The sequence below is a fragment of the Podarcis raffonei genome, chromosome 15 (assembly GCF_027172205.1).
Source record: "Podarcis raffonei isolate rPodRaf1 chromosome 15, rPodRaf1.pri, whole genome shotgun sequence".
NCBI classification, from domain to species: domain Eukaryota; kingdom Metazoa; phylum Chordata; class Lepidosauria; order Squamata; family Lacertidae; genus Podarcis; species Podarcis raffonei.
Genome location: NC_070616.1, coordinates 35,275,703 through 35,563,149, shown reverse-complemented (window position 1 = coordinate 35,563,149; position 287,447 = coordinate 35,275,703). Strand labels below are relative to the sequence as shown.

General features: G+C 45.4%; 5 protein-coding genes and 1 long non-coding RNA gene across 12 annotated transcripts; 4 read left to right on the top strand and 2 right to left on the bottom strand.

The window, feature by feature from the left end:
- Window positions 1-24,445: 24,445 nt before the first annotated feature.
- LOC128402455 (uncharacterized) lies at window positions 24,446-27,486 on the bottom strand. Of its 2 annotated transcripts, XR_008327698.1 has the most exons (4): window positions 27,316-27,486; window positions 26,287-26,409; window positions 25,997-26,122; window positions 24,446-24,948 (listed from the first exon to the last, which is right to left on the bottom strand). It is a non-coding gene; the product is annotated as an uncharacterized LOC128402455 (long non-coding RNA). The 2 variants fall into 2 exon arrangements; XR_008327697.1 differs by having other exon boundaries at window positions 24,446-26,122.
- Window positions 27,487-27,495: 9 nt separating this feature from the next.
- On the top strand, window positions 27,496-53,959 carry ERLIN2 (ER lipid raft associated 2). Of its 2 annotated transcripts, XM_053366575.1 has the most exons (13): window positions 27,496-27,599; window positions 34,139-34,260; window positions 36,216-36,297; window positions 36,989-37,035; window positions 39,487-39,548; window positions 39,691-39,744; window positions 40,509-40,634; window positions 41,742-41,815; window positions 42,372-42,430; window positions 43,371-43,462; window positions 44,005-44,094; window positions 47,333-47,412; window positions 48,218-53,959. In XM_053366575.1, the coding sequence occupies exons 1-13, from the start codon at window positions 27,534-27,536 to the stop codon at window positions 48,404-48,406; spliced, it is 1,143 nt and encodes a 380-aa protein (XP_053222550.1). In that variant the 5' UTR covers window positions 27,496-27,533; the 3' UTR covers window positions 48,407-53,959. The 2 variants fall into 2 exon arrangements, with proteins under 2 accessions (XP_053222550.1, XP_053222551.1); XM_053366576.1 differs by lacking the exon at window positions 39,691-39,744 and having other exon boundaries at window positions 27,497-27,599.
- A 3,126-nt stretch (window positions 53,960-57,085) lies between these two features.
- Window positions 57,086-70,008, top strand: PLPBP (pyridoxal phosphate binding protein). Its single transcript, XM_053366577.1, has 8 exons — window positions 57,086-57,238; window positions 60,252-60,359; window positions 62,052-62,087; window positions 62,612-62,687; window positions 63,651-63,785; window positions 65,294-65,436; window positions 65,533-65,631; window positions 67,873-70,008. Exons 1-8 carry the CDS (start codon window positions 57,143-57,145, stop codon window positions 68,008-68,010), a joined length of 831 nt encoding a protein of 276 aa, XP_053222552.1. The 5' UTR covers window positions 57,086-57,142; the 3' UTR covers window positions 68,011-70,008.
- Window positions 70,009-78,629: 8,621 nt separating this feature from the next.
- ADGRA2 (adhesion G protein-coupled receptor A2) lies at window positions 78,630-199,943 on the top strand. The gene is made up of 19 exons (XM_053366567.1): window positions 78,630-79,350; window positions 117,792-117,863; window positions 170,252-170,323; window positions 171,883-171,954; window positions 173,391-173,462; window positions 174,955-175,118; window positions 175,907-176,120; window positions 178,755-178,919; window positions 184,468-184,663; window positions 185,041-185,190; window positions 187,516-187,677; window positions 188,661-188,870; window positions 190,747-190,951; window positions 191,787-191,995; window positions 193,055-193,182; window positions 193,505-193,628; window positions 194,672-194,817; window positions 195,172-195,261; window positions 196,350-199,943. The coding sequence occupies exons 1-19, from the start codon at window positions 79,145-79,147 to the stop codon at window positions 197,584-197,586; spliced, it is 3,894 nt and encodes a 1,297-aa protein (XP_053222542.1). The 5' UTR covers window positions 78,630-79,144; the 3' UTR covers window positions 197,587-199,943.
- Window positions 199,944-201,426: 1,483 nt separating this feature from the next.
- Window positions 201,427-208,032, bottom strand: LOC128402452 (transcription factor IIIB 50 kDa subunit-like). Of its 2 annotated transcripts, none has more exons than XM_053366573.1 (5): window positions 207,942-208,032; window positions 205,932-206,094; window positions 205,686-205,745; window positions 204,688-205,009; window positions 201,427-203,979 (listed from the first exon to the last, which is right to left on the bottom strand). In XM_053366573.1, the coding sequence occupies exons 2-5, from the start codon at window positions 206,083-206,085 to the stop codon at window positions 203,271-203,273; spliced, it is 1,245 nt and encodes a 414-aa protein (XP_053222548.1). In that variant the 5' UTR covers window positions 206,086-206,094; window positions 207,942-208,032; the 3' UTR covers window positions 201,427-203,270. The 2 variants fall into 2 exon arrangements, with proteins under 2 accessions (XP_053222548.1, XP_053222549.1); XM_053366574.1 differs by lacking the exon at window positions 207,942-208,032 and adding an exon at window positions 206,412-206,490.
- A 5,025-nt stretch (window positions 208,033-213,057) lies between these two features.
- On the top strand, window positions 213,058-271,455 carry OGDH (oxoglutarate dehydrogenase). 4 transcript variants are annotated; one of them, XM_053366568.1, is made up of 24 exons: window positions 213,058-213,185; window positions 220,288-220,533; window positions 228,540-228,728; window positions 231,743-231,845; window positions 239,303-239,347; window positions 244,202-244,317; window positions 247,615-247,769; window positions 249,401-249,547; window positions 250,121-250,211; window positions 251,470-251,649; window positions 251,875-252,003; window positions 255,967-256,146; window positions 256,479-256,631; window positions 258,270-258,372; window positions 258,793-258,921; window positions 259,708-259,858; window positions 260,129-260,256; window positions 260,374-260,552; window positions 262,311-262,382; window positions 262,767-262,889; window positions 264,198-264,270; window positions 265,652-265,815; window positions 266,593-266,747; window positions 268,263-271,455. In XM_053366568.1, the coding sequence occupies exons 2-24, from the start codon at window positions 220,312-220,314 to the stop codon at window positions 268,381-268,383; spliced, it is 3,108 nt and encodes a 1,035-aa protein (XP_053222543.1). In that variant the 5' UTR covers window positions 213,058-213,185; window positions 220,288-220,311; the 3' UTR covers window positions 268,384-271,455. The 4 variants fall into 4 exon arrangements, with proteins under 4 accessions (XP_053222543.1, XP_053222544.1, XP_053222545.1 ...); XM_053366569.1 differs by lacking the exon at window positions 231,743-231,845 and adding an exon at window positions 231,525-231,615; XM_053366570.1 differs by lacking the exon at window positions 239,303-239,347.
- The last annotated feature ends 15,992 nt before the right edge of the window (window positions 271,456-287,447 follow it).

Below are 287,447 nucleotides of genomic sequence, written 5' to 3'. Positions count from 1 at the left end.
CTAAATCTGTTCTAGGAGCTCCCCCAACCCTCCACAGAAGTTATGGGGATGGCATGAAGTGTGGGAAGGGGAGATGTGGGGAAATCCCCTTGCACTGGTGCAAAAATGTTGTTGAATGGTGGGTGTGGCTGGCATGGAATACGCATGAAAAGCTACTTGTTTGACATATGCAAAACAGCTGGGGTTGGGGGGGGGGACATGGAAAATGGATATAGTGCCACTCTGGAGTATTAAAAGGGCAGTCTCCATTATTGTTCAGGTCTTGGCAGCTGCTCAAGATAGAGTGCTTGGTCGCTTTTGCATTGCCCAAAAAAGAGGAGACGTATAAGCTGGACCATAAAGAAGGCTGATTGCCGAAGAATTGATGCTTTTGAATTATGGTGCTGGAGGAGACTCTTGAGAGTCCCATGGTCTGCAAGAAGATCAGACCTATGCATTCTGAAGGAAATCAGCCCTGAGTGCTCACTGGAAGGACAGATCCTGAAGCTGAGGCTCCAATACTTTGGCCACCTCATGAGAAGAGAAGACTCCCTGGAAAAGACCCTGATGTTGGGAAAGATGGAGGGCACAAGGAGAAGGAGACGACAGAGGACAAAATAGTTGGACAGTGTTATCGAAGCTGCCAACATGAGTTTGACCAAACTGCGGGAGGCAGTGGAAGACAGGAGTGCCTGGCGTGCTCTGGTCCATGGGGTCACGAAGAGTAGGAAACAACTAAACAACAACAACAATAAATAAATGAATAATGACGTACTGTATTTGCATAATATGTGCATATTGTTACTAAAATGCTGAGATGCAGTGATAGAATGAATTACTGTGATTTCAGAAGAAATGTACTACATCTCACCATGAAGCAGCAGTGTGTGGCCAGGTGACCTCAGTGCCATTGTCGGGCCATATCCAAGCTCCTGCTCTCGTTCTTAGAGTTCTTCACCTTTAAACTGAACCTTTGGGACAGTCCTTCAGATGGAGGAATCCCTCAAACAGAGGACTGCCCTCTGTAAAGCCAGATACATGGCTCAAGAAGGCAGTTAGCTGTCCAAATGTGTCCTATGCCTGAGTCCAGCCACTAGGCCTTTGGGTAGGGGCTGGTTCCCATCAGGCTCCCCCCGCCCCCAGCTCCATCTGCAATATTTTATCCCCAGTCGCATCTGCCAGCAGTATGTTGGACACAGCCATCTAACAAGAGCTGCGTTTATTGCAGCATGATTTCTCTGTTAAAACAATACCATGAAAACAAATGCATCTGGGAATCGGGGATGTGTTTGTACATTGGAGATTTATTGCAGTGGTGGCTTCCAGAGGGACATGGCCTTTCATTCCCTTCCTTATTAGAACAGATCGACTTGCAAAGTTGAAAGAGTTCTGGAGTCCTGATTTATTTGTAGGGAGAAGCTGGGGAAACGTAGCCTTTTCTGTTCTTGTGTTGGACCTTCCAGACTGACCTTCCAGCAGGGAAGAGCTAGGATGACTCCTCTCAATTTGTTAATTCACAGTAGCATTACTTCTATATGCACATTTCACGGATTAAAACAGGGACAAACGCAATACACTTATTCTCATCTCAAGGTCTCTTCACCCCCACTACCAATGCTCTTCACGAGGGGTGGGCAGACTTTAGGCTTGCAGAATATCTTCCCCCGCTTCTTTTTACTGGGACCAAGGGGGAAATTGGCAGCTCTCCGAATTTTGCAGTGCAGTTCTCTAACCAAGTAATATGCAGTTCTCTAACCAAGTAAAGTATGCATAAAAAATGCACAAATTAGTGAAAACATAAGCATTATATTGAGGGAAATTGCTTGTGAAAATGTACGTATTTGGCAAAATTGCTGGCAAAAACGTACATATTAGAAGAAATTCACACTAAATCGCTGGCATGTTTTCACAGGGAATTTTAATTTTAAAAAGAACTTGCAAGCTGGTGTGGAAATATGGAGAACTGAATTTAAGACAGGGAACATGAAAAACTGAAATGACAGATTTGCCCATCCCCACAGTTCACCTACTTGAAGCAGTAGCAAATTGGGGGCTCAGTGGGGCAGGCCTGCACTTAGAATTGAGAACCAGGGTGCTTCTGAACACATGCTCAGCCTAGGAATTTGTTTTCAGTGCCAGAACTGATTTTCCTGAAGTTTCATACAGTTAGGAAAGTCACTTAAAATCCACAAGTGGAGTCGAAGGAGAAAATATATCCTATTAAAACTTTACTGAGGAAAACTAAAATGCTTCCCCCCAACTCTTGTTGTTAATAGGGTGGTGTGCATGTGTCTATCTACATTTGTCTGTGCACGCCTGAATATGTGCATGTGAGAGTGTAGCCCATTTCCTGTATACTGCTTTTGGTCTCTGCTTCCAGCTTTTTTGTCTCCTGCTTTTGGTCTCTGCTTCCAGCGGGTATGCAACCCCATGGATTGACATGGAGGGAAGGCAAAAAAGTTGGGGTAAAAAAAGTTTCCTCCTCCAACTATATTGTTTAATCACTAGGTGGTGCTGGACTTAGCTCTGTCGTGGTGGAGTCAGGACTTCCCTGTTGCTGTTCTGTTCCTGTTTGAGAAAGACAACAAAGTACTTGTCTAGTTTCCGGATATGTATGTCCCCTAAGCCAGGCATGTCCAACCGGTCGATCGCGATTTACTGGTTGATCACTCAACAACTTTGGTCAATCCAATGGGTAGATCACTGCCAGTTTTTTTATAGTGGGAGTAGATCGCAGTCTTTTGCGAGTTGGACATGCCTGGTCTACATTGACTGGCAGCAGCTCCCCAGGGTTTCAGACAGGGGACGTTCTCTGCCCCACCTGCAGATGTCATCCAGGATTATCTATGAGGATGAGGATGACGGTGAGGATGATGATGATGCAAAGCCGATTGTCTAATCCTATGCTATGGACACCCCTAGACTTGGGAGTCTTCTACTGCATTTAAAGGGACGTTCCTTTTGGAAATGTGGCTGAATGGAGAATGATCTGATATAACAACATGAACCCTAAAAGAGAAGATTCAGCAAACCTGCAGACAGAACAGCAGGTACTTCAAAGTTCTGAAGAAACATCAGGGTCAAAGTGGGTGTACTCTTCCCACCTTAGATCAAATCTATGCTGCCAGGTGCCATAAGAAAGCGGCAGAGATAGCGCAGGATAGTACACACCCCGGAAATGATCTCTTTCAGCTTCTGTCTTCTGGAAGAAGGTATAGGGTTATAAAGGCCAGGACCTGAGAAAAAGTTTCTACGCAAATGCAATTCTGGTTCTAAACACAGCATAAGGGGTCTCTATAGTATAGTGTATTTTAAAATGGGGTTTTAGAGTTTTTAGGGGTTTTTGAATGTTTTATGTAGTTTTGTAGTAGTTTTATGTAGTTTTGTATTAGTTTTATGTAGTTTTATGTAGTTTTTCAATTTCATTGTTCTGCATGGGTCCTCCAAGCATCAAGGTCTCCAAGAAGACGAGCAGAAGAATGTTGGGTGGCTGAGAGAGGAAGCTGGTGGAGTCTTGCTTATAGACAGAGAGACCCACAGAAAGGGGGCAGAATGCCTATTGGGCTTGACCGTTGGAGAGATGGAATATGGAGGTGGGGAGACATGTAGCGGTTAGAGTGCTGGACTAGGAGGACCTGGAAGACAAGGGTTCAAATCCCCATGAAGCTCACTGATTGACCTTCGGCCAGTCTTTTCTTTCTCAGCCTAGCCTACTTTGCAGGGTTGATGTGAGGGTAAAAACTGGTGGCAGGGAAAACCCTGTATGCCATCTTGAGCTCCTTGGAGGAAAGCTGGCCTATGAATGTAAGAGGGGGCTCTGGCCTGGCTTAACAGGTTATTTTGGGTTCAACGTTGACTTCACTGCAGCATGTGAAATCATAGAGTTGGTAGGGAAGGGGCTTTAGAGTCCAGCCCACAGCTCCGTGCAGGATCCGCCATGCAGGACAAGGCAACTGCAAGATCCCTCTGCTTAAATATCTCCAGCGAAGGAGAGCTGCCTCCTGATGCAATCTGTTCCAGTGTCGAATGGCTCGTGCCATTAGGAAATCCCTCCTAATGGTGAACTGAAATCTGCTTCCTTGCAAGCTTCCCCAGGGTGAAGTGATAACACCAACTGGTAACAGCAGGGAAGAGCAAGAGCACAGAATTGTAGAGCTGGGACCATGGGAGTCATCTAGTCCAAGCCTTAGGTTACATAACAACTAGAACTATTCCATAAAGAAGTTAGTCCCAAGTGACTGCGACTAAGCAGTCACACAGAAGCATACAAAATGGAGAACACACACTGATCAGAACATGGAGGCTGTGTGCTCCTCCGTGCTACTACTACAGACCCCACCCTCTTCAAGTCACATAATTTTTATTAAATTTTTCCAAATATCTTAAACACAATACAGCTTAACAATATTATTCTCCTTTAAATCTATATCTTATCTGAATTAACTTCCCTCCACCCCTTCTGGCTTCTCTACATTGCTCTTGCTTAAGCATGATTACTATATATACATTTTATAAGTGTCTATAATCCCCTAATAAATTTTTGTATTATACTTTAGACATGCATTCCTTATTATAATACAGCATTACATCTTCTTCAAGTCACATGTAGTGGAAGGTTGTCCCAGCTCAGGAGGAAACAGGAAGTCTTCTCCTGAGTGGTACAAAACATCCCCTAACACGTCCACTGTTGGAATGTTGTACTTGACTGCTATAAGTTTCACATCCCACAACTGGAGCATCCCTGACAGGTGGCCATCCAACCTCTGCACAAATACTTCCAGGGAAGGAGAGTCCACCACTTCCTGAGGCAGCCTTTTCCACAGCAGTGTGTTCCTGCTTGCATGGAAGGTTCTGTGAAGAATTCAGTCAAGCATGCAGAGTTTGTGGAGCCGGCAGGGTTAGGGACATTGAGGTGGGACTCGTATGCCTGGCTCCACTCTTCACTCCATGCATTCTCAGGGAGACTTCTTGAATCCTGACCGGGTTGCCTTGCTATGCATTTGCTCATCCCTCACAAACAGCCTAGTTTGCATGCTAGACCCTTGGCTTAGCGTCTTAAAGGAAACTTGCTCTGCTTAGCTTGCCTCATTTGCTAGAACTCTGTCCTTTGTCTCAGCTCTAAGCCCTGGTTCCCTGTTAGGTCTGCCTTGTGTTATTTGTTCGCCTTGAACCACGCTGTAACTTTCGGTGGCCTGATTAAGAGCAGAACCCTCCCTCTGCCTTAAAAAAAACCCCACCCCAAACTCTTAGGCCGTGATAGATCTCTACCACTAGCCCTTCCTCAAACCCAGAAAATTACACAAGGGCTTTAGACGCCAAAGCAGAGAGAACGCAGCTGCTTGGATTACAGTCAGGAATCATGCTGGAAAACTCTTTTTATGCATTTCCAAGCTAATCAGTCCCTGTTTTCTCTCAGCTCCCCACTCAACAGTCTGACAAGAAGAATTATACAGCTCTGAAACCAGAACAAGAGTAGAGCTGATGTTGGCTTATGGAGCCGAGTGCAGGTGACGGCCATCTTGGCTGGCTTCCAAATCCAGGTGAAATTCACTTCCGGACATTTCTTTATTTTATTATATCGATTAGTCACTTTTTGCTTTGCTTTTCAAAAGAGCGAAACTCAAAGCGACTTACCAAATTGAACATTAAAAACGAGGACAATGCAACCTAAAATACACAAATAATAGATTTATTAAAAAGAGATCTGACACAACCCCAGCAGCCCACTTGCAGTGGCTCCCACTGGGGAACACAGCACTCAGACGCTGAGCTTGGTTTTTGCCAAAAGCTTTATACCAATATTGACTGCACTACCTATACATAGGTCAGGCTACAGATTACACAACTGATAAGTTTGTTTATTTATTTACCACTAGAGTTGCCATACGTCCAGAATTTCCCGTCCATATCCAGAATACTGCAGCCGCAAGCAGTGTCCGGGCAGAAATTGGCAAAATCTGGATGTGTGGCAGCCCATGTTGTCATTTTTGCCAATTTTCCTCAGAAATAGCTCAAAAACATCCAATTTCTCAACAACTTTGGGAAAAATCTAAACTAGAATCTAAAAAGCCACAGGGAGGATTACAGTACAGCACACAAATGTCAACCGAGAACATAAAAACCCAAACAGTTATGTAAATGCAATTATAATTATAAATGCAATTATAAGAATAAGTACATAATAGAAATAGACTGTCTTGGCTGTCTAGAAGACTTGCTCCCTCCCTTGCAGGCCTTTTTCCCACCTGGTCTGAGAGAGCACTGGACACCCCAGATACATATAATACGATCCACCCTATTCTCTTGGTTGTAATCTGTTTTGACTGTTTTTTAAAAAAAATACTGTGCTTTTAAATTGTTGTAATTGGCCACGGAAACTCACGATGAAGGGCAGGTAAGAAATCAAAATAACAAGAACAACGACAGTTTTGTATGCTGCACAGTTAACAAAGTATCTAGGCAGTGGATGTACAATAAACAGTGGAATAAGCAACGCATCAGAAAAGGCTTGTGTAAACAGAAGAGTCTTTAGCAGGAATTTGAAACAAAATGCTGGTGGCACTTGCTTAATATTAAGAAGCGAGGAGTTCTACAGACACACTAAACACCCTACTTCTTGCAGAAGAAATGGGAACTTCTCAAGTCCAGAAACAGTCCCAAACTGCAGACCTGGTTTCTCAGAGTGCCACCCCATCCAGAACCAGCTCCATGCCTCCCTCCATCCCATGACAGCTCCACCTTGCTGTGATCTAACCTCAGTTTCTTCCCCATCATTCTTCCCAGAATTGCCTCCAGGCACTGGCTTAGGACTTCAGCTGCTTCCCTGGGATCCAGAGATGGAAAAAGAGATAGTGCTGAGCATCATTAGCTTACTGATGACATTCAGCTTCCCCTCTCTTTTCCATGGGTAACTAGAGGCTATAAATTATTAACCCTGGATAATTGTCAGTGAAATCCATGCTTTACATAGTGTGGCAACATGGGGCAATATCTTTGACCATTTTGTTAACATTGCCTAGAGCTGGGGTCATCGGTGTGGTGCTGATGGGCAGAGCACTTTCAGTAGCATGCGAAAGGACTTCAGAAAGTGCTCACAGGCTTCGGAGTTTTAACAAGAGCATCTGTGCCCAATGGGCATGCTCTAAGCCGCCTTCTGGGCCTACCCTGGTCCAGGGAGCTTCCCAATTTTCTCCTCTCCCTTCTCCTGTCTCCTGGAGTCTGCCCATCCCTGTTCTCTCTTGGCACCCACAGAGGCCCCCTGCTCTTCCCAAATCTCATTTTTATACATTAAATTGAGGGCTTTTGCCTCTAGTGGTGGGGGTTGTTCATTTGGGAGGGAACTGCCTATTAGGGGACCTTGGCATTTGCTCCTTTTGTGTGTGTTTTGCCTGGTTTTGGGGGGAGGGGGTGGTTTGGCGCATGACCGGTTTTTCTTCTCTGAAATGCTATGGTCCCCACAACACTTTTTTACACTTCCAGGCCCAAAACAATTGGGGATACCTGATCTATTCTGCAGAGGAAATGTGTGGGGCTTCTCATCAGCTACCTATTCAGGATACTGAGTTGTTTCAGCCACTGAACTCATTTTACTTATGTTATGAAGTGGAGTAACTTGCTAGCAAGCTGTACTTCCGCATCACCCATGGAAAACCAAAGCAGAATTCGAGGGATATCCTTTCCACTTAGAAGCGTATCATGGAAATATCCGTTGTTTGCTGACAGCCACAATCTGGACAGAGTTAACATGCAGAAAAAGTTTAGGGTGAGGGTACACTTGAGATGCGATGCAATTATCGGAGCAGCCTTTGCCAACCGGGTCCCCTCCCAAAGTTTTGAACGACAGCTGCCATCGCAGGAGTTGTGGTCCAAAACATCAAGAAGCCACCAGGTGGGCAAAGGCTGGATTAGAGTATCAGAAACCTGAATTCAAATTCACATTACATTCGCTTGTTACATCTCTTTCTAGAAAATGACTTGACAGTTTGCTGTCCCTGTGTTCTTGGGATGAAACTAAAGACTAGAAATTGAACACTTCTAAACTTTCTACGAATGTGTTTCTTTTGTTTGTTTGCTTGCTTGCTTGCTTGCTTGCTTTGCCATCACTGTAATATGCTTGGATGATGAAGAGATGTTCCCAACAGTTGGCATACCTTCCCCTGATAAAACACACTGCCTTTCCTTCAGATACCTTGTGGCCTATAAAAGCAGGATTCCTTTCTAGTATCATTTCAGGCACACTGGGAAAGCTGATTTGGGGCACTGAGCATGTGGTGCACTCTCACCAGTTTACATTTCTGGGTTGTTGTTGTTTTGTGGGGGGTGCCCATCTCCCCACCAGCACTACTGATGCTGCCCTATGGGCTCAGACTGCACCAGAGAAAGCAGAGGGGGAAACAAAATGCATGGAGATCACTGCTTCTTCTCTCCCTCTGCTCAGTCAAGGAGGCCAGGAGAACAGGCAGCAATGGCAAAGAGGAGCAGCAACCGGGCCACCAACTTCCAGGGTTTGGAAGCCAGCCCCTTACTGGGTCACCATACTTGGCGGGTGCCTGACAATGCCATCTTCCAACACTGGTCCAGGCTCTTGCTGCCATTGCACTGATGGTGCAAGAACTGGGTAAGGCGTGCACCCTGCAAGACTGGCTTCTTGCAGAGAGAGTGGGCACCTCCTGGAGGCAGAGAGCTGTTGGAGTTCATAGTCTATGTGCAGCTTGGCAAGTGAGCAATGAGTGTTTTGACTACAGGCTAGGGAGACAGAGCACGGGAGAAATTTGCCTGGAAATAAGAGGACCTAGTAACAGCTCGGTGATTGGCTGAGGTCTCTCATTATAGGCAGCATGACCTATGACATTGTTCGGCTAGTTAGGAGTATTCTGGAGTGCTTGGAGAGTGATGAAGTTCGTGTCTGTATATAGTAACTTGTTTATAACTTGTGAGTTTACTGCCATATATAATAAACTACAAAATCAAGTTACTAGTCATCAGCTTTGTTCCCGATTGTCATCCTGACTGAGCAGTCTCGATCGTTGCCTAGGAAAAGCTGCACTACTCTGCTAAGTTGTGCATCATTGAAGCAGTTCAGAGGTGAAGAGACTGGTCCTAGTAGCATGCAAAAGGACTTCAGAAAGTGCTCACAGGCTTCGGAGTTTTAACAAGAGCATCTGTGCCCAATGGGGCATGCTCTAAGCTGCCTTCTGGGCCTACCCTGGTCCAGGGAGCTTCCCAATTTTCTCCTCTCCCTTCTCTTGTCTCCTGTCGTCTGCCCATCCCTGTTCCCTCTGCATATTCCTCCCAAATAGCTTTTGTTGCTGCAAGCCGTCTCTCCTTCTGCCTCAGCACAGATGGGTTCTGTTTGCCATTAGCGTCCCCTCGCCCAACCCCCGGGAGCCAATCTGAGCTCCAATTCTCATGCACGACTTTTTTGGAGGCAAGTCTACTCTCTTTCCCCGGATGAATTGTGGTTTCTTAGTGCCATTAATCATTTTCCCTTTACAAATGGGATCTGGAGCTGGAAACATTGCTCCTTTTTATTTACTGACAAGATGACCTGGCATCCTGGCAGCTGTCCACTGGGCTGGCGTCTGGAAGATTAAGTGAAGGAAAAGCCTCTGGGCAAATTCCCCACAGCAAACTCCCAAGGCCTCAGCCTCCCCCCTTCCCATCCCCTCTCTAAACATGCTGGGCTCATCCGGGAGGGCTTCCGCCAGGACCCAAGCAAATCCCTCAGCGTTGCTGAAGCCCAAGCGAAGAGCTGGAGGCATTCCACCAATCTGTCCATGTACAGCCCCGGCAGCAGAAGCAACAGCAGCAGAAGAAGCATCTATTGGACAGGAAGCAGGATCCATGCAGACTTATGGCTGCTCTAGACTGGTGTTCTTTGGCGGTGTGTTCTGCAATGTGTCATTCACACCCAAAAGTGTGCGACAGTCCACACATCATTCTGCTTGACTCGTTGCGCGATGCTTCCCAAAAGTGACCACATTATTGACGTCTGGAGAAGAGCTCTCCCGTTTCATCCCAACAAAGGCAGGGCAAAGGAAAATCCCAGTGTATCTGTGGTACGAAAAGTTGCAGGATTTCAGCAGGAAGCCATGGGGCACTGGAAAGGAAGCAGAACGGCAGTCCCAAAACTTTTGCAGGTGCAAACAGTACTGAATTGGAATTGCAAAGCTTATAACCACCGCAATACCTCCATGAGCACAAACCTTCAAGAATGGACCATAAAAAGGTTGTCATCCAGGGAGGAGACGGGGACATTGAGTTGGAAGGGACTTCCAGGATCATTTAGGCCAGAGGTTTTCAACCTTTTTGAGCTTCCTGTAACCCAAAGTGACCATCAATCCACAGAAAATAAAAGGCAATGAGAGTGGCCTGTTAACACCCTGTTGCCAGGTTACATCAAATGGGGGGGGGGAGTCTAGAGAGGCTCAGATAATTAAATACTCCTCCATACCCCCTTTTTAAAAAAAAAAATAATCCTTGTATTATATATATCAGTTTGGCTAGGATCTTCCACCAAATGGTTAGTTTTCTAAGTACAGCCCAGGCAGTGTTTCACCCTCCCTGTGAAAAATAAGCCTAAGTGACAATATCGCTATACATGTGCTATTAAACTGTTTACAGTAGTAAACAAGTCTTTCATTTATTATATCCTGAGACACACTCACACGGCTTTAGCACCCCATAAATCCTAGTGAAATGAAATAAGGGCCCTTTCTCCTTATCACCATGGCTAAGCTTTTGGTAGGCAGCAAGTCAAAGCAAACGGTTCACGCCGTGATTGTGGCAGCGAGTAAATAGGTACACAGAACACATGTGAGCAGTTTCCTAGTTTCCACTTCAGGCCTGTCAGAGAGTGATTAATGACTAACAGCCACGGCTCTGCCTTGATTGCCAAGTGCTGTATTGTTAATGCTGACATTTAATGAGGCTGGACATACTTGAACACAATTCGGCACCATCATCCGCAAATAATGTTTGATAGACGGTTAATTTGTTAAGTATTTCTTCTCTCCCTCCCCCACTTCCTTTTCAAAATGGTTTCAAAAAAGGCATCCAGAGAGAGGGTTGAAGGCTCTCACCATATTGTCGGATGGAATAATGGTTTTCTGAAAGGGCGTTTAGCAATGTGGGAGATGGAATTGTGCTGCGGGAGTAGGTTGAAAATCACCGCTCCCTTCCTAGGTGTCTATCTTGGGATATGTCAGAGAGGCATTTGAAGCTGAAAGCAAGAACTATTCCTTTATGAACCGCAAGGATAAATCCCCAGCGGCAAAACACTCCATCGGCATTTACTTTCTGGCATACCTGGGAGGCATGCTGAACCCTCGTGAGGATATTTGCTTAGAATCCAGGAATGATCCAAGTGGGTTAGTGACTCAGTGAGCAAGGCGGCGAGTCCTTTTACTCAGGTGATATGTGCAAAAAGGTATCGGGGTTGATCAAAGTATCACTTTTGCTGTAATCCGAAGGTTTGTGCTCCGTGTTGGGCAAAAAGATCCCTGCACTGCAGGGGGTTGGACTAGATGGCCCTCATGGTTCCTGCCAAATCTGCCATTCTATGATTTTGTGACAAGACATATGGGCTTCAGATGGGAGCGTGAGAAACCATGGCCATGCATAATCATAGGAACATACGAAGAGTCCGACTGGGTCAGGCCAAAGGTCCATCTAGACCAGCATCTTATTATAATAATAATAATTAATAATAATCATCTTTTATTTATACCCCGCCCTTCCCAGTTCAAAAACAGGGCGGCTAACAACAAATTTAAAACACTTTAAAACACTTAATTATAAAAGCAGCATAAAATACGGTATAAAAACATGAATAACAATAAAATTCAAAAATCAATTAGATAATCCCCAGGGCTAACTGGCTGAATTGGTCCTACTTGGGCCAGCGAGGAGGCCAGGGGAGAATTAGCTGTGGGGTCTCAGAGCAGGTGATCTTCATAAAAAGGGAGGGGGAGGGAAGAGAAGGGAAGGGAAGGGAAATAAAAGATCAGGCTGAATTCAAATCAAAGGCGAGGCTGAATAGATCTGTCTTACAGGCCCGACGGAAGGAGGTTAATTCCTGAAGGGCCCAGTTCTCATGGGACAGAGCATTCCACCAGGTCAGAGCCATCACTGAAAAGGCCCTGACCCTGGTGGAGGATACTCTGACTTCCTTAGGGCCCAGGACCTCTAAACTATGGTTATTCATGGACCTTAAGGTCCTCTGCAGGGCATACCAGGAGAGTGCTTCTCTGCTCATACATTGACCCTGGGCTTCCTAAAGGCAGCTGGGTGGACACAAGATGTGGCTTAGGGCCCTCATGTCCACCCAGCTGCCTTTAGGAAGCCCAGGGTCAATGTATGAGCAGAGAAGCACTCTCATAGGAACATAGGAAGCTGCCTTATACAAGGGTTGTACATCGCTCCTGTACTCTCCGCTGTGAGCAGAGGATTTGACCCTATTGGGGTCTCTTCCCCAGCACCTTCTCTAGGGAACATGCTGGTTAAGCAGACCCCCTTCTTCCTGACAGCACTGCTTCGCTCGGATGATCTGGGGCTGTCTTGACCTGGTTTGGCCCAAACCCAGATTCCCCACCCACCTTCTGAATCAACCCAATTTCATTCAGTATTCAGGTTTCCCTCAAGCTGAAAAAGGTCCCCCCCACCCCCAGAAAGACTCAGGGTTGTGGCATCTTTAACAATATTTTCACGCTTGGGGCCAATTCCTAAGTTACGTGGATCCTAGCCAGGCTGCTGCGGAAATGATTTCTAGAGAGGCATGTGTGAGGAAAATGTTGTGTTGAAACTGGAACTGACTATATATATGTTGTTTTTATAAAAAGATGTTTTATTTTAAAATAAAGTGTGATAATGTTACAACACAGTTAAGACATCTAGAAATATTACATTTAGTAATAATAATTTTATTATTTATACCATGTCCATCTGGCTGGGTTTCCCCAGCCACTCGGGGCGGCTCCCAACAGAACACTAAAAACAGAATAAAACTTCCCTAAACAGGGCTGCTTTCAGATGTCTTCTAAAAGTCAGGTAGTTGTTTATTTCCTTGACATCTGATAGGAGGGCATTCCACAGGGCGGGTGCCACTACCGAGAAGGCCCTCTGCCTGGTTTTGGAACTTCCACTATTCTAAAAAATGGGTTGGAAGTCTATTGACCGCAATAAAGATTGATTGATTGATTGATTGATTGATTGATTGGGTTGGAAGTCCCAATATTATCTTGGAAGTTGACTTTCAGTCGCTCTGGACTGATGCTTTACTGCAGCTGTGTTCTTGATACCATAACAGTACATTAGCAGTGGATGTCTTCTGCTTTGATTTGTTCTGCAATGCTTCTCCAATGCAACTGCATAATTTCTCTCTGGCGGGGCTACAGCGTAACAAAAGCAGGGACAAAAAAAGACCAGAACGTTTATGGCAGAAAGAGGAAAGAGACTATTCACTGCCTGGAAATAAAGCAGCTTTTTTGCAAGTGCAAACAGTATTGAATGCGGAATCATGTCTGACTGCCCTGACAGCATTATGAGTACGAATCATCAAGAATGCACAATAAGAATATATTGGGCTGCGCAACCATTTTTTGATAAGGGGGACCCTGGATCGTAGCCAACTAACTAATACTCAGAGTACACCCATTGAAATGAACAGACCTAAGTTAGCCATGCCTATTTATTGCGATGGGTCTACTCTGAGTAAGAGTAGCATTGGATGCAACCTAGTGAAGTGTTCCCAGGTTATTTATTATTTAAATTTGTATCCTGCCCCTCCTCAAATGTCCCCCATGGCAGCTTACAAGAACAGATATACAAGTTCAATCAAATCACCAGTAAAATATGGATAAAAGAGCAACACCATTAAAAGAAAAGAAAAAAAGATCACGCAAGCCATTCAAAAACAAGAGCAGCTAAGGAAAAAGCAACACACGAAACAGAGATAAAAACATCAATCAGCAGCAGATGTATTAACACATATTAAGCGCACATATTAACCTAATAGGCCAAAAGCTTGTCTGAACAAGAGCTACGCAGATAAAAGAACAATATTTACAGGAATAAGGCATATTAAAAACAGGGGAGATAAAGGAAGCAGCTGAAAACACACACAAAAAGATAAACCCATCAATCAGGAACAGAAGTATTAACACATATTAAGGACGCGGAGATGTTCCTCTTGGCAAACTGTGTGTGAGATGGGGAGGGATGGCGGAATGCTCTCAGAGCTCCAATCCTACCTCTTTACTGCGGAGGCAGCTTGGACAGTCCCTTGTTCCTAATAAAGGAAGAATGCGAGCTCAGCTCTTTCTATATTTGATATGCATATCCTGCTTTCCTCTCCTCCAGTTGTGATACACCCTGCTTTGTGAACTGTGTCTTGGGTCTCCTCCAAAGGGCTGGGGGTTTGTGTTTTTCTGCAGGTGTATGACATGGGGATCGAGGGTCCCTTCAGACTGGTATTGTCTTCATACCTGTATTCTACAACGTGTCGCTGATGCAATACTAGTGCATTGGTGGTGTATTTCTACCAGACCACTTTACTAGTTGTTCTGTGATGATTCCCCCAGTGTTAGCACGTTGCTGCCACCTGGAAGGGCACTCTTGCACAACAGGGAAACTAAAGAGGGACAACTTGGCTGTGGAAACGTAGAGAACGGAGTTTAAGACTGGAAAAAATGAGGAACTGAGGCCACATTCACACCATGCATTTAAAACCCTATACAGTGGTTCCTTGGTTCTCAAACTTAAGCCATTCCAGAAGTCCGTTCCAAAACCAAAGCGTTCCAAAACCAAGGCACGCTTTCCCATAGAAAGTAATGCAAAATGGATTAATCCGTTCCAGACTTTATAAAAAAAAACCTAAAACAGCAATTTAACATGGATTTTACTATAACGGGACTATTGATCCATAAAATGAAAGCAATAAACAATGTACTGCAGTCACACAATCAATCAATCAGTAGCCGAACTGGGTTCCACACTGTCACAAAAACAAAAAAGAGCCGCAAAAACAAAAACACAAAATAAATAGCAAAAACAGACAGACCTCAGCATAACACTCAAAAGGGAAGTGTGCCACTCAAAACAGAAGCATAACACTCAAAATGGAGCATGTTCAGCTTCTGAAAAAAGTTTGCAGACTGGAACACTTCCGGGTTTGCAGTGTTTGGGTTCCAGGTTGTTTGAGTACCAAAGCGTTTGAGAACCAAGGTACCACTGTATTACCACTTCAAACAGTCTTGGCTTCCCCAAAGAATTCTGGGAGCTGTAGTTTGTAGTTTGCAACAGAGTTGTTAGGAGGCCCCCATTCCCCTCACAGAGCCACAGTTCTCAGATTTGCCTGGAGATCTAGAATTGTAGCTCTGTGAGGGGAACAGGCATCCTTAAACAAACTACAGCTCCCAGAATTCTTTGAGGGAAGCCATCACTGTTTAAAGTGGTATCATAGTGCTTTAAATGTACAGTGCATGTCACCTGAAAGAAACTGAAACTGACATATTCATTGACCCTCACTCCCCACCCCACAGGAATTTGAATGCAAAGTCACTGAGCCTCCTTGGGCGAAGACTCAGTTTTCCCTTTCAGACTGAGGCCGCCTCTCTTTGCCGCCATATTGTTACCAGCGGGTTCTCCTCCACCCAACTGCTGTTGCCTATTGGCTTGCCGCATTCACCCACTCTGGGACAGGGGAAAACGGATAAGGATTTAACCAGATACTAGCAAATCCAGGTGGTGCAACTAAAGTCTATTTGGAGCTCTTGCACAGCTAAGCTGCTTCCCACCACAAAATCGGACATTTTGCAGTAAATAAGGTAAAGCACTGGAAAGTGCTGGCTAGCAATGTTGTTGTTGTTGTTTAGTCGTTTAGTCGTGTCCGACTCTTCGTGACCCCATGGACCAGAGCACGCCAGGCACTCCTGTCTTCCACTGCCTCCCGCAGTTTGGTCAAACTCATGCTGGTAGCTTTGAGAACACTGTCCAACCATCTCATCCTCTGTCATCCCCTTCTCCTTGTGCCCTCCATCTTTCCCAACATCAGGGTCTTTTCCAGGGAGTCTTCTCTTCTCATGAGGTGGCCAAAGTATTGGAGCCTCAGCTTCAGGATCTGTCCTTCCAGTGAGCACTCAGGGCTGATTTCCTTCAGAATGGAGAGGTTTGATCTTCTTGCAGTCCATGGGACTCTCAAGAGTCTCCTCCAGCTGATCGCCAAGGAATTGATGCTTTTGAATTATGGTGCTGGAGGAGACTGGCTAGTGCTAGCTTGATGCAACATCCCGTGACTTCCCCACAAACAGGTCACAAGATCTAACCTCCCCCCAAATTTTGTGCCAGCTAATTAAAGTAAATGTTCAATAATGGTCTGGAAGTGACCCACGTGGGAATGGAAAGGAGAAGTAGAAGCAAATCTCTGCTGAAATTTCACAGCCAGGAAACGTGTTTGCAGTTCTCCTTCTGGCTTTGCCCTGGGAGACTGGATAAGGCCTGGTACTTAATATCCTGTGAAACATGATTTCTCATTTCTGCCTTTCAGCTTTGTGAGGCCGCAACACCTATGAGGTATTCTGTGTTACAAAACCTTGATTTCTCTCCCCGCCCCCTTTTAAAACCAGGTGTTTCCTTTCTGTGCCAGGTCCCAAAGCCGCAGGTACACTGCAGAAACAGGCCAGATTCCTAGATCACATTTAGGAATGAACTGCTTTGCCGAATCAGACTTTTCTTCTATTCCTTTGCCCGATCTATATGGGATGTATGCTGCAAAAGCAATTATTCATGGGAATTCTTTATTTATTTTGGGATAGTTTTACTCCACCTTCCAACATGTCGGGGGGGGGGGGGAATCCCAAGGTAGCACATAATATTTTAAAGTAGAGTCAATGAGAGAGGTTTTAGTTTGTATCTAAGGACAGACTTGCAGGATCAGGCCAGTGGGCCATGTAATTCAGCATCCTGTTCTCACAGTGGCCAACCAGATGCCTATGGATAGCCTGCAAGCAGAAGAGCATTCTCCCTCCTAGAACTGATTAAAGGTTTCAGCCACACTATAAAGCTGGATTATGGAGTGCAAGCGGTGCAGTAGAATGCTCAAATGATTTTAAAGCAGGGACTGCTGTGGGTTAAACCACAGAGCCTAGGACTTGCTGATCAGAAGGTCGGCGGTTCGAATCCCCGCGACGGGGTGAGCTCCCGTTGCTTGGTCCCTGCTCCTGCCAACCTAGCAGTTCGAAAGCACATCAAGTGCAAGTAGATAAATAGGTACCGCTCCAGCAGGAAGGTAAACAGTGTTTCCATTCGCTGCTCTGGTTCGCCAGAAGCAGCTTCGTCATGCTGGCCACATGACCTAGAAGCTGTACACTGGCTCCCTCGGCCAATAAAGCGAGATGAGCACTGCAACCCCAGAGTCGGCCACGACTGGACCTAATGGTCAGGGGTCCCTTTACCTTTAACTGTTACAAACAAAGCAATCCTACGCCTGAATTCAGCAGGGCCTACTTTCAAGGAAGTGTGTACTGTATAGAGATTGCAACTTACCTAAGTGATTTGTTTATTTATGGAGCCAGCTGAGTGCTTGCGGGAAGTGTGTTTTGGAAACTTAATTTCCCTTCCACTCCCTTTCCTTTGATTGGATCGTCCGTCCATCCCTTCGCCCTTCTCACGGTCAACAACACTCCTTTAAGTTACTCCTCTGTATCAGGTTATTTTCCAGCTCTAATCCCCACTGTCATTTCATCAGGTTTTGCCTGAAGCTTCTCCTTTGGATTCTAATCCCTCCTGTCAGCCATATCTCTTTGATCAGGGTGTTCTGGTTTAGGGCCGCCCCCTGCTTAGGACACCTGCATTTATATGGGCTCCCTCTTCAGCTTTCTCCCTCCTTTAACTGCCTTGCCATCTGCTTGTTTTGTAACCCTCCAACCTGGGCAGCCGCTCCTCCAAAGCAGAGATGGGAACCTGTGAGCTCCAATCACTGCCAGTCAGCATGGCCAATCATTAGGGGTGACAGGAGCTTCTGACTTTGACACAGAGAATTTTAGGGTTGGAAGGGACCCCAAAGGTCATCTAGGCCAGGAGTCAGCAAACTTTTTCAGCAGGGGGCTGGTCAACTGTCCTTCAGAACTTGAGGGGGGCCAGACAATTTTTTTTGTGGGGGGGGGAATGAATTCCTATGCCCGACAAATAACCCAGAGATGCATTTTAAATAAAAGGACACATTCTACTCATGTAAAAACACGCTGATTCCAGGAACGTCCGCAGACCGGATTTAGAAGGCAGTTGGGCCGGATCCGGCCCCCGGGCCTTAGTTTGCCTACCCACAATCTAGGCCAACCCCCCACAATGTAGGAATCTCAGCTAGAGAGCCAGTGTGGTGTAGTGGTTAAGAGCGGTAGATTCGTAATCTGGGGAACCGGGTTCACTTCCCCGCTCCTCCACATGCAGGTGCTGGGTGACCTTGGGCTAGTCACACTTCTCTGAAGTCTCTCAGCCCCACTCACCTCACAGAGTGTTTGTTGTGAGGGAGGAAGGGAAAGGGGAATGTTAACCGCTTTGAGACTCCTTTGGGTAGTGATAAAGTGGGATATCAGATCCAAACTCCTCCCCCTCTTCTTCTTCTTCTTCTTCTTCTTCTTCTTCTTCTTCTTCTTCTTCTTCTTCTTCTGCATTCATGACAGACGACCATCCAACCTCTGCTTAAAAACCTCCAAGGAAGGAGAGTCCACCACCTTCTGAGAGAGTCTGTTCCACTCTTGAACCTTCAGAAAGTACTTCCTGGTGCTAACTCAAAATCTCCTTTCTTGTAACCTGAAGCCATTGGTTGAAGTCCTACTGTTATGTACTGAGCTGAATCCTAGAACAATAGGACCCAGAATGCAGCAGTCTGATTGGTCCCTAGGAGCCACCCAATCCAGCTCCAGGTGGAAGTGAATCAGCAACCTGACTGGCCTGCAGGAGAAGCCAATCAGGCTTCTGGAGGAGGTGAATCCGCAACCTGATTAGCCTGCAGGAGCAGCCCGGAATTAGCCAATCACGTGGGGCCCATTGTGTAAATAATGTATATATAGCTAGACGTTTTGGGGAAAGTTTCATTCATTGCTATTATGAGCTGAATAAAGAGCATGAAATTCACACTTGACTCCGAGGAGAAAACAAGCATGCTCCTTCTTCCATGTGACAGCCCTTGAGTCTCGCAGGCAGCGGGGGCTGCCACAGAGGGAGCAAGAGGCGAAAGGGCTTCTCTGTCCCTCTCTGGTGGCAATGTTCAATGGCGGCTCTTTCCCTCACTGCCGTTGGGCTGGTTCCCTCCCTCAAATGCCAGCAAAGCAACCCAATAAGGACTGGGCATGCTCAGTAGCCATAGCATGCTGGCTGACTGGGTGTGGGGAACGGAATGGAATGTCCTGGAAAAGGGTATGGCTGGCTGAAACGTCGTGCATTTCGTTGCGGTGAGCCCCACTTACAATACGTGCTAAGAATAAAATCCAACGCTTCCTCCCCGTTTTCTGAAAAGGCCTTTAATTTCCTGTCTCATGGCACATTTCCGTTCCAATGAGTTTGGGCAAAATTGCTGGAAGGAGGAGACGAGGCGCTCCTAATCTTCCCTAATAGCCATACCTAATAATTATTAAATAGGTTGTTTGTAAAGCGCCTTGAAGATGAAATACTTTATAGAAGCGTGATTACTATTTACAGGCATGCTTAGCCTGATCAAATGGAGTTGAAAGGTGGCTCTTTTGACAGGAAGGGAAGTCTCAAGAGGGCTTCGTTTTATCTGCCTTTCTTCTTCTTAACATATTTCAAAAATGTTTTTTTGGAGAATGTTTATGGGCAAGTGGCAACTTTCCATAAAATCAAAGGGAAGGAGGCACTTAGAATACCTTAGAGGTTTTTTGGACGGGGTGCAAATTAAATTAAAATGACAGCATCTACCTGCCTCCTTCTTCCCCCCTTATCAGCATAATCTATCTCTTCCTTACATGAGCCAACTTAAACTATTTGCTTTGCAAGAACTTTTTCTACACAAAGCTTTGGTGCGCACACCAGACCTTTAAAGTGCGTTCAAAGCAAATGCTGCCCCACAGAGAACGCTGGGAACTGTACTTCAGCCCCATCACAGAGCTACAATTCCCAGCACCCTTAGTAAACTACAGTTCCCAGGATTCCTAGTGGCGGTGATGAAAATGAGCTGTAGTTTTTGTTATTAGCATCTCCAAACAAAAGGCAAAGTATAAAAACATAAACAGGAACGTAAGAGGGGACCTGTTAGATCAGACCTATGGTCCATCCACCATCCTTTCTGGATACTTCCTAGATGCCTTCAGGAATCCCCTAAGCCAGGGGTCTGCAACCCGCGGCTCCGGAGCCGCATGTGGCTCTTTTACAACTTTGCTGCAGCTCCGGGGCGGATACTAGCGAGGGGAGGAGGCGCATTGTGCGCCCCGACACTCCCCACTGTGGCGGGCGCTGTACTGGCTGTGACGTCACATGGGGGCGGTGCGTGTGTTAGTCACGCACCGTCCCCACGTCACCTTCCCGCCCACCCACTACATTGTAAGGGGCATGTACGCTGGTCACTGTTTTGAAGGGGAGTGAAGAACACACACACACAAAAAGGTAACTTGTTAATTTAACGTTTATTTCTATGAGGAGGAGTAATTCTGAGGGGTCAAACAAAGAAATAATAAAAAGTGACAAAAAAGTTATTTTTATAATGACGAGTTTTGTGGCTCCCAGTTTTTTTTTCTTCGGAAACGGGTCCAAGTGGCTCTTTTTGTCTTAAAGGTTGCAGACCCCTGCCCTAAGCACAGCAGAAGCTAGTCAGAGCACACACACACAGTTGCTCCAGAAAAATTGTGTTTCAGTGGCATCCTGCCTCAAAACCTGGCTTAACACGTAGATTAACATTCATGGCCTAACATGTAGATTAAGCCACATTTCTACGTTTCCATCTTAGTCACTATCGTTTGCTAGATAACATCTTCCTACCGACAGTGGGGCAAGCACTGCATTTGAATCACTTCCTATGTCAGCGTTTCTTTATAAATTAAGTATATTCTCCACTTTCTGAGCAACAGGTCCTCAAAGCAATTTACGTTTTAACCTTTCACCCCTCTGGTGCTGGAAAAGCAACTAGTTTTGCTTCAGACATCAACTCATTCCAGTTTAGATTCATCCCTCTACAAAGGAAGCTAATTCGTTACCGTTCTGTTCATAGCTAACTTTAAGTTTGTCTAAATACCACCAAGCTAGTGGCAGATCCAGAGAGTTCTTTGTGAATAAGGATTCATTGCTAAACTACTCTGAGAATTGGGAATAGTGGCCCCCTAACAACTCTCAGCACCTCTGACAAACTACAGCTCCCAGAATACTCTGGGGGAAGCCATGACTATTCAAAGTGGCATAGTAATGCTTTAAATGCATAGTGTGAATTTGGCCCTGGTCTAGCACTCCAGTCAGTGGCTGCTTCAGTTTTTCCTTTGTGAATGTGATATAAGAACACAGCATTCCCTCTGAGGGGAGGATGTTGCGTTAAGCCTGGAGTTTCTTTAAAGTCTGCCTGCTGCACCTTGTTCTGCTGAAGAGGCAAGCGTCTATTGCGTTTCAGCTGAAACTGAAAAGTGGCTAGGCTCTTCAGCATGCGGCGGAGACCTTGAAGAAACCCCTTGCCTCTTCAGCATTTCCCTTCTCCCTCCTATTACTTTCCCCGTGGTCCCAAGAACGCCCTGAAAGTTCATCCAGAAATTGGACCCTGTTTCAGAACTTCCTTGTCCGTCAGTGCATGTGCTATTAACGTTATTAACAGCTAACGACCCACAGCTTCTCACCAACACTGCCTTCATGAGCTCATACCAGTCTAAGTCGAGGTAACCTTAAACTGAAAAGAGATTGGGGGGGGTCACCACTATTTATGACTGTCAAGCGGTGATTAATGACCAACCAGCTCAAAATTGCCTTTAATGCCAGCTCAGTATTGTTGCTTGTGGCAGTTAATGAGGTTAGACAGACTTTTTACACAGCACTTTAGTGCAGGGTTGCAGAGTGGGGACGTGTCTCCTGCAGAGCTTAACACAACCACCAGATTCCCTGGGCAAGGAGCTAAGAACCTTTGATTTCCCCTTTAAGACAATAGACAAAGAACCCAAGCAACTGCCAAGGGCAGTGTCCGTCCACCTGTTTGAATCCAGTCACACCCCTCCCATGCCTTTGTCGGTTTGGAGCAGGCCAAGGAAAGGTAAAGAAATAAAATATTGCACCTCTATGCATTAAGGGGGGGGGGTTGCTTTCTGGCCCTGCCTCTGCAGACAGGCTGGAGTCAATAGTGTTAATGAGAATATTTCAAAGACCTTTGAACTTGTCTCGGTTTGTTGGCTCGTAAAAAGTACAGAGTGATTTTTCACTGGCTCCAAAACAGCAAGGTGTGTCTTGGGAGGGGGTTAAAAAAAAAGTTATTGAAGTGCTGGAAGAGTTGCCTCAGCTGCTGATATGCTACCAGGACAAGTTAAAGTTATTGCTACTGGTATATAAAGCCCTGAATAGCTGGAGACCAGATTACCTCCGGGAACATCTTACCTAGTATAACCCTGGCAGGTCACATAAATCAACAGGAGAAACATTCTTGGTTTGCGTTGGGTGATGTGATCCGTGATCTTGCACATTTTATTTTATTTTATTGGTTTCTTTAGCTTGCAAACCGCCTTGTGCCTCGCAATACAGAGAGGCGGTGTACAAATTAAAAGTGGAACGCAATTATTTCCATTAATTGTTATTATTTATTAAATTTGTATTCCGCCCTTCATCCAAAGATCACGGGGAGGTTTGCAGCATAAAAACACAAAATGAGACCACGAAATACATAGCAAAAACAGAACAGTAACCCCTCCTCTCGCAAGCACATTTAAAAGGCCATAGATTGATTAATCAGCCAAAGGCCTGATTATAGAGGAATGTTTTCGCCTGGCACCTAAAGATATGCAATGAAGGTGCCAGGAAAGCATCCACAAACAGGGAGCCACCACAGAAAAAGCCTGTTCTCATGCTTTCATGGAGGCAAAGCTACAGGGAACCAGGCAGAGGGCCTTCTTGGTAGTGGCACCTGCCCTGTGGAACACCCTCCCATCAGATGTCAAAGACATAAACAGCTACCTGACATTTAGAAGACATCTGAAGGCAGCCCTGTTCAGGGAAGTTTTTAATGTGTAACATTTTAATGTATTTTTGATCTTTGTTGGAAGCCACCCAGAGTGGCTGGGGAGACCCAGCCAGATGGGCGGGGTATAAATAATAAGTATTATTATTATGGAGGGGGCACACAAAGAGGCACCTCACAGGATGGTCTCAGGGTCCCGATTGGTTCAAATGAAATGTTATCATTGATTGCATTTATTAATTCCTTCCATGAAGCATCTCAAAGCAATATACACTATAATGAAAACAAGAATAAAATAGTTGAACACACACACACACACACACACACACACACACACACACACACACTACTTTTTCCCCTGATGGGTCTTGAGGCAGCTACACAGAATTGTAGAATTGGAAAGGGATACAAGGGTCATCTAGTCCAACCCCCTGCAATGCTGGAATCTCAGCTAAAGCACCCATGAAAGATTGCCATCCATCCAACCTTTGCTTAAAAATCTCCAAGGAAGGAGAGTCCACCACCTTCTGAGGGAAACTGTTCCACAGTCAAGCAGCTCTTACGGTCAGAAAATGCAGGAGAAAACGAGTCTTATGTTTTCATACCTTGACTGTTTTGTTATTATTATTGATGGTGTTTGACCTATTTGTGTAAAGTGAAACTACACAAGCACAGCAGGCGTCCTGCTGCTGGCATTTGCCCTCCAATATGTCGAGGAACGGGGACGTGGGTGGCGCTGTGGGTAAAACCTCAGTGCCTAGGACTTGCTGATCGTATGGTTGGCGGTTCGAATCCCCGCGGCGGGGTGAGCTCCCGTCGTTCGGTCCCAGCTCCTGCCCACCTAGCAGTTTGAAAGCACTCTTAAGTGCAAGTAGATAAATAGGGACCGCTTTATAGCGGGAAGGTAAACGGCGTTTCCATGTGCTGCGCTGGTGCTGGCTCGCCAGCTGCAGCTTCGTCACGCTGGCCACGTGACCCGGAAGTGTCTTCGGACGGCGCCGGCTCACGGCCTCTAGAGCGAGATGAGCACGCAACCCTAGAGTCGGACACGACTGGCCCGCACGGGCAGGGGTACCTTTACCTTTACCTTTATGTGGAGGAACGCGGGTGGCACTGTGGGTTAAACCACAGAGCCTAGGACTTGCCGATCAGAAGGTCGTGGTTCGAATCCCCGCGACGGGGTGAGCTCCCGTTGCTCTGTCCCAGCTCCTGCCAACCTAGCAGTTTGAAAGCACGTCAAAGTGCAAGTAGATTAATAGGTACTGCTCCGGCAAGAAGGTAAACGGCGTTTCCGTGCACTGCTCTGGTTCACCAGAAGCGGCTTAGTTATGCTGGCCACATGACCCAGAAGCTGTACGCTGGCTCCCTCGGCCAATAAAGCAAGATGGGTGCCTTTACCCTTTACCCTATGTAGAGGGCATCAAGCATGGGGCAGAGGGATGTGTGGCCAATGAAACCCATCACAACAAATTGACTTAAGCAACAGTGCAGTCCTAACCTTGTCTATTCTCTAGGTCTCTGCTGGGTGCCTGTTTTGTATTATTTCTGCTTTGTTTTGTTTAAATATGCCTCTTGTTTTTTGAATTTTAAACCTTTTCCCCTTTTTTTGCTGATTTTAATATACCTTGAGACGCTTGTGTGGCACGTGAATAAAAAATGATAGTACCCCGAGATATGTATCAGGAGATGGCACGACGGCTCTGCTAATGTCTCCTTGTAGATTTCTTTTATTTCTGGAGTTATTACTAATAATATTTACCTTTGCACCACTAGGTCACATCTTGATGCTGTTAAGCATGGATCAGCAGCCAGGTTCTGATCTACAGGAGGCCAAAGTCAGTCTCAGCAATGAGCAAGGATTTTTGTTGTTGTTGTTGTTAAAAAAAACCTGTTTTCCCCTTCCGTTATAGGAATGCATTTTGTCTTAGCTCAGAGCAATTTCTTAGCTTACAGTTATTAAAACACAAATGGGCTGAGCCAAGCTCTGTGATTTATGAAACACGTGCTAGATTCATTAAAAACCTTAAAAGATTTAATACATTTTATTGAGGCTTTAAATCTGGGCAAGTATTTAAAAACTTAATGCAGGGCGTATTTCATTCCAGACACCTTTTTTAACACTTATTTTGGAGCTGTAAAATTTGGATTGACAAATATTGCAGATATTTCATTACTCATTTTTTATAAATTGGCACAGAATTCTTCTGACAGGTTTGTTATGTTTGTGTGTGTATAAAGTACACACACATACATACTCAATGAGATTTATATTATCTAAATATAAAATTATTCTCTTTTATTGACGTTTTATAGGTCTTTTTTCCCTATGTTTCTTTATAGTCCCTTCAGCAGTTACACATACACACACAATATTTAATATATTTCTGCATGATCTGACACTCTTATTATTGCTCCTCCATTTGACCATTTGACATTCTAATAGAAAACATATTTTTATTCCTTTTTAATCATCTACAGATTTTTATTGTTTTTAATTTTTAGCCATGAAAGAAAAGAGGCTAGGAATTTCTGCCAAAGTTTTCCCATGACATCGCACCTCTGTAGTGACCTCAGATTTGTATCAGTATTAAGATGAGAGGCTGCCTGAGTCACTTACACAATGCATTCCCCGCCTGCAAAGTTACGCATGAAGACATGAAGATTTGCACAGATCTGAAATCTAACGGTTTTCACCCCATTCATTAGCACAGAATCACATGCTGAATATTCTCTGTCCTAAGGAACAGATCCAAAAGGTAACTCAGATTTCAAGGGATGATGGGGCATGCCTCTTAGGGGGTGTGTTATTTAAAAGTGAGTACATTTACCAGGTATACCTGTTTTCAATTTGTAACATTTTTAGCTCACCTCTTCTTTCAAGGTCAGAACAGCGTACACTGTCCTTTTTCTTGCCCTCTGTGATCCAGTAACCCTGGAAGGTAGGGTAGGAGGAGAGATGGTGATTAGCCTAAGGTCACCCTTGCAGCTTTGTGGCTAAATGGGGATTGGAAGCAGATCTTGGATCAAGAGTCAAACCACTACACCACTCTAGCTCTGAAGAAAATAAAAACTGTACAGTACTGGCTACTTTCAAAGAAGTGATATACAAGGATGCTAGGACTGCACTGTTATCAGCTGGTACCTTTTCTCCAACTCACCCTTTCTCCTCTGCTCTCTACGCTCCTGTGAGTTACCTTGCTCAACTGCAGACAAATACCTCTCTCCCTGGGCAACAGAGGCACTTCCAATGATGGGCTTCTTCTCAAACAGAATTACCCGTCCTACAAAAGAAGGAATAAATGCAACAGGAATAAATGCCTTTGGCATCTGCAGCAGGCATGTGGTCTGCCCGTCCTGTGGAACGATGAGAAATTAAAGCAAGATAAAGCACTCTAGGTCCATCTTTCACTTCTACTGAACAGTGTTATCCTTTCCAGTGATTCTCGAAGGATGTGGCGCACCACACTGGTGGGGCAGGAGAAGATGGCAAGTGTGGAGGCAAGATTCAAGGACAATCAATACTGTATTTGGGGAATGATTCATGTTCTTATTTAGATGCATTGTGTTATACTTTCTGGGTGCCCCATGGTCATATTATAAAGTAGCTGTGCATTATCTTATAAATCAAGTGCTGCTAGTTGTTTTGGTTTGTTTTCCAATGTATTTCTTATTAATTAAAAAAATCAGTGTGGCACAAGCAAATTTTTATTCTGAAAGGGTGGCCTGGAGGGAAAAAGTTTGAGAACCACTGGCTTAGTTGAAATATGATCCTCCAAACTAGTGCTCCGAGAGCCCTTTGAGATTAGAAATGGGCTGTAGGTTCAACATATCCCTCCCGCAAATGATTTCACTTCCAAGTTCGTAGCGTCCCCATATTTTGACGTGGTGGCTGGCAGTTCTCCTATATAACTCCAAGCTGGCAATCACGGGCTGAAGTCTCATAACTTGTCTGAGATTCCCGACAAAAACCTCCTGCTGACATTACTGCATTTAAAAAAAATGTTTTATTTTCAGTTACAAATGAAACGTGTCGTTGTATTTATATTCAAATTATATTTGCATCTGGGTGTTGGCACTGGCAAAATTTTATGGAAATTCCTTCTCGCCCCCCCCCCCGTTAAGCGCTTCCTATTTTTAGAAACCGACCAGCCTTCTCCCTGGCTCTGCTCTGAAATCTAACCACTAACCCTCACTGCCTCTCTGCACCAGCCTTCTCCACCTGGCCCTCGGACTACAACTCCCATCAGCCTTAGCCAGCTGCTGAGCCCGAAGTGACGCTCTTGGAAAGCGAAACGAAACCCGGCACCGGCTCTCTCGCGCCCTCTGCCGGAGCCGGCGCAGGAACTGCAGGGAGGGAAAAGCGGGGAGGGGCGGAAGCGTCGAAGCGTCGGCGGCTGATGGCATCATGGGAGCGACGACGCGGAAGTCGCGGCAGCAGCTGGTGCAGGAGGAGCAGGTGGCGGCGGCGGCGGTGAGTGCGAGCGGCTGAGGCGCGGGGTGCGGGGGGTGGGCCGCTTCCCAGGCCGGCCCTCCTTGGCCCCTGGCCGCCTTCTTCCTCCTCCCCGGCCCCTCGACTAGGCAGGGCCTTCTCCTCCTCCTCCCAGCCGGGCTCCCACCCCTCTCGCCCGGTTACAGGGACCGTCTTGCTTCAGGCTCTGCTCGCTCCAGCCAGGCCTCCCTGCTCTAAAGCCAGGACCCCCATGGTCCTTCCCCGGCCCTCCCTCCCCTGTTCTTTTAAGGGCCACCTTGCCATTGGCTGTAGCTATAGGGGGGGTGCAGGGGGGCAGCTGCTGTTTCTCCAAGTCAAGAATTAATAAATACAGAAAGGTAGCCGTGTTGGTCTGCCATAGTCAAAACAAAAAAAATTTTTCCTTCCAGTAGCACCTTAAAGACCAGCTAAGTTAGTTCTTGGTATGAGCTTTCGTGTGCATGCACACTTCTTCAGGTATCTGAAGAAGTGTGCATGCACACGAAAGCTCATACCAAGAACTAACTTAGTTGGTCTTTAAGGTGCTACTGGAAGGAAAGAATTAATAAAAAACACTTAACTCGGTTCTGCCCCCCACCCAACATAAAGCCTGCTACGCCCTTGCACTCTGCTTTCAATAATAAGGAATTTTTTTGTCTCTCCTTTCCTACCCAGCTGACACGTGGGGTGCCCCTTTTTTACATCCTGAAAGTTGCTGAGCTTTTTTTTTTTTTAGGAGAACCCCCATCTCTGTCCTGCCTCGCTAACTGGTTGGTTATTAGCAGAGTACAGATGTGGGTGGCGCTGTGGTCTAAACCACAGAGCCTAGGGCTCGCCGATCAGATGGTCAGCGGTTCGAATCCCCACGATGGGGTGAGCTCCTGTTGCTGCTCCTGCCAACCTAGCAGTTTGAAAGTGCAAGTAGATAAATAGGTACTGCTCCGGCGGGAAGGTAAACGGCGTTACCGTGTGCTTCTCTGGTTCGCCAGAAGCGGCTTAGTCATGCTGGCCACATGATCCAGAAAAACTGGCTGCGGACAAACGCCAGCTCCTTCAGCCAATAAAGTGAGATGAGCACCGCAACCCCAGAGTCGTCTGCGACTGGACTTAACGGTCAGGGGTCCCTTTACCTTTACAGTGCAATGAAATCCAAAGAAAGCCAGGCGGGGGGGCAGGGCAAGGCAGAGTGAAGCTCAATAGATTAAAATAGGGTTTTTTTAAAATATAGTATGTATATTTATATTCCCAGAACTCAAAACTTTTTAAAAGACTGGGAGATTTTTTTAAAAAGAAAGTATTTCAACACACAAAAGAAGGTTCTAGATGAGCTCTTGCCTTCTCATAACAAGCTTGTGAGGTAACCTAGGGCCGTATTTTGGTGTCAGGTGGCCCAGGATCACCCAGTGAACTTTGTGTCTGAGCAGTATTTGGAGCCTGGCCTCCTCAGTCCTTCTCCAGTGCTCAAGTTTGCTCAACCACGCTGGCAGTCTTCTGTGTCTGGCACCAGCCATTTCCTGAAAAGGCTTAAAGGAGAGGACTTGGTCAAGCTCCAGTAATTAATGTCACATTGAATGCTGTAGCCATTGGAGAGAATCTGCCCAACCCCTACAGCTCTGTTTTGTGCATATTTACTTGTAAACAAGTCCCAGGTGTTCAGTGGGGTTTGTAGGTAAACAGGTGTGCTTAAAGCTGTGCTGCCCACAGCGTTTAGAGCTCTGGACTTGGCTAAGAAGGCCACTGGCCTGATCCAACAGGCTCTGTGTAGTCCAGCACCCTGTTCTCACAGTGGTCAGCCAGATGCCTGTGGAAAGCCTGCAAGCAGAACGTGAGCACAACAGCACTCTGCACACCTGTGATTCCCAGGAACCGGTATTCAGAAGCATACTGGAGGTAGAATATAGCCAGTCTTCCAAAATTCAGCTTCTTTGGATGTTCATGAGTTCATGGGTTGTGAGAAAGGGGAAGGAACCTTTCTCTATCCGCTTTCTCTATGTCATGAATAATTTTATAAACTTATAACATGTCGCCTCCTACTCGCCTTTTCTCTAAACTGAAAAGTCCCAAACGTTGCAACCTTTCCTCATAGGGGAGTTACCTTACCCCCTTGACCATTTTGAAATCTCAAATAATTTTCAGCTGTTTTTCTCCTGCTTTGGTGGGAGATGCAGGGAATTGTGGGCTATGTGGAAGGGCAAATAACATTATTGATATATGAAGCACCGTAATGTGTTGTAGCTGCTTCTCTTGTCTTTTGATTTGTGGATTAATGTCATGTGGACATTCCTTATATCATACTTCACCCCAAGGTAGAGCTGCCCTCCTGGGGCCACCACCCTGAAAATTCAGCAGATTGGGTTAGAACCGTAAAGCAAAGTGGGGTTCAACTTTTCATACCAAGTGAGTCACAAGAGTACTTGGACATGGAACCTGCAGGCCTTGTCCTGTATGGCAGGGGAGTGAGACCAACATTTGACAAGGACACCCATCTCTCAAGTCAGCTAAGCAACAGCGGGCTTTGGGAAGGAGGTGTGAAGCTCTGGCAGTGTCCTAGAGCCCTCCTCTTTCCCAAAGCTGGGAAAGCACTAACTAGCCCAGTGCTTTTGGAAAGGCAGCCCAAGGGCTGGGGGGTAGGGTGCCAAATTTTGCTGAGGGCCACATGTTGGACCACCCTGCTCTGGAAGGTCCTTCCTCTGCTTTGCAGACTGCATATCCTTTCCTATCCACTCCACTTCCTAGTCAAAACCATTTCTTGTTTTGTGAATTGTCACCTCTCCAGTGAAGAGCTTTCACAAGCACCAAATCCCTGGTACTGTCTTGTAGCTGCATCTCAGAAATCACCATTGTGGCTCTTGGATATCTGACATGCTGGGTGGTCTGGGGTGTTTTGAAGTCACGTGAGTTCTCACCTCTTGGCTTTCTAGAAAAGAAGTCATTCTCACGGCTGCACACAGACAACATCCTGGGAAGAAGTCATGTAACTCTTGTGTTCTCTGCTTTAACAAACAGCAGAGTTGCATAGCCTGTGTTCCTGTTTTCTGTTCATCTTAATTCTTATCTTAATGAGAAGAGAACAGGAAATAAAGTTTTTTAAGGAATTTCCTAAAGTGTCTGTGGGCTTCTCACAGCAGAATGCTTTGCCTTGCTCACTTATGTTGTTGGCCTCCATCCGTCTCAGGAGACAGTGGAAGAGTGCGCCATTGGGGGTAAAGTCAAACCATTGGGGTTCTGCGCTCCTCCCAGCGGTCATTTCTCCTCTGGTCATTGCTGTGGATGCAGGACCTGACAGCCTGCCTCCAGGCACTGCAAGAAATTCCCACACAGCAGGGTTAATGTTCCTAGTCTTCATGTCAGGTTTGCTGACACCTTTATAATGCAGAGTTGGTCTGCCAACAGGCCTGAGGCCAGATCCCTTGGGGATCCTGCTATCTTTCATTCTGTGTACATGACCAAGCCATGTTGCTGAGATAGAATGCTGGGAATGTGGGCTTCGGAGAGCACACCTTTGTTTGAGACTATGTCCTGCCATGTGATGCCCAAAATCTTAGATGAATGCATCGCCTTGCTAACATTGTGTGGCTTGGCTGATTCATAGAAGTAATCGGGTTGCTTCTCTGTAGACCAAAGGTGAATCCCAAGGCCCACATTCCCTTCTGGACAACTTTACGAGAGCCACCAGAAGCAAAAACATTCAAGTACTACTTTTGCTCAGTAGGCCAGCTTTTATGCACACTTCTCTTCTTCCTCTGTATACTAATAATGATAATAACAATCACGCCACGCCCCCCTCCAGGCATTATCAGAGTTCAAGGACACATTCCGGCCAGCCAAAAACACCTGAGAGTCTCAAATAGGTATGGGGAGGGATGTGGTCTGGGGAGAGTCCCATGAGACAGATTGAGAGGTTTGGAGGACCACTTTTGGCCTCTAGTCCTGAGGTTCCCCACCTGTAATGTCGGCATTTATGCGTTGTGGCTGCCTACTGCTGGTAGCGTGCTGATTTCTGAAATAGCGTCCATCCTGTACCTCAAGACAAGCAGTGTCCGTCTGATAGATGTGAGAAATTTGGGCACAATCCATTGGGAAGTCCTGTGTAAGATGAATGGTACATGGATACAATGCTCTTGTACATTTCCTGCTCATTCCAATGGGGCCACCCACCTCATGAGGGGCAAGCAGAAAGAGCTTTTCTCTGATGGCATCATGAAGATGTAGGGTCATCCAGGATATGACCCAGAGATCTTGCCTCAGGGCTTCAATCCTAGCCCCACTTAAAGGTAAAGGTAGCCCTGCCCGTACGGGCCAGTCTTGACAGACTCTAGGGTTGTGCGCTCATCTCACTCTATAGGCCGGGAGCCAGCGCTGTCCGCAGACACTTCCGGGTCACGTGGCCAGCGTGACGAAGCTACCCTGGCGAGGCAGAGCCGCACATGGAAACGCCGTTTACCTTCCCGCTAGTAAGCGGTCCCTATTTATCTACTTGCACCCGGGGGTGCTTTCGAACTGCTAGGTTGGCAGGCGCTGGGACTGAGCAACGGGAGCGCACCCCACCGCAGGGATTCGAACCGCCGACCATGCGATCGGCAAGTCCTAGGAGCTGAGGTTTTACCCACAGCGCCACCCGCGTCCCACTTACCTAGGAGTAAACCACAATGAACTCAGTAGGGTTTGCTTTTAAAGGGTAGACATAGGGCACTGTAACTTGTTTGAGAACAGTAGTATTCCTTGCCTCCGCAGCAGATCAGAGGCAAAAGGGAGTGAAGCCAGTGATGTGAGAAGAGTGGAAGGAGGGTAGCAGAAGACATAGCTGCAGCCAATTTGTGTGTGTGGATCTAGTGTTGTTACAGGCAGAATCTCCAAGGGGAAGAGTCATAGAGTATCTGCTTTGTGTTGTAGAAGGTCCCAGGTTCAGTCCCTTGCATCTTAAGGTAGGGCAGGGGGTGAGTCCTGTGTGAAATCTAAATAAGTTTCTGCCAGTCTGTGTAGACAATACTTTACTGAACTAGAAGGACCAATGGTCTGGCTCAGTATAATGCAGCTTTCTGTGCTCCTATTTTCTATATGCACAATTTTCAACTGGCAAACTGGGCATCTGTCATCTGGGGAAGATGTAAGCTGCTGTGCTGGAGAGGAGGAGAAAACAGAGAGAAAAGGTGAATCTGGAGCTTGTTACCCAACATTTTTTAATTAATGGCTTTTAGTTAGTTAGGGTTACTCACCTGATTAAAGAAATATTAGATTATTAATTTCACAGGTTCTAGCCAATCAGTTATATTTCTATATAAATGCACATAGACAAGACCATAATTCCAAGGTAATATCATACTTCTCCTTAAGTTTATGCTCATGTGTATTGCAATATACATCATTGTAGAAGCATTCGCTTCTACACGAGAGAAGTTCAATGGCATGTTGTCACTAGCCTTTAAAATGAACCTTAAAAAGAAAAGCACTGCTGGTTTATTGAGGGAACCACTTTAAGTTTTCGTTTTGTTCAGTATTGCAGCTCTTGCTATATGGATTTAGTGCCTTTTAGTTGAAGTTGCACAAAATGGACTGTGGGCTTGTAAGGCACATCTCTTTCGATAGCTCTTATTTCTTGATTCCTTTGGATATGTAGCTTCTAGTATGTTGGAAGCTCCGATGGGAGTGCTTGAAAAACACCCTAGGATTACAGCCTTTGCTCTGAAGTGTCCCTCCCAGTAATCTTATCTAAACAGACTTGGCAAAGTTGATCTGCAAGTGACGGTTGTTCATCATTTTTGCTAGCTGTTTGGGAGGAGGGACAAGGCTTATGATCCAAATCAGCTTCCCCCAACCATGAGTCTTGAGATGTTGTTGAGTACAATGCCCATCATCTCCAGCCAGCATGGCCAACAATCAGGGGTGTGTGGGTTTGGGTTTGGGTGTGTGTTTGTGTAGGGAGGGAGCAGGGGTTGTAGTTCAGCAACATCGGAGAACCCAAGTTTGGAGAAGGCTGCTCAGAAACCTTAGCTCCTGGTTATTGGAAGTCCTGTTTCCAGCTTGTGCAGTTTCATTAGGTTCTGCCCACCCATTGTGAGAAGTAGACACTTGTCTTAAAAACACACACACACACACACACACAAAAACCACATCCGAGATTCTCAGGAGATGGAATTTGAAGCAGGGAATCAAAAGACAAATTAGGCAAGCAAGACAGTCCTGGAGGATAGGGCAACAAAGGGCCATCAGCTGTGGTGGATGAAACAGAATCTCAGTGTTCCAGGGCATAGAAAAGAATTGAGATCTTCGGGGCAAACAGGAGATATTAGCCTGTTCCTTTGTGCTCTGTTTGGGAGCTTGCGATACGGCATTTGGGCAGGGAGGGAGGATAGGACAAAGTGGACCTTGATCTGATCAAGCAAAGGGCATTCTTAACTGCTTAATATATAATGCTCTAAGGCAGGACATCCTGTCCCCAGAGGTTCAGAATAATGGGCCTAGTTTCCACACAGAGCTCTAAAGTATTGCAGGACTCATTGTTCTTTTCTTTTCTTTCCTTCCCTGCCTTTCTCCTTGTCTAGATTATACTCTCAGGGATGACTCAGCTGGGTGCCATAGCAGCTCTAGCTGCCAGCCTGGTGGCAGCTGCTCTTTTTTCTGCAATACACAAGATCGAAGAAGGGCACATTGGTGTTTATTACAGGTACGTGCAGGCGCTTAGAGGGAGCTCCACTTTCTGCAGATGTGTGTATGTCAGTTTCTACAGCTCTCCAGATTATGGTTTCTAGGATCAGGAAGTGGGGGAAGCCCTTAAACACTCAAAATAGTTCCCTCTTCCATGCAGCTTCGATTTGTTTCCTGTTTAGCACTATTGCCATGATGAATCAAATGGTTCCTAGGAAGAGTCACTGCCAGTCAGTGTAGACAATACTAAGCTAGATGGGCAATAGTCTGATGTGGCATAACTTGTACCATATAAGGCAACTGCCTTTATTCCTTGTTCCTAGTTCTTGCCCTGCAAAACAGAACTGGGAACCCACTTCAAACAATGGTTTCTCTTAGGTAAGCACTGACCATACCCTGCCAATTTAATCATTACAGACTATAGGTTATTAATTTGTATTCCCTTTAGAATATATGCAGGCTGCTTGCCAGGAAGTGTCAAGCCCCCCCTAAGGTAGCTTCCAACACATACAAATGCACATTATCAAATAAAAAGAAGCATAATAAAATATAAATGATTAAAAAACCAAGAACCAACAGTAATACACATTCAGCCTAGTACGGTAAGGTAAAGAGTTATAAACTAATTCTTTATCTATAAACTAAACTAAGCCCCATCTATACAGCAGCCCAGTGAATCTCACTTTCAGGAAGAGAAGGCAAACACAAAAAATGTCTCTCAAGCAAGAAAGGATTTTGAAAGAGGAACTGTGTGCAGGAGAGGTGGCGGTAGCAGTCTTCAAGCCTGCATATTTCTTTTAAGAGCAAAGAGTTCTTTAGAACTGCAGATACGCCTCTGTTTATTTTATGTCTGCTTCTGCCAGTTTTTGTCTGTACTGATAAACTACTATACTTCCCCTTTTTGTGAGTAAGCACCAACTTTTTCCCCTAGCAATAAAATCTCTATATCTGGATGTACTGAGTGTAGCAAACTAAGTTCTACTCGGTGTATACCCTTTGAAATTAATCGGCCTAAGTGAGTCAAGCCCATTAATTTCAGTGTGTCTACTCACAAGTATGGCTAACGCTGGATACAATCCTGTGAATCCTCGGTAAAGTTCATTTTGAACTCAAGTTGCCAAGACACTAGGATGTGACAGTCAACCAATTCTTCAGTTCACACCAATGGAGGAGGCTGTCTTGCAGCATCATTCATTATTTTTTAAAGAACTTGTATGCTGCCTTTCAACATAAATATTCTCAGGGCAGCTCACATCAGTTAAACAGAACAAGGAAATGTACAACAAGCATAATAATTAAAAGAGTAGGTGATATTAACAGTAAGAGAATAAGGCCTGTGGCATAGTCAGTTCCAGGAAAACCTCTTAAGAAGAGTCTTCCTTATGCAGGGTGCCACAACCGATAAGACCCTTCTTGCAACTCACCTCTAGCCAGGAGCAGCCAGAGGGACCTGAAGTGGCAATCTCGCTGCAAAGGCAGGCCAATGTGGAGTTAGGTGCTCCATCTAGGGCTTTCAAAGGACTCACCATGGAAATGAACCCCGTGAAGATGTTTAAGATATGTTCCCACTGACCGTTCTTGGTGCTCATTGGCGGTGACAGTGAGTCCTGCCTTTGTCCATTTGCAGGTGCAGTTTGGATTCAAACCATGCCTGTAAATGGACATTTTCCCTCTGCAACAAATGGGTAGCCTCAAAGGCACTTGCAGTCGGCACCAATCAGCGATCTCCACTTGCCAGCGAACAATTGGATGCATGCTTCAGGCTCCCAATTATTTATTTTTTCTCAGATGCATTTTCACCTGCCACACACCTGACATCACATGTGCAGAAAGAGAACATGTTTTAGGGGAAACTGCCTCTCAGGCCAAACTAAGACCCCTGCTAGGCCTGTTCTAAAACTCCCATTATTCTGCACCAAGGATCACAGTACTGCCTGATATAAATGCACACATTTCTCTCTTTGTTTTTAACAGGGGAGGAGCCCTGCTGACATCCACCAGTGGCCCTGGCTTCCACCTAATGCTCCCTTTCATAACCTCCTACAAATCAGTACAGGTACTTTTCATTTTTATGCTCTCCTTACAGGAGTGTAGCATATGGAGTTCTTATTAGTTGCACCCAAGTAGTCTGGGATGCTGTATTAGTCTTTTTTCCTAATGGCAAGGAAGTTCAAATTCTGAGCCTGGAAAAGTGTCATAAATTTTTATTGTTATTGGAATGTAGCCTGCTGTGTAAAATCAACCTTGTTACTCTGGTCATCACTGGCATATATTTCCTGAATGAAGGGACACAGGTGGCGCTGGGGTCTAAACCACTGAGCCTCTTGGGCTTGTCAATCAAAAGATTGGTGGTTCTAATCCCCATGATAGAGGGAGCTCTCGTTGCTCTGTCCCAGCTTCTGCCAACCTAGCAGTTCGAAATCACACCAGCCCAAGTAGATAAATAGGTACCGCTCTGGTTTCTGTCACAATATTCTGTTGCGCCAGAAGCAGTTTAGTCATGCTGCCCACATGACCCAGAAGGCTGTCTGAGGACAAACACCGGCTCCCTCGGCCTGAAAGCGAGATGAGACCATAACCCCATAGTCGCCTTTGACTGGGCTTAACCATCCAGGGGTCCTTTACCTTTTTCTCTTTTTTTACCTTTATTTCTCCTGAATGTTGCCACGGTGGGAATGTGGTCGTATGCCATTGTAAGCAATTCAGTTCATTACAAATCCTTTTGCTTTCTTTCTCCCTCTCTCTAGACAACATTGCAAACAGATGAAGTAAAAAATGTTCCATGTGGCACAAGGTGAGTTGTAGCCCCAGAATTGAATTGGGCACCTTTATGTCCTTCTCAAGCTCACAGGTTGAGGCTGCTTCCCATATATGCCGTTTTGGATCTTCTTCGACTTCTGTGGTGCCTCTGTGCAGTGGCACTGAAAAGCGGCTCTGCTGAGACAGTAAATGGAAGCACCTTGCCCCAAATTGCCTTATTATGCTGTATTCTGAAATGTATATGCTCACCTCTATGTAGGCTGGGCGAAGTGTGTTCTTAAAGCAGACTTCGCTGAGCGTTTAGAATCAAAAAGTAGAAACGGACAGTCCAAACCTCTAAAATAAGATGTTGCACATCAAAAGTCAAGCTTTACCTGTTGAGAAAAGCCAAATCATGTGGTTTGGGCAAATAGATACACATTCATTAATTGGCCTTGTTTACTTATATTGTCATTGCCGTAGACGAGAGGGAAGTACAAATAGCTGTTCAGGCCCCTGTTTGGACAGCCCACTCAGCCCTTTCTTCCCCAGATGCCTTTAACCTTCTGTTTGCATTCATAAGGGCTAGAAACATAGGTTATGGGGAGTTGCTTTGGTTTTTCAAAAGGAAGCTCAGATTTTGGGGATCCCACAGCAGATAGCAAATTCTCTGCATGTACAGTGGAATTTCTGAAGTATAGGGTTGTATTCGACTAAGTTCTTGGGAGCGGAAGGACTTCTCTGAGAAAAATGGAACTTCCCCAAAACTGCTCCAGAAGGTTGGGGAATCCCTAGACCAGATTTGGGGGAAGCGGTTGTGGAAGTTGTTTCGGCTCACGCAGTGACTTAGCAGGATTCAACCCATGTTGGTTTGCCTGCACTTAAAACCTCTTTTAAGGATGCTTGTGCAATGCATTACAGAAAATCCTTCAAGAAATGTGATTGTATGACCTCTCTAGGCAATTAAGTGCCTGATGGCGCCATGTTTTCCATGCAAATTAGTTTTTTTCCTTCTGAATGGGATGTCCTTATTGAGTTTTACTTCTCAGAAGAAGCTGTGAAGCTCTCTGTACCTGCCACTAGATGGCATTTTATCCTTCACTTACTTCAAAACTTTCCCTCTATAGCATTTGGGGTGAATGCTACTAGGGTGGTGGCCTGAACTAGTTGGAATAGCCTGCAAAGCAGAAACCGTGCTTGCAGAAACAAATGAAAGTCAGTGAATTCTGTTCTGAAAACTGAAGTAACCCATTACTGAGAGTATTTTTTTAGTCTCAAAGCTGAATACTCAGATGGCTCAAACAAATAGTTTGGCTATAAATTTAACCATAGATCTACACAATTATCTTTTTATTGTCATAGTCTGTTGGGAGGAACTCAAGTGACCTAAAGCATGGGCAACTGATTACACCAGGGCCAGACAACATGGTACCCTCCCACCCCAACCAACACAGCCAGGTCAGGGATGAGGTCTTGGGGGAAAATGCTGGGTGTGTGTGTAGAGAGCAAGCGCTCATGCAGTTATATTTTTTGTATTCTTCATCCGTGCTCTGCCTTGCCACAAAAGGACTTGACCCTCCACGTAGCTAACAATTCACTTTAAAATAACCAATAAACCTTTAACCACAATTTCACACAGCACATAGTTAAGATAGGGAATTTGCACTCCCAAGATTGGTCGCCAACTTGGATGGCTTTAAAAGAAGATTAGACAAATTTGGGGAGGCAGATGCTATCAACGGCTACTAGTCATGGTGACCATGTTCTAAATCCACTGAATACCACTTGCTGGGTATCAAAACTGAGTATCAAAAGTGCATACTTAAGCCCTGCTTCTGGACTTCCCATAGACATGGCAAGAAAAGAATTAGATGGGCTCTTTGGACGTTCTCCAGATCAAGCCAGTTTTCCCATCTAGTTCAGAATCCTGTTTCCTGCTACAGTGATGAACCAAGTGCCGGTGGGAAACCCACAAGCAGTGCATGAAAGCAGTGACTGGCTCTGTTTTTGCTCTCCACCAGCTGGTATTTAGAGGCATGGTGCCTCTGAAGCAAGAGGTTGCATAGAGCTGCCATGAGTAGTAACAGTGTCTCTGGGCAGTGGAAGCCAGCAGAGATGGAGGCTGGTGGGCCTCTCACAGGACAGCTTCCCACACCTATACAATTCTTTATCCCATAGATCAGTGTTTCTCAAACTTGGGTCCCCAGCTATTGTTGGACTACAACTCCCAGCATCCCTAGCTAGCAGGACCAGTGGTCAGGGATGATGGGAGCTGCAGTCCAACCACAGTTGGGGCCCCAAGTTTGAGAAATGCTGCCATAGGTCCTGCATGGTCCTGCATACGTGCTAGAACTAGATTAGAAGTCGTCCCTGTTTGGGTTTTGCTCTTTTTTTCTACAGTTTGTTGGTTGGGCACTGGGTACATTCTAGTCTTCGATACATTCTGTCTTCATCCCTAGGGTGTGTTGTCAAAACACTCACCTCTCTTCGCACTTTCTTTCTGCAGTGGAGGAGTGATGATCTATTTTGACCGAATTGAGGTTGTGAACTTCCTAATCCAAAGTGCCGGTGAGTTTATTTAGCTCTGCTTACTTGTGCTTCCTTTTCCGGGCTGTGGTGTGGAGGAGTGTGCAGGAGTTTGGGGGCTGGATTTGCCACACAGAATATTCACACCCGTTCCAGTAGTAATATAGTTTTATTTACTTTGAAGATTTACGCCCCACTTTTCAATCAAATGAGTTTCAAGGCGGCTTGCAACAAACAGGTAATGATAACCACAAAAAAAGCAACAACTTTTGAACATACGCTCTTGCACACATATTGCAGGCATGCACCACACAGCAGCAACTCTTACTCCTCTGACAGATAGATGGGGCCAGAGCCTCCTTCCCTTCAGTTCTGCAATACCAATGCAGCAGAGAGCAAGGAACAGAAGTAGCTGCCTTATGCTGGGTCCAGCGCTTTGGTCCTTTTAGCACAGTATTGTCTACACTGGCAGGCAGTGGTCCTCCAGGGTTTCAGGCAAGATAATTCCCACCACTACCTGGAGATGCTGCTGACTGAAGAAGGCGCCTTATGCTTTACTCCTGAGCTATATAGCCCTTCCCCAAAGAGCAGAGTGCCCTTGTCCCTGGAGCTGCTCCATATTTGTCCAATGGATGAGGCCTAGCTGGCTTCCCTCTTGTCCAGGGAGTCAGGGCCTTCCCAGAGGGCCAGAGTATGTTTTTCTTCTCACCAATCCTGGTGAGGCATAGTGTATTTGAGCCCTGATAAAGTGCAGCAGACCCATAAGCTTTGCAGGAAGAACTGGAGTGAGATTGGCTCTGCTTGGGTTATATTGGGAGTCATCAGACCTGCAGTCTCCATTGCCTGGCCTGAAATGCCTCCAGGTCTACTCACAGTCAATAGTGCCCACCCCCAGTGTTAAACAGAGACTACAGGGTGCTGCCTCCTGGTGTTGCAACCTGCTACTGTTGTTAAGCATGAGGGCTGATCTGAGCTAACAGCACCCTTTTCTCTTCTCACTAGTATATGACATAGTGAAGAACTTCACTGCAGATTATGACAAGGCTCTCATCTTCAACAAGATCCACCATGAGCTCAACCAGTTCTGCAGTGTCCACACTCTCCAGGAAGTTTACATTGAATTATTTGGTGAGTGCCTTGATCACTAAAATGGAGGTGGTACCACTGATGTGACCCACTTGTTAGCATCTTTTTAAGGGGTTTTTTTTAATGCGTTCTAGGCTGCGTGTGTCCAAGTGAATGGAGTTAGCTCAGTCTGCAGAGCATGAGATTCTTATTCTCAGGGTCATGTGTTGCAGCCCCACGTTGGGCAAAAGATTCCTGCATTGCAGGGGATTGGACTAGATGACCCTAGTTATCCCTTCCAACTCTACAGTTCTATAATTCCATGAATGAAAAGCTGCTCCACTTCAGAGGCATGTGGTACTCTGGCCAACATGATTAACTCACACACCACACTCAATTATCCTTAAAAATTGTCTAATTATTTGGTTCATTATCTTACCATATGGGAATATGGGAGCATATTCACCCAGTGCTCTTATCAGCTGCACTGGCTTCCAGTGGAGTATAGGCTTCCAGGTTTAAGGTGCTGGTTTTGACCTTTAAAGCCCTATGCAGCCTAGGACCCTTGTACTTACGGGACCACCTCTTCTGGTATGTCCCACAGAGGACCCTAAGGTCCATGAATAATAATAAGTTAAAGGTCCCGGGCCCCAAGGAAGCCAGACTATCTTCCACCAGGGCCAGGCTTTTTCAGTGACAGCTCCGACCTGGTGGAATGCTCTGTCCCACGAGACTAGGGCCCTGCAGCCTTGATCTCCTTCTGCAGGGCCTGTAAGACAGAGCTATTCTGCCTGGCCTCCAATTTGAATTAGCCTGATCCTCTATTCCATTTCCCCCTTCCTTTTCTGTGAAGAAACCCTTTCTGGGACCCCACATTTAAATTCTTCCCTGGTCTCCTTTCTGGCCCTAGTAGGACCAACTTGGCCAGTTAGCCCTGGTCATCATTTGATGTCTGACTGGGTTTTCCCCTCCCAAATGACCCCTGAATTTTTGAATTTCATTGATATTGATGCTGCATTTTATGTTGTGTTTTATGCTGTTTTATGCTGTTTGTAAGTCACATTTTAATCAATGTTTTATATTTGCTGCTAGCCGCCCTGAGCCCAGTTTTTAAACCGGGAAGGGCGGGGTATAAATAAATATTATTATTATTATTATTATTATTACCAGATCAGATTGATGAAAACCTGAAACTGGCTCTCCAGCAAGACCTGACATCCATGGCACCAGGACTCATCATACAGGTAACCAAGAATATTAGGGGTGGGGGTGGAGTTCTGGTCCAGTACCAGACAGGGGATTGAAGAGCGGCAAGCTAGACCTAACATTGTCCCACTTTGCTCATCAAACTTGCTGATGCTCCTGGATAGATCTTAACATCAAGCAAGCAGAAGAGCGGAATTAATTTTTCTTTTTGTGCTGGCTTTTTGTTAGCAGAGCCTGGACAGGCAGCAGATAATTTGAGTCTTTTAGAAGTCTGTGCAAAGAATTTGGTACCATACAGCACCCACCCAAATAGAAGGACCACCCCAATTTGGGGGGATTCATGCTGGGGGCCCTTCTGCCAACTCATTGCCAGACTCTCCTGCGCTACTGTATCAATTGCATGCTAACGGAATGAGAGTGGAGACTGCTTCCTCCCATTGCAGATTGTATTGAGTTGTAGCATGGAGAGTCTTTCCTTGATATGGCAGCATCTCGTGCTCCATATGATATATGATAAGGTCGCTGTTGACTGAGTTGAGCACATGCTGCTCAGCAGCCTCCTTCCCTCATCATCCTCCCTTTTTATTTCTCCAGGCAGTTCGAGTCACAAAGCCAAACATCCCAGAGACAATTCGGAGGAATTACGAACTCATGTAAGTAGCAGGTATTCTCTCCTTCGTTTTCAGTACAGTTGTGACGATGTGTAGCTAGTCCCCTGGGCTAGGTTCTCATACTCAAACAAACCATGTTTTGGTTAAACAAACCATGGCCAAATGCAAACCCAGGCACTGCACCTTGGTAACCTATGCAGTTCGTTGTAACCTGGTGTGATGACTCACATAGTTTTAAAAAAGGATTGGACCAATTTCTGTAGGATAAGTGAGTACAAGTCATGATGACTGTATGCTACTTCTGTGCCCAGTAAGATCAACAGAAGATGGCTAGCACATTCATGTCCTGCTTGTGAGCTTCCCAGGAGCATATTTTTCACCCATGTGGGAGGCAGGATGCTGCACTGGAAAGGTTTCCGGTCTTCTCCTACAGGACACACTCTGTTAACTTTTTGCACATTGTGTGGCTGCCCTTGTGGATAAGCAGTTGTTCGCCTCTCATAGCCAAGATAGTTCAGTATTGCATGCTTATTGTCTGGGCATTCTTCAGCTACAGTCTTCTGTGTCTGGACCACTCATCGTTGTCTCACCAGTGCTCCCCAGGCTCTGAGCCTTCTTCCCTCCCACCGTTCTTCTGCATCCAACCGGTCCATGACAGGTGGGCAGGCAGGGCCATAGGCAGAAGTGGGCAGAGCAATGCATGTCTCAGTATAGTAGGCTAATTTCTGCACATGCTCATGTACGCCTCTCTAGCATCCATCCAGGCTAGCAAAAGGCATTACCAGAGTTCAAGGACACAATCCAGCTGGGAAAAAACAGACAAAGAGGTTGCAAAGCATTGCCAGATAGGGAGGCTTGGGGTGGTGTTTGACCCCCAGGCCTGAGGTTCCCCACTCCTGTTCTAATCAGGTGTATCCTGCTTCCAGGAGCATCTGCTGTTTCTGCAAGTGTTTTACTTATTCGCCCGTCTTGGTCCCTCTAGGGAGAGCGAGAAGACAAAGCTGTTGATTGCAGCTCAGAAGCAGAAGGTGGTGGAGAAGGAAGCTGAGACGGAACGCAAGAAGGCTCTTATTGGTTTGTGGATATTTATTTAGAGAACTGCACATGGAGTTGCATAGCACATAGGAAGAGTCTTCATCCCTAGGGGGATGTGAGGCAGGCATAGCCGATTCATCAAGAGGTTGGTGGGAGATGAGGTGATGACAAAAGGCTTTGCTAAATAAATTGTGTGCGCAGCATCTAATTTGTGCACAAGGAGATTCTTGATTGCTGCCCCTCTAGGTTCCTAGACCAGGACTGCACACATCTTATCAAGGCAAAAAGCGAGAGAGTTTGGATTGAGAAAACTGTCCTATTGGTGAGATAATCACAGTTGTTCATGGACAAGTGGTAATGTGCCACGAGCTAGTCTTAATCAAAGAGGGAAGCATATTCCAAAAGAGAAGAGAAGGTTTTTGCTACCTTGTTCTTTCTGCAGGGATGGCAGGAGGGGCAAGTCAGTGTTTTGAAGTAGATGAGTTGAGCTTGCCAGGTGTCTTGCTGTTCCAGGAACAAATTAGCTATGCTGACCATCGGAGTTGGTTCCCATAATCATTAGTCTATCTTTCCTAATACAGAGGCAGAAAAAATAGCCCAGGTGGCTGAAATAACATACGGGCAGAAGGTGATGGAAAAAGAAACTGAGAAGCGAATCTCTGAGATTGAAGGTAAGCAGCTATGGAAAAGATTTTCCATCTGACCAAGGATGTCAGAGCACAAATAGGCTTAGGTATGGGCCTGGTGGATCCCTCCTTTCTCGCAGATGAATATTTTAAGGTCCAATAAAGATGAAGTTGGCCACTTTGCATCTAAGAACATCAGCCTTCCCCAACCTAGTGCCCTCCACATTTTTTAACATCAGCTCCAGTCATACCTGCATTGACTATGTTGGCTAGGACTGGTGGGCATTGCAGTTCGAAACCTCTAGAGGGCACCAGGTTGGGGGAAGACGGACCACAGGATACTTGACAAAAGACAGGCAGGGACTAGAAGTATGTGGGTTATTTATTTTGCCATTCTCTTATCCTGCCCTTCCTCCCAATGGGAGCACAGAGCAGTTGACAATGCAATATTGCATACAAAGCTGTGAACAGCAGTAACCATTTGTTAAAACCTCACATCCAAGCCAGATGGTAAAACAAAATATAAACATCAATAGTAGACGTGACAGTAGCAAAACCATTAAAAAGTCACATTCCAAAGTGGGCAAATAGAAAGCATCTTACCTTGATCCTATTTATAGAGGACAGCCAAATGCCCTTTGGGAGGGAACTCCATAATCGAGTAGCCACAACTGAAAGTGCCCTCTCTCATGTTGCCAGCCGCTGAGCAGAAGCTGGAACAACAAGTGGGGCATCCCTGGCAGGTCTATAGAGCTGAATAGTCCAGTTCTGAAGGCAGCAGTCCATTATGTACCTGGGTCCCAAGTCGTTCAGTGTTTTATGTCGCCAGGTTGCAGCTGATTCAAGTAGTCCAAGTGTGGGGAACATTCCCCCCCCCCCCGATGTTTCTGAACAGCAGCTCCCATCAGCCCCAGCATGGCCAAAGGCCGGGGAGGATGAGAGTTGCAGCTCAGCAACATCTGGGGGGCCCAAAGTTCCCCACACCTGAAATAGTCCTTGTGGTTGAGAAACATCTTTGAAGCAGCACCATCGAGTGAATTGCTTTTAATCCCCGTTCTGCCTCCACTGATTGCATACCTCCACACTTCCCTGTTTCCAGCCATGTGTTTCTTTGCACATGAGGTTGTTTAGTTTCCTCAACCAGGATTCTGTAAGCCAGAAGAAGTCTGCCAAACGTTTCAGCTCCCTTGGTATTTGTGTTTGTTTGTGTTTCTGTAGAATTTGCAACTCTCCTTCCACAGTTCAACATGTGAACCCTGGATACCTTTGTCCTCTGCACATAGAACTGATGCACTGTAGCAGAGCATGAGCTATGCATGCCACAATTCGGTTCTTGGAGCGCATGAAGCTGCCCTGTGCTGAGTCAGACCAACAATCTGTTCTGGCCTTGCATTTTCACAGAGGGGGCTCCCCAGAGTTTCAGACAGCGGACTTTCCCAGCCCAATGCCAGGGACTGAACCTGGGACCTTTTGCCACTGAGCTACAGCCCATGCCCTCAGCCAAAGAGCTGCTGCCAGTTGATTACAACTGCAGGCATGTGATGTGGAAGGATTTCCCCTCCTCTCTGTCATTCCTATTGTCGGGCAGATTCCTGAAAGGCTGTGCCGGCTGCCTCTGAGCAGCATGTCCCTCAATCCTGTTAGGTTCATTAAAGGCCCTGTCAAGCTTTGCAGCATCTCACTGAGGAGCCAATTAGTGGTTTACAGATCAGCAGTCTCTCATTAGGCAGTCCCCAGCAGAGCGCTGGTGGTTTTCTTTCTCATCAAGGCACGTTGCCAGGTGCCAGGCCCTCGATGCAGCCCCCTAGGAGTCGGGAGGCCCAGCCGAACCCTCGGCAGAGAATGTTTGGCTTTGTCCCAAGCCGTTCCAGCTGCTCTGACAAGTTGATTGCTGTGTGCTCTTTGAATCTCAGGCGCTCTCAGCTGTTGGAGTTGGTTGCAGCTGCCCTCTTGGTATGTGAGCAGAAATGACCAGCTAATGGATTGATGTGTTTTGAAACAACACGATCGCAGACTCCAGGGGAAATTGACAGGCTTCCCCCTCTCCCACACACACACACACACACACACACACACACACACTTTTTATCTTTTTTGTTTTAAAAAAAGCAGTTTTGCAAGAGTTGCTTTTAAAATCGTGGGCTTTCTGCGCTTAAGAGTTTTCCGAACAAGGTTTTACACCTCATTGATCAACTGCCGGAGTTTGTGGCTGGGTCTCTAGAATTTCATGCAGCAGGTTGAAACTTCTTTGGTTTGTTTCTTCCTGAAAATCACAAAGGAGGGAGCGGGAGGGAAATGAAGGGCGCCATAGATTGGAAAGGGCAGAGCTGGTAAAATGCCACTCAACACTCTGGGAAACAGGGGTGGTTACTCATAGCTTGTGTAGTTTTCATTTAACTGCACTGAGTGGGGCTGAATGATCTTAAATGCACCAAGTTAGAGAAGGCTGATCTAAAGTATCTCAGTTGTGTCTTTTTTGTTTTCATAGTATTGAGTTGCTTGTGCACCACTTAAAGACCGCAGCAATTACGTGGTATATAAATTGTTGGAACAACAACAACAACACTTGTAAATAAGCCCACAAAAATTGCTAGCCTGCCCACCCCCCAAAAAATACTAGCCTATTGTGGTCTGGCAGAGGATAACTGCCTCTTCTGTAGCAGTCAGTTACATCTCTATATTGGAGCTCTCCATCCCTCCTCCTCTGTTCCTCTCACTTGCCTGCATGGAATTCTCTGAACTCTCTTGTGTACCAGTTCTTCTTGCCTGTTTCTACCAGACAAATCCTAGCCTCCATGTTTTACAGAGAGAAGTGTTAATTTTCATCAGTCGGTACTAATACTGGATGGGGAACCTGTGGCCTTTAACTTCCATTGCTCCTGACCTTTGGCCATGCTGGCTGGGGCTGGGGGGAGTTGTAGCCCAACACCCCCTGGAGGGACCAGCTTCCCCATCCCTGTATTAAAACAGTCTGACTCACCAGCAATACCAATCTGAATGGGCGCAAGTGAAATTCTGTGCTCTGCTTCCTTCCTTTCGTGTTCCCTTCTAACTATTGCCAGCCAATATCCTAGGATCCCAGTCATTTCCCCATTTCTGCTCTGGTTCAATCCAAAATTGTGCTGGGGCTGCAGGGGGGCGGAGTTTGGACTTTGGTAAAGCATTGATTACAACCGTGAAAACTTGTGCTGTCTTTTGTAGGTGGAAATGGGTAAGTAAGGGGCTTTCCAGGGACTTGTACGGCTTCCCTATACTTCTAAATCTCCCCTTCCTCTTTCTGCAGATGCTGCATTCCTTGCTAGAGAGAAGGCGAGGGCAGATGCTGAATGTTATACTGCTTTGAAGATGGCAGAAGCCAACAAGGTTAGCTGTTCTTCCACACAGCTGGCATCCTCAGCTTGGGGTTGCAGGTTCCCTATGGCTCATACTCCTGCAGAGAAACAAACATGGTGCTGTCATGGTGCTTTGGACTACAGCTAGCACTGCCAGTGATCAGGGATGTTGGGAGCTTACTCCAATAACATCCCAAAGACATCCCCATATTGGCTACTGCTTCTGTAGACGCAAAGGCTGCGTGATTATGATTTCACACGGGTTTGTGGTCTCTTGGGCCTAGTTCTTGCTCAGATTGCAACTGGGCTAAGTAAAGACTGAAGTGCTTTAACACAGGGATGGGGAACCTATGGCCCTCCAGATGCTGTTTGACCACAACGCCCATCATCCCTGACCATTGACCATGCTGGCTGAAATCTAGCAGCTTCCTGGAGGCCATAGCTTCCTCATCTCTGCTCTAAAATGTCATGCCTCCCTGCATCTCACTAGGCGGCCCCACCATCGAGACGCACACAGTTCCTTTTTCGTATCATTTTTGCATTGTTTCCAATCTGTCGTTAGCCACCTTAGAGATAATTTGATCCATAGGCAGAACCTGGGTCTCCCAAGTTCACCTCCACTGTCGGAGGCAGTGTGCTTCTGAATATCAGTGGTTGGAAAGTGCAGGATGGGGAGAGTGTTTTTGGCGCTCAGGTTCTGCTTGTCCCACTGGGGCATCTGGTTTGCCACTGTGAGAACAGCATGCTGGACTAGATGGGCTATTGGCCTGATCCGGCAGGGCTCTTTTGGTGCTCTCTCTAACCCTGGGCTCTTGATGCGCTTTCTCTTCTTGCAGCTAAAACTGACTCCAGAATACTTGCAGCTCATGAAGTACAAAGCAATTGCCACCAACAGCAAGATCTACTTTGGCAAAGATATTCCAAACATGTTCATGGACCACGCTGGGACTCCCACAAAGTCTTCAGAAGGACCCACAGAGGAGCAGAGAGATGAAAACTGGCTAGGAGCAGGGGAGGGTTTGTGAATCTTGAGTCTGGCCAACGGGGCAACCTGATCTTTGAATGAATGGAACTGACGCCTAGCGCCTCTCCTCAATGTGATTTCTTTCTCTCTTCTGGGATGTCGAAGAAGAGCCAGGCAAAGCTGTGCTTTTTTTAAAAAAAGGTGTTGGGAGGGGGGAGGCAGGCTGGTTTGTTGGAAGCACATAATGGGGCAGCTTCCTGACTTATTTCTCAGCAGTCAGATTCACTGTCATGTTTGTGCTCGTGTGGATAGAGAAAGCAACACTGAATCACACTAAGAGGCTGCAGCATTTACCTGATGGACTCTGCAGCCAATCAGTTTCATTGCAGTTGAAGAAGGGGAGCCGTTTCTTGCTAGAAACTGTTCTTTCCTCTGGCAGTTGTGCACATGTTACAAGTCAAGTCCAACAGGTGGGTGATAAGCATCTTACCCAGCAAATTCAGCAATCGGAAGGAGTTTCTTTCTCTCTCTCTCTCTCTCTCTCTCTCTCTCTCTCTCTCTCTTTTTCTCTCCTTTCTTACTGGTCTTTGAGTGCTTGATGTAGCCCAAATTTGATAATATGCACACCAGCTAGATACCAACTACATGTCCTTCCTGGATTATTAGGATTCATGAGCATGCTGTCCAACCGTTGGATTTTACCTGTAGCATATATGTTGACCCCATTCCACCCTCAAATAAAGGTGCTATGTTTTGAATTAAAACACACAGAGACACTACAGATTCTAGATTTTGGCTTGTGTTGTGGAGCATTAAATATCAGCACACTAAAGGGGTGTCCAAATGGTGCTTATTTCAGGATGCATCCATATGGTACATCTGAACCCCACAGTCCACCATCCTCTCCTGATGTGCTGATAGGGACAATCACAGGACCAGTGTTGGGTGGAATGCAGGCTTTGCCCTCACAGTAATGGTCTGTCTAAGTGCAGCTGTCACAGGGGAATAAGTTACCTTTTCCAGGAATGTTACTTCTGCACGAGAGAGCATTGGTCAGCCAGATGGACACCCTGCATTCGCAAATTGACCCTGGCTTGCATCCCTCTTTCTAGACCATGCATGCAAAACTGTGCATCCATCAAGCCAAGCTCACCAGCCATGTAATCATGGCCTACTAGATGTTATACACACACACACACACCAAGTTCCAATTAATTTACTAAGACCCTAGCAGGCCACTGTACATGGCTTGTGTTTCAGCTTGGCAAATCTCTAGTTGCACACCTGTGTTCTAGATTGTAAACCAGCAGCCAGATTCTCTGTTTCCCTCAGCTTCATGGGTGCAACTGTGCTAGTCCAAATATTTCAGTGTCTTCCTAGAGGAAGGCATTTGGTGGATTTCCACCCCATGCTTGCTCATAGCAAAGGTTTCCAGCGGTGAATAGCATTACTTTGTACTCATTCTGACCTCATTTTTAGCTCTTGCAGGGTTGCTTTTTGAAGTGATCCTTTGAGTGATGCTTTGGGGGAATTATTTTTGAATTGGCATCAGTGCAGTTGTGGATTTTTGTCCTGGGGACAGCCCTGTGAGCTGCCTTCAGCTTATGTAGTTGCATCCAAGTTCTTCCATTAGCAGTAAACTCTTCTTCAGATGATGCCCTTGGTTAGACAGTAAATGTCAAACCACTTCCTCTAGAATACTCCCGTTAGTGTTTGTTCTAGAAATGGTTGTTCCAAAGCAGCTGGCAGGCTTTGATTTAGAGGTGGGCTTTGCTTTGTTTCCCTGATAACTCTGCCATCTTACATTAGTCTGTGCTATAAGTGTGTTCAGTATGAGGAGTGTAATGGGGAAACTCTGACCCTCCAGAAGCTGTTGAATTCCCAGTTCCCATCAGCCCCAGACAGTGTGGCCAGAAGTCAACATCTAGTATCCCATTGTTGTGTTGAGATATTCGGTGACTTCTATTTTCCAGAGATCATATTAAGCGTATGCACCTTGTAGACCTTGGATTCTATCCAGTGCTATTTCTACTCATAGTGCGCCCACTGCAATTAATAGAGATGGCGAACTTAGGGCCCTGGATTTTAATGGGTGTTCTCTTAAGTAGGTGTTAGTTGGACGCAGCTCCTTATTATCAGCCCTCAATACAATGCCAGTGGGTATAGTCAGAGTAAGAAGACCTGGAAGCCTATTACATAACCTTGATTAGTTACACACAAAATTGGCTGTGTAGTCAAGGCCTTCATTCTTGCAGTGTGTGAAACTTCCCTTTGACATGACAGATAAGTGGATTTTGGAGTTGTTGGTTTGTTATCAGGCCTGTCCAGTGACACCCTTGTCGACAGGTTCCTGGCTTTCAAAATACTCATTGTGTCTTACAGCTTGCTGCTCTGCGTTTTAAACATGGCGTGGCCTCTTTCGTAAATGGGGCTGAGATGCAAAGAAACACTAAGCTCTGGTCTCCAAAGTACTTATCGCTCCTCTATTTTTGCTTCCAACCATAGTCCCATTCTTCCATACCAGGTTAGTACAGAGTAACAGCTACACTTAATAAGGCATCATCTTGCTAAGCTCTCCTCTATATCTGCCCCATAGTTGGGCGCGACATCACAATTATCCAGCTTCTACTTCAAAACTTGTTTTGTTTATGCATAACAAAGGTCAACCACAAAAGCTTTCTGCTTTGCTTCTTGCTATCTCCCTAGTTCTGATTCTGCAAATGCCCTGGAATAATTTTTGAATGAGGCGTTACAGATTTCTGGGACTAGGGCTGATGTGAATGCGCTTTTTAAAATTAGTCTGGTTGTCACAATTCCTGGCTTAATGGGATGCTTGCCATAGGTCTGTCTAAAAGGGTGGTTTGGACAGTCTGCTAGACTATACTGTGGTGTGCTGTGCTCTTGCAAGATGACTTTAGAAGTGAACAGCAACCATAGTCTACTTCTTCCTTTTGCTTTCTTAACTTGTCCTTTCAATATGCAAGTAGGGCAGCATCCCGAAACTGCATTTTTGTAAAATGGGAATAATAAGTTGTGAGTCTGCAGTCCCCAAATGGGCTTAGAGAGTCCCAGACACTTAGCCAGATGTGCCTTAGATTTCTTTCTGATGGTTCCCACATTACAAACCACAGGTCTCCTTGGCCTCCCCCACCCCACTGCTTTCTTGTATGCATCTTCCACGTGCAAAATAGAGCCCCCCCCCAATTCCTCTTGGAGTGAAAGGAGATCCAGATTATTGATGCTCCCAAGGTGTGTGTGTGTGATCCACTCAAGATGAAAGGTACAGTCCTTGGGAACCTCTTTTAAGTGTAACATTACAAGCCTGTCTGATGGTGATGTATAGTCAACACCTAACTTTGAAAACAGAAAAAGCTGTACTGTACTCTGTCCTGTGGTGACTCGTATTAGGCTTAGTTTCCATTGAGGTAGTAGAACCTGCATTGGGGCTTCATATTGTAGGTCTGGCTCATATGATTGCTGCTCCATATAAAAACAAATCCTTTTATGCCCACCTAGCACGTCTAGGGGGATGTGAAGTTGACATTCTTTTCCTTGACATGCTATTCTTCTAAGTGCAGGTTTTAATTTTAATGGAGGAGCAAGCATGTGATCCCTCACCTGCAGTCTCAAGTGGTACATTCCAGACAAACGTTGACAACGTCTGTGAAACTTTGGCCCTCTTTTGAACTTTAGTGGGTTTGTGCTGAGCATTGCAGGCGCTAAGGGAGATGTTGACCTATGTGATATGCAAGTATTTCTTAAGCAAATGCTTGAAAGATTGTGGTGTTCTGTTTAGCAAGCCCCACATGTCCATTAGAGGACCACATACTAAGGCACGGCATTGGGGATTGAAAACTACATTGAGTTCATGCTGCTTGCGTGGGGCAGGAGGGCTGTTCTGTTGAGATCACTGAAAATTACAGCAGTGATTTGAAAATTGCAATGTCTTTTAATGTCCATAAGGTGATTTTACCAACCACTGGACACCTTAATAAATAACTTGATATATGTCCGTCCATGCCTCTTGTAACATGAGAAACAGGAAGTTGAGTCTGATTGTCCTAGGAACTTGCAATGTATGTCTTGATTCCCTTTCCCTCAAAGCACGTTTCTTTCTCACACTTGACCTGAGCATCAGGAGGTACCCATTAACTTCTTAATAAGTGAAGCAACCTTGATATAGGCGTATGTGTGTTGTTAATGTATCTGTGATTCATCCGTGTTTTTAAAATATTAAACATGGATGGCAGAAGACAAACTTTCACAATGAAATTTGGTAGAAGGTACGAGAGAGAAGAAAGGGGGACCTTTGCTAATAAATAAACCTATTTCTGTCTAATGATTTGCTTTGCTGCCTTCTCTTTTTTCTCCCCTCACCCCAGCGTGATCCACCAGCCAGGCAAAATGCAGTTTCTAGCCTCCGAGCTGAAGCTAGGAATTGTTTTTGTGGCACACACCTGAGCTGATAATGTCAAACCTGTCTATTTTCCTTTTGCATCAGAGTGCTAAGTGATTATCCAAAATCCAGAATGAGTTAAGCTTAAACATCTGCTCCAGTCTTGCTTTTGGACTGGTTACTTTATTGCTGAACTTGAGTGGCTATTTGTCTGTGACGTGAATATGCTAGAATCTACCTGATGCTACATGTCAGTTTCATCAGGAAGTTACTAAGGGATGGTTTCCGAAGCACTAAAGCGGAATAGGTAGACACTGAAGTGTGTATGTAGCTCTTTTCACATCATCCTTGCAGTAAAATTCCTGTCTAGTATTGTGTCAGATGCTGGAATAGAAAAAGACACAATTCCCCCCCTGGCTTTCATACTATCACACTTTGCAGATAGTATTATGCATGTAAAAGAATGTAAAAATTAAGTGGGAAAATGTTTATATTAGACTTGTGGGATCCAATTCCTGATTTTTTTTATTTTTGATCCTGCTGAAAGGGTGGGGGATATTTTCTTACACAAGCTTTTTTTAACTAGCAAAAACTAGATACCAGCAAAGCCAAAGTGTATTATATGACTTCTTTTATATGACTCTGATGTAAAAAGATTGGTTAGAATAACTTAGTCTTTTGATTCTTTTTATATATAGAGAGAAGTTCTCTAAAGAAAACTTAAAACCACTATTCAATAAAGAGCAGCAAATATTAATGTGAATAAAGAATTAAGGTGTAGATTTCTCCTGATAAAACAATTAAATTCTTTCCAACCTGTTAGGTACTGGAAATGCAATTTAACAAGATTTTTGTTGTTTTAAGTGTGATTGCTGCTTCATGGAAATGAGATAGATGCCTTTTCTGAAATGCTCTTTGGGCTCTTAGGAAATAACTTTTTTATAATTCCTTTTTGTATGTGCATTGAACAAAGTAACACTGAATATATTTTCCTCCTTTTTTCTGTGTGCAAGCTTTGCAAAGAGGATGTGAATTCTTAAAACAGATTTTCTTAATGAGGGTGAAATGGTGAATATCACTGTCTTGGCCATCATCCGTTCAAATATGCTGCTGTCTTTTCTGACTCTCTTGGAATGTTTTCAATAGCAATTGTGTATCACATTAAAACCAGCCTGTATGTTTCAATATTGTAATGAATAAAATGTTCTTCACTTTTAAGATTAGTGTCAATGGAATGGGCAGATCCATTGTGTATGGAGGGGGGCACTTCAGAGTTACAGTCGGGATCAGTGCTCATTCTGCTGAGGTTTGAACTATTTATATAAGGGCTATCGAAATATTTGCAAAACTTAGGAGCTAGGCATTTCCCCCCATGTCTTCCATGAACACGGTCTTAACAGTGAGTCCGTAAGTGGCTGTGGAGGCCATTTCCACAGTGGGGACATAGGTTTCCGGGCAGGAGTTGATCACAGTGAGGGTTTGCCAAGCGTGCCTTCCTCTTAGCACGTTCCCCCCTTTCTTCCTGAGTTCGAGCATCTTCAAAGCCTATGACACCTTTGGTAAAGGCTGTTCTCCAACTGGAGCACTTGCAGGCCACTGTTTCCCAATTGTCAGTGTTTATCTGAGTCGTACAGTCATACCTTGGTTGCTGAACGCCTTGGAACTCATACGTTTCGGCTTCCGAACAATTGAAAACCAGAAGTGAGTGTTCCGGTTTTTGAATGATTTTCAGAAGCTGAACGTCCACGGTGTGGCTTCTGCGGTTTCCGATTGGTTGCTAGTCTTCCTCTTTCCAGTCCTGTTGGGCACCATCAGCCTGTATCCAAGACCAGCCATGAGCCCGTAGAGGTTTCTAGAGAGGGCAATCTCTCTGACTTTTCAAAAGTTAGAAGGTTCTTGTAATTGTATATTACACATATTAGGAGGTGGTATTAACTGGGATCTCTTGTATCTTCTTGTTGGACTGGGTCCTCCTTTGGGCCACATAGGACCCTAAATCTCTGCATATTGTGCATACCTATAAATCTGCCACTGGGACACACACACACACACAAGACAACCCCTTGAGGTTGGAGCCAGCTCATTAGCAATGGAACAAGGAGTGCCAGCTGAGGGGAAATGGAGAGGGTGTTGGAATGGATATCCTGGTGAGGTTTCATGAAAAGAATAACGGAGAGGGTATTGGAATGGAGTATCCTGGTGGGAGAGTTTCAAAAAAATAATAATGGAGAGGGGGTGGAATGGAGTATCCTGGTGAGGTTTCCTGAAAAGTATAATGGAGAGGGGTTGGAATGGAGTATCCTGGTGGGAGGGTTTCATCCCTGGACAGTGGTATTCCTAATAGCTGGTGTGATGCAGATCTTCACAACAACCCTGTGAGGGGGTTCAGAAACAGCTGCCAGTGCGTGCACGGCGCTGCAGGTTGTTGTTGTTGTTGTTGTTTAGTCGTGTCCGACTCTTCGTGACACCATGGACCAGAGCACGCCAGGCACTTCTGTCCTCCACTGCCTCCCGCAGTTTGATCAAACTCATGCTGGTAGCTTCAAGAACACCATCCAACCATCTCATCCTCTGTCGTCCCCTTCTCCTTGTGCCCTCCATCTTTCCCAACATCAGGGTCTTTTCCAGGGAGTCTTCTCTTCTCATGAGGTGGCCAAAGTATTGGAGCCTCAGCTTCACGATCTGTCCTTCCAGTGAGCACTCAGGGCTGATTTCCTTCAGAATGGAGAGGTTTGATCTTCTTGCAGTCCATGGGACTCTCAAGAGTCTCCTCCAGCACCATAATTCAAAAGCATCAATTCTTCGGCGATCAGCCTTCTTTATGGTCCAGCTCTCACTTCCATACATCACTACTGGGAAGACCATGGCTTTTACTATATGGACCTTTGTTGGCAAGGTGATGTCTCTGCTTTTTAAGATGTTGTCTAGGTTTGCCATCGCCTTTCTCCCAAGGAGCAGGCGTCTTTTAATTTCGTGACTGCTGTCACCATCTGCAGTGATCATGGAGCCCAAGAAAGTAAAATCTCTCACTGCCTCCATTTCTTCCCCTTCTATTTGCCAGGAGGTGATGGGCCCAGTGGCCATGATCTTCGTTTTTTTGATGTTGAGCTTCAGACCATATTTTGCGCTCTCCTCTTTCACCCTCATTAAAAGGTTCTTTAATTCCTCCTCACTTTCTGCCATCAAGGTTGTGTCATCTGCATATCTGAGGTTGTTGATATTTCTTCCGGCAATCTTAATTCTGGCTTGGGATTCATCCAGCCCAGCCTTTCGCATGATGAATTCTGCATATAAGTTAAATAAGCAGGGAGACAATATACAGCCTTGCCGTACTCCTTTCCCAATTTTGAACCAATCAGTTGTTCCATATCCAGTTTTAACTGTAGCTTCTTGTCCCACATAGAGATTTCTCAGGAGACAGATGAGGTGATCAGGCACTCCCATTTCTTTAAGAACTTGCCATAGTTTGCTGTGGTCGACACAGTCAAAGGCTTTTGCATAGTCAATGAAGCAGAAGTAGATGTCTTTCTGGAACTCTCTAGCTTTCTCCATAATCCAGCGCATGTTTGCAATTTGGTCTCTGGTTCCTCTGCCTCTTCTAAATCCAGCTTGCACTTCTGGGAGTTCTCAGTCCACATACTGCTTGAGCCTTCCTTGTATAATTTTAAGCATAACCTTGCTAGCGTGTGAAATGAGTGCAATTGTGCGGTAGTTGGAGCATTCTTTGGCACTGCCCTTCTTTGGGATTGGGATGTAGACTGATCTTCTCCAATCCTCTGGCCACTGCTGAGTTTTCCAAACTTGCTGGCATATTGAGTGTAGCACCTTAACAGCATCATCTTTTAAAATTTTAAACAGTTCAGCTGGAATACCATCACTTCCACTGGCCTTGTTATTTGCAGTGCTTTCTAAGGCCCATTTGACTTCACTCTCCAGGATGTCTGGCTCAAGGTCAGCAACCCCACTACCTGGGGTGTACGAGACATGGCGCTGCAGGTACAGAATCCCAAAGATTCCTTCCTTTGGAGTTCTGTTCTGGACTGATCCATGGCGCCTCTGGAATTCCTGCTCGAAAAACACCCCCTCCTCTTGGGAAACATTTGGAGCTGCGATCACTGCGCCAGCGGCGCCTCCCGCGCATGCGCTCTGGGGGAAAAGCATCCCCTCCGCTTCCCTTCCCCCGCAGTGGCTTTTCCCTCGGCCGCCCTGAGCTGCGGGTCCCCGACCTCTCCAAAATGGCCGAGGGCCGAGCCCAGCCCGCAGGCCTGAGCCCGCCTCCTCCGGGCCCCACCTCCGACCCTCATTGGCCAGCCGAGCAGGGCTTGGAGCGGCGATTGGCTGCCTGCAGACGGCTGCGTGTGTGGCGGAAGCCCGGCCCAAGATCCGCGGCGCGGCTGGGGAATGTGGAGAGCGGGGATGGCTGCCGGGGAAGGCCTGGGACCGGCGCTCAGGGCAGTCCAGGAGCGGGTGCAGCAGGCGGCGGCCAGCAGGCCCAAGGTGCGAGGCGGGCGGGGAGCGGGGCGGCGGCGGCCAGCCGGCCGGGCGGTTCCTGCCCTGGAGGCGGCGGGTGGGAGAGACCTGGCGTGGCCTGCGGATCGCTGCTCGCTGCTGCTGTTATTAATAGCCTATGTATCTTTTAACGTGAAAAACTTATTACCGGGTTCCCCCCCCCCTTTTTTTAGGAGCATAGCCAGCTGCCTTTTACCAGATCAGAATTTTGGTCCACCTAGTTAGTGTTTCCTGCACTGACTGGCAGCAGCAGCCCCCCCCCCCGCCCGCGCAGGGCCTTTTCAGCAAAGGCCCTCGGCATACATAGAGGGGTAGCACACAGGGAACGGGAAGGCATGCAAGAAGGTAGTCGGGTCGTGGATATCATGCACGATGAATGCTGATTGTGATCTAGAAAAAGAGGGGTGGTTGGCTTCATATTTTTCTGTTGCAACAGAGTTCCCTCCCCTCCTAGCAAGGAGGGAAGAGAGACCCAGAACCAAGAAGAAACATCTCTTTTAAGGGGATGGCGTTTTGGCATGGAGAAGGAGGACAGTCCCTTCTACAAACAGTCAGAAATTACATCCCACCTAAGGCAGGGTTAATGTGGCTCAGGCAGGCCAAGGTGGGATATTCCTGAGGATTTAGCAAGTCTCGCATAGTTCCAGACACAGTTTACACAAAACATTAGCATTTGATAAGACAATCAGGATGCCCGTTGGACATCCCTCAATGCAGAGCATCTGGGCAAACAGTGACAATTAATACAAAGGAGATTCATAGATATAGGAGAAGAATCCCTTCAGGAACTTCCCCTGATTGCTATCTGAGTTCTCAAGCAAGGAGGATTAAGGAGGCAGAGGAAATAGGAGTCCCAAGATGACTTTTGGATTGCTCTCCCGTACTATTTTAGACATGTAGTTTATATACCTTGTGCAATTATCAAAATTTATTCTATATTTGAGACAGTAGAATTACTACAACAATTATGTTCTCCATCAGGTGTCAGGTCGATCCCCCTTGGAAGTGATGGTTGAACTCTTAAGCAAAAACACTTGCAAATGACACCTCTGGTAGCCAAATCTGCTCTGGCAGTGTTACGTTAATGTGTGGCAATTTTATGCTGTAAATCATAGACTCGCGCTGCAGGCTCATAGAAGAAATGTCTTGCTTTTTGCCCTCTGTTGTTCCTTGTGAAGGCCTTTGACCATAGACAGTGAATTGAATGGAATTGATTGACTGGCAGCAGCACTTCACATTCCTTGCCCCTCCTGGAGATGCTGGGGAATGAGCCCAGGGGCTTTGCAGGTGAAAAAGATGCCCTGCCCTTGAGCTGCTGTGTCCCCTATGCAGTCCTGCTAAAGTGGCGGGATGCAGAGGAGAGGACAGGACTCCTGTACCATATGAGTCACGTGTTTGCCCATGTGGCTCATCGGAAGTGGAAACAAGTCTGCATGTATTGCCGCACTGTAGTTACTACGAGGATCTACGCCTGACCCTTATTGCCCCAGTTCTACAAAAGCTTAAAAATGAACCAGAACTCCAACGTATGAGAGCCTTGGTAGAAGATAAGGTTCCTGAAATTACGATCAATGTTGCCAAATTCTGTGTAGCCGCTATTAGGCGCAGGAAACAAGAGCTTTCCAATGCCAATATGCAGGCGAAGGCAAATACTTAATTTTATTTATGTTGTCTAATTTTAAATTGCTGTTATGGCCTAATCTGTATTGAAATTGTCCTTTGTTTTTTCCGGTGTTATGCTTTGCTGACTAGCTGTACGAGTTAATCTGGTCTGTGACCGTTTAATAAAATTTGATTTGATAGGACTCCTGTACCTTTCAGTAGATGTGCAGAAGAGGGACTTGATACACACCAAGCTATACCTGCTGAAATTCACTCTTATACACATCTGCTCAGCATGCAGGAGCCCTGTCCTGTTCTGTATCTGCCCTCATCCCAGAAATTCCTATAAGCAATTAAGTAGGGATTAAGCACCACTGAATACAGTTGGACTTTCTTCCAAGTAAGTGTGGATGGGGCTGCTGTATGTTCACAAAGCAAGACTCGGGATCTCTTTGAATCAGAACCAACGTGCCTTAAGAACCATGAAAAGTAAATGCTGTTAAGTTCAGCGGGTCTACTCCCAGGGCAGCAGCTATGGGATTGCATTCGAAGTTACTCTAAAGGAATTTATTATAAATAAAATAATTGAGGTCGGAAGCCCAGCTTAGGGCAGATTCACAAATGGATGTGTTGTTACTGGTTGCTGCTGTTGTGGATGGTCATTTGGCTTGTCTTAAGCTTTGTGTCGCGTTGTCATAGTCAATACAGTGGTACCTCGCAAGACGAATGCCTCACAAGACAAAAAACTCGCTAGACGAAAGGGTTTTTTGTTTTTTGAGCTGCTTCGCAAGACGATTTTCCCTATGGGCTTGCTTCGCAAGACGGAAACGTCTTGCAAGTTTGTTTCCTTTTTCTTAACACCGTTAATACAGTTGCGACTTGACTTTGAGGAGCAACTCATAGAACACGGTGTGGTAGCCTTTTTTGAGGTTTTTAAAGACTTTGGTGATTTTTGAAGCTTTTCCAAAACTTTCCTGACACCGTGCTTCGCAAGACGAAAAAAATTGCAAGACGACAAAACTCGCAGAATGAATTAATTTCGTCTTGCGAGGCACCACTGCACTTATTGCATTTCATAGTCATTTAGCCTCGTTTTAAAACATTTTTCCTCCCTCTCACTTCAGTATTCAATGAAGTGAACTATTAATCCATGGAAGATTATGCTACAACGTGTCTGTTAGTCTTTAGGAACCTTTGTGTTTTGTCCACGTTAACTCAAAACAGAACATGTGAACTTGTCTCCATTAAAAAACAAAGTTCAAGATGGACATGAGATAATATGCAATCTCTTATCGGTGCCTGTTGGCCTGCGATAAATATTTCCCATGTTCCAATCACAGAGTTGTGAGCATCCCCACGTGCACTTGGCCACTGACCATTTCTTTCTTTGCAAATACAGGGATTGCCTGCTATACAGCCTCGCCTTGTAGCTGTCAGTAAAACGAAGCCAGCGGAAATGGTGATTGAGGCCTATAACCATGGGCAGCGCAGCTTTGGAGAAAACTATGTGAGTGTCCTCTCCGTTTCCGCATTGTTTGGGTTTCAGGACCAGAAGGAAATAAGGCCTGGAGCTGCTGACATGCTCACAAACCAGATGGTCACAAAAGGAGCTCATATTTCATTAGTCCCGCATCACCCTGGAGAAGTGTGGCATAGCTGGGGAGTAAACGTTACAGAGACAACTTAAGTGGCTTTAAAAGATTCGCAAATGGAGAGAAGGCTGCTGCTCTCAGGTCACGCTTTCAGGCTTCTCATAGGCCTCAGGTTGGCTGCTCTGAGAGCAAGGTGCTGGGCTAAGTGGTCTGATCCATCAGACCCTTCATATGATCCTAAATATGCTAAACTGAAACTTTGAAAAATAAGGGACACTTCGTGTCTGTGAAGGAGGAAGACTAGCCCGGCTCACCCATGAGGCAACTTGAGGCAACTGCCTCAGGCAGCAGGATCTACAGGGATTTGGCAATTGTATTCCAAGTGTGGTTGTATCATTTGTAAAAAGGCAATGTGATATTGGAGGTTCGATTGTCAATCCTTTTGCCAGTGATCTCTAGCTTGGAAGTCACCCTTTTCACGGCTGTTGGCAGCCTCTTCCATGATGTATACCAGCAAGGTGCAATCTGATGCCATGAAGGCAGGCCTGAAAGGTTGTGACAATAGCAGAGATAAGTCTGGATCTGGCCACATTCCCACATTCTCATTTATTTCGAAATGGCTTCTGGAGGTCTTTAAAATGTAAGCTAGACATGCAGATATCAGTTTGCTCATCACTGTGCAGCAGTAATGTTATATTACGGCTGGTTAATTTGAGTTGCGTAGTCCAAATGAGTGAACATGGGGAAATAATTGCACTAATGTTGGATACAGGTGCACCAATGTGGTTTGAAGCAGTTTCTTGGACAGAATAACTGTGGGAGCAGTTGGCAATCTGACGCATGACTTTGTACTCAGGAATAGTGTCTATTAGCAGTTTTTCAAATGGATATTGCCTCTCTTGTAAAACGCTGCTCATTAACCCTTTTGCCTTCTGTTGAGGCGTAATTGGAACTCACTGTCTTAATGCTTTGCACATTTGCTTGTAATGTCACCCATGGTTTGACATCGTATGGCTGACTTCCCCATCTCTTCCTCCTCCTCTCTATCTCCTTTGCAGCTTTGAGGGACTTCTCCTAAGATTAGTTTTACTTAAAAAAACCAAAAACTTGGCTTAGCGTTAATGTTTGAACTGGGAACCCTCCTTTAAGATTAACTCTGCTGAATTTTATAGCAAATCAGCTTCCAGCCTTTGATTATGAAACTGACATTGTTTTAAACCAGGACCCCTTGTTTGAATGCACCACTGAGTCGTCATTCTTTTACTGTGAAACTAAGCGTGGCAGAAGTCTTCCTCCTGGTCACATGGGAGGAGGATGGGGGAGGAATGTTGTGCTTAGTCCATTCTGCATTAAACCAAGGTTGGAGAAGCTGTGGCTGTCCAGATGTTGTTGGACTACAAATCCCATTTTCCTGGACTAGTGGCCATGTTGACTAGGACTAATGGAGTCCAACAGTATGTGGACAGCCGTCAGTTCCCCACCTCTGCACTAAACCATGGCGTTTAGCATTGCATGTGAACAGAGGCACTTGTAAGTCAAGGTGGTTGAGTTAGAGGTAAGGCAGAGCAAGCCTGGCAAAATTTAATCCATGTCTTAACTTTCTACAGGTCCAAGAACTTCTAGAAAAGGCATCAGACTCCAGAGTAAGTTCATTTTGTGTGCTAGATAAAATCCTCATTCTGTCAAGTTGGCAGAGGCTTGTTTCAGAAAATTGACTAGTAAGCTCATGTTCAGAGAAGAATCTCTCTGTTTGCCTTTCAGTAGCTGTTCAGTTCTTTATGTATAAATAGCAGATAATCTTGGCCAAGATGCTTCTTTTTGTTGCGGAGCCCCAGTCATTTGAAATAATTTTCGAGCACAGATGGCAGCCTATATGCTGAATCTGTCCCAGCAGAGGTTATTTACACTGACAGCAAACTGCTACTAAGTGTGCTAACTGCCATCAAAATAATTTTAACATTTGAGGGACCTTGGATGAGATTTGCCCCACTCTTCTTACACAGGGACCATCCTTTGTCTTTATTATGAGCCACTTTATGACGGCTTTTTGCCTTGAAAATTGAGTTATAAATAAATAAAAGTGAAATCATCCTTCACTTGCAAGTGTTCTATGGATGCCTAGCATGAAAATGAATTTCAAATTCTACTCACTTGCCTCTGTTCTCAGATTCTTTCTTCGTGTCCAGAGATTAAATGGCATTTCATAGGCCACCTACAGAAAAACAATGTCAACAAACTCATTGGTAATAATAATTTCTTTTTGTGCTCACTTATGGGGTGGGGGGCAGGGAGACAACAAGAAATCCTTTGTGTACATTGGGGGGGGGGAGTTATAATGTGCTCACTTCAGTGAATGCACTACTGTTACCAGTTCTGACTTAAGGAGATCCTGATTTTGAGATGCAGTTAATTTGCACAGTGCAGGACATAGAACCAGTGATTTCTCCAAAAATTGAAATTGGGGCTTGGAAGGATTTATTTTTCCCAGGTCCTAGGGGCTGCTGCTGTTAGCAAACATGAACTTGGACTATGTGGCACGCTATTTTTTATTTTATTTTTAAGTTTCACAGTCGTGGCCATTTCATAAGATTTAGCTTAGTTTTCAGTAGGTCAGCCGTAGTTGCATCCTCCTGAGTTGTAATTTTGCACAGCTCTGTTAATGGATCTGAATGCAGTGTGGTAATTTTCAGTGGTGTCTCGTATGTCTGGTCCTTCAATTGATAAACTTATTTAGTTAATTCATAAGATCAGGCAGAAGGTGACTGAGAGACCAGCTTCTATTTTTGCTATTTCTTTGCTTTTTGTATGTGCCGTGGGCAAAGGGCCCTTTTCTCCTGCTTGGTTTAGGACAAGACGGTTTCTGTTCTCTTTTCCCCATTCTAAGATGTTGTTTTGCGTTATACATTTTGAAAACATTAGTTAAGAGGTGATTAATAATCTAGAAACCGGAAAGGAGCAAAAGGCCTTGTTGTTCAACCAGTCATGCAAAAGCAGGGCCAGCTGTCTCCCTTCACTAGTGTTGGGGTACTGCCTGATATAGCCTTATGGTGCAGGGAGCATTGTGCTACTCAGGTAGAGAATGTACAGTTTATGCGAGGGTCCCTAACTTGGCAGTACAGCGCATACTGTGCACTCTGAAATTGCATGAAACTGGTATGCTTTCTGCAATGGATATTTGCTCAGATTCTTCTTTAAATGTCGTCTAGCGGTACCTAACCTATTTATGCTGGAAACGGTGGATTCCCTAAAACTGGCGGACAGAGTGAACGGGTCTTGGCAGAAGAAGGGGTCTTTGGAGAAGCTAAAGATCATGGTGCAAGTGAACACCAGTGGGGAAGATAGTAAGTAGATTTGATGCTGTTCTCCCCTCTCACATGCCAAAGGTTCAGGCTTGCATTTCAGCCTTCTTTTAAAGAGCAGCACTCTCTTTGTATGATCCTCCTTCATGCACACACAAGTATGACATGTGAATGCATGGAAGGGTGATTTGGGGCTCTTTGAGGCTTCTGTGTGCATTGCAGGACATCCGGAAAAGGAATCCTTCTGACAGGCAGCTGAATGCACTTGGCTTTCGGAGCAGTTGGGATTCCTGATCAGGCAGGATATGGTCTAGATTCTTCCTAGCAAGGCTGCCTTCACCACTGGGAAGCAGCAAGGTACAGTGTTTACAGTGGTACCTCTGGTTGCGATCGGGATCCGTTCCATTGGCCCGTTTGCAACATGAAAAGCATGCAACCTGAAGCACCGTATCTGCACAGGTGCACGGCGTGAATTAGCGCTTCTGCGCATGCACAAGCAGCAAACCCCAGAAGTAACCCTTTCCGGTACTTCCGGGTCATCGCGGGACGCAACCTGAAAAAACGTAACATGAAGCAAACTTAACATGAGGTATGACTGTGTAGAGTTGGACTAAAACAGAGGAGTAAAGGTAAAGGGACCCCTGACCATTAGGTCCAGTCGTGGCCGACTCTGGGGTTGCGGCGCTCATCTCGTTTTATCGGCCGAGGGAGCCGGTGTACAGCTTCCAGGTCATGTGACCAGCATGACTAAGCCGCTTCTGTCAAACCTGAGCAGCACACAGAAACACCGTTTACCTTCCCACCGGAGCGGTACCTATTTATCTACTTGCACTTTGACGTGCTTTTGAACTGCTAGGTTGGCAGGAGCAGAGACCGAGCAACGGGAGCTCACCCCGTCACGGGGATTTGAACCGCCAACCTTCTGATTGGCAAGTCCTAGGCTCTGTGGTTTAACCCACAGCGCCACCCGCGTCCCTTAAAACAGAGGAGACACAGGTGCAAATTCACCATGAAGCTGCTTGAATGACCAACAAGCCAATTGGATTTTCTGAGCCTAACCTACCTCATAGGGTGGCTGGAAGGATAGAAGGGGCAGAGAGGAAGAACTATATATACATCACCTGAGTTCCTTGGAGGAACAGAGGGTTGGATTGAACTTTGGCGGAACCTTGTATTGATTCACACCCTTGGTGCATCTAGCGCAGTATCGCCCTCAACGACTGGCAGTGGCTTTCTAGGATTACAGACAGAGGATATTCCCAGCCCTGCTTGGAGATGCCAGGGGCTGAACCAGGGACCTTCTGCATGCAAAGCAGATGCACCGCCACTGAGCTGTGGTCCTCCCCCAGAGGTTGCAATAAAAATGCAATGTATAACAAGGCAGGATAGCTCAGTTGGTAGAGCATGAGACTCTTAATCTCGGGGTTGTGGGTTCAAGCCCCATATTGTGCAGAACATTCCTGCATTGCAGGGGGTTGGACTAGATGACTCTCGTGGTCCCGCCAACTCTTAAAATGCTATGATTAACAAATAAGCTTTTCTTTTTAAAGGTAAACATGGGCTGCCGCCTGGAGAAACGGTAACAACAGTGGCACACATCCTCCAGAAGTGTCCCAGCCTGGAATTTGTGGGCTTAATGACAATTGGCAGCTTTGGGCACGACCTCAGTAAGGGGCCCAACCCTGACTTCCAGGTATTCCTGATCTTGGGGGAAATACTCGTATGCAAAGCTTGTCTTCTAAGGAAGGAGAGGGCCAGGTTCAATTGCATTGTCTTCCCTCCCCTGCAGATGTTGATATCCTTGCGTGAGGAGTTGTGCGACAAGCTCAATCTCCCCATTGAAAAAGTTGAGCTGAGCATGGGGATGTCTACAGACTTCCAGCATGCAGTAAGTCAGTCTATTGCCTTTTGTTTTCTCTTTTTCTGCAGTTGCTAATCATGGGGCCTTTCTCCTTTCACTTCTTCCTCTCTCCCTCCCTCCTAGCAGAGTGTCTGGCCCTCTGAGTGAGCAACCAAGCTCATGCTGAAACATTTGAGTAAATCTTGGTTTTCCCATGTGGACAGCTTCCCTGCTTCTCATAGGCAGCGTCATAAACCCATGGGCTTGGCACTGAGCCCCATTAAATTCAATAGGACGTAACGTCTGAGTAGACATGGTCAGGGTTGCACTGATAAGTATGCTGCACGTGTCTCTCTTTGCCTTCATTTCTCTTCCATTGCTCTCCCTTGCCTGGCTTCTGTTTTCTTACCAGACCCAGCAGAAGCTGCTACTTCTTGTATTTAAATCCCTTCATCCAATGAAAGGTTCTTCTCTCTTCATTTTGTTCTCTTTATCTGCTGTCATGATCTCCACTGTGCTTTTAGTTTTTTCCTGGCTAAGCTTCACCTATTTCACACTTCCAAGTCTTTGAGTGTTTACACACCATACATTTAATATACATTCAGCACCTAACCTTGCCATCAAGAATCCTGGAAACTGTAGTTTACCTCATAGCAGAGCCCCCATTCCCAACACCCATAACAAACTACAGTTCCCAGAATTCTTTGGGGGGACTGGGTGCTTTCAATGTATGGTGTGCACACAGCCTTTCTTTCCCACTGTCCCTTTCTCTGGGATGCTCTGCCTCCCAATTTTTCCCACTTCTTCCTCCTTGCAGCTGGCTTGAACTCTTACCTCTTCTTCCAAGCCTTTGACATCTCCTCCTTTCCCCATCTTCGCCTTGTGTCCTTCCTCCTCATTTATTTACACCATTTCTCCCTTCTTTTTAGATGGCAAGGTCTGTTCCTTCTTAGCAAAACTATTGGATTGTACCTACTGTATTATCACAGATGCTTGTTTTTCAGTTTTCAAAAGTATGAATTTGTTGTAAATAATAAGATTATACCAGCAATAATGAGTCTTTTTGTAAAAAAGAAAAAAGAATTAAATCAAGTCTTACTGACTAGTGATTTAAATAAAAATAAATCCACCCTGGATACACTACAGAGATTCCAGGGACTAGAAAGGGAAACAGAAGCAGGGAAAAGGCACTAAAGGGAGGGGGGAAACAGCAGCTCTTTAGGACCCCACAGAGTATCTTCATGTGTTATTTCTTCCCATGCAGCATCCAGCTCCAAAAGGGGCCAATATCCTGCCATCGACCCATTATGTCCAATTCCAATTAAAATTTTTATTGCACTAGCCATAGGCCATGGCATCATTCAGAAGGAGAGAAAAAAGAAAGAACAAGGGGGGAAAAGAACAAGAATAACCATAAAAATCATCGGGCACAGGCATACAATAAAATCACGGTCACGGCTACTAAAATTATTTGTCGCATTAAATAGAATAGAATAGCAGAAGATTCTCAGGTAAGGTGTGCCAAATTAAGTATCCGAATCCCCTTTGCAGTTGACCGCTATTTTGTCTAGTTCCTTCCTCCTGATCTTCTTAGCTGCCAGTGCATAGAGTGCTGCTTTATAAGTAACAAAGTCGTCAGTGCCACTCAGCAGCCATTTCACCCTTTCCACTCTATTCAGATGTGTTCCATTCATAAACGGGTTTTATAAATATGTCTCTTGGCTCTATATATACATATACATGAGAATGAAAAATACTCTGAAACAGGGACTACATAATCGCATGAGCACTGTTCCAGAGTATTTTTCATTCTCATGTATATTATATCTATTTGAAAAAAGATTGGTTAATGAAGAAACTACATATCTTTCTACTTACGAGTGTTGAACTAATTGGCTGATGAAGAATTCAGCTAAACAGTAGTTGTTATCTGGAAACACTGTTCAGCAGAGTTCAGAGTTGGACATCAGAACTGGACATTTGCTGATTATACAAAGCTTCACAGCTTGATCTCCGCCGGGTAAAGTCTGGCACCGTGATTCATTTAAGGACTTTCAGAGACATCAGTTTGTTAGTTTTGATGCTTTGAATTATTCCATAAAGTTTTTCACATTGTAATTGTTTCTGGCCATCGTGTCGCTTTTGATATTGCTTACTCATATTTCGCAACACAGGGGTTTGTTTGTTTACTAATTTACAAATGGGGCAGCCAAGGCCTTTCGGATCAAAGTTCCAACTTCCAAAGCACCCGTGATTTTTCTCGTGATTTTTTTTTTTGCTGCTTTGCAGATTGAAGTTGGATCGACAAATGTTCGGATCGGAAGCACCATCTTTGGAGAGCGAGACTACCCCAACAAACCTTCCAGCGACAAAACCCCGAGGGAGATTAAAGGCCAGCTGGAGAATTTGACAGTGAAAGAGCACTAACAGGAGAAGGCCCTAGCGATTCCTTCCGTGGAGGGAGGGGAATCCTTTCTGATAGACCTTTCTATGCACATGACTTTCCCTTTGGGCTGACAGCTGTGGGACACCATCAGGTAATCAGAGGGCGTCACAGGCACTTTGTCACATATAATTTTAATATTGTATATCCATAGAGATTGAATTTTTCTATTAAAAAAAAACCAGCAAATGGAGCACCAGTGATTGACAAGTGACTTTTGGTACCTTAGCTGAAGTGACTTTAGATAGCTGCTCTGGATAACCAGCTGACTTAAGCCCTACTAGGTCCGGGCAGGAAACATTTCCAGCTCTGAACATTACACATTTCTAACTGGAAACTTGGTTTCCCAGAGGTGGAAACCCCTCTTTGCGGGGGTGCCATGGCCATGCTCCATTGACTAAGCCCCCCTCCACCATCCCACTGAAATGCTTTATGGGTAATCTGCTGTGTTGTGTACCACCAAGCATCCTATCAGAGGTCAAGGTCTTAGACCTTTTAATGACACTAAAAAGCACCTGTTCAGCATGGGCGGTTTGCTGCTTGCTACACTGTGGAAAGAGATGAGTCAGGGTGCACTTGCAAGCTTAAGCTACTGGCAGCTTTTGAGCCACAGGTTGGGAAGATTTCTCTTTTTTTAGGTTGTATTCATCCTCCGAAGACTGCTGCTACGAGTTTTGATAGTCGACTGCATATCGCTTTCTCTCTCACATTATAAAATGTCCCTTCCCCCCCCCCTCTCCTCTGGAAAATTGATGGTTGGAGTAGTTCTGCTAGGTAAAAGCAGTATGTTCTGCTAGCCAAAGCCGGGAAATTCCCTGACTCTGCTGCTGACTTGCTGTGTGATCTTGGCCAAGTCACTTAACCATACTGTGCCTGTGTCCCCTATATGAGAAAAATGGGGCTGACCTACCTCACGTGGGAGACCGAGAGGCTGTTGTGCCTGGAAAGTTCCTTGAAATGCCCCCCCCTTCCCACACTCCCTAAACCCCACCTGCCCTGGAGGAAAGGCAATACTGCAGAGTAGAGCAGTCTCGGACAGAAGGCCAAACTAAACCTTAACTCCAGGCAGACATTCACACACTCGCCTGGGTGTGGGTGTGGCAGGACAGCTTGAGCAGCGAGCCTGCAAGTAGCACATGTGTGAAGAAACTTTTACCCTGGGCAAATGGTGAACTCCCAAATTTTAATGCAAAGCATCCTTATCCCAGATGCTGGGTCCCAAGTGGCAGAAAGTAACGAGTTGTTTCCCCACTGTACATATCTTAAGGTTCATTTAAAGCAGCCATCACTCTTGCTTCACTAAGACCTCATCTAAGTATTCATCTCTCCTCTGCAGCATCCCCAATCAGTGAAAATGTTTACAGTGAAATCTTGTTTTGTAACTCACATGTTGACAATCTACTTCAAGGCCCAGTCTGCTGCTACAAATGACTTTAGTCCCCAGTAGAAATATACCCTCCCCCCCCCAGTCCTCTTTTCCCTTATAGCTTGGGAGTTTGGTGTGTCTTTGGGTTACTCCAGCGGTGTGTCTTTGGCTCAGGTACCATAGTTCAGTGCTAGGACACATGCTTGGCATGCAGAAGGTGCCAGGTTAAAGCCTTGGCGTTTCCAGTTAAAGCAAAAGCAAGTTAAGGATGGATAGCATACCTGAGACCCTTGGAAGCTGCTGCCAATCTTGGCTCCAGTGAGCTTGCTGAACCAGTGGTGTCACCTAATATAAGCCAGTTTCCTATGCTCCTAGCAGTGGGACTTGGTTTTTCTCGCCCTGGACACTGAATGTAACTGCAAAGAACAAACACCCAGCCCACTTAGTGTCCCACTACGTAGGTGCAATGCTAAATGCAGCCCAAACCTCTTCCCTCCCGTCCCGAGCTCCGCAGTGCAGTGTTTTCATGTGTGTTAAGAAATAAAACCAGTTGTGGATCAGAATACTGTACCATCTGTGCCAGTTACTAAGCTATTAAAGATGTTATTTTTTCTTCTTCTTTTGTTCTTGGTGTTGTGAATTGCAAAGGGGGGAAGGAAAGAACAGTGCCGGTGGGTTTGTGCTTGGCTGCTCAGATTTTATTGCCCTTTGAAGGCCAAGAAGCTCTTGTTCTGGAGGGATGGCGGGTGTCCAGCTCAAAATATGTAGCTGTTCTAAAACGGACCACCCTGCTCTGGTCTGAATGCTCTCCAGGCTGCTTTTGCACTGGACCCTGGGGAACCCATCTTGCAGCAGGACCCAGTCCATTTGGTCTGGCGAGGAGGGGCAGAAGGCTCTGGTGGTCAGCAGCCGGCCTTAGAAGTTGCCTGATGACACCAGCCCCATGAAGAAGAGAGGGTTGCGTAAGAGAGAAAGGGTTCTGCTCTCAAATGAGGTCATGTGCAGTAAGGAGAGTGCAAAGCATTGTGGGAGGGGAAGTGGTGGGGTGCACCTTGGAGAAAGCAGTCTGGTGGGGGTGAGTGTACATCGGCTTCCCGTCTTCAGTGTTGCTGAAAAAAGAAGAATGACACACTTGAACAACACGAGAACGGGCCTTTGCTGCAGTGGCTCCCCGTCTGTGGAATGCTCTCCCCAGGGAAGTTCGCCTGGCGCCTTCATTATAAACCTTTAGGCAGCAAGCCAAAGTGTTCCTTTTTAACCAGGCCTTTGGTTGATTTGATTGACATCCTATGCCCTTTTAAAATGTGTTTTTTTGCAGGGTGGGTACTGGGTTGTTGCTCTTTCTGTTGCAAGCATAGTTGTTGTTGATGGGAGTTGTGGTCCAGCAAAATTCAGAGGGCACTCCGTTGGCTCCCTCTGTATTAGCAGAAAAGAATAGAAATAAGAATACATCTTTTGCTAGCCTACGCCTGTTTGTATGGTGTCCCACCTTCTCAGTCCTGAACACGTGCAAACGATAAATACAAAGTTTGTGTGCGTAAAGCCTAATAATCGTAAGAAGGTGGCTAGCCTGTGACCCTCCAGATGTTCCTGGACTACAGCTTCCATCTTTCCTGATAATTTGTCAGGCTGACTACAGCCAAAGGCAGAGTCCAACAACATCTGGAGAACTACAGAGTAGCCACCCCGTCTTGTCAGACTTTCAGGGAGTAGGACAGAGCCGCTCATAAACTGGGCACTAGGTGGCAGAGTTTCCTAACTTCCCAAAGGATAATTGGATCCAACATTTAGGTTGGGAAAAGATGGGCTTGTGTGGGAATTTGCTACAGAAGAGAAGGGAGCTGAAAGAAAAGTAACATCTCAAGACTGACCAGTACATTCTTTTTGCTTTTTGTCCTTTTAAAATGCAGCAAAAGTGGGAGTGCTCAGTTATCCATTCTTCCATCTGCCTTGGAGGTCATTGTGACTTATAGTCAACACAAACACATTTTTTGACAGGTGGCACTTGTAAAGGTGCAATTAATATCTCACCTTGCACTACATTCCTGTTCCAGCCTTTTCACATATGCTGGCCAAATGGAAAGCAAAAAGTCTTCAAGTTATTCTTTTAATCCAAGACTTCAGAGCACCCTTTGTTACCGATGCGTGGAACGAACTGTTTCTTCAGTGTGTTATAGAATCCACAGGCCAAGCTGAAAGTGCAAAGTCCTAGCTGTCCTGCCAGTGGCTTGAAGTAATAAGTTCCACTCCCAGCTACTCTTCAAATCTCAGCTTTGAAAAGCCCACATCTGATGCCTCCAACCAGAACATAAGATGCAAAGAATGTGGTGTCATAACCAGGTTGCCCACAGAACAACTAACTCTGAAATATTGCAGCAAATGAGCAGAAGTGAGGACAAGGTTTGCTGGCCTCAGGCCCCAAAGTGACTTTTGGGGACTTGATAATGCCTGCCTTGCAAGAGAAGCAAGGATTAGAAGAAGCCCCAGATTCTTTTAAAGTCCCAGCTAGAGAAGGTTTTCTGCTTCTCCCACCCATGACTTTGAAGGGCTGCCTTTTGAAAGCGCTGGAATACCCATCCATATAGTGTCTCTCCTGAGCCAAAGGACCCCTGCTGAGGGAAGTGCTTCTGCCCCCAGCAGTGATTTTAGCCTGGTTCCAGTCAAATGTAGCTTGCATTGTCTCCCAAGACAGACAGGTGCCAACAACCAACTAATAGCAGCTTGGTGGAGGCAGTGTTTTAGATTATTTTGAAGGGGAAAGGTTTAAGTGCGCACACACAGCACTATGGCTATAGCAGCATTAAATGTTGGAAACTGCGGCATTTGCTTTGAAGTTTAAAAAGGTGGAGAGATTCAGTAATTCATTTCCCATGTCATGTCCATTTTAGGCCTCGAGGGGCAAAATTGGTCATCACACCAGTACAAGGAACTAGAGTGGAATCTACACACATATACAAAATGCCATGAAAATTATTTTTTAAAAAACGTTTTGAAAAATACATTGAATTTGTCATAGCTCACTGTCACCATCTAGTGTCACATTTGTATATTGCACATCGCAACACATTTAAAACGTTTTATTTGCAGCTGTGTAGCTGAATCCTTGGAGAAGCATTAAAAACGCCAAGATTAAAAGTGGGTGCCGAAGTTCCTTCCCCCTCCTCTCTCTCTGCATCTCTTTTTCCTTTTGTGTGTTGTCTATTAGATTGTAAGCGAGTGGGCAGGGACTATCTTAACTATTTATTAATGAAGGGTGGTATAGAAATTCTTTTGAATAGCAGCTACAGCAGCATATGGGTAAAATGAGACTTAACCCTCTCCTCCCACGCCATGCCGCCCCTGAATACTCAAGGCAGCTGCATTCTTGTGCCAAATAGCAGCTGTGGTGGGGAAGGAGAGTTTTGCTTGGTGCAAGAGGAAGGGTTAAGCTCTTCCTCCCAGGTCACACTGGCTGTGATCCTGACACACACCCTCCCCATGACTGCTATTCAGAGTTTTAAACAGACCCTCACATTGCTGTTCTACGACACAACATGTAGCTTGGCCCAAAGGCTCAGATAGCTCTCCAGAACTTCTGAGGAATTTAACTCCTGATCTTTCACCATGTTGTCTGGAGTTGATGAGAGCTGGAATCCCAACAACATCTGGAAGGGATCCCATTGATTTTCCCTGGGATCTGTGGACCTCGGTAGTGTATTTAATCCTGTGGAGGATGAGGAAACACAGGCTGCATATACAATACGAGCTGCACTCAAAGCACACAACTTCCCCCAGTGAATCCTGAGAACTGTAATCTGTTAAAGGGGCTGAGAACTATAGCATTTTGATTGATGGATTTGATTTATTATATTTCTATGCTGCTTTTCATTCAAATGAATCCCAAAGCGGCATGCGAGCAGAACAGAACATCACAAATGCAGCATAAACCCTATAGAAAAATTAACAAGCCATCAGTGGAACAATTACAATCTATAAAACACTGTTAGCAAAGCAACACCTAAAAAAAAATCACATCACAATTAAAGCAAAAGCCCTAAGAATAACAAACCAACACGGCATTTTTATAATCTATAAAACAATATTAACAACAGCAACAAAACAGCAACCAAAAGATAAGCTAAGTTCATACACACATTCTCCACCGGAGTTCCCAGGATTCTTAGACACGCTGTGACCATATTTCTAATGTTTTGGAACCCTCAGACTACACATAGCAGGAACTTGAAGCCCCCCAGATCCAAGGTCAGCTGGGGGGGGGGCGTGTTTATGCCTTAGGTGAACACCACACATTGGATGCAGAAACAGGTGAGTATTCCCAATTGCTGGATTAGAGACAGAAGAAATTCCTTTGGAACAGCAGACTGGATTATAGTGCCTTCCGATTTCAAGAGAGCCTTGTCTGCCTTTGCGGAGAGATCGTTTATTCAATGGCTATTGGGTTTCCTCTAGCAAAGTTAGGTGGAAGCTGCTTTTATTGGCCACCAGTAAGAGGAATTTGGGCTTTAATTCGCACTTAAGTGGTCAACTTGCTCTTGCACCAAACCACTTCAGATTGTTCGTGTAACAGACTGCTCCCCCTTGAAGATTCCTATATACCAGAGGTGGGGGGCTTTTTTCGTCCCAAGAATCTCTGTAGGGCAACCTTCCATCATGCTACTGGTGGGTGGGGCCAGTGGAAAAAGTGGGTGGAGCAATGAATGTAAATTTGATAAATAAAAACAAACAGCCAGGCAAAAAGACGCAGGGGGGCAGGACAAGTGCATAGTGTGTCATGAGGATAGTTGCGAGGGCCGGATAGAAAGTCCTGGAGGGCCACATTGGGCCCCAAGGCTTGAGGTTCCCCACCCCTGCTATGCACAGAGAGATAGGAAGGCACACACTGGTCTCTACCTTTGGCTCAACCTCCTGCCTCCCAAAAAGAATCAAAGCAAGGAGGATGGTTGCATGGCAGTGGCGTAGCGTGGGGGGTGCAGGGGGGGCCGGCCGCACCGGGCGCAACATCTGGGGTTAGGGCAAATCCATGGGTTAGGGGGCGCAAATCCACGGGTTAGGGGTCACAAATCCACGGGTTAGGGGGCGCAAATTACTTACCTTGCCCCGGGTGCTGACAACCCACGCTACGCCACTGTTGCATGGCCCCATCCATCGGCTCCTTCCTGACTTCAGCTGCCAGTTACCTTGTGGTTGCAAAGGGGAAGGGGGCACAATCTGGCTCCTGCTATTGACTAGGACCCTCGAGGCTTCTGGGAGGCTGCACATGGGCGTAGGCAGGATTTTTGTTAGGGGGGCAAGACTTGGTTGGGGGGCAGAACTCTTGTGATTGCTCAGTTAAGTATTTCTGTTGTTTTACTTGATCAAGGGGGTCTGACTCTGCCCATGAAGCTGCACACCCTGGCCTCTTAAGCAAGAAAGGGAGTGACCTGGCTCTGTCCTTAAGGCAGTGGAAGAGCAACTGTGCTTGCTTTCCTCTTCCCTCCGCGTCCCTTCCCTTTTTTCCTTTTGCATCGTGTCTTGGGTGATCTTGTGTCCTGCTTCAGATAGGACGGTCCTCCAATGGCGTCCTCTAGTTCAGGGTCCAGGAAGCTTTGGCCCTCCAGATGAAGCACATTTCCCATCAACCCCAGCCAGCATGGCTGGTAATCGAGGTTGATAGTTCAACAACATCTGGAGGGCCACAGGTCCCCCACCATTGCTCTCGTTGAAGGGCTGTCCAGTCCAAGGATGGGGTCGGTGAAGCTTTGTAAGAAGAAGCAGCAAAGTAATGGCCTTCAGCATTAGCAGTTAGGGTCTGGGCAGTCACAGAACTCACAGTCTTGCCCACCAGGGTGAGAAGTATTGCATTTTTAGTTAATGACGTTCAGGAAAACTCCAGGCCAACCAACACTTTTCTCGATGCAGGAACACCTTCCGTAAGGCAGAACATTCACATCACCTGAATGTGTGTGTGTGAGGAAGAGAGAGCGCTTTGTGCTTAAACAAATCCAGAGTGCTTTCTGAGCAGCCTTGCTCTGAGAATCTTCAAGCCCTCTGTTGTTATTTCAGCACCGCAGAAGTTCACCTTTCTGTTTGCCTTTTGCCGGAGAAGGGGTTCCAACGGATTGGAGTCTGTGTTTATCTGGGAACGGGTTGAGAGGGTTTGGAAAGAGTTGAAAGGAAACTCAGGCTACATGGTTTTCAACCCCTTTGGGAAGCAGCAGCGTTTGAACTGTAATCCTGAGGCAGGGATGGGCCTGGGGTTTCACGTTTCTGTTCAGTTTGCATCTGTGGAGCCGACTTGTTTGGAGAGGTGCTCTGACAGGAAATGGCGGAGGCGCAGTTGATGGTACCACACAACTCTCTGGAGACAGCAGCAGCCCTGACCGACCAGCATCCTCTAGGATTTGAAGGCAGCAGAGCCACCCTGTTTGCCTTGCAGAGAATGCAGAACTGGCTCCTGCCCCTAGGAATTGCCTGAAGAGGAAAAGGCAGGGATGCATTAATCATGTTTAGAATGGATTTAAGGGGGCTGGGGGTAAAACAGTGGTTCCCAATTAAGTTTTTTTTAACTTCCAAAATTGTGCCCTTGTGCGTGAATAGGACACATCCCTTGTTTGGGAGTGTACTGCTCAAACATAGGCAGTGGAATCCAGTATAAAAGTTGATGCCCTGAGGTTTTCACCAAAACTAATGAACAAGTTGCTAGTCCTTATGGTGGAAAGATAAATTGAGTGGGGGGGAGACAAAAAATGTCCCCAGTGAAATCTCAGTAGCTGGGATGGGGTTGAGGAGGAGCACCAGATGCATGGGCTGTGCTTTAATGTGTAGTCCAGCCCACCACTGCCAAAAAAAGAGAGATTTTGAGTACAGCTAACAGGCTGCGCTACACAAGAAGGCAGTAGAAGTCTCAGTGGACTTTAAATAAATAATATGTGGAGAAGCCGAGTGAAAGAATGGAGTTCCAGAGCAGACAAATGAAGGATACGGAAGAGTTGAGGCAAGTTAGCATTGTTAATTCGGAGTTTTTCAAGAAATACTGAAGGTCATATCCACATCAGACATCACTTGCTGGAGGCCTTGCAACAGAGGGTCCAGTTTGTGGGGATGGGCTAGCACTGGATTTTCATGTGCCCAGCACAGATTTGGCCCAGAAGCCATACAAGGACCATCAACTCCATTGGGGTTGACTGGGGAAGGAACTGCTCTTTTAAAGCTCATGGCTTACCCCCAAAGAATCATGGGAATTGTTGTTTGTTACGGTTGTTGGTTCTTTTGAGCTACATTTCCACTATATGGAATTTGACAACTGGACAACGTAAATGGATTCTACATGCCCTTACTATGGCCAACTGTTCTTTTAAAAAATTAATAAAATAAATCAAAGTATGGTTTCTGGGAATTGTACTTCTGTGAGGGTAAACTATAGCTCCCATAATTCTTTGAGGGAAGCCAGGATTCTTAAAGTGTTATAAATGTGCTTTAATTGCCTGGTGTGTATGGGGTCAGAGCTGAAATAAAGGCAATGAGTTGGAGAAGGCAGGAGGGCTCAGCAAAGGAACATGCACAGAATGGTGGGAGCAGAAATGTATTGCTCCATTTTTATTTTTAGAGAATCTTAGAATGTCAAGAATTGGAAGGCACCTCAGAGGTCATCTACTCTTTCTTCTTCTTCTTTGGCGATCACTCACAGCCGAGTAAGATTGTCTTCCATGAACCCGGTCTTAAAAGGGAGTCTGTAAGTGATCGTGGAGGCCAATTCTGGATCCACGCATCCTTCCACAGTGGGGAAATAGGTTTTTGGACGGGAGTTGATCACAGTGAGGGTTTGCCAAGCGTGCCTTCCTCTTAGCACGTTTCTCCCTTTTGTCCTGAGTTCGAGTGCCTTCAAAGTCCATGACATTTGGTAAAGGCTGTTCTCTAATTGGAGCTCTCACAGGCCAGTGTTTCCCAATTGTTGGTGTTTATACTACATTTTTTTAGATTTGCCTTGAGAGAATCTTTAAACCTCTTTTGTTGACCACCAACATTAGGCTTTCCATTTTTAAGTTTGGAATAGAGTAGTTGCTTTGGAAGATGATAATCTGGCATCTGCACAACATGACCAGTCCAACGAAGTTGATGTTGAAGAATCATTGTTTTGATACTGATGATCTTTGCTTCTTCCAGTCGCCTTCTCAATCCGGCCCACGGACAGTCCGGGAATCAGCGTGTTTTTACATGAGTAGAATGTGTGCTTTTATTTAAAATGCATCTCTGGGTTATTTGTGGGGCATAGGAATTCGTTCTTTCTTCTTCTTCTTCAAAATATAGTCTGGCCCACCACATGGTCTGAGGGACGGTGGACCGGCCCATGGCTGAAAAAGGTTGCTGACCCCTGATACTCCAACCCTCGACTCAGTACAGGATCTACAGGGCAGGAGGCAAGGGCGGATGGCACCCACTGCAGCTGGTAGGGTGAAAGGCAGGGAGCCGAACCATAGGTGGCGCTGGAGCCAATGGCACACAGAGCCCACTAATTCTAGTTTTGTCTCTTCCTCCCTCCTGAGAACACCGAGGCTAAGGAGGAGGCAGCTGACAGGCGAGGAGACCAACAGTAGGTGGAGCCAGAGCCAATGGCAGGCAAAGCCAACTCATTCTGGTTAGGTCCGCATCCTCTGGCCTGGATGGAAGGATGGAAGGATGGAAGGAAAAGGGTGGACAGTGGAGGGTTGGCTAAGGGCAGACTGGAACTGGTGGGGCACCAGGGGCAGTGCCTCATTTGCCTTAATGGACTTACACTACACTGAGCTTACAACCCCCAAATACAGCGTTAGAGAAGCGCGCGTAAAAGAGACACACACAACTGCAAGGGGGAAAGGCGCGCGCGGGGGGGATAATCCCCAAATCACTTTATTGCCCCCAAATCGTGAGGATGAAACTGCAATCCAGCACACGTGTACCCGGGGTGCAAATCTCACGGAACTCAGCGGGGCTTGCTTCCGCGTGGATACGATCGTGCATTAATGCTTTTAGTCTGGCGTCTGAAAAAAAAATGCAAACTATTGTAAAGGGAGAATATATTGTACTCGATCCAGTTACGCACTTTCAGTAGGACTTGTTTTTAAGGGGAGGCGTCGGAAGAAGAGGGGACCTCCTTGAACCCTCGCAGCAGAAGAGGAAAAAACTCCGTCTCTCTCGAGTCCTGAACTAACAACTTGCGGATCCAACTCCAGGCTCAGCGTTGGCGGAGGGACAAGGCGCTGGAGGCGCTAGGACCGCGCGGTGGCCGGGAAGCGGGAATGGCCATGCAGGCAACCGAGGGGAGGGACGCGAATGTGAGCAGCCGAAACCGCTAGATCCAACCCATCCCAAGCGCCGCCGCCGCCGCCGGACATTCCCCACTGGCGGCGCCCCGGAGCCCAGAGCTCCCCTCCGGCCATGCAGCGCGCAGCCCCGGGCAGCGGGCAGGCGCCGGACGCAGCCGAGCTTCGGGCAGACGGCCGCGCGCCTCGGCCGTTGCTCCCTTCGAGGGAGGTGTGACGGGCGGGAAGAGCCCCCGGGCCGGATCCGGGGCTCGGCGGACGCCCTCCCGGTTCATGTCAGCGCGCCGTCGCCGCCGCCTGCGCTTCTGAAGCTGCGCCTTCCTCCTCCGAACCGGGCGCCCCCTCGAGGGATCCTCGCGCGGCGCTCCGGGCCCCGACGGCTGTTGGGCTCCTCCCGGGCTGGGGACTGGACGCAGCCCGGCTAAGGATGGGCTGACAGGCTTGGGACGGTGCCGCTGCCGGGAGCCGTCGAGGATGCTCTGGCCGGCCGCGCTGCTCCTGCTGGCGGCGCTGTGGTGCTCCGGGGGAGCGCGCAGTTGCCCCGTCCAGCTGCGCGGCTGCAAGTGCGTGGGCGAGCGGGCCAAGGGGCTGGCGGCGGCCAGGAAGAGGGTGAGCTGCAGCGGCGAGGAGCTGGCCGAGCCGCCGGCGCCCCGGCTCTTGCCCAACAGCACCGTCACCCTGTGAGTAGCGCCGGCGGAGACTGCGCGCGGGCGGGCGGGCGTGAGATCTCACGGGGTGGGGTGGGCAGCAGAGACCCCACCAGAATTGCCCCCGGCTCTGATCCTGGCAATGTCGCTCTGGACATGCTCAGAGGCTGCGCGTGTGCAAAGCGGAAAGGCTGTAGCCAAAAAGTCCGACATCTGTTTGCGGTGGTCAGTTGGAGAGCGTTTTGAACGCCCTCGGAGGTTATACTGCTTCCCATATCCAAAAATATTTAACCAGCTTTGTTACAGTTTTCCTTTTGGACTTAATTTCTTTTTTATTCACTTATTTTTAAACGAGTTTTTTTTACAGAAAAAGAAAAGACAAAACACATGAACATCCTTTTGACTTAATTTCATTGGCTTAAATTGTCTCTGGATCTGTTTTTTGTTGTATATGAGTCGGTTAGAGTTACTTGTTGGGTGTTTTTTTAAAGTGACTGATAAGTTTAGTAATAAAGTACCGTATATAGCAATGTAGAAATCCACACTTTTTGAAATCTGCAATTCAAAAAAATGAAAAGAAAGAACTCAACTCCATCCCCTCTCTCTGACCTTCATCCTCCAATAATTATTACAGTATTATTATTATTATTATTTGGAATTGGGGATAATCTCGGGAGACTTTCAGCTGATCCAGAAGCCCCAATGTTTAGCTTCCACAAGATTTATTCAAATTATAGCAAAGAGCAGCTGAGGGACATGCCATCTGAATGCTCAGGAGCATGGAGGGAGTGAAGATTGTGGTTACTGAATAATATTAATGGGACCACACTTTTATTTACTTTATTTAGAAGTATTTATAGATCACAGTGGTTGGATAGGCACATGTGGGTACATTTGCACATGGCCAAAGCAGGGGTGTCCTGGAGGCCTGAACATTAAAAGAAAAAAGAAGAAAAAACGCTTACAGAATTACTGGGTGCACTGTGAGACCTCAGTCCCTCACCATCTTAACTTGCCTAGAGGCATCTGTACATTAAGGTCACCAGTTCCCCCCGTCCCCAATGAATCCGGGGACATTTTTCAACTTCAGTGGATTTTGTCAGGGGACTGATTTGTAAATCCGGGGACATCTGGTAACCTTACCGTACATACAGTGGTACCTCGGGTTACAAACACCTCGGGTTACAGACTCCACTAACCCAGAAGTAGTAACTTGTATTAAGAACTTTGCCCTAGGATAAGAACAGAAATTGTGCGGCAGCAGCGGGAGGCCCCAAAAGCTAAAGTGGTACCTCAGGTTAAGAACAGTTTCAGGTTAAGAACAGACCTCCGGAACGAATTAAGTTCATAACCAGAGGTACCACTGTATGTATTAGTATATCTATGCAAATCGTGGGCCTGTGCCCCTCTAGCAATGCCCCGTGATCACAACCATACTATCCATTTACAGCACAAAGAAACCTGGGAGCTGTAGTTTGTTAACGGCGCTCAGAACTGTAGCTCTGTGAGGGGTAAACCACAGTTCCCAGGAGTCTTTGGAGCAGGCAGTGGATGTGATCCACGTCATGTTTCTTAGTAGTAGGTAGTCACCCTGTGCAGGGGACGTGGGTGGCGCTGTGGGTTAAACCACTCAGCCTAGGACTTGCTGATCAGAAGGTCGGTGGTTCGAATCCCTGTGACGGGGTGAGCTCCCGTTGCTCGGTCCCTGCTCCTGCCAACCTAGCAGTTCGAAAGCACGTCAAAGTGCAAGTAGATAAATAGGTACCGCTCCGGCGGGAAGGTAAACAGTGTTTCCATGCACTGCTCTGGTTCACCAGAAGCGGCTTAGTCATGCTGGCCACATGACCCGAAGCTGCACGCCGGCTCCCTCGGCCAATAAAGCGAGATGAGCGCCGCAACCCTAGAGTCGGCCAGGCCTGGACCTAATGGTCAGGGGTCCCTTTACCTTTACCTTTTACACCCTGTGCAGAGCAGTTTAAAAGCCAGGGCATCACCAACCATTTTAGTGTTTGGGGTGGGCATTACCCTCCCTGGTCACTTCTCTCCCAGGGGTGGACTTTGGTCTGGCGCCCCCTGCCTCTCCCCTTCCATTCTGCTCAATTCACTATGTCATAGTTGCAGCACCCTGTGCTTCTCCTAAGCTTGGCACCCAGTGGGACGGAATAGGTCGCGCGTCCCTCAGTTCGACTCACCCCCTGCACACACACTTTGCCTTTCCAAGGCATCATGGTAAAAATGGGATCCAGTAGAATTAATCTGAGATTTGGAAAGCACCCTGCTCTTCCAAGGGAGGAAATTGTCACCCCCTTTGCCGCCACATGGCCAGGGTGCTTGCGTGTCAGTGAGTGCAGTGTAGATGAGTGAGTTCAGAGGCTTAATGGGTGACATTGCACCCAGGGGTAAACTGAGATGCCCAGGTCTTTCTCTCCTTGCTGGCAGATGGAAACAACTTGAAACAGAGAGTTGAGTCTTGCAGTGCCTAGGCTTAAAAGTATCTGTTATTGAAAATAACATACCAAAAATGCATTATAGTAGGGAAATCTGCTTTGCAAAAATGTACACGATAGGCAAAATTGCACACACAAAATTACGTTTATTAGGGGGTTAAGTTCAGCTCCAATAGTGGCACATCCTTGGCTTTGCTAAGGGCAGAGTTTTACACCTCTGTGTCAGAGGCTGTTGGAAGCTGCAGGAGAGGAGAATGTCCTGCTTTCAGGTTTCCCACTGGGGCATCAGGACTAGATAGGCCACTGGCCTGATCCTGCAGGCTCTTCTTGTGTCTTGAAAGCAGGCACCCTGAAAGGTCTATCTCTGTGTCATCGTCGTCCCCCAATCCCTCAACTAGATATATTCTCTCATTTTGTCAATTCCACAGCAGTCATATCAAATGTTATTCATTGGCTGAGTATGCACCATACATTTAAAGGCTGTCGTTTATCCCTCACAGAGCCACAAATCACTGCATGCTTAGCAAACTACAGTTTCCAGGACTCTTGGTGGGGTCAGATATGCTCAGTGCTATTTTTCTAGAAAAAGAGGTGCCGGAACTCACCACGAACATCTCCCCTGTTCCCTTAAAATGGCAATGGCACCCACCTGAGAGGTGCCGGAACTGAGTTCCTGTGAGTTCCCCCTGGGAAAAAGCTCTGGATATGCTTTATATGTCTGGTGTGTATGCAGTCATGCTCAGAGTAGTCTCATTTGCCACATAGGTTCCTAATTCCATTGATTTCAGTGGTTCTGCTGTGAGGGTGGCCTCAGGGGAATTTGTTTTAGGATTGCCTTAATTTCCTGGACATAGCTGGATATTTTGGCGAATTTCCTTAAAAATAGCTTTAAAACTTCAGAGAGAGAGAGAGAGAGGAAGAGGGGGAGAGAGAGCGAGCGCGAAAAGAAAAACTCAACAGCTTCAGGCAAAACTAAAGCAAACTCAACAATTTTGCCCAAAACAAACAACTTTTGTGTCCTTTTGAAATATGGCACCCCTTATTTATTTATTTGCGTTTATATCTCACATTTTCTCTAAGGAGCTCAAGATGGTGAACATGTTTCACACACCCCCCCCCCCCCATTTAATTCCCACAATCACCCTGTAGTAAGACAGAGTGGCAATGACTGGCCCAAGGTTGCCCAATGAGTTTCATGGCTAAGTGAGTATTTGCACCCTGGTCTCTCAGGTCTGACACTCTGACCACTACATTGGTGCTTCTAGATGCTGTTGGACTACAACTCCCATCATCCCTGAGTACAGTGGTACCTCGGGTTAAGAACTTAATTCGTCCTGGAGGTCCGTTCTTAACCTGAAACTGTTTTTAACCTGAAGCACCACTTTAGCTAATGGGGCCGCCGCGCCGCCGGAGGACGATTTCTGTTCTCATCCTGAAGCAAAGTTCTTTTTTTTTAATAAGATATTTATTAAAATTTTTAGAAGTACAAAAAGAAAAAAGAAAAAACATCATTTTAAACAAAAAAAAGATAAAATACAAAAAAGAAAAAAGAAAAATAAAAAAGAAAGAGCAGAGAATTAAAATCCATTAAGCAAAAAGAAAAATCAAGGAAAAATACAGCAAATCTTCCCATTACTTATCTTTCATTAGCTTATTTCCCTGACCTCCTCACACCTACCTTTTTTGTATTCTAGGTCAATTATCCATTTCAGCAAATCCTTTCCCTCTTCTCAAATTTTTGTCCTGTAAATTTATCTTGATATTAATATAACTTTACTTTCCCTCCTTTCACCAATTAACAGTCTGTTTTTTCCTAAATCTTTGTAGCATTTCTGCTAAAATCACATAAATTCATTCCAACATCATTCTAACATTCATTAATCTTGCAATGTTTCTGTAAATAGTCTTTAAATTTCTTCCAATCTTCCTCCACCGACTCTTCTCCCTGGTCTCGGATTCTGCCCATCCTGAAGCAAAGTTCTTAACCCGAGGCACTATTTCTGGGTTAGCGGAGTCTGTAACCTGAAGCGTATGTAACCTGAAGCGTATGTAACCCGAGGTACCACTGTATTGGTTGTGCTGACTGAGGCTGATGGAATTTGGAATGTAACAGCTTCTGGAGGGCTGCAGCTTTTTCTGTCAACTTTTAAAAAAGGCATTTGGTTAATCTTTGCTGTCTCAGTTTTCTTGCTGCAGGAACTTCTTAAAAGTGTTTGATATTGCTAACTTGAGCGTATATTAGGTCCTCCAGCCTTTAAGCAATCGTGCTTTTGTTCTCTTTCTGTTACCACCCTAGTTAGCTGCCTTGAGACTCGTTGGAAAATAGGTAGGAAATAGATTTTTATAAATAAATAAATGCATTGGAGTCTTGGCAGCTGTCGCCAACGAGGCGTTTCACAATAGTCTAAAAAGATTCCTAAACCAACTCAATACTCAACACGAACAATTCATTCCAAATGATCCAGCAATGCATATAAAGGTTTGAATGGAAGCACAGGAACTTATGAAATACAGTTCTGGAATCTTCCTTTCAACATGTGTGTCAGGAAGCCGTACTTTGTTTTTTCAGAGATCGGGAGCGGCCATTGCTTCTTTATCCCAGAATCCTAGGTGCGCATCCTGATTTTTGTACTGTCTGGGAGGGACTCTGGTCTCATCCACACCCTCCATTTAAAGCATTCTTATGCCACTTTCAACAGCCATGGCTTCCCCTAAAGTCTCCTGGGATCTGTCGTTTGATAAGAGCGCTGGGAACTGGAGCTTTGTGAAGAGCCTTCTAACAGCGCCCTTAACAAATGACGTTGCAGCACAAATTTAAAGCACATTAAAATTAAGGTCCCCTCCATATGTCCTTTTTATTGTGCAGCTATGAAGATTTGTGCTGCTGATGGTACTGGGGCAATTCTATGCAAACCTGCTTTCAGTTCTGTTTGTACTTCCAGAAGTTTCAGCACAGGCACGCCTCATTTCCAACCAGTGCATGTTCCACAACTTCCGTTTGAAACCTTGAACTTTTCATGTTCTGCAGTGTTTTTATTTGGTTTCCTTTTCCCACTTTTGGTGCACCATATATAGCCTGAGTGGCCCACCAGGTGGCAATAATGGGGGAGGCATTGCAGTGGAACCATGTGTGGACAGTCCAGTTTAAACCCGCCATGGTTGCGTCACTATTGCATCAGTGATATGTTGCAGAGCACACACACCCAAAACCCCGCCAGTCTGGAGGGAACCCTAAGTCGAGGGCTAGGAAATAGGATACAGTACTAAAGTTGTTGGGTTTTGCTTTTTAAAAAATTGTTTCCTACTGCTGTAGTTTTTTCTTATGTTGTCTTTGTTTTTATCATTTATTGTGTATTTAAACTGATGTAAAGCCATTTGGGGAGATGGATTCCAAGTGCTGCATATAAAAGTTTCAGGAAATAAATAATGAATAATTACAGTAACTGGGCAGTAAGGCTGCAATCCTAATCTCACTTGTACGGGGCTAAACTGCACTGGATTCAATGGGACTTACTTCTTTGCAGCAGTTGTGGTTACAGGAGTGTGCTATAAGACTGCAAGTGCCAGGAGCATGCACACAATTTGGCTGAGCTTAGATGTCACTCTTTTATGGCTTGAAATATATTCTGCCCCTCTATGAAACTTGATGATTGCACGTAATGAAAATCAGAGATGATATCCAGAAACAGCAGTTGCTAACTTCTCACTTCCTCTTGCAAAAATGGGGAAGGTGGTGGAGTAGTCAACCAACCTTTTGTGCCAATTTTCCTTTAATGGAGGATGGGAAATTATGCCACTGTGTTCTTGCATGCTTATTTTTCAATGTGTTCGCAAACTTCAGGGAAATATCAGAGTTGAATTTTGGCTCAACATTGGTGAACTCGGCGCGATGCACACAAAAATTAGTACCTTGCTCTCAGGACCAGGTCTTGTAAAGGGGTGGGTGGGGAGAGGAAGGCAATAATTCCTAGCTTTCTGTTCTGCTAACAAGACTTCATGATTACCGTATTTTTCGCTCTATAACACACACCCGACCATAACACGCACGTAGTTTTTAGAGGAGGAAAATCCGTAGGCATGCCACCCGTAGGCGTTCCCTCCATAACACGCACAGACATTTCCCCTTACTTTCTAGGAGGAAAAAAGTGAGTGTTATGGTGCAAAAAATACGGTATATAGCACACAGTGCAACAGTGCCACATATGTCCCCAGTCAAAGGCAGGCAGGCCATACTGAGTTCAGTAAGTCTTACTTTCAGAGACCTTAGTACTGTATAGGATTGCAACCTAAATATTACAGTATAGTTAAATTGATGAAGCTAGATCATCTAAAGGTCGTTTGGGAAAGCAGGGATGGGGAAACCTGTAGCCTTCCCTATTTTGCTGGGGTGCAACTAGGGATGGGAAAGAAACTCAATTCAGTTTGCACTTTCTGAGACACAGCTATCCTTCGGAATTCACGTTTCTTTGGATTTTGCAATGCATTTCTTCAGCCAAGTAATGTGCACAAAAATACTTGATGTGCTGGGGTAATATATGTGCATATATATTAGTGAGAACAACTGTCCAGGGTCCCGTTCCAAGAACGACGACAAAGACCCTTACATGTGAGTAAGATAAGAGACTTGGCACGACAAGAGTTCAACAATGACACCAGGGATTTGAGATTGGAAGAAACCTTAAAAGTTGTACCAGCAACTGATCATGCTGCTCACACCAACTTTTAAAGGTGAGATGGGCATGCTCACTCAAGAGACTCTCTCTCCCTATGAGACTGGTGCACATGGAGGCACATACAGTACTTCTCCAAGGGGTGTGGGTCTTTTCCCAACGGGGCAGGCAGAACCAGGGGTGTCTTACCCATAGGTGCTAGTGGTGCAGGGCCAGGGAGGCTAGACGTGGCGCCTCCTGGCATCAGCTTGCCACCCTCGTCTGCCTCCACCATGCTGCGCCGAAGCAGCGCTGCACCCGGAGCCTCTGTCTGCCGTGGCCACCGTGGCACGAAGTGGCCAGCTGAGCCGGGAGGTGCCACGTTCAGCCTCCATCTCTTCCCAACTGGAGGAGCTGCCCTCCAGCTGCTGCCCGCCTCCTCCAGCCCTGCCGGCAGCGCTGTCCTCCCTAAAAAACTTTGGGAAATGGGGGGGGCATGCCGGAGGGAGCTTTGCACCACGGTGCCGGATATGCTTAAGACGGCCCTGAGCAGGACCAGATTCTAGGTGACGGGAAGGAGAGCCTCTTCCTCTTCCCTCTGCAGTTGTCTAGCCTCCCCTCCTGACGGGACTGCTTTCCTCTCCCTAGTCTCTAAAGGCAAAGGAGCAGGGAGCCCGTCCTCCCTCGTAGGGTTCTTCTGTGACGGCATCCTCTCCCTCATCAGACAGTGACTGCTGCTTCCCCAGCCCCAAGTCAGCTGTAATTGCAAGGTTCACAACAGTAAAAAACAAAAATGCATTGGATCGGGGGAAATCGCTTTGCAAAAAACATGCATGTTAGGTGAGAGTCACACTAAATGCTAATCACTTTGCAAAAATGCTGATGAACTTTCCATGAGGACTTAAAAATAAAATGGCAAACTGATGTGGAAATGTGGCGAAATAAAATTAAAATTGGGAAAATGAGAAGCCAAGAGAAACTGAAATGAACTGAATCTGCCCATCCTTAGGGACAACCGACTGGATGGAGCTGATGGGAGCCAGAGCTGATCTGGAGGGCCTGACTTCTGCTGTAACCCTTAAAATTGATATAGGATACTGCGCAGGGCCAGATCAGATATAAAACACGGCAAATAGGAGGGCTAAATCAAAGCCCCCTGCATCGTTTCTGAGCTTAGATCATTTGGCCAGGCAGCAGCTATTCAAATGCCTCTGATTGTATGTTTATTCTGGTGTTCCAAGTTCATTTCCGTTTCCTATTTTTATTGCTGCTTTACTTCTCAGTTTGGCTTGAATTTCTGAAAGAGGGATTTAAAAGATAATGATAAAATAAAAACTCATGCTTGTTGCAATCGGTGGAAATTCTGCTCAGCCGAGAACCAACTTCAGGCAGAGCAAGCAAGATGTGTGCCTCTGTCCTCTAAAGCAGGCACCCCCAACCTTTGGCCCTCCAGATGTTTTGGACTACAAATCCCACCATCCCTGAACACTGGTCCTGTTAGCTAGGGATCATGGGAGTTGTAGGCCAAAACATCTGGAAGGCCGCAGGTTGGGGATGCCTGCTCTAAAGCACATTTGTGAAAATGGTCTTCAGAGTGTTTTAGAACATGAATGGTAAGAGTTTAGTGTGGAGATGATCTGTGATGAGAATGGAGGCAAGGTGAAATTTGGGAGTAACAAACAGACCCCCCCCCCAGTCTCTATTCCATTCCTTTTCTGCCGTGTTTCTACATTTATAGCCATTGACAGCCTTAACCTCCATTAATTTATCTAATCCCTTTATAAAATTGGTAGGAGTCCCTTCCTCCTGCTGGAGTGAGTTCCACAGTTTAGCTATGCACTACATGAAGAAATGCTTCCTTTTACTTGTCCTTTGAGCTGTTTTAGGGCCCTCCTCCTTCCTTTTGGGTTTGTGCGCCTCTGCAAAGCATTGAGGCACGGATGGTTCTGTTCTGGCTACATAAGGATCCCCATGTGGCAAATGAGTTCGCTATTGGTATATAATTATAGGAGAGCCAATATGGTATCTTCCTCCTCCTCTCTGCGTTTGACTAATCCCCTTTTAAAGCCATTTAAGCCATGGAATGACTCTATGGCAGGGAGTGGGTGGAGGAAAAGGAACTTGGTTTCCTTCCAGTACATTTCCCCCAGGTTTGGTTCTGCACTATGGCAGGAAGCTGTTATCTGGATGACTCCAAAACATGGTTTACGATTTCAGTTACATGGCATGGGTGTCTCAATCCTTGCTAATCCTCTTGCTGCAGGTTGCTTTCCAGTTAACAAGCCTTTACTTTTGCACAGGTGGCCCAGTGCATTCTCCAGCTGTGAGAGCCACATGCCTTTTTTTGTTGTCAAAGACTCTTAGCAACTGTTATGTACTGAAGTTCTCACCCTGGGCCAGCAGGGGGATACTGTAGATAGTTTTCACTCAGGTCCACATATGCAAATAAGGGATTGAAAGTGACGTTCAGTGATTGGATAGTTACAGAAAGTGGTTACTGTTGCGTTCTAGTGGAGCTCTATATAAGCAGGCTGGCTGAACCCTTCAGTTCAGTTCTGTTCTGGCCTGTGAATAAACAAGAGCTGTTTGAAGAATTGCTGTGTCGTCTGATATGTTCACCCACAACTTAACAGCAACTGTGGCTAATTTCTGAGTCAGCCACACCTACAAATACAATATGTTGGCTAAGACTAGATCTTCTCTGTGCCTTTTATTGTAAAAAAAACAAACGAAGAAACAACGAAAAAACAACAACACATAGTTTCTTGAAAGCATAGTGGCCATAAATTGGGATGAGACCTCAAAAAGCATCTTTGCTGTATGATTTTGTGTTTATTTGACAAAGGAATATTGATTAAGGGAGGCCATTTCATACTATTATATTTCACCACTCCAATTTTCCAAAACCTGGATTCTATACAAAGATTATAGAGCCCTTCTGGACCAAACTTAAAAGGCCAGCATCCTGCTTCATATAATAGCTAGGAAGATGTTTTTGGGAAGCTCAATAGCAGGACATGCCATCAACAGCCCATCTGGATTGTTTCCCCAAAAGGCAACTGGGATTCAGTGGTAGACTGGAGGTTCCATTTAGCTACTGTGGCTAATAGCCACTGATAGACCTGGTCTCCATAAACATTATTTCTCTATTGAAGCCATCTAAGCTCCGACAGTCAAACTGTTTGTCAGTGAGTTTCATCAGCTAGCTCTGTGCCATGCGGGAAAAGTACTTCCTTCTGCCTGTCCTGAATCGCCAGCCAAATCAGCTTCGTGGAAAGGCCTGAAGTTCTAGCACAGCAGTGTGGCATCTCCATCCTTTCCCATTCGACTTGTCAGGCTCTTTTGGCCAAGCTTCACTCATCTGCCTTAAGCGGATGAGACTATGGTTTGTTACTCACTAGCAGGCTGTGTTCAGGAAGGCAACACCAAATCCTGGCTTGAGGTTGGCTAGCAACCAAGCCTTGTTAAAGGTAAAGGGACCCCTGACCGTTAGGTCCAGTCGTGGCCGACTCTGGGTTTGCGGTGCTCATCTCGCTTTATTGGCTGTGGGAGCTGGCGTACAGCTTCTGGGTCATGTGGCCAGCATGACTAAGCCGCTTCTGGCGAAGCAGAGCAGCGCATGGAAACGCCGTTTACCTTCCCGCCGGAGCAGTACCTATTTATCTACTTGCACTTTGACGTGCTTTTGAACTGCTAGGTTGGCAGGAGCAGGGACCGAGCAAATGGAGCTCACCCCGTTGCGGGGATTCAAACCGCTGACCTTCTGATCGGCAAGCCCTAGGCTCTGTGGTTTAACCCACAGCGCCACCCGCATCTCCAATGCTTGTTAGAGGGGAACAAACCACTGCCTCTGGTCTGGATGCAACGGACAGCCAAGGATTCCTGGTTTGTTCATCCTGCTCATGCAAGGAGTGAAGTGGTATCAGTCGGGCACCAATGGTGCACCAATACACTGCTCATTCCAGATAAACTATGATAAGCCAGAAAATCTTTTTTAATTTCTGGTGTTCCTTCCCTTGACTCAAAGGCAAGTTGCATGAAGGAGAATACAATTACAAAATAATGATTAATGAACAAATTGTAAAGCAGCAATAAAAGCACAAAACAGATACAATGGATAATGACACTATTCATAGGAAGGACCACAAAAACACATGCTTCACATCCAAAGACCAAGGTAGACTAGAGCATCCATAAAAAGGTAAAGGTAAAGGTACCCCTGCCCGTACGGGCCAGTGGTGTCCGACTCTAGGGTTGTGCGCCCATCTCACTTAAGAGGCAGGGGGCCAGCGCTGTCCGGAGACACTTCCGGGTCACGTGGCCAGCGTGACGAAGCTGCATCTGGCGAGCCAGCGCAGCGCACGGAAATGCCGTTTACCTTCCCGCTGGTAAGCAGTCCCTATTTATCTACTTGCACTTAATTGTGCTTTCGAACTGCTAGGTTGGCAGGTGCTGGGACCGAGCAACGGGAGCTCACCCCGCCGTGGGGATTCGAACCGCCGACTTTTCGATCGGCAAGTCCTAGGCACTGAGGCTTTTACCCACAGCGCCACCCGCGTCCCATGCAGGAGCATCTTTAGTAGCTGACAAAAGATGTAAAATGTTTGTGGCAGAGGCGTCTTTGTGAGGAGGGAGATCCACTGTCTGGGATATTTTGGGGTGGAGAGAGGGGAACGTCCTTATCTGGAATGGTTGCAGTGAGTGAGACCAGTTTCTTTCTGCAATGGAGGGGACGGACACTGGCCACAATCTTCTTCCAGCTGCAAGATCTGCGCCTACACAGGGCTGGCGTGCTGCTGTTGGTCCTGCCCATCAGGCAGCTTGCGATGTCTTGTCTGGAGTTGCTGTGAGGTTGCAGGACCTATCTGGGCATGTATTAACAAGGCTTTAATTCCCTCCTTCTCTGGCTGACCTCTGTGCTAATAGCTTAATGGAAAAAGTACTGTATTCCTAACAAGAGACAGATAGCTGTATAAGGTCATAGCCAGCCGCGCTGTCTATCACGCAGGAGAGCTCAAACCTCTTCCAGATGTGGAATTCTTGAGCCCGGCCTCGTTTATGGACGCAGCGTGATTGCTCTGAAATTGCGTATTGTCTAGGAGGGGTTAGGTACTGTTGGTGGGCGGGGAGAGGGGTGGGAGGGAAAAGAAGATAGCTTCATCTTACGACCAATTTCCAGGCCTACTTGAACTGAGGCCTGTTTTGTGTCTTTCTCTTGCCTGATCCATTCTTGATGAATTTCCAGCTGTTTGTTTGTTTGTTTGTTTGTTTGTTTGCATGTTTGCTTGTTTATTGGGCTATGAGCTTTTCTTTTGTGTGTGGGGAGAGAGAAAATGTAGGAATTGGCTTTTGCAAATCCTGAGAGACTGTTGATGATGGGTCTTCTGCCACTATGGCCAAGATGCAAGGATAGTGTGACTTCTTGCGTGCCAGAGCAAGCTTGCCTCTGAGGGATAGTTCTTCTAAAGCTTGGCACTAGGGATGCAGGAGAAATGTGATTCAGTTTGCCTTTAACTCTCTGAAACAATAGAAGAACTGAAATGCAGCCCTCCTTCACAATCTGCTGTTTTCTTAAATTTGCAGTGTAGTTCTGCAGTGAAGTAATCTGTACCAAAATGCATGTCCTAGTGTAAAGTGTGCACAAACAGACATACATTAGTGAAAATATCATTAATACATTTGGGGAACCTGCTTTGCAGATAAGTGTATATTAAGCAAAATTGCACATAGTCATAGGTATATTAAGAGAGATTTGCACCAAAATACAGACAAACTTTTATGAGGACTTAAAAAGAAAATCACAAACTGATGTGAAAATGTGGAGAACTGAATTCAAGACAGGAAAAAGTGCAAAACTGAGAGAACCCAAAATGAACAGATTTCCTCATTCCTAGCTGATGCTGACTGGGCTCTGTGTGGCTTTTGGGGCCCAACTAATTGTTTATTAGAGGGGGAAAGAATCGTTGGTGCTTACATGGACAAGATCACTGTAGGCTGCAGAGCATGAGATGCTTCTGTCTGTAAAATGGGCCCAGCTTCCTGATCCTCCACCATTTTGAGGCAAGGTGTGCAATAGGAGCTCGTGCTGGTCAGGGTTACCCCCATAACAGCCGTCATCGACAGTGCATCTCACTTGTAAGAGTTTATGCAGAAACTAGGCTACTATGCAAAAGTAAAAATTACATTTATTGTGTCTCCTGATTTTGCCTCTGGCCTCACACCATTGACATGTGGCCCCAGGGAGGATTGCCAGAAGGGAATGTGGCTCTCAGGCTGGCAAGAAATTACCACGCCTGATTTAACTTAATAATAATACTAATACTAATAATAATAATAATAATAATAATAATAATAATAATTTTTTAAAAAATTATTTATACCCCGCCCTCCCCAGCCAGGACGGCTAACAACCAATAATAAAAACAAGTTGATTGAAATACAACTTAAAAAACAAGATTAAAATACAACATTAAAACATTAAAATGCAGCCTCATCACAGGTGGCGAAAGGAAAAAAGAAAGGGGGGGGAGGGAATAAAATTGACTCCAAGCCAAAGGCCAGGCGGAACAACTCTGTCTTACAGGCCCTGCGGAAAGAAATCAGATCCCGCAGGACCCTGGTCTCAGGAGACAGAGCATTCCACCAGGCTGGAGCCAGTGTGGAAAAGGCCCTGGCTCTGGTTGAGGCTAATCTAACTTCCTTAGGGCCCAGAACCTCTAGGGTGTTGCTATTTGTGGACCTTGAGGCTCTCCGTGGGGCATACTGGGAGAGGCGGTCCCGTAGGTACGAGGTTCCTAGGCCGTGAAGGGCTTTAAAGGTCAAAAGCAGCACCTTAAATCTGACCCTGTACTCCACCGGGAGCCAGTGCAGCTGGAAAAGCACTGGGAATCAGCTTCCACCCGGGCAAACCTTTTACCACCAGCAATGTTAGTGGATCGCAACAAAAGTGGTTTTTCTGCATGTTCTAAGAGCCAGTCTGCGGTGGTGGAGGGATTAGATTCCTAACCAGCTGTATCCTGGGAGGTGAGGGAGCTGGCATGTCAGAAGACAGCCGATTCAGGAAAATCCCTGAGTCATTTGCACCATGATTTCTGGGCAATGTGAATGCTGGCCAACACCTCCCCACTCCCAAAAAGAAAAGCTCTGGCATAGAAGAACAGCCACATGTAGCCACATAATGGTTGCAAGCCTCAAGGACCCTCCCACAGGCACTTAAAAAATATTCCAGCTCAGTTCCACTTCATGAAATGGTTTCTGGGCACAATTTAGGGAGAAGAGGATGCAAAGCCACAAATTTGACCTTACTGTTGGATGGAGGGCTGATCTTGCTCATAAAAGATGTGTGTCTTGGCTCCGCTTGCAGTCAGTCTTTGGGCAGGGGGTCATTTTACAAAGTCCCCTTCTTAATGATCAGGCAGCTGTTTGACCCAGGGAAGCACGATGAGTAGGGATGGGGCCCCTTTCTTAGCCCGAGGGTCCCTATCCTTCATAGGCCCCCTTCTGCGGGCTGCTTGCCTTTGGTGGGTGTGGCCAGAGGGGAAAATGAATGGGACAAGTGGTGTGACGCTTTATCTAGGGATGAAAGAGGGCATGGTTTTCTGTTCCGCCCTGTATTCATCACATGTAGCAGCACTGTTTCCATTCTGCTGCAGTTCATCCTCTGCCATAAACAGTGTTATTTCGTCCTGCTGTCTGTTCTGGTGAAATTAGTTAACCGCCATAATTGATGTAATTAATTATGTAAATTACCGTAAATAAGTTACATTGCGATTGCATTGTTTCACCCCATTCATTTCAGTTCATAGTAAACACAATTTAAGAGTGTATGTGTGTGAAGCAATCAATTATGTTGTTTTTTGTGGCTTGAAAGCAACTGCAACAGCAAAAAACTATTGTATTAGCTGTATTGATTTCTGTTCCAGAGATGGGATGAATAAGCGAACACTCGCCATTTCCTCTCCTCCTTCTGTTTTCTTCTCAATTCTCCAAGGACGCTACATCCCAGCCCTGCCAAAGCATTTGAGGGTGTGAAGCAGGGCAAAGGAAGGTGTGTCGCCAGGAGAGATTCCTGAGGGCCAGACAGAAGGCCTCTTGTCCTGAGGCTTCCCACCTGGCCATATATCATAGCTCAGGGGTCAGCAACCTTTTTCAGCCATGGGCCAGTCCACCGACCCTCAGACCATGTGGTGGGGCGGACTATATTTTTTTGGGGGGGGGGGAATGAATGAATTCCTAAGCCCCACAAATAACCCAGAGATGCATTTTAAATAAAAGCACACATGTAAAAACTCATGTAAAAACACGCTGATTCCTGGACTGTCCATGGGCCGGATTGAGAAGGTGATTGGGCTGGATCCAACCCCCAGGCCTTAGGTTGCCTACCCCTGCCATAGCTTATGGTTATGTGAGAACTGAAATCTATAAGGCAGCTTTCTATGTTCCTGTTGGTTTTTACGTTGTTTGTTTGTTTATAAATCCATGTATATATTGCTCTGTTATAAAATATCAGGGTGCTTAGCAGCAAAATACAAACATTTTTTGGTGGAGGGGGTACATTAAAACCTGTACAGAACATTTATTACAATGACTGGCTATAAGGACAGGATTAGGCCTGTCAGCATAAACAAAGCCTTCAGGAAAGTCAAAAGTGCTGATGCCAGTTGAATCTCTGCTGGAAGAGATTTTACCCAATAGTTCTGTTTAAAATGCTCAAATCAGTTTCAAACCGCACTCAATAAGTGTTGTGGAATTCTGTCAAACAGCAGAAGAAATGTTCTGTCATTGCTGAATGAGTAGTAGAGCCTTGCACTGGAGAGGAAGAAATCTTTCTCTGTGCTCCAGCTCCGCCAAGCCAGGGAAAGCGTGGATTTTCCTTCTGGCAGAGTCTTTCCCTAATGCTCTTCTGCATCCATGTGAGAAGCTCCAGCTCATGCAAAATGCTGTGGTTTGACCATGGATGGGGACAGACTTATCATCAGCAACATCTACGCTGGCTCGGTCATGCCCACAGATGGAAGATGGCAGGATCTCCAAGGATGTGCTCCGCCGGGAGCTGGCTTCAGGCACCAGGCCCATTGGCAAACCAACTCTGCGTTACAAAGATGTTTGCAAATGTGACATTAAGCCTGGCAACATCAGTGTGGCCATGTAGGAATCCCTTGCAGGCAACTGCAGTGCCTGGAGACAATCATTCACAGTGGTGACCAGAAGAAGAACGATGGGTGGAAGGAGTGCAGCGAGAAGAATATAATAATAATAATAATTTATTATTTATACCCCGCCCATCTGGCTGGGCCTCCCCAGCCACTCTGGGCGGCTTCCATAAAAACCAAAAATACAGTAAAATATCACACATTAAAAACTTCCCTGAACAGGGCTGCCTTCAGATGTCTTCTGAATGTCAGGTAGTTGTTTATCGCTTTGACATCTGCTGGAAGGGCGTTCCACAGGGCAGGCGCCACTACCGAGAAGGCCCTCTGCCTGGTTCCCTGTAGCTTTACTTCTCGCAATGAGGGAACCGCCAGAAGGCCCTCGGCGCTGGACCTCAGCGTCCGGGCAGAATGATGGGGGTGGAGACGCTCCTTCAGGTATACTGGACCGAGGCCGTTTAGGGCTTTAAAGGTCAGCACCAACACTTTGAATTGTGCTCGGAAACGTACTGGGAGCCAATGTAGGTCTTTCAAGACCGGTGTTATATGGTCTCGGCGGCCGCCCCCAGTCACCAGTCTAACTCCCGCATTCTGGATTAGTTGCGCATCTACACCAGCGAAACTGGATGCCTTCACGTGCCCCTGTTGTTGTTAGTATCCATCTGTCTCGAGAGACAATGGAGTGCGCCTCCAGGGGTGAAGTCAAACCTCTGTGTTAGCAGCACTGAAGTTAGCAGCAAGCCTGGGCAGTGTGTATAGAGCAGCCACGTCCAACTCTCTGGAGACTGCAATCTACTCCGGGTATAATAAATCTGGCAGTGATCTACCCATTGTCATTGAGCTTCTTTTAGGGGGGATGGACCAGAGTTGTTGACAAGGAACACCCCACCATCGGACAGTAGATCGCGATTGACCAGCTGGACGTGCCTGGTATAGAGTTTCAGCTGCAGTAAATCATACCTCTTCCCTGTCTCTACAGCCATAGCAGGTGCTGTAACTCTCCAACTCTCTTGACCCCCAAAGGCACACTCTTAATTGTCTCCCAGGATAGACGGGCACCAATGGGATCGCCAGTACACAGCTCCAGTGCTCAAAAGTCTGCCCATACACAATTGGGCCAGGTTTGAGGCTCTTGCATTAATGTTCAGGGCCCTTATCACTTGGGGTCCAAGATACCTTAAGGACCCCCTAACCCTTTTTAACCCTGCCTGATCACTGAGGTCTTTGAGGGAGTCACAGTTAGTGGTTCCCAATGGCTCAGATGTGTTGCTCATATTGAGCAGGAGCCTTTTGTATTGTGGGCCCAATTATATGGAGTTCCTTTCCAGTTGGAATCAGTCCAATGAATTTCTGGCACCCAGTGAAGACCTTTAAAAAAATAAATAAATCCAGCAGGCATTTTAACTGAAGTTTGATTTTATACCTTGAACTGGGCTTTAAACAACAACAACAACAACAAACCTTTTTGCTTTGTTAGCCACTTGGAGAGTATTGTAGTATATAAATTGTTTGAATGAATGAATACACAGACATGGCAGGCAACTGTTGGAACTGTCTGCTCCTAATCTTTCCTCTTCTTTGCTGTCACAAGTGTGTGGACTTTTCCCTTTGCTGCCACATCCACACAGTGTTAACTGTTGGGTTATTTTGGTCAGATGCAAATCCCTTCTTCCTAACAATTGCTTTTGTTGGAGAAGCAGGGAAAACAAATCGCAGGAGGAGTGTGTAGTTTGCGGTTGCACTACAGCTCTAGCCATGGGAATTTTAGGTGACCAGTTTGTTGAGGGTTTGTCCTGATTTCTTTGTAGAGAGATCAGGTGGTGTCAGGTATTTCATGCATGTTCATTCTTATTTGTGGGGAAGATAGAGGATGTTGTATCAAAGGCTTGTGTTAATCTGACACTTTGTAATGCATTTTCCTACTGCAAAAAGTTCAAACTTTTAAGGAAGTGGGTTTGTTCCAGAGTCAATTAAGGAAGTGGGTTTGCTGCAGAATCAATTATAGTCACACAACCTGAATTTGCCAGCATCTGATTGAATCCCACCTGGAAATAAGCTTTGTTGTTGTTGTTTAGTCGTTTAGTTGTGTCCGACTCTTCGTGACCCCATGGACCAGAGCACGCCAGGCACTCTTGTCTTCCACTGCCTCCCGCAGTTTGGTCAAACTCATGCTGGTAGCTTTGAGAACACTGTCCAACCATCTCGTCCTCTGTCGTCCCCTTCTCCTTGTGCCCTCCATCTTTCCCAACATCAGGGTCTTTTCTAGGGGGTCTTCTCTTCTCATGAGGTGGCCAAAGTATTGGAGCCTCAGCTTCACGATCTCTCCTTCCAGTGAGCACTCAGGGCTGATTTCCTTCAGAATGGATAGGTTTGATCTTGCAGTCCATGGGACTCTCAAGAGTCTCCTCCAGCACCATAATTCAAAAGCATCAATTCTTCGGCGATCAGCCTTCTTTATGGTCCAGCTCTCACTTCCATACATCACTACTGGGAAACACATAGTTTTAACAATACGGACCTTTGTCGGCAAGGTGATGTCTCTGCTTTTTAAGATGCTGTCTAGGTTTGTAATTGCTTTTCTCCCAAGAGAAATAAGCTACAGGGCTGTAAATCAGTACAGTCATACCTCAGGTTGTGAACGCTGTGGGTTGCGCGTTTTCAGGTTACGGACCGCGCCGAACCCAGAAGTACCGGCACGGGTTACTTCTGGGTTTTGGTGCTTGCGCATGCGCAGAAGCACTAAATCGCACTTTGCGCATGCGCAGAAGCGCCGAATCGCATAACCTGTGCATGCAAATGTGGAGTTGCAGGTTGCGAACTCTGCGAATGTGCCTCCCGCATGGATCATGTTTGCAACCCGAGGTTCCACTTTACTATAACATCTCCAGAAGGCTCCTGCTTCAAGCCCTCACAGGCCCTATGCCTGCAACTCTGATGATCTGCTGCCAGTCAGTGTAGACAATACTGAGCTAGACAGGCCAATGTTCTGTCTGGCTCAGTGTATGCTTGTTTTCCAGTGTTTCTGTGCATGGTGTTGAGAATATATATATATATGAGAGTCTCTTTTCATCTCTTTGCCCCTCATAACATCCCAGGCACAAAAAATTAGATGCACTTGAAAAGTCTTCTCTTTGGGATTGGGGTGAGACAGGACCTATTATTCTGGTTTGCAGCAGAAGCTGGGATTGCACAGCACCAATTGGCTAGCTCCTGTACCAGCTAAGACACAACTTTATCCTTGTTCAAAGTAAAGGTGGCCCTTACGGCGTTCACTCCCTTCCTTTTCGGAAAAGTTCGCTGCAATCATCTGGAAGTAGGGGAAGGAGTAGCAGGAAAAGGAAATGGAGATTTGGTCAGTGGGCTGTATTCGGGGTGCACCTTTTTTGCTTCTGTAAAGGGTGGAGGTAGGAGGTAGGGAGCTCAGTACACAGGTAAAAACAAGGAGATCTAGTTCTATTCACACATGTACATCCACACACTGTGAGAGGTGGAAATCTCTGTGGTAGGAAATCTCCCTAATCCAATCTATTTCCCTTTGTTGTCTGTGTGCCCAAACTTGACTAGTCAGTTTTCCTTCCAACAGAATTGCCCATACTTTGTTATACCATGCTTCTAACAATAGATCTTTAGGGTTTCATCCAGCATTTCACAACTTAAATAAATGAATGAATGAATCTAAGCATTTTGCCTTATATGGGATTCTGAAATCTTGGCTACAAAAGATTGATGACAATGCTAATTTTGGGTCCATCTGTATTTCATTCTTTGCCCTACATATGTCTTTATGGTTTTTGCAACTTGTGGGTGCAATTCTTATCTTTGTATGACAGGCGACATTCTTGCTACAGAAAAGCCAGAGGCTTCTTCACATTACACTGCTGTGTGCCCCATGCAAACAAGGAAGAGGGGTTATCACAGTTCAAGGATGCATTCCTTACAGACAAAAGCACTTGGGAATGTGGAGATGGGGCAATGAGGGGTGTGGTCCGTGGAGAGTCCCAAGGACCAGGGAGAAAGGTCTAATGGGTCGCATTTGGCCCCTGGGGCTGAGGTGCCCGACCCCTCATGTAGCAGTAAATGTTCCTGTGGCTCAAGATCACAAACCAACTTCTGCCCCCACCAGCTCGCAGCTGCACAAACAGGAAAATGTGCCCTCTCCTTCTCTCCCTGCCCTGCAACACGCAAACCGGGGGTGTTCACCAGCTGGCATAGAGGAGAAATTCTTTCCTCACCCCAGACATTGCGACTGTCGTGTTTTAATGGAGAACAAGAACCTATCTGCCGTATCTTTGTTAAAGGGGGATAAAGAAATTGGCTTTCTTTCATAAGTTCACCCCACCCAAAACCGTCCTAAGAAAGTCCGTCCACTCTCTGCATGCGCCAAATGGCCTGTATCCTGTTAGACCTTCAGCATGTGCTTTTAATTACTGCAGTATTAGCAACAACAGAAAGAGCTGAGAGCGGGTGGGAGCTTGAAGCAGAAAAACTCTCTCTCTCTCTTTTTGTCTTGCTTCCTTTCTCAACTCCGATCTTCTGCTTTTGGGAGGCGGGGGGGTAGGGGGGCTTACTCTCTCTCTATCTTCATTTGCTGCACGTCTCCATGCCACCGGCTGCTTTCTGACTCAGGGGGGCGAGCATCACCCCACATCCTTTTTTGGTTGGGCGCAGAGAGGAAGTTTATTGTTTTAGCAGCCCTGTTTCTGGAGCTATTATTTATCCAAGTGGATTCGAGTGTGCTTGAGAAAATAATTGTCTGTTTTCCTTTCAGCTCCTCATATGAGAATTTTATTTTATTTTATTTAAGGAAGAAGGCGGGGGCGGGGGGAGGGGAAGAGAGAGAGAGAGAGAGCAAGAGAGCACAGCAGCCAAGCCCAAGTCCCGCAATCTGATAGTGGCTGATTGTGCGCAGCTCTGGTAGTGCGGTCACAAGTGCCTCTGTGCCTAGCAATTAAGCGGCATTAGCTTCAAACTGCTGGAAACTCGAGGTGACTCAGTGTTAGGGCCGCGCTGGATGCAATTGGCTCGATGTGCTGAATGGCACTGGATCAAAGTCAAGCCTGGCTGGGTTTATACAGAAGTCAGCTCTCTATGTTCACATCCACTATATATATATATGCTGTAGAGCATCTTGGGAATTGTAGTTTGTTAAGGGTGCTGGGAATTGTAGCTCTGTGAAGTCAGCACCGTTAGGGTTCCCAGGATTTTCTGTGACTTTTCAAGCAGTATAATAGTGCGTTAAATGTGTGGTGTGGATCTGGCCTACCAAGGGAATCACACTGCACTCTTCTCTGTTTGGCAGAGGAACAGTTCTCCTCTTTGATGGAGATTTCAGTTTGGTTGGTTCCCCCCCCCCCTAATCCTCACATTGTTAGGAGGGATATTTCCAGCCCTCGCTCAATTAGGCGATGACTTTATTGTTTGGCTTTGTGTTCCCAAGAGGTCAGCGCAGGAGGGTGGTCAGAGCAGAGCCCACGTGTTGCAGAACTTGTAGCCGAAAGTTGTTGTACCCCTTGTATTCCTCTTGCAACGATCATCAGTTTGGAAGCGACGTCAGAGATCACCTAGGCCCCATCTGCACTATGCATTTAATGCAGTATTATACTACTACTTTAAACAGTCATGGTGTCCTCCTAAAGGGAGCCCTAGGAGTTTGCTAAGGGTGCTGAGAGAAGTTAGGAGACCGCTGTTCACCTCACGGAGCTACAATTCCCAGAGTAGCTTAACAATCAATTCCTCTGCCCAGGAAACTCTGGGAATTGTAGCACTGTGGGCCAATAGGGGTCTCCCAAAAACTCCCTGCACCCTTAACAGTTTGCTTGGATAAAAGAATCAACCGAGTAGTATCCCCTGCACCTAGTGGCGGTGATGGGAGAAGGGGTGAGTGAGAGATATCATTTTCCCAACAAAATGTTGTGGTTTGGCTTTTGAAGGCAATGAAAATGCAGTTTATGGCAGAACTGTACCTCAACTTGTAGAGCACAGCTTTTACATGCAAAAGATTCTGAGTTCAATTTTTGGCATCTTTAGGTAGGGCAAAGTTACAGACTTCCCCTGCATGTGAAGACAGACTTTGGCAGATTGAGTGGACGAGAATGATACAGTGGTACCTCGGTTTTCGAACATAATCCGTTCCGGAAGTCCGTTTGAGTTCTGAAACGTCCGAAAGTGAAAGCCTCAAAACGCAAGCCTCAATATGGAAAACTCAAAATGGAAGCCGTGTTTCCTGTTCGAGTTCTGAGGCGCGTTTGAAAACCGAGGCACTTACTTTTGGGTTTTCAGTGTTCGAGTTCCAAAATGTTCAAGTATGGAGGCGTTCGAAAACTGAGGTACCACTGTATAGAGTCCAACAGTCAAGAAGATGGTTACTGCCCATGCTGTAGAGGAAAATGAGAGGCTGATGGGACTTCTCAACCTTGGAAGGTAGCCCATCTAGGAGTAGAAAAGCTCTGATCCTAAACCTCTGCTGTCTTGCGGATGTACTCATTTGTGAGAAAGGCTTTGGGAGCAAACCCCAAGGGAAAATCTGTATCTGCTACCTTGGTGGATATATTCAGGAGACTGAAAGGCTAAGGAGTAAAGCTATAAAACTCTGGAGTGGAGTCCCTAAGACATCTTGTACACCTTCTTCTAGCACCTCCTGCAGCCAAACTGTTGCCAAACATCTTGCTCTGCTTTCCTTTGGACCACACCAGTGAGGCTGAGAGGAGGGGACTTGTCTTCTGGCAGCCCAGGACCTCCATATACACTGCCCAGGCTTGCCCCCTGGAGAAGACACTTCAGTGCTGCTAACGTTTGTTGTTTAGTCATTTAGTCGTGTCCGACTCTTCGTGACCCCATGGACCAGAGCATGCCAGGCACTCCTGTCTTCCACTGTCTCCCGCAGCTTGGTCAAACTCATGCTGGTAGCTTCGAGAACACTATCCAACCATCTCGTCCTCTGTCGTCCCCTTCTCCTTGTGCCCTCCATCTTTCCCAACATCAGGGTCTTTTCCAGGGAGTCTTCTCTTCTCTTCTCATGAAGTGGCCAAAGTATTGGAGCCTCAGCTTCAGGATGTGTCCTTCCAGTGAGCACTCAGGGCTGATTTCCTTAAGAATGGATAGGTTTGATCTTCTTGCAGTCCATGGGACTCTCAAGAGTCTCCTCCAGCACCAGAATTCAAAAGCATCGATTCTTCGGCGATCAGCCTTCTTTATGGACCAGCTCTCAATTCCATACATCACTACTGGGAAAACCATGGCTTTAACTATACGGACCTTTGTTGGCAAGGTGATGCCCACAACAGCAAAGGTCGGGGGCAAGGGATGAACTCCCATGCATGGCTTATAAAACCCAAGTTTACAAAACTATGGATGAACACTGCTGGTAAAAAGCAGTTTCCTCTGTTCTCTACAATGGAAGATCTACTTTGCGGGAAAGGCAAGCTGATGTCCTGCGTCTGCGAACTGTTTAATCTTAATAAAATAAAATGAATATCTGTCCAATGTTTGGGCAGCTCATCACTAGTAGTGATCCTGCAAGCAAAGTAAGGATGCATCTTTTATTAAGGACTCTGCTTGTTCATGTGGGAATGGCCATGCATCTCAACCAAGCTATTATTAGCAACAACAGTCACTACACCCCAGAATTAGTGGGCATTTCTTTCCACCAAAGCCCAAACAGTCTCCTTTCCCAAACCAAGATGTGCTATTTTGAAACCTTGGGATGTTGTGTGGTGTTGGCAGTGGAGGAAGGAAGAGAAGCACTAAGTGACATAACAAGAGCACTGCCCGATCTAAGCAGAGGTGTTCCATCTACTTCATCATTCTGCTTCTGACAGCAGAGCCACATCTACACCATACTGTGGGTGCCAGACCTCTGTAATCCCTGGGTCCAGCAAGTGCTAAAAGCTAAACAAGGCAGGCTAGCATCTGAACCCCTGGGCCTGGCAAGTGTTAAAATAAGCCAGGCTAGCTTCCGGATGAAGCAATTGCCTGGGTGATAGACCATTGGGGGCGGGGGCCTATGGGACTCATGACCACTGGATGTAGTGATGACTTAGATGATTTTAAAAGGGGATTATACCAGGGGTAAGCAACCTAAGGACCGTGGGCCGGATGCAGCCCAATCGCCTTCTCAGTCCAGCCCGTGGACAGTTCAGGAATCGGTGTGTAGAATGTGTCCTTTTATTTAAAATGCATCTCTGGGTTGTTTGTGGGGCCTGCCTGGTGTTTTTACATGAGTAGAATGTGTGCTTTTATTTAAAATGCATCTCTGGGTTATTTGCATGTTCAGACCCAGAAACCTTCCCCCTAAATAAATTCACGCTTGACTCAAATTTTTGGTTTGTTTTTGGTAGAATTTAGGCCACAACTTTATTGATTACAGAAAGTGACTGGTTGCATAGGCTCTGGTTTGACTAGCTCCCTGCCATGCAGGTAGCGCTGACCCAGGGTTCCAGCACATAGGTCAGCCAAGGGTGAACACCTGGAAAAGCGGAAAGCTGGGAACAGGCTACCTCCACCACCTAAATGTTCCCCTGGACTCAGGCACGGGCACAAGTCCCTTTCAGGGGTTGACCAAACCATCGAGTCCCTGAATTCCTTTAACGGAATACCCTTCACATAGGGATGGCGAGAGCGTTCTCCCATCCCTATCACCTGAACCAGTGCCTATCCACAACCTTACAAGTTGTGATGATTTGCTACATGGCAGGCGAAACCCAAATGGCAATAGCCAATCAGACAAGTGGGGAAAATTCCTGCCGTGCCCCTGTCCCAATGACAGACGACACACGACGGCTTAGCAAGGTCAAGTGCAAAGTCCTAAAAGTAGGGAGAGGTGGGTGGGTGTTCCGAATGCACGTGCCGAAAGAGGAAGCTCTGGGTCATGTGCATGGGCATAGATAGGTCCCTCAAACCATTTGGACTGCGTCCCATTGGCCAGATTGGACCCAGCTATGAGGGACCTACCAATCGGGTGTTGTGGCTGACCAGTCATACCCACCCACAACACATGGAGTTGGTTGTCCAGGTCTCACCGCAGTACATGCCCTCTTTAAGGGAGGGCCCGATTTGTGGGGCATAGGAATTTGTTCATCCCCCCCCCCCAAAAAAAAATAGTCTGGCCCACCACATGGTCTAAGGGACAGTGGACTGGCCCACAGCTGCAAAAGGTTGCTGATCCCTGGATTAGACAAATTCATGGAGAGGACATGGCTACTCCCACCGTGACTCTGGGAAGGTGGCCTGCAGGATCTTTAAGTGTTTGTGATTGTTTATTGCTAACACTCTCTTGCCTAGGATTGCCTGCTTCCTGCAGTGTCAAATGTTAATTGGTGTGGTTTTTAGCTGGTTCCCAGCCACTCTGAAAGCAGGATCTAAATTTAATAAGTAAACCAGTTCAAGGAAAGGGTGGTGCGTTCCATTTGGTCGCCTGAGGCAAAACAGGAACACACTGCTGTCTCCCTAACTTGGGTTGCGTGGCACCGACCATAGAGCAGAAGCAGTGATGACGAGTCCCAGCGAGAACTTGCAAGATCTTGCTGAAGTCTCACAAGATCTCATGTGCTCAAGATTTCTTCAAGATCTTGCCGGAAGCCGGCGCTGCTTCTCTACCAGTGGTCGAGGTGGCAAGGCAGATAGGGGCGCCCCAAAAGGGCACTGCCTTTTGGACGTCCACTGTCTGAGGCAGCTGCTTCACCCTGCCTCCTGAGTGGGCAGGCCCTGATGGAGGGCCTGAAGAAATTTAGGGTTTGTTGAGCAGATTGCCCTTTTCATAAAAGACATCTGCACCACCATTTGGATCCTGTCCTCTGCCATGCCCAGAGAGCAGAACACCTGAACTGTCCTCCAGCAAGGGAAATGGTTTTGGTTTTCAAGTGAGGCAGGCTGAATGCGGCTTCCGGCAAGCCCACTGTCCTCATACCCCACCCCAGAAAAAAAAAAAAACTTCTTCCTCCCTTTGCAACATTGGGCCTAGTCCTAGGCCCAACCCAACCTGGACAAGGTCTGTGTAAATAAACATAACAAGAAGCTAGTCAATAACAGGAAACCAGCTAAGCAGAGCAGGCGGGAGACCCGTTTAGACAAGGCCCTGCAGCCCAGAAAATTTGTGTCCTGGGTCTGCTCTGTGATTCTGCCCTGCTGTTAATAGTAACAAGAAATTACTAGGGATGTTAATTACTAGCGCCTGAAATTAGGTAAAGAACGACTCCATGCTCATTTTCCAATCTTAAAACCGACACCAGTTTATGATTTTTTTTTAATTAAAAAAAAAGCGTCGTGGAAATGTACCAGCATATTAGTGTAAATTTATCCTACTTTACACAGCTTTGTCTGTTCTACACATTTTTGCAATGCATTTTTGCAATGCATTTTAATTTACACTTTGTCCTAGTATATTCATTTTTGTACATGTTACTTGGCTGGAGGACTGCACTGCAAAAATTCAGGGAACTGTGGATTTCAAAGGATGCCTGTGTTTCAGTTTCCCGATTGCTTCAGGGAATGCCAGTTAGGTCAGTTTGACTTTAGTTGCAAACTGAGCTTAATTTCTTCCACGTCCTTAGAATTGACTAGTTTTGGGGAAGGGTCATGTGGGAAGAATAAGGAATTATCTCCTTGTCTTATCGTGCATTTTGCTTTAGCTCACACTAGGAGTCTGCCTGCCAGATGGGGACTTCTCCAGCTGCCATTCCTGGGGTCTGAACTGGTGATGACTAACCAAGAAAGGGATCTTGGGGCTTATGGTAGAGAGTGATAATAAAACATTGCCCCAATGTGGGGCAGCTGTGAAAATGGAGAGTCCCATGCACTGAATTGATTGGAAATAGAACTGCCAGTATCTTGAATCTCTCAAGACTTATGAAAATCTCTGGTGTTAGCCGCATTGGAATAATGGGTACAATTCTGGTTGGTTGTGGCTAGGGTTATTCTGCCCATTGATCGTCACGCAGCACTGTTTCCTTTCTGCTGCAGTTTGTATTCTGCCACAAACTGCATTATTCGTCTCACTGTCTGCTGTGGTGAAATTACACAACTTACGTAATTTATGCAAATAGTTAAATAAATTACATTGTTCTGCCCTTTTCATTTCAATGAAAGGTACAAACAATGGCAACTGGGTGTGTGGGGGAACATAATCTATTAGGTATCATTTACGAACTGAAAGAAGCAACAACAGAGTATATACCTATCATTTTTTACTGGAGTGATTTCTGTTCAAATTGCGGGACAAATAAGAGAACACCAGCAATTTTTGCTCCCGTTTCTGTTTCTGTCAAAATTCTCCAACATCCTTAGTTGTGTCTTCCAAGTAAGGATACAGGATACTGGAATGGAGGAACGACTGACCTGTTGGAATCTCTGGTTGTAGCACCTGGATGGCAAACATCGTGGCTGAAAGTCATAGTTCTATAACTTAATCTTAGAAACTGAAGCTAAGCAGCAAATTTGACATGTCCGTGGAGACCCATGAATGAATTCGACCCTGTAGTGTCTTTTCCTGTGAAGTAGCTGGATATTGTGAACATAGGAAACTGCCTTATAGACCTTTAACCCATCTAACTCAGTATTGTCCACTCAGCACTAGACCTTTGGGGTCTGGAAATGCAGTACCCTCTGCATACAAAGCCATGACCTTAGAAGCTCGGTAGATAAGGGGAAGAGCTTATCGGCAGAGGATTTTAAAAGCACACGCACACAATCACGCTCCTGACCCAGTGGAAACAGGAACTGAATGTGGCCCTCCAAGCCTTTCTATCTGGCCCTTGGAATTCCCCATAGTCTACACAGCTGCACTGCCTGCTGGCCCTGCATTATAACCTCCTTTATGGTTTGTTTCTGGCTGAAATGTGCCCTTGAGCCCTGGCTGTGCTTCTCGCTTACCTGGGTGGGGAGGGTAGAGCGAGCTGTTCATTATTAAATATCCTACTGCATGAAAGCAGGATTTGATTCATTCCTCTGCCCATTTTTGCAACTGGCCCTGCCCACCACTGGCATGTGGCCCCTAGAAGGATGCGAGTGTGGCCCCTGGGCTGAAAGATGTTCCCCAGCTCTGGTCTAGAACTACATCTGCCAGGCATCAGCCCAGAAACCAGGCCTCTGCCTTCTTAAAAGGACTCCATTAAGGAAAGCCTTGCTTGGGGGAAGAAGGAGGAACCGTATCTTTGCACGCAGGAGGCTTGAAGCTCAATCCTCGCTCTTGACTCTCCGGTTCAAAGTCTCAGGCCCCAGGCTGGGAAGGAACTCCTCCTCTGCTGCTTGCAAGAGCAAATGACCTCCATGGTCAGTAAAACTGCATAGAAGTTGCAAGCCAAGAGGGGACATAATAAGTGCATTCTGACCTCCCCTCCCCGACTCATTCTGCTCCCCCTCCTGTCCTGCCTGCAAGATAAGAGGATGGGTGGACGGATCCGGGAAGGAAATGCTGGGTCTCCATCCTCTCTCGCTGCCTTGGACCTTTTTCAAGGCACAGGCAGGATCTGTCTCTGCGCTGACGCTTGGCAAACCCGACTTGGTGTTTTGTTTTGTTTAAATCTCCCCCCACCTCTTCTTGCCCCCCCCCCCACCTCCGGCTCCATTTTGTGTTCCAAGTGAAATTGCATCTGATGCGTCTGAGTCTCTTTTGAAAGTGGGACTGCTGAGGCCCCTTAATTGTTTAGGCGCCTTGGAAAGAAAGTTTCCCCATTGCTGCTGTTATCTTTCAAGTCCATGTTTTTTTCATTAACATAGTTCCCCTTTTAAACAAATGAGCCAAAATCCTGCGTGCTTTCTCTCTCTTTCTCCCTCCCTCTCTCTCTCTGTGTTGTCATACAAACAGGGACCCCACAGGCAGATGCTGGAAACGGATAGGCATAGGGTAGCTTTCCCAACCTGGCGCCCCTAAGGTGCTGCTAGACTCCTGACTCCCATTAGCGCTGGTCAGTGTGGCCCCTGGTAGAGCAACAGGTCAGGGGTGAGGGTTTTGTTTCAGTGTGCAGTTTGACACAAAATCTGGAGTTTGGAGGAAAACTGGTGCTTTTGGACAGCTGATAATGTGCAGCTTGAAACATGGGAAGGAAACTAGGCATGTTAGGCGTGTTGTGTTTACTAACTGTTTGCATGACAGGGACAGCATGTGCACAGATTGTAGCTTGTATAGCTTAGTTGGTAGAGCAAAAGAATCTCAATCTCAGGGTTATACGTTTGAGCCCCTCGTTGGGTGAAAGGTTCCTGCATTGCAGGGGGCTGGACTAGATGACAGTTGTGGTCTCTTCCAACTCTGCAATTCTATGAATCTATGAAATTATATAGGGACGCGGGTGGCGCTGTGGGTTAAACCACAGAGCCTAGGACTTGCAGATCAGAAGGTTGGTAGTTCGAATCCATGTGACGGAGTGAGCTCCTGTTGCTCGGTCCCTGCTCCTGCCAACCTAGCAGTTCGAAAGCACGTCAAAGTGCAAGTAGATAAATAGGTACCGCTCCAGTGGGAAGGTAAACGGCGTTTCCGTGAGCTGCTCTGGTTCACCAGAAGCGGCTTAGTCATGCTGGCCACATGACCCAGAAGCTGTACGCTGGTTCCATTGGCCAATAAAGTGAGATGAGCACCGCAACCCCAGAGTCGGCCACGACTGGACCTAATGGTCAGGGGTCCCTTTACCTTTACCTTATGAAATTATATAAGGGTGGAATGTACTGCTTTAAACAAACTGCCATATAAACCACCTCATCCTCACTTTCATCTGCAGACCCATAATGCTTTGCCATATCCTTCAATACCATCAAAGCCCTCCTTGTTTTGTGGCTGCTACTTACTGAACTGAGAAAAATTAATAAATGAATTGTCAGTGTCAATGGATATTAGTTAGGCCTGTCTGCTATGGAGAAACCAACCCCAGGTACAGGGTGTAAGCTTAATGAAGGAGCAAAGTGTTGCTGTGCTTAGCTCCCCCCTGGTTTTTCCGGTGTGGGGTGTCTGATGGGGAATTTGGTGCAGCTGGAAAAATCTGCTTTTTACAAACCTGCTGGGGGAGATGAATTTGTGGAGTCTCAGTGGAGTTCTTTCTCCCAGCCTTGCAACCCTTTTTAGCCAGTTGTCTTGCTTAACCTCCATGCAGGTCATAGAGCTGCCTGCCCTTATTTTGTTTAGCCCCTGCTATCTGCACCTCTAACCCTACTTGACACTTTGGCCTCATAAACATTGCTGGGGTGGGTTTTGTTTACTGCCAAAGTCAATGCAGCTGATGGCACAAAAGCTATTAAGGTTCTGGTAACCAGTCGGCTGAGGCTTAATGCAAGGCAAAGGGGGCTTCCAGAATGCCGCTGCTTTCGGGTGGGGACCACAGTTCAAGAAGGACACTGACAAACTGGAACGTGTCCAGAGGAGGGCAACCAAAATGGTCAAAGGCCTGGAAACGATGCCTTATGAGGAACGGCTAAGGGAGCTGGGCATGTTTAGCCTGGAGAAGAGGAGGCTAAGGGGTGATATGATAGCCATGTTCAAATATATAAAAGGATGTCACATAGAGGAGGGAGAAAGGTTGTTTTCTGCTGCTCCAGAGAAGCGGACACGGAGCAATGGATCCAAACTACAAGAAAGAAGATTCCACCTAAACATTAGGAAGAACTTCCTGACAGTAAGAGCTGTTTGACAGTGGAATTTGCTGCCAAGGAGTGTGGTGGAGTCTCCTTCTTTGGAGGTCTTTAAGCAGAGGCTTGACAACCATATGTCAGGAGTGCTCTGATGGTGTTTCCTGCTTGGCAGGGGGTTGGACTCGATGGCCCTTGTGGTCTCTTCCAACTCTATGATTCTATGATTCAGTCACATACTGGTACATCCAGGCTGCAGTATTACTGTTGATGGGGTGGGGGTGGGGGCGTCTTGTACAACAAACCAGCTTCCCCCAAAGACCTGACTTTTTGTGACTAAGAAACTGATGGGAAAATGCACTGGATTTTTTGGGTTAACACTTGCTTTGACTCTGTGCTGTCTAAGCTCCCCGCAAACCAATCAGAATGAATGTTTATTAAATAGTCGGTTTCCCTGCAAACAATTCAATGAAAAGTTTGTCTGGAAGCATCCTAATATGGTGCTCCTGGCAACCTCTAACCACCACCTGTAGTATTGCATCCCGTACTCCAGCTGCAAGAATCCTTCCATTGGTCTGCACAGACAGCAAAAAAATGGCAATAGCATGGCTTATTTGACTCATCTTATTGACTGGATAGCTCAGCTGGTTAGAGCATGGTGCTGATAACACCAAGGTTTCAGGTTCAATCCCTATATGGAATAGTTGCCTATTCTTGCATTTTGGGGGGTTGGACTAGATTATCCTTAGGGTCCCTTCCAGCTCCACAATTCTGTGATACTATGAAGCAGTGGGAAAGGGTTTGTGGGAAGCTGAGGGATGTCCAAAACTACATCTCTGATGAAGAATACAAGGGGGGAAGCGGTCTGAGCTTGAAGCTTTAGTGGGAATGAGAGGGTCAAGGATATTCTTTCCAAGCCATAAAGATGCAGATTCCTTCTCTTGGACGCTGGCAGCAGATCAGTCAGGATGCTGATTTTTATCTCGGCTGCCTGGGTCCTTGCCTTTTTTGGGAGGTGATCTGGATGTTATGGCAGAAACTTGGATCACCCAAAGTTATCTAAAAACCAGGCAAAGCTTTCACTTTCCACCTTGGGAACATGTCTTCCCATCTGTGTATGCAGCGGTACACCTGGTACATCTGCTCTCTCTGTTTTCACTGCAATGGCTGGATTGCTGAGCATTCATGGGGTGGGGCAGCTTTCAGATAGGGGTGGGGAACCTCAGGCCCAGGGGCCAAATGCCTGGCCACTAGGTCTCTGCGCAAGCCATGCGCCTCGCCACCTTCCTTGGCTGAAAAGTGCCCCTGAACTCTGATCAAGACTTTTGCTTTCCTGGATGGAGGACATTTGTGTGTGTGTGTAGAAAGTAGCCTACTGTACAAAGGGGAAATTTACATTCATGGTGTTAAGTTGTGGGTGAACATATCAGACGACACAGCAATTCTTCAAACAGCTCTTGTTTATTCACAGGCCAGAACAGAACTGAACTGAAGGGTTCAGCCAGCCTGCTTATACAGTGGTGCCTCGCAAGACGAAATTAATTCGTTCCGCGAGTTTTGTCGTCTTGTGATTTTTTTCGTCTTGCGAAGCACGGTGTCGGGAAAGTTTTGGAAAAGCTTCAAAAATCACCAAAGTCTTTAAAAACCTCAAAAAAGGCTACCACACCGCGTTCTATGAGTTGCTCCTCGAAGTCAAGTCGCAACTGTATTAACGGTGTTAAGAAAAAGGAAACAAACTTGCAAGACGTTTCCGTCTTGCGAAGCAAGCCCATAGGGAAAATCGTCTTGCGAAGCAGCTCAAAAAACAAAAAACCCTTTCGTCTAGCGAGTTTTTTGTCTTGCGAGGCATTCGTCTTGCGAGGTACCACTGTATAAAACTCCTCTAGAACGCAACAGTAACCATTTTCTGTAACTATCCAATCACTGAACGTCACTTTCAATCCCTTATTTGCATATGTGGACCTGAGTGAAAACTATCTACAGTATCCCCCTGCTGGCCCAGGGTGAGAACTTCAGTACATAACACATGGCTCCACTCACTTTTGCCTCTGGCGCCACCCATTTCTGGCATGTTGCCTCCCCCCCAAGTGGGTCACGCAGGAGGGAACCTGGTGTTCAGCCTGAAAAAGTTTCCCTACCCCTGCTTTAAGAGGGTGATATGGATGCACTAGTGATTTGTTTAGCTATCCAAAGCTGACTGTAACTGAATAAGGTGGTTGCTCTATAACTCTTGCCGTTTTTAGCTGTGGCCCTCCTGATGTTCTTGGACTCCAGCTCCCATCGCCCATGACCTTTGGCCACGCTGGCTGGACCTGAAGGGAACTGGAGTGCAACAACAGCTGGAGGGCCACAGATTCCCTGGACCTGTCAGAGTGGGTGCAAACCTGCTGGCCACACCCATCCCTTGCCAATGCGTCTGCTTGCCACATACCTTGGTCAACAAGCATTCAATGCTGGTGCTAAAGGAGCTGCGTTTGCACAGGGCTCTTTCTGTCCATTTGGGGACATTGGCCAATCCAGCGAAGGAGCCCTTGACATACGCCACCCCTTTCTTACTAATGCTGAATACGCAGCTGCCAGGGGGCATGGTCAGCAAGGGCTTCCTCTACATCCCTTCTTGTGTTCTTTGAATGCATGAGAAGGTTCATTTGCAGAGCGTCTTCCTTCATTACTCATTTTAGATCAGAAGTGTGCATGCATTATGCTCCTGAAATGCCACTGTGTACTCTTAACACACTAAACTGTGGGAGATCTCTTCATTTGAATTTAAGGTGGTCAAGAAAGGCACTCGTGCGGTTCTGAAATTGTGGTTAGTAGTCCTTTTGTAGCGTTCTGGGCTTTGGGAAGGGGTTCAGCCTTGGAGCATTAGTTTTTCATGAAGAAGGTCCCACGTTCAGACTCTGGCTACAGCTGGGAGAGAACCCAGCCTGAAATCCTGGGGATCTGCTGCCAGCCAGGTTAGACAAGACTGAGGTAGATGGACCAATGGTCTGACTCAGTCAAAAGCATCTTCTGATGGCTTCCCAGGGAGCACCTGAAGGCAAGGGGTTGGCCCTTTTTATTCTGCTGGCTCAGGGAAAAGAGGATGGGAGGTAACTTGGCCTGGCTGGGGGGTGGGCACGTTCCCTGGCCTGTGTTGGAATGACCCAACAAAGGAAGATGTTTTCACAGTCTGGCAATAGGCGTAACTACGCATGTGTCAGCGGCAAAGGAAGTACTTAGCATAACCAATAAGGGGGAAATAGAGGTCAGGCTTTCCTATTGTTCAGAGAGGAAATTCCATCTGCCGTTGCCAGACAGGACACCACCTATTGCCAGCTGCTCTGGGGCCATGCATAGTTTATATATTAAGATACACGCTGCAGGCACGTGAAGTTGAAGCTGGGCCAATCGCGACTGACGAGGGCTGGAACTTGGTTGGCAGAGCAAGCAGAAGGTCTTGGGTTCAATCCCCAGCATCTTCAGGCGGGGCTGGGAGAGATCCCTGTCTGAAAAACCTGGAGAGCCTCTGCTTGGTCACTGTAGACAATATTGATCAAGATGGACAAAGGGTCTGGTTTGGTATAAGGCAGCTTCCTTATATCAGAAAAGAAATAGGCTCCCAGAGCAAAGGTTTCGTCTCAGGGGCAGGAAACCTTTTTCTTCCCAAGACCCACATTCTTTTGTGGAAAGCCTAGCGGGGGCCACCAATGGTCAGGGGCCAAAGGCAAAACTGGACAGAGCACTGGATGTGACTTATGTACAATAGGTGGCATTCCAGCCACGCAAAGAGGAAGAGGCTTCTACACTCCCATGCACACATCTCCCCATCTTCTTCCTAGGCAAGCTACAGAGGCATTTTGTCAGCTCATGCACACAGTTCAAGAACAGCCTAAGGAAGGGGTGGAGGAGGGCCAGTGATCTATGTAATCTGGACAGGCTGGGGGGAGCTGGGAGGGTCAGAGAGAGAGAGTTATGGTGGGGCACATTTGGCCTTCACGCCTCAGGTTGCCCTCTCCTGCTTTATATCTAGGAGGTGTTTTTTGGCCACCCTCCTCCCAGAAGAAGTCTGTGCTTTCAATTGCTGCTACCAGAGTTTGTATTTAGTGACCCTTTATTGCATGAGGCTGAAGTCCATAATCACCAATGTGGGGCCTTTAAAGAAATAAATATCATTTTTGTCTCCACGCATACCTGAAAACCATTTTCTTGAGTGCATCTTTAAGCAGCCACCAGTATTACCTGCATGTACCTTGTCAGATTTTTGCTGTAGCTGAGAGTAGGAAAGCCCCCGCCCTGAACCTTCCTACTAGGACAACCCGAAAGCCAGTTGATGGGAGCCAAGGTTGTTTCCTCTGGGATGAGCCAATGGGATGGCTTCTCTCTTTGCACAGTGACACAGTGGCATCGCTGTGGTGGCTGCCAATGAGCCTATTGAGAAAGCCCCCTTGCTTGAAAGGGTGACGTCGAGAGTCTGAAGTGGCTTCTGACTGCAAGCTGTCTAAAGCTCAGGGGCTGCTTGATGGCCCTCGCTGGTGGAAGGCAGTGTCTGCGAGGGCTAATTGCTCATTAAAAAAGCTTTTAATGAGCATCTGGGAGAATTGGTGGCTCCTCCTCCTTTCTCCCCCTCCTTTCAGCATGGCTGCCTTCCTGCTCGTTGGGCCTGAGGCCAAAAGAAGGCCCTTTTTGTGGTCAGCTAAACTGTTTACTTTGGGACAAAGAGGTCTGAAAAGCCCTCAGCCCTGGCTGCTGCCAAAATGCTGAACTCGGACGGGGACACTTGAACTGCAAGCTTGTGAGATGAAGGAACTCTGCTGGACAGAGAGCAGATCTCAGCAGCGTGGTTGAGCAGAGCGCTTTGGCATATGGCTGGATGTGTGGAGAACTAGCAATGAAGCACCCTGAGGACTAGCTGCCTGGAAATGGTTTTTACCTTTTTGTACCATACAATTAAAGTTAATGTTGTTAGCCCCTCTTGTATGAATTTTGAAGAACACCAGTGCTAGCAATGTGCGCTAACCAGATGTTTACAAGGTATTCCTCAAGGGCAGAATAAGGAATAGTGATTTATACCAGGCACAATTAGAAGGAATTCAGGAGTCTTCCCGCCTCACAAGGACAGTGGGAGAGTATACATGTAGCACATTGTGCATTGGCTTTACCCCATCACAATTTGCCACCACACGATTGGGGAAGCGCCGTAGCTCAGTGGTAGAGTATCTACCTTGCATGCGGAAGGACCCAAGTTGCATCTCCAGGTAGGGCTGCGAGGGACCCATGTCTAAAATCTTGGAGAGCTGCTGAGCTAGATGAACCAATGCTCTGACTTGGTACAATGGACTTTCCCCTGCCCAGTCCTGAACTAAGGTGCCGGCAGCAGTGCTTTGGTAGAGAAGATGCTGGAAAGGCAGAGAAGGACTTTTAAGCAGACCTTGCGAATGCTCCTGTTGAGATCCTCCCTCTCTCATAATATAGAACCTTTGGTCATCCAGGGAAGCTGTATGGTGGGAGATCCAGGGCAGATGAAGGAAACTACTTCTTCACACATAGTTTAAGTGTGGGATTCCCCACCACATGAGGCTGTGATGGCTGCCAATTTGGATTAAGAGAAATTCATGCAGAAGGAAGGTATCAACGGGTGAGTCATGGTGGCTCTCTGTTACTTCCAAGCTCAGAGGACAACAGCTGCAAGGGGGCTTGCCTTCTAATTATGCTAGCTTTTTAGTTGATTATCTTGTGTTTCTTCCAGCATCAGTGAAAGAAACCGAGTTCTTGATTTATATGTACATTTATTTCAATGTAATTGGTTAATTAATCAGTAAATGGGATAAAGGGCAGGCAAATTTTTACTATTTTAAATGATCACATTCTTTTATTTATAAAAGAATTGTGGTACATATTGCAATAATTTATATTAGTATAGTAGCATATCCTTATCTAGATAATAGATCTCTAGCCAGTTAAATTCAACAAACAGAAGGTAATATTTTCCCAGCTGAAATAGTAATAGAAAGGATTTAAATGAATGAATAAATGAAACAACAATATGTAGGATAAAGGAAATTCAGATTAGTAATATTAGCCACATATGCACAATAATAATAATGAGTGGGAACACCACTTAGCATAAATTTGGGGGGAAGATCAGAAAATTGTAACATTTTTTTACAGTTCTGAAACCTTTTTGCAATTCTAGGGTTCCAGAGACAGAAGAATTGGGAGATGTTGATAGTTTTAAACCATTAGAAAATGTCTAACCTTCTGAGAGACAAATTGTTTTCAAAAATGCAACCTGAGAGCAAAACACAAATCCATCTCTGATCCATCTGTGGCTGTGAGCAGCCCGTTCCCGTCCTTTGGCGATGGATTTGCACCCCCCTCCCTGCACTGCGGTGCCCAACCCAGCCCCATTGAACTGACTGCATGAATCTTCTGGGCTGAATGGGCAAGCTCACCCTCATCTGGGACCACCATTTAGGCACAGGTGCTAATGACAACCGTTGGCTCGGGGACAAGACTATAAAAATACTTTGAACCTTGTATACATTAGATGGCAACAGGCCACCCAGACATAGTTTGAATTCCTCAACTGCAACGTCTCTGTACTCCAATCTGTTTCCATTCCGCACTGCTTTACAAGTGTACATTATATTTTGAATGGAAACCATGAGCAATAAGCGTTTAAAACCACCGCCACCGCTACGATCATAAGCATTCCCAGCAGATGTGTGTTGAATGCGGTAATGGATACAGGGGAAGTACTGGGTGGGATACATTAATATGTGCTGGGAGTGTGTAGTCCAGGCTTTGCCAAACTGGTGCCCACCAGCTGCTTTGGATTACAGGTTCCCATCAGACCCAAGTAGCATGACTGTGCTGCTTGGGGCATTTGGGAGTTGTAGTTCCCAATAGCTGGACAACACCAGCTTGTCAATGAAAGTCAACCAATCGATTTTATTGTGTATAGCAGGCATAGGCAAACTCGGCCCTCCAGATGTTTTGGGACTACAATTCCCATCATCCCTGACTACTGGTCCTGTTAGCTAGGGATCATGGGAGTTGTAGTCCCAAAAACATCTGGAGGGCCGAGTTTGCCTATGCCTGGTGTATAGCCAAAGGCCTTTACAATGTACAGCAGGGGATGAGAGCAAGGCTTTCCTCTGAAATCACACAACATGACCTGTAAAAGCTGACAGCATAAAGATTTACAGCATAAAGTTTTAAAACCAGGAAGCACTGACATATCTAGACTGGAGCTTCTTAGTTGTCAATGGCTGTTGGAGTCCATTAAAAAGACCGTTCAGTTTTAAGAAGACCCTCCTTCTCTGCTGGGCATTCACCCGTTCAGTCTTATAGAGAAGTCTGTGTCTGTTGTTCCTAGTTCTGTGACTGCAAAATGTTGCTATGGATCACTCTTCTGCTGACGTGGAAGCAAACATCTGGAAGAGCACTTTGCAAATCGGCTTATATATAACTGTTAAGTAGCTGGGTGGGGCATCTTCCTATAGACTGCTATGCTGTACATTTACCCTATAGCCTTTGTACCATTCCCTACTCTCCTGCCCCCCTTGCTAACTGGGGTGTGGCTAATGAATCCATCACTAAGGACCACACACCTAGTACACCCCTTTAAGCCCTGGATGCTTGGTTAACATAGGATGAATAACCCCCTGTCTCTCTCTCTCCCCTCCTTCTTTCCCCAGGATATTGAGCAACAACAAGATAGCAACTCTGAAGAATGGCTCTTTTTTCGGACTTCGTGCTCTTGAGAAGCTGTAAGTGCCATTGTGTACTCTGGGCAGTTCTGGGCCCTTAATGAAGGGCTGAGGAATTAGTGACCAAAATACAACAAAACTGAAGTCTGGGCTGTGTGTGTGTGTGTAGGAATTTTAATTGCCACAGCAAGAACTAGAGTGACTTGAGAGAGAGAATGTGGAAGCTGTTACGTTTTGGAATTCTTAGTAAAGCAAATGAAGGATGCATTTGAGGCCACAGCTTCAAAGATCTGTACTGCGCAACGAGTCTGAACTGTTGTTTATGTGGTTCCTTCCAAGTTGCTGGACTGTATCCCACAAAAGGTTGTGGTGCAATAAATTAAGTTGTGAGCCTTTTAGGTACCACAAAATACTCTGCCCGCCCGCCCCTCTTATATCCTGGGTATCAACCTGGGAGTATCATGTGCTGAAAGTTCATTGTCCGAAAAACCAAGGGGTCAGCTGGATATGATGCTGAGCCATCGTGTAGAAGGCAGATTCCCAGTGATGGGAGTGCATGGTTTGGGGTGAACTGCAGCTTATTTTGGCATGCAAACACCAGCCCTTTATTCAGGCTGCCCTCTGTGGAATACTTCCTACTGGACCAACCTCTACCGCTTCAGAGAACAACTTTGAACATAGAATTGTAGAGTTGGAAGGGAGAGCCGAGGGTCTTCTAGTCCAACCTGCTGCAATGCCGGAATCTCAACTAAAGCATCCGTGACAGATGGCCATTCAACCTCTGCTTAAAAACCTCCAAGAAAGGAGAGTCCATCACCTCTCATGGGAGACTGTTCCATGCTTTTACTGTCAGAAAGTTTTCCCTGATGTTTAGTTACAATCTCCTTTCCTGTTTGGACAGCAGCTAAGATAAGAACCCAATCTAAATCACACACACCCCTCAAAAAGCAACTGGACCCCTTCAAACCGGGGGTTTTGCGAGAGTCTTCTGTTGATGCAATAATAGTCCTTTACAGTGGCACCTCAGGTTACATACGCTTCAGGTTACAGACTCCGCTAACCCAGAAATAGTGCTTCAGGTTAAGAACTTTGCTTCAGGATGAGAACAGAAATCGTGCTCCGGCAGCGCTGCAGCAGCAGGAGGCCCCATTAGCTAAAGTGGTGCTTCAGGTTAAGAACAGTTTCAGGTTAAGAACGGACCTCCGGAACGAATTAAGTACTTAACCCAAGGTACCACTGTATTGGTGGATTTATACTGGACCATTCACACACAATTCCATTTTACTAGTTGTTCTGTACCGCTTCCCCATTGTTGTTGCAATAATCCTGTCTGGAGGTGGGGACTATTGCACTACAGAGCAACAAAAATGGAACAACAACAACAACAACAACAAAAATGTTTGAGGTGTGAAGAGTTGCAGGGGTTCATTAGGAAGTTACGGGACACGCATTGACGGGAAGCAAAGCAGTGGGCCCACTCCAAAACTTTGTTGCAAACACAAATGGTATTGAAAGCAGGGCTGTGTGTAACTTCCCCAATACCATACTGATCACAGATCATCGTGAGTGCATGATGAACAGGATGTTTGGAGGGGCCCACTGCTGAGCCCCCTGGAGGAAAACACACACACAAGCACGTTGCAGGTGCTTTCCTACTCTAGCAGAGGTAACCGCAGCTGTGGGAGGGAGTGGTAGACCAGGTAAATGGCATGCAGCAAAGGGTTAATCTCCCCTCCCTCAGCATCGGTGCTCTGATCAACACCTCCCCACCCACTTAAAGGCAGTTGTTTAAAACTTTTTTAAGAACCAGGGAGATCTGCACATGGATCTACCACATCTGCTTTGACTCAGAGATGTGCAGAATTAATCCAGAGTGAAGTAGACTGGGGCAGGCTGTGAGATCAGCCTTGGTCTTCTGGCAAAGGGGAAGCAAGAGGAGACCAATCTGTGGGGCCCAGTCTGAAAAGCAACATTGTCCCCTTCAACAAAGTCAGCTTTCTTATCTCCTAATGAAAGGCATCTCTATGGCTCAAGGCTTTCATAAGGAGAGATTTATGTGTTCGTGTCCCCAAATCATATGGATTTCATTGGTAGGTAGGTATGTCAGGGGATGGGGGTTGGAATATACTGAGGAGTTTTTGTTCCTAGACACTGAGCATAAGCAAACCTCTTGTGTACCACCAGCAAATTTGCGACTGTGGCTTGATATATTATTGAACGAGATTTTGAAAATGCATCTTTTCATGGCCTGGGCTGAAGCGTGCAAACGAAGGAGAGAGAGATCGGAACTGGTGCAGTTCCAATAGTGCGCAGTCTGCTTAAGGAAAATCCAGCCCCGTCCCCGCCCTAGGAGAAACCCTGTTGCAGACCTGTGGTAAGAGCCCTGCCGGGTAGGCATATATAACCCTGCCTAATAAACCTGTTGAGGGACGCGGGTGGCGCTGTGGGTAAAACCTCAGCGCCTAGGACTTGCTGTTCACATGGTCGGCGGTTCGAATCCCCGTGGCGGGGTGCGCTCCCGTCGTTCGGTCCCAGCCCCTGCCAACCTAGCAGTTTGAAAGCACCCCTGGGTGCAAGTAGATAAATAGGGACCGCTTATCAGCGGGAAGGTAAACGGCGTTCCGTGTGCTGCGCTGGCTCGCCAGATGCAGCTTGTCACGCTGGCCACGTGACCCGGAAGTGTCTGCGGACAGCGCTGGCTCCCGGCCTCTAGAGTGAGATGGGCGCACAACCCTAGAGTCTGGCAAGACTGGCCCATACGGACCTTTACCTTTACCTTTAATAAACCTGTTACCGTATTTTTCACTCTATAGGACACCAGACGATAGGACGCACCTAGTTTGGGAGGGGGGGGAGGAAACAAGAAAAAAAAATCTGAATCCCAGAAGCCAGGACAGCAAGAGGGATCTGGCTTCTGGGATAGCCTCTTGCTGTTCTGGCTTCTGGGATAGCAGCTGGGATAGCTGGTCTAGCTTTGTGCGAAGCCTCTGCGGGGCATGGGGAGCCTTTATCCCCGTGCACAGCGCAAGTTCCCGCTGCACTTCAAAGGCTTCAGGTGGCTATCCCTGAAGCCTTTGGAGCGCAGCGGGACCTCACGCTGCGCTCCAAAGGCTTCAGTGAAAGCAATGCAAAGCCTCCGGAGTGCAAAGGAAGCGCTCCCTCCGCGCTTTGGAGGCTTCGCGTTGCTTTTGCTGAAGCCAAGGAGCCTGCATTCGCTCCATAGGATGCACAAACATTTCCCCTTAATTTTTGGAGGGGGAAAAGTGCGTCCTATAGAGTGAAAAATACGGTATATATTTGTGCCTTTATAGAGCCTGCATGGTGTAGTCCAGTTTCAGGGAGATAGGGCTGAGAGGGAATAGATAGGCTTGCTGCAGATTAGTCATAGTGCTATTTACACTTTTAAAAATAAATAGATGAATTGATAAATAAACCCAGAACAAAACAGTGTAAATGTAGCACATATGAGACATCTGCAACAGGGACACTTTCTGTTCTGAAAGTACGGTATGCTGATAAAGAGCACTGGTCTTCAACCGGTGGGTCAGGAGTGGACCTGCTAGTGCAGGCATAGGCAAACTCGGCCCTCCCGATGTTTTGGGACTACAACTCCCATCATCCCTAGCTAACAGGACCAGTGATCAGGGATGGTGGGAACTGTAGTCTCAAAACATCTGGAGGGCCGAGTTTGCCCATGCCTGTGCTAGTGGGTCACTCACTGTCTGATCCAAGGTGCGTCACAACACGAGTTCTGCCACCATGCCAATGTATGGGCAAAAGGTTAAGAAAAAGGGTTGCCAAATGCATCTTTGAGTTAAAAGTAGGTCCTGGGTCTGAAATAGTTGAAGACACTTGATTTAGCATGTTGAGTTTTAGACAGGGAGTCCTGTGCTCAAGCATCAGGTCAAGCAACGATTATTGGGTGACCCTGAGCCTGTTGACACGCACGGTCTCAGAATATTATTCTACCTTCTTGTGTGGATTGTTATGAGAAATCAAAGCACAGGAGGGAGACGTCCAGAGCCCTGAGTGCCAGGAAGGAAGGAAGGAAGGAAGGAAGGAAGGAAGGAAGGAAGGAAGGAAATATAATAAATACATTTGGAAAGGGGAGCGGGGCAAAATGGTTTCCCAGCTACTGTTGAAGGGGACATGCTTGCATCGCTCAGGCTGCAAAGGCCTGGATTTATTTGATGCTGCTTCTTTAATGCCTGTTTGTTTCGTTCGCCTCCCCCCACTCTTAATTTTTATTTTATTTTTTGAAGTTGTGGGTCGTCCCCACCCCTTGATCCTGGCACAAAGCTCTCATTAATGGCAAGGGATTACTGCTCCCCCAAGGGCGAGGCGGCAGCTGGAGGAAATAGCTGGAGAGTTGGTCTTCAAGAGAGCCCTGCCTGTCTTGGGGCTTCCAAAGCGATAGTTTTAGCAAATGGACACTCATGACACTTTCAGGAGAAAGAGAGATTCCGCCCCCCCCAACACCATTTCCTCTCTCCCCAGCTTAGAGCTTGCTAGGCAACCCTTGAACTTGACTCCTGAGTGTGTTCTTTTAAAACCTGGTTTCCTCCTCCCACTTTTTGACTGCCAACCTGGAAAACTGTGTCTAATTGGGTTGGACCCCGGGGTGCTGAAAATCTCTTTAAAGTCTCATTGTTCTGGGAGCCCTGAACAAACAGCCAGGCCTGATCCCAGCCTGCTCGAGACGGCATTAACCCCGCGGTCACCTCTGGAATGTTCAAATTACGCTGGGAGACCGGAGCTGTCAGTCAAGGGATGCCTTGGCTGCCCCACTGCCCTCTCTGCTCTGGATTGCGGCTTGTGCATGCCAGAAGCAGCGCTCTGTGTAGCTCAGTGGGGGGGGGGTGAGAAGGAGGGGTGAAGAAAAGGATTGGGTGAGACCAGAGATGTCTTCGTATCCTTGTGGGATTGCGTGGCAACTGCAGAGAGAAAAGTAGGCACTGGTTCATTGGGGAAAGGAGATGTATGCAGGTATGGGTGAGATCTGATTCAGTTCACATTTAAAGGCAGGCCTTCTTCTAATTGGGACGCAGGTGGCACTATGGGTTAAACCACAGAGTCTAGGACGTGCTGATCAGAAGGTCGGTGGTTCGAATCCCCGCGACGGGGTGAGCTCCCGTTGTTCGGTCCCTGCTCCTGCCAACCTAGCAGTTCGAGAGCACGTCAAAGTGCAAGTAGATAAATAGGTACCACTCCGGCGGGAAGGTAAACAGCGTTTCCGTGTGCCACTCTGGTTCGCCAGAAGCGGCTTAGTCATGCTGGCCACATGGCATGGAAGCTGCATGCCGGCTCCCTCGGCCAATAAAGCGAGATGAGTGCCGCAACCCCAGCGTCGGTCACGACTGGACCCTATGGTCAAGGGTACTTTACTACTTCTAACTGGCACTTTCTGAAACAATACGTGGACCAAAACACAGTCATCTTTTGAAAATGTGCATTTTTCCGAATTTTGCAATGCAGTTCTCAAAACATCAAACGTGTACACAAAAATGCATATGCCAGGGCAAAATGTGCATAGAAATGCACGTCTGCTCATGATAATTGCTCACAAAAATGCACTCTATTAAGGTGAACTGCGTAGAGAAATGTGTATATTAGAAGAAATTCACACTAAAATGCTGATGAATTTTCCTGCAGACTTAAAAAAAAGAAAATGAAACATTCCAAACTGACGTGGGAAATGGGAAGGTTTGAACTCTAGACTGGAAAACAATAAACTGTAATTGATAGATTTGGGCATCCCTAGTCACATGGCTTAATATCTTTTGGCTGCCCTCAACAACATTCAAGAACAAACATCTTAAAGCCTTAAAAAAAATATTTTTTCCATCATGCGTTGTTAATGAAAGCGCATATCTCTCTCTGTGTATTAAATTAGTTTGATAATAATTAACAATATTAAATCTATTAGTTGTGTATTTAATTATATATAATATAAATTATATGCAATAATTATATATGCAATAATATTAAATATATTGCAAACAGTTTAATTTACAGTATGGAAATGTAATTTAGTGTGTGGCCAGTGGGTTCTGAGTCGAAGTATTCTTGCGGCCCACTTGGTACAAGAAGTTGGAGCGTCCCGAGTTAGAATTTGTCAGGAGGAGCACTGATTTTGCAGCAGGCCAACGGGGACGAAGAAATCACCACAACAAATGCCGGAGTTAGTACTGTACCTATGGAGTTGAGCCATGCTCCGTCTTATCTTATTTTGTGGCACCATTTCTGAGGCCTGACAATGTGGACAGGACACTTGTAGGTTCACCCCACGCCCTCTCAGCCCTTTCCCAACATGACTTTATTTGAGGAAGCTGGTGAGATGGGTGTTGGTGGGGTAGCACTTGGCTTCACTGGACGTCCCTGAGCTCCACTGTTACAAGAGAGAAAAATGCACCTGTTGACAATTCTCCCTTATCTGTGATGTATTTGTGGCTCCAGTTTTTTGTTTTGGTAAAAGCACAGATATAAATGGCCTAGAATCAGCTTTCATTTTTACTACCGGTGAGGGCTGTGGTGTGTGAATGAGAGGAGAGAGAGAGAGAGAGAGGGAACTGGGAAAGAGTTCCTTCTTTGTGGCTTACTCATTCACCTCTTGGCTTCACTGCTGATGGCACCAGCAAGGAGGGTCAATTAGTGCCAATTGAGATGATGGCCTTTGTGTCGCAGACACTTCTAACTAGGCTGCACCCTGTTGCTTTGCTCCGCTCGGGCTTGACAAGCAACCAGCGGATGGGAACGAAACATCCCGTCACTGTGAACCTGAGCTGCGCTTGAACCCTGACCTAAGAGAGAGGAGGACTCCCCCTTTGTGAGCCGACTCCTGCCTTATGCGCTCCCCATGACACTTCGCGCTGGACCGCTGAAAGCTAATCATGCTGTGACACCCCCGCTCCTTTCCCCTCCTTCTGCTAGAGACTTTGCCCCGTTCTTCTCCCAAGTATCAGACTGGGGCCTGGAATTTGCAACGTTTTCGCTTTTGCAGTTGACCCTTCGGGCTAAATCATTGGCCAGAATTTCAAAAGGACCTAATGATAACCAGAGTCACAATTTCCCACCATTCTTTGATGATAGAGGAGGTGAAGGCTGAAAGGGAGGCTGCACAGCTCAGTATTAAAGGATGGAGAATCTTATTTACTTCCTCGTTATTTTATGGATAACAGGCCAGTATTGTGGGGTTTTTTAGGAATCAAAGCAATGGACCAAAACGGAAAAGATGCACTCTCTTTGAGTGGACATGGGCACAAGGCACATTGGGGCCTGATGTTAGGCTCCGTATAACAAAAAAGAGGAACGATCCCATGAGAAGTAGCAATGGCCCCCATCTTAGATGGCTTTAAAGGGGGATTAGACAATTTAGTGAAGGAGAATAAGGCTATCAATGACTGGTATTAGTCATCATGATGATATACTATGTCCAGGATCAGAGCCTTTGGATACCAGCTACTGGGGAACATGGCGGGTGCAGAATGCTGCAGCGAGACTCCTTACGGGGTCTTCGCTGCGAGACCACATTCATCCGGTGCTATATCAACTGCACTGGCTCCCGGTGGAGTACAGGATCAGGTTTAAGGTGCTGGTTTTAACCTTTAAAGCCCTATATGGCCTAGGACCCTCGTACCTACGGGACCGCCTCTCCTGGTATGCCCCACAGAGAAACTTACGGTCTTCAAATAAAAACATCTTGAAGGTCCCAGGCCACAGAGAAGTTAGGCTGGCCTCAACTAGAGCCAGGGCTTTTTCGGCTGTGGCTCCGACCTGGTGGAACACTCTGTCACAAGAGACTAGGGCCCTGCGGGACTTGACATCTTTCCGCAGGGCCTGCAAGACAGAGCTGTTCCGCCAGGCCTTTGGCCAGGGCACAGCCTGACTCCCTCCCTCGGCAATCTTCGCGGAGCTCTGGCCCAATGGTGGCCAGTGGCTTGAATTTAATTAATTTTATAATGAATGATTTTAGAGTGTTGTTTGTGTTGTACTTTTGTATTGTTTTATTGTTGTTAGCCGCCCTGAGCCCGGCTTCGGCTGGGGAGGGCGGGATATAAATAAAATTTATTATTATTATTATTATTGTGTCCTGTTTGTGGGCTTCCCATTTGCATCTGGTCGGCTCCTGCGACAACAGAGGGCTGGATTCGATCGACCTTTGGGCTGATCCAGCAGGGCTCTTCTTACGTCCTTATGATGTTTGAGATGTGTGGCTCATTTAACATATGGAACGAGTTGGCTCGTGCTCTCTGTCTCTGCTCTCAGTGTAAGAGAAACTGCTTTACGCCGTTGGTCTTGCCTTGCATAGCATTACCTACAGTTTACCGGCAGAAACTTCCCAGTCCTTCCCAGCCTTGCCTAGAGGTTCGGGCAATTGGGTCTGGGCCCTTCTGCTTGCACAGCATGTGATCCGCCTCTGAGCTACAGTTCTTCCCACATCCAGCGTGGAGTCCTATGTGTGCTTGTTTTCTCTGCGTGTTTTGAAACCCTGAAGAAGTCAGACTCCCCACTCCCATCCACAACACCTGCACATGTATGCATAGGTTCTGATCAGACCTTCAGATGAACCTGTGGATGTGGGGAGCAGTGTCTGCACTTTCATCCCCTCTACACATTTTTAAAAAATATTTATTTATGCTTATTCAGAGATATACAGAAATGTATACCCAGTATCAAGTATCTTTTTATAATATACTGGTATTAAACAGCTACTCAATATAAAAAAGAACAAGGGCAGAAAGGAGAAAAGAAAAGAAAAAAGAAAGACCTAAAGAGAGAGAGAGTCGAAGAGCAGAGAGAAGAAAAGGTTAAAGAAAGATAAAAATAAAAGGGCTTCCTGCTCTCTGCCCTGCAGCCACATATAATATTCATACCTTAACATCCAGCCATTTTACCTTCTATAAACCATTATTTTTTTCAATCTTCAAATCCAGATATTACTAGTTCATTTCTCTTTCACGCAAAAAGTCCATAAGAAATTTCCAATCAATAATAATAATAATAATAATAATAATAATAATAATAATTTTATTATTTATACCCTACCCCATCTGGTGGCTGGGTTGCCCCAGCCACTCTGCGCGGCTTCCAGCACATATAAACACACTTAGTGGGATGGAATGGCGTGTGTGTGTGTGTGTGAGGCATGATGGCAGTGAAGACGCAGTGGTGCAGGCTTACGGGCAGAACCAATCGGGTGCTTTCACCTGTGCACCTGCACTGCTTAAGTCTGGTTGCCGCCCTGTCCCTCCTCCATCCTGGTAAGGACCACTATTGAGAGCCTAGTTTCATAGCACTGCACCACTGGCTGCTACAGCGAAGGCAGGATGAAGTTCTGCAGCAGTCTGTGGGCTTCAAAACTAGGTGAACCTGGGAAGAGAAAGGTATACATTCCTGGAACTAAATGGAGTGTTGTCACATATAACAGAAAGCATACTATGCTCTGGATGAAAAGCTTTCTACCAGCATTCAGTCTGGAACGGCTGAAAATAGGGGTATTTAAGAAACACAGACTTTTGAGTGTAGTTCCAAGACACTGACTTTAAAAATAAAATTTAAAAATCCAGTGATTTCTAGGATTCTAGCATAATACTAGTTATATAGAATGCATCCAGTGATTATTTAAACCTGCTTATTGTTCATGTTCCATTATCTGTACTAGAAGTTAGCCCCCCTTTCACCACAATAATAAATGTCAGCAGAGCTTTTTTCTTTCTTTAAATTATTTTATTTATGATTTGCAGTTTTATACATTTCAATAATTTTACGATCATTCTAACATTTCAAAACTCGACTTCCTTCCCCTTTTTTCTACGGTTCATTAATTTTTTTATGTTTTCTGCATATTCCCAATTAACTTAATTTACTCATTTATTCATCTACTTTAAATATATACTCTTATAAAACCACAGGTTATTACAATAATCCTGCAGGGCTTTTTTTCAGCCAGAACTCAGTTCCTCTCAAATGGGTGCCATTGCCATTATTAGAGACCTAAGGGAGCAGTTGAGCTCCGGCACCTCTCTTTCTAGAAAAATGGCACTGAGTGTCAGTAATGATTTTTCTCTAATTAAACTTGTCAACATTGCCATCTCAGCCAAGTCCAATAGACCTCCAGCCTGATCATTCTTTCTTACCAGGAAGAAACATTTTAAAGGAACTGTGCATCTGAGTTTATAAATGGCTTTATAGATTACGCTTCTTGGAAGGAAATTGAGGGCAAAACCTGTCAAGACATGCATTTGCGCGAACCCTGATTCAGTTTGCAAATAGTTGAAAACTCTTTGCCGTAGCTGGACAGGGAAAATATGGGAGTGCCAGTTCTATAGATGCAGGCAGGCCCTTTTAAGATGTATTTCCACAGCCCCCCAAACAGCTATATCATTTCCTTTTACTTGATGAGCAGCTAGCAGCTTGGGCAGAGGTGGGGCACCTGTGGCCCTCCAAATATTGGTGGACTACAACTCCCATCATCCCTGTTCACTGTGCGTCTTGTCTGGAGTTGATGGGAACTGGGGTCTAGCAACATCTGGAGAGTCACAGGTTCCCTATGCCTGAGCTAGAGGCTAGCTCAGGGGTCAGCAAACTTACCGCACCTCGGGCTGGTGTCTCCAGCGCAAATCACGCGGCGGGCCGGAGGGCAGGGGAGCGCGTGCCCATACGCGTGCGCACATGCTATTTCCGGCGCACTTCCAGGTCGAAGGAGCACCAGAAATAGCTTGTGTGCATGTGCATGGGCCTCCTCCGACCCGGATGTGCACTGGAAATAATGCTTGCGCATGTGCAAATATCGCTTGTGCATGCACACAAGCTATTTGTGGTGCTCCTCCGACCCGGAAGTGGGCAGCTGCGCAGCGCAGCACCGGTAAGAGCAGGCGGTGGCAGCGGGTGGCGGGGGTTGCCACGGGCCGGATAAATGAGTCCCTCGGGCCTTATCCGGCCCGCGTCCCTTAGTTTGGGGACCACTGGCCTAGCTGAAGACAGATGTTTCCTTTCAGTGTTAGTCTCGAGGCTTCCAGCTCTTATTTCTGCTGCTGTTACAATGTCAACAGTTCAATGGAGCGAGTACAGTCATGAGATCAAATATTGCTTTTGGCTCAATTTTAGGATATTAAACTTGTTCTCCCCCCCCCCCCCACTCTATACCCCCATCGTTCCAAGGCGATAAAATCAAAAGAAACACAAAGAAGAGGGCAGAAGGAAAAGAAATAGCTCACTTCAGCTTTGCTCTGTAGCTTCCAAGCTTCATTTATAGACACTAATCCCTGAGGATTAGGTCTTTATGACAACTAAGCAAAGGAGGCTGTGAAGGCAGAACACTGATCCCTGTGGCTCTGCCATCACTATCCTCTTTGCTTAGTCTCCGCAAAGCTCTAATGTTGCCACTTCTCTTCAGATTTATTAGGGTTAGCCCTCTATGCTTATGTCTCTGTTCAAGCACTGCTTGATCAAAAAGATCTCGGATCTACAGATTTCCATCAAGGCTGTGCCACAGTCCAGAAGGATAATGCTCTTAGCCACAATATTGTCTTCTTTATCTAGCAGTGCACTTTAGCTGGAGCAGTGGTGGTAGTGAGAGACGTATGGGGTTGTATGCAGAGTAGAACTAAGTTAAAAGTCTATCAGTGGTATACTTGTTCCACTGGTGAAATGTTTTGCACCAGAGGAATGTTGTTGCGCAAGGAGGTTGCTGGTAGATTCATTGCACAATAGATTTTGCAATCTGTTGCACAATGCACTCCTGCTAGTGCAGCTGTCATGTTTGCACAGCGCTGAACCTCAACCAGCAGCTCTTGCACTAGTAGGCAGAAAATGTTGAATGCAGCCCCTGGGATGTGGCCAGGGCAGGTTAAATTCTGGCAAGATCAAAACAAGGACCCAGATTTTCCTTTTGTGCCTTTGCTTGTGTTAGGTTCCTGGCCACTGTCAAAAACAGGATACTAGACAGAGCAGATATTGCATTTCATTTATGGATTCATAGAATTAGAGCATATGAAGAGACCTTGGAGGCAATCTACTCAACCCTCTGTTCAATGCAGGGTTGATCATGCAGAGTTGACCACGGCAACCTTGATAGATGGCTGTCCAGCTTCTGTTTCAATACCTGCTGCAAAGAGCACCCTCTCATCTCTCAAGACAATCTGTTCCACTGTCAAACAACCATTCCAGTTCGGAAGTTTTCGGCTAACGTTTGGCTGAAATCTCCTTCCCTTCAATGCAGTTTCTACCCGCTGGTTCTAGTTCTGCCCTCTAGTGACAGCCCTTTGGATATATGTGGACAGTTATCATGCCTCCTTTGGTTCTTCTCTCCCCCTGGCTAAAGCTACCAAGGTCTTTTGAGCATTCCTCACAGTGACTGGTTTCTAGACCCCACCCCATCCCCCTCTAGACAGGCACCAGTTTGTCAATGTACGTTTTAAAACATGGCACCTAAAACTGGATAGAGCACTCCAGGTGCTTAGAATGGGATGCCGTACTCCAGATGCCCAGAACTGAAAACAGAATTGGGTTGAACTATTCCTTGGAAAACTCTTCTTTAGGCACCTCTTCCTCTCCAAGCATGATTCTAGTCCCAGCGGTACTATGCACTGAATATACTATCACATCACTTTAAACAGTCATTACTTCCTCCAAGAACCCTGGGAAGTGTTGCTTATTAAGGGTGCTGAGATCTTTTAGGGTAGCCTGTTTGTTCCTCTTACAAAACCTCAATTCTCAGAGTGGTTTAACAATTAATCCCTCTTCCTTGGGAACTATGGGAATTGTAGCTCTGTCCTAACAAGTCTAGTTCCCAGATTCTTCGAAGGGGAGCCATGACAGTTTGTGGTAGGATTCTGCTTTAAATGTATAGTGCAGATGGGACCTCTGTTTGCCCTGGGGTAGTGAGCTGATGGCTTTGTGTAGCTTTCCAAAACTAAGTGGATTTGGATCCAAGTGAAATGTTATATATTTCAGTTTGTCTGCAACAGAGACTTGTGTGTGTGTGTGTGAGAGAGAGAGAGGGGGGGGGGGAGGGGGCACCCTGGAGAAAACAAACTGGCTCACTCATTTCAGGAACCTGACAGAGTCCATCAAGGCAAGCTGTTTTCTCCCTGGGGCTTTTCAGTGCAAACATCCCATGGTGTTTGGCCACCTGCTGCTATGGCAGAGAATAGAAGTAAAGCACACAGTTGAAAATGCCAAAGTCAACACGTCCTTTGGGTCAGGATGAAGTGGAGGCTTGGCGCCGTGCAGTCCCTTGTTTCTTTGGCTCAGCCCTTTGCAGTGGCTTGAAGGCTCTTTTACCATATGGGATGCAGAAGAATTTCCCCTCTGTGTGCCGAGTGAGTAGTTGGCAAAAAGCTGAATGGAGCTGGCCTTCCTGTGTGTGTGGCATGGCAGCTAATTGGTACGTTTTGCTTTCCAGAAAGAAAGAAAGAGGGAGGGAGGGGGGAATGGGTTTGGATGTTTAGGTCCACCTGGAGTAATTTCAGAGCAGATGACAGTGCCAAGCTAAAACTGTTTAAAGCATAAATCAATAAGCTTGAGCTTAAAATAAGATGCAGATAGGAACAGAGGTGTTTTTCTCCCGCTGGAAAAGATGAGTAATGTATGATTCTTGCATGATTCTGTACCTGTACTTTAGCAACTAGTTAAGGCAGGGATGGGAAACCTCATGCTTAGTGGGCAATTGTGGCCTTCCAGGCCTCTCTATCTGCCCTTGGGACCTTTCCCAGACCACCCCACCCCATGGCTCTCCTTTGAGCCATCTTTGAGTGCTTTTGCCTGTCAGGAATGTGTGTGTGTGCATGTAAAGAATTTTGCATGCCTGTAGCCTACTACACAAGGTAAGACCCTGCCCACAACTGGCATGTGGCCCTGGCAGGTTGCCTATGAAGGAATGTGGCCCTTGAGTGAGGCAGGGTTGGGGAGGGGCGTGGCCTGAGTCGAGTCTTGGCAGCCAAGCAGAGAGGTACCATGAACTGGTTGGATGCGGAGTAACGGTGGGAAGAACCAGCTGGGGAACCCCCAAGGGAAGAAGCCTCAGAGCCCAGGGAGTGATGGTGGGGTGATGATGATGATGATGATAGCATTCAGAAGAAGAGGAGAGAGAAGACTGGGAAGGGGAAGTGTCTGTGGGGAGAGTCTGTGGCAGGGAGAAGTCCAGAATCAGAGACAGAAGCTGAAGCAGGAGAGGAAGGAGCCCAAGAGGCAGAGACGGATCAGGCTTGTGAAGAGTCGTGGGTGTCTTCCCCTCCTTCCCTGCTGCAACAGGCTCCCCGTCCCTGATCTCCCAGAACTAGGAGAGGCGTGAAAATGGTGAGAGAGAAGTTAGCTTCATGCAGGCGCAGTCTCTAATTGCTTGGGGGGGGAATCCTAGAGAGGAAGGGGCTTTGGCACCTGTGGGAAGGCTGGGACTTTCAGTCTAAGGAGCCGCTTCATGGGACAAGACCAGCTGGAGATGAGTTGCTGTGCACAATAGGCCTGACACTGCTGTGCAGATCCTGTTTAATTTCACTTGCTTGGTGTGATTTATTGCTGGCTCGCTGCTGCCAAGAGCACTGGAGGGTTACGTTTGCCTGCTAGACCTGAGATTCCCCACCCCTGGGGTGAGGCTGTCAACAGAATTTTGTTGGCAGGGCAGGGGAACCCGTGCTTTTAGCTCTTCTCCCAGGGATCTGACAACAAACCTATCCCTGTAACGAAAAATAGCAACCTGTGAAATGGCTTTTGATACCATTGACTATGACATCCTCCTAGACCAGCCCTGCGGAGTGGGTTTTGGGTAAACTCTTTCACAGCAGTTCTACTCTTACTTGGAGGGCTGTGTCCAGAGCATAGCATTTGAGATTGTGTCTAGATAGATGCCTGGTGTTCAGAGATGATGGTATTTGTAGTAGACTCCCCATCCTTGCTCTAGCCCAACCTTGGGTCCCCAGATGTTGTTGGACTACAACTCCCATCATCCCTGAGCTCTGGCCTTGCTAGATGATGGGAGTTGTAGTTCAGCAACATATGGGGACTAAGGCCCGGGGGCCAGATTCGGCCCAATCGCCTTCTAAATCCGGTCCGTGGACAGTCCGGGAATCTGTGTGTTTTTACATGAGTAGAATGTGTGCTTTTATTTAAAATGCATCTCTGGGTTATTTGTGGGACACAGGAATTTGTTCATTTCCCCCCCAAAAAAATATATAGTCCGCCCCCCCACAAGGTCTGAGGGACAGTGGACTCGCCCCCTGCTGAAAAAGTTTGCTGACCCCTGCTCTAGACAGAATTCCCCCCTCCTCTTTTTCATTCATTTACTTACTACAACAATAGAGACAACATTAACATAACCTAAACACATTAAACTGATTAAACACTGTTTAAATCCCGGGTGGAGAATCCGTCGTAGTGCAGATGTTGCTGGACTCAGCCCCAGGCAGCATAGCCAACAGTCCGGCAACATCTGGAGGGCCAGAGGTTCCCTGGTTTAAATCAATATACAGATGAACTTACAGCTCACATTCTGATCCCATCCTGTTTAATTAGTCCAGGCTAATCAATTCCATGACATCTGTGCAATAAGATGAGAAAGAAATATAAAGGGAAAGAGGCCCCACCCTACAAACAAACAAACAAAAGATTTTGGGAATTGTAGTGCAACAACATCTGGAGAGATGAGTGCCATCTTCCTTTCAAATTCAACAACAGCAACCCTCTTTTATGTTTTGTAATGTGGAAATACACTGAAACAATTGGGTTAAAAGTTAAGGATTGTATCCAATAAGTTAAATTAAGTTAAATTGTACTCGTTCCACTGGTGTAGCATTTTGCTCTCCTGGAAGCTTGTTGCACAAGTGAAGGCATAAGCAGGTTGCTCCATACCATAAGTAGATTGCACAATCTGTTGCACAATGCGTTTCCATTAGCACAATTGTGGCACTGGATTCCTCTGTTGCAGAACATTAAAAGTTTGCCATTGTGCTAGAGGACAGACAGCTTTGGATACAGCCCTAATTAATTGACTGATTTTGGCTGCAGTCCTGGTCACACTTACTTGGAAGTGAACTCCACAGAACTCAGTGGGATTTACTTCTGAGTGAACATGCCATATTTTCCTGTGTATAACACTCCTCCTTGTATAAGATGCCCCCTATTTTGGGGGACTCCAAATTAAGAAAATGGGGGGAGGATTGCCCAGATTTGTTGAGCTTTTTGGGGGCAGGATTGCGAAAATTGCTCACCTGCCTGACCTACGCAGCCACTCACACACGTCGCAAAAGCCTCCTATTGTCTTTCCCCTCGCAGGTAGAAACTGCCAATTGCCCACCCAATTGCCGCAGCGACAGCCAATCAACACCAGCCCTTGCTGTATGCCCAATAGCCGCTGACAATCTCAGGCTTGTGGCAGCAACCAATCCCAAGTCCCCTCTATGCACTATCCATGTATAAGACGGCCCCCATTTTTATCATAATTTTCTAATAAAAATCCTTCGTCTTATACAGTGGTACCTAGGGTTATGTACTCAATTTGTCCCGGAGGTCCGTTCTTAACCTGAAACTGTTCTTAACCTGAAGCACCACTTTAGCCTCCTGCTGCTGCTGCGCCACTGGAGCACGATTTCTGTTCTCATCCTGAAGCAAAGTTCTTAACCCGAGGTACTATTTCTGGGTTAGCGGAGTCCGTAACCTGAAGTGTATGTAACCCGAGGTACCACTGTACATGGAAAAGTACGGTGCATACTTGCACTGTCAGACTGCAGTCCTATGCATACTTACCTGGAGGAAAGTGTCCTTGAACCAAATATGCATAGAACTATGGAGCCTAAACACACTTCCTAGGAAGTGAGCCCTGTTGGACATAGTCGGATTTGCTTCTGAGTAAACATGCATAGGATTGTGCCGTTAAGGTATGTAATTGCTTGACAGCCTTGACTCTGATCCACCCATTGGAAGCCTAGTTCCAAGTTTTGCATCGAGATGCAGGACAAGTGGGTGGGAATCTTCTGGTGTGGTCACCCACACAACCTCATACATTTTCATACATGCAAATTACCATTTGTATAATATGGGTTTTGGCCTTCCGAATGCACAATCCCACACCCATGTCTGGAATCACTAGAGCAGACAGGGGTTTCTGTTCCATTGCAAACTAAATGGCATTTCCTGTTTGCTAATTGCCTCTTTCCAAATGTTAACCCCATTGTTCTCTCAGTAATTGCTGCATGTGTCCTAGTCAGATTTCCAGGGCAAGTTCGTGCACTAGGATTCCCTCCACGCACACATACCCTCATTACAGTTTTACTCAGGGGCAACACTTCCTTTTGTGATAAGCTCTACGGTATGTGGTCAGGCAGCTGTTTTGCACCACTCCGCATGGTGCTGCAGCAGCTAAATTTCCAAAAGCACTTGATAAACAAAAAAGAAATAACTCAGATCAGGCACGAAAATCTGTAAAGTTCCCAATATTAAATCACATTCATTTTATGCCTATGCCCCAATTGATTTTTATTAGTCTCAGCTGCAGGAAATGAGAGAGAGAGAGAGAGAGAGAGAGAGAGAGAGAGAGAGCGCACCAATTAAATCCTAAAAAGGATTGAAATTTTATATATCTATCTCAAGTTTTCCTCCCATCCTCACTGCAGAGTGGAACCTACTTAGAGTGGGAGCAGAACAACTGCTAACTATGTGGCAACCACTTCGAGAAAGTCCTTTACAGAGTACCTCTGACCATGTACAGAGACAGACATGTGTGGGAGCATGGTGGTCCCTATCTTAACACATGGGCAGAGTTTGTGGAGAACTGCTCCGGCACACGGTTAGAGCAGCAGATTTTAAAAAGAGCAACAGCTGCCGTTCGGCTCATGATGTTCTGCTTCTGCTCTCTGCGTAGGTTTTAAGGGGAGTTGCAAAGAAGCCTGTGTGTGTGATTTAAAGGGTTAATTTTGATGGAGAGTGACGACTGTGAACTCTCACACTGAACTTGTAAGTAAGTGCTGGCTGATAGTATCCAGATGTCCGGTTCAGATAAATTTGGGAACAATTGCAAGGAGTGTGCATGTGTGTGTTAGAAGTGAGCTGGCCTTCAATGCAATACAGTGGTACCTCGGGTTAAGTACTTAATTCGTTCTGGAGGTCCATTCTTAACCTGAAACTGTTCTTAACCTGAGGTACTATTTCTGGGTTAGTAGAGTCTGTAACCTGAAGCGTCCGTAACTTGAAGCATCTGTAACCCGAGGTACCACTGTAAATGGGAGCAAGAGATTTGTGAAATCTGCCTCCCGGCTGCACTGTGCTCAAAACTGGTGAATCTGTGCTTTGCTGCTGGGCTGAAATAGTGTTTACTAAGCTTATGGTGGTCTCGACTGCTGGCTGCGGTTTATGTGTGATGTGTGTTACGTTGGTCACATTCATACCATTTAAAGCAATTATTACACCACTTCAAACAGCCATGGCTTTCCCCAAAGAATCCTGGGAACTGTGATTTGTTAGGAACACTGAGAGTTGTAAGGAGGCTCCTATCAGAGCTACAATTCCCAGAATTCCCTGGGAATATGGATTGATTGTAACTCTGTGAGGGGAATAAGGGTTTTCCTAACAGCTCTCAGCACCCTTAACAAACTACAGCTCCCAGGATCCTTTGGGGGAAGCCAGACTTGGAGAGTGTTAAAGTAGTATCATCGTGCTTTAAAGGTTACATGCAGATGTGACCTTCTACAATAATTTTAATGATTTTATCTTGTGAACCACTTTATATAGGGTTGTCATGTTTCAAACAGTAAAAAGCCAGACAGAAAAGTTGTTGACTTTTTTTAAAAAAAAAAAAAGGTGTCAAGCTATTTTTATGGAAAAATGACAAAAACATGGGCTGCCATACACCCGTATTTTCCTGGACATTTCCTGGATTTCCGCAAGGACACTGCTGCTGACTGCAGTATTCCAGATATGTCTGAGAAAATTCTGATGTAGGGCAATCCTACTTTAAATAATTCTCATAAGGCAGTGGCAAGGGAAGCTTTTTCCCTTTCCAGTGGGATTGCATTATTTTGAGGAAGATGGTAGTGATGATGATGATTGGGTTGTATTCCCCCAGAAGGCTACAATTCCCAGAATTCCCTGGGACTGATTCTTAAGCTACCCAGGGAGTTGTAGCTCTGTGAGGGCACTAGGAGTCTTCTAACAATTCCCATTCCCAGGAATCTTTGGGGAAAACCATGACTGTTAAAGTGATAGCATAGTGAAATATACTCAGAGTCGCGAAGTGATTTCATGCTCTTTATTCAGCTCGTAGTGGTGAGGAGGAATGAATGAATGTCCCCTCAAAGTATCTGCTTTATATACATTATTTACACAATGGGCTGCACATGATTGGCTAATTCCGGAATTCTACTGTAAGCCAATCAGGTTGTGGATTCACTTCTATCTGGAGCATGATTGGGTAGTTCCTGCCAACCAATCATACTGCTGCATTGTTCTAGGACCAATCAGACTGCTGCATTCTGAATCCTATTGTTCTAGGACCAATCAGACTGCTGCCTTTTGGATCCTATTGTTCTAGGACCAATCAGACTGCTGCAGTTTGGATCCTATTCAGCTCAGTACATAACACCCCTCCCCTCTAAGTTCCAGTCCTGCCCGGGAGGTCGCATTCATAGTCCTCGAGGTACGCCGGTGGCCTACGTGTGCGTTGCGGCCTGGGGTGTTCCCTGGTCCGGGGTTCAGGTTCTGGCTCGTGTTCCAAGGATGCTGGCTGTGATGGGGCTATTTGGTCTGGCGCAACCGGCTCGCTCAGTCGTGGTTCTGGTTCCGGTGTCCTTTCGGCCTCGCAGGTCCTCTCTGTATTTACTGATTCTGCCTCTCCTGCTGGCCCCTCGTGCTCTATGGGCCTCACTGCCCCTCTGTTCCCTTGGGACTCCTCTGACCTTTCCTCCTCCTGGTTTTCTCCCGGGAATCGTCGCCGTATCTGGTCGCAGTGGCGGCGCCAGCATTGCCCCCCATCTGTTAGCACCTCGTACGACACGGGGCCAGTGACCCTGGTGACTGTGGCGGGTACCCATGCTGGGCCTGCCCCAAAATTCTTTGCGTACACTGGGTCCTGGGCCTCGAAGGTCCGGGGGTTCCTGCCTTCCCCCACCACTACCTCATCCTGAGCTCTATCGGGGTGAAGGCGGTCCAATCTGATTGCAAGGCGCCGACCCATTAGTAGTTCAGCGGGGCTCCGGCCAGTCGTTGAGCTGGGGGTGCTGTGCTGTGCTAGAAGGAATGTGGCAAGGCGGTACTCCCAATCCCCTTGCGTCATGCGGCGAAGGGTGTCCTTGGTGGTCCGCACCATGCGTTCTGCTTGGCCATTGGTGGCAGGATGGAATGGCGCCGAACGGATGTGGCGGATGGCGTTCTGCGCTGTGAAGGTTTGGAATTCTCCTGACGTAAATGCAGTCCCGTTGTCTGAGACGAGAGTGTCAGGGAGCCCGTGGGTTGCAAACAGCCTGCGTAGTACCCGGATGGCTGCGGACGTAGAAGTGGACGGTACCAGTGCGACTTCCAGCCATTTGGTGTAGGAGTCCACCACTATGAAGAATGTTTTCCCCTGAAAGGGGCCAGCGAAGTCCACATGCAGGCGTGACCATGGTGCCCGGGCGGACTCCCAGGACTGGACTGGGGCCCTTGGGGGATCTGGGCGGGATTCTTGGCAGGCCTGGCAGTGTTTGACCCAGGCCTCTATCTCTCCGTCGATCCCCGGCCACCACACATAACTCCTGGCAAGGGCCTTCATTCTTACTACCCCTGGGTGTGTCTCGTGTAGGGCTGTGAGGACCCTTTTGCGGAGGGGCTGGGGAACAACGACCCTGCTTCCCCATAACAGGCACCCCTTGTGGGCCGACAGTTCATGTTTGCGGGTTGTGTAGCCGGCGAATTCTGGCCCGGGGCTGCTGCTGGGCCATCCCCTCCACACCCAGTCCAGGACCCGGGAGATGACCCTATCTTTCTTGGAATGGTGTGCAACTTCTTGTGCCTGAATGGGGCGGTCGGGAAGCAGCTCCAGGCTCATAACCTCTTGTGCAGGTGCTGGGTCGGGGCCTGTTTCCGGTAGTGGTAGCCTGCTGAGGGCATCCGCATGGCCCATCGCCTTCCCTGGACGGTGAATCAGTGCATACTGGTAGCTGGCAAGGAAAATTGACCACCTGAGGACGTGAGGAGACAGCACTTGGGGGGTCTGCTTTTCAGGGGCAAATAAGCCAAGCAACGGCTTGTGGTCAGTCACCACGGTGAAGGGCCGCCCGTACAAGAAATCATGGAATTTTTTTACTCCCTTCACGATTGCCAGACCCTCCTTGTCGATTTGCGAGTAGTTCCGCTCGGTTGCGTTGAGTGTCTGGGAAAAGTATGCCACCGGTACCTCTCTTCCATCCGGGAGTTGGTGTCCCAGGACAGCGCCAATTCCATAGGGCGAGGCATCGCATGCTAGCACCACCGGCAGCCTCTCGTCGAAGTGTGCCAAGACCGAGTTTGAGACAAGCAAGTCCTTGACTGCCTGGAATGCGGCCTCCTGGCGCTGGCCCCACACCCAAGGGGCCCGCTTGTCCAGGAGTCTGTGTAGGGGCTCCGCTACCGCCGCCTTGTGGGGAAGGAAGGAATGGTAAAAGTTCAATAGTCCCAAGAAGGCCTGAAGTTCAGTCTTGTTCTTGGGCGCTGGGGCATCACAAATGGCCCGTACCTTGTCCCCAGTCGGGTGGACCCCTTCTGCGTCCACCATAAATCCCAGAAAGTCCACCTGAGGCACTCCTAGTAGACATTTTTCCCGCTTCACCTTGAGACCCGCCGTCTGGAAACGGTGCAGAACGGTGCGGAGGCGGTCCTCAAACTCCTCTGGTGTGGGCCCGGCAATCAACACATCATCGAAGAAGGGGGTAACGCCAGGAATCCCTTTAAGTAGAGAGTCCATTAGATTCTGGAATATGCCTGGTGCCACGCTGACACCGAATTGCAGCCGCTTTACCCTGAATGCTCCTCTGTGCGTCACAATCGTCTGTGCCTCTGCTGTGGCCTCATCTACTGGCAGCTGTTGATATGCTTGGGCCAAGTCCAGCTTGCCAAAAATTTTCGACCCAGCCAGGGTGGCAAGAACATGGCTGACCACTGGCACTGGGTATGCATGGGCCGTGAGGGCCTTGTTTATGGTACATTTGTAGTCTGCGCAGATGCGGACCGAACCATTAGGCTTGACGGGCGTGACGATTGGGGTTTCCCAGGGGGCATTAGGCACCGGCTCCAGCACTCCTTGCTCCACGAGCCGGTCCAATTCCTCGTCTATACGGGGTTTCAGGGCGAACGGGACCCGGCGGGCCTTGAGCCTGACCGGTCGTACTGCGGGGTCAAGCTGTAGAGCAATGGGGGGGCCCGTATACTGTCCCAATTTCCCATCGAAAACCCCCGGAAATTCCTTGCATATGGCGTCCACGTCCACTTGTAAGCTTGTGTGGTTCACCCCGGTGACGGCTAGCCCCAGTGGTCCAAACCATGCCAATCCCAGTAAGCTAATGTAGGGGCCCTTGACCACAAGCAAGTCCAGTTGCCGCGTCCGCCCTCGGTATTGCACCCTGAAGGTCCCCACCCCCATTGTGGGGACCTTACGTTTTTGGAAGTCCCGGAGGGTGAATGGGGCCGGCCTGAGTTTGGGACCCCCAGTAGGACACAGTTTCCTTAAGGTCCTTGCCGAGATTATGGATAGAGTTGAACCCGTGTCAAGCTCCATGCGGCATGGGGCCCCCTCTATCTGTACGTCAACATAAATTTTCTCTACGTTGGGGTGGGGCAACTGGTATACCTGGACGTCCGTGAGCTCTGTCGAGTTGCCTTGGTGCGTTGGGCCCCGGGACCTGGGGCTCTTGGATTGGTCATCTGATGCCTGGCGTCGGGTGGGCCGAGCCCGACACACCCGGGCGATGTGTCCCGATTTTCTGCACTGCCTGCACTCTGCATTGCGGAAACGGCAGGTCCTCCTCTCGTGGCTTTCTCCACAGCTTGCGCAGTTCCCTCCTTCTCGTCGAGGCAGCTGTGGTATGTGGGCTGCTTGAGTGCGCTGCTGTACTCGGTGCACCTCCTCCCTGTCGGATCCTGAGTCGTCGGTGAGGTCTTCGTGGTGGACCCTCGGTTGGGACAGCTGGCTCGGCCGTGCCTCTTGCGTCGACCTCTCGGCAGCTTCCGTTGCCAGGGCCTCCTCCAGAGCGACCTGGAACGTTAGGTCCTTCTTAGCGTAGAGGTGTCGTTGCAGCTTCTCATCCTTCAGGCCACCGACGAGGCGGTCACGAAGCATGTTCTCCAGCTCTGAGAAGTTGCAGAACCGGGCGGCTTGGCGGAGAGAGGTCACAAACCCAGTTATGGTTTCCCCAGGGGCTTGCCGCTTTGCGTAGAAGGCATTTCGACGAGCCACCACTGAGGGCTGCGGCGAAAAGTGCCCCTTCAGCTGTTCCATTATTGTTTTGTATGGGACAGTAGCGACATCTTCAGGCGCAAGGAGAGCCCGGGCGATTTCAAACGTCTCCTCTCCGCAGACGCTGAAGAATATCGCCCTCTTCTTGGCGTCTTCTTCATCGGTGACCCCTTTGGCTTCTAGGAGGAAGGTGAAACGGGAGGCGTACGCTTCCCAGTCTCCGGATGCTGGGTTGAATGGCGAGAAGCTGTTGTCGGTTGCCATTCTGAGTTCCTTGTGTCCCGGAGCTGAAGCCTGGATACACGGTGCGAGGCAGCGGTGCGGCAGGTGGCGGTGCTGCGGTGCTGTGTGTGGCAGTCAGCTCAGCGGGATCCCACCTTCGTCGCCAGTGAAATATACTCAGAGTCGCGAAGTGATTTCATGCTCTTTATTCAGCTCGTAGTGGTGAGGAGGAATGAATGAATGTCCCCTCAAAGTATCTGCTTTATATACATTATTTACACAATGGGCTGCACATGATTGGCTAATTCCGGAATTCTACTGTAAGCCAATCAGGTTGTGGATTCACTTCTATCTGGAGCATGATTGGGTAGTTCCTGCCAACCAATCATACTGCTGCATTGTTCTAGGACCAATCAGACTGCTGCATTCTGAATCCTATTGTTCTAGGACCAATCAGACTGCTGCCTTTTGGATCCTATTGTTCTAGGACCAATCAGACTGCTGCAGTTTGGATCCTATTCAGCTCAGTACATAACACATAGTGTTTTAAATATATGTTGTGGATGTGACCTTAGTCACAATTCTCTTAAGCAGTCTTTCTAGCAATTCTCTCTTACCTCAGGAGCATACAGCCCCCGCCTGACGTTAAGCACTGTGGAGTTTCTTCTAAGCCCCTCTCAATTTAGATCTTTGCCTTCTCTCTCTTTTGCCTAAGCTCCCTGTAATCCTCTGCCCTTATCTTCAAGGCTCCTTCCACATATACTTCCCTCTGGTTCCTGTTCCTTCAGCCCCACTGTCTAAGCTACTTTGCATTGTGACTCTCTGCCCCTTACTCTACTTCCTGGGACCAATCACCAATGCTTAGGAGCACAGTCTGTCCGGAAAAACTCCTCCTTTCTCTTGTGCCTGCGTGAGGTTTTTGCTTCCACCCTAGCTAACGAATTCCCCTTCCGAGAACCGGGACTTGCAAACATTGCGCTACCTTCCCGCTCCCTTACCTCATTCAGTTGGAGTGTTTGTGAACATTCTGTGCCACTACAACCAGCTCAGCCAAGCTCAGTACAGTAATAGATGGTAGCAATTCACCACGTTCGGCTGCTAGTCATCAAGTGCTAAGTCATCAAAGGTTTAGCCCTCACATACACACACACACACACACACAGAGAGAGAGAGAGAGAGAGAGAGAGAGAGAGAGAGAGAGAGAGAGAAACACACCTGAGCAAGGTACAGCCCTTTAGTTCCTGTTTTTCTTTTCCATGCTGAGGAAGTATTTTTAAAAGTCTGGCGTAATACCTGGCGAAAGAACTGAGAGCTTGCATTCAGGTTACAGCGAGCTCGTTTTTGTTGTTTTAGGCCCCAAATGTGGAAATTAGGGAGAAGAGGGGGGCGCCGAAGGAGGCAGTAACATGAGTGCCGCTGAAGGCATTCCTTTTACTGTATCCCTGAAAGAGGCTGGTGTCAAAATGCCCAGAGTATGAAAGCAGAATGGCTTTCCTAGTAAATGGATCCCGCCCTCTGTAAACAGTGGCTGGCTGGCGGCTCAGTCTGGGCAACAGCCATCATTAGTTTTCCTGTGTAGGAAGTGGGGGGGAGGTGCACCATCTCCCTTGAAAGAGCTAATGTGTTCTTTATGCATTGTCGGGAGAGGGAAAATGTCAAAGCAGGTTCTGCACTTTGTATCTCAGCAGGTTACAAAACATCCCCAAGAGAGCACATTTCCATAATATAAGGAGGAGGGTGGCAAGGACAGGAATATGTGCTTCTCTAGATGCTGCTGTTGGCATTGGTTGGCAACTGGATTGGTGTGCCAATCTAGGGTAAGGCATGGACCAGGCATAGGCAAACTCCGGACTTCCAGATGTTTTGGAACTACACTTCCCATCATCCCTAGCTAACAGGACCAGTGGTCAGGGATGATGGGAATTGTAGTCTCAAAACATCTGGAGGGTCTGAGTTTGCCTATGTCTGGCATGGACAAAGGGCCAGCACCCATCTCTCAGCCCATCTTGCTCAAGGCCTGTGCAATCAATCAATCAATCAATCTAGGGGTGACGAGCAGTTTCCTCCTGTTCCTCTCAATTCTGCAGTTCCATTATGCCTCGTAGAAGAGAATTTAGGGGTGTCGGTCACAGAATTAATGCATTTGCTGTCAGCTGGTTAAAGTAAACAGCATAGGGGACAAGTTAGAATCTATGGAAAGGTAAAGGACCCCTGGACGGTTACCGGTAAGTCCGGTAAAAGGCATCTATGGGGTATGGCGGTCATCTCACTTTCAGGCCAAGGGAGCCGATGTTTGTCTGCAGACAACTTTCTGGGTCATGTGACCAGCATGACTAAACCGTTTCTGTCACAATGGAACACTAACGGAAAATAGAGCGCACGGAAATTCTGTTTACCTTCTTGCCGCAGCGGTACCTGCTTATCTACTTGCACTGGCGTGCTTTCAAACTGCTAGGTTGGCAGGGGCTGGGACAGAGCAACGGGAGCTCACTCTGTTGTGGGGATTTGAATCACCGACCTTCTGATCGAAAAGCCCAAGAGGCTCAGTGGTTTAGACCACAGCGCCACCCTATGGTGCCCAAAGGCTAGAGGCCAAGGGGAAAAGGCGTTGCTCCCTAGTGCAACCTTCTGAAAAGGATTGGGGTCATCATAACATCATTCCCGCCATAATATTCTGGAACTATGACTCCAAAAGAACCATGAAATCTAAGATCTGTACTTCCGAGTGGTTCTGCCATTGCAATGTGAAGCTGGCTGCAACTGTGGAAAGGGCCTTTTTAGTGTTGGCTTCCTTGCTTCAGTGGTGATGCCATCTGGTGTCCTCATGATTAAAGTTTGGATGGCTGTTTAATACCTTTTCAGTTTGTCCAGGCATATTACTTTTTTTTGTATTTTTCTTTAATTAGCTAAACAGTTACCTTAGGCCTTTTCACGCTCAGCAATCTTAATCTACTGTTTTATCTGATGTTGGCTGTACACTGTCTTTATATCTTTATGGTTATTTATTTTTATTTTGTTGCTGTTTTAATCTGCTACTTTTATGGTGTTTTGCTTTTAAACATTTTGCTTTTATTGTTACCACATCAGGAACTATTTTCAGATTGGAAAGCTGGCTATTACTCTTTAAATATTACTCTTAAATTCTGTCTATGGATTGGATTTGGCCAGAGACCTAACAGAGGTTTACTAGAGGCTTATGATATATCGCCTACAGACAGGATTGTTTGCAGTTTCTATTCCATCCCAAAAAGCCTAGGTTGTACACCAAGACCGCCAATTATGTGTGCATAGTTGTTCTGGGCAAAACTCTTGATTGCTGATTATAATTCAGGGATGGGGAACCTGAGGCCTGTGTGGCTGAATGTGCCCCCCAAGCTGCTTCTTTGTCTGACCCTGGGCCCAAATCCTTCAGTTGGCCTGCCCTGCTGCTTCCTTTTGGCTTTTGGCTGGCTGGAAAGTGAGCTCTGATAATTCCTCTGGCTTAGAATCATAGAATCATAGAGTTGGAAGAGACCACAAGGGCCATCGAGTCCAACCCCCTGCCAAGCAGGAAACACCATCAGAGCACTCCTGACATATGGTTGTCAAGCCTCTGCTTAAAGACCTCCAAAGAAGGAGACTCCACCTGAAGTGAGGATGGTGAGATCTGTATGTATAGAAAGAAATACAGTGGTACCTCTGGTTAAGAACTTAATTCGTTCTGGAGGTCCGTTCTTAACCTGAAATTGTTCTTAACCTGAAGCACCACTTTAGCTAATGGGGCCTCCCACTGCTGCTGTGCCGCCAGAGCACGATTTCTGTTCTCATCCTGAGGTAAAGTTCACACACGCACACATATATATACATACAGACACACACACACACACTTTTATTGATTTTTTAAACATATCAGTTCCAACAGTCATACAACATATCTTCACATCTTATACAATATTTTTGACTTCCGTCAGCCCCTCTGATGATTTTCTGTTCTTTATCACTTATTCTGCATTTCTTAGTTTCCTAATACACTTAATTATCCTTAACTAATAATTCTTTTCTTAGTCTTTCTTGCAATATTTCAAATAATCCACCTTACAAAACTTCTTGCAGTCCTGCTAGCGTAATCTGTTCATCACAATTACTTTTCAGATAGTTCATATATTTACTCCAGTCTTCTAAGAATCTCTGATCAGAGATTCCTGAGGTAAAGTTCTTAACCCGAGGTACTACTTCCGGGTTAGCGGAGTCTGTAACTAGAAGCATTAGTAACCCGAAGCATTTTAACATGAGGTACCACGCGGGTGGCGCTATGGGTTAAACCACAGAGCCTAGGACTTGCCGATCAGAAGTCGGCGGTTTGAATCCCCGTGATGGGGTGAGCTCCCGTTGCTTGGTCCCTGCTCCTGCCAACCTAGCAATTCGAAAGCACCTCAAAGTGCAAGTAGATAAATAGGTACCGCTCCTGTGGGAAGGTAAACAGCGTTTCCATGTGCTGTTCTGGTTCGCCAGAAGCGGCTTAGTCATGCTGGCCACATGACCCAGAAACTGTACACAAGCTCCCTCGGCCAGTAAAGTAAGATGAGCGCCGCAACCCCAGAGTCGGCCACGACTGGACCTAATGGTCAGGGGTCCCTTTACCTTTACCTTTACCTTTACCACTGTATCTGAATTTGTGCAGCTGGAAGGGTTTCTTTGGGCTACCAAAGAAAGTCTAAGAGGCACATTTGTCGTTCTGCACATTTGTTGCCTCTGCCCCCCTCCCACCAGTGGCATGTGGCCCCCGGAAGGTTGCCTACAAAGGAATGTGGCTCTCTGGCTGAAAAAAGGTTCCTTACCCCTGCTATAATTGGTCTCTGTAAGCAGCATCAGGAGCGCATCCCAAGTGAGCCCCTGGGGTGACAAGAGCAGTCTGGTGCCTACAAGGCTGTCAGCTGCACAGCTCAGTCACACATTAATGTTCCGTGGAGTAATGGTGTTAAGGAGTGGTTAATAAAATGATCATTAGCTGCAGGATCATGTTGCAGACATCAAACGGATGGGTTACAGTCAGAAGGAAGCTAATACTGTCAGCAGCCCTCTGGACTGAAGGACTAGCCACCAGCAGCAAGTGACCTTTAGAAGCTCTGGTTAGCGACTTGCCCCTCTGTGTTTAAAACGGGAACACAGAGAAACCATCAAGGCCTCATTTCAGTCTCCTCTTGACTGTATTTATCTCGGCTCTTAGGGATTCTATACTTAAAATTCTTTTTAAAAAATAAAGTAAGGCAAAGGCTAAGTACGGTGAGCAGCTGGAGAGCCAGAATACACGAGTAGTGTAACGTTGCTGAGCATTTGAATAAGCTTAATGTGTAACCATTCACAATTTGTTTATGTGTTGCATTTGCATTTAACATTCCAGCAGTTTGTTTCAATATTCCTGATTGGTGCTTGAGCACATGTTTAGCTTATGTGCTCCTTTAGGATTCTTGCCCTCTGAATTGTGATGTGCTTGTTGAGTTGTTTATTTGGTCCCTGCTCTGTTTTATTTTTTTCCGGATGACTTCATGCATCTGGCGCAGTAGGCTCTTACCTAGGGAAGTTCATGCTAAAATCAACTAGTTAGCCACAGGGGTGCTACTCTTCCCCCCCCCCTTGCCATCTGCATATGATTGAACTCTCCAAATAAAATGAGAGTGAGGAAAGACAGAAGCGGCTTGATTCTCTGGCCTGAAAACAAATGCTTTCGGATGCCACAAAATGTGCATTTAAAGTGCTCCCACCCCACTACTGCATGTATGTTTGGGGAAGGGGTGTAGAGAACCTACTTTGCAAGCAGACAGCCCCAGGTCTAATCCACAGCTCCAGGTAAAACTGGGAGAGGGCCCTGCCTGAAATCCTGGAGTGTTGCTGCCAATTAGTGTCAATGTTCTGGGCCCAGGGGTAACCTGTGAAACGTGGTCCAGGACTGGTCCAGAATCTGAAGATTCCACTGGGAGTCAGTCTGACAGGGCCAAAGCAGGACACAAGGCAAGAAACCAGGCAACGACAGGTACAGGATCTCAGGCAGGTTCTAGCATACAGCAATGTTGCTCCTGCAACCTAGGACAGGGTCCTACAGCCTTTTATCTTTGTCGGGGTAGTGGCTGGTCCTGATCCCCCGGCGACTCACCTCCCTGTTTCACCTGAAGGCAAGCACTCCTCCTGCGAGTACTCAGGTCTCTCCTTCTCTCAGACCTTAGTCTCTGCAGCTCGGGAGACATCAGTGGGTTACTAGACCCAGGGGCCGCCTCAGCCTCCCCTGACCAAGCCAGTAGTGGGGTAATCCCTGCATCTGGAGCCAGGGCAGGCTCAGGCCCCTGACTTGGCCCAGCTGGTGTTTGTTGCAGGGGAACCTGTGCAGACTGGGACTCTTCAGGATCAGGCTCCAGACTTGGTTCAGATGGTGCCTGAGGCAAAGGATCCGGTGCAGACTGTGTCTCCTCTGGTTCCGAGCCCGAGTCCCAGGCCATCACAGTCAATGATACTGAGCTAGATGGACTAGTGACAGCTTCCTGTGTTCCTATGCCCTGTGTGGACGACAGTTTAAGAAGCATGAAGAGGCGGAGATCACCCCAGTCTGCCCAGCTTACACTTCCATGCACTTTGTGTGCAATTTGCCATGACTAGCTGGCTGCACATTTGACAGATAAAGTTGCTTGATTTTGGAGAGATCTTGGCCACACATTTGCTGCAGTTCTGATCAAAGTGTCTAATGCCACAATCTGTTGTATGTTGTGGACAAACTGCGGGCAGCTGTACACCTGAGCATGGCCCGCTCCCCAACCCCAGCCCCTCTTGGCTAACTGGTTGGACTCAGAGCATGCTAAATGCTTCATTGTATGATCTCCTTGAAAGAGACAGCATTATTTTGGACTAAGTGCCGACTGGTTTGAAATGACTTTTCCTAAAGATGGTTGTAGAGAGGGTTATGGTGGGGCAAATGCAGGCATTTTGGGATGATGTGGATTATCTAGATCCATTCCAGTTTGGATTCAACTCTGGCCAATCTGGGACCAAACCAGCCTTCGCCACACTGATGGTTGAGCTAAATCAAAAACTGGACAAGGGGAATGTGACCATCTCTCTGTGTGTAGAAACTAGCCTACTGTAAAAAGGCAACATTTACATTGATTGCTCCACCCTCTTTTGCCTTTGGCTCCGCCCACCATTAGCATCTTGCTCCTAGAAGGCTGCCCAGAAGGAAATGCAAAAAGCCTCCCCGCTCCTTGGTCTTTATCTCCCAGTTCCAAGTCCGTCTCTTCAGCCACTGGACTGGATTGCCTCTTTCCCTCCTTCCGCCTGCTCTCTTGTCCTCCCCCACCCCCGGACATGCAATGTGAATCCCGAGGAACTCCTTAGCTTTCAAAGCACTAAGACATGAGCTAAGAAGCCAGTGGCGTTTGGTTTCACATTGTTAAGATCGCTGACTCGGATTCCTTGGCCGGACGGTCTCACAGTCTGCAGGCATGTGCCAGCTGATGCCAGCTGTGGACCTCGCCTGCTGTTGCTTCCTTTCGCAGCTGGTCGAGGAATGGCATTTGTCATTAACCCCAGCCCTTCTGAATGCAGCTCCTTGTTTCTGCCAATAGCCTGTTCCTTTTCTTCCTTGGTTCCAAATCCCTGCACTTGCTTCTAGCATTCCTGGGAAGTGAGGGCTGAGCTGAACAGAGCTTGCGCTGTTTTGGTCGGCTCCTGGGGCCGTCCCTTGTTTATGCTCTTGGTGGAATGTTGGGTTAAAGTCCCAGAGACCCAGATGTCCCGAGGGAACTGGGGTAGGGGGGAGTTTATATTATCTCGGGTTGTTTATGTTCAGACTATGAAAGTCTCTGGTTTCTGTCCAAATTCAGCTCTTTGGTAGAATATGAGCCCTGTTCTGTGATCTCTTTGCCAGCCAGCCTCGTAGGGAAGAGGGCAGTTGCAGGATTATTTAACCCCTCGTGTGAAGGCTCAGATCTGATTATCTCCCACTGAAGAGCAGAGCACAAAAGCCCTGCTGGATCATGCCAATGGTCCATCTTGTCCAGCATCCTTGTCACGGTCCAGCTCATGGGTGATCAAAGTCCCGGCAGGGGACATCAGGACTGGGGGCAAGATGGCAGGGTGGGAGCAGGAACGGGGGTTCAGAAGCCAGGAAGCCAGGAGTCCGAGGGTCAGAGAGCCGGGAGTCAAGAAGCCAAGGGTCCAAGGGTCAGGAAGCAAGGAGTCACGAAGTCAAGGGTCCGAGGATCAAGAAGCAAGGAGTCAAGGAGTCAAATGCGGCAAGGCAGGGAACGTGTTGCTGTGGCAAAGAGCCGAAGAGAAAATGCTGACCTTATATCCCTTCCCGGCTCTTGCCACCAGGTGCAGTGAGTTACCAATCAGCTTCACCTGTGTGGCCGCGCCTTGCCTCTTCAGAAGAAACTTAGGAAGGCCCCAGCCCTGCAGAGTCCTATTGGTCACAGGGCCTGGCTCCTGCATGCACACCTGACAGTCCTGTTTTCACAAGGGCCAACCCGATGCCTGTGGAAAGCCTGCACTCTCCCCATCTGTGGTTCCCAGTAACTGGCATTGAGAGGTGTGCTGCCTCCAACAGTTGAGATAGCCAGCCACCGCAATGTCTGTCACCTACAACAGCAATTCCTCATCCAGAGAAGGAGGCAGGCAGGCAGGCAGGCAGGCAAAATACCTGTATGGATTTCCCCCAGTTGCCTTTCCACTGTGTACATGATTTGGTGACCACTGTAAGAACAGGATGCTGGACTTACATGGGCTTTTGTTCTGGTCCATCAAGCTCTTCATATATATTTTATGTCCGTATATGACAGAGGTTGCAAAATCTTGAATGGAATGGAGATTGTAGATAAAGGCATTTCTCTCTCTCTCTCATGCACTACAAGAATTTGGGGTCATCCAGTGTTAAGTGTATTTGCATTTAGCTCAGGACTGAGAAAGAGAATTATTTCTCCATGCAACACATCACATAGATTCAAGAACCTCATAAGATGTCTGGTAGCTTAGATAGCTTATTAAAAACAAAAACAAAGATAAGAATGATTTAAGAAGAACAGCATCACAAACAATCCCAGCGTCATCAGCCTTGGAACGTTTGCAAGATGAGAGAGGCACTTGAACTTCTTCTCTGGAACATAACTGATTGACAGCAAATGGAAGAAAATTCAAAGGCAGGCAGAAATATTGTTAGAAATAAAGAGAAATAAATTAAATAAAGTCATTGGTAAACTAAGACAAGTGAAGAGCAAGTGAAGAAAATGGCATTCTTGTTACCAGTACATGGCAGCTTAAATAGTTACTAAAATGTGGGCTGGTTTGATCTATGCAGATTTCTGTGTATATCATGGATAGGCAGAAGGTAGTTCAGGAGCAACTGGTTGATCTCTGACTGATTTACAGTAGTTTGGCAAGGATTTTGGACTTCAACAATACGAACAAAATAACTTTTCCCCCTTCCTAATTATATTGCTGAAATGTAGAAAGTGATTGGGGAAGGTTATCAAGAGCGGATTTTTGTGTGGATGAAATGTGATCTCCATTCAGTTCTGGTACTTAGAACAAATTCCTGGGCACAGAATTCTTTAATTCTAAGTGTCTCTCTTTTGCACCAGGCTCTGTTTTGTGGATCTTGGCATGCATGCATGCATATATATATATATATATATTACACAAAACACAAAACCCCAGAACTTGCAAGACTGAAGTCTGCCCAGCCCTTGTGTAAATTGCCTGTTTAGTATTCTAATCCACCCGTATTTTTATGCCACTGCAAAACTGCTGTGTGGTAAACATGGGTTGAGTTGGACTCATGTCAAAGCATGCAGCAAATATACTTACTGATCCACTTAACTTTACCTTCCTGACTTATACCATAATGCAAGAAATGGCATGAAGATTTCGCTTTCCTCCACTTCATTCATAAGACTCTCTGGGTGGTTGGTGTCTTTAATCACAGTGAACAATAATACTGAAAACAAAATGAATAGTTACAGCAGTGCTAGCAGCATCCTCTGCCTAAACCGATATACCCTGATATTGCTGAAGAATGGAACAATATTTCTTAACTTCAAAATTCTAAAGGCAGCCTTCCTTGAGAGTTTGTCTAGATGTGGTAAACTACAACTCCCATCATTTTTTACTGTTGGCCATGCTTGCTGGGGATGCGGGTGGTGCTGTGGTCTAAACCTTATTGCCTAGGGCTTGCTGATCAGAAGGTTGGCAGTTCGAATCCCCGCGACGGGGTGAGCTCCCATTGCTCTGCCCCAGCTCCTGCCAACCTAGCAGTTCAAAAGCACCTCAAAGTGCAAGTATATAAATAAGTACAGCTGGTTTCGCCAGAAGCAGCTTAGTCATGCTGGCCACATGACCCGGAAAAACTGTCTGCGGACAAACATCCTTGGCCTGAAAGTGAGATGAGCGCCATACCCCATAGTTGCCTTTTACTGGACTTACAGGTAACCGTCCAGGGGTTCTTTACCTTTACATTTTTAAGCTTGCTGGGGTTGATGGGAATTGGAGTCCAGCTATATCTAGAAGACACTACATTGGCTACCCCTGATCTAGAAACATACCAGGAATAAAATATACTGTCTTTTATTCCACAGCTATACCTCACCCAATTTTTGTAGGTGTTTTATCTCTCTTATGATTTCACCTATTTACCTATTCAGAATTTCTCCAGGTGACTTGGAGCTGTCCCTTCAGCACCACCGCCCACCTGGCCACAAGGAGTGTTTTTCTGACGCTCTTTGCAAATGGGATTTTGTTGCACATCAGTTCCCATGAAAAAGAAGAAAGAACCCAATGTTAGTTCTCTTCCCTCCTCTACTCTGTCAGTTTTAACAGCAATGGAACAAACTCTATGATTATATGATTCCATCCTAATCAGGAACTAATTCATCCACCCTCCCTTTGGAATAGTTTCGAAGATTGGAGGTTGCTATATTGGTCTGTTAGGAGAGCAGCAACAACACCAAAGTAATAGTAAACATTCCCTCAAAAATCGACAATTCATCGGAGACTTCTCTTCCTGCTTAGATTGGTATGGGCATTCAGATGCAGCCTCACAGCTGCCATTTTGTGTTAGGCCACACTCCCTACAACAGCCATTTTGTGACTGGTGCCCACAGTACTTCCTCAAAATTACAAAAGTGCCTATTGGCCCCAAACCTTTGGCAGCCATGGGAAACCTTGAGGGAAGTTCAAGACAAAGGGTCATTGTCAGGAGGCAAGTATCTACTGAGGTCCATACCCCTGTGGGGGAGTTACTGCCAGTCCATGGAGCTTCCTGATCCTATTGCCATCACTGCTTGTTCACCAGCCTGTCTTGAAGATGCAAATAGTAAGCAGAGTGAGGAGGTGGAGCACTATTTTTTGACCCTGGATGTTTGCATGGTTTGGCTTCTGGGGCAAAAAAATGACAATGGCAAGGAAGAAATTGGTCCACACAGAGAGAAGGCCCCACTTATGGCCTCTTTTCCAGGAGCCCCACAGAACCTGGGCTGCCACGGACAAGGGTCCTTCTTATACCCTGGCAGTAGCTGCACAGCCCAGTTCTTTAATAGATGCTAGCAGCTTCATGAAGGGACGCGGGTGGCGCTGTGGGTAAAACCTCAGCGCCTAGGGCTTGCCGATCGAAAGGTCAGCGGTTCGAATCCCCGCGGCGGGGTGCGCTCCCGTTGCTCGGTCCCAGCGCCTGCCAACCTAGCAGTTCGAAAGCACCCCCGGGTGCAAGTAGATAAATAGGGACCGCTTACTGGCGGGAAGGTAAACGGCGTTTCCGTGTGCTGCACTGGTGCTGGCTCGCCAGAGCAGCTTCATCACGCTGGCCACGTGACCCGGAAGTGTCTCTGGACAGCACTGGCCCCTGGCCTCTTAACTGAGATGGGCGCACAACCCCAGAGTCTGTCAAGACTGGCCCGTACGGGCAGGGGTACCTTTACCTTTTTTTAGCAGCTTCATGCTTGACGTTGCTCAGGATTTCTAAGAAACCTCACAAAAATCAACGCAGTTTTGAAAGGTCCAGTCTGCCATCTTGATTCAGCATTGTCTGCAATCATACCCAAACATAGATGAAAATCTGCTCAGGAACCACCACGCAAAATGTGGTTACAGTATCTTAAGAGGTCTCCACATCCATAGCTTACATTTTCTTTAAAAAAACTTATGTCAATAAGTAAAATAAACAGGCATCAGAACATTTAAGCATGACTACCTCCAATGAAATTAAATAACAGATTGCCAGACAGTTTTTCTTCAAAATGGAATGTAGCATCTGCAAAATGCAGGGGATCTGTTTTCTGTCAGATCTCGGTAAACCAGCCTTCCCTAACCTGATCCCCTCCAGCTGTTTTGGACTACAACTCCTGTCAGCCCCCAGGAATCTCTGCTGCTGTCCTTCTCCAGGTTGGGGAAGCCAGCAGTAAATTATAGAAAAGCAAACTATTTCTGTTTCATTTCTAATATTCTTTGGCATGTTATTGCTCCCTTAGGGAGGATGCCAGCAATTAAAACATCTCTTCCTAAATTTGTTTTTCATAACTACAGCATTTCTTTCCACATCTGCAACTAGCGGTGCAAACTCATGTATCTCTACTCAGAGGTGAGTCTCCTCAGTGGCCTGCTTCACACATTGTTGTAAGACAAGTTGTGGCTTTCCAAGACTGCATAAAACTCTTGAGCCATAGAGACCAGCTTGCACTCATTTTTGCTCATCCCAAGCCCATTTTGGCACAGCAGCTAAGCAAAGGTTTGGCTTACTATGTTGTCTGAGTCTAGTTAAGCTCTAGACTCCTTAACCAAGAACAAACCTTGGCTTAGCTGCAATTCCGCAGTAAGCCAAAAGAACCAGAGAGAAGCAAAACAGGTGCACTTTACTCCCTGGGAGCCTCTATGCTCACGCTAAGTCTCCTCCAAGTTGCAGTGGCGATGGAGATCTGCTTGGTGATACGCTGGCTGAGGAACTGTGGATCACAGCACACCATTTTGTCTTTCGTTTCTCTAAGGGGCTGCAGCGTCCCACTTTTCAAATGCCTTTTAGGTGGGCCTGCTGACCAGCAACATGGTAAAACCAGCAGTGCCTGGATAGTTTTCTCCTTAGAGAATTGTAACCTTCCTTGTAAAAAACAAAAAAACCACCCAACAACCCAAACCCACCTGCTGTTAAAATTGCTCTTTTGCTGGCAGCTGTGGCTCGGTAGGTCAATGAGGCAACAGTCCCCAGAAGACAAAGGAGGCCTTCAGCTAGCTGAAGTCTACCATCCAACTTCAGGCAGAAGCAAGGTGGGTGGGAAGGCCTTTATTTGTCGCAAAGGAAATGAGTCTTGATCTGCAAGGGAACAGGATAAGCTTTGTTCTGGGCTGCTGTGGGTTGACTCCTTGCCGAGCACATGTGTTGGCGGGGTCTCACTGCGTATGCAATGGATATGGTTTTTTCTTTGCAGCTGGGTGCTTTCATCCATCTCCAGCCCTTGACAAAACAGGGGTGCACCTCATCCCTTTTCTGTAAGGGTTCAGGTTTGCGTGGCAAAATGAGTCTACAAGAGGCTGAGATCTGGAGGAGGATAAGAGATTGTATTGAGGTCTAGAAAAGGCTAAGGAACTCCATCTCTAGATCTGGAAGAGGCTGAGGAATACCATCTGGAGATCGATAAGAGGCTCAGAGCTTTCATCTGGAGTCTTGAATGCACTATTACCTTCACCAGGTAAAGAGTGGTGGGTATGGGAGGACTTCCGGTTAGCGCTAGCGCTTAATGGCGGATTTCTCCTGGAGCTCCGGGAGAGATCTGCTTCGTGGGTTCGGGTCCTGCAGCCACGGCGGAGCGAGGACCCCTAAAAATCACAGGCGCGTAGCCTGTGAACTGGAGACTCGGCGGGCACCTTTGCGCCCCCCCGACGTTGTGAAATAGCCTTTTTAAAGGCTACGGATCAGCGGAGGGTGTATGGAGCGGTGCTGAGAGTCGCTTTCACCCAGCCTGCGAAGCGAAGCCGCGTCGCCATTAGCGGAGAGCGCTGACTTCTTCCGGTGAATTTGGACTAAAAAGAGCAACTTTCCGTGAGTAGGATTGAGCTTTAAAACATAATTGGACGATAAAACTAAAGAAATTGGGCACCGAGACGGATAAGCATCAAAAAGGAAGTCTGCTTTCCGTTCTGTAGCAAGATCAAAGCGAAAGGCATTTAAGCTGTAGCTTTTTGACAGGAGAGTTTTGCGAACTAAGAAATCCACCACCAAGCAAAGAACTCCCTCCCCCGAAGGCAGGAGGGGGGGGGGAGAAGACTTTAAAGTGATTTCCTGCCTGTTTTAAAAGAAATTGAACTGTTTACCGCTGCTCCTTTACCTGGGGGTCGGACTGCCGGAGAAAAGGAACCGGCTAAGGACTGTCGCTACAATAAGGTTAAAAAGTAACTGTAATATTGACTTTGGCTACTCTCAACTTGAAACATCTTACTTTGTTGCACAGTAAGTTATCTGCAGGATACTATTGATTTGGATCTTTTACAAAGAAAGGGACTAGGAGGGCTTTTGTTTTTTGGAAGGTGTGGGAACAATTTGAAGTTAAAGAACTGACCTTACGCCCTCTAGAGGACTTGTGAATAGTTTCAGCAACAAGTGGAGTTTAAAACCTGAGAAATTTTCTTCTGACAGCTTAAGAGTGTGGGAATGACCTTGAGTGAAAGACTTTGTTATGGCAGATGGTAAACAGAAAGAGGACTTACAAGAAACAATTTTGAGATCTGGTAGACAATACAAAGTCGATCTTTCTATGCAAAGAAGGGCCTCTATATCAGGGGCTTCCGGAACTGCAGCTGTCACAAAGGCAAAAGTGAAAATAATGTCTTCAGAAGAAGCATTTGCAAAGGCATTGGGAAAAATAAATGACTCTTTGGAGGAACTAAAGAAGCAAGGTGCTGAAACAAATAAGAAAATTGAGGAAATCTCTGGGAAAATTGACTTAAATACTAAAAGTATAACTGACCTCGGGAACAAAGTGAACTCCAATGCAGAAGCAATTGGGAAATTACTGGAAGATTCATTCACAACACGAAAGATAGCTGAGGAAGCTAAGGAAATTGCAACTGCTGCCGAGGAAAAATTTCCACCAGTGTACAAGAAACTAGATGAGTATGAGCTGGCACTCTCTATGCAAGATATGCAACGCAAGGAGAAAAATCTAAGGATCAGACTTGTGCCGGAAAAGGAAGGAGACAACTTGGTGGATTACTTGACAAAAGAATTTTCTGATTTTTGGAAGCAGGAGCTGAACAAGGAAGAATTTAAGATAGAGAGTGCATTTAGGCTGGGAATAAGGCAGAGGAAGAACAGACCCAGAGATTGCTTGATAACTTTAAGATCAAAGGAGGAGAGAGACAAAATATTGAACCTGCACTATCAAACAACCCTTCGAATTGAAGATTTTCACATTGAGATTTTTAAACATATTCCCAAAAGTATTTTGGATGCAAGAGGTCAGTACAAGGACTTGGTGACACTGCTGAAAAGGAACTACATACTATTCAGGTGGGAGTTTCCCCAAGGCTTGTCTTTTAAATACAAGGGGAAGAAAAGAAGAATAAAGACAGTGAGTGATAAAGACAAGTTCTTGGGAGAACACGAAGAAGACCTACAGAAAGAGACGTTTCCAGGACAAGGACACCCTTCAAGCAAGGGACCACTAGATACGGATATAGAACCACCGACAAAAGACGAACAACAACTGGGAGCTGTAGGAGGAAGCAAATAACCCCATCATGGCCTTGCAACTTCTAACCTGGAATTGTAACGGTTTGAATAATCCCAGAAAAAGAAAAAATATATTTCACGCTTTAAAGAAAGACCAATTGGACTTGATTTGTTTACAAGAGACTCATGTGACAAGAGCACATAGAAAATTATTAATAAATAAGAGACTGGGACAAGAATTTATATCTTCAGACAGAGTAAAAAAGAGAGGAGTGGTGATTTATGCAAAGGAAAATTTGCAACCGAAACAAATTTTTAAAGATGACCAAGGAAGATATTTGGCAATTGAAATTCAATTTCAAGGAGAAAAATTTTTGATAGTGGGAATATACGCACCAAATGAAGGGAAAGCAGAATTTTTTAAGAAGTTGCATGAGACTTTGATGGACTATATGGATTACAATTTAATCATGATGGGAGACATGAATGGAGTAGTTTCAACAAATATGGACAAAGCACAAAGACAGGTAGTCACAAAAGACGGAAGACTACCAAAAACTTTTTTTGAAATGACTGACAATATGGACTTGATTGATATTTGGAGAACAAAACACCCATTAGAAAGAGAGGGAACCTTCTTTTCTGAAGCCAAAATGACATGGACACGGATTGACCAAATTTGGGTGACTAGCAGTATGGCGTTGAACATAAAGAAAGTGGAAATCTGCCCAAAAACCTTCTCCGACCATAACGCAGTTAAGATGGTGATGAAGCAAACAACAATTGGTTCCTTCAGATGGAGAATGAATGACACCTTATTTAGAGACGAGGAGATTTGTAAGAAGGCCCAAAAAACTTTGAAAGATTATTTTGAAATCAACTTAAGGACTAAAGTAGAAAAAAGAATAGTATGGGACGCAAGTAAAGCCGTGATGAGAGGGTTTTTGATACAACAAAATTCATTAAAGAAAAGAAAGCAAAATGAGAGGAAAGAGAAAATCTTGGAAAAGATAAAAGAAGGGGAAAGGAAACTAAGACTGAAGCCAAAATCGCAAGAGATTTTGAGAGAAATTAAATTGTATCAAACACAATATATGGAACTGATGAATCAAGAAATAGAATGGAAAATTAAACAAATGAGACAAAAGACTTTTGAATCTGCAGATAAATGTGGCAAGTTATTGGCTTGGCAAATAAAGAAGAGACAAAAACTCAACACGGTAACAAACTTAGAAGTGGAAGGAAAGAACATATGTAACCCAGTGGAAATTAGGAACTGCTTTCAGAGCTACTTTAGACAATTGTATACACAAGGGCCACAGAAAGAAATGGACATACAACAATTCCTCGAGAAAAATGGGCTGAAAAAGATTTCGCAGGAAAGTAAGACTATTTTGAACCAGGAGATATCAGCACAGGAAATAGAAGATGCCATTCAAAGTATGACGTTGGGCAAATCACCTGGACCGGATGGGCTGACTTCCAAATATTACAAAGTTTTGAAGGAAGGGTTGATACAACCTTTGAAGGAAGTCTGCAACGAGATCATGGAGGGGAAGAAGGCACCCGATACGTGGAGGGAGGCCTACATTACACTTATACCAAAGACAGAGACTGAAAAGACCCAACTTAAGAACTACCGACCCATCTCGTTACTAAATGTGGATTACAAAATCTTTGCTGACATTTTAGCAAAGAGATTGAAAAGAGTTTTGATGGAGGAGATTCATGGGGACCAAGCGGGCTTTCTCCCGAAAAGGCATTTATCGGACAACGTAAGGAATATAATTGACATTTTGGAGAAGTTGGAAGTGAATATAAACACTAAAGCTGTTTTGATATTTGTGGACGCCGAGAAAGCCTTTGACAATATATCTTGGAGTTTCATGTTGAAGAACCTCCGGGGGATGGGGGTAGGCCAAGGGTTTGAAAATGGTATAGGTGCAATATATTCTGAACAGAAAGCAAAATTAATTGTAAATAATGTGGTCACAGAAGAGTTCAAGATTGAAAAAGGGACACGTCAGGGGTGCCCTATCTCCCCACTACTTTTTATATCGGTCCTGGAGGTTTTGCTTAATATGATTAGGAAGGACCAGTTGGTCAAAGGGGTTCAGGTCGGAGCTAAACAATACAAATTGAGAGCATTTGCAGATGACCTAGTACTTACATTACAAGAGCCAGAAGCTAGTACGAAAAGAGTTTTGGAAATAATTCAAGAGTTTGGTCAAATGGCAGGATTTAAATTGAATAAGTTAAAGACTAAGGTATTGGAGAAAAATTTAACACAGGTTGAAAAAGAAAGGTTTCAGAATGAGACGGGGTTGACTGTGGTTAAAAAAGTGAAATACTTGGGTATAAATATGACAGCTAAGAATGTGAACTTATTTAAAGATAATTATGAAAAAACTTGGACAGAAGTGAAAAAAGATTTGGAGATCTGGTCAAACTTGAAGCTTTCCTTGTTAGGCCGAATTGCAGTTATAAAAATGAATGTATTGCCAAGAATGTTGTTTTTGTTTCAAGCATTACAAATAATGGATAAAATGGACTGTTTCAAGAAGTGGCAGAAAGACATATCTAAATTTGTCTGGCAGGGCAAGAAGCCCAGAATTAAATTTAAGATATTAACGGATTCAAAGGAAAGAGGGGGGTTTGCCCTGCCAGACTTTAAACTGTACTATGAAGCGGCAGCTTTCTGCTGGCTAAAAGATTGGCTGCTTCTTGAAAACACAGACATTTTGGATTTGGAAGGTTTTAACAATATTTTTGGGTGGCATGCATATTTGTGGTATGACAAGGTTAAAGCACATAAAAGTTTTAAAAACCATATCGTCAGAAAAGCATTATTAAATGTCTGGGTCAGATATAAAGATTTGCTGGAAAACAAAACCCCAAGGTGGTTGTCGCCAATGGAAGCTAAGGCAGTTAAAAAGCTAAATATGGAGTCGAAGTGGCCAAGATATTGGGAAATTCTGGAAAAGGAAGGGGACAAACTGAGATTGCAGAGTTTTGAGAAATTAAAAGACAAGGTGAGAGATTGGTTGCACTATCACCAAATAAATGAAGTGTTTAAATTGGACAGTAAGATTGGCTTCCAGGTGGAAAAATCAAAATTGGAGACTGAATTGCTAGAATCCAGTACTAAGAATCTGTCAAAAATGTACAATTTGCTGCTGAAATGGAATACACAAGATGAAACGGTTAAATCAACTATGATTAAATGGGCTCAGGACATTGGTCATAATATTTTGTTTGCTGACTGGGAAAAGTTGTGGACCACCGGGATGAAATTCACGGCATGTAATGCCTTAAGAGAAAATATTATGAAAATGATTTATAGGTGGTACATAACCCCAGTCAAGCTTGCAAAGATTTACCATTTGCCTGATAATAAATGTTGGAAATGTAAAGAAAAGGAAGGTACTTTTTTTCACCTTTGGTGGACGTGCCCGAAGATTAAGGCATTCTGGGAAATGATCTATAATGAACTTAAAAAGGTATTTAAATATACCTTCACTAAGAAACCAGAGGCCTTTCTCTTGGGCATTGTCGGCCAAGGGGTGTTAAAGACGGATATAACTTTCTTTATGTATGCTACAACAGCAGCTAGAATACTTATTGCAAAGTACTGGAAGACACAAGATCTACCCACACTGGAAGAATGGCAGATGAAGGTGATTGACTACATGGGCTTGGCAGAAATGACGAGCAGAATCCGAAACCAGGGAAGAGAAGCAGCGGAAGAAGAATGGAAAAAGTTTAAGGACTATTTAAAGAAATATTACAAAATTAATGAAAGTTAGAATGATGTTGGACTGGAAAGCAAATGGTTACTATTAGCAATGGTTAAGACAAGGAGAATAAGGAAGATAGCTTAAATTTAAACTAAAATAAGGGAAGATTTGCTGAGTAATTGATCAGAATTTGGAATACAGAAAAGGGAGGCATGAGGAAGTCGAGGAAGAAAGGTTTAAGAAATTAGGATATGAAATGGTACTTGTTTTCTTTTCTCTTTTTTTGTTTTTATGTTTGTTATTGTTTGTTTATGTATTTGTTGTTGTCATGTATTATGTATTGTTTGTGTGATTATAAAAACCGTTTAATAAAAATATTTTTTTAAAAAAAAAAAGAGTGGTGGGTATGGTGATTGTAGGGCTACTCAACCTTTGCCACACCCATCATCCTTGCCAGTAATTATTTTAAACTGACTTCTCAGCATTGTTTCATTTCAGGGCAGCTGCCTTCCAGTATTGCATGCTTGAAACAGAGCCTCTTCTGCTGTAGCAAACACCAAGGAGTTGCTAAACCCAAATCTATTTGTGCTCAGAAATACATAATTCTCAAGAGGGGCTCTGCAAGATAAGAATTACAAACCCATAATTCCTTGCTGGTGCACATTTCAATGCAAAATAAGTTCACTCTTTTGTCCCAGCCAACCCACAAACCTACACCCATCTATGGTCTTCCATCCCCATCCTTCCTCCTCACTCGCTCACCTGGATGGTGCTGTTCTGGCAGTGGCACCAGAAAACAGCAGAGAGGAAGAAAATGAGGGAGGCCTCTTACACCCCCCTCCCTTCCAGACCTGGTGCAGTGTTAGGTTGGGGTGGGGGGCAGGCAAAAACATTCAAGGAGGATGCAAAGCAGGGTTAATTCCCAGCTTCCTTTGGATGGGGTTACACTCTCCCTTAAGAATCAAGTTTACACCAAAATTACTTATTTATTTCACAAAATTTTTATAACACTTAATTGGAAAAAAGAACAACCACCATCACTGATTCCATTCCAATAGCTTACAAATATCTGCGACGGGTAAAATGACTGCAACAGTAAAGATTTTATCAGCTTCCTGTTATTAGTGCCAAGATTAACTGCTACACGAATCTGGAAGTATTTGGAAAATGCCACTTTAGAATATTGGTACAATAGGGTCTTTTAAAAAACAAAACAGAAAACCCCTATCTGTTAACCCAAGAGGGTATGACCAAAAGTGTGACCAAGAAACCCCCATTTTATTTTACATGGTTTGATTTTATTAAATTTATCAATGAAGGAATTGAAGTGCCAGCAACCCCAGCTAGGCATGTGCGTATATGGAATTCTTCCTAGCAATATTAGACCTTATGGGAGTCTATGCCACAAGTATTTCCAACTGTACTTACTGAACCCTGTAAAAAAAGATAAAAGAGATAAAAAGGACTCTGATGCTTAAACTGTATACATTTCTTCTTAATCCTCTTCTTCTTTGAATTGAGCTATGTATAGTACTGAAAGACTATCTCTTTCGAACAGTTTGCAGTGCCGATCTACCCTCATATTTTTCAAATTTAATTTTAAAAGCATTTTTTAAAAAATGGGTTTGTCACTTGGGGGCTGTTCCTGAATCCAGCCCTGCTTCTGGATGCCCAGGTGGCAGCAATGGCCAGGAGTTTACTTGTCCAGTGCCATGTGCCCATTGTACCCTTTGACTCATGTCCCAGTGGCATCCTTTGAAGAGCTTCCAGGAACATTAGCTGGTCTATTGATGTGTGGCAGGTTGTTTCATGAGACCAGCCCTTTTCCGATCCTATGGAACACTTAAAAATAAATAAATGAAAAAGTCAGGCAGCTCACCTGAAGCAGGATAGCATATGTATGTTGGTCATTGACATGGCAAACATTGGAAGAAGATGGAATGGCTTCAGAGGGAAAGAATCCACAGTACCTTCTGTACACAGTCCTGGCTCTCAGAGTTTGCATTTGCTTCCCCCCACTAGATCTAGGAGGACATCTGCATTGCATTTTCCATTTGGGTGCTTTCTGATGTTGGCTGCAGAAGTAGTTGGCAGCGATAGCATCAGCTTTCTGAGACGTGGCACTGGGCCACTGAGTCGGACGCAAGGGAAAAGCCACTTAGCTCTTGAGCTCTTGAGGTCGGTCCTAACCCACTGTTTGCTTCAGTAAACACGGCAACCTGCTGCTGCAATGCCTTGGCCACAGCCTGGCTCTGCTTGGCTCAGCAGCTCTGTGTTTGTGACAGTGTTTGGGATCAGTAGGACAGAGGGAGATATTTTGGCTGTTGGGAATAGTCATTACAAGTCCGGCCGCTAACGAAATCTTGCTGTGTAGAGAGACAGGCTAGTCTGTCAGTCAGTCTAACTTTCTTTCTGTTTCTCATTTTTCCATTCTTTACTTCATTTCTCCCCATTTTCACATCAGTTGGCAATTTATTTAAATAGCCCTCATAAAAATCCATCCTGTGATTAGTCATATCGCAACTGTTCATTTTTTTTTTTATTTGGTTAGTTAATATTTTATGCTTGTTTTACATTTCGCTATGTATTGTTAAAAATGTAATCATCTTCAACACCATTGTCATAAAAACATATTAGTAATTCAGGGTGAGTAGCTGTGTCAATTTTGGTTTGCTCCGTTTTTCATGTTTTCAATCTTAAAGTCAGTTCTTTATGCTTCTGCAGACGTTTCTCATAACATATATATATATATATATATATATATATATATATATATATATATATATTCCTACATATATATACGTTTTTCTCATATATATATATATATATATATATTCATCATGAAAATTTGTCAGCATTTTCATGCAAATCTCTCCTAAAATTTGCATGCAATTTTGTCTAATACACATTTTATGCAAAGCATTTCCCACCAATATGCATTTCTAGGTATGCTTTACCCTAGCACGTGCGTTTTTGTACACTTTACTTGACTGGAGAACCGCATTGCAGAATTCGCAGATGTGTGAATTTTGAAGGGTGGCTGCATTTCAGTTTGTAATGCTATTTTGGAAAGTGCAGATTTCGCCTTTAACAGCAAACGTAATTGAATTCCTTCCCCTATTTCTATTAGTGATACCCATCACCAGTGGCACAGATAGCTAGTTTTAGGACTAGTTGTTCTTTAGTGGCCACATATATTGCTTCACTTACTCAAAAATGTGCTAATTCAGCCCTGCTACATTTGGGGGCTGCTTTGCCATTGCCCCTGTCCATCACGTACCAGAGGGATGAGACAAAAACGATGCTGAAAAGAATTCTCTGCTTTCCACTGAGATCAAAATCCCTCCTTTCCCCGTCTTTTATTATTTCTTTGCAGGGGTGGTTGATATCTCCTCAAAAAAGAAAAGAAAAAGAGAACTCATTCCAAAGCCAGGTGGATTTGATACAATCGTCACTATGCAGAGAGAAGAAACCACCATATATCAGCAGAACCACCCCCTTCTTCTGCTTGCTTCCCTGTAAAACCTGGATAGATTTCCTTCCTGCGTCTGCTGAATTCATAAATCCTTTCCCAGCTGCTCCTTCCAGATGCATGCAATAAATTCAGCAGCCAGAAGTTTGCAAAGAAGCTGAGGATTTGTGTCCCCCCCCCCCAGCTGATCCATGACATTCCTCCTTTCCTTATGAGCATAGGATACTGCCTTATACCAAATCACGCCATGGGTCCATATAGCTCAGTATTTCCTACACTGTCTGGCAGCAGCTGTCCAGGATCTCAGGCAGAGGTCTTTTCCCACCCTAGCTGGAGATGGCCGGGCTTGGACCTGGACACAAAACAGATGCTCTCCCAGTGAGACATGGCCCTTCCAAAGATGCAACCATACCCCCCCTCCCATGCTTAAGCAGGGACTCCTAAATTTCCAGAGACTGCTGTTTTAACCCCAGTGGAGTCAGATCCATTGAAAACACAGGGCAGTGCCACCATTAACACAGCAAGCATGATTTCTGTATGGACACAGGGGTTATATCAGAGTTTCCCACAGAGCTGCCTTCCCTGACCTGGTGTCCTCAAGTCACTGTTGGGACTCCAACTCCCATCATTCCCTGTCTGCATGGCCCAAGGTGACTGGAGTTGGGGGTCCAAACAACATCTGGAGGGGTGAGAAAGGCTGCCAGAGAGTGTGTACTCAAGTCTTTATGTGGCTGTTGTGAGCTCTGCTGGTTCAGACAGGTGCTTGTGTATGGGTGTTCAGAGAGAGAGAAAGAGATGCTTATGTTATTTGTACATCCATGTTTAATCTAATGTATGGAGCTGCCTTAAAGTGCTTTGAAATGCTACATGGGGCAAAATATTGCAGCCAGGATACTGATGGGCGCAAGGAGTTTTGACGCTACTGTGCCAATTTTGAGTGAGCTACACTAGTTGCTTGTTTGTTCCTGAGCTCCATTCAAGCCCAAAATGGACTGGGACCTGAATGCCTTAACCTCAGACCACTGGTCCATTTAGCTCAGCATTGTCCACTCTGACTGGCAGTAACCCTCCAGAGCACTGTATGCAAAGATGTTTTCTCCCAGCCGTGCCTGGGGATGGTAGAATTGAACCTGGGACCTTCCGCATGGAAACACTTTTTGCATTCCTCTGGAGAGAACCACTCTTTAGCACCCAACTGGAGCAAACAGCAAATTATATTTCCCTGGATTGCCATTAGTTCTGCTCTCTTGTAAACAGTGGGTTTTCCCTTGGAATGGAGTAGGGCAAAGGGGAAATCGCTTGGACCCTTGCTTTCTGGACACAGCAGAAGTGTGTCATCAAACAAGGCTATCTATTTCCACCTGTCAAATGGGGAGAAGCCTTCCCATTGCTCCTGTCGCTGCAGAGGCTGTGAGCGACGCCCTGAACCCTTGGCTCTGGCAGCTCCATAACGGACTCCTGCATCTGTGATTTAGCCACCGGATCTTTTGAAGTGGAGCTAATGAAAGCCTTTGAGCTTCCTCCAAGCTGAACTCCAGACAGAGGTCTATTGTGGCTGCACTGACAAGGGCCCTTCATTCAGAGTTATCACATGCTTATGAGATAGTCCCAGCTGAAGAAACAACTTTGCCCTGAGGCAGCTTGTGGCATTTGAACAGTTCTCCTTGATCCCCTTTGCACGGCCCATGAGAATTGTGCAGTGTGTAGTTCCATCCTTAGGAATGGGCAAGGAGGGATTCTCCACTGGACTGTCAAAGACCCGTTCCATCCTGAGTTGCTCCTATTGATGTCCTTTCCCCAAGCATCTATTTTGCCAGTAAGGTAGTATTTTACCTCTGTGGCCTCTGAGGAATACTAGCAACAGTGGCAGCTAGACATCACGTTTCAGGTGGGCTTTGATAGGTCCTACGCCTGTCTTCTGATTCAAGTACAAGAAGGAAAGACTGGGCTGGATATTTCTCAGCAAGTTGATCTGAGATTCCCCTTTTCTTACTTTGATTATAAAGAGGGGTGTGTGGAGCTCCTTACCCCCCCAACCTTTCTGTTAGACTAAGGATGTGACCCCTGCCTTTTTCCGCCAGCAAGTTGTGACTGTTTCTATGAGGTAGGCAAAAAACCCAGCCCAGCCCAATCTGTCTGCAGGCAAATTCTTCCCTGGCCCCAAATACAGCAACTACAGAGGGGAGATCAGGGCCAGGGCCAGCAAGACCATCCACAAAGGCTCACAGATGTCCAGCAGACATGTTTAGAAGGTGAAAATAGGTCTATTCTGCGTGCATTAAAAATGGGGGTGGGGAGCCTGTGGCCTTTCAGATGCGTTTGGACTCTGAATCCTATCACCCCATACCATTGCCCACACTTTCTGGGGTTGATGGGAGTTGCTGACTGATCGTTGCAAGCAAAGAGGAAAAGGAGTAGTGGTGGAATGGAGTCTCCTGGAAACGGGCAGACTGACTGGTTAGGACCCTGAATGTCAGCATTCTGTGCTGCACCCTTTTGTTAAGGTCCCACTTCCATGCAACTATGGAGTGGTGAACTTGGGTAATGATCCTTAGTCCAGGATGCTGCAAGCACGCCCCTGTTTCCCTTTGAGGAATGTTGAATGATGTGGCTCTCTATGATCTCAGGGAAAACGGCTTTCCCAACACAGACGTTTGGGAGGCAGGGCAGGCAGCATTTGAAGAAGAGCTTTTTTAGTGCTTGCCAACCCTGATTTCTAGCTCCAGCTGTCTGTTTGGGATTATGGGAATGGTTTCTCCTTCTCTTTTGTTCTTTTCCCCCTTTAAAGTATGATTTAGGGTAGCAGCTGTGCACAATGTGGTCTGCGTGACTCTGCTCATCTCCTCTTTTTGCAAAACTCTGTAGAGACTCGGGGGCAGGAGAGAGAATGGCAGTAGGTTCATGTCTGGAAGGAGGATCTTATCGCTAGCGAGTTTCTGAAATGAGTAACTTGCAGAGCCAAGTGCCTGCACTTCGGCCCTGAATCTAGAGACACTGAGGTGGCGATGGATGGAAGGAATTTGCTCAGCTTTGTAATCATGAGGTGCCCTTCTCTGAATTGCATGCTGCGTCACTAGGGAGATAAAGATGCATGATTTTCTAGTCTGCTCTGTATTTACCTCATGCAGCACTGTTCCCATTCTGCTGCACTTAACCTTCCACTGAAAACGACACTCTTTGCATCACCATCTGCTGTGTCAGTTTAATTTGCATCATCATGTAAAATAGGTTGTTGTTGCATTCTTGCACCCCATTCATTTCAGTGTGAAGGAAATGCAATGCATTTTGGGGGGGGTATAAATGCAGTATCATAGAATCATAAAACTGTAGTGTTGGAAGGGACTAAGACAGGGGCCAGCAGACTTTTTCAGCAGGGGGCCGGTCCACTGTCCCTCAGACCTTGTGGGGGGCTGGACTATATTTTGGAGGGGAAATATGAACGGATTGCTATGCCCCACAAATAACCCAGAGATGTATTTTAAATAAAAGGACACATTCTACTCATGTACAAACACCAGGCAGGCCCAACTCATTGAAAAACACGCTGATACCTGCAGGCCGGATTTAGAAGGCGATTGGGCTGGATCGGTTTAATCCGGACCCTGTGGCAGTTGATTTCCTGGAGTACAACCCAAAAAAAAAAAAAAAAAAAAAAACCTCAACAACTTTGGGGTAAAAGCTCAACAACTTCAATTCTTAAAAAAGGTTAACAACTTTGGTTGGCCCTTTCAGCCCTTCACTCCATCAAATCTGGCCCTCTTTGAAAAAAGTTTGGACATCACTGGTCACTAAGAAGATCGTCTAGTCCAGGAAAAAAGCACACTAAAATGCTGGTGAATTTTCATGAAGACTTAAAAATATAATAATGATGATGATGATGATGATGTCACAATTCAGACAACAGAATTTAAGATTGAAAACTGAGATGCCCCAAAGCTGATAGATCCACTCATACATACTTCTTATATCATGGCATAGAAAGTAGACAGAAGTTTTCCTCCCTCTCTTATAATGCTAAAACGCGAGATCTTCTGGGCGCTTGGGTGTGCTGGGTAGTCTGTGCTGTTTGTTTTTTTTTATTACACAGTGTAAACACTGAGCGGTGAGAAGAAGCCACCATTACTGGGGCAAGAAGAACCCAGACAAGGGCTCTTAATGAATTACAGAACAATAACGAACCTCCTGAAGCTGTACACATCCTTTGATGTTTGAGGTTAACGGTAGTGAGCGCCTGTGGGCTCTACCCATCGAGTTAATTTCCGTGCAGTGGAAATCCACCACTACATTGCAAAGGAAAGGAAAGGGGGAAGTTGCTGTCTGATGAACAGGAGCCTGGGGGTTGCTCTGGCTTCTTATCCAGAAGATCAGTGAGCGTGTGCTTAACTGCAATTCCCCCTTACACAAGTGTTTGCCCTTCCCCTGTGTCACACACACACACACACACACACACACACACACACACGTGTCTGTGGGGAGCAAGGGAAGGAAGACCTATCCCCTCTGGACGAACTATAACCCACGGACTCCTACCTTAATTTTTTTAAAACACACACACACACACACACACACACAGAGGGTTATCGATGGGGCAGTGTGTTTGGCTGTCAATCAGAACATTGGTGGTTTGAGCCCACCCAGGGATGGCTGTGGGCAGGATTCCTGCCATGGAGGAGGTTAAAGTAGATGGCCATTGGGATCCCTTCCAACTCTACGATTCTATGATTCTATCCAACGCTAGTCCTACCCAGAGTAATCCTAATGATATGAATATGCATGGCTAACTTAGGCCCATCGTTTTCAAGGAGTCTACTATGAGTACAAGTTGATTGGATATGGCCCAAGGTTTCCAGTGTTTGTAGAACCTGAGATATGTGGCAAAATGTACTGGCACCATTCTTCTGATTAATTTGTGGGAAACTGGCTTGCTACCTCCACCATTTTCAGTGTTTTATTTTGCTCATCCACCCACCTCCCACCCCCCACCCCAAAAAAATCACACACACATATGAATGAGACAGGCAGACAGAGAGCCAGATTTGCTACCATAAGATGCTACTGACCTTAGAGGGAGATTAGATAAATTCATGACTGATAAGCTATCAATGGCTACTAGTCATTCTGGTTATATGTTACTGCCAGGATCCGAAGCGTCATGATTCTGAATCACCAGTTGCAGGAGAAGAACAGCACGTTCTTGTGTCCTCCTCCTGGGTAACCCATAGGCATCTTGGGTTTGTGTGATACATGCTGCTAAGCTGCACAAGGACTTTGGTCTGAACCAACAGGGCTCTCCTTAATTTTTTTAAAAAATAGTTGCTTTTTGTCATGGGCCAGGAGGGGGAGCACTTCAAAGATTGAATTCATTCATTCATTCATTCATTTAAAAATGCAGTTGTCATCTCCGCTTTTTGCCAGGAAAAATAAAAAGTGAAAGAAACAAAATCACAAATCATGGCATTGTAGACATAGCAAACAAGAGACAACCAAGTTATATGGGCTTTAATCTGTAATAAATGTTTTTAAAACCACTTGGTTGATTAGAATGGCTAGATATATGTATATACAGAAAATGTTGGCATAGCCTGTGGAGACTGGTCCGTTTGGGTGAATGGCCCCCCAGCCTAAGTCTGCCAGACTCCGTCTGCCTGCCTTCTTAAGCCAGACCAAGAGGGGCTTGGCTGTCAGCTTCCTCCTCAGTCTCAGTTTTGCCCTTTTAGGAAACAGCAGGGAGAAGGATGGGGACAATACTTGAGTTAGTTGGCTTCTCCTGTCATTGGTTCCAGCTCTGCTACCGTTGGCTTCCTTGCTTTCTGGTCCACCACTGGGCTCAGCCTGGTTGCAGTGATACGGAGTGAGGAATTTAACCCAGTCCTCAGTAAGAATGTTCCCATCGGGAACATGGCACTCAGATCCTTCCTAACACCTTTTTGTGGCTTCCTCCTTTTTTTCCAGAGACCTGAAGAACAACTTGATTAGCATCATCCAACCTGGAGCTTTTCTAGGCCTCTCGGACCTGAAGCGCTTGTAAGTACCACTCTCAAAGCCCTCCCTCCCAACTCCAGAGCAGCCCATTAGTTTTTCCTAATGCTCAGCTGAAACTGCCTCTTGGAATTTAAGCCCCTTAGATCCAATCTTGCCTTTTGGGTCAGCAGAGAACAAACCTTTGCCCTCCCCACGTGATCTTCAATGAGTGTACAATCAAATATATCTGTACACGTGTACAGTTTTTCTCATGCAACATGCTGATGGGCACATTCCTTTATCAGTGGGCACAGTAGTTGAGCTGTGCCAATGAACAAGTGTATGCTGTTTCACACAAACAGTTGCACATGTGTAGAGACAGCTTGTACCTGTGATGCGTGAACAAGCCTTTCGTGGCAACCATTTGTGTATTTGAAGAATGTTACCATGCTTTCCCCCCCTCCAGTCTTCCCTCCTCCATTACTTCCTTCAAACTCTTGTCTATGAGATTAGATTTATCCCTTTAAGCATTTAAAGTATTTATTTATATAAAGTATATCAAAAAGTATTTATATATTACCATGTCATAAAACATCAGGGCGTTGCTTTCCATATCCCTGGCCATCTTTGCTGCTGTTCTCTGAACCCTTTTCAGTATGTCTACCTGTTCTGTCACTAGAGACTATGGCAGGGAGGGAGAAAGTAAATGTCAAAGGGCTGTTCTCTTCCACCCTTGGCCATCTCTGGCATGGCCCCTGTCTTCCATTCAATCGTCGTTTCACCCCCATGAATTGCCATGGTAGATCTCCTCCTATCTGCTGCTGCCAACATCGCTCTGACCATTCAGTGAGTTCCCAGCTAGAATCTCAATTGATGCTAGCACACGAGAACAAATTGTTCCAGTTTTATTCCTGTACAGAGCATTCCAACTACATGAGCGCCACCCCCAATGTTTCCCAAATATGGGGAGGCTTATAAGCCCCTTTGTGAGAAGAGTGAGTGAGGACAGCACACCCAGGTGTAGAGGCTGGCATCTGCAGCCCCACACCCTCCAGCAGTCAGGATACCCTGTTCAGGAATGGCTCCTGAAGAGACCTAGATTCTCATGCTCAACAAAATGCACCTCCAGTGACATCATTTCTCACACCCTCTCCATGTTGCTAAGCAGTAGGCATGTCCAAAGTCGGTTTTGGGAGCCTAATCTGGCCCGCTGGTCGGTTTAATCCTGCCTCTGTGGCAGTTTATTTCCTGGGGTAAAATCCTTTAAAAAAACTCGACAACTTCAATCCTAAAAAAACTTCAACAACTTCAATTCTAAAGAAAGGTCAGCAACTTTGATTGGCCCTTTGGTTGGCCCTCATGGCCCTTCACTTCATGAAAACTGGCCCTCTTTGAAGAAAGTTTGGACACCACTGAAAAAAAGCAGATATCCCGGAGAAGACAGCTTGCAAAACATCAGGATGACATGGCAGCGGCTGCTATTTGCCCATGGGCTACTCACTGAGCCATCATGCCCCTTTTAGTTTGACCTCTGGGTCCTGTGGGCTGCATTTCTTCCTGGCATTGCCCGTGGCTTCCACAGTCCTCTCACTGCTCTTTTGCCTCCTCTGATTATTCAACAGGGACCTCTCCAACAACCGCATTGGGTGTCTCAGCTCTGGCATCTTCCAGGGATTGGTCAGCCTCATCCGCTTGTGAGTATTCGTGGTGCGGGCGTCCTTTGGCCCAAAGTCTTCCGCATTTGTGTTAGTGACTGAATCTTTGCTCAGCAGACTGATTCCTTGGCTGCCAAGCAGGAGTGGCCAACTTCGTGCACTCCAGTTGTTGCTGGACTACAATGACCATAATCTCTGACCACATATTTTCTAGGGTCGATGAGAGTTGGAGTTCAACAACATCTGGAGGGCACCAGGTTGTCTACCCCTGCTGTCATAGATATACCTCCTGTCCATGCAAGTTGCAAAATGTTGTGCTTTGGTCTTCTATTATAACTGCTAGCCGCAATGGCTATGTTCTCACTCTGCTGTCGGAGGCAGTGGGTCTAGGAATACGAGTTCCTGGGAATCCCAGGTGGGGTGAGTGCTGCTGTGCTCAGGTCCTGATTCTGGGGTTTCCACAGACATCTGGTTGGTCACTGTGAGAACAAGGATGGTAGACTAGGTGGGCCTTTCACCTGAACCAACGGGGCTCTTCTTAGGTTCTTGACTCTGGTTGCATTGAGCCAGACAACACTGAATTGCTGCTTATGAAAAGGACTTCCTTTCAAAGAGGATGGTCACCAGCAATTCCAAGCTACAGCCCATATGATAAAACACATGTTATGTTCCATTTATTTGTTGCTTGCTGCAAAAATGCCTCAAAGCAACTTACTATTATAAAAGCATACATAATACAAAATTTAGCAAATATATAAAAATGAATTAAAAAACATTAATTAACTAGAAGCATTCATCTTGCAATAGCATAAAAAGAACAAATCCTACCCCACCCCACAAAAAAGAAACACCAATTCAAGCTTGGATATAATCATACCCTGTGACTCAGTCAAGCCCCAAATGTTTGGGTGAACAGGAATGCCCTGGTTATTCAAAACTGGTAATGATGGTGGCAGTTTTGGAAGAACATTTCGCAGCCAAGGAGCCACCACTAAAAGGCCCATTCTGATGTTGCCAAGTTCTGCAGCTCCATCAGAAAGGGCACATGAAGAAGGGCCTCAGATGATGAACTCAGGGCCTGGCTAGGCTCATGTGGGGAGAAGCAGTCCCTATGGTATTAAGGTCCTTTATAGGTCAAAAACAGCACTTTGAATTGAGTCTGGAAATGAACTGGCAGCCAATGCAGTTGTGCTAGGATCATTGTTATTTGATCAGTCCTCCTATTCCCAGTCCACAATCTGGCCACTAAATTCTGCACAAGCTGCTGTGTCAGAACTGTCTTCAAAGGCAGCCCCACATATAACACATCACAGTAATCTAACCTTGAGGTGAGCAGAACTAGGCTATCCCTGTCCAGAACATGCAAACACCAACACTGTAACAGAAATCATGTTCCCGTCATGCCATCAAGTGAAAGAGCATGCTTGGCCAACTCTGGCCCACTCAAACGACTTGTTCATTCTCCTCTTCCACAGGAATATGTCAGGGAATATTTTCTCCAGCATCCAGAGTGGGGTCTTTGATGAGCTGCTGTCTCTGAAAGTTCTGTGAGTATATCCTCTCCTGCATGTTGAAAGAAGGGGCAGGCAGGGAAGAGGCAACTGAGTTTCGTCTTAAGCCAGCCTTTCTCAACCTGTGGGTCCCCAGATGTTGTTGAACTACAACTCCCATCACCACTAGCTAGCAGGGATGATGGGAGTTGTAGTCTAACAACATCTGGGGACCCACAGGTTGAGAATCGCTGTTTAAGCATTTGGTGCTGGGATTGGGTTGAATGTGAGTCATGGCTGGTGCCAGATCATGCTATTTTGCTGTCCTAAGCAGGGTGGGGCTGAGAGGATGAGAGCGTCCCCCTTCCCCATGCAAGATGAGGGCGTTCCTTAGAACCTCTTGTGGTTGCCTCTGAAGTCACGGGGACATGCTTTCAGCTTCTGCAAGGAGTGGAGAATGGGAGCCTGAACTCAGGTGTTGCCTCCACTGTGGTGGACATCTTTTGAACTGTGTTGCCATAGATGGTCGCTCAGCTTTCCTGTGAAGCAGAATCAGCCCTATTGATAGTACAATGGTAAACTGATGGGCGCCTAAACCCATTTTCATAATGGCAATGGAAGCACTAGCTAGGAGAAAGCAGAACATGTCTAAAATGTTGCAAACACAACACAGGGGGAAGAGAATTCTTCATAGCCATTTTATTATAATTATTTAAATATTGTGCCACGTAATACCGGAGCTGGCTTCTAAGCAGTTTACAAAATATAAAAACCTGAAAAACAGAGTAATTGCAACATAAACAACTTACCGGGGGGAGAGAGACAAGACGGTTCAGCAGCCGATGTGTGGGCACCACTGGCAGTGCCGAGCTTCCTTACTTGCCGTTTCTTAGAGCCATTATCAACTCCAAAGTAGGGAAGGGGTGGGGAGAAATCCATTTAGTTCTCATTTTAATGCAAACCTCCACAGTTCATGCTTCGCAAACTAATACACAAGGCAAAACACAGCTTCCCTTCAAGGTTCACACCTATCAAAATTCTGCAATGCAGTTCTCAACCCCCCGCAAATGCCCCCAAAAGCATTCATCAAAGAAAAGTGCACACACACATATGCAAATTCTGGTTGGACCAGGTTGGAAATCTGAAAGCAGAATACAGTGGTACCTCTGGTTGCGAACAGGATCCGTTCCAGAGCCCCATTCGCAACCTGAAAGGAACGCACCCCGTGTCTGTGCATGCACGGGTTGCGATTTGCTGCTTCTGCGCATGATGTCATTTTGCGCATCTGCGCATGCACGAGCGGCGAAACCCAGAAGTAACCCTTTCTGGTACTTCCGAGTCGCCGCGGGACACAACCTGAAAAGACATAGCCTGAACCGAACGTAACAAGAGGTATGACTGTTCGCTACCCATCCGATCTTTGAGGCAGAAGAGCTCACTCCACACAGAGCTCTTTACATAGGCCTCCTCTTGTTGTCTTCTACAACCCATTTCCCCGCACAGCAATTCTGCTTAATCCCAGCATGTGGCTCTCTTCCTTCCCTTCCAGTGACTTTGCCACAGAATACCTGACGTGCGACTGCAACATGCGCTGGGTCTCAGCCTGGTCCAAAAACCGCTCCGTCCAGATCTCCGACAAGACGCTGTGCATCTACCCTGGCAGCCTGCACGGGAAGCTGCTACGCAACATCCGGGAAAGCCAGATGCGCTGCGGTGAGGCCCCCGGCTGGACGGGCAGGGTGTGTTTATTTACTAGTGGGGCCGGCAGGAACCTGTGCAGGGTGGGAGTGGCCCTGTTCCAGCTCGCCAGCCACGTCGTCTTGCAGAACACACCATCCCGCTTTCCTTCCGTCCCTGAAAACGGGCAGCATCCTGCCGTAACAGAGCAAGCTCGGTTCATGCTCAGGCCTCGTTGAGGCACTTTGGGCGCCCCTCAGCTTCCCTTTCTAAATAGTATTTTTCTTGGAGTCGAATGTGAATTTCATGCTCTTTATTCAGCTCATAGTAGCAATGAATGAAACTTTCCCCAAAACGTCTAGCTATATATACATTATTTACGCAATGGTCCCTGTGTGATTGGCTAATTCCGGGCTGCTCCTGTAGGCCAATCAGGTTGCGGGTTCACCTCCTCCAGAAGCCTGATTGTCTGCTCCTGCAGGCCAATCAGGTCGCTGATTCACTTCCACCTGGAGCTGGATTGGGTGGCTCCTGCGGACCAATCAGACGGCTGCATTCTGGATTCTGTTGTTCTAGGATTCAGCTCAGTACATAACACTCTCCATAGCTGACAGAAGCAGAGGGAAATTTGCTCAGTCTATGTAATTATAATTGGTTGCCTAAATGAGCTTTCCTTTATGTAAACTTCTGAGTATCACTTTTCCACCTTAAGTGCAAGACATAAGTGTGTTAGAGGCACCTGTGTGCAAGTTGGCGTCTTGGTCTCAGCACCCTTCTCTCCCTCCCTACACAACCTGAGTGGGATCTCGCTCTCCCTCCCGCAGAAGGGACCCCAGAGCTGCACACCCACCTGCTGATCCCCTCCTTGCGGCAAGTGGTCTTCCAAGGCGATCGCCTCCCTTTCCAGTGCACAGCCAGCTACCTGGACAACAGCACACACATTTTGTGGTACCACAACCGTGCCTTGGTGCAGGGGGATGAACGGAATGGCATCATCCTGGAAGAGAGCCTCGTCCACGACTGCACCTTCATCACGAGGTACTGGGGCTTTGCTGCCTTGGGGAAAGGGAGAAACTTCACGTCTGCGCCATACAGTTAAAACACATAGCTTCCCCACAAGCGTCATGGGAACTGTAGTTTGTGAAGGGTGCTGGGAATTGCAGCTCTGTTGAGAGGTGAGCTGTAGTTCCCAAAGTTCCTTGGGAAGGATACAGATCAGGACAAATAAGCAGTTCAGGGTTTGGCAGGTTGCATGGAAGTCTAATCCCATCCAAGGTTAGACAGGTAACAGGCAAAGAATCAAGAGAGAATATTCTCAATTTAAGCACCTCATTTTTTGGGTATCACTCCCCAGGGAGACCCAGGGCCGGATTTAGGTTTGATGAGGTCCTAAGCTACTGAAGGTAATGGGACCCTTTATATGTCCAGCTGTCCTTTGTCAACAACAAATTTTCGCTGTTTTTTTGTGTTGAATATATGCTATATGGTAATTTATGGACCTAATAGGTATCTAAAGCCATTTGCACATAACAAATAGGAGCCTACACAACACAAAACACTGTTGCTGTATGTAGGTTTTATTTTAGTTTTATCTTTATCTTATATTTTGGAAATGTACATCCAGGTTTTTTTCCCTTTAAATTTTTTTGGGGCCCCCAAGAGAGTGGGACCCTAAGCTATAGCTTGTTTAGCTTATACATAAATCCGGCACTGGGGAGACCCACTTGCTGCCAACATTGTGATCATTTCTGTGCCAGGTAAATCCTTTTTTCTTTTTTTCTTTCTTTTTTTTAACCAAAGAAAAAATCTCACAAGCTTTTCAAAATATTCTGAATCATAGAACTGTAGTGTTGGAAGGGACCCAACGGCTATCTAACCCAAGTCCCTACAACAGAGGAATCACAGCTAATCACACTATTTTAACGTGTTGTTGTTCCCAGTCTTGCAGCAGACAAAAAACTTTGCCTCTTGCAACAAATACGTTTGCTACGAAAAAGGTTTGTCACTTACAACAAAGCAAAAAGCAATCAAAAGCGTTCCTGGGGCACCTGAGAAACTTGCTAACAAATTTATCATGGCACAAGCTATCATTATCAGATGCAAGGCTTCATGGGCTTGAATCCATGAAAAGCTGTGCCATAATAAATTTGTTAACCTTTAAGAGGGATGGACAAATCTCTCAATATCAGTTCTTCATGTTTCTAACATTCCCAGTCTTAAATTCAGTTCTCCACATTTCCACAACTATTTGTGACTTAAAAAAAAAAAAAATCGTCGTGGAAATCTGTCAGCATATTTGTGTGAATTTCTCCTAATAAAACATTTTTGTATGTGGTTTTGACTAATTTCAGCAAGCAATATCCCTTAATATCATGCATTTTTGTATGTTATTTTCAGTCATATGCTGTATATTAATTTTCATGCATACTTTACCCCAGTATATGCATTTTTTACCGCCTTACTTGACTGGAGAGCTGCATTGAAACATTTGGAGAAGTCTCAAAGGATGGCTGTGTTTTCAGTACACACATTTTTTTCAGAAAACACAAATACAGTAGTTTTGCCTTTAAATGCAAACTGAATTGAGTTTCTCTCCCATCCCTACTCTTTAAGGAGCCGCAATACATTTTGGCTGAATTTATATGCCATTTTTAATTCCTGTGTCTTAATGTATTTATTTTCTTGTGTCAAGCTGCCTTGTTTCAGTTCCGTATGCTTGGGTTAATTGCAGACTAAGTTAGACTGTATTCAGACAGCACTTAATTCTCTTTTCCTGTTGTTTTCTCACCTGATAATTTCCACATTTTATGTGATCTTTCACATGATATAAAAGCCATTCCTGAAAATCTAGTGGAATCTAGAAGACGTTTAGCACTCATTTCTGTGTTAATTGTTTCCAGGGAAAACAAAAACAAAATCAATTTGCAACCTTGTTAACTTGGAAAATTGTGGGAGTTTCGCATTGTAATTTGACATGACTCAATTTGGGGTGGTATCCCAGCATACAGTTCTTCCCTGCCATTTTACAGTAATTTTAGTGTGACATAGCAGCATATTGATGAAAAAGCTAAATTTGGGGTGGCATATTGATCAAAAAGCCACAGTTCCAGAATACAACAGGTTCTACAGTGTTAAGGAAACGTTAGAAATTGGGACCAAAAGCAGATAGGAAGTTATTTCCCTGCATTTTAGGGGGTGAAACTTAATTTTTGCACATTTCTTCAGTGAGGGGTCTTAATATATATATATTTCTTTTGAGTGTGAGGAATTCAAATCTGGTATCATTTTTGTGATTGGACAACATGTAGCTTGGTAAGTCTACATTTTGATGAAAAAGCACAGAAACCGCTTTCAAAAAACCAAAGAATTTTAATTTTACATTCAGAAAATGTCAGGTAATGCTAAATAAAAACAAAACCCAATAATATTAATATATAATATAACTGCAAGTACCTGACAATCATTTTTAGTGATTTTACACACGTTTTACTTACCAAGCAAAGCTAAATTATATTAATTATACTAAGCCTTTTGAATTCCTAAGTCACGTTATAGCTTTTTAGCACCCCTCATTTTTTGAATTTGAAAGTTGTAAAATCCCTCATACTTGTTTCCTAAAAGCTATCAACCATTCAGTCCCGTATGGTTTCTAAAAGCCCTTTCTGTCCCCAGCGAGCTTATCCTGTCCAATATCCATGTCTCAGCCAGCGGCGAATGGGAGTGCACCATCTCCACTGCTCAGGGCAACGTTAGCAAGAAGGTCGAAATAGTTGTTCTGGAGACGTCAGCCTCATACTGCCCAGCCGAGCGTGTCACCAACAACCGTGGAGACTTCAGGTAGGAGAGTCTATGGGGATCTGGACCAGAGAGGGCCTTGGAATGGCAGGGCCTGAGTTAAGACTTAAGCGAGCCAGGCTGATATGTGCCGGGCCCGGTTCCATGAGACCGTGTGTAAGGAACACCAACTTCCATTGCTGTTATTTTTAAGTCAGGTTTCTAGACCTCATGATTGCATGATGGACGAAAGAAGGGATGCATTAAATCAAATGTGGAGAACTGGTATCTCATCTGGTGTGTTTGCATGGTGGCCGAGGTAACTGCCAGGGCTGATGTAGTCCAAAGTACCATTTCAGTTGAGATCTTTTTTAACTCTATATAATGTAGGGCTATTTAATGAGCCCTGTTTTAGGAAACTTTCGAAAGAAGAATGAAAGTTGTGGCTGAATGACAAACAGGCTTACTATTATGATCCCAACCTCTGAAATACCAGTCTGGTTCCTAGCAGTATTGCCATTACCTAGAAGCTAGAACCTCGCCCTTCTGTAATGTGCAAGGGGTATTATGTCAGGGTGATTTCCTAGGCTGCAAGCTGTTGTTCTTGTTGTTGTTTAGTCGTGTCCGACTCTTCGTGACCCCATGGACCAGAGCACGCCAGGCACTCCTGTCTTCTACTGCCTCCCGCAGTTTGGTCAAACTCATGCTGGTAGCTTCGAGAGCACTGTCCAACCATCTCGTCCTCTGTTGCCCCCTTCTCCTTGTTCCCTCCATCTTTCCCAACATCAGGGTCTTTTCCAGGGAGTCTTCTCTTCTCATGAGGTGGCCAAAGTATTGGAGCCTCAGCTTCAGGATCTGTCCTTCCAGTGAGCACCCAGGGCTGATTTCCTTAAGAAGGCTGCAAGCAGGAACTGCTTAAATTAATATTGTTGGGCTTTCTCTTGTCCGCCCTCTCCTGTCTTCCTGGTGGAGTTGCAAGGAAAGCCAGTGTAACAAAAAAATAGTAATAAGGTAACTTTAAAAAGTCTTTGTTTCTTGCTTGATGCATTGGACTTGCTGGGGAAAGGGGGGGTCATTGCTTTGTTTATTTCTTGCTGTGCCAACCACATCAGAAAAGAGCTGGGAATCCCTTCCGCGGAAGCGCAAGAAGCTGCCTTATAGGAGTCAGGCCATTCACCTAGCTATCTCAGTATTGTCTACACAGACAGGCAGAAGCTCTCAAGCGTTTCTGGCAGGAAGATCTGCCATTCCTGCCTTGGGATGGTGGGGGTTGTATCTGGGACTGTCTGCATTCAAGGCAGCTGCTCTGCCGCTTAGCTGCAGCTTTTTCCTACCCATTCCAGAGCTTGCCAGGTGGGCTTCCACAGATGTGCTGTCTGTTGGGAAGGATGGTAGAATTCATTTGCTCTTTGCCATCGCTGCTGCCTCTTGGCCCCGTAGGGTCCAATGTCTCCAGCTCCCTTTGAGCAGGAGGGTTCGGCTAGGGGGCAGGCAGCCCTCGGATGCCTGATCCCTGCTCTCCCAGAGCCCCTCTTGCACAGAGGAGAGGGGAGGGAGGGGATGGGCTTGAGGATCTCTCTGGCAACCGGGATCTGGGAATGATTAAGGGTCCGTTGCGAGGGAGGCTGTCCGAGAGAGGCCCGGCTCTGGCAGCGCAGACAGGCTCCAGAAGCAGAGGTGTTGGAATTTCTCTGGCAAGAGAAAAAAGGCTTATGGAGCCCGCTGTAACCTTGGCAGGGTCTTGATGGAATATAAATTACTGCACAGTCAATGTGGCTTAAATTAACAGCAGGCCTGTCTTCTCTCCCTCCGCCCCCCCCCATCCCGGCCCCTTCCGCCTCCGCACTCTGCATGAGCAGGATATGGCCTGGGGTTAGAGGCAAGGAAGAGCAGCACCCAAAATCCCTGATCCTTCCAGTGTGTGACACAAATGCAACACCCTAGGAAAGCACAGAAGAGCTTTGCAGCTCTGCAGGCATTTGGAAGGGGTGGGGGAGAGCAGGGGGATTCCCTCCCATGGGAAAACTTGGAAAGAGACTGATTAAATCCCAGAATGGATGAGAAATGGTTTAGATGTCCTTTTTGTTTGGTCCTCTCTTGCCTGGGACCAAAAAAAGAGCTTAAAGGACCAAAGCAGATGAGATGACCTGAGATTGCATCCCCTGCCCAGAAATATTGGAGAAGTCCAGCAGGGAGCACAAATTCCCTCAATTTGCACATTCTTCCGACGTCAGAAATGTAAATCACGCAAGCCATTATGAGCAGCATTCGCCATTGGAGTATTTTTTTTCCAGTCTGGAAAAAATGGCATTTTTTTCACATTTCTGTTGACGTTCATTGAAATCAATTACACCACTTTTAGCCATTGCAAATAGTGAGGTGAAGAAGTTTTAGCGGAAGCTGAACTGCAGTGGAAGGCAAACAGAGCTGATTGCAACAGAGGATGAGATACAAGCCACTGCCCCTGCCTCTGGTATTTCCTAATCGAATGGAGCTAACGGGAGGAGACAGAGACCATGGTGATGGTGGAGGAGGGCATAAACATTTTTGCAGCTCACACCTTACATTTAAAGCACACATCAAGCACACTGCTTCCCCCTTAAAAAAAATCCTGGGAACAGTAGTTTGCTAAGGGTGCTGGAACTACAGTTCCCATGGTTCTTCAGGAGAAGTCACTTCAGGAGAAGTCAGGTTTTGGTGTGTACACAGCCTAGGGTTCTCCTGGGTTGAGCTTGCTTTCAACCACGTAAGCCAGTTTTGTTCTGGGGCAATAGGCTGCGAGAACCGAAGGAGGAACTGGGTTTGTCTTTGCAGAGGCAGCTCAAGGGGTGTGCTGTATCATGTCTGCGTCTGGGTGTGTGTGTGGGGAGCCATGTGACAGCCTTATGCTTTCATCCAGCTGTTCCCGCTGGCATGGGAGGGAGAAGGCATAGGAAGAGTCTTGCAAGCCAGATGTTGAAGCAGCTGGACCAAGCAGAGAGTTCCAGGGAGGCAAATAAATTACTCCATAAAACATTTGGCATCAGACATTTTTTCTTCTCTGTTTCAAACCCTGTGGCACAGCATGAAAGTCACCCCCCTCCCATCGTGGGGCCTCATCCTATTTAGAGACACAATCCCTTATCCCTTTCCCTGTTCTCCCAACCCCACCCTCTCATTCAGTTGCAGGCAGCGGGGGTCTCCTTCCTTGATGCTCACTGGCTTGCAATGCCCCCATTCTTCCCTTCGTTTACTCTGTGTGATATTTATCAGGGAGCAGCCTGACCAGTATTTTTATTCCAAATGCAGACGAGGAGAGGCAGGAAAAAGAATCCTTGCCATAGGAAGCTGCCTTATATCAAGTTAGAGTCAGACCATTGGTCCAACTGGCTCAGTACTGGCTACACTGACTGGCAGTAGCTCTCCAGGGGTTTCTCGCAGCTAAACCTGGAGATGCCAGAGACTTAATCTGGGACCTTCTGCATATAGCATAGCTATAGCCCTCCCTTAAAGGGCAAGGGGGAGATATATGTGGGAGATTCAGGGCAATTGCACAGAACTTTCTTGTGGAATTGTTGTTGTTGATGATGGTGGTGGTAATAATAATGATAATAAGTCACTTTTTCACAAAGGTAAACAGAAGATGTCTTACAGAAACAAAACATCAAAACCAAGTATAAATGCAAGAGTAGAAACAACCTTAAACACTCCGTGGTAATATTTATAAAAGAGGAGATCCAACTCAAGGCACCCCCTGAAAGAAAGAAAGAAAGAAAGAAAGAAAGAAAGAAAGAAAGAAAAGAGTGAAAGGTCAAAAGCTTGGGCAAAATAATTGTTTTTTGCCTGGCCCCTAAAAGCAGATAGTGATGGCACCTGCTGTGCCTCCCTAGGGAGATCATTCTCCACCAGGGAGCCATCACTGAGGAGTCCCTTCCTTGTGTGGCCACTGCACCTCCCTTGCTGCTTGTGTGTGTGAGTTTTGTGTAGCACCCACAGGTTGACTTTCTCAACGAATAGGGCATCCCATATTAATTTCCCCATTTAATCTGGATTTGCTGTTTCACATGGAAAATCCGGTACAGAAAAAAGCCAGTGGAAATGGTAAATATGGTTCAGAACGGTAGCAGTTAATATGGGGTGGCATATTGATGAAGAGGACCTCATGGAGCTGTGGGCAAAAGCATTCCTGTATGAGCAGCACAGAATCCACAACTACCTGGCTGTGTGGAAAGGTCCTCAGACTGTGGACAGGGGAACTGTACAGTTGAGCACATCTCCCATAAAGAGCCAACAGCCACCAACCATCTTACACATGGAAAGGTAATGTGGAGGGGGAGAAGGACCTGTAGCTCGCTCTCTTATCCCCACCCACCCCATATGTTGAATTATTATTTTAAAATTCAGGGAAGCATCCAAACAGAGTGGTGCAGCCATAAGAGGACTGTACTTCTCATAGGCATCTGGTTGGCCAGTGAAAAGGACTAGTTGGGCCTTTGGTCAAATCCAGCAGGGTTCTACCTCTGGTGCCCTCCAGATGTTCTGGCTGTCCACTCACATTGGCCCCGGCCGGCATCGGCAATGGTCAGGGGTAACATGAGTTGCAGCCTAGCGATGCCTGGAGAACATCAGGTTGGAAAGGGCTTTCCTGAACCCATCGGTACCCAGCTAATCCCCTATGCCCTCCACCCTCCTGGTCTCCCAACCGTCAAGTCACACCCTTCCCCATCCCTGCTGTCGTCTCATGCTCCCTTCAACTCCTCCTGCGCAATCTCCTCCTGCCTCCCCTCCAAACAAGTTGCCAGATGGGGCTCCCATTACAGAAGCACTCCCTCCAAATGGCCATCTTGTCAGTTTGCATTTCTAGGTACAGAAAGTCTGATGTGTAGAGGTCTTTCCTATTCTAATTAGTTCAAGAGGGTTCTGGAAGCTTATCTGCATGAAAGAAACAAGCAGAAGGTTCATGATGTTTGGGTTCTTCCTTCAGAGAAGCTGAGTACAGCTGGCTTAAACTGGTTCTGTTATCTCTTTCTGTCAAGGTCATGCTGACTATAATAGTAAGGCCAGAAGGAGCCTGGGTTTCACTTTCTCTTTCTATCTCTTTTACTTCTGGTGTGGTGTTCTGTAGATAGGATGCTTAGTGTTAAGATGTAGACTTATTACAGTGCCCCGTTCGCATCCTGAAGCGAATGCAACCCGCGTCTGCACGTGCGCAGGTCGCGATTCGCCGCCTTCGTGCATGTGCATGACATCATTTTGAGCGGCAAAACCCTGAAGTAACACACTCTGTTACTTCTGGGTTGCCATGGAGCGCAACCCGAAAATGCTTAACCTGAAGCTACTTCAATCCGAGGTGTGACTGTATAAGTTACTGTAAGTTTAAGTTAAGTCTGCTGCAACTGGATTTCTTATGGACAGGGCCAATCCTGAATGTATTGGATTTGTGACCATTATGCTCATTTGCCTTCAGTAGCACTAAGCTCTGCTGGATGAAATGCAATTGCCTCTGGTCTATTTTTTGGGAATTCTGCAATGTGTTTAAGTTTTTTACTCTGCTAACGATACGTTGGAGTTCTGCTCTGGATCATATTGAGTAGAATTCATGACATGCCTCTCCCCCCCCCCCCGCCTGCAGGTGGCCACGCACCTTGGCTGGCATCACCGCCTACCAGTCATGTCTGCAGTACCCCTTCGCCTCTGGGAACGGGGGGCCCGGCTTGGAGAAGCAAGCGTGGAGGCGCTGTGACCGCACTGGCCGCTGGGAGGAAGGGGACTATTCCCACTGCTTGTACACCAACGATATCACCCGTGTCCTCTACACCTTTGTGCTGGTGGGTTGCTCCTCGGGGTGCCCCTGTCATTGCCAGGGGGCTGCCCTGCCCTCCCTTGCAGCTGCACAGTTGGCATGGCTATGCCAGCTCCCAGCTGGCCATGCCTTCAGTGTTAGGAGTGGTTGGCCTGGCCCAGAGAAGCAAATGTGGAGGCCCTACAATATTGTCTTATATACCCTGCTCAGACCGGCAGCAGCTCTCCCGGGTTTCAGGCAGGGGGTATTCCCAGTCCCAGGTGGAGGCACTAGGGGTAGAACCTGGGACCTTCCTGCAAAGCAGGTGCTCTGCCACTGAGCATAACACCTGGGCTGCCTCTCTTATTTTATGCATCAAGCACTATGTTGAGATGGGCCCCAACCCCTTTTCTGTGCTCCCAGATGCCCATCAACGCCTCCAACGCCCTGACCCTGGCACACCAGCTGCGTGTCTACACAGCCGAGGCGGCAAATTTCTCGGACATGATGGATGTCATCTACGTTTCCCAGATGATTGAGAAGTTCACTGGTTACGTGGATCAGATTAAGCAGGTAACTGAGTCATGTGTAACCGCATTCCTAGGTTCTTTGCTTTCACCAAATGCAATGCAGGGAGTAATCTGCTTGCCTGCGATTCCTGTCTTTTCCTCTGTGCCTCAAAACACGGAGGATTCCCTGGAGAGAAACCTTCCACATGGGGCTACCTTTGAAGGTGACATGGAAACTACAATTAATCCAGAATGCGGCAGCTAGACTGGTGACTGGGAGCGGCCGCTGGGACCATATAAAACCATTCTACGCTGGTTCCCAGTACGTTTCCGAGCACAATTCAAAGTGTTGATGCAGACCTTCAAAGCCTTAAACGGCCTCAGCCCAGTATACCCGAAGGAGCGTCTCCACACCCATCATCTTGCCCAGACACTGAGGTCCTCTCACAGTGTTCCCTCACGGTGAGAAGCGAAGTTACAGGGAAGCAGGCAGAAGGCCTTCTCGGTAGTGGCCCCCTCCCTGTGGAACGTCCTCCTGTCAGATGGCAAGGAGATAAATAATCATATGACTTTCAGAAGACATTTGAAGGCAGCCCTGTTTTGGGAAGCTTTGATATTTTGGTGTGTTTCTTTATACCTGGTTGGAAGCAACCCAGAGTGGCTGGGAAAACCCAGTCAGATGAGTGGGGTACAATAAATAAATTATTATTATTATTATTATTATTATTATTATTATTATTATTATTATTCTCGGCCCATAGTGGTTTTTTTATATATATTATATTTTATTTTTATTTTTTACCAACCACCAAAACACAAACACAAACAGTGAAACCCCCAAGCGGCTGATACATTGGGTATACAATATTCAATAATATACATATTCAATAATATACATATTCAATAATATTCAATAATAACATATTCAAATCAACCATATGTACAATTTTATATATGTTAACACTCCTTCATCCAAAGGTTTATTTAACTTTTAACATTTTAATTGCCCCAAATTGTTCAAACCTACCCAAATAATTCAGTATCTTCTCAAACCAATCCTCCTCTTTCTCACTGACCTTAAACCCTTTCATTCTATGTATCTTCACAGTTAGATATTCTAAAATTATAATATTATTCAGTTTTTTCCCCCATTGGTTCACCCCGAGCTCTTCTGGATTTTTCCAGTTACTTGCTATAACCTATCTGGCTGCAATTACCATCAATTTTATCCATTTACATTCCTCTTTCTGTAGTAGTGGATTGGAAGCAATAGTGGACAAGGCCCTGGTGCCTCTCAGCACAAGTTGTTGGGAATGCCAGGTTGTGCTCAGGCCTCGCTTGCAGGCTTCTTAAAGCCATCTGGTCTCTTTAAGAACAGGAGTCTGGACCAAGATTGAGCAGGGTTCTAATGCTGGGTGGATGTGGTGTCGCTTCCATGTTCTGTGCATTGTCCAGAGCGCTCTTTGCATTTAAAGCAGGGTGGGGAAGCTGAGGTCCTCTAGACAGGCTTCGAAATTAGCAGGGCATCAGGCGCATTTTGCGCCTAAAGATTCTCCATTAGCAAGCACCTCAAAAAGTCTGGGTGCCTTTTTTTTTTTTTTTGCACCTGGCTGACACTCAAGGATTACTGAAATGTATGTATTTTGAAGCCTTGAAGTATATCTTAAGGATAGACAATATGTTAAGGAGTTTAGCAATAAAGCGTAGAGTGTTTTGAGAGCTGAAGTATGGTACCAATACAGTGGTACCTTGTGTTAAGAACTTAATTCGTTCCGGAGGTCAGTTCTTAAGCTGAAACTGTTCTTAACCTGAGGTACCACTTTAACTAATGGGGCCTCCTGCTGTGATTTCTGTTCTCATCCTGAAGCAAAGTTCTCAACCCGAGATACTATTTCTGGGTTAGCGGAGTCTATAACCTGAATCGCATGTAACCTGAAGCGTATGTAACCTGAGGTACCACTGTATTTTTATTGTAAACACCAAATTAAACATGTATGAACAATTTCTGCTAAAAATGTGATATTAACGATGTGTTGCTTATGTGAATTGCATATTAATTCATGCTTATCAAAATAATAAATAAAAAGTGTTGCTGATCTCCGCCAGTGGCCACTAGACATTCTGTTTTGGCGCCCACAACCCAGGTCCTAGAAGCCATTTGGCTCCTAGATTTTCTACCCCAGTTTCTATCACTGCCTTCAGACGCTGATGGACTCCTAGCCCCACCAACCCCAGGCAGTATGGCACAAGAATGCTGGGAGCTGAAATCCAGCAACATCTGAATGGCCGCAGGTTCTCCATCCCTGATTTAAATCATCTCTTTTGCTGCAGCCCTGGGGTTTTCCCAGCAATGCCTTGGAAGATCTCACCCTTGTCTGCCTTCCCGCAGCTCACGGACGTCATTGTGGAGATGGCCAGCAACATGATGCTAGTGGACGACCACGTTCTGTGGATGGCTCAGATTGAGGACAAGGCTTGCACCAGCATCGTCCGCTCTCTAGAGAAGATTGCCGCCTACACTCTCAGCACCAGCTCTCAGTACATAGCCGTGGTAGGTCACACCGAGAGATGTTCAGATGGGGAGGGGAGGGTTGTGGGCTGTTTGGAACTAAGGAACACGGGCGGCACGGACACACCCAGTATTCTTGGGCAGCTGCTGGGGACCAAGCGCTTTGACAGGGCTCACCAGTGCTGACAGTCAGCTCAGTTACCCATCCAGCAACCTGTCCATGGCATTATCTGGGAGCTGCCTGCCATTTTGAATTTCCCACAGTGCCCTGGAGCGGCCACAGTAGCATTGTGGGAACTTGAAATGGCAACTGGTACCACCAGCTACGCTTGGAGAGAGCAAGGGAATGAGGGATGGAGGAGGTCACTGCAGGGCAATTTATTAAGGGACTCGTTGAACTTGGAACAAATCAATTGGAGGAATAATATTAAGGTGTGGGTAATAAGAAATATTCATATTGAGACAAAAGGGGTAGTTGCAAGTTAACAGGGGGGACGGACGGACACAAGAGTGTGGATCTGTGCCACCATGCCTAACAATGATGCTCTTTACCTGGGAGTAAAAAATGGGGGAGAAATACGATTTAAATGAGAATTTACCTTATTCACACTTCCTGAAACAATATGAAAACCGAAACACCGCCTTCCTCAAAATTTGCACTTTTGCAATGCAGCTGTCCCACCAAGTAATGTCTACCCCCCAAAAAAATTGCACATATTGGGGTAAAGCATGCATAGAAATGGGTATATTAGTGAAAATAATGCACAGAAAATGCGTTATATTGGAGAAAATCACTGTGCAGATATGTGGCAAAATTGCATACAAACATCCCGTATATTAAGAAAAAGGCGCACTAAAATGCGATGAACTTTCAGGAGGGCTTTTAAAAATAAATATATAAATAAATTGCAAATGGATGGGAAGAGCTAAGCTTAAGACAAGGGAAAGTGGAAAGGACAGCTTTGGCCATTGCTACCTGGGAGGCATCCTGGGGTCTCACAAGTCGGGTACCTTTGCTTTGGCAGAACACGAGGAACATCGCTTTCGAGGCCTACCTGATCAAGCCAGACAGCTATGTGGGCCTGAGCTGCACAGCCTTTCAGAAGCGCGAGGTGGTGCTCAGCAGTCGGCCGCACCGGCAGGAGCGATATGCCGAGTCCCTGGCAGACCAGCAGCTGAAGTTCCGGTGTGCCACGGGGCGGCCAAACATCTCCCTGGCCAGCTTTCACATCAAGGTGTGGTGAGGAAGGGCAGGGTCAGGTCGGGTGGATAAAGGAGCGGAAAGGATCTTGGCAAAGCATTATAGGATGGAGTAAGCAGAGCAGAAATCCAGGCAGCCCTCGCATGGGCAGGGAAAGCGCAGATGAACTGCATTCAGAGAGTCTGCTACTCAAACCAGACCTGAAGTGGGAGACCTGAAGATCAGGTCTCATAACATGCTATTGGCTAAAAGCAACCACTGAGTGAGAAGGAGGCATTTGGGTCAGCACCATAACACTGGGGGAAAGGATTTGGGAATGTAGGAAGCTTCCTTATACGGGGTCAGACGGTTGGCGCATTGAGACCAGTATTGTCTACACAGACCGGAAGCAGTTTGCTAGGATTTCAGAGCGGGGTCCCTCTCAGCCCTCCCTGGAGATGCCAGAGATGGAATCTGGGACCTTCTGTAGGCAAAGCGGAAGCTCTGCCACTAAGCTGGGTTATTTCTCAAAACTCCCCCCACCATGCTATGTACAGACCAGAATGGAGCTGTCTTTCAGATGTCGCACTACTCCAACTTTTGCAACACAGTTTTGGGGTTTAAGGAAAGTACCAACCTGTATGTTAGGGTGAAATGTGTTTAGAAAAGTTTGAGAGGAAATCTGTTGAGAAACGCATATTTAAAAACAAATTCTCATGCAGTTTGTTTTTAAATAAACAGACAAATAAATGGTCTGTAGCCATCTTAGCTTTTCTCAGAACTGACCCTTTGAAATTAATGGGCCCAAGGTAAAGGTAAAGGTACCCCTGATCGTTAGGTCCAGTAGCAGACGACTCTGGGGTCGCACACTCATCTCGCTCTATAGGCCAAGGGAGCCAGCGTTTCTCCGCAGACAGCTTCTGGGTCAGGTGGCCAGCATGACTAAGCTGCTTCTGGCGAACCAGAGCAGCGCATGGAAATGCCATTTACCTTCCCACCGGAGCGGTACCTATTTATCTACTTGCACTTGACATGCTTTCGAACTGCTAGGTTGACAGGAGCAGAGACTGAACAACAGGAGCTCACCCCGTCACGGGGATTCGAACCGCCGACCTTCTGATTGGCAAGCACTAAGCTCTGTGGTTAGACTACAGCACCACCTACATCCCAAGTTAGACATGCCCAGGGGTCAGCAACCCGCGGCACCGGAGCCACATGTGGCTCTTTTACACTTTTGCCGCGGCTCCGGGGCGGATACAAGCGAGGGGAGGAGGCGCATTGTGCGCCCCGACACTCCCCACTGTGGCGGGCGCTGTACTGGCTGTGACGTCGCATGGTGGCAGTGCGTGCATTAGTCACGCACCGTCCCGACGTCACCTTCCCGCCCACCCACTACATTGTAAGGGGCATGTACGCTGGTCACTGCATTGAAAGGGGGCATGTACGCTGGTCACTGTTTTGAAGGGGAGTGAAGAACACACACACAAAAAAAGGTAACTTGTTAATTTAACGTTTCTTTCTATGAGGAGGAGTAATTCTGAGGGGTCAAACAAAGAAATAATAAAAAAGTGACAAAAAAGTTATTTTTATAATGACGAGTTTTGCGGCTCCCGGTTTTTTTTTTCTTCAGAAACGGGTCCAAGTGGCTCTTTTTGTCTTAAAGTTTGCAGACCCCTGGACATGCCCATTATCTTTAATTAGTCTGTGTGGGACTGGCACTGGATGCAACCCATCGTAACTTAATGCAAAGAAAGGAGGGAATCGATTTATGAATGAATGAAGGGGTGGGGTTGGGCTGCCCCTGCTGTACCTGGCAACGTGGACAAGAAACTGAACTGGTAGAAGTCAAGTTTCCTGCGTGTGTCCCCAGGCTGGGACTGGGTTGTTGTTGTTGTTTTGCTGGGTGACCCCTTTGTTCCCTGTCCCATCAGAACAGCATTGCTCTGGCCTCCATTCAGTTGCCTCCTGGTCTCTTCTGCCCGTCGGCTGCTCCCTACCCCTCAGCTCACAAGTACAAACTCCAGTTCCTGGCCTTCCGCAACGGCAAGCTCTTCTGCAGCACCGGAAACTCTTCACACCTGGCAGATGATGGCAAGAGGCGCAGTGTGGCCACTCCGGTGATCTATGCAGGAACACGTAAGGATCCCAGCGCCTGGGCAATGGCCGCATGCAACCCAGCCTGCCTCTTTTCGTTTCGAACAAGGCTAGCCAACGTGGGGCCCTTCAGATGGGTTTTGGTGGGGGGCACTCATCTTCCCTGAACACAGGCCACACTGGCTGGGGATGATGGGAGTTGTAGTCCAAATCATCTGGAAGGTAAAGGTAAAAGACCTTTAAGATGGTTAAGTCCAGTCAAAGGCAACTATGGGGTGTGGCGCTCATCTCGCTTCAAGCTGAGGGGGTCGGCGTTTGTCCCCAGGCAGCTTTCTGGGTCATGTGACTAGCATGACTAAACTGCTTCTGGTGCAACAGAACACCTTGATAGAAACCAGAGCGCACGGAAACACCATTTACCTTCCCATCACAGTGGTACCTATTTATCTACTTGCGTTGGTGTGCTTTCGAATTGCTAGGTTGGCAGGAGCTGGGACAGAGCAACGGGAGCTCATTCCATCATGGGGATTTGAACCGCTGACCTTCCGATCAGCAAGCCCAAGAGGCTCAGTGGTTTAGACCACAGTGCCACCCGCTCTCCACGCTGGTTACTCCTGCCTCAAAGGGCATTGCTTAAGAACCCATGTCTGAAAGCCAGCATTCATACTGTTTGTCTTTCCTTTAAGAATGAGGAATGGAATAACCAAATGAAGCAGGCAACTGCTCAGGAAATAATGAATATGTATTATTATTATTATTAGGCATTAGGGGAGGGATAGTACTCTATCGTTCTCTGCTGTGCAAGACAACATCTGTTCCGCTCAGCCTGAAGGCAGCTTGCAGCCTCCTTGCCCATTCTTCGTTTGGTCTTCCCCAGATGGCTGTGGAGCGAGCAACTTCAGTGAGCCCGTCGTCATCTCGCTGCGGCATTTGGGCGAGGGCACCGATCGCATGGCCGCTTCCTGGGACTTTGACGTGCTGGCTGGGTACGGGGGCTGGAGAGCTGAAGGCTGCCAGCTGATTGGCCTGGAGCCCAACGTCACCACCGTCAGCTGCCGGCACCTTGGCAACGTCGCTGTGCTGATGGTGAGGCATGGGGGTGGGTGGGCTGGCCCACCTAATCCAGCGCCCACCCAGCCCAAGGGAGGTTTGGGTTGCTTTGCCCAGCTATATTCTATTGGCAAAACCTATTTGGTGTTTCGCAACTTTCTGACTAGTTGCAGGACCTTAGCCAGACCTAGCAGAGTAAACGCAGAATCCACGGAAGCAATTGGTGACTTGGCTGCAGACAGAATAGATGAAGCAGGAACCAGGAACTTGTAGTTAGATGTTTATTATATACAGTGGACTATTTACAGGAACAGAACATGGATCTTTTGCTAGCTCTCTCATACACGACTCACAACTCCTACACTGACACAGAACTACTGAACTCTGAAATACTGAACTAACACATTCCAGTTAGTAGGCCATTAATTATCACTCCCTTGAGAGAGCTTGACCAATCAGGGAGCTGTCTCCACGTCTGTGTTATCACTAGGCAGACTTACTCCTTCAGATTGCCTTCTGGCTGTCTGCCAAACCTTAATTGACTCTGTGTGAGTAGCTGCATGTACACAGTTTCCCAACATATTCAGCTAAGGCTGCCATTCAGGTAGTGAACTCTCCACAGGAGCTGGAACACCGAGATCCCCCTCAGTGCTTTAATTTAAATTAAGCTGCCTTAATTTCTAACCACTGTGCTCTGTTGGACCTTATTTAAAGCGCTAAACAGTCTCAGCCCAGCATACCTGAAGGAGTGTCTCCTTGCCCATCATTCAGCCCGGACGCTGAGGTCCAGCTCTGAGGGCCTTCTGGTGGTTCCCTCCCTGTGAGAAGTGAGGTTGCAGGAAACCAGGCAGTGGGCCTTCTCAGCAGTGGTGCCCTCCCTGTAGAACACCCTCCCGTCAGGTGCCAAGGAGATAAAGAACTACACAACTTTTAGAAGACATCTGAAGGCAGTCCTGTTTCAGGAAGTGTTTCATAGTTGGGGCTTCCCTCCCCACTCTGTGTTGTGTTGGAAGCCGCCCAGAGTGGCTGGGATTACCCAGTCAGATGGGGAGGGTATAAGAAATAAATTATTATTATTATTATTCTCAAACACAGGAACTGAGCAACTTTCCACGTGAGTCGCCGAGCCCAGCTGAGGTGCTGCACCCTGTCATTTATAGCTGCACTGCCCTCCTCCTCCTGTGCCTCTTTGCCACCATCATCACGTACATCATCAACCACAGGTGAGTATCCTGCCCCATCTCCCTCGCCTGGCCTCATCCTGCCCCCATGTCCTTGGCTTCTTACTTGCAACAAGGCGAGCGAGTGTCACTGCCTGCCAGCTTCTCCCACCTCCTCCTTTGTCTCAGTGTCAACTTTGTAGGACTCAGCAGGAGGGAGGATGGGGATTGATCCAGAATTCGCTGTCCTTGGCCGCGAATCTACCTGCTGTTGGTGTACCTTGCCTTCCGCCCTACCTGCCACAATGGGCACCAGCCACCGCCGGCCTGTGGTCCTTCCTCGGCTCCTCCACCCACCTTCCTTTTGTGCCTGTTTTTCCCGCAGCACCATTCACATTTCCCGGAAGTGCTGGCACATGCTGCTCAACCTCTGCTTTCACATTGCCATGACATCGGCCGTTTTCGCGGGGGGCGTCACCCTTACCAACTACGTGGTCATCTGCCAAGCGGTGAGTACGTCAGCAATGTATAGGCAACACGACGACCCTGTACATATGCAATAAACAATCTTTTATAGAATTCCTTCAAACCATAACAAGTCCAAAATGAAATCTTTTTTTAAAAAAAATGATATTTATTAACGTTTCAAAAAAGGTTACAAAAAAAAGAAAAAGAAAAGAAAAGAAAGAGAAAATACAAAATACAGAAAAAATAAAAACAATTAAAAACAAATCAATCTTTCCATGTCTTATCTTTCATTTGCTTGTTTCCCTGACCTCCTCACACCTCCCTTTTTTGTATTCCGATTCAGTTAGTTATTTCAGCAAATCCTTACCCTCTTTGTTTTTATCTTAATCCAATATCTTAATATATTATAACTTTAGATTCTCACCTGTTAACAATCCATTTTTACATACTCCTTTATAACATTGCTGCTAAAACCACTTAACTTCATTCCAACATCATTCTGACATTCACAAAATGAAATCTTTAGTCTGAAAATCTTTAAATGAAGCGAGGTACCAGACTTTGTACGATGAAAGACAAGCTGCGAAGCTTTGTGTATTCAGCAAATATGATGTCCGACACTGAACAGTGATTCCGGATATAGACTACTGTCTCATAGAATTCTCCGTCAGCGTGGTGGGAGGATATAGAATTGCTTCATAAACCCATCTTATTTCAAATGAATGTATGTAAATGAAAATATAAAATGATGTGGAACAGTGCTCATGTAATAATGTAGTCACTCCTAGTATGGCAAGGAGGACCTCATCCTGTGGGCAAGCAGTTGTCTTTCCAGTGGCACGCTGGTGTTGCACCCAAAGGAAACAGCAGCAAGCTGCTTTTGCTTCTGTAAGAATGCCCCGTGGGCATGGCATCACATTATTAAATGGAATAAATAACACGGAGATGGCATCACTGCCGACAGCGTTCCTGGAAGCGCCGTTGTCATGGGGCATTCCGTCCCAGATCTGGCAAGTGCCTCCCAGCCCTTGAGTGCAACTGACCCCCAGGAGATGACTGTGTCCTCTGCCTTTACTCTCTACAGGTTGGCATCATTCTGCACTACTCTGCCTTGTCGACTCTCCTGTGGATGGCGGTGATGGTGAGAGTGATCTACAAGGAGGCCACGTGGAAGGCACCACAGCAGCAGGAAGGGGAAGCCCCCCAGCCAGCCCCCCGCCCAATGCTACGGTAACGAGGGAGAAGGTCTCATAGGAAGGGAGCTGTAGGCTGCAGGAGACGCCCCTGCTCCAAGTTTACAAAACTGGGTTCAAGAGGAAACTAGTCATGATGGCACTAATGCTTCTGAATACCAGTTACTGGAAACCACCAAAGGGGAGAGTGCTGTTGTGCTCAGGCATCTGGCTGGCCAATGTGAGAACAGGATGCTGGACTCGACAGGCCATTGGCCTGATCCTGCAGCTCTTCTTACAAGGCAACGCTTGTGCCTTTGGGGAGTGGATTGCTCCTCCAGCCCGTGGAAGGTTTGCAGGTATAATTCCCGCATCCAGGAGATCAACAGTGGTGACTTTCTTTGTGTTTCAGATTCTACCTGATAGCTGGTGGGATCCCCCTCATCATCTGTGGGATTACAGCAGCAGTCAATATCCATAACTACGGGGATCATGACTCCTAGTAAGTAATCCAAAATGCTCCTTTTTATACAGTAAGGCTTCATGTGTTTGGAAAACCTGTGGCATCTCACAAGTGCCAATTTCTGGGATATATCAGTACTAGCCAATGTTGCTCCTTCCACCTATTGCAGGACTCCAACTCTCATCAGATCCAGCTAGTATAGCCAATGATCAGGAAAGATGGGAGTTGTAGCCCCCCCCCAAAAAAATCTGGAGGCCAGCATATTAGTTGCTGCTGGACTAGATGCTCTTAGTATGCCTCTATCGGCAGAAATTATTCACTTCCTTCTGGACTCAAATCACACCTCCCACAGAGAAAAAGGCCTACAGTGGTTACTCTTCCTTCTCCTCTCGCTGTTTCGTGCTTGGAGAAGGCAAGGCAAGAGGCTTCAGGGATTAGCATAGAGTCACCCTACTAAAGCATGGGACTTGACAGGCAGCTATGCCAAGCCCAGGCACCAAATCTTTGTAACACTCCTATGGTTAACTCCTGTTTGGGAAATACATAACCACCAAGCAATGCAGTAATTATTAGCCACAGGAGGGGCGCAAGGTGCACGGTTTCTCTGCCAGGCAAGGTGCAAAGCCCTTCTTTTGCACCCTGTGAAACATAAATGTGCAGAGTTTTTTTAAAAAAACTGGCCACCCGCCACCCGCCCATGACTCCCGAGCCTCCCCCAATTAGTCAAAACAAAGGGGGGATGGGAAAGGAGATTGGGGGAGGCTCGGGTGTTGCGGGTGGGCGGCCGTTGCCCAGTTTTTTAAAAACTGTGCATTTATGTTTCACAGGGTGCAAAAGAAGGGCTTTGCACCTTTATACAATATGCATGTGTGCTTGGGCCCAGGGTCTTTTGCTTCACCATCCCCGCTATTGACTCAGCTTCAAAAAATAAAATACAAAAGTGCCCCGATTCATTGGAAAAAAAAATCTGGTAACCATATTAGCAACAAATGGAGGGGCATGGGCTTTCCATTGCTGTGGCAGACCTTTGGGTTGATCTCCCAGGACTCACCCTACATTCTCCCAGTTACTTCAGACCCACTTGATAGCTCTGCTGAACCTTCCCCCCTCTCCCCATTCCCCTGCAGTTGCTGGCTGGCTTGTCAGCCAAGCATTGGGGCCTTCTACGTGCCTGCGGCTTTCGTCCTGCTCGTCACTTGGATTTACTTCCTGTGTGCCGGAATCCGATTGCAGTGCCAAGCCAAGAACCCCAAAGAGGCGCCCAAACCCCTGGAAATGCGTCAGCGGCTGGGTGGCAGCAGCAACCTCTTGACAGACTCGGGGTCCATCTTGGTCACGCTGAATTCTACCCCGCACAGTGCCGACATCGATGGCGTTTACTCTTTAGGGGTGCAGTTCTGGGCTCTTGTCATCACCCATTTCCTGTACATCACTCTCTGGACCTTCGGGGCCATGGCGGTGTCCCAGCGCTGGTTCCTCCTGAAGGTCGCCTTCAGCTGCCTCTACGGAGTCACGGCTGTGGCATTGGGGCTCTTCATCTTTGCCCACCACTGCGCGCGCCGCCGAGACGTGCAGGGCTCGTGGTTCGCCTGCTGCCCATCTTACAGGAATGCTTTGCCCATGCAAGCCTACGTGCACCCAGGGGTGGGAGTGGAGGACGGCTCCCAGGTCTTCATTGGCTGCAGCCCCGAGGCGGCTCAGTCCATCAAGTCCTCCTCTTCCCCCAGCAGCAGCAATTCCGCCCCGGGGCTTTGCAAACTCAACAACCTGCAAGTGGCCCTCGGCCAGGCAGATGGCAGCCCTTCGCAGACGGCCTGCTATGAGGACGCCGAACCTTGTAATAGCAAGAGCACCCCGCCGGCCAGGTACGCCAACAACCTGCACGGCCGCAGCAGACACCACAAAAGCAGGACTAAGCAGTACCGGGAAGGGAAACACCAGCAGCGCCTGAAGGCTCTGCGGGGGCCTTCCTCGGAGCACCCTACCAGCGAGAGCGGCAGCCTCCCCACCAGCCACTCGGAGAGCTACCAAAGCAGTCGGAACAGCCCTCTGAACAATCGGCGCCACGGGGTGGTCCCAAGCCTGGAGTTGGCCCTGACGCAGTCCGACTTGAGCGACGGCAGCGGCGGCCACCACCACGGGGCAGACTTCAGCCAAGGCCAGCGGAGGAGCACCAGCAGAGACAACCTCAAGCACCAGGCCAATGCCGCAGCGGAAAAAGAGACTAAGAGGCGCTCCTTCCCCCTCAACACGGCCAATCAGAACGGGGGCCTGAAGGGCAGCGAGTACGACATAAACCTCACCGGGGCTGACAGCGCAGCCGGCATGAAAACGGGTCTCTGGAAGAGCGAGACGACTGTGTAGGGAAGGGTCAAAGGGGCAGGGGGCTGGAGCAGGTTTCCCCAGCCTCGGGCAGGAATTAGCAAGGCACTGGCATCTTGCTGCCAGAGCCTGCTGACGCAAGCTGCAGAGGCTGATGGTGTGCACTATGTGGGGCTTGGGCAGTGTCTGGTTGACCACGTTCCCAGACCCCCTGCCCTGCAGTAGAGAGGAAAGGTCACCTGACATCTGAGTTGCAAGGGGGCAGGGTAGGGAGAGGGTACGTGCATCACATCCTAGGAACCACACCATGCTCTCCACCACCGATATCCTGTGCACCAGGTGACTCGGCTGCTCTTTGTTCCTGGGGATCTTTTCCTGTCCCCGCCGAACGAGCAGCGGTGGCCTAATTCGTACGGTGAAAGACAATCATTTGTTCTGGAGCATTGCAATCTATATTATATCCCTTCTGCATGTCACTTAGATCCTAGGTGCTTTTTTATTTTATTTTTTTGGTATGGCATACCAAGGAAAGCAGTGTTTATAAGCTGAAATCTCTAGCGTTGTATGTACATATGTATAGGCAAAATTGCTATCCAATTGAAGTGCCTACACACTTTATGTTAAAGCCATCAATGTTGTGTCAAAGAGCTCTTGCCTTCTCCACTCCCCCCTCCTCCAACATACCTCAAGGCCAGTTCTCATGGCTACGCTGTGGCTCATGCAGCCAACAAACCAAATTGATTATTTTTGACACAGCTCCAAAGCTGGAGACAGTTGGTCATTTTTAACAGAATTGATGGTAGTAAGGCAGCGGCATCATTGTGCTCGTGGGGCTGACCAAGGAGGTGGCTCAAACCATGTTGCTCCTTTTAAGTATTTTTTTTTGGGGGGGAAGCACTTTTAAACACCTTTGAGACATTCCCATCTGCTTAGTTCCAAGGGGGGCGGGGACAGTCCACTGTTTATGGGTGTTTTGTCAAGTTAATGAGCAGTCGCATGATCAAACTCCTATTGAATCTGCTACGCCAACAATGAGCTCCATGTAGCCAACTAAGTCCTTGGGCTCTTTCTCAAAAGCAGCAATCCCTGCCAGCAGGCTGATCACTCCTTGCCCACGCCAGGCATAGGACTTCTTGCATTGTATTTTGCAATCCCACAGATAATTGCACTTGTTAGACATGGAAAAAACTGGCCGTGAGAATGTGTTGTTTTCTAGTCTGGCTGACCTCAGACACACCCCCTTCCAAGCTTGTAAAGCTGTACCTACGCTTTCAGAAGACAAGGAAAGATGAGAGAGGTTCAGAAGAAGAGGAAAGATTGTCAGGTCAAGGTGTGATTGGCCAAGGTGGGTTGCACCAATGACATCAACCTTTTAAAAAGTTTTTTTTCCTGTTAAAAAGAACGGGGTGGGGGCAAATGCATTAAATGTTCAGAGGAGGAATTGGGTCAACTGCAGATTCGCTAAAGATAAAAGGGCACATAGAGGGTCAAATCAAAGTGGATCTGTAGTTAAAGGTGAGTCTTGGGGTCTGAAACAACTGAAGACTAGGGTCAGGGAAAGATGAAGATGTGCAATACCCCGGCATGAGCTTTGTCTTAGAATTGTTTAATGATAGCAGCAGCAAAAAGAGCACCACTCCTCCTGCCTCTGAATTAGGCTGCTGAAGTTCCTGATAGATTGCAAGTAGATTTGTGCTTGTAGGGTACCAACAGGCAGTTGGTGCCACCTTCGGAGTCGTCATTTTGCATTTGACTCTAGACTGGCTCCAGTTGGTAGACCAAGAAAAAATCCAGTAGGGGTCAGGATAGATTCTGCAAGGCAGATGTCTGTTCACACCTGGTCTTAGCCACTTCGTGTCAAACATGTAGTTCATTAGGAGGCAGCGGCCTGAGCCTTTTGCTCCATTCTTCTCCTCCCTATCCATAGCCTTACAAAACCTGGTGCAAGGCGCATGACCTCTGAAGGTCACACTGAGATGCAAACTGAGAAGAGGTCCTCAGCATGACGCAGTGCAATAAGCCATTTCCCCCCACCCTAAGAGGGAGCAAATGTAGCTTTTTAGTGACCATATTTAGCCCACCGAATTACAGAGCTAACGTGTTTATTTTAAAAGCCATAGTCAAAACACAATCAAGCAAAGTATCAGCTACAAGTAAAGTGTGCTTACCTCACTTTCATGGCATGTACTTGGCCTTGCAGAAAAAAAGAAAAAGGGGAGCATAGCTTCTTTGTTTGTATGGCACACTGTATGGCAGTTTTTCTATCCATGTTAAGAGGGCCAACACCACCCAATCATTTAACTGCTCTTGCACAAGGAACCCAAGTGTTGTTCACAGAGACAGGACACATGTCCTTAATCTACTCAAGTCTGCAAAGACTTCAGCTTGCTTTTGGGGGGGGAAACAAGTTCTCTTCTTTCCTGTTTCTCTCCTTTCTACTTACTGATAAACATCTGGATTTCCAAGTTTTTTGGAGAAAAGTGCGTGTTTCAGGGTGTGGGAAGGTGTGTTATTAATTTAAATCAACGTGGAACGCATTGTGCAATTGGCTCACAGACTGGCCAACAGAACAGAGACAGGAACATTTCAGTGGGCGATCAAAGGCTATTGGCAAAGCCCTTGGATCATATAAATCACGCCCACGATTTTGCAGAATTAAAACAAGCCAACCCGCTATAAATTCCGACCAGGCAGAGAGATTCTTTTATTATTTAGGATCATTGTTGTGCATTGTTTAGAGAGAAAAGACTTGTGAGGGTTTTCTGTTCACACCCATAAACCATTATTATACCCAGATGAGTGCTGTCAGTAACGCTGGTGGGGGTGTAGAAGTTGCTTAAAGCTGCAGAGTGAGAGGGGCAAACATATGGGAAGCTAAAAAGACAGAGGAATTTGTAGTATTGATGACTGGGTGAAAAATCCAGACAGGCGCTTAGAAATGCTGTCTCCTCACACTCCAGCCCCATTGACCTCCGAGGACATGCTGCCACCTTCTTCTGCATCATTTATGCAATACTAACAAACATTGACTCATGAGCAAGAACAGTGAGATCTTATGAGAGCCACAGATGTAGGAGGACTAAACATGTTGTTTTTCCTTCCGCTGAGTTCGTTAGATGGGTTTTCCATATTTGGGAAAGGGGAGGAGCACCCAGCTCCTAAAGACGTAGGCATCCCGCAAGGAGGGAAGTCAGCCGAGAGCCATAGTTAAGTATCCTTAAGAATTTACAGGAACATGGTGGGAGGGATTTTACAGTGAGCTCACCCCACGATTCTAGCATAACCTTTAAAGCATAACCTTTAAACCTTTAAACCTTTAAACCTTTAATGCGAGCAGCCCTACCCATGTGGGTGTGTCTCACGAGGCCAGCTTAACATCTGGGGCTTTTTTTTCAGCTGGAACTCGGTTGCGGCACCTCTCTGGTGGGCTCCATTGCCATTCTAAGAGAACAAGAGAGGCGTTCATTCTGAGTTCCGGCACCTCTTTTTCTAGAAAGGTAGCGCTGAAACGTCTGTGGGGTAAATGCATAGAAAAGCACTTCCCACAAAGGGCACCTGTGTGTCAGAAGCGGCTGAAGTCCATTTTCAAGGGGGGGGGGTGCAAGAAATCTGAACAGGCCAGGCTCCCTGCACAGGCCCCTCTTCTCACTTTTTGCAATTTATATCACAGGCAATAACAAACAGCTGCTAGAAGGGGAAGCACATTCACTACAGTAAGTAACAGCAATGAATGCAAGCAGGGGGTGGATGCCAAGAGGTATCTCCACAACAGAACCATAGCCTTGAGGGAAGACACAAACTGGGTACTATAAATAAATGTATAATTTTTACGCACACGTGTTGAAAATTCTTACTGCTCCTTTGAAATCAACTGTGCAGTGCTTACTAAAAAGAAAGTCTTTATTCTGAACATGGCAGAAGATCAATGTACTCCTAGAGACAGGCAGGCATACGCAGTCTCCTTGTCAGTAAAACACCACCTACCTCGAAAGGAGCTGCAAGGATTGTTTTGGTCCTCATGCTATTGGTTCCACCAGTCAAAAGACGCAGAGCCATAGGCAATCAGTAGGACCCACAGTGGCTCTAAGAGCTGGCATGGAAAGTTGGAGCCCTTAAAGGGCCATGAAGCACTTATTACCTCCCAATTCCTGAATCTTCCAAGAACTGTTCCTTCTCCTCCTCCATCCCCTCTTTAGCAACTACAGTGGTTTCACAATTGCTTCCTCCTATTTAGCTTGAGAGCAGATCTATTCTCCTTTCCCTTACCTCTGAAAATTCCTTCTTGGTTTTATATTTTTTATATTTAAATAAAGGCCTAAATCATTTATATGTCAGTACTGCAACCCACATGATATTGCCGATGCTGAACTTGTTATATATGCTTGCTACACTGAAAACAGTATTATCAGAAAAGCTTTGTATTATTACCTTATTTTGTCTGTTTACATTATGAGCAAATGACATATCACAAAAGAAAGCTTTTTGAGTGACAACTGTGCCAAAGAACAGAGAGCTTTTTTGAGAGACAACTGTGCCAAAGAAAGCATGTAATAGGGCTTTTGCATTTTATAAAAATGAAGTGTTTCTAGCAGATGTTTCTTGTTTAATATATTAAAGATTTGCAACATCCAAAAAGTTCTCTATTGCTTTCTTACTCCTCTGGCTCTCTTGATACCTCACACAGTTCAGTATCTGGTTGGTCATAAAGTCATCTTTTTAAAATCAAATCTGGCAGTAACAAGAGTTTGGCCACAGTTACAGAGCAATAAACGGAATTGTGTGGCAACAATTTGAGCAACTGAACAAATCACATACATCATTAATGTGACATACAAGCTTGTCTCTCAACATGCATGTAGGGACAAAAATTAATTAAGCAGCTCCATTAATCAGAGCGACTGACTCGCCACCTCTCTTGTGACTCGGGTATGATGTTCAGGAACCACCATACCATGTTCTATAAAGAGACGCTTGCAAAGCCACAACTTTTTCTTCTGGATCTAGGTTTAAAGCATGCATGTCTGAAACAACTTGCAATTAGATTTTCACTCTTCCACTCTCCCATGCCTAACTATGAGGACCATAAGTAGACCAGACAAACATTAATTCAAGTCAAACGCCAACTCAAAGAGGTATTTGTTGCTCTAACTGGCTGACTGCCTCCACCCAAACCTTCAAGAGTGGATACTACTTCTCACCCAGAGATACGCATGGAAGCCTGCCAATCTTTACAGCAAAAGTTGTCCTAAACAGCATGCAAACCACTGCAATGTGGCCACTTCCTATACCTCTTGTCAGAGTTGAAGGGAAACAACCACACAACCTCGCCAACTGGTTACTAGTGGTCCCTACCAGTAACCAAAGTTATCCAGGCCACCCAAACCTGTCTTTAATTATTATCACAGTAGGGTGGGGGGAGCCATGCCTGAAGGATGCAGGAGATTCTTAGTGGGACAGGAGAGCTTGGGGGGGGCGGGGAATCACATCTTGCAACCAATGAATCCCTTTGCTTCAGACAGTACATAGGTAGACAAGTCTAAAAAGCCCAGGACACAAATTTTCACAATCCTCTAGTGGTTATGATGGCTCATTTACCAGAAGTAATGTATTTCGCATTAACTCCGGAAGTGTATACTCTATTCTTACCAAACTAAGCCTCCTAGAGCAAAATATGTATCAGAAGGCTATTGCTTGCAAGCCTGTCTGAATCACTTGCAGCTTCGAGGTCACAGGCACACTTGAGCCTTGCTAAACATCTCCTTTTCTTCTGGAGTCCGGATATACTGCTCTATCTCACTGTCTAAAATGGGCTCATCCCCAGTGATAGCAGAATCTTCAAGGCTTAGCTGAGGAGTTCGTAGCCTCTTTGCAGGGTTCAAGACGCAGGGTGGGAGCAAAGGTTTCCGCTTGCTGAACTTCTGCTTCTCTCCTGAAAGGGAGGCCTCTTCTACTGTTGCAGCGCTCTCATTGATTAGCTGCAGTGGCGCAACTGCTGAGTCTTCTAGGTCACGGTCTTCCGTAGTATCCACGATGCGGAAGGCAGCCTGTAGAAGCACACGGCGGTGCCGCAGAAGGTCACCGATGTACTTTGCCACGCTCCGACGGTCCACTTTCAGCACTCGCAACCAGCCCAGCTGAGAAGCCATTTGCAGGAGGATGTTATGCAGCTCCTTCAGTCTCTGGTGGGCTGGCCGGGGAGCCTCCATACCAGCAAGCTTACAGAACTGAGAAAGGGTGCAAGTGAGGCGATCGACAGGCCGGAGAGACTGCCAAGCCAGGAAGGCTGCTGCTGTCACTATGGGGATGGGGTGCCGGCCTGTCACCAGCCACGTGTCGCTGGCAAGTTCCACCATCTGGATAGTCCTTGCCACCAGCTGCTCCTTTTCTTCTACAAACTTAGTCGGGACACTGGGTGAATTCTGGAAAATCTTGAAGCTGGAAAGATGAGAATCAAACAAGCCATTTAGATAGACTGCCTTGGGTTGGGAGATGTGGCAGGATGGAGAAGACAAATAGGTGAAAGAGGGACATGAGCAAAACAAAGCATTCTGGCAAAGGGCAAAGGGCAGAAAGCCCTGCATTTTCCAAGGACACCAAAAAGGCAAGCTGAGCAGCTTGAATCAAAAAGGCAAGCATCTTCCATTAACCAGCACTATATGGACAGGGCTGAATTTACACTCTTCCTAACTTGTGCTCAACAAAATTCTGTTTGTTGGCTTCTTGCCCTTAATAATAATGGGAAGGATTTCCAAGCAATTACGGGATTGGGAGCAGGAGCAGAATTCACAATTCTGAGAATTATTTGTTTAAAAAGGGAAGTTTGCTGCCCCTGTGGCTAAAGAGAAAAGCCTGGAACTGCCTCAGATGAAATCTCAGAAATCAGGGAGTTGGAGTATACATGCACATATGTAAATACCCATTTCTTCCATGATGGAAGCACACAGCACACACAGGGTTCCTACATCCAAGCACTGACCACACCCATCCCTGCTGAACTTTAAGAAGCCTGCTGTTTCATCGGCCTTCCAATCAATATACCACACAGTCCGTATGATACTTGTAAATTCAGTCTATGAATGATGGAAACTGCACACCAACTTTGAGAAGTATTGTCCAGGAAAGGGCACAAGAACTTCAACATACCTGTTGAGGTGGGTTTTCACCATATCCATCAAGCTGAGAGTAGGCACATCCAGTGCCAGTTCCTTCAGGAAGCGCAGATAGGTCTTTGCAAACAACTCCTTGTCTCCATAGAGCAGCAGGCAGACGGTGCCCATGGTCAGGGGCCAGTTGTGCTGGCGGCAGGTCACAAAGACGCAACAGCCCACAAGCATCTCCTTCTTCTCCAAACTGACTAAACTGAAGCAGGGACGTTTGATTGCCTGCTGGTAATAGGACACGGCTGTATCTTCAAACAGAGAAGGAAGGCGCAGAACTTTGCAGAGATCCCGAACACGTTTGACTCCTGTGGGGGGAAATACCACAGCAGTACTTAAGATATGTTTCCACATACACATTTATCAGTGAGAAATCTAACCGCAGGGTAGGTCTTTGCCTGTATGAAGCTGCCCATATACTAAGATAATCTGTGGAGGCTCTGTTTCACATGCTCCCACTTTCAGAGGTTAGATGGGCGGCAATCATGGATAACATATTTTCAATTGTGGTAGTGTAACTGGAGTGTCCAAACCAAGCCTACTTTGGCTTTTTTTGGATATTATGGAGAACTTTTTTAAATGAAAGTCTTTGGGGGCTCTAATTGAGAATGGCTGTTAGTATTGCTGTTTCAATATTTGTATTTTAATTTGGCTTTTAGTTATGTATTGATTTTTAATTTTTGCAGCTATACACACAATTATAATGGCCATTTAATAGTAATGGAAACAGACTGGTCCATGCTTAACCAATCTGTCAATGATTCAGCTGAGATTTGATCAGGCAATCAAACTGAACTCTGGACTCTATGTACCTCTAAAACTCTAAAATAGGTTGTTTTGATGTTGGCCCCACAGCAAATAGGTAAGACTGTTTTAAAAATGCAAATTTCTCTTTGCTTTTAGAAAGTGAAAAAATGCAGCTCTTGTGGATGACAGGCACATTAATTTCCACAAAGCATCCAAAGAGTAATGCGGAATACTTACCTCGCAGTACACAACGGCTCGTTTGCTCATTCTGACCAGTACTCCGTGAATATGTGACTTCTACGAGATAAAAACACAGATATCAGCCAAACTTTGGTCCAAGCTCTCAAACATGCACCCATTTTTAAACCATTGAATGGTGTAGGGCCTGTCTATATTTGAGAACTGCTTGCAAGTCATATCCCAAATCCTATGTCTTTGTAAAATACAAAGAGTTTTGAGCTATTTTGCTATTCTTAGCCTCACCTTGTAAATGTTCTTCATCAGCATATGTGGTTGTGAGAAGCCCTTCAGTCAGAATGAAGCCACAGTCTGTGCACACCAGCTGGTTCTGAGCATAATGAGAGTCCTCTACAATTTCCAAGGAGCCACAGTCTGGACACTTCTTTTGGCTTGACATCTTAGCAGCCTGAAAGCATAAATCAAGTCCACAGTTGGTCACTGATATTTTGGAATTATTTAATTACAGTGGTACCTCATGTTACATATGCTTCAGGTTACAGACTCCGCTAACCCAGAAATAGTACCTCGGGTTAAGAACTTTGCTTCAGGATGAGAACAGCAATTGTGCAGCGGCGGCGCAGCGGCAGCAGGAGGCCCCATTAGCTAAAGTAGTGCTTCAGGTTAAGAACAGTTTCAGGTTAAGAACGGACCTCCAGAACGAATTAAGTACGTAACCAGAGGTACCACTGTACTTCCATGTATTACATTTACCGTATATCCCACCTGTCCTTTGAAGAGCTCAAGGTGGTATAATGGTTCTCTCCCCACCCAATTTTTATTCTTACAACAACTCTATGAAATTGGTTGTATTATTATTATTATTATTATTAATAATAATAATAATAATAATAATAGAATTTATATACCATCCTATACCCGGGGGTTTCAGGGCAGTTCAAAGAATAGTATCAACCTAACCAGTTGGAATTACCCACAGAATTGTTGATTTTTTATCATTTTAATAAGTATTAAAGTATATCAAATTCTATTCAAAAACCACAGTCACTGCCGTAATGTTAGAAGACATAATAGGACAAAAAGTATGGAGAAGACAGGAAAACAAAGTCTTTTTATTTCCCTTAAAATCAAGGTCTCCCCTAGCTTGAAGGCATACCATACTCTCACATTTGAGAAGTATCATCATAAAATCAGTCTGAGGATTCTACAATACAGCGTTACATTTCTGAAAAGAGCTACAAAGACTACCAGAGATTTGCAGGGGCTCTGTCTTCAGTTCTGATATATAGAATGCAGCTTTGATTGGGAAGGGAAGGAAACGCTCTCAAAGTACTCAGCTCAAATTACATAGGGCCTGATCCTGTCTTGTCATTGGAAACTACTTTATTTAAAGACTACAGTGGTACCTCTGGGTGCGAACTGGATCCATTCCAGAGCCCCGTTCGCATCCTGAAGTGAACGCAACCCGCGTCCGCACGTTGCAATTCTCTGCTTCCGCGAATGACCTCATTTTGAGCATCTGTGCGTACGCGAGTGGCGAAACCTGGAGGTAACGCGCTCCGTTACTTCCGGGTCACGGCAGCGCGCAACACGAAAATGCTTAACCTGAAGCCACTTCAACCCGAGGTATGACTGTATTGGTGGGGGTGAGGTGGGGTGTCACAATTTGCCCAAAACTGGAGGGAGCCAGGATGTGGGGCTTGCGGTTTTTCCTCTCGCATTTGAAGCACCACCAGCATTTCCATTAGAGTTTGGTGCTAAGAAAACACCTAGTACCACAAACACTTTTCTGGTGGCCTGGCAAGACTTGCCCCACAGCCATTCGCTAAACAAGTGCTTCGTAATTTTAAAAAAGGGCAAGGAGACAAAGTTGTTGTGGAAAGCTCCTCCTTTGTTTTTCCAGAGGCTCCTAAAGGCAAGCGAATAATGCCAGGGCAACCTGGAGTGCGGGGAAGAGATGTGAACTGCTGGCTGGTTAGGGGACACAGAAAAAAGAGGGGGAAACTGACTTGTGTGATTTCGATAATGGTGATGTAAAAATTGGGGTTTGGCTTTTGCTTCCCAACTCCCCCATGGGACTCTGAGTCCCCTAAGTCCATGATCCATAACAATGGAGAGGAGGAGGATTGCTGGCGGTGCTCACAGAATCAGAGGTAGTTGGAAGGGGGTTTCTGCCCACGCCACTCGCGGGTTGCATGCCCTCCAAAAAAATCCCATATCCCTCCCAAAAAACCCGGCCTGGCTCCTAGACAGCCACCCAGGAGCCTCTTTCCCCCTTTACGCGGGCTGACTTACCTTCTCGCCGCCGCTTTCGCAACACCGGAAAAAGCCGGGGGAGCTTTTTCAAGAGGGCACACGCTCCTTCCGGGCAATCCCCATGGTAACGGGGCAATCGGGCCCAGACACGCTCCAACGCTAAACGGCCTCCGGAAAGAAACAAAGGAGCGCAGGACAAAGGTTCCGCCAGAGCCGCTCAGCTCGAGGGCGTTAGAGATGCGGCGAGGCAGACTTTTCGCGAAGGCTGGAGTATTTGTGTCTGGACTGAGGGGTTGTCAGATCAACGGGAATGAGCTGAAGTTCCAGCCTTTTAAGCTCCTTTTCTCGGAGTTTATTCTTGGAATTTAATAAAAAAGTTTAAAAAACCAACAACACCAGAAAAGCTGAAGACTTCCTTTTCCATCTTTGTAGTAAATCGTCTATTAGCAGCCTCCCTTTGCCTCATTTTCACCCTATCTTTCCTGATCTTTCATTTAAAATAAGTTCCCCTTGGAATACTTGTAGATTTTTGAGTGGGGGAGACACCAGCTCCTTATGTAACAGGGGGAAATATTAATACCAACACTTAGGACTGGAGACATACTCTGCAAATCTAGCCATGTTGACTCAGGTTGTAGCCTTAATTCAACCAAAATCTACCTTTCTGTGACTTAAATCTAGTCTTGCCCTCTAGGGAAGCAGAGAGCAAGTTTCTGCCCTATTCTTTTAGGGTGTTTCAAGAGTGCTATGTCAAAGTAATGTCATATTCTGGATAGAACAATCAGACCAATCATTTAGCACTTTGATAATAGCTTCAGTGCTGTGCAGTTGCGCATGCTGTGGTTGTGAAACTGGCACCACATTTCCCAGACCTGATAAAATAATCCTAGCAGCAAAATGCTTCCACTTTGGGAGAACTGATGTTTATTAACAGTCAAACAGCTAAAACCTAAACCATTTGGTAAACCTAAAACATGGGTAAACAACAATTCTTGCAACAGCAAGTGGAACCTGAAAGTTTTACTGTGGGTTGAAGTCTAAAGTAAGAGACTGGCTTCATTATTACCAGATAAATGAAGTATTCAAACAGGACAGGAAAATTGGCTTTCAGGTGGAAAGATCAAAATTAGAAACAGAATTGTTAGAACCCAATACTAAGAATTTGTCAAGAATGTACAACTTGCTGTTGAAATGGAATACACAGGATGAAGCGGTTAAATCAGCTATGATTAAATGGGCACAAGACATTGGTCATGACATTATGTTTGCTGACTGGGAACAGTTATGGACCACCGGTATAAAGTTTACGGCATGTAATGCCTTAATAGAGAATATTATGAAAATGATTTATAGGTGGTACATGACCCCAGTCAAGCTTGCAAAAATCTATCATTTGCCCAATAATAAATGCTGGAAATGTAATGAAACTGAAGGTACTTTCTATCACCTTTGGTGGACGTGCCCAAGGATTAAGGTCTTCTGGGAAATGATCTATAATGAAATTAAGAAGGTTCTTAAGTGTACCTTTCATAAGAAACCAGAAGCTTTTCTCCTGGGCATGGTAGGCCAATTGGTGTCAAGGAAAGATAGGACGTTCTTTATGTACGCTACAACAGCAGCAAGAGTTCTTTTAGCAAAGTATTGGAAGACACAAGAACTACCCACGCTGGAAGAGTGGCAGACGAAGGTGATTGACTATATGGGACTGGCTGAGATGACTGGCAGAATCCGTGACCAAGGAAAAGAGACGGTGGAAGAAGACTGGAAGAAATTTAAAGTTTATCTTAAGAACTGTTGTAAAATTAATGAGTGCTAAAATGTCATGGGTAATGTAAAACAGAATTGCAGCGGTAAATGATTGGGTAAGAGAAAAAGGATTAAAGAAAGTGAATTATAAGTAATTGAAATAAGGGGTTGCTGAAAAAGTTTAAAACAGGGATGCAGAAAAGGGAGGCATGGGGAAGTTGTTGAAATAAGGCTCAAGAAAAAGAGGTTATGAAATTATACGTGTTTATATGTTTGTTTGTCTATGTATTGTGAGTTGTATTGTGTTTTAATTCATGTTGGAAAATCAATAAAAAATTTATAAAAAGAAAAAAAAAGAAAAAAAAGAAAGTTTTACTGTGGGGATGTAATTGTACATCTGTGCTATGGGACCTGTGGCATCTCCAAGAGAAGTATTACAAGACACTCTCTTCCATTCCTAGCCTAACTTGCACAAGCCCTCAACTTTCAGCAACCCTCATAGAAAGGAATGGAGGACTATAGAAACTTACATATGCACACACCATATACAGTTATGAGCCATGCACTGCACACAAGGGAATTTAATGCTACGTTATTATGAACAAAATATGGATGAGCAAAACTCAAACCAGCAGATGGCGCCCTTACTTTACACTTTGTGCTCTCCCTAAAAGTTGTTACATCACATTTCTATAAATTTGTCCATTGAACAAAGGTGTTAACCAGCTTAAATCTGATTTTTGTTGCAGCAGGGGACCCCAAAATTCCAAAATACGGCTGAAGCTCTAAGATGCTGCTACACACAGCATCTATGAGAGTGCAGCAGTGATGGGCATTCAGAATACAACAAATTCAAAAACGTTCTCATTTAAGCAATGCTTGAAATCTTGGAGGGCAGGGGAACATACTCTGCAGATCTAGCTAGCCACGTTGACACAGGTTGTAGCCTTATATAAAAATAACGAAAATCATAACTAGTACAGAATCCTCATGAAAATAACTGGCTCATCAAGAAGAAATCAAATCCAGAACAGCAGCCACGTAAGTCTGGAGAAAGAAGGGGGGGGGGACAAATTCTGTGGCAACTTAAGAGAAACCCGCTTACTGTGGCCTGAGCATTAGTTTTGTTGGAAATGATTGTGGCTCTTGCCAAAATAAGCCAGCTAGCCATTCCAATCCAAATAACTTTATTGTACGAGCCATTGGCCATGACAAATCTGAATCAAAAGCAAATCCACGAAATGGGATGCTGCTGCGCCGTAAAAATAATAGTCTCTATTTAGATCTCTGCGTATCCCTTACAGTTCACTGCTATATCGTGTCTGATCTTTTTGGCCGCCAGAGGGGGGGGTCGAAAGTCGCTTTGGGACGATGGGGCGAGGCCGCCTTGCCCGGGACTCGGAGCAAACAAGGCCAGGCAGGTTGCTGTGCAAGGCGGGGAGTTCTGTTTGCCCACGAAACCAGTTGTTGTTGCAGCAGCGGCCGCACCCCTTTTGCAAGTCCGCCGCGTGCCAACAAGCGGCTGCAACTGGAGCCCACGCTCGCGGGATAAAGTCACGTGAGGACGCGGCGGGCAGGACAAGGTGAGCAGCCCGGGCAGGCGCGTCACTCTTACGGAATGGGCGGGCCGAGGCGCGACCTAGGCCGACGGTTCTTTTGTGCACAGCCCAGACGTCGGGGCTCTTTTTGCAGTCTTGGCTAGCAGAGCGGCGGCCAGGTCACAGCTACTGTATTTCTTAGGCTTATTTACTCCTTAGGAGACGTGCATGGATGGCATTGAACTGCAAGGCTGCAGCCCTATAGCCTGGTGGTCCCGATTCGAAAAACCCAGCCTGGCTGCCACGGAACTGGGTGCCTTTGAGCGGTCACTACCTCTCAGCCCAGTCTACCTCGCAAGGTTATCGTGAAGACGACATGAGACGCTGTGCAATGCTACCCTTGAACTCTCTGGAGAAAAAGTGGCGTGCAAATATAGTGTGATAAAACAATATATGCACATTTTCCTGAAAGCAATCTTTATGTGTGGACGCTGTGGGTCTTTAAGGCGATACTGGAAAGCCCTTGGTGGTTGCAGGAATTTGGCATTATAAATTAGGACCTTGAACCTGCCCAGGTAGCATATGGGCAGCCATTGCAAACTTTTGAGCATCAGTCATGTGTTGGCAATCAACAATATAACCACTAACGCTGACACCAAACTCTACTTAAAGTAAAATAGAAACATCGCCACCCAATTCCACCCCCACCCATCTTTTCCCCCCCACACCCCTTTCCCCCTTTTCTTCCTAATGTCTCAACAAAATGAAACTGATTTGTAAAAATGTTACATGGAAAAAATACGAGAGAGAGACATTGCACATACTTCTGTAAATCAAGAAAATCTGTAATAAAAATACAGTACGTTTAAAAAATAATAGTAAACAATATAGCCGCTGCGTTTTGCAGCAGCCAAGTCTCACGCCCCCAGTGTCCTTCTCGACACGGTGCAGATCCTGCAGTAGTGGCTGATTCCAAGAGAGATCTCCTGAGATCGTTTGCAGAAAGTCAGCACCATTTAACACAGCGAGAGTCACACCTGAGCGCGCTGCAATACCGTGAATGAGGGTTCAGGAATCCCTCAAAGTTGTTTCTACCTCTACAACTGCGGATATGGCGGGGAGCAGAGAAAGGAAGGAGGGGCTTTTAGTTTCCCCTCATGTGATCAATCGGAGGGAGCGGGTTGGCTCCACGGAGATGAAAAAAGGGTAGACTTATCCATGGCATTTCCGGGCTGTCATTGGAATCCATGCTTTAATCTTTCTCCTGGGCAGAATTTAAGAGCTGTCCATGGAAACCCGTTGAGAAATGTATTATTACGGGCGCTTTTAGGTTCTTGTGATTCTTGATTTTAGTGCTTCTATAAAGCGGCTTTACGTGGTCACTTCTGAGAGGAGAGGAACGAACAAAGATTTAAATAATGGTAATAATACTAAATCCAGATTCCCAGAAAATGTAGTTAGAATTGCAGCACTAATTAAGTAACTAATTAAGTAATTAAGTACACTTTCTGGGAGCCCCACTGAATGCAGTACTACTAATAATAATAATAGTGGTTAATTAATTTAAATAATTATTAGTAAAATACTGACTGATTTTACTTGATTAATTAATTAATCAGATCCCACCCTTTGCGCAAGTCATAGGACAGCTTACACAAATACAATGCCGTGCATAACATCCGAAACCAGGCCAGGGGCAGGGAATTTAGGGCGTTCAAGATACTGTTCCTACCCCTACCCCAAAATCAAACCCACCCCATGGCCAGTGGTCCGGGGGGGTGTGATCTGAACCTGGAGAGTTACAGGAGTGACGGACTCAGAAACTCTGCGCTTAGGTGCCGCTCTGCACGTTTCGTCTCTCCGAGGTCTGACCGGCGTTGCGCGGTGACGCAGCCCGGGTGACGCGCGCGGCCGACGGCAGGGGTGGGGCCAGCGACTGGCGCTGTCAAGCGCAGCTCAGAGCCCGTGAGGCGGGGGAAGAACGTCGAGGCGCTGGCAGGTAACGGCCTGAGAGAGGGGCGAGTGTCGAGGGCGGGGGCTCCGGCGGGCCTGAGGCGGCGCGGCCTTGGTTTCTGAGGGGAGTTGGGGGCGGCGAGGCGAAGTGAGGAGGGCCGCCGCCGCCGCCTTTCCTGGCCTTCGGAGCGGGGAGCGAAGTGTCCTTGGCGCGACGCTGTTCGGAATGGGGTGACCGACCGTGGTCGCGCGGGCGAGCGGGGGTGGGGGTGGGGAGAGAGAGAAGGGGGTGACGGGAAGAGCGCGAGCGCCCCCTGCCCCCCTCAAGCCCACGTGGGAGCTGGAGCGCGCGCCAAGCCGGGACTCCCCTGAGTTCTCTCTGGGCGGCTGCGAGAGAGGGAGGGAGGGAGGCTCGGGCGCCTGCCGGCTTCTCCCGACTTGCCTCGTTTCCTGTGTTAGCCGGGCGCGCTGGTTAGAGGGCGTGGAGAGGATATGGGGGTGCCTGGCTGCCTTGCCTCTGGCCTTACAGCCCTCTTCAAACCCGGGACAATGAAGCCGAGGGCTGTTACGTCTGCATTTGGGGGTGGGGGTGGGAAACAACGACGGGTGTTTTCATTTTTTGGTGCTTCAAGCCTTTTTTGTTTTCTTTTGAAAGCTACCCTTTGAAAAAAGGATTTTCTTAAAAAGAAAAGGGAAAAGAAAAAAAGGTACTTTGGACTACTAAAGGTTTTCTTTTTTCAGCACACTCCTGTGCATGCCTGCTTTAGTCCCACTGTCGAAACAAAATTTTAAAAAATCCACCTTAGAGACCAACTAAGTTGGTTTTTGGTATGAGCTTTCGTGTGCATGCACACTTCTTCAGTAAGTCCCACTGTGTTCTCGCTGTACGACCTGTTTCCAGGTGGGCGTGCACAGGGTTGTAGACTTGTTCAGTCACCAACCCCACCCCATCCCCAAACCGCCTCCTGAAATGTGATTTGTAGCATGGTTAGGCAAGGGTAATGAACATGGTGATACAGGTTTTTTCCCCAGCACATCCATCCTCTGGTCCATTCTGTAGCTGGGGTGCCAGCTGACAAAAAGGCCTCTTTTGTAACTACCCTTTGTTGCAGGTGGCATTTGGAGAAGGTCACTGGCAAATTATCATGAAGGCAGGCAGGCTGGTATGGGAGCAGGCATGAAGTGCTTGGGTTCCAAACTGTTTTAGGGTTTTACAAGTGAGCACCAGCCTTTTAAATGGGGCTTGGAAGTGAATAGGTAGTCATTGATTATTATTTTTCCTTTTCAACTGTTATGCTTTTTGCCTAATAAGTTTAATGCCTAAGTACAGGTTTGAACTGGCTTTCCCCAGTTTCATGCTCACAAACCACTATAAGTCTGGGAACCCTACATTTGACTTCTTCCTCTGAGCTTAGAGGGGCCCAGTACCCAGAGATATGGAGAAGGAAGCTGTCACATAATGCACTTTCCCATCATAGCTATGATCAGCTGAGATGTCCTGTGTTGTTTTAGGTGTTGCTATCATGAGAAGAGGGCCTTCTTTTAACATTCAGAAATAATTCAGTCTGAGGAGTCAGCCACCTTCTGCATCTGTGGTCAAAATTTTAATAGAGTTCTGTATGTAAAATCTATGTCAGAAGAAATCTGTTGACCTGGCATTTTCCATCCTGGTTCGGTTGATTAAAAGATGGTTCATGAAGCACTGTAAGCAATGTACAATGTGATCTTGAATTTGGAGCTTTTTTTAGGTGCTGCTGTAAACTTTTCTGTCAGTTCTGTGACAGTTTTCAGTTAGTTCTTAGATAGTCAAAACTAGGGATTTCTCTCTCATACAAACTGTACTTCCAACTTTGGGCTGAAGTGTTTTTTCCTGCTCTCATAACAGACTGTTGTTGGTGTACATTTGGCAAATATACCAAGGCCTCTGCCATTGACACATATCTGCTTCTGGTTACGTGACCAACTATCACATTTTTAAAACATTCAGGCCTCTCAGGAATGCTTCCAGCTAATACATTACACTGGATTAGTGGTTGAGGTGGTTATCATATAATAATCCTACAAGGAGTTGCAAATTCCTCCTCTCTCCCCCCCAGCCCCCCCCCCCATTTCTGGGGTGAAGAAAAGCTGAGCCCTCATCTTCGCTCAAAAGCAGATCTGTGGAAGGAAGGAATTTGGGCATAGAGTTTTGTGAAAAGTTTCACTCTGAGCTGATAGTAGAGGGTTGCATTTGTTCCTGCGGCCAGCCTCCATGAAATTTATAACTTTTTAAGTTAACACATTTCAGTAAGAGGGACTTGTGACTTCTTTGTTCGGATGCAGAGCTTTGAAAGAAATCCTAACAAATGTATTTCTGCATGGACACAGAATTTGTTATAAAACAGATATTATGGGAGATATAATAGCGGGAGAGCATTATTCTTTCACCATAATTTGTTATCCATATAAGAGACATGTCCTGCTGGACATCAGTGAGGACTAGAGCACTGCAAAATGACTTGAGTAATAAAACCTAAGTGAGTGAAGTAAAACTGAAGCACCAGATTCTCTTTCTGTAAAAGTACATTTACATGACAAGCATAATTGTTGTACATACACTAGTGTTTCTTGCAGCAAACACTGAAATAATGTGTCCTCGAACACCTGTGTACATCCACTGGGAAACATCTGCCTATTTGAGGGGTCTCAGGAACATGTACTGTGTGTTCTTTATATTTGCTGCAGGAATCTGCAGTTCACAGTAGTTACCTTTACCATTTAAAGTGTGGAGATACACTAGCCTTTTTGATTCTCTTATCTGTGAATTGACCATACAAGAGATGACGACTCACTGAACTTGTACACTTTGTTTTTAAAAGGTAGGCTGCCACTCCTTTGTTGGCTCATTGGCACATTCTTGATACTTCAACACCATCTTTAGAATAAATATTCTAAATAATGTATCATAGCACCAACCTCTTGCTTAACCAGTGGCTGTTATTTTACTTAACCAATCACTAAACAAAGTTTGGCTTGTTTAGTGGTTGGTTGTTTATTCAAATATTCCCAGATAACTCGCATTGATGGCTTGTAGAAGCTGTAAGAATATAGTTTTAAAAGGTCAGTATAACTATTACATACATTACAATCTTCAGACTTCTTTTTAGGGGGGTAAACTAGATTGAGTTTTTTCAGCCATGATACAGAAGAAAAGTATATTCCTGGCTAAATATCCACATGAAGATCCTCCCCACCTTTGTGAAGCTAGTTGGGGCTACTTTGCTCTGATTTGGGATGTTTCTCCAGCCAACTTCACAAAAGCTGTGGTAGGTGGAGGGGGGCTCTTCATAAGGTCACCCATATCAACATATCAGGAAATTAGAAATTGTCCTAGAGGCCTTTGTGAAGACAAAGAGAGAGATGGGTGCCCAAATGTTTTTCAGCTTGTGCTGGACAGTTGAAGCCAAGTTGTAAGGCAGGAAAACTCCTGTTGTTCAAGAGCACACAAAATAAGTTAGCTGTATCTGGCTTAGATGAATTTCATCATTCTAAATAGCTTAGCCAGGAAAAGCACAGCTCAGTTATTACCAGATTATGGAAATATGGGTTTAAATCATGATTTTAAATTATTATTTTGTTTGTAAGTACACACACCCTCTTTAAAAACAAAGGCTTCAGTTTTGTAAGTCATAATTCTCAGAATACGTATGCTTGCTAAGTGGGGTGCAAGAACAAAAAAGATTGTCTTGCAACTAATAAAAGTGATTACTTTTTTAAAAAAAAACCTTTTATCAAATAGCTCGTGTGTGTTACGCACTTACCATATCTATTGGAAGCAAGGAGCAGCTGAGCAAAATAATTATTTATTTAGCTTTATATGTTTAAGGGCACCAAATAGGTCATGTACTTATAGCAGGATCCAAAGAATCATAAACCTAGTTCTGTAATGGCAAGGGATTTTAAGTGCTTTCTTTTTCATAGAAAAGCAGGGGAGTTTTTTTGTTTGTTTTTAAAGTACTGATATTTGTGCAGCATTTAAAAATTGGGGACATTAGCTCAAATTTTTCTGCTTGGTTAATCATTGATTCAATTTATGAGATATAGGCAAGAACTGATTGATGTGTGTCCAAAAGATGCATGATCGGCACCGAACCTGGAAGTGACCTGAAAACGTCACTGAACACTTGACAAAAAGGGCAGGATGTGCTGCACTTATATATGCTCCACCGGGGGGGGGGGCAGGGGGCGGGAATGGATACCCCACGTGAAATGGTCATCAACCGTAAATGTAAGTTCTTTAAAGTCGATCTGAATTTAATACAATGTGACTTACATTTTAAGTTCCACTTAATTTTTTTAAAAAAACTTATATCGACCCTGACACAGTTGAATACCATAAGTGTACCGTAACTAGAAAAATAGAAACATCTTCAAATCAGGAAGTCATTATTAGTGATCTACCCTAATTAATGCATACAACTCTGAAAGTTGCAGAAGTATCATATATGGAAACTATTTAGTTGAATAAGGAGGGCAGAATGACCATGGGACAAAGTTTATTGAACCGCTGGATGGCTGGATTGACTTTATGCAACTTGTTAGCATATCTTATGCTGCTGAAAAGTTCTAGCTCTTTGACTTTGTGCTGCCCTTCCTCACTCTATAAAAAGAACTTGTTCTTGCCATGCACTGCTGACACATCTTGTTCCAGCACTATGTAAAGTGACCAAATATCATTGTTCTAAAACTGCTTTGAGGTTGCCTCTGTTGTTTTGCAATCAAGCAGTATATAAATTTTATTGAATAAATAAATAAATAGTACACTGAATGAGATTGTGACACTTGTTGTTGGTGTTATTTAACCAATATCAAAAGGAAGCCACACATTCTTACTTGGAAGGAAGTACTCTGGTAGTCCTTCATTTCTTTATCCATGCAGTTTCTTCCACACCATCCTCAATCCTTTAATCCTAAAATTTAAACCAATCTTCAAACCCCTTTCCTAAGATTCCACAGACTGAGATCCTAGCTGTACAGTTTGTCTAAACTAAGCAATGATTTGTGAGTATAATTACTTTGGGTGAATTATACAGGCACAATTGGCTTTAAAGGAAGAGGTGAACACTATGCTCGTAAAACTTGTGTTTGATAACTAGGAATGGAGTAATGCCTCCAGTAAGAATTTATGTAACTGAACCTCTTTCTTGTAAATCTTATAGAAGCAGGGTATTGTTCAATGTTTTGCATTTCCCATTTTAAAACTGGTGTGAAATCATTTACAGTGGTACCTCAGATTACATACGCTTCAGGTTACAGACTCCGCTAACCCAGAAATAGTGCTTCAGGTTAAGAACTTTGCTTCATGATGAGAACAGAAATCATGCTCCAGCAGCAGGAGGCCCCATTAGCTAAAGTGGTGCTTCGGGTTAAGAACGGACCTCTGGAACGAATTAAGTACTTAACCCGAGGTACCACAGTACAGCATCAGAATCTATGCTACAGTTATCTTCATAAAATGTTTCCGTTTTTGTTTCCTGTTCAAGCAGGGTTACTGAATAAAATAGCTAGTTTTCATTATTACATTAATTAAATTGTTTTGTATTTTGTTACCCTAAAGATGTTACATGAATACCGTGCTGTAGATGCCATTAGTAATAATCTACTTTCAGACTGGCAGAGAGCTATTCTTAAGGAGCAAATCTTCAAAACTAATCTGTGTCCAGCGTGGGTTGCTTTGCTACTTTCCACCTTTTAGAAAACAAAGCTGTTCAAAATGCAGGTCTTGTCAGTAGAATAGTGAAGACTTTAAAGGCGTAATTAGTTAAATACATTATTGGCTATTCTGCTCTTCCTCATTGCTCAGCATTATTTGATTCAAAGAGCATTCTGCTGCACTTGGTTTCCTGTCCTAGTGATTGGATCTTCCAAAGTTTGACATTGTGATGACCTTGCTGATGTAAGCAGAGAACTGTGGAATGCATTCTGAAGGGTAGTATGGTGTTTTTACAATAACTACATCCATATTGCCTTTGCAGGAAAAACTTGGGCTGATAACGTAGAAACAGTATTCAAAACTCCCACTGTTCTAGGCGAATTTTGTGACAGGAATTTCATTAGCGCGAGCAGTTTCTGAGCTCTGGGCGCAGTACTGCATCAAAGATTTCAGATTAAAACTGCAGAGTGGAAGGAAAGAAGGACCTTTTCTGCCTCCCCACTTCCAGCTACTCTCTGAAGACTGAAGAAGAAACACTCTTAAGAATATTGGGGGGTGGGCAGGGGAAGGACTAGACCATGTGAAAAATGAACATGAATTTTAGCTGCAGTTCATGTTATAAAAAAGCCTAGAAATTCCGTTGTTGCACCAATAACCTAGATTTAAGGTGCCATTTAGCTCCTAGCTTTTATATCTCAGTTTCTAGCACTGTGTGGAAAATGTTGGGACAGGAGAGAACCTCAGGCTGTGGAAACTAAATGCCAGCAACTTTGATACACATATGGCAACTTTAGTGCCTAGCATCTTCAGTTAAACAATGGTAGGGCTGTGAAAGAGTTCTGCCCCAAATCTAGGAAAGCTGATGTCAGTGAGACTGGACAGCATTGAACTAGCGAGATCAATACATCTGATCTAGTATAAAGCAGCTTATTCTCTGGGAAGTGTGCATCAGTGTTGGAAGTAACATGCTGAACTAAATAGTTTCTTGATCTGATCCTGCAGGGCTTCTTTTCTGCCTGAGTAGATGCTATATCTTCCAGAGTTTATTTTAGAAGTTGTCTTTCTCACGGTCATTCACTATGATAATGCTTGACTTATTGGCTTTGTCACTGAGCAGTATTCTTAGTCAATTTCAACAATTTATCCCTTTATCTGGAATTTAAATTGTCTAAAGTGTTCCTGTGTCACTGATCACAATACAACAAAGACTAAAGCACCTTAAAACAGTGTACTAAACTGTGCAAGGGATTGTACCTTTCATTCCTTTTCTCCAGCAGCAAGTTTTAGCTTGTCCTACTTTGCTACTGATGTACTAAGTGAACATCAAGATATTAACTTTGCTATGGAACTTTAGTATAGATATTGCAACAGATAAACATGATTAATCAGATGAATGATTATCTTTTCAACCTGTGCATTTTTTATGACTGAATCATTATTTCTTCTTTCCCAACAGGAGCCCGTCTGCTTCATAACAAAAATGTTTCACTTAAGGACTTGTGCTACTAAACTGAGGCCTCTGACAGCCTCACAGACTGTTAAGACAATCTCTCAGAACAAGCCAGCAGCGCCAAGGACGTTTCAACAAATCAGGTGCTACAGTGCACCTGTTGCTGCTGAGCCATTTTTGAGTGGGACTAGTTCAAACTATGTGGAGGAAATGTACTATGCTTGGTTGGAAAATCCCAAAAGTGTACATAAGGTAAGGAGCAGCCTCCCTAGAATAAAGCCTGTTCTTCTACACTTTGGTTCTCATGTCTTCAGGTAAGTGCGTTTTGTCAGAGTGAGCTCCAACTTGACAACTTGAAGAAGAACCTGGAAACCTTCTGAATCCAGTCAGTTTCAGTTGTGCAAAAATTAAAATGGCTTGGCTGACAAAGAATAGCACTGAGAGAATCAACGTCGGAATGAATTTGGAAAGTTTATGACCGCCTTCCCCCTGAGGAATCTTCTTGGCTTTGGCATGGATATAAAGAAGGATGAACTCCTCTTCTTGGATGTCCACTGAGGAATTGCTGAGCTGCTGTTGATGTTCCTTTTTGAAGTAATTGAGACAGGTCTCCTTTTGTATAGGAACAGTTCTGTTTATAGTGTAAACAACAACCACATTCACGTATCTGTCATTTTAAGCCATGGATTTAACGTGTGTGTGTGTTTATTTTAAACTTGGTCATACTGCATGAATAGTGACTTATATTGCTAGACGTTTATCACATTTGAGAAACAGCTTTAATTATGGCTTCATTGTTTTCTGCTAAGATAAAGCTACACATGACTCCTAATTTGTTCTACTACAAGTTCAGGTACACCCATTATCTGAATGTTATGCTCCCAAGCCCCTTTAAGTAAGACTTCATGTTTTGGACTAGCTACTTGTATACAGAAGAGTGAAAAGTACTTTGATCATAGTACATACCCAGTAGAAATTAATGCATGCCAATAATGGAATGGGAGGTATTAAATTTGTTTCTAGAATCTGATGCAGAATCTGCTATCACATACCTTTTTCTGTCCATTCTGTGGAGAGCAACTGACTGTGAGCATAGAATGTTTTTTAATTACCCAGAGAAGACACACGTGCTAGCCTGTTGTTGATGATGTGTTTAAGAAAGCATCTGACTTCATTTCAGCAAATTTATATTATGCCAAACCATCAATGAACATTCATTCCCTCTTTGTGTATTTAACAGTGAACACCAGTGAACTGGTATAAATAATCCATGACATGCAGCTTTAAAGTGTGGCAGTTTTCATGGTTTCATGTAAACATATTTCGCTTCCACATCTGCCTTCAGGTGGGGAACCACTTGATGCCCTTTTTCTGTCAATGCTGTGCAAATAATTTGTTAGCTATTCATCAGTAGCCCCATGTGACGCAAGTGATACAGTATGAGACTGAAACAAGGAAACAAATGCTAAATTACTTGACGTATGTAGTTGCAACTGGACTGTTTGACCTTGCTCTCTGCTATTTGCAGTTGGCTGTTCTGTACTTAGTGCAGTGGCGCAGCATGGGGCAGTGCCAGAGGAGCCACGGCCCCGGGCATGGATTTTTGAGGGTGCGCGTAGCAAATGCCCGCAGCGTGTCCCAGCCCGGTGCTCCTCTCCCAACATTGGAGGAACCAATGCTTGTGGAGAGGAGCTGCCGCTCAGAGCTGGTATCACGGCGGTGGACTCCATTTGTGCTCTCCCCCTGGGCACGCCCATGTACACGCACACACGTCCCCAGTGGCGTGGAGACACACTCCACCACTGGCTTAGTGTTACCAGCACTTTTTAGTTTGCATTATGGGTTGGTTTTAAAAATTGTATGTTCTGTTTCCACATTAGATGGTAGTATTAGATTATAAAAAGCTAAGCACCCTCTGTGTAAGACAGACAACATTCTTCTGTTAACTAGTTTGTCTATAGAGACTTGCTTGGTAGCCTTTGGTAAAAATCTCCTCTAGAGGTTAGCTTTCTTAAATTACACAGGTGTCTTATTTGCTCTTTTTCTATTAAGGTATAAATATACCAGATATTACTATATTACTATATGGATATATTACTATATGGATATCTAGGCAAGTAAGCTATAATAATAAGTAAGTAAGTAAGTAAGCAAGCAAGCTATAATAAGCTCCTTAGATTTATCTGTCAGGGCATGGCAGTGAGGTGATTTACTAATATTTATGGTAACTTGCTTTCTGGATTCCCTAAATACCAAAGAAGGTCAATCGCAAGTCTGAGATTCATAGCTAAACCTGTTTCTGAAGCTCTGTAATCCTTATCTCTAATGGAACTGGTTTCTTTCATGAGTTTGGAAGAAATGCACTTCTGAGGCCCATCTGCTGAACATACCCATAGGAAAGACCCTTTCTACTGCAGGGTTGTACACATTGCAGCATAATGACATTGTATTGGTGTGTGCCCTGACCTTTGAGCTGCTATGAGTTCACCACTCAAAATGCTTTCAACACCTAGGAATTCTAAACTTTTATCAGGGAAAGTAGTCCATTTCTCTTGAGATAACATGTAATGAAATCCAGTTGCCTGTCTGAAGGTCAAAGAGTGCTTGCATACAGAACCGGAACTGCTGGCTTACTGTAGAACTAGCTATGACAGGACAGTTGCCAAGGCAATGGCACAGTATAATCTGGGTTCGCATAAGGCCAGATTGGAGTTAGCTCAAGAACAAGTACTAGAACAACTTAAATGGTGTATGGGATACAGAGAGCTAGAAAGTAGTTCAGAGCAAGGCAAAATACAACTATAATTAGTCTAATAGTTTCACAGCTGAGCTCCTTTTCAACTAATCCATACTGCATTGCTGCCACTGGTAATAGAATCCTGGTAAGCTAAACTAATTTAAACCACAACAACAAGTTACTATTGCTGCAGGAAACTGGTACAGAACTATTCTGAGTGTGAAGGTAATACAGGTGTTTTAAACACCCTTGTGTTCATGTCTGGAAAGTATATATGTGCACTTTTATGCATTACTTCTGGTGCAATTGGTGCAGGAAACTTTAGCAGCAGTGCATAATGTATTGCACTGTCCTGTTCATATATAATTTAAATATTGGTGAACGAAAGAAGTACTCACTGTTTTCAAAAGCTGTATATGAATTCCCAGCTTTGTTTTAAAAAGATTTCTGGTAAAGCAACCATTCTTTAGTTTCATCATAGTTTAGACTAGTGAGTGATGATTAACTGTTGCATACCCAATATTTCTGCACAGTGAAGTTTTTCTGAAAGTTGTTTTTTATTTTTATTATTATTTATTATTTGTACCCCACCCATCTGGCTGAGTTTCCCCAGCCACTCTGGGTGGCTCCCAATCGAGTGTTAAAAACAATACAGCAACTCATATATAACTCATCTAGGCTGTCTGACTTCCAGTTTCTGTAGATTCTTAGCAGAAAAAAACATTTATGTTGAGTTTGTTAGATGTGCTGAGTTCCTTTTATGATGTGCATGTCCAGCAAGTGCCTGTGTTTCAAAATTTTGCAGTAATTTAAACTTCTACAAGCTCCTACGGGGATCTGGTTTCAAGTGTCATCTCATTATGAACACACTTCACACCTGGTACAGACATCTGTAATTCCAGTTGAGCAATGAACGTTGTGACGATGGTGGTTGTGACTATGAGTAAGAACTGTAAAGGATACTGCATGGTGTTTTATTTTATGAACTTATAGATATGTGGGTGGGTGGGTTACAAAGTGAAAACCATAAAATGGAGGGTAGAATACAAATAATGAAAATTATACTGTTGATAAAAATCCAGAATCAAATTAGTAAAACAAAATATTGAGCCCTGTAAGCTAAAGTGCTTATGCAGGCATTCTGTCAGTTTCTTTGGCAGATGGGAGGAGAAGAGACTGCAGTGGCAGTGCAAAAGAGAAAGTTGCTATGTTGGCAGATCACATCACCCTACAACAAGAGTGTGATCTTTATACAGGCATAATTGTTAAATGGAGGTTGGGGAGCCTGTCCCCACTTTGTTTGTTTTTTAAGGCTATGAAGATGTGGGCTAAGGGGGTGAACATGCATTCCTTAGATAATAGTTATCTATCTATAAATATTTCATATATGATAACTTTCTTGAAATGTCAGAACAATTGCTCTGAGGTAAAGGGTAAAAGGTAAAGGTACCCCTGACCATTAGGTCCAGCTGTGGACGACTCTGGGGTTGCGGCGCTCATCTCACTTTACAGGCTGAGGGAGCCGGCATTTGTCTGCAGACAGTTTTTCCAGGTCATGTGGCCAGCATGACTAAGCCGCTTCTGGCGAACCAGAGCAGCGCACAGAAACGCCATTTACCTTCCCGCCAGAGCAGTACCTATTTATCTACTTGCACTTTGACGGGCTTTCGAACTGCTAGGTGGGCAGCAGCTAGGACTGAACAACAGGAGCTCACCTCGTCGCAGGGATTCAAACCGCTGACCTTTTGATCGGCAAGCCCTAGGCTCTGTGGTTTAGACCACATCGCTCCCCACATCCCATGAGGTAAAGGGTAGCTTTGCATATTGCATTAGGGCTCAGATATCAAATAGTTGGGACGTGGGTGGCGCTGTAGGTTAAACCACAGAGCCTAGGACTTTGCTGATCAGAAGGTTGGCGGTTCGAATCCCTGCAACAGGGTGAGCTCCTGTTGCTTGGTCCCTGCTCCTGCCAACCTAGCAATTCAAAAGCACATCAAAGTGCAAGTAGATAAATAGGTCCCACTCCGGCGGGAAGGTAAACGCCGTTTCCGTGCGCTGCTCTGGTTCGCCCGAAGCGGCTTAGTCGTGCTGGCCACATGACCCGGAAGCTGTACACCGGCTCCCTCAGCCAATAAAGCGAGATGAGCACCGCAACCCCGAAGTCGGTCACGACTGGACCTAATGGTCAGGGATCCCTTTACCTTTACCTTATCAAATAGTAAGCTTGCATAGTAAGCTTGCAGTTTAATTTTTTGTGTTTAGAATCTAATATAAATTTCTGAGAATATTCACTGAAATAACCACTTAATTAGCCATACATACTGCACCTACCATGAGAAGAAAGAAACAAGAATAAGTGGTGTCAAAATAATTGAGGCAGATGCAAATAAATTGATACTTCTTGGCTTTGTTGTACTCCGGTGAAGAAGAAATTAAGAGTGAATTAGAGGCCACCCACTGAAAACTTTGCCATGCATGTGGCAGAGAGCCCCCTTTTAAAAAACGCTCACATTCTTCCGTATCTGTTACTTCAGATGTATGATGGGTTATTTTTACTTACTGGATTTTTCAGGGTAAAGACAGGATTCATCTAATAAGCCCCCCCCTGTGGGAGCCCTGTGGAAATTGGCTTTGAGGGGGTTGGGAGAAATCCCAAAATAAAGTGCAGGAGAAGTAGAGAGAGGATTGTTGTGTCTGGCAAGCTGAAATGCTGGCTGGGCTCATTAGATGAATCTTGCCGATTAGTTTGTAAATTTAAAAGAGGGAGCCTGCACACCTGGGGAAAAGATCACACAGATCTTGGGATAGCTTGATAGTGTTAAAGATATCACTTTATTAATTAAATTGGTTTTCTTTTCCAGGTACTAGCTTAAAAATCAAATTGAGATTATGTTTTGGAACAACAGCTCTCAAGACAATTTACAACCTTACATCATTTTTTAATTCTAGAATTTAAGACTAGATGGATGTTTGCTTTTGTTTCCTTTTATTCTTATTATAATATTATAATATTAAAAATCAAAGGATCTCTGTTTCTCCTACAGAATGTTGTGTGTGTCTGTTGGGGTGGGGAGTGAGGGATTAGAGGATGAAAGTGAGCAGATTGGCCTGTTGGCCTTGACAATTTATAGTAAATAGCCTAGGGACCTAGGGTAGGATGGGTGTGCACAAGAAAAAGAGATAAAGTTCAATCTTTCTATAAATATTGTTACTGCTAAGACAGGTGAAACACCATCCAAGTGCGTAGGCAACAATGGAGGAAAACAATGGGAGTGTAGGTAGAACAGCCAATAACAGTTTATTGCTGTTGGTACTGTATTGCCTTCGACACACAGTTATAGACACGGACACTAATGGAGAGATGCCTCCCAGCCATCTGGCTGGGACAGCACCTGAGGGATACCTGTGTGAAAACTTGAAGAACAGCAACAGGATGTGGAGTAGCTAGGGACTATACTTCCTTGCTACTTGAGGCAAAACATTGGCAAGCCAGGTTCATTTTCTATAAACAGCAGGACTCTGCAAAGGTATGTTTTTCTGCAGATTTGTGGATTCCGAGCCTCCTTGCAACACTAAAACCAAATGTGTCAGAATTTAGCAAGGACCTCCAAATTGGACAAGTGGGGAGATTTTGGGCTAGAGTTAAAGACTACCCTTCTCGGAAACCTTTCTCTCCCATAGCAATGAAGTGCTTGGGTGAATCTTCCTCACTACCACTACAGGCCTTGAACAGCCCTATGTAAAATCATAGAATTGTAGAGTTGGACAGGGCGACGAGGGTCATCTAGTCCAACCCCCTGCAATGCAGGAGTCTTTCGACCAATGTGGGGCTCAAACCCACGACCCTAGTATTAAGAGTCTCACGCTGTGATGACTGAGCTATCTTGCTGGAGCCCTGTTAGGAAATAAACCACAACATTTTTTTAAGGTTCTCCACTTGTACAGTGGTACCTTGGGTTACATACGCTTCAGGTTACATACTGCTAACCCAGAAATAGTGCTTCAGGTTAAGAACTTTGCTTCAGGATGAGAACAGAAATCATGCTCCGGCGCGGCGGCAACAGCAGGAGACCCCATTAGCTAAAGTGGTGCTTCAGGTTAAGAACAGTTTCAGGTTAAGAACAGACCTCCGGAACGAATTAAGTACTTAACCTGAGGTACCACTGTATTCTAAGTAGCAGTTACGTGGTATCTATAGTGCCTTATAATTGCATCACACTTTTTATTTTCTTGTAAACCTTAACAATAGCCTAAAATGTAGATCAGTATTATTACGGTATTCCTGTATTATAGATGGGAGCAAAGGCTAAGTAAAAGTGGCTTGACTTAAATACCTAGAAGAAATTAAATTTGAGCCAGGCACTCATGCTATACCAGCTGAAAACATGCTGTACTGTATAGATCCTGTGACTTTGGTAATTGACACATTTGGTAAGGACATGCTATGCTTAAATACTGTTGTTACGCTTTTTTCCCTCCCTAGCTTTGGTAGGTGGAGGGACGTTCTCTGGAATTCTAATGATGGGTTAAGTGTGCAGGTTACAAACTCATTTGAGACTTGTGACAACTGGGTGGAGAAGTGAATCGGTTCCTTTTTTATTTTTAGGTCACTGAAAAGGGAAGCACTGAATAATGTCTTAATGAATAGTTGAGCCTTAACCTGTTTTATATGCGGCATCTCACAGCTAATGGTTGGCAGTCACCTCTACTTATTCATCAAATAGCATGGATAGGACAGTCTCTAGAATTTAGTCTGACCTGAAAAGAACTTTAGATACCATTTGCTGGTGCTATTTCCTTCAGGCTGAAGTCACAAAGTTAACTATTAACTATAATGGCTAATATTACAGGTTATTGCTATACTGAAGAGTTGTTACATCCCTTAGAGATTTAAGGTTTTTTTTTTTCTAGAAATCAGATAAACCATATCTCAGACATTGCCATTGTTTCCTAACTAGCAACAGATAAGGCCGAATTCCAAATTACTGAATGGAAAAGACTATATTGTCTTGTTTTCTTACCTACTGCTCTTTCTCATGGGCACATGCATGTGTATGCATACTTTGTGTTTGGTTGCCCGTCTTTTTCCTGGAAAATGGTAACTGAGTCAAGATGTTGCTTTTGCATTTGTTTTTTGCTCATTAGAAGATCTGGGGGAACCCAGAACATTGAGAAGAATGGTATGTGGTCTTATCATAAGAGCAACTGATGACCAAACTATACATTGCATGAAACATTTTACCAGAACATCTGATTTTTTTTGGTTTACATAAAAGTGGCAATGATGGGTCTAAAATCGATTAGAGGAATTGTGCCATTTAACTATTTCTCCCCATATCATTTTCCTTATCTAAATTCTAAAATCCAAAACTGCAATGCTCTGTTTATTGAAGTTCACAATTTGAATATCATTTTGGCAATATGCATAGTAGTAGGAAAATATTTGACATGGTTGCAAAACATACTAAGCAGTTCGAAGAGGCAATTCTCACTCTAAAAAATTACTTTATTCTTTTTTTAGTCATGGGACATATTCTTTCGCAATGCCAATGCTGGAGCTGCTCCCGGTACTGCTTACCAAAGCCCCCCTCCATTAAGTACCAGCCTATCAACGCTAACACACGCACAGTCTCTGGTTCAAGCACAGCCGAATGTAGATAAACTGGTTGAAGATCATCTTGCAGTCCAGTCTCTTATTAGGGCCTATCAGGTAAGATAACATCTTCTTACTTCTCTGCTGATGTGTAAACATCTAGCACTATTTTTTGCCAGCCCCAAGTTTAAAAGAGATTCTTATAGAGTTTGTGTGTGTGTGTGTGTGTGTGTGTGTATTTGCCTCCAAAATAAGACTTAAAAAATCGAACATTGATAGGAATGTAGGGAAAAGAAACGAGTAGGAGTTCTCCTTCTACCAGTGAGTGCCTTGCATCCCACACTGGCAGATATAGATTTGCCACTTCAGGCCCAGGCTGAGCTATATTACACTCTGTTTGCCAGTACATGGGCAAACTTTCTATACACCAAAATTTGTTCTTGAACAGTAGACTGCTCAGGAGAGGTTATGTGCAGAAATGGTGTGTGTGTAAGCATCTAATTTACCTTTTTATGGTAAGCTATAGCTATAGCTGGTCTTCAGAAATGGAATGAGGCATGTTGTGTACCCACACACCAGTGGGAGACTCAGTGGCTGCTGGAGAGTTGATCTCCCTCACTTTTAGGAAGAAAAGCATCACACCCATCAGGTAGCCTGTGGCTATGGAAGTTTGAGATGATAAGACTGGCCTACTGCTGTCACCATATAAAGCTTATTGCAAGCCCACCACATAAGGTTACAACATTGCCATTTTAGTGCTTAGAAAATGTGTGATTTTCTTGATCTAATCCATGGTCTCAAAAAAGTTTCCATTATTAATGTTACTTTTAAAAAGAAAATCCCTACCCTTTAACCTCAAGCAGATTTCAAAATAGACAAGATTGTTAGATTATTGTTAGAGTATCAAAAGAAGATCAACCAACCTGCTACTTCTAGCATTTTTCCAAAACTGAAAGTAGATCATGGTTTGCCAAAATATCAGCCTGGCTTTGGCCAGGTTTCAGGAACAAGACGTGTGATATAGCAGCAGACAGCTCTATTCAGCTGCTGCTTTGTGCAGGTGGGTTGTGTGGAATCATGAAAGATAAGGCAGAGTTAAAGATGATGCTAGCTAGAAAATAAATGCACACACAAAAAATGAAAATTTCAGAACTAGAATAATTTTACCAAAACTACATGAAAGGACTGTCAAATACTTCCCTAAGAGGCTAGTATGAAAGCTTGAAAATATTTCTCAAACAACTAATTGTAGGCTAATTGATATGTACTGAACTTAAAGCTTTGCAAAACGTGTCAATTTTTCCTTGATAAAAACAGTCTCCTATTAAATGATTGTCACACAATGGTGTGCTTTTACCCATCAGAATATACAAGTGAAAAGAATGTGTTAAAATGATTGTATCCTTCAGAGTGTTATACTCCTTGGGACAGCTTTTCCCCATTGCAGTTTCTTTTGCTATATCTTTCTCTTCAAGTTCTGGAAACAAACAAGGAAACAGGTAAGATTCTTCACTAGAGAGGGTGATAATGTTAGTCATGCTCAGAGTAGACTCATTGAAATCAGTGAATTTAAGTAACAAGTTTGTTGATTTCACTCTGTATACATGGGTGATATCCAACTGGATCTGATATGAGTATGACTTTGTTGCTATCATCCACAGATAACTGTTGTTTAATTATTTGTCACCTCCACAAATACTGTATCAGAAAAGATTTACTAGTTAGGAGGAGGTTCTAATGGAAATAGATGTAATAATTGGCTGCCGCTGAGGAAATCAATGATATGAATCAGAACTAAACAGCAGCAGTGGGACTGAGGTCTCTGAGGCATCTGGTCTCTGATGTTTCTGCTAATCCATGGCAGATACCAATAATAATGTCTTATTGCTCAAACAATACAAATAAAAGTGAGCAGCCTATTAGATGCAGTCTTTTTTAAATCATCCAGTAATAATACAACCTTCACAAGAATAATGTAAAAAATATGTCGTTTGGCTTCTGAATGGTAAAGCACTTAAATTCTGACAATTCTTTTAAAACATGATAACGCAAGAAGTGAAATCTAGTTCCTGCATATTTACATTAAGCAGATGTTTAGTTTATTGTATAGCGATTAAGCTTCAAATTCCAAAAGTTACTGGTTACATTGTTCATGCTTCTGGGCTGAAATTCTTGCTGATTAATGTCTGACTTGTCAGTTTGCCTGACCCAAATAAAACACACTTGGGCACAAGGAAGTTTAATACAGAGAAAACTTTTGAAGGAGCAAGCATGTTTCTGTAGAAGAACAATAGCTAAAAACAATATATTCTCTTGAAGCTGGGCCTCATGGAGGATTTTTAATTGAAATTCAAAGGTGGAGTGAAATAGAAAAGAAATAAATCTCAACAAGGCCACTTCCAGACAAATATGTTAATTAGGTATGTTCATCCCTTGACTGGCTGAGGAAATATATCAGAAAACATCGTAAAGGCACTACTTATTTTACTTATTGCATCTAATAAGCAGTACAATCATGTCCTTCAAGATCCCATCTAATATTTAGAATAAGGACATGAAACCGAGCCATCATGGGCTACATCTTTTTGAATGTAAGCCACAAAGATGTTTTCTGGGAATAAATTTACAAAAATAAGCAGCATTTTAACAGATGTATTCAGCACTTTCCACATTTCTAAGTGAATATTTATCATGGATGTCCCTTTGCCCCACTGAGTTTTTGTACTATTACAGTATTTTTACTCCTTTAGTTTAAGAAAAGTTCGGTTCCAGTCTGACATATTGTGTAAAATGAGATCAGTATTAAGATTTGCATTGATCTCTGTAAACTTGAAACAATAGCATTACAGAAAATCTGCAATGTGAAACATGATTGATAACCAGCTTTGTGACTAATTTTGTTGTTGTTTCTAGGTCAGGGGTCACCACATTGCCAAGCTTGATCCTCTCGGCATTAGTTGTGTAAATTTTGATGAATCGGCAGTAACTGATTCTCCAAACGTCGGTGAGAATTACTCTGCAAATTAATTCTAATGTAATTTTAACTTTTATACCCCTTTCCTTTCCATCCCCTTCCTCCCCACCCCTCTTCTGGTATCCACTTTCCTTTTCATTCCTGGCCCATTTCATAGATTCGAGGGCATCATGTAGCACAGCTCGACCCACTGGGCATCTTGGATGCTGATCTGGACTCTTCCGTTCCAGCCGATATTATCACTTCCGCAGATAAACTGGGTGAGGGCTCCGAGAGCAGTTAGTGCCGCATTGCTTGAGCTCCTCCTCTCTCACTTTCACAGCTTCTAGTTAGATTGCTTCACTAAGTCTGAAGGGAAAGGTCTTAAGTTTCCTTTATAATGATCACTTTTTAAAAAATTGAACAGCAGCAAAGTAGTTCTGTCCCTTGTCACTTACCACTGTGGGCACAAGGTGTTACATGTGCAATACAAGCCAGTTTGTTCTCTTCTACTGTTAATTTTGAGTTCAGTAGTTAAGGGCTCTGAGTAGGTTAGTAGTGTCTATTATTTGCCTCTGAGGAAATGAGGACTATTTTGGAGTCACGTAAACAGGCCTTCTTCCTTGCCTTTAGCATCCCTTGACCCCCAGTGTTCAGTAGGTCTCTTGCTTGGAACTGCAGTGACTTGATTCAGCAGCTTGGAGTTCTGCAGTGATGCTACTGGGGAGGAACGGGGTGGTTTTTCAAAAGCCTTCAGGCAAGTCTTGTGGTATTTCCTCACTCAGTTCAGTTGTAATCCTTAGCTATGCAGCTTGCCCTAAAATCCTAAGAGTAGCTGAACCAATGACTTTCAGTGATCATGACGAGGAAGCTTTGGAGTTTATTCCCACATCTAATCAAGAGACTGAAATGGTGAGACCCTTGGTTGCAAGGTGCATGTATGTTGCTCAGATGAGGGTGTGTGTGCTGAGCCATGTTTGAAATTCGGTTTTCCAGTAAAGTCCAACCTGATCTTTTAAGTTTGATCACTAGTATTTTTTCCAAGCATAGCACAGGTTACGGTGGCTGAGCTCTATTTATTGCTGGTGCTTTCTACAGGTTAATCAACCTGGCTCCGCAAGCGCTTTTAAGTAGCATGCTTCTAACTTAGAATAGAACAATAATAATGACCACTAACTCCTTTCAAGACTGACATGTGATTAGAGTATTTGTGCATGTAATATTTTGAGATGGTCATGATTGATGTGCTCATAGAATGTATATTTGTAAAATGGAAGGTATCCAAAGGAGAAAAAAACAAAACTGTAATGGATGTTGTTTTGCTCATGTTCAGTCCACTTGGCTACACTATCATCTTCAACTTACAGTTGGCATTCTGATGTTGTTGCCCCCTTTATGTTAAAGATCCATTACTCATACAAGAGTGTTGGTCGTGAAGTTCAGGGGTTCTTTTCAGGCCTTTGAGGGGGATCCCTAATGTGTTCTACAGTACTCCTTTGACATTACACACATTAAATCATATTCTGCAAGTATGTCAGATACAGGACAGTGGAGTGCAGCACCCCTTTACAGTGGAGTAGAGGTGATGAATTCAGATAGAATAGACGTTTTGAGGAGGGAAATCATAAGTGGGTCCCTGCAGGATAGTGAATCTGACTCTATAACCCATTTTACTTATGTCCCTGCTTGATAATGGCTGCGTTATTACTCTTGTAGTCTGTCATTAATACTTCACAAGGGTAGAGTTACACCACCACCACATGCTAAGTTATCTGTGGCAATGGACACTGCAAACTCAGTAAGGTGTAGAGTGGTTCATGTGCCTTAGAACAATGGTAGCCAAAAGTGTATTCACACTGATACAGCAGCATCCGTTTCTGTCCAGTGTGGAATTACCGTAGTTGTGTATACTCTTTACTACAACAAAATGGGCATACTACAAAATGGGCAAATGTGTGCAAGCTCAGGCACTAGCTCTTAAAAGTTACAGCTCATACAACAACCAGATGGGTGGAAGCAGTTCAGGTAGCCTGATGCAATGGGTACTGTTAGGTGAAAACTGAGGGAGAGCCAAATGTGCCTGGTATCTCAGCAGAGCTGATGGAAGAGCCCTGCTTACCACCTCTCTCCCTCAAGATCCTGAACAAATTCTGGAATACATAGGAAACTACCTTGTACCAAACCATTTGTCTGCCTAGTCCAGTATTGTCTACTTTGACTGGCTGTGTCTCTCCAGGGTGTCAGGGCTGAAGCCTTTTCCATCACCTTCTACCTGAGCCTTTTAAGTGGATGTGCCAGGGATTGAACCCAGGATCTTCTGTGTGCAAAGCATGTATTCTATCACTGAGTTATGTTTACTTTCCACATGTAAGCAGTTGGTTGCTCTCTATATAGCTGCTTTCTCAAGCATTGCTTTAAGCTCAATAGGCTGGCTTAAAATTGGGTGCTGTGTCTTGACAGGATTTTACGGAGTGCTTATTGCAACAGACCTGTAGCTCAGAAAAAGTTTGTTAAAAAGCAGTTTTGTTAACTTCAAGATAATTTGCTCTTGAAATTATTACTGAGTATAGTTCATGACACAGGGGAGCTGCTACCTGTATTAGTAAACTTGCAGCAATCTGGTGAGTTATGCACCAGCCACACACCAGCTGGTTTTTCTGGGATGTGCATTGGAACAGCTGGCACACACTGTACCTCAACATAGTTTATTCGTTTTTGCAAGCTCTACTTCCTTTTTGGGAAACTGAATTCCTTTTTAGTGCTTCTTTATAAATGTGCTTATAGACATAAAGGCAAGCAGGTCTGCTATTAAGGGCTGCTTGGCAGGCAACTTGAACAGGGTAAGCAAACAAACCATAGCTAAAGGTATATGTCTGATCCGCACATAATGCCATGTCATAGATATAACAGGTCAAGCTTTCGGAATCCAACGACAAGCCATGGCTTCACATCACAGTTTGTTGATAGTTAACATACCATAGTTCAGCTGCTAGGCAGTTTGAAGATTATCATACTAAATAAAACCATGGCTTAGCTTTGCTTGCAAACCTGGCCTGTATCAAGGGCAGGGCGGAGCCCTTATAGTAATATCTGTTTGTAAGAAAGGGACTCCTGCAGCCAGATGTTTCATACCAATGCCCCATTCATACTGCAGGCATGGAATGGGGAACTATAAGTAAACACAACTTGTGCCTCTTGGGAGATAAGCCAGCAGCAAAATAAGCTTTCAGAGACATATCTTGCTATTTCCTTTGAAACTAATTAGTGGCTCAATACAGTACACACACACATACCGTATTTTTCGTTCTATAAGATGCACCAGACCACAAGACGCACCTAGTTTTTGGAGGAGGAAAACAAGAAAAAAAATATCAGAAGCCAGAACAGCAATAGGGATCGCTGTGCAGTGAAAACAGCAATCTCTCTTGCTGTTCTGGCTTCTGTGATAGCTGCGCAGCCTGCATTCGCTCCATAAGATGCACACACATTTCCCCTTACTTTTTAGGAGGGAAAAAGTGAGTCTTATAGAGCAAAAAATACGGTATATATAACTTGGGAGGGTATAATCAAGTGGTATATAATTTTCATGAAATAAATAAAAATAGGGTAAGATAATTCAAATCTAGCTAGTATTTGGGGGGGGGGAGGCCAAATTCTTACTGAGAAGAGGTTCCGCCATTACTAGAGCCCTTCTCTGCTGATTAGCAGCACTGAAAGGATGAATTTGTTACTATTGTCCTTTGATAGTAGAAGCGCTGTGCTAATGTGGTTTTTATGCTGAATGCATTATTTGCTGCTGAAAGCTAAGTGATACCCATTTGCAGTTTATCAACTTCTATGGAAGAGGTTTGTATAGGTATTCATCTTGTTATGTTGAACTGCTTGCTGTACATAGGAATAAACTCTGTGATTATTTTTGGTCCCAAATAATCCTAAAGTACAATTTGTAGAGATAAGTACTGGCCTTGTGCTGGTGAGCTTGTGTGCCTGCCTTTTAAACCATGAATTCAAACAAGTACAAAGTCACTATGTTCCTAGATATGAAAATGCCAATTAGGGAGAGTCACGTGGAAGGTGGTTGATAGTAGCCATTGAAGTGTGGCTTACATTTTAGTGGGGGGGAAATGTTGACCTTTTAAGTCAGGCTTCCTCAAACTCGGTGTCAGGCCTGGTCCTCCAGATGTTTTGAGACTACAATTCCCATTCTCCTTGACCACTGGTCCTGCTAGCTACGGATCATGGGAGTTGTGGGCCAAAAACATCTGGAGGGCCGAGTTTGAGGGTGCCCGTTTTAAGTGATCTAGCAGAATGACTTCAGTTGTTGCTATAATACTGTTCCCCCTTTTTGTACATTTTGACATTTTATTCCTTGGATACAAGTATTTTATAATTAAGACAGGGAGATTCAGAACTACATTTTCTCATTCAAAATATCCCGTTATCTTGTTTTATTCCTTGCTTTCACAGCACTATATTAATTGTTTAATTGGTGTCTCACCAATATCCAGTGCAGATATTATTATTACAACCGTATACCCTTGAAGAACAAGCATTCCTTCCTCCATAAAAAGTAAATAGAATTGTTGCTTTTTAAATCTTACTCCTCTACAGTGCTGTTCTACAAGATAGGTTATGCTGCATTCAGGCCAGTAAAACACAGACACAGAACCAATCAGAGACTGTAGGCACATCACCTTCCTTTTCTGCAGCCTCTGCTGTATTTTGACTCAGCAGAAAATGTCATGCTGGTTGTTTGTTTGTTTCTATTAGCAGGCCTTCAAGGTCTAGCAACAAACCTATGGCTGGAAACAGAATATTCAGTCCACATTGTCTCAGGAGGTCTTTGGAAGGGCAGGCTCTCTGCTTCTGTGAGTCAGTCCATTCTTGCCCTTGAGTCAGGGAATGGTGCTGTGCAGCTACCTTTTTGCCCACCCACACAAATTTCCTGTTTCTAACTGATTTGCTCCTGGGACCCAATCCCAAAATACCCAGCCCAGAACATGAAGACTCCCAGTCCTTGCATGCTGTGGTTGATTATGTGACATTTGAGTTCAGTGAATGCTTTGAACTCTTGTAGTCTAACATAAGCAGTCCTCCAGTAGGATTTACCATGTGAAATGGAAATACTTTTGTAGAATGGTTAAATTTTCAACTTAACATTCTTTAGAAATTCGTCACTTCCAAAGTTTCCTAGAGAAAGTTATGTAAGGCAGCCGCTTGGACATCATCTGTTCTAGACTAAATTGATTTGTTCCATTTGTTAGGCCATATTCGATTCATTCCTTTCTCTAAGACAGTTTGCACCATGCATAGAGGCATGGTATGAACCAAAATCTAGACTAACACCTGGGACAATAAACTCATCAATAAATTGTCCTCAGATTTTATCAGGTGCCACTCCAACAATGGCAAGGAGCAGTGACAGACTATGGAGCATGGGTGACAGGTTTTGTCTTGTTCCTACATCATGAACCATAACATCTTTCACAGCATTATGCCCTTTGCTCTTCAAAATAGTTGCCTTGTTATATTTGCTCTGGATCCATCTTTCCAGGGATCCTATGAAGGAACCTGAGTCACTCTACAATATATGTGATCCTCTCCTTCATTTAATGGCTAATGGTGCTGAGAACTCATTTGGAAAGCTGCAGGACAAGGCATGATGTTCCTTGGGACAGCAACCCATAAATTTGTTTTACCTCCCTCCAAACTAACCTGAGAGGAATATAACCTCCCCTGTGGACTGGTACTTGAGAGAATCTGAGGACAACACGTAGGTGAGTACACTGGCCATTGTCGACACTAATGGCTTTTGGGAAGGAGTAGGGCATGTGCCAGTCTGTAAATGACTGGGTACCTCTGGGGTAGTTTGTCTGCCTTTGGCCCCCACTTGCACTCAGCTCTCACCTGTGGCTCCTAGAAGCTGTCAGCATGTAACAGTGGCCACACCCTAGGAATGGCTTCAACTGGCCAGCTAAACCGGGTGAGGGTAGACTATGGGTCTTAAACCCATAGGTGAGATAGGTCTTGCCCTACATGCGAACACAGGATCCAGCGGATTGATCAGATGAGACCAAAAGTGGGTCCAATGCTTAAGAAGGCAGTTTCTGCACGTGCTGCAGAGAGAAGTGAGGAGCAGGTGAGGCTCATCAACCTGGGAAGGTAGCCCATCTAGGAGAAGGAAAACTCTGATCCTAAACCTCTTTTGCCTTGCTAGATATAATCAGAAGAAAAACCTAAGGAGTAAACTCTACACAAATCCAGAGTGGAGTCCCTAAGACAGTTGGGTGGCACCTTGTGGGCTCCTTACAGCAACTCCTTCAGCCAAGCTGGTGCCAGATGTATTGCTTTGCTTTCTTTGGACCACATCGGTGAAACCGATGGGGCGGGGTCTTGTCACCTGGGCAGCAGTTTGACTTCACCCCCTCGGGCACACTCCATTGTCTCCCAAGATAAGCAGATGTCAACAAAGCCTTTGTTCAATTCACTCAGCCTTCTTATGGAGCTAAGCACATCGTTTGGCATGATCTGCCCTTGATATTCAAAGCTTTCTCAAATATCTCTACCGTACCCATGATTCAATCAGCACAACCTGATCGTTAGTTCAGGGGCTGAGGCACAACTGAAATACTGTTGCACAAAGGAATCTTGCTATAGCTGCTTACAACTGCATACAGAGAACAAAGTTGTTTATGGTTACATTCCAAGCTAATGATCATCCTGTGGTGGAAGCTCTGAACCTCAAGAGGGTCATATGAACGTGCTTAGGAAGGTGCCTACTCAGCTCCCTGTGGTTTCCCTCCCAGAAGAAGCTGTGTTCAGGACAAAGAATGCTTTTGGGTGTCGAGGCCATTTGAGAAGGATGAGTCATAGCAGCAGTGACTTGCAGTAGTACACAATAAGTTTCTGTTTAGCAAAATCCTGCCAATAAATTACCCTGCCAGTAAATTGTTCCTTATTAGGAGGTGCCCTTGAAATCTCTGTTGATAGCCAAGCTAGGTTTAAACTTTAAAGCAAAGCCATTGACAGTTGTTCTGACTTTGACAAACCGAAGAGCAGGTGAGCCAGAGTAGTCAATAGTTAGCTGGTTGAGGGAAAAACATAGGATACACAGTCTCAGCTGTGAACCTCATTAGCCTTTGACATCTTTCAGTCTAATCTATCTCACAGGGTTGTTATTGAGGATAAATTGTGTGAACACTTTGTACGTTGCCTTGAGCTCCACAGAGGTAGAATGGGATACAAAAGTGCTAAGAGGTTACTTCAGCTGGAGCAGATATGGGATTCTGTAAGAAGGCTTTCGTTTATTCATTTGTACTTTTTAAACTAGGCTCCTGCTCTAGAGACCGCTTGTTCCACGGTTTACTACTTGATGCTCTGAACTCTTCCCCCCCCCCCTTGCACATTTTACATAAGGAAACAATGAGGAGATCTCAAACCATGTAGCTTAACTGCTGTGTATCGGGTAACTTTCACACCTCTTTTTCTCTGTATGGTTTATATGGCTGGCTCTGAAAGACTCATTCAAGGATTTCCCCCCTGTAGTATTGCAGCCATCCTTCATTCTAACCTCCTTTCCTATGGTGGTGTTGACGGTGTGCTTGTGAGTACTGTTTAAAACGTTGACTTTCTCTGTATATTGCTACTTCCGCGGTTCTTTGGGGTTTTTAAAAAACTAACTTTGACTGGGTCTCTCTGTCTTCTCCTTTCTGCATCCCACCTTACCCCCTTCTCCCAGATCTTGCAGTATTCAAGGAGCGGCTGAGAGTGCTAACAGTAGGAGGTATGCAAATAATGAGCGTCTAACCCCTTCTGGAGATTAGGACTCTCTGAATAGTTGACTCTGAGCATGTATAGTTTAGGTAAAGTTGCAGCTTGCCCCCATGTCAAACAGTGTTTGTTTTCTTCTCAGAGTGGTTTGGAATGTATGTGACCAAAGTGCTTCATCATCGTCTTCCTCCCAAATTACATACCTCTTTATTTGATTGAGTGGTAGCCATTTTTTCCTATTGTTTCTTTGCCATTGTTTGTTGTGTTGAGTACTGTCTTGCGTTAACATCTGGGACTCCACAAAAATGTAATTGTTGTCACATGTTCATTAGAGTACTTACTCAAGTCCCTTTGATACTTAACCTGACTTGTGTGATTTAATATTATTTGGTGCACAAAAGTAAATGTTACATTTATGTAGGTGCCAGACTTCTGGCTGTGACATTCAGGCATCTAAATAGCCAGGCTTGGTTATTTTTCTATCTTGCTAAGAGATTCCCATCTCATGGTGGTCTTATGCTGTGAGTTGGATGTTTCAGTGTCCAAATGCTTAATCATAATTTCCAAGTTACTGCTTTTTTTATCCAATTGAACGGAGCAAAATATTTCTAAAGAGAGATGAATCCCACACTATGTGTGGTGCTTTCCGTTTCACAGCTAATCTGGGCTTCTTTCTGGCAGGCTGGTATGTTGCAATGCATATAGGTGACAATTAAGAAGTAAAGCATATTAAGAAAATGCTTCCTTGCTGCATGCACAAGAATGAATATTTAGCTTTCCTGTTGTCACATGATACTGTATTCTTCTCCTAAATCATACCTACTGTTGGCCTTGGTTTGGATTTGTCTCTGTAAAATCTCTGTAGATAAACAAATGGCTATCTCATTTATTGGGATCTAATGTCCCTAAACAGAAGATAACTTTAAAAAGTTATGACTATAGCCAACTAAATGGATGTTTTTTTAAAAAACAAAACAAAAGACAAAAACCCTGGTCATACTCCCACAGTCTTTCCAACCATCAGAAATGTATGGAGTTAAATAAAAAAGCAAAGGCTGGTTTGCTCCTGCAGCAGCCCTTTTGTGGATAGTATACCATAGGTCCTTTCTCTCTCTCTCAGCATTTGTAAGTTTAAAATCCTTGCTAATCATATTCTCCCTACTTCAGCATCTCTACTGGGATGGGAGATGCAGTGGTGAGTAACAGAATGACTTGCATCACCCTAGCCTGATTCTGCATCCAGGGTAGCAAAATGATGTCCTTCAGGCTGAGGGTGTGTTCGTGTCATATTTCTGCTAATAATAATAAGCATTAAAAATTACTTGATAGATGCTTTTTTCTAATGGGTGAATTAGAAAAAAGCATCTCTCTCATACCTCTTGATACATAGTATTAACAGGTCTATGCACTGAATTTCCAAACAGATGAGAATTACTTCTAACGAGCAGGACTAATGTAACTATCACCTCACTCAGATGAATTTAAAGCCACTCTGAGATCTTCCCTTAATTGAAACTTTCACAATTTAAAAAAATGCTTCGGTTTTTACAACAAAGCAAAAGGGAGACCCAGAAAGCAGCTAGCACAATATGTTCTGGCACAAGAACAATATTTGGTTTCCCCATGCAATTCCCACCCACCTCTTTTACGAAAGAGCTTACGCTGTGAACCAGCAATGTAGATTTTAAAAACCAGCAAGTGCCAAACACAGGAATTAGACCTGGGTAATAAGGGATGACCAAACTGCGGGAGGCAGTGGAAGACAGGTGTGCCTGGCGTGCTCTGGTCCATGGGGTCACGAAGAGTCGGACACGACTAAACAAACAGCAACAATAAGGTAGGGGAATTACCCAAATCTTTCTCCTGAGGACAGAACTACACTTGATTCAGGTTGCCATCAATATGAAAGCAAAATTTCAAGTACTCCCTGACCTCTGTATCGTGTTTCAGCTGGAGTTGGGGGGACGATCTCTTGACAGTGAACCTAATTAGGCCACCATGCCTCCCCATTTGGTCCACCAGGCACAATGAAGATAACAGGCATTCCACTGGCCCTTCTTTATTGCCTATGTGAAGGCATCATACCTCCAATCATAAATGGTATCTAGTACGGAGCAGGTAAAGCTGGACCAAAAAAAGGGGTGGAGGACCCAGCTGATCAGCACTGGGTGCAGTTATTTGCAAGGCACTTTGAAGCCCTGGCTGTCAGCTGATCACTGGAGCCCTAAAGTACAGTGCAGAGCTCCCTTTCCAAGCAACAACCATCAGCTGGTGGTACTTGAGGAGAGCCCTGCACATCCAAAGTCCCAACAGTTCACTGGGATTGGCCCAGGGAGCTGGAGGAAGTAGCTCGGATTCAAAGCACTTCCTTCACTGCTTTCTCAGAAGAGATGAAAAAATGCTCAATTTAAAAACTTGGTTTGTGTTTTTGTTTTTCTTTTCCCAGGGGAGCAATTTATATTCAAAGCACTGGAGGAAGTGCTTTGAATTATAAACAGCTTTCTCTACAAAGGAGGAAATGTTCCAATGATAGGAGCATTTTGCCCTCTGCAGATACTTCAAAGGGGTTCCCTGTAACCAACAATCAGTCAATTATCTGTTACAGTGACCTTCAAGCTTTGACAAGTGTCAGTCACCTCATGCCATTATGAAGTCAGGTGGACCACCCACCCGTCAAAGCTTGTTTGCAAGAGATGAGGAAGATAAGGAATTGCCAGAAGCAATTCCCGACCCAACCCCTAGTTTAGTCAGACTTGCCCCATTTTGTTTCCTTGCCCCCCCTGGTGGGAGAGCAGCATAGGATACAGAGGACTAAACATGGCAGCAAGGAGTGAGAATTTGGCATATCATTTAAATGTTCAGTAGCAACCCTTTATCAAGCAGCATTGCAGCTCTGCCTACCAGCCTGCTTCCAAGTCTATGTAATCTTCTACTGACAGATGAAGCAGAAGTGTCTGGTGGGAATTGATTGCTTTGCAACTGGCCTGATACAGGAAGAAAAATGACGTAACGTGTACAGTCTTTTCTTTGAGCCCTTTAGATCAGTTGTAGAAGCCCTTTCTTGTGTCTTGCCGCCGTCTGAAATCTTGCTGGTGGTAACAGGGGAAAGGGCCTTGGTTACGTGGATCTCCCTGCTCCGAGAAAACCATCCATGCCTGTTGCCAGTGGCCTTATGCCATCATCTTGCAGCATTTTAGACAGGACATTAGTCTGTCCTTTGTTTGGCTTTTGTCTCCCCTTGGCTTCATGATGATTTTGCTGGTCTGTGAGCTTCTACAGTGGTGCCTCGCAAGACGAAATCAATTCGTTCCGTGAGGCTCTTCGTATAGCGGTTTTTTCGTCTTGCGAAGCGAGCCCATTGACAGCTTAACGGATTAGCGCTATTAGCGGTTTAGCGGCTTTTGGCAATCAGCTGTTAAGCGGCTTATCAGCGGATCAGCTGATAAGCGGCTTAGCACTTAGGAAAAGGGGGGGGGGAAGGGAAAAAAACCCGAAGGAACTCGCAAGACTTTTTCGTCTTGCGAAGCAAGCCCATAGGGAAATTCGTTTTGCGAAGCGCCTCCAAAACGGAAAACCCTTTCGTCTAGCGGGTTTTCCGTCTTGCGAGGCGTTCGTCTTGCGGGGCACCACTGTATTGTCTTAGGTTTAAGATGGTTCCTCTGTTTCAGTTTGTGTTTAACTGTTTTTGGTTAGTTGCATGTAGTGCTTACTTTAAGGTCAAAGGCGGAATAGAAATTTCAAAACACATAAAGGGCTGGATTCAGCTAATGAGTCCCATCAGTGGAAGCCCTGTGCCAGAACCTCTGCTTGCTCTACGGGGCTTTGCCCCTGTCCTCCCCTTGGGTCCCCTGAAAAGGGCTGTGTGGGGAGGGAGTATTAGGAGAACCCCCTGGAACAGCGTGCCTGGGGAGGAGATGCAGAATTGTTCTGCCTGGCAAGCTGAATTGCTTTCTGTTACAAAACTCCTCCCAGAATAGTTTCTCACTAGATACTAAGTTGATCGTCATTAAGGAGTTTTTCTTTAATGTCGAAAACGCTTGTCAAGTTGCTGTGCAAAATCTCCACTTGGATTAGTTGGTGTATCTTTTTATAGACAACTTTCTGGCTCTCAGTTGTATGATCTTCAGATGAACACTCCTTGATTATTCCAGCAACTGATGCTAAAGTATTTTAATATTGGTAATAATAAGATACTTCTGATCTGTGCTCCCGCACAGTAAACGTGAATAGTGGATGCTTAAATGTATTGCTGAGAGAGAATTTTGAAATTTTGTGGAAGCAAAACCTTTGTGAGGCCTGTGAAAAGTGTTGTTTGCAGAGTCCAGTTCATTCTCAAATCTTTGTTCCCATGGAGTGAGCTATTCAGGAGAGTCCTACACAGAACCCTAAAACTGATACATAATCATGCTGCTTTTCTACTTTTTGGTTCTGGGAGCTGGGCCTTTAACTCTTTTATTTCCTGCTTCATTTTACTTTTAATTTTAAATATGTGGTGAAATGTGGTGACAATGTATTTTTGCAATACTTTTTTTGTCTTTAACATCCAAAAAAATGTGTGAATGTGGGTCTAAAATTCTTATTGATTCCTCCCCTGGATTTAATTACCAATTTTAACGGCAAGTATATTACCTGTGTTTACACCCTCCGTGCCTTTTACGGTAACCTTTTTTGTTCTTGCTTACCTGTTCATCATTTTAATTGCCGCTTTTTTGTTGTTGTTCATACAAACCTCCTTCATGCTTATTTTGTGCTGCTTTCTTGTCCCTCCTCTCTTTCACCAAAACCTGGTTCCTGTGCTGCGGCTGTCTGCATTGAACGCCTCTTCCCACTCCTTTTTTGCCTTCTCCTACCCATGAAAATTCTGCAGGGTTTTATGGGCTGGACGAATCGGACCTCGACAAGGTTTTTCACTTGCCCACTACCACTTTCATTGGAGGAAAAGAATCTGCTCTCCCTCTTCGGGAAATCATCCGCCGTTTAGAGGTAAGAGACCTGCACAGGATGCAGGAGCCTTGGAGAGTCAGCACTGTTCAGAAGTTGTCACTTTTCTTCCCTCCGTACCCCAGTGTATACATAACAAGGCATGGTACAGGCTTTAGAATTGTGTCTTTCCTCTGTTCCTTTCATAAGCTATAAAAGCACTGCTCCCCACCAAGCCATGCTGAATTCAGCACACAATCTTCACTTCCTCTTCTACATGCCGAGAGTGGATAAAAAATTAGCCAGAGATCCACTCCCAAGCTCACTGTGCATAGAGTTCGCAAGGTGGAGTGATGTCCAAACAACGCTCTAATCAGAAACAAAGCAATTTATCCCAAATAATTTCCCTCTGCAATAGTTACGGTTGGTCGGTCTGCTTTTTAACATGATGCTAACTGTTGGGATGCAACCAAGGAATCGGAGGCAATTGGCTGGCCCCAGCCCACCAGCCAGTGAGCCGGGCGATCTCCCGTCCTTGGATCAGCATGAAACTGCACCCTAGCTTCAGAAGCCTTCAGAAACTGGGCACGCACACTCAGCAAAGTAAAACGCTGCGCAACAGAAGTGGCATGGAGAGGCTGTGTTGAGCATATTTACAAGCAGTTTATTCAGCATACATCAGGACAAAATGAAAACATGTCTTCTCCCCTTCATGTCCAAAGCAAGCAGCTTAAAGTGAAAGCTATACACAAATGGAAGTTCCCAGCAAGCTGTGCTGGGGTGTAAACAGGCATGTGACACACAACAGTCATGTGTGTCCCTTAAGGTGGAACGGAATATTCTAACAGTGACATTGTAGTCCAGAAGCTAATCTTCACACTGGGCAAAAGATTCCTGCATCGCAGGGAGTTGGACTAGATGACTCTCGTGGTCCCTTCCAACTCTACAACTCTGATTCCGTGCCAGAAAAAGTATCCCATTACACACTTGTGTGACAAAATAAACACTGGCACCTTATTTCCCAAGTGACATCATGCCTACATTTCCAGTTGGTATTAGCTTTGTGTAGGAAAGAGAGCCACTGTGGCGTAATGATTAGATTATTGGACAAGGTCCTGGAAGACCAAGGTTCAAATCCCTGCTCAGCCATGAAGCTCACGGATTGATGTTGGGCCAGTCACAGTCTTGACCTAAGCAACCTCATACGATTGCGTTTGAGGGGGGTGGAATAGAGAGGAGAAGTACCATTATGCCACACTGAACTCCCTGGAAGAGAGGTGAGATATAAATGAAATAATTAAATAAACCTACTGTTTGACTCTTCTGCCTGATCTGTACTACTCCCTAGTGGCAGCTGGTAAACATGAGTTCGCAAAACAATTTAGAAGCAATAATAGAATCCTAGGATTGTAGAGTCAGAAGGGACCCAGAGAACCATCTGGTCCAACACCCTGCAAAGCAGAAATGCTGCCATTGGCCATTACGAGTGAAGAAGCGAGTGTTTGCATGAAGGATGGCAAGCTGGTCCTGTAGGCAATTTGCAGTGGACCCCTTCATAGGTGGTGAAATAGCTGCCTGTGGTGTTTCCGTTGCCAATGTTCTGCTTCTGGAAATTGCAAGAGGAGTCTTCAGCGGGAGCTGCCTCTTGTTGGAATATTGTGGAAGCCCATGTACAACTTTACATGCTGATACCATTCTACACTGTAGTCTGAAATGTAAAGTACATTTTTAAAGTCTGTATGAATTCTCCTTAGAGATGTTAACATTGTGTGTGAGGATTTGGGCAGATAAGGCGCTGTGGCAAATAACCTGTCCCCAGAGAAACTATACTAGGGTAATATACTGCAGAGGGATAAGGTATTTGGCCCTGGTGCTCTGGCAGCTTCAAAAAGGCAGTGAAATAGAAGATAAAATGTGGTTATCCAATGGGGAAAATGTGAGAACACCAATCCTTCTGGATGTTGCAGCTACAGAAACTACTGTGCTCTGTAAACTATGAACATGTGAAAGCTTAAAATTTTAATGGTCATTCTTGATGGAAGAGCATTTCTTACTCCTCTTTTCTGGCAGTCATACAGATTTTTTTTTCCTTGCCAGTGTGGGTGCCTCTTGCTCAGCACAGCAAACGAACAGCTGCTGCTGACTCTTGAAAGGGGAAGAGATGGGAAGGAGAAGAAAAACCTCAAGGGCAGAAGCACTCCTTTCCTGTCTCTGTCTTCTGTAACTGTGTTGTGCAGAATAAAGGCAACCACTCAGCTTCCTCACCCGCAGTGGCTTTTCTTGTCCATCTTAACTTCTCAAAATGTATCTCGTTTTATTCTGGGTTTCAGAGTTATCTTTCCACTCAGTAAGCAGGTTATAATTTACATACTTCATAAGGCAACACCACTTCCTAGTGAAGAAAATGCAACCTTGGTGTCCTCTGCCTACATTAGTTCTGTGTCATGACTGTGCCTAAAAATAATTTCCAACAAGGCTGTGCAAAGGTCAGTCTTGCTAACACTTGCCAGACATTCCTTTGCTCTTCTGCTTGCATCTCCTTCCAGTTCCCTTCACTGGTATTAAAATTTGAACATAACCAATTCAGAAAGTAGCTAGTACAGTTACTTATGTTATGTCTTACCTTTCTGAGTTTCAAACATCTACCTTCAGGGAACATTTTAGCACTTCATCTGTGCATTGCAAAGGATTCTGGGGCACATTTTAAGGTACAGAGGTTACTGGCCAGCCCTCTTTAGTCTAACTGCTGCTGCATGTGAATGTAAACTACATTCCCCTGCAGCTACACATTTCAAAGACAGATTATTAGTGGTAATCAAGCTATTGTTTTCAGGGAAGTTTGTCTGCCATTATTAATCATCTTATTGAGGAGCCCTTGATAAGTTTCCAAGTTTTGAAAAATACTAGCTTATTTGAAGACCTTAGATGTTCAACTTCTGTTTTTCCAGTCCCAGATTTGAATGAAACTGCACAGTCTTCATGTACCTGATTGTGACTGTTTCAGGAAAGTATATCTTATTCAGATTAATGAAACGGGAAAGTTCCAGAGCCGGTGTGGTGCAGTATATAAGATTTGGATTGTCAAGACCTCAGCTCAGATCCTAAGTCATCTATGAAGCATCACTGGACAGTCTTCTGCCTCTCCCTTGGCGTAGTGTACCTTACTGAATGGTTATGATGGTAAAATGGAATTACCCATTATGCACTGCCCCAAGTTCTTTAGAAGAAAAGAAGGATAAATAAATAAAACATAATTATTTGATGATATACAGTTGTTCAAAAAGTACTTATTTAATTTGTGCTGTGAGATGGTCAACTCTCTTGCTTTATTTTGTGTTGATCCTTTTTTGTGTTTAATAGATGGCCTATTGCCAACACATTGGTGTAGAGTTCATGTTCATTAATGATCTGGAGCAGTGCCAATGGATAAGGCAGAAATTTGAAACTCCTGGTGTCATGCAGTTCACTAACGAGGAGAAGCGCACCCTGCTGGCTAGACTAGTCCGGTCGACCAGGTACTTGCATTTCTTTAACTTCCCTGAATTGTAGGGTTTTGTTTTGGGGGGCGGGGTTGTGTGTGTGTGTGTTTGGGGGTGAGTCTCTTAGGCCCCTCAGGGTTCAAGTTTCATGGCAGTGGACAAGCGGCCTACAAGCATAAGATTCACAGCCCACAAGGACCAAATGGTTCAAGAGTTGATTGACATTCTCAACAAACTGAGATGCACACATATGGTTCTAACCCAGTGTTTTTCAACCAGTGTGCTGTGGCACCCTGGGGTGCCTTGAATGATGGTCAGGGGTGCTGTGGGTCAACACTGGCCTCTGTCCCTCTTTCCTTCCCTCTGATGCCCTCTTGCATCTCTGCCTCCCCAAGGCTTGCACAGCTGTTTGTTGCAGCAGCCCTGGCTACAAGCTCCCCAGGTGAATGGTGCCTCTGGGGCTGGTCAGGGGGTGTGCTGGTTGCCAGGAGCTGAGGCGGCAAGCAAGTGGGTAAGCAGGCATGTGGGTGAGGGAGCCCAGCCAGCCAGTCTGCCATCCCTTGCTGGTGGGAATGGACAGACAAGTCCCAGGGCCCTGTGGGGCAGTGTGAGGAGGCACCATTCATTGGGGTGGGGGGCAGAGGTTGCCCAGAGGACTCCCAAGGAGAGGAGCAGAGAGGATTTATCATCTCCTCCAATGCAATTTAAGTGAGGTTTTTGTTTTTTAAGCTAAGCTTTCTCTCTGGCATGTACATGTTCCTTGACTATATTTTCCCAGCTAAAGCTGCAGTTAGGAGTGGTGTTATCCTCTCCATCCTACCGCAGTTATACAGGATGTATTTTTTTTTGCTAATGGCATGAAGGGAAAAGTCTGCTCTTCATTTAGGAAAGACCTTGCGTGTTGGCTCTTCTCACTTTTCTCTGCTTACTCACATCTTTGACCTAGTTTTACATTGAGAATAATTGTATCTAACCTCAGATCACACATGTTGTGAACCATCCTGAGATCTACAAGTATAGGGCAGTATACACATTTAATAAATAATAGTAATGTGTATGTATGCCATAATCTAGTTGCATGACTTCTTCTGCTATCTCTCTAGAGATGACTTGCAAAACTATTCTCCTGAATCTTTATCATTTCCCCTTCATCTTCCCACCCCCCTGCCACCTCCTGTTTCTGAGTGACACAACAAGAGATTTGAGAGATCTGGAAAGATATGACCATGATTTAGCACTGGGTTTTAACTCTTCCCTTTCTTTTGAATAATGCAACTCATTATGTTGCTATTTCCTCTACAGCTCTTGAGTAATGCTTATTATGCCTGTAAGTTTAATGCAATTGAAGTTCTTCAGCCATTAACTACTACCGATGTTCCAACTCCTGTTTTATGTCCACATCCGCAATGCTTTAGATTGAGGAGGAGGAGGGTGTTATAGGAGGGTTCTCCACATGCATCTTTCACCTCTGTTGTCTCTGATGTCCAGCTTGTGAGGGATAATAGTGGGAAGGGTTAACTGCCAGAACATCCCATGCAGAGCAAGTGGGTCATGGTGCAGAGATAAATTCCTTTCAGAATCACTTCCTTCTTGGAGCTTTTGAGTCATTCTAGTTGGTTGTGTGGCAATTCTTGTCGGACAAATGACGTATATCTTCTGTTTTCCAGATTTGAAGAGTTCCTGCATAGGAAATGGTCATCTGAGAAGCGATTTGGTTTGGAAGGCTGTGAGGTGCTGATCCCCGCCTTAAAGACAATAATTGACAAGTCTAGCCAAAAAGGAGTGGATTATGTCATCATGGGGATGCCTCATAGGTAACTTCATCCTTACAGAAAGCTGATTATCGGAAGAGAGTTCTAAGAGTGCTGAAGAAACACTGGCTAGCAAGTTGTTCTTTAATTTGAGAGGCCTGAACTGATACCTCATCTCTGCCATGGCCTTATTTAATTTTATTTATATGTTGGGCAAGTCTTTCTTCTCTCAGCTCGGTGTCCCACTTTTAAAATGACTGGTATTTTTATATCTGACAGACATGTTGTGAAGACAGACACAGAACTTGTGAAGTGTAGTGCAGTCCTCAGCCATGAAATTCACTGGGTGGCCTAGGGCTGATCATCACCTCACAGGGTTGTTGTGAAGATGGAACAGGAAGGGCTTGTGTGTCCCTTTGAGGTCCCTGTAGGAAAAGTGAGATATGACTTTAACAATGAATGAATGAATAAAAGTGTCACATGAACTGTAACTAGTAGTGGTAGATGTTTTTATAAACAAGAAATGTTACAATCTTTTTTTTTTACTTTAAGGGAAGGTGTGTCAGAATGAGTCAAAGAATCTTGTTTCCAAGACAAGTCTGCAGTTTCTTGCTAAATGTGGTTTTGGTTTTCCAGAGGGCGTCTGAATGTGCTTGCCAATGTTATCAGGAAGGAGTTGGAGCAGATATTCTGCCAATTTGATTCTAAGCTGGAAGCTGCTGATGAGGTGAGTTACTCCTTAATTTGTATTTGAATTGTCGCCTTCTACTCCACTCCATGGGAGAAAATGATTAGTTAGCTTTGAAAGCAGAAGCAACAGCACTGTACCCGTTTTCCCCTCCAAACATCCTCTTAGGATGGATCTAGACACATAAAAAAGCGTTACAGGAAAACATGTTCTAAATCTCATAATGGAAAATCACATTGCCGAAGGACCAAACTCTACAGCGCCATCTGGTGTTGCATGTTTATAACACAGTTATAACAATATACCGTATTTTTCACTCTATAAGACGCACCAGACCATAAGACGCACCTAGTTTTTGGAGGAGGAAAACAAGAAAAAAATATTCTGAATCCCAGAAGCCAGAACAGCAAGAGGGGTCACTGCGCAGCGAAAGCAGCAATCCCTCTCACTGTTCTGGCTTCTGAGATAGCTGCACAGCCTGCATTCGTTCCATAAGATGCACACACATTTCCCCTTACTTTTTAGGAGGGAAAAAGTGAGTCTTATAGAGCAAAAAATACGGTAATCGCTGGAATGTAGCTGAGTCCTCTGAGATATGTGGGATTTTAAAAGCTTGCCTTCCAGTATTTTTGTCACTTATTCAGTGAGGCCAGCTTGGCTACTAAGCTGAACAGCTTTTCTACAGTGTTGAAGTTATATGCAACTTTTTTACACAGCACAGAATGTCATTTCCGTTGTGACTGAATGTCATTAGTGAATTTTTCAGTTCTCTGAACCTGGCCTTTCATAGAACTTGAGTTTCCAGAGTAGATAATACAGGTTATGATCCCGTAGTACTACTGCTGCCTTGTTCTGAGCAGTGGTGGCTTTATTAAAGTGAGCCTTGTGAGATACCAAGCACTTCTCAGGTAACCTAGGATAATACTGAATGTAACCATGGTACATGATTATTGATTCCTAGCAGCCACTCATACAGGTATCTGCATATAAGGTAATAATGCTGAAATCTCATTCTGGATAGATTCCTTGATAGTTGCAAAAGCTCATCAATTTGAACAGAGGTGAAGAAAGAAAGAAAAAAGTCTCTAATCAGCACCATTCATTCCCTGTTCTGTGTTTGTGTTCTGGCCGTCTCTATGAGAGCTCTGAATGAGCACTCCACGCACCTTGAACTTCCAGTTCACTCCCTCCTAAAGAATTCAAACCACAAACATTTTGCAACCAAACATGAGGCTCTGAAAACTGACAGCATCAAAGGCCCAGGCTACTTAATCTGTTTTACACTATCTCTCCCCAGGGCTCAGGGGATGTAAAGTATCATTTGGGAATGTACCATCGGAGGATCAATCGTGTCACTGACCGAACCATCACCCTTTCACTGGTTGCAAATCCATCTCACTTGGAGGCTTCTAATCCTGTAGTTCAGGGCAAGACAAAGGCAGAACAGTTTTATTGTGGGGACACCGAAGGGAAGAAAGTAAGTTGGTCCTTTTCAGCTGTACGTGTATGGGTGGACAAAATGGAAAAACTTTGATTTGGTGGCCAAATAGTTACAGCTATCAAACACTGCTTATTGTACCTGCTTCCTTCTCCAGCCAATTATGTCTCCTCAAAGAGCATCACTACAGTCTGCATTCAGTTCTGGGCACTTACTGCTTCAAGATTATTGACAGGCCTTTTGTTTGTGTTTTGATTCTCAAAGGTGATGTCTATTCTTCTGCATGGAGATGCTGCCTTTGCTGGGCAAGGTATAGTTTATGAGACTTTCCACTTGAGTGACCTGCCTTCCTATACCACACATGGGACTGTTCACGTGGTAGTGAACAACCAGGTAAAATATGGATTTCATTATAATGTCAGCTTCCCTAACTCTTTTTTCCACTTTAAAATCTACCAAGAAGAGACAGAGTGATCTTGTGAACTTGATTGTGTGCATTTATAGTAGAAGCTGGGTGATGCTGTTATGTACTGAAGCTGAATCAGATTTCTCTTCCTTCCAAAATATATGGGAAAACATATTGAAAGGCCATGCCTGCTTCACGGATTGCTGCTGGCTGAGCTATAACAGTTCACAACCAAAGCACTGGCTTTTCATAATTGAGCTAATTCATTGAGAAAATGGTTTGGCTCATCTTCTTATTCATGCTAGCTTTCCTGGATCTTGGCAGAACTGAGTGTAGAAGACTTTCTGGGCTCCTGGCATTCTTGTTGAAATGCATCTACTTTTGTCTCACCTGTGGAAACTCTTTGAAAACTAAAACTCTTCAAAAAGAGACGAGTTGGTTTTTCTCTTGTTCTTTTCCTCAAATTTGTCAAATGAACATTTGAAATTGAAGTCCAGATATAGCTAAGCTTTTCTGTTAAGCAGCAAGAATTCACTGCTTCTTTCTTTACCATTAACCTTAAAATAAAAGCAGCTAAATTATTTCACAGTTGAGATTATATAAAAATTGAAGCAAATACATCAGTACTTCAGCCTTGCCTAATGAAGACCATTTTTTTAGTGGTTAGACAAGAGAACTAGGAGTGACTTAAATAAGAATGAACTAGATTTCATCTTGGACTTCCTAAGGTATCTTAATGCTGATGATTCCAAAACATGCTAGTTGATAGGGTCTTCCAGTAATAATAATAATAATAATAATAATAATAATAATAATAATAATAATATTTAGTTATATCCCGCCCTCCCCAGCCGAAGCCGGGCTCAGGGCGGCTAACAACAATCAAATAATCAAACAATCAAATAATCCAACATTCTAAAAACATTTCATTATAAAAATTAATTAAAATCAAATTAATGGCAACCGTTAAGCAAAATTCTGTGCAGGTTGCCAGAGGAGGGAGTCAGGCTGCGCCCTGACCAAAGGCCTGGTGGAACAACTCTGTCTTGCAGGCCCTGCGGAAAGATGATCTTGTTCCACTGTTAAAGAAGAAGGTCATCTCTGACCAGTTTGGTTTTGGGGGGGAGGGCAGCCTTTTCTGAATAGAGACACATAGGAATTCAACCGTTAGCAGTCATGAGAAGCTAGACAGTAGGCATTAAAAATGGAGGGACTACTATCTAAGATGCTCCTCCTACAGTTATCTTCAGCAACTGAGATCCCCCCCTTTCTTTTTTTTAAAATACTTTTTATTACATTTTCAAAAACAAAGTCAAATTAAAAACATAAGTCAAATTTCCAAAAACAAAGTCAAATAAAACATAAACTCTTACATCCAGCATCTTAGTGTTTTCTTATTTACCCTGCGCTTTGTTGCTCTTGGAATTCCTTCCTTCCCTGCTTCGGCTTTTACAAATTAACATCCACTCTTACAGATTCTTATTTACACTCCATCCACATCACAAGATTTAAGTTAACCCCGCTACAGTTTTTAAGCTTCTACAATTATTCCGTATATACACAACAAATTTACTCCACTCCTCTTCAAACTTTGTTACTTTTTGGTATCTAATCTTATTAGTCATTTTCGCCAACTCAGCATATTCAAACATTTTCATCTGCCACTCCAGATCTCCCCGCCCCCCCCCAGTTTCTCAGTGTTCTGCCAGACCCTTACAGATTTGCTTGAAGTAGCCTTCATTGTACGCAAAGAAAACAAATGCTGATTACAACTTTTTTTCTCCTCTAAAAATATTTTATTTAGGATTTTCTTGTTTTACAGAAGTGTAATGCCTCGTATTTTTCCCCCCCATGTAACATTTTTACAAATCCGTTTCATTTGTTGAGGCATTAGGGGGAGAAGAAAAAAAAAAGGAAAAAGAAAAGGGGTGGAGGGAGGGAAGATGGATGGGGGTGGGGTCGGGTGGCGGTGTTTCTATTATGCTTAATGTATGTAGAGTTTGGTGTCAGCGTTGTTTGTGTTGTTCACTTGTGTTCCTTTGGTGGTGAGAGAGTTTGGGGTTGGCCTAGGGTGTGATTGTTTGTTTGTGATTGGCTGTGGTGATCTTTGTTTTCGTGTGTGAGTGGGGTGGGTGGGTGTTTTGGATGAGGTTAGCCATATTGATTTGTATGCTGTTGGTGGATTATTGTCATTGTCTTGTTGGGCTGTGTATGTGATAAAGGGGAGCCATACCGGGGTGAAGGTGTCTTCTTCTGTTTGTCCCCGTGTCAGTTTCAGTTTATTACCGTATTTTTCCCTCTATAACACGCAGATTTTTTCTCCTAAAAAGGAAGGGGAAATGTCTGTGCGTGTTATTGAGCGAATGTGTGGTCCCTGGAGCCGAAAAATCAGGCAAAAATCAAATCGCGCTTCACGGAGAAGGGAAACCTGAAAAGAGGAAGCGGCTGCTTTCCTGCATTCTGCCTCAGGGTCTTACTGCCCACCCTTCTCTGTTTCGTTGCTGTGTTTGCTGAAATGGAACAAAGAGCAGGCAAAGCCCCTCCCCTCCAGGCAAGCAGAGGGGAAAGCAGAGTGTCGTTCCTTCTAATTCCTCTCTGTGCTCCGGTGCTGCTGGGGGAGAGGGAGAGAGGGGGGAGGGAGAGAGAGGGGGGAGGGAGAGAGGGGGGGAGGGAGAGGGGGGAGAGAGAGAGAGATGGCTGGCTTGGGTGGGGGGAAACTTTTGCCTTTCTTTCCTCCCTCCCATTAAATCCCTCTCCTGCATTCTTAGCCAGCTGCTTCTCTGCACACCCCTCTCATGTCCCTTCTTTGTTTTTCCTTCGCTCCCCACTTAAAATGTGGTTACAAAGCATAGATCCACATGGATCCTCAGGATCTTTGCATTGGGTCACCCCAAATTCACCATCAGATCACATAGCATGTCCATGGCTACAGCCTGCCCCCCCAAAATCATGCACCCACTGTTGCCTGGGGCTGCAATGGTGCAAAAACGTGGTTAAAAAGCATGGATCCACATGGATCCTCAGGATCTTGGCATTGGGTCACCCCAAATTCACCATCAGATCACATAGCATGTCCATGGCTACAGCCTGCACCAAAAAAATCACGCACCCACTGTTGCCTGGGGCTGCAATGGTGCAAAAACGTGGTTAAAAAGCATGGATCCACATGGATCCTCAGGATCTTGGCATTGGGTCACCCCATATTCACCATCAGATCACATAGCATGTCCATGGCTACAGCCTGCACCAAAAAAATCATGCACCCACTGTTGCCTGGGGCTGCAATGGTGCAAAAATGTGGTTACAAAGCATGGATCCACAGGGATTCTCAGGATCTTTGCATTGGGTCACCCCAAATTCACCATCAGATCACATGTCTGTGGCCACAGCATGAAGCACAAAAATGATACATCCACTGTTTCATTCAGAATGTTTTTTCCCTTGTTTTCCTCCTCTAAAAACGATGAGCGTGTTATGGTCAGGTGCGTGTTATAGAGCGAAAAATACGGTAGTTAATTTTTCTAGTAGGGCTGTTTCCCATACTATTTGGTACCATTGGTCCATGCTTACTCCTGACAAGTCTCTCCAGTGTCTGGTTATGGTGTTGCTGGCTGCTGAAAGTAGGTGGGTTATGAGTTCTTTGTGGTGTAAATGGGCGTTGTTGTCTTGGAAGATGTTTAGTAGCACAACTTTTTTTTCTGATTACAACTTTTTGAGGGGGGGGCAAGAATGAAAAAAAACCCATGGTGTTCAAACATTCATTCTATTTTATTTATATGCCGCTTTTATCTCACAGGAGTGAGAAAGCGGCTTACATACAACAGATAATATAGCAGAACATCACAGTTGCAACAAATTATATAAAACAGCTGACAAATCAACAGTAAAAAAAACCCCACCTATAAAGCACTCTTCACAATTACTTAAACTGCTTCTATTATCTTCTGCAGATTGGATTCACTACTGACCCTCGAATGGCTCGTTCTTCTCCATACCCAACAGATGTGGCCCGGGTGGTTAATGCACCCATTTTTCATGTCAATGCTGATGACCCAGAGGCTGTGGTGTATGTATGCAATGTGGCAGCTGAATGGCGGAGTACTTTCCACAAAGATGTAGTGGTGGATCTGGTAAGTGCTGCCTCCTGTTTTGGGGGATACCTGTGTGATCTGCGGGTATGATAATATGTTTGAGAAGAAACATAAATATATTGTAGTAAACATGCTAAAACTTAAACCCATAAGCCTTTGTTTGTGTGATTAACATTTCCCTTTTTCATTCAAGTAAGCCGGTATTTAGATTATACTGAAACTTGCTAAAATGTCATGACAATTTAGTCCCTCTGAAATTTTCTTTGCATCAGATATCTCCAAATAGTTAATAATTGGTGCTTGGAACTTTCTTTAGTTTTCGAAGATGGCGCATATAATGAGGTTTCTGTTTTTTCCTCCAAATGTGCTAGGTATGCTACAGGCGCAATGGGCACAATGAAATGGATGAGCCCATGTTCACCCAGCCATTGATGTACAAGCAGATCCGAAAGCAGAAGCCAGTGCTACAGAAATATGCTGAGACTCTCGTTTCACAAGGAGTGGTAAATCAGCCAGAGTATGAGGTACACTCATCTATGTCTTCACAGTCAATCTGGAGCTACTGACCCATTTTAACCTCTTAGAGATGTTGTATAATCTTATTTTAATGACTAAGCGGAAGGAAGCTGAACTGAGGTCAAGGAAGTGCAAACTAAAATTTACTTTAGCATATATGGCAAGATCATCTGTCACCGTCTCAAGCTGAATACAGAAGGTTGTAACAGTGTTTTCAAAAAAGAACTAGGAAAAGAATCTAGTATAAATGAAATATAAAGAAATTGAAGAAGCATTCTGATAAATGGGGAGGATGAAGCTCTGAACAAAATATCAGAGAGGTTTAAGTATGATGCGTGGTTACGCTTCAGAACAACAAAACTCTTTAAAAAATGCTGGTTCCATCTTGCTAATGCTATTGCCATTTCTTGGCCCAGAATTTCTCCTCCGCTCTAGTCCTATAAATATTACACTAAAGCTTAGAACAGTTTTCTATCATCAGTCTAAAACCACGTTTATTGTGTCATGTCTAACAGTTAACTGTCGTGGAGAGGAGTTTAAGAGCCTGTTGTCATTCTGTAACTAATCAAAACAATACAGAGTGACGCATATTTAAGATAAGTTGTAATATATTTCTTCATGTTGCCAGGTGATAGGCTTCCCTTTATTTGCAGACTAAAAATACAAGTTGGTGACTCAAATGGTGGTAAACAAGGGGAATGGAAAAAAAGTCATTATCCACAGACCCACCAATATACCATGCAGAAGGGGATTTAGGATTTAATAGAAGCATACATACCCTTCATGATTAGAGGGGCCAGGATTGAAATACCCAATGGTGGGCATCATCCAACCACAATCTCCCACCCCATCTAGCACTATTTAAGCTGTTATGGGTTCTGCACTCTTGGCAGATTCTGATGGGGTTAATTTGGATTGGAGCAAATAGTTTTCACTCTCACCCCACATGACACCTTTAAGATGTGAATGGGGCAGATCTGAAGATACCTGAAGATCTTGCAGATGGGGTAGAAACGTTAGATAATTCCATAACTCATCCCCAACCCAAAAGTATGCCTTACTTGTAGCAGATCGCGTGATTTTCTTTCAGCCTGCACCCCACGGACAGATAACTTGTGTCTGTGCACCACCCTCATGCCACCTGAGTTCCATGGCAGCATATGGGCAATGTCTTCCAACTTCGGGGCCATTTTCCTTTTTAAAAAGGAGGTGTCTCCTGGGTATACTTTCTCCCCCAGCTGTGTTATTTTCTATGTTACCTTTTTATGACCATATTGATTGTACAGTAGTAGGACAATGCCCTTTTGTGTTGGAAGGAAATATAGTAAATAAGTCAACATCAGTCAACTGATGAGCAACTTGAAATTCCATATCACATGGTTTTGCTGCTATTGTTTTCTGGTGGTCTTCCTTTTGTTCACTAGTTTTCATGGTCTTTAATATGTTGGAAACAGCGTTGGCATTTTCCAGAAAAGAAAAGCAGTATCTTAATATTTTTTAAGAATAAAATGAATAAATGATAATGGAATAGAATGCAGATATAATAGAATGCTTCCTGAACTCTCTTTACTTAGAATGAACTGGTGCCAATTTTTCAGTTTAGGTTCACCCTCTAACTCTTACATTGTGCTGGTTATGCATTTCAGGAGGAAATTTCCAAGTATGATAAGATCTGTGAAGAGGCCCTTGCCAGGTCCAAGGATGAGAAAATCCTTCACATCAAGCATTGGCTAGATTCTCCGTGGCCTGGTAGGCGCTGGCTGCTTCCTAATACCTTTTGTTAAAAGGTAGTTCTGCTGCCAGAGGATTACACATGCAGCTCCTGGCACAAAAAAGAGAGATACTTTCCCCACGCTCCCAAGTACTGAAATCGCGTATAAAAACCGTAGGAAGACGTGAGCATTACACACTTAGTAAACAAAATGCACAGACAGTAAAGAGAGGGGCACTTTATGAGTTTTGTTCTTTTTGCAGATGCTCTGGCAAGGAATATTTTGTTCAGTCTTCAGCTCAGGATGGTTTCTTTGCCAAATTTCTTCCTCTCAAAAGGAGAAAGGCAATGAAAGGGCCACTTTTACATAGTTTAGTGTTCCAGAAACTAGATCTTCCTCCACTGTTCTATGAATGGGAGGCTCATCGCATTAAATGTGCTCTTCTTTACTTCCCCAGGTTTCTTCACTCTTGATGGCCAGCCCAGAAGCATGACTTGCCCTTCCACTGGTCTGAATGAAGAAGATTTGGCCCATATAGGAAAGGTGGCCAGCTCAGTGCCTGTTGAAAACTTCACAATTCATGGTGGTATGACTTTCCACATTGATAGCCATTCATTCCTCAGGGTTCATCTTTAATGTAGTGAAGGCTGCATGAGAAAAGGCAACACTGGGCTTCTTTTTAATAATAATCCTTGCCATTCCATTGCACTTTAGTTGGTATGGTGGACTCTTAGGTACACGGTGAGCCAGTCAGTGTGGGAATGCTGTGGATAAACAACCTACTCATGAAGGGGTTTCAGTGAAGTGATGTTCTTGTACAGGGAGACTCACATATAATCTGAGCACTCGGGAGAGGGGGACACTGTGGCACTTGTGCTCTTGCCCAGCAAATACTGAGCATGCCTCACAGTGGGCTAAGTACTAGACATGTCTGCAGGGGTCCGTGAGGACCATATGCTTACAACATCCTTTGCAAATTTCTTCAGTCACTTTCAGATAGATGTTCAGCAACTGATGAACATTCATCGATTTCTGTTCTTCGTTTACTTTGAACGTTTAGGAATTCTCCATATATAATATGTCCCAGTCTACTATAGATTTGCTTTAGTGGAAGGAGATCTTGCTTCAAAACAGGACCCTTCAGCTTGGCTCCTTCACTGCTTTTTCTTTTGCACCTTTATATTATAATGTTTTTACCCCATGTTCTCTGGAGCAGCAGTATTTCAAGGTATTTTGGGTGCTGAGTTCAAGCACGAATGTGAACAGTGCTGTCGTAGAGTCATCCGTAGAGTTAAGACTGTACTCTGGAGTCAATCATTGTAGTTTCTTCAAGGCAGGCTGAAAACTTTTTCTTCTCTCTCTCTCTCTGCAGGTTTAAGCAGAATTCTAAAAACACGTGGAGAATTGGTTAACAATAGAACTGTAGACTGGGCATTAGCAGAGTACATGGCATTCGGCTCTCTACTTAAAGAGGGAATCCATATCCGACTGAGCGGGCAGGATGTTGAGAGAGGGACATTCAGGTAAAGTGGCCCCATAAAAAAGAATGCATTCCTAAGGGGTTGCATTACATCTCAAAGTGTCATTGTACCTAGCAGCAGGTCACAATAATGAGTTTGGTCTAAAGCTTTTCCAGCTGCAAATGAAACACCTTGACCAGAGCAATGTAAATCTATTAAAACTGTATAGTTAGGTGTACCTAACTCAGTGTTAGGATTGGTGTGCTTGCTTTAATGCCTCACCTGGTCACTCTAACCAGTTAAATTGCAGAGCTTTCTTTTTTTCCTCTTCAGCCACCGACACCATGTCTTGCATGATCAAAATGTTGACAAGAGGACCTGTATTCCCATGAACCATCTGTGGCCAAACCAAGCTCCATATACAGTCTGCAATAGCTCCCTCTCGGAGTATGGAGTGCTAGGTAAGTACATCTCATAGCTCCTTACAGAAATCGAGGGCAAGTTAATTTGGTACTGTTTGAGTCTCACACTCATAAGGTTCCAGAAAAGCATATTGTTTTTAATCTGTGTCATTGCAGGATTTGAGCTGGGCTTTGCTATGGCCAGCCCCAACGCTTTAGTGGTGTGGGAAGCCCAGTTTGGTGACTTCCACAATACAGCTCAGTGTATTATTGATCAGTTCATCTGCTCTGGACAGGCCAAATGGGTGAGACAAAATGGCATCGTACTGCTGCTGCCCCATGGCATGGAGGGCATGGTAAGAAAACATTATTGTTGCTAAACAGTCTTTTGCCTGTCTTAGATTTAGATTTTAGATAAACATGGCCCATGCAATGGCCTCATAGAAAAAGCTCCTCTGAGAATAGGAAGGCAGTAGACCAGGCACCCCCAACCTGCGGCCCTCCAGATGTTTTGGCCTTCAACTCCCATGATCCCTAGCTAACAGGACCAGTGGTCAGGGATGATGGGAATTGTAGTCCAAAACATCTGGAGGGCTGAAGGTTGTGGATGCCTGCAGAAGACCCTGATAAGTATGTTGCAGGTTATGGAACAATTTAGCATAGCCTCTTCCATTGTAAGTTTATGCATGGCTAAAGATGAAGTATTAGTAGTAATAGAGCCTGGTGTTCTGAACGCCATCATAAAGTCTGAATCAGATAGTAAGCCAAAGCTATATTCCTTTTGCAAAACAACAAAATTGTGACACAATCAGAACCTTAGGATAAAATTATGGAACAAAGGCTTATCCCACCCCCCTTAATATTGGCTATTGCTGGTGCCTAAAGTGCTTCAGTCAGTATACAGTTTAGCCAATAAAGTTTTAATCCAAATCCGGGGGCCCACCAGGGGGCGCGTTGGAAGATGGCCGACAATAACATCTCTCTGACCCACATGAGGTAGTTTAGGGGCTGCCATGGGAAGTAGGCAGCCTTCCCTCCCCACCAGGATGTGGTGGGGTGCTGCCTGGCCAGCGGTGTTCACAATGCACCCCCTGATCCGAGAGATGGGGGTGCAGAACACTTGGCACGAGCCCTCGGTGAGGTCAGCTCTTCCTGACGCCGATTCCGATTAGCGCGTGCTGGTAGCTTCAGCCCGGAATTATAATTGGAAACAGATGATTGGAAATGAAGCTGAAGCACATATATCAAGCAAAGCTCGATAGATAAGGCTGCTGAATAATGGATCTCTGCGACTGAAAGCGATGGATGGATAAGTAAATCTTTTGATATGTCATCACCAAGAGACTGTATGTTTGGAACGAAGGGGGGGTGGAGGGAAAACTCTTTTTTTTCCTTTATATGATGTGACAAAAATAACCCTCCACTCCAGAAAGAAACAAGATCGTTGCGTCTTTTTTAAGAAGCATAAGCAGAAGTTTAAGACTGTGTGGGAGGTGGAAAATAAGATCGGTGGACGCTGAGGAATTTTTATGACGCAGTAAAAAAAATGGCGTCTCGCCATGACAGGCTGCCGGAGAAAAGAAAAGAGAGATGGGGGAGGAGAATCAGGAATGCTGGAAAGAGAAGGAGTACGGAACTGAAGTTTGATCTGACAGAGCCCCTTGATCTATTTGATTTATTCGGCTAGCCTGGAAAAATAAAAGACAATGAAGATTAATTTTGTTTACGGAGGTGTTGAACAGGGCTGTCCTGGACTAATCCCACATAGAGAAACCAGTTTTCAGTCTGCTTATGAGAATCATCAGAGATCGCAAAGAAAGGAATGTACGACAACAACAAGATGAAGAAAATATATAAAGAACTATCTGGACTGAACTGGATAGGACTGATTAATTAATGCAGTAAAATAAGTGAAGTCTGGACTTAGCCAGAATTTTGGACTCGTGTGGAGCTTGATATATGGGTACCCCCCAAAAAATTTAAAATTTGGCTGTATAATTTGGAACTAATGTGATTTGAACAATATGATGTGATTGGCCTGTTAATAAAAATTATTTTAAAATAAATAAATAAAGTTTTAATCCAAATCCTTGAAAGTCCTTGTGTTTTTGCAGGGCCCTGAGCACTCTTCCGCCAGACCAGAGAGGTTTCTGCAGATGTGCAACGATGATCCAGATGTCTTTCCGGTGAGTTAAGTCTGTGAGAGTGCTTCCTGCTCCTTCCTTTTGTGCTTAAGCACACTCAAGTCCCTGTTTCTTGAGAGTATCAAGAAGTGGTTCCGGAAAGGACTTCTTAATGTAACACGTGAAATGGCGGCCTTGTGTGTCTTGGTCCTCAGCCATGAATGAGGTTATGTCCTTGAAGCCTCTATGAGTCTCAGTGCTGTGTTACTCCTACCTGGGTATTAAAATTCATACTTGATCCTCCACTAGCAATCAAAGTATGTGATAGAAGAGTATATTGTACAATTGATTTTATTATAGCCTTGTTTTGGCTGTTTGACTATTTGTTTATGCCTGCAGCATTTCCCAGCCATTAACTATGGCGCTTGTATTTTTTTCCTCCTGAAGAAACTAGATGACTTTGATGTGCGCCAGCTGTATGACTGCAATTGGATTGTAGTGAACTGCTCCACACCAGCAAACTTTTTCCATGTTGTGCGGAGGCAGATTCTTCTCCCCTTTCGGAAGCCGGTCAGTATGTAGAATGACTTCCTCACTTCAGAAGGAGCATGTGCTTTCTCCTCCCCCCAAGTCCAGCACACAAGTGGGATGATGAAATGACTTGGGAACCTGTAGAGCCTTTTTGTTCCCCTGGCATTCTGTCTTATCAATGCATCAAGGAAAGACAAAAGCCTTGCAGTATGAGAGAGCTGGCACCACTAGCCTGGGACCAGAAATAAGTTAGAAGTGGTCTGGCAAGCCAACCAATCCTTGATGAATTCTGATTATCCAGAAAGTGTTTTTCCCTAGTATTTTTACGGCACCCAATTCCATGGGAGCTCTGTTTCTGATTTCTTAAATGAATGCCTTTGGACAAAGTGTATTATTTTGGTTCTCCTTCAAACTGCATAACTTTCATGGATAAATATTTGTGCAGCTCCTGCCCATTCATTACTTAGAAAGGCTGATTCAAGAGTCATTGCTGATGGAAAAAGGCTAGTTTGGGTCAAATCCAGCTGTCATGCCAGTAGAGTGAAGCTTCAGAGCCTTGCTGGATCAGACCAAAGATGGATCTATTTTATTTTTCATAAAACTGCATAAAAACCTTCTGTTTCCTGAGCTGTCCCAAGTGTTTTGCCGTCCCCAATAGTTGATCTGCATGATCCGGTATGTTTTAGGATATCCTGCAGTATCGCAGTGAGTGCAAATTTGACACAGTTGTGCTCACTCACAAGACATCACGGCTGGCATATACATATATTTTTTGCAATAGTGTAAGGAATGCTGAATACTCAAAACACAATACCACTTCATTGGCATGCACAAAAGTAATACTAATGAGGCAATTAAATCTTCAGTCAAATCAGCCTTCTGTGTATCCCATTTGTGTTGCTGTTCTCTGGGCCAGCAGTGGGGGATCTGGTGCCACTCCCATCATCCCTGCCCATGTTGGTTGGGGCTTTATGGGAGTTCGGAGTCTAGCAATGTCTGGAGGTTCACAGATTCTTCCCTAAGTCATTCTGTGTGTATGATGCAGTTCATGATGGCAAAACATTTATGACCCAATAAGGCAGAATTACAAGCATGAAAATTGATATTTTCCTGGTAATTATCATCATCTTGGTATGTGTTAGACATCTCTGGATAGACAGTGCTTTCCTAGTATACTTTGGGTCACATTGTTACTGCTTCAAAACATCTGTGTTTGACTGACTTCAGATTATTGGGCTTTTTTACTCCTGAATGTAAGTATAATAATTCAGTACTTAATTCCGGAAGTGTTTCCATCCCATACTGGCTATAACTCTGGAATCCCTTTTCTTTTCTTTCTTGTCTTAGCTGATAGTCTTCACTCCAAAGTCCCTGTTGCGTCACCCTGAAGCTCGCTCCAGCTTTGACGACATGTTGCCAGGTACGGCAGGCTTGGGACTGGGTTCAGGGAGGAATTTCTTCCCTTGTATTCCACTGCCAGGCAGAAGATAATGTGACTTGGTAGTCAGGTGAGGAAACGGTAGCCTTGACTTGGGACAGCTGTGCCCTGCAGAAAAACCTGATCCATTTTTTTGTGTGGCCACGAAAAGCACGTTTGCTGACTAGGTTTTAGCTGGATACCTGCTCCCACACTTCCCATCTCCTGTTCTCTTCATAGAAGAAATATAGCCAGACAGAGCAGATTCCTAGAAAGGTTGATTTGGGAGACCACTGTAGGCAGTTGCTTAATCTCATTTCTAATTCAGCTTGCTAGGAGAATACAGGAGAACTTCACATTCAGCACTTTAAATACTGCAGCAGTGTTCCACATTAATAGTTCAATAGCGCAGTTCTCTGGTTTATGCCCTGAGAGAGTCAACACCCAGGCAAAGGGGCCTCTAACTCAGTCTTTAAATTTGGCATTCTCCAGGTTGCCAGTGCAGAGTAGCAGTTGCCCCCTGACAATCAGGATTAGCAAAGCCAGAAATAAAACACAGTGCTGCATCGGTTGCTTTGTCTTTTTTCCCTAGAGGGTCATAATACCCCACAATGATGTTGATCTTTCTTGATTCTTCTGCATGCTCAGGGACAGATTTCATTTTATTTATTAAATTTGTATACCACCCTTCATCCGTAGATCTCAGGGCAGTTCACAGCATAATAATACAAGATCAAAATACATAATCAAAACAAAACAAAAACCACCTTTCCCCCACCCCAGATGTGATCACCATAAATAAATTCATGCCCTTGAAGCTACTATATAGCTGTTGCTTGCCTCAGACCTGAGAGCTTTGGAACCCAGGTCTAAGGGAACCAACTTGCTGGCTTTGCTGCTGCTGTGGTACGCAGCGTGTTTGCGAGGCAGTGCCTTGCCTTGCTTCCGACTTGCTTCAAGTCCCTGTGAAGAGAACCATGCATCAGAACCAGTTCTCCACTGCTGTTCAACTCAAAAGTTCAAGATGGGCAGCTGGGAACCAAAATTTCCTTAAGCAGCATTTGCATAGCTCTCTTAGTTCTACATTAATCATATTTATTTAGCTCAGTTTTGTCCATGTAAACACTGTGTAATTAAACGTTCTGTGTCTGACAGGGCTAATTGTTAACTGATCTGTAACTAACCGTAAGCTTGTTCAACTGAAACAGCATTTTCTTTTCCTGTTTACCCCTGCCTCCTTTCTTCTGTTTTCCCTGTGTTGAACTTTCAGATTGTAAGCTCTCTAGAGCGAGGGACCTATCCTCTTGTGGTCTGTAAAGTGCCAGACTTGCTGATGGGACTATATAAATAAGGTTGTTATTTAAAAAACACTTCTCCTTTGCAGGGACTCATTTCCAGCGTGTCATCCCAGAAAACGGCCCTGCTGCGCAGAATCCAGAGGGGGTGAAGCGAGTTCTCTTCTGCACTGGTAAAATCTACTATGAGCTCACCCGAGAGCGCAAGACTCGGAAGATGGAAGCAGACGTGGCGATCACAAGGGTGGAGCAGGTAGGGGGGTGCAGGAATTATTTCTGTTGCTTAAAATTGTCAATGTGAGTCTGTCGTGTGACCTTCTGAGGTCTGAAATGAAGTATTTTAGATTCTCTCTTTAAACTGAAAGGCATATTAGGAGGAGGTGTGGGCTGAATTTTAAATTGATACTCCCAAACCTCTTGGCTTGATAGCCTAGTCTAACCTTCCAAGCACTGCTCAGGAGGCAGTAAAACCCCTCCAGGGGACACATTTTAGTACTTCAGTTGAGCCCTACAGACTAAAGTTCTGAAGTGGAGCATTTATTGTTCAAGCATGCTGCAAACATATAACAAGGAGCTCATTCTAGAAACAGACTCTTAATGGTGTTGAGCAGCAATTTGCAGAATACTTAAGAGATTCAGGTCAGCTGAGTTTCCTATAGTGGACATCTCCATTAAGCCCTGGGGGTTTGTTCCTCCCCATCTGATCCATGAACAAGGGCCGAGGTAAATATTCTTGTAATCTGCCTTTACTTTCAGGGAAAAGTGGTTTGTGCCCATGTCATAACAGTTGTAAGCTACATTTGCATTTGGCCTTAAGAGTGACCTCAAACTTCAAATAGTATAATGTTTCTGGGATTAAGAAGTATATTTCTGGACTCCAAAAGCTTTTTACTAAAAGAAAAAGGCTGCATGCAACCTGTTTCTTACTGCATGGAACTAACAAACGAAGACTGCTGTTTTCCCCACCACAATTTGTCTGTTGCTGGGTGGTCACAGTCCTTGTGAACTATAAACTTTCTGTTGTTTGTAGCTGTCGCCATTCCCATTTGATCTCCTGCTGAAGGAATTCCATAAATACCCAAATGCAGACCTTGTTTGGTGTCAAGAAGAGCACAAAAACCAAGGATACTATGATTACGTGAAGCCCAGACTCCGCACAACCATTGACCGGGCAAAGCCAGTGTGGTAAGGACCGCCTACTGACAGTCAGGTGCCAGATCAGTGGGTGGAGGCCAAGGTTCAGATATTTGCTCTGGAGGTAGATACAGTTGTGGCGGTCATTCCTTCCACTCACTCTTCTTGGACGGTAGGGGAGTGGAACGAAACGTCAAACTGAGCTAGCGAGTGACAGAGTGTCAATTGGAAAATGACTATTGAAAGGCTGTGAGAGACAGAGGGAATGAGATTTGACAAAAAATTATTTATTTATTCAATTTGTACACTCATCTTCTTTTGGAGATTGCAGGGTGCTTTGCAAAATAAAATTGCAAAACGAGAACGCAAAACATGTAACAGAAACAGACAAGCAAGCAAACCAATAAACCCATTTAAAAGATTACATACTGTTAAAGACCAAAGGGCTGGTTATAATAGAGGAATATTTGTTTAGCTTCTTCTTTTTTTACAATTATTAATCTATCCCACTTTCCAAGGCAGCTTAGAAGTAACATAAATTTGCATATTTTGAGAACACAAACACCGTTAACATATTAAAAAATCACCAAGATCCTTCCCACAGAACAGAGTAGTAGTGGTACTGCAGCTGGAGCAGGCTGGGAAAGTGTATGTAAAAGAGGATAAGTGTCATGAAAATTAGGACAGTTGTTTTAAGTTGGGAAATTAGTATACTGTGGCCATCCATTTTGTTCGGTATGGTCCTTAAATGAATGTTTTAACTGTCTCTGCTCTGGTGTGGGTGGGTTCCAAGGTAAACGTCTCTCCCTCCACATGCCTGGTGTGGATGCTCTAAAGTAAGAACGCAGAAAGAGCAGCAAGTATTTTAAGGGAGGTCTGGACTCAGCCATCTGGGAACAGGCCTTGTTTAGGGGACCCTGCGAATGTCACAGCACTGAGCTCCATATGTGGGCTTACATAACTGGACATAGTGCTGGGAACTGAAGGGTATGGCCCCAGTTGCTGGTTGTGGGGTACTCAAGCTGCACTGGGCACATAAATGACCCAAACCTAAGTTGGAGGACCTTTCTGACCCAGCAGGCCAAATTCCTTATCCCCCCCTCACTAGTTACATTGGGTAACTGATAGCTGAACAATCCTGCCCACCTATTGGAATTTGCCTATGGTGGGGGGAGAAGGGGGAACACGCTGAAGAAGCAGCATCTAGTAGGAATGAACCACACCCATTAGCTCCCATCACTCCAGTGGTGCCAATTGATTGACAGGTGTGCATGAAAACTGGTCTGCAGGCTGGAGTTTCCCGTGGAAACCTTGTTTTAGCAAGAAAACTGGGGGAAGAGGGCAAAGAAGTTGTGGGGCAACCACTGCCAAAGAACACAGAAAACAAAAAACCCGCACGTGACTTTGTGGTAGCTGAGCCAGGGGCAGAAGAGCACAGGGCTGCAGGGCCCAAAGTACATCCCTGGTCTTGCCAGTCCCATATAGGGCCAGTGTGACTGCAGATGAGCAGTTAAAGGACACCAGCTACAAATTGCCATCTTTCTATTTCTCCTTTCCACGTGCTAGGTATGCTGGACGTGAACCTGCTGCCGCACCAGCCACAGGCAACAAAAAGAACCATCTGACTGAGCTGCAGCGCTTTTTGGACACTGCCTTCAACCTCGACTCTTTCAAGGGCTTGTCTTAAATACTCTTGGACTGGTTTCCGCAGCGCACTGTGTGTGTTTCTCTGTCTGCTCACTTCCTTTCTATGTCCTTAACTATAGACCTTGTAAGCTAACTTAAGGCGCCTGTTATTAATCTCTTGTTTGCTCTTGAGGAACTGCCTCTTCAGTGACCCTGTCCAGAATGCTTGTGTTAGGTTTTATCTTCTGTGTGCTGTAGATCAAACTTCTGGAACAGTGGGTTATCACTCCAGCACAAGCCCATGTCCTTTCTGAGAACCCTGGGACTAACCAGCCCCAGTCCCCAGAATGAGGGATTTAGAGGGACTGGTATTTCCCTTCCAAACAAATGTGTCTCTCTTGAGACTGTGATGACTCCAGATGATGCCCGAGTCATTGTCTCCAACCCAACAGTGATTCAGGAGGCAGGCGTTGCTTTTAAATCACAAACACAAATGTGCCCACCTGGAAGGATGAGAGGAATGATGTCTTTTCATTCCCTTTTCCTCTCCAGAAGTGTTTGATCTGGCATAACTCTTCAATTGTGTAATGAGATTAGATTCCCTTTCCTTATGCACGACAACCCTAGTACTGAAAATCCTGGGCTAGCACCCTAAATCACTGCTGCTGTTTCTTGTGGTTTAGCAGCCTAGCATTACCCATGCTGAATACACGCACAGACAGCTCAAATTCAGGCACTCTTCTTCCAGGAGGGGTCGCTCCCCCTTTAATGAAGAAGTTATAACTCAGCCCAGGCACTCATCTGTTTGCGGGAGGGGCGTGCTCTTTTCAAAACTGCCACCATTTGTAGTCCTAATATCCCTTCCTGGGTAGGAACTTGGTATACAGTGGACACTAAATAATCTTTTATACAGTCACCAAAGCCACTTCTCTTTCAGCCTCCAGGTTTGCTTAGCTTTCAGGTACTGACCAAGAGAAAGCTACACTTGGGAATAAAAAAATACCCACAAACTAATGTTTTGTATAGGAAAATGTAGGGACTGATACTTAGATCACACTCTTGTCTGTAATACCACATATAGAGCAAAATTTGAGTCTCTACTATTAACTTGAGCAGAAGTTAATGTTTCCCCCCTCTTCATGGGCTATAGTCACATTGCACTTTTTCCCCTGAGTTTCATGCAAATGGGATTCCACCTTTGCTGCACACCTTTTTCATAAATTACTTCCATAATGATTATTTCAGTCTTAACTTTGAGTTTAGCAATGCTTTTAAAGGACTACTTGTGTATATAGAATTGGCGGATGAAGTGTTGTTGTTTTTTAAAGAAAAGACCTATTTTCTGTCATTGCAAAACTTTTGGATGAGGCCTGAGTTGCAACAACTTAGCATAATTGATATGTAGCCTGCTAGAAACATTTTTATGTTGGTGTCTCTGACCTCCACAGACCTTTCTAGCAAGATATTTACATTGGAACCTCAGGTTATGTTAATCTCGGGTAACGTAAACTTCGGGTTGCAAAAGCAGGAAACCTGGAAATGTTTTGCCACATGCGCAGAAGCGGTCTACTGCCGTGTGCGCAAAAGCCGTCTCTCCGGTTGCGAAAACTTCAGGATACGGCCGGACCTCCGGAACGGATCCCATTCATGACCGGAGGTACCACTGTTCTTGTCCCAGGAGGCTCAAACATGGATATAAACACCCAGTTTCCTTGTCGCTGGATAGCTTCTGTCCCTGTGTTCTCCTAGCTCTATGCTTAGACTGTGTGAGCAGAGTTTAGGACGGCATGCACTTCTGCTATGGAGTAGCTTGTACCTACTTCTCATTGGCTTTCTCCTGAATGACACAGCTTCTCAAACAGCCCTAATTGGGGAGCGGGGAGAGACACAGTGAAAGCAATTAAACATTATGGCTTTAAGAAAAGGGTTTTGAGGTAGTTCCAAGGATCTTTTTGGTGAACCTCCCTAACTTTATGTTGCTGTAGTCTTCTGCCTTTCTGGGGCCCCTCAGGTGTTGGGGCTTTCCTAGCCGTCGCCTGAGCAGGGCGCCTCTCAGTAGGTAGTGTGCTAACAAGATAGCTCAAAATTGATCCCACGTGAGATTTCTTACTGCTTCCTCATCCGTGTGCACACTGGAATATACTGACTAATCTTAGGAACGCTTATAACTTCTGCCTGCAGTCCAGAGGCTCAAGCATGGCCACAGTCAATCCCCCTCTACTTTGTGGCCTTTGCAACAGGAATTGATGCCATTTCTTGGCGCTCTCTTTTTTTTAATCCATTGCTGATATCTGGCAACTGCTTTCAATCACAGTAAATACACAGTGGTCTGCCAGTGATAGAATGTACCTCAGTGCTTTGGCTGTCCCTCCCCCCCACCCCCGGTGCGGTCATCACAATGTCATTTGGTGGCAATGGCAGCAATGACTTGATTGGCAAGGCTGTTGAAGAGAGAAATTCTGAACTAGGTTGAGCCTACCCTCTTGGACAGAACACATAGCATGCGCCCACTGTTGCACTTCCGCCTAAGCCTGTTTCTATTCTGTGTCAATCTCCTGAGCTTCTGAATGTGGTCTGTGTATGCTGCCATGCCATGTCACGTCAGAGCTTTCCCATCCCTCAAAGAAAAGAAAACCTTAACATCTTTGCTGTCTTTGACAGGAGATGTCCAGCTCTATATTCATCTGGCTGACCCCTGGGCATTACTGAGAGACATACAGCTTCCTCCTGTCCCCATCTATCTTCTCTGTGTGCTGCCAGCCATACCAAAAGAGTGTGCCATCTTGTGAATAAATACTTTTCTATAATCTAAGAATCTGTGCTGCTTCACTAGTGGGAACAGCACATTCCAAAAGTGATGCCCACTGTTTGGGGGTAAGCTGTCAACAAAAGGGTTTATGTGGGACTGCAATATTTGTTCTTTAGCTCTGCAGAGAGAGAGAAAAATCCTAGTGTCTAACCTTTGCCAAAGCCAGGGGCCAGTGGAGAGAGGGAGGTTGCCTGTTCAGGGCTTGCGCTACCCTAGGGCTCCCCTCAAACTCACAGCCTGACTTTTATTTATTTTGGTTTTAAAACAAAAACAAAAAATCAGACATGTCTGGCTTAAACAATAAAGCCTGATCTTCTTCCCAAAGTGTCTCCAGCTTGCTCAGTTGTCCGAGATTCATTCTTTCACCCAGTGCAAATGACACAAGCCCCTGTTGAGGGCAGGTGGGATGGAAACCGGGAAAGACCAATTCCGTCTGCAGCCTTGCACACTCCTGTGAAAACGTATAAAATGACTTGAGCAAGAGTCATAATCTATGCTTATCTGAAGCTATTTATTACAGTTGGTGCTCAATGAGCACTTCTTGACCCTGGTCTGAAGACCATCCATCCCCAAGCAGGCACACTAAAAGCTTAAACATCATTTTGAATTGGTCCAACCTGCAAGTCCAGGTGGTCCAGCAAGGCAAGTATTTCTCAAGGTAAGTACTGAATTGACAGCAGCAGCCACCACTGGGCTTCAGTGCGGCATAATTATCCTGACGTGTTCGGAGGAGTCAGTGTCAGCAATAGGATGCATGGAAAGTGACTTCTGAATTTTTCTCATTCACCTTTGGTTAACAAGCATCACAAAATATGCAGCAAAGTAAAGCAAGGAAATATAGGCTGTTAGACCTTTAAAATATGTCCTTTAAAGTGAGCTCCAAAGTTTCTCTCTTACCCCAGCATATAGAAAAGACCACACATTTGGTAAGTTACAAAATAAGTTTCCTTACAAACTCTCCAAAGGTCAGATCCATGTGTTTCAGAAAATTGCACAGGCAGTAAAACATGGCATAGTTATGAAATGGTGAAAGTTTGTAAATTATTGGTATAGGAACTTGAGAGTGGTTTGTGAGAGGCATGCGGTCTGAACTGGAGCAGCCAGATCAGATGTTCTCACATGGTGAACTCAATAGGAACAAAGACTTGACTACCTAGTTCCTCCCAAGGTGAGCTAAGCCTGGCAGGACAGCTTACTATATGGTCTTTAACACCTTCATGCATTAATCAGACTTCAAGCATATTGGTTATTTGAAGCTGATTATCCCACACCTAGAAAGAGATGTTTTTGAGAGAGAGAGAAAACTTTTTTTCTTAAATACTCCTATAGAGTTGGCTCATGAAGTACAGTAATGAAAGAAAGCCAGGACAGCTTTAGTGTCCACCAGCACAGTTTAGGGGGGGGGGGAAGCTTTGAATTGAAAAAGAGTCCCTGATTAATTGGGCAGCAGATTTCTGAAAACAAAGTTGGCATTTTAAAAGACGTATCCCTTCTTCTTCCTCGTGCATCAGGGAATGCATCTTTTAAAATGCTATTACACATGTGCATCATCTGAAAACAAAATAACGCTCCTTCAGGCATACCAAGTTTATTTGCAAATGTATGCAGATTTAATAAATAGGTTAACTAAGTAATAACTCAATGTTAGAAATGTAATTTGTTCTAGCCATGGAGAACATGAAATGAGTTAGATGGTGGCCAACCCACTCCTATTTCCTGCAGATCAAGAGGTTTGCCTTGCTCTCCTCTTTTCATTGCAAGTCAAGACTGGTGATTTCAAAACAAGCAGATTTTGTTGGAGCAGTTTCTTAGCTCTTCTCTCACCCCCCACAGTGCTGTTAGTGTGTACAGAGTGCCAGTGTCTAACAAGTACCACTGAAACTGCAGTTTGCCTCAGGAGGGCAGCTGCTTATGTTTCTAGGCCAAGGGCAAATGGCTTTCAGAGGGCAATTTTATCCAGACTAGCATGGGGTGAAGGTAAAATTCCCTCCCATCTGCTGTGGTTGCGATCTTGGCGGTGGGGGTGCAGTACAGCTGCTATTCAAAAACACTGCAGTGGCAGCTATGAAGATGCATTTGAATATATAGTCTGGCAGACAATATAGGCTAGAAGAATTACTTGGCTTCTACCCACTAAGAATAAAACAACTTTGTAGATCAGGGCCACAAGGAACTGGTGGTCCTCTAGCTATTGGTGTCCGGCAAGTCCATCAACTCGAACTGGCATGTGCTGGGAGTTGTTGATCAACTAGACTGGGTTTCCCACCCATGTTGCAAATGGTTCTGAAAACTGAGCAAGTGCTTGTGCTGTCTAGACGTGTCCTTTTCAAATGGGATTTTTTTCTTCTTTCCATTTTCCACTCTCATCATAACGCGGGGGCATAAGAGATAAGTGCTCTATTTTGTTCTGCGCTGGCACAATGCGGAGGAACAGCAGAAACTTAAGTTGCCACTGCATTAGCGGTATAAATAGGACAGGAATGATTGCCTAAGGTGCAAATTAACTGGTGCTGTTTGAGAAAACAGGTGTGAATTCCGCATGGTTGGCACACCATGAAATAGCAGCAGACCTTGCAAGAAAGTGATGGGGTGACTGACTGCAAGCTCTGGTCTTTGTACCACTCCGCCATTAGGAGCACCACGGTGTGTTCTCCACGCTTTTAAATCTAGAATAGCTCAGATGTCCCTATAGTTTTAGGAACCCCCAGCTGACAGAGCGATCTTGGCCCTCCAGAGGATCCAATTTGGTTAATGAGGCCATTTCCACAGAACCACACTCCTCTGCTGTTGTCCTGGTGATATGTGCTGGTGGATGTGGCTCAATTCTTTGACGGCTGTGCCCATTACAGTACACCCTTTTCCATTTGGAACTGCTGTTTCCTGATGGGAACTGCTTCATGCAACCAAAGCAGCAGGATCAAACACTGCTCATCAGCTGATTCTATGGCTCCCCTTTATCACATACACAACCCAACAGGACAGTGACAATAATCCACCAACAGCATACAAATCAATATGGCTAACCTGATCCAAAACACACACACACCCCACTCACACACGAAAACAAAGATCACCACAGCCAATCACAAGCAAACAATCACACCCTAGGCCAACCCCAACCTCTCTCACCACCAAAGGAACACAAGTGAACAACACAAGCAACGCTGACACCAGACTCTACATACATTAAACACAATAGAAACACCGCCACCCGACTCCACCCCCACCCATCTTCCGTCTCTCCACCCCCCTTTCTTTTTTCTTTCTTTTTTCTTCTCCCCCTAATGCCTCAACCAATGAAACGGATTTGTAAAAATGTTACATGGAAGAAGAAGAAAAAATACGAGGCACTACACTTCTGTAAAACAAGAAAATCCTTAATAAAAAATATTTTAAAAAAAATTGTTTTGGTGGCAAGTGGGACTATGCATGTAACTGGCATAGTAATCTCGTATTGCACCACAAGTAACCAGTCCAAAAAGCCTTTGGAAGGGGTGGTGTTAGTTCACTTGGCAGGTGCCTATTTTTTTAAAAGAGATGCTATACAGAATGGACTTGGCTAGGGGCAGGAGACAGAACTCAGCTGTAAAAGTTCGGCATCACTTGAACACACTCATTAACAGCCTGTTAAGGGACAATTCACGCTGCTGACAGTGACATACCAAAGTGCTTAAATGTCTTGAGATATAACAGACCTGGGAAATGTCTAACACATCTCCCAGTTGTTACCTTGAAAATAGTCCATGAACCCTTTTTAGGAGGCTTGGAAAAGTTTTGTTGTAGCACCCAGATGCTTGGAGCTTTAATGTAATGCGCCTCCAGTCTACAATGCTGGATGATGGGTCGTAATGGAGCCACCAGATGGCAGCACATTATTGGCATAGATTTGAGATTAATTCTGATATAGATGGAACTAGGCTTGCCATATTTCAAAAAGTGAAAATCCGGACACAAAAGTTGTTGAGCTTTATTGGGGGGGGGGAGCAAATAAATGACACTTCTGATGGGTTGCCATATGCCCGGACGCCGTTTTCGACAGACGAATCCTGTGTATTCCGGCCATATCGCAGCCCTAGATGGGACCAAAGAGTACAGTGGTACCTCAGGTTACATACGCTTCAGGTTACAGACTCCGTTAACCTAGAAACAGTACCTCGGGTTAAGAATTTTGCTTCAGGATGAGAACAGAAATCGTGCTCCGGCGGCGTGGCAGCAGTGGGAGGCCCCATTATCTAAAATGGTGCTTCAGGTTAAGAACAGTTTCAGGTTAAGGACGGGCCTCCGGAACGAATTAAGTACTTAACCCGAGGTACCACTGTACTTCAAAAGATGTTGCCGCAAGCATTTTAATTCTCCTAAGCTCTTCTGTGAAAATGAATGTTAACAGCAACCAAAGGTACATTAAAATGCTAAACAAAGGGAATGCACAACAGCTCAATGCAGCAGCAAGGAACCTGTAGCCCTCAACAAGTTGTTGGACTCCAGTTCCCATCAGCCCCAGCTAGCCTAGTTGCCTAGCCAAAGCTCAGGAGTTATGGGAACTGTAGTCCTGCAACATCTGGCGAGCCACAGGCTTCCCATCCTTGGACTCCTTAATGGATTCTCTCCCCACCGTTTGCGCAGAAGCTTGGAGGTTCCCAAGCTGTTCCAGTGAAAACTGTCCTACCAACCCCATACATACTAATTTGTGATCCAGCACTGCCTCTGTTTCTTGGTCAACAAATCTGTTTAAGAGAAAACTCGGGTGGAGTTTTCTTTCTAACCAAGGCGGAAAATCTGGTTTTTCTTGTTAAAGGTAGATAAATGGGCTTGGCCACCAGGCACCACCATAGTAATGCGTAGGCGATGTCAGAGAAAACAGAGTAATGAAAAAACTGTAGTAATGATTAGGTGATGGCAAGGAAACAGAGGCTGGGAAGAACTTTGAAAGGTTCTCTATGGTTCATATGCCTTTTCTCCAGTCTTTGGATATTTAAACCCACCCTCTTATTCAGAATTTACCCATAAATTTTGGTTCTCCTGCCAATTCAGCACTGACAATGCTGGTGAACAGATAGGGATCTTCATGTGCAATAGCATGCACCCTGCTGCTACATGTGAGCTCTGTAGAAAAGGGTACCAAGTCACTTGCATTAAAATAGAGCATGGCATCGTTGACTCACCTCCTAAAACCACAATTGAATGACCATTAAAACTAAATGGCAGCAGTTCTTGAACATTGGGTGGTGTCAATGGGGTAAGGTGGATGCAGTTGACCCCATAATTCCCATGTGGATCAATGCAGCTGTTCTAGCAAGAGCTCACCAACACCTTTCCAGGCTGCTGAGAAGAGGATGTCCTTAGAAACTTATGCACTGGGAAATGATATACAATTAATTGAAGAGGATGTTCAAAATAACTTTTGTAAAAAAAAAAAATCAGAAGCTTTTCTTTTGGGAATTATAAGGACAGAACTACCTAAATTGTATTGAAATTGATTTATGTATGCTACGCTACTACAGCAGCAAGAATGCTACTTGCCCAAAAGTGAAAAGGAGCAGAAGTCCCAGCAAAGGAAGAATGGATACAAAAACTTATGGAACATGCAGAAATGACGAAACTTACCGGAAGAATAAGAAATCAAGATAACTTCTTTTTTAAAAAATAAAAGAATGGAAATGGTTTCTTGAATATTTGCAGATAAATCGCAAACAGATAGAAACATTGGCAGGATTATTGTAATAACCTGCAGTTTCATAAGAGTATATATTTAAAGTAGATAATTAAATGAGCAAATTAAATGAATTTGGATATGCAGAAGATATTAAAAAATAAATTCAAGGAACCGCAGAGGGAAGGGGAAGGAAGTCAAGTTTTTAAATGTTAAAATGATTGTAAAACTTGTTAAAATGTTAAAATGAAATGTATAAACTTGAAAAGTATAAATAAAAATGTTTTTTTAAGAAGTTTATGCACCCCTGAGACACTCCATCCTCCTGCTCTGGGGTGTTGTGCCCCTATAATTTGAGAACCACTGCTGTTGTTGAAATGCATGTCACAATTATTCTGCATACAGAAGTATGACTTATGGTACCATGCTTAAAATAATATGATTATCATTATAATAGGGTGCATTACACTTGGCTTTTTTAACATTATCAGTAGAGGTCTCTGCTTTGGAGAGTTTAACACTGATGGGTGGTAGATGCTGCCCATCTGGTGATGTCCATGTGTAGAGTCGTCTCTTGTGTCGTTGGAAGAGTGTTTGTGATGACCAGCTTGTTCTCTTGACAGAACTCTATTAGCCTTTGCCCTGCTTCGTTTTGAACTCCAAGGGAACTGGACCATAAAGAAGGCTGATTGCCGAAGAATTGATGCTTTTGAACTATGGTGCTGGAGGAGACTCTTGAGAGTCCCATGGACTGCAAGAAGATCAAACCTATCCATTCTGAAGGATATCAGCCCTGAGTGATCACTGGAAGGACAGATCCTGAAGCTGAGGCTCCAATACTTTGGCCACCTCATGAGAAGAGAAGAGTCCCTGGAAAAGACCCTGATGTTGGGAAAGATGGAGGGCACAAGGAGAAGGGGACGACAGAGGATGAGATGGTTGGACAATGTTCTCAAAGCTACCAGCATGAGTTTGACCAAGCTGCAGGAGGCAGTGGAAGACAGGAGTGCCTGGCGTGCTCTGGTCCATGGGGTCATGAAGAGTCGGACATGACTAAATGACTAAACAACAATGCACAATCAGGATTGCATATTAAGGCTCCCGATTGTGCATTGGCAGAGACAACTGCCACACACCTGATGTCACATAAGGCATTGCTTTGGGACGGGTTAAGTGTCAGCCTCATGGGCCAAATTCAAACTCCTGGGGGGCCAGATGTTCCCCACCCCATTTTAAATCATGGGGTAGGAAGAGATGAAGATGATCGGGTACATTTGCAGAAACCTCAAACATAATGAGAGAGAAGTAATTTTACATCATGGATTGAGAGGCATTTCCATGCAGGATCAAGCAACAGTTAGCAAAAGTCTTCTATCCCCAAACCTTATTATTCCCTAAATAGTCTTCACAGAATCAAGCTTCCTTCTCTTTGCTGCTTATGAAGGCTTGTTAGATTGCCAGCCCTCTTCTGTCAACTCCAGAAAAGGAGGGAGATAATGGGGATTGTGTGGCGGTTGGTATTTAAAATTTTATTTTTGTGGTTATTACAGGGTGAGTACAGAATCATGAGACCTGATAAAAAGCACAAGATCTGGCAGCCTAATGGAAAAAGAGGGAAATAAAGGGTTCTCTAAGAAGAGTAAGTTCTGACCTGGCATACTACAAAGCAGCTTTTTGTCCATGTCACTCGCAGCTGTTTACATTTTACAGCACATTATTTCCCTCAAAGAATTCTGGGCAGTGTAGTTTGCTGGGAATTGTAACTCTGTGAGGAGCAACTCCACTACGCAGTATTTCAGACTTTTAGTTTAGGGGAAACTTCTACCACGTGAAAGAAGCTTCTAAAATTACACAAGGCATGGAGAAAGCAGAGAGAGGTTTTTCCTTTCTCATAACACTAGAATTCACGGACAGTCAATGAAACTGAATGTTGGAAGATCTGGGTCTTGCAAAATAAAGTCTTCCTTCACCCAGCACATAGCTAAACCAATGGAAGTTGCTCCCAAAAGAGGCAGTGATGGCCACAAACTTTGAAATGGCTTTGAAAGAGGTTTGGACAAATCCATGGACAAGAAAACTATCAATACGTGCTTGTCATGATGACTTGGCTTTGCCTTTACAGTGGTACCTTGGGTTACAGACGCTTCCGGTTACGCAATTTTGGGTTGTGCACCGCGCCGAATCCGGAAGTACCGGAACAGGCTACTTCTGGGTTTCGGCGCTTGTGCATTTGCAGAAACACTAAATTGTGCTTTGCACATGCACAGAAGCACCGAAATGCGACCCACACATGCGCTGCGGGTTGCGAATGCTGCGGGTTGCGAATATGCCTCCCGCATGAATCACGTTCGCAACCCGAGGTTCCTCTGTATGGTCAAAGGCAGCAGCACTTCTGATTCTAGCTTCTGGAAACCTCAGGAGGGGAGAAGGCTCTTGTGCTTGCACAGGCACCTGGATGAACAATGTGAAGAACAGAAGGCTGGACTCAGTGGGCCAGCAGGCTGTTCTTATGTACATAAGTCTTCTGACACTTGGTTATGTCTCACCTTTTTGCCGTCGTGGAGCTTACAGTAGCATAGAGCAGATTTCTAAGGTGTCTCCCATCCTGACACGGACCAGACCAAGACCTACTTAGCTTCTGTAAGGTAGGGTTACCAGATGTCCCCGGTTCCCAGGGAATGTCTCCAGATTTGCAAATCTGTCCCCGGGAGATGTGGCAGCAGCAGCCTCAGCAGCGGCAGAGCCCTGGTAACGCAGTTGGCTCTGGCTGGCTTCAGGAGCTGCTTGCTGCTCACTGCCGTGGTGCCTGCCATTTTTCCTCACTGGAAGTCCCCATATGATGTGAGCAACACATCATATGGGGACTTCTGGTGAAGCCAGTCAGCAGCTGGCTCCGGGCTGCTGACTGCCGCTGCCACCACCACTGCCAAAGGGGAACAGGGGACGTCCAGCGGTACAGTTCTCCTGCCCCCTTCCTCCTTTGTTTTGACTGATTGGGGGAGGCTCAGGAGTTGCGGGTGGTCGGCTGTTGCCCAGTTTTTTAAAACTCTGCACATTTATGTTTCACAGGGTGCGAAAGAAGGGCTTTGCACCTTTATACAACATGCATGTGTGCTTGAGCTCAGGGTCTTTTGCCTCACCATCCCCACTACTGACTCCCTGTTGCGACTCAGCTTCAAAAAAATAAAATAAAAAAGTGTCCCCGGATTCATTGAAAAAAATCTGGTAACCATAGCCTCATGTACCTTCAGGCCACTGTGCTCTGTGGTCTACAGCTCAAGATGGCTACATGGCCCATTGCACCCATCAGGCAAGGTGAAGCGAGTGCAGCCTCTCCAGGAATGAGATCCAGTCTCCAAGGAATGCATCGCCTGCTGCCACCACCTTGGTGTGCTCCTTAGAGGCCAGATCTGTCCCCCATCGCCGCCTCTACAGTGGCCTCTTAGACTAGAGGCGGCGCTGCTGGTCTCTCCCCAGCCTTGTTCATGATGTAAATCTTTGTTCCCCCCGCCTTGTTCCCGAGGTCACGCTTCCCTCACCCCTTCTTCCCTGGGCACAGAGTGAGCAGAACCATTTTGTGGTTTACCTCAGGTGGCAAAATGTTTGGGGCTGACCCTGATGGCTGCCATGATTTCAGTGGAGTGGGAGAATGCTGTTGTTTTTTAAATATTTTTTATTAGGAATTTGAACAAAACATTATCTTAAAACGTATCATCCTTAATTCCCACCCCCCATAAAACGACCCCCCCTCCCCTCCCCCCCCGACTTCCCTCAGCTCCAATCTCTGGTTTCTCTACAAATGCTATTCTCTGCATGTTACAAAATTGTATAAATCCTTAATTTATCTGACTGGTTATTGTCAATAAAAAGTTTGTAAGTGTTTATTCAAAGCCTGCCAAGGAGTCCAGTTCACTTTGTTGCTTCTTTAAGTACTTTGTAAAAGGTTCCCATTCATCTTTAAAGTCACAGTTATCCTTGTCCCGTAGTTTATGTGTCAATTTTGCCAATTCTGCATAGTCCATCAGTTTCTCTTGCCATAGTTCTTTAGTCCGGGTTTCCTCATTCTTTCATCCTTCTGCTATTAAGACTCTCGCTGCCATTGTCACATACGTGAAGATATTTTTCAGCTTCCTTGGCAGGTCTTTTCCTATAATCCCAAACAGAAATGCTTCAGGTTTCTTAACAAATGTTAGATGGAACATTTTCTTCAACTCATTGTATATCATTTCCCAAAACTTTTTACTTTCATTACAATCCCACCACATATGGTAAAATGTCTCCTCCTTTTCCTTACATTTCCAACACATATTTGAGCTGGCTTTGTACATTATTCCTAACTGCACTGGTGTCTTATACCATCTATACATCATCTTCATATAATTTTCTTTCAACAAAGAACAATCTGTAAATTTTAAATCAATTTTCCATAACCTTTCCCAATCTTCCATCATAATGTTATGACCTATATGGGAGAATGCTGTTTTGAACCATAGCATTGAGGTGCTTCGGCCTGATGGCCACGTCAGATGTTACTGGATGCATATTACAACTATAACATCTACTTGTGTCTATCTCATAACATTTAAAGCAGCTACATCCATTTCCCCCCGACCCCACCCACATCTGTAGCCATAGCTGTCAACTTACAGATTTGAAAATAAGGGACCAGCAGCCTCGAAAGTAAGGATCAGCAGCCAAAATAAGAGATTTTCTGGGCACAGGTATGTTCAACTTCTGAGCGAAAAGCAGAAAGCCCAGCCAGCAGCCAAACGAAGCCTCAAGCGGTGGTTCCCACAGCGCAGCAACCCGGCAAAGGGGATGCAGCAAGGAAAACCACCGTCACCTCTCCGCTGGGAAGCGCTGAGCAAAGGCGAGTCCCCAGGCAATGCGGCCGATTTGATCAGCTCAAGGCATGCAAGCTCCACCCCCCAGTCATTCTTAGACTCCTTATTGGGTGAGCAACGCAGCCAAGCAACACAGTTGGAGCCTCCCTCCTCCCTGGCCGGCAGGGAGGGAAGGAGGGAGAGGAGCTGCTTCCTTTGAAACCCGGGAAATTTAAGGGACATCGTCAATAAGGGACAGCAGCGGGACACGGTGCTGGGATAAGGGGGTTTCCCGCCAAATAAGGGACGGTTGACAGCTATGTCTGCGGCACATGGGAATATGCTGCAAGAAGCTGTTGTTTGTCCTCCTTTTCCCACCATGCAATTCTCAATGGGCAAAAGCAACTAACTATGTAAGAACTTCAAGACTTTGGCTGAATCACTGGTGGGAAACCTCTGGAGGATCACAGGTTCCCTACTCCTGTTCTGCAGCGGGAGAAAAGACTTGCTTTTGCTTGTTTTGTTTTTGCTTTCCCTTATGTTTGTCACCTCCTGCCTAAGTCTTGGCCCATCACTGCTGCCTGCAGAGCAAGTTTAGTTAATGGATAACGCAAGCTGTTATCCTTTGGGTGACGCAGGCAGGGAGGGAAACTCTTGCAACTGTGATTCATGCAGGGGGGGCTTAGCTTTTTCCTTGACAGTTTGCTCTGTGACGCCGCACATGAGATTCAAAAGTGCTGGAGACTGTGTGTACTGATGCTTATGCCCGCAGTGGTGGAGCTGAAATACTGCTTCCCCTGTGCAGGCAAGACTCCAAAAGGCCTTTTTTCTGCAGCAGATTGCAAGCAGACAGTTGCAGTCATGTCTAGGACATCCTCTCTAAGCACGGCTGCAGCTGCCATCAGTCAGCAAGATGGCATCTGTCTTAATTACACCCCAGGAGGTTTTTAAGGTAGCGCCAAGGCTCTTGCTGGTGCATAGGAGTTTAATTCTATTTAGACAATTGTACTTAGATCTGCAGTATGAATTAGGAGAGTGCCTTTGTGGCTTAGGGCCCTTGTATTTACAGGACCGCCTCTCCTGGTCTGCCCCGCAGAGGACATTAAGGTCCATGAATAATAATCGTTTAGAGGGCCCAGGCCCTAAGGAAGTCAGACTATCCTCCACCAGGGCCAGGGCCTTCTCAGTGATGGCTCCAACCTGGTGGAATGCTTTGTCCCATGAGGCCAGGGTCCTGCAGGATTTAACCTCCTTCCGCAGGGCCTGTAAGACAGAGCTATTCCGCCTTGCTTTCAATTTGAACTTAGCCTGATCTTTTATTCCGCTTCCTTCCCTCCCTCTCCCCTTTTTATGAAGTTTACCCACTCTGGGATCCCACAGCTAATTCTCTCCTGGTCTCCTCACTGGCCCAAATAGAACTAATTTAGCCAGCTAACCCTGGTGATCATCTAATGTTTATTGGATGGATTTCCCCCCTAAATTGATTTTTTAATTCTGAATTTATTGTTATTCACGTTTTATCCTGTATTTTATGCTGTTTTTGTTGCATCAATTAAGTCTTTTAAATTTGTTGCTAGCCTCCCTGAGCCCAGTTTTCTGAACCGGGAAGGGCGGGGTATAATTAAAAAATTATTATTATTTATTATTATTCCATACTTCCCCCCGTCTAATAATAATAACAGATTAAAGTAGATGATATAATAAAATGCAACAGCAACTTAACCGGGGGGGGGGGGCGTTATCTAAGTTCTAGGAAAATGTAAAGGGCAATGGAAAATATACCAGAGTCAGCCCTGGGGTGTCACCACAGAGAAGACCCTGATCTCTGATCATCATTGGTGCTGCCTCTAATGGAACTGGAGAAGGGTCTGTGAGGGAAGGTTTAAACTTAAAGGATACATCTAAATCATGATTATACCACTTTAACAGTAATGACTTTCCCCAAATAATGCTGAGAACTGTAGTTTGTTAAGGGTGCATTGGAGTTGCGTTGAGGCTCCATATTTCCCACCCTGAATTAAATTCTCAGGGTGATTTAACAATCAATTCCTCTTCACATGGAACTTGGGGAATTTGTATGTCTGGGAAGGGAACAAATGCAATACATGTTTCACAATAAAATACAACCATATATAAATATCAGATAACATGCAATATGTAACGAAACAAAAACCAATAAAGTCAGTCACCTTAACTAATCAGTTCACAATTACTGGGCCATGAAAGTATTTCAAAACAGACAACTCTGTCATGTGCCCATGGAAGTTTATTAGCCTGTGGTCTGCTGTGGGGCCTTTGGGGTGTGTCGTGCTTGTAGGAAAATGAATGGGAGATATTACTAAGGAGAATGTGGCTGCTAACACACATTGTATTCTACAATTACTGGCACTTGGATACTTGTTTCCCCCCCCACATAGTCCACGCACAGTCTAAATCAATTGCCTGCTTTTTGGCCCTGAAAAGCACTTATTGAGAAACTGCTTTCATTCCGAAAACAAAAGCTCACTGCAGATGATTCCACATTACCAGATGCTGGCAAGAAGTGTGGAGCCATCCCTGCCCCGTGACATTGTGGGCGGTTGTATACCGAGATCACAAGCTCTGCTTTCTCCTCCCGTCACCTGGGTCATGTGCAGGGAGGAAAGGTGCGGGCAGCCTAAAATGGAGCAGGTTAATGCATTATCAAGTAACCTTGCATGCCCTTGTGGACGGCAGAACCTAGAATCAATCTAGGCTGAAAGCGGCGCGAACAATTCCGGGCTGAGACAAACCGTGTTTTTGTGCTGCAAGGGGGTTCAGCGTGCATGCAGCAAGTGACTTTTGTCATCGGGTCAAGGATGGAGGAAAGAACCATACCTTTGTCTCAGATGGTCACTATGTGCCTGACCTTTGTCAGCGGTGCCCAGTGCATGATGATCTGGCTGGGTCACTGTGACCAGCCAGGGATTCAGGGAGCCCTTAAGGCGGTTTTGCTAATGAGCGCAGCAAGGACCTAGGACAAGGAGAGGCAGCCCGCACAGTGCCCTGCTGTCACCATGGCAACAGCAGTTCATCCCGTCTGCAGGAGGGGAAACGGGAGGCACAAAAGCATGATCTCACAACAGATCGACCTCTTCGCCAGCCAGTTCCGTCTTCTCTGACTTAGTAACAGTGCCAGCCATGCTTTTTTCCCCCAGTGTGTGTGGCAGGGAGGGGAATCCCAATTTAGTTTTGATTACGCACCAGTAGCCAATTGCATACCTCCTGACTGGAGATGAAAGAATACATTCAAGAGGTGGTACATATCTGCAGAATGTATATAAAGTCTAGGTGCATCTTTTATGGGTAATATCTGCTATATATATTATGGGAAATGGCTTGTCTGTTTGCTTGTTTGTTCTCTGTGCTCTCGGAGACCTCTTCCCAAAGTTAGCTTGAGGACTCCCAAGATGGGGGTGGTGTTTACTGTTGACCTTGGGCTACTGGCCGCCATTTTGAATTAAGGTAGCGGACTGAAACGTGACTTCGGCAGGACTTTACCTAATTTTTGGCATGACAGATGCAAACTGACAAATTACATCCTCCATTTAAAAATCACAGATTAGTTTTGGTTTCTAAAAATTTCCGGACAGAACCAGGAACGCCCCCTAATAGTTACATAAAAGGTAAAGGTAAAGGTACCCCTGACCATTAGGTCCGATCGCAGACGACTCTGGGGTTGCGGCGCTCATCTCGCTTTATTGGCGGGTCATGTGCCCAGCATGACTAAGCCGCTTCTGGCGAACCAGAGCAGTGCACAGAAACGCCGTTTACCTTCCCGCCGGAACGGTACCTATTTATCTACTTGCACTTTGACGTGCTTTCGAACTGCTAGGTTGGCAGGAGCAGGGACCGAACAATGGGAGCTCACCCCGTGGCGGGGATTCGAACCGCCGACCTTCTGATCAGCAAGTCCTAGGCTTTGTGGTTTAGACCACAGTGCCACCCGTTTTTCATGTATTAAGCACTATATAGCCTGTAAGCAGGATACCTGAAATAACATCTCACATGTACTCTGCAGGAGGCCCATTCCACACACTGTAGGAACTGAACCTTTCATGTTGCGGCACCAAGCCTTTAGCTTCCTCTCATGTTAATATTAGACAGGCGCTGTCTTTATTTCCTTTTCAGTGCCTACTGAAAACCTTCCTCTTTCAACAAATCCTTCAAGTAGCAATTGTGACTGTTTTTGAGATGGTTTTAAGGCTCTGTCACTTCTTGCTTGCTACTCTGTGCCTCCTTTGAGAGGAAGGGAGGGATATAAAGTTAATAAATAGTCATATGAATTGGCATTACAATATTATATTAGAATATTGTCAGAGGAAAGAAGAAAAACAAAGCAACATTATCATACAATCGCCACATGCAATGAAATTACTGTGTATGATGATTGAAGGTTTCTGGGTGGGGTGGGCTCCCTAGAACTTATGGGTCCTCATGCATGACACGTATACTGTATGGCCGCATTCTGCCTAGCAGAATGTACACATGCAGCTTAAAATAGTCAGCCCTCTCCACCGTTGTTCATTAGGGCAAGCAAGTGAATATCTGGAGTTATCAGCTACTGCATTACAATTTGCATTTATTACCATATGTCACAATTGTAAAGGATCATGGATGAGCACCTCCTTTGCATGTAGAAGGTTCAACTGCTGGCATCTTTAGGCAGGGTTGGGAGAGACCCCTGTCTGAAACCCCAAAGAGCTGCTCTCAGGCAGTGTAGACAATGCTGAACCAGGTGGGGCAGTGGTCTAAGGCTGTGTGTTGTCTGTCTGTCTGTCTGTCTGTCTGTCTGTCTGTTTATATCCCGCCCACCTGGCTGGGTTTCCCCAGCCACTCTGGGTGGCTTTCAGCAAAATATAAAAAATAACAAAATATCAGACATTGAAAAATGCTCCTCCTCCCTCACCTCATCTGCCCACAGCTATCCCAGACTAAAAATCATTTCTGAGGACATGCCGCTACCTGCCTTAAAGCTGTGGCAGCATAAACCAGTCATTAGTGGTTGTGGGAAGGCTTGGCATGTCACCGTGCCAATGATGACACATGCTTTTCCTGGTTTCTCCTACCTCTGAAAACGGTGCCTCGCACCAAGCTCCCCATTTTGTCCTCACAACAACCCCGTGGTGTAGATTAGGCTGAGAGGCAGTGAGTGGTCCAAGGTGACTCAGTGAGGGTCATGGCCCAGTGGGGATTTGAACCCTGGTCTCCCAGGTCACAGTCTAACACTCTGGCCACTCCACCCACACCAACCACAGTCTATTTGGACAGCAACTATCTACGGATCATGGCCTCTGGCAGAGAGAGAGATCTTTCCTATCACCTGTGCTTTTCACCTGATCCTTTTAGCCAGGGATGAACTTGTGAGCTTCTGCATGCAATGGATGTCTTCTGCTATGTATTCAGTGGTCTGGACTAATGATTCTGAGCTTCTGTGTTGATTCGATACACGATGTCCAGTCACCAAACATTTCAGGATTTGGGCCTCTGCCATTGGCCTTTGAACTCTGAGTCGTGATTTGTAGCTTGGAAGTTTAGACAGCCAATCACGTTAGGAGTGGGAGTGGCCCAGGCTTTCAGGAATGTTTATAAACAGTTGCTGTGCCCCTGTTTCCCAGTTATGTACAGTGGTACCTCGGGTTAAGAACTTAATTTGTTCTGGAGGTCTATTCTTAACCTGAAACTGTTCTTAACCTGAGGTACCACTTTAGCTAATGGGGCCTCCTGCTGCCGCCGCACCACTGCCACGCGATTTCTGTTCTCATCCTGAAGCAAAGTTCTTAACCCGAGGTACTATTTCTGGGTTAGCGGAGTCTGTAACCTGA

Bases quoted from the DNA above. Each gene is read 5' to 3' on its own strand.
- ERLIN2 (XM_053366575.1), top strand. From the start codon at position 27,534: ATGGGAGCGACGACGCGGAAGTCGCGGCAGCAGCTGGTGCAGGAGGAG. The intron at 36,298-36,988 runs GTACTTTTCATT...CCCTCTCTCTAG, and splicing joins CCTCCTACAAATCAGTACAG to ACAACATTGCAAACAGATGA. The intron at 43,463-44,004 runs GTTTGTGGATAT...TTCCTAATACAG, and splicing joins ACGCAAGAAGGCTCTTATTG to AGGCAGAAAAAATAGCCCAG.
- PLPBP (XM_053366577.1), top strand. From the start codon at position 57,143: ATGTGGAGAGCGGGGATGGCTGCCGGGGAAGGCCTGGGACCGGCGCTC. The intron at 63,786-65,293 runs GTAAGTAGATTT...TTCTTTTTAAAG, and splicing joins GAACACCAGTGGGGAAGATA to GTAAACATGGGCTGCCGCCT. The intron at 65,632-67,872 runs GTAAGTCAGTCT...GCTGCTTTGCAG, and splicing joins CTACAGACTTCCAGCATGCA to ATTGAAGTTGGATCGACAAA.
- ADGRA2 (XM_053366567.1), top strand. From the start codon at position 79,145: ATGCTCTGGCCGGCCGCGCTGCTCCTGCTGGCGGCGCTGTGGTGCTCC. The intron at 170,324-171,882 runs GTAAGTACCACT...ATTATTCAACAG, and splicing joins CTCTCGGACCTGAAGCGCTT to GGACCTCTCCAACAACCGCA. The intron at 191,996-193,054 runs GTGAGGCATGGG...TCTCAAACACAG, and splicing joins GCAACGTCGCTGTGCTGATG to GAACTGAGCAACTTTCCACG.
- LOC128402452 (XM_053366573.1), bottom strand. From the start codon at position 206,085: ATGTCAAGCCAAAAGAAGTGTCCAGACTGTGGCTCCTTGGAAATTGTA. The intron at 205,746-205,931 runs GTGAGGCTAAGA...TTTATCTCGTAG, and splicing joins TGATGAAGAACATTTACAAG to AAGTCACATATTCACGGAGT. The intron at 203,980-204,687 runs GTATGTTGAAGT...TCATCTTTCCAG, and splicing joins GTGAAAACCCACCTCAACAG to CTTCAAGATTTTCCAGAATT.
- OGDH (XM_053366568.1), top strand. From the start codon at position 220,312: ATGTTTCACTTAAGGACTTGTGCTACTAAACTGAGGCCTCTGACAGCC. The intron at 231,846-239,302 runs GTGAGGGCTCCG...CCCTTCTCCCAG, and splicing joins CACTTCCGCAGATAAACTGG to ATCTTGCAGTATTCAAGGAG. The intron at 266,748-268,262 runs GTAAGGACCGCC...TCCACGTGCTAG, and splicing joins GACCGGGCAAAGCCAGTGTG to GTATGCTGGACGTGAACCTG.